At 39.7% G+C, this 272799-nt stretch overlaps 8 protein-coding genes and 1 long non-coding RNA gene across 20 annotated transcripts; 5 read left to right on the top strand and 4 right to left on the bottom strand.

Annotated features, from left to right (window-relative positions):
• Positions 1-42686: 42686 nt before the first annotated feature.
• On the top strand, positions 42687-53006 carry ANGPTL4 (angiopoietin like 4). The gene is made up of 7 exons (XM_074301423.1): positions 42687-43323; positions 43703-43813; positions 43995-44112; positions 46565-46678; positions 50265-50360; positions 50662-50937; positions 52156-53006. The coding sequence occupies exons 1-7, from the start codon at positions 42820-42822 to the stop codon at positions 52332-52334; spliced, it is 1398 nt and encodes a 465-aa protein (XP_074157524.1). The 5' UTR covers positions 42687-42819; the 3' UTR covers positions 52335-53006.
• A 1510-nt stretch (positions 53007-54516) lies between these two features.
• On the top strand, positions 54517-89755 carry RAB11B (RAB11B, member RAS oncogene family). Of its 2 annotated transcripts, XM_074301390.1 has the most exons (6): positions 54691-54953; positions 58469-58537; positions 72207-72402; positions 79473-79666; positions 84467-84547; positions 88535-89755. In XM_074301390.1, the coding sequence occupies exons 2-6, from the start codon at positions 58522-58524 to the stop codon at positions 88678-88680; spliced, it is 633 nt and encodes a 210-aa protein (XP_074157491.1). In that variant the 5' UTR covers positions 54691-54953; positions 58469-58521; the 3' UTR covers positions 88681-89755. The 2 variants fall into 2 exon arrangements, with proteins under 2 accessions (XP_074157481.1, XP_074157491.1); XM_074301380.1 differs by lacking the exons at positions 54691-54953; positions 58469-58537 and adding an exon at positions 54517-54672.
• Positions 89756-93399: 3644 nt separating this feature from the next.
• On the bottom strand, positions 93400-95818 carry LOC141561591 (uncharacterized). Its single transcript, XR_012488089.1, has 2 exons — positions 95693-95818; positions 93400-94714 (listed from the first exon to the last, which is right to left on the bottom strand). It is a non-coding gene; the product is annotated as an uncharacterized LOC141561591 (long non-coding RNA).
• On the top strand, positions 94559-119414 carry MARCHF2 (membrane associated ring-CH-type finger 2). 5 transcript variants are annotated; one of them, XM_074301336.1, is made up of 6 exons: positions 94654-94887; positions 96500-96638; positions 99224-99452; positions 107280-107475; positions 114065-114274; positions 118692-119414. In XM_074301336.1, the coding sequence occupies exons 3-6, from the start codon at positions 99277-99279 to the stop codon at positions 118848-118850; spliced, it is 741 nt and encodes a 246-aa protein (XP_074157437.1). In that variant the 5' UTR covers positions 94654-94887; positions 96500-96638; positions 99224-99276; the 3' UTR covers positions 118851-119414. The 5 variants fall into 5 exon arrangements, with proteins under 5 accessions (XP_074157469.1, XP_074157449.1, XP_074157437.1 ...); XM_074301358.1 differs by lacking the exon at positions 114065-114274 and having other exon boundaries at positions 94658-94887; XM_074301342.1 differs by lacking the exon at positions 96500-96638 and having other exon boundaries at positions 94695-94887.
• Positions 119415-122417: 3003 nt separating this feature from the next.
• Positions 122418-159037, top strand: HNRNPM (heterogeneous nuclear ribonucleoprotein M). Of its 5 annotated transcripts, XM_074301323.1 has the most exons (17): positions 122424-122637; positions 126047-126216; positions 134069-134121; positions 135051-135058; positions 135147-135240; positions 140832-140870; positions 140988-141023; positions 143547-143700; positions 145313-145362; positions 146886-146946; positions 148726-148827; positions 150485-150529; positions 150832-150912; positions 152884-152982; positions 154238-155031; positions 156569-156620; positions 158609-159037. In XM_074301323.1, exons 1-17 carry the CDS (start codon positions 122525-122527, stop codon positions 158770-158772), a joined length of 2115 nt encoding a protein of 704 aa, XP_074157424.1. In that variant the 5' UTR covers positions 122424-122524; the 3' UTR covers positions 158773-159037. The 5 variants fall into 5 exon arrangements, with proteins under 5 accessions (XP_074157407.1, XP_074157389.1, XP_074157399.1 ...); XM_074301306.1 differs by lacking the exon at positions 135051-135058 and having other exon boundaries at positions 122418-122637; positions 134069-134125; XM_074301315.1 differs by having other exon boundaries at positions 122425-122637; positions 140832-141023.
• On the bottom strand, positions 149170-169455 carry PRAM1 (PML-RARA regulated adaptor molecule 1). The gene is made up of 10 exons (XM_074301402.1): positions 169335-169455; positions 166345-166864; positions 165917-166022; positions 165760-165824; positions 161107-161167; positions 160887-160995; positions 160515-160677; positions 160400-160433; positions 160236-160270; positions 149170-149275 (listed from the first exon to the last, which is right to left on the bottom strand). Exons 1-9 carry the CDS (start codon positions 169335-169337, stop codon positions 160237-160239), a joined length of 1095 nt encoding a protein of 364 aa, XP_074157503.1. The 5' UTR covers positions 169338-169455; the 3' UTR covers positions 149170-149275; position 160236.
• An 8726-nt stretch (positions 169456-178181) lies between these two features.
• LOC141561527 (acidic leucine-rich nuclear phosphoprotein 32 family member B-like) lies at positions 178182-182483 on the top strand. Of its 3 annotated transcripts, none has more exons than XM_074301250.1 (7): positions 178182-178406; positions 179936-180085; positions 180250-180372; positions 180725-180926; positions 181108-181289; positions 181651-181705; positions 182032-182483. In XM_074301250.1, exons 1-7 carry the CDS (start codon positions 178353-178355, stop codon positions 182106-182108), a joined length of 843 nt encoding a protein of 280 aa, XP_074157351.1. In that variant the 5' UTR covers positions 178182-178352; the 3' UTR covers positions 182109-182483. The 3 variants fall into 3 exon arrangements, with proteins under 3 accessions (XP_074157351.1, XP_074157362.1, XP_074157373.1); XM_074301261.1 differs by having other exon boundaries at positions 178194-178406; positions 181114-181289; XM_074301272.1 differs by lacking the exon at positions 181108-181289 and having other exon boundaries at positions 178194-178406; positions 182032-182125.
• A 163-nt stretch (positions 182484-182646) lies between these two features.
• ZNF414 (zinc finger protein 414) lies at positions 182647-189914 on the bottom strand. The gene is made up of 8 exons (XM_074301237.1): positions 189745-189914; positions 187259-187397; positions 187013-187108; positions 184879-184986; positions 184386-184491; positions 183738-184195; positions 183529-183579; positions 182647-183244 (listed from the first exon to the last, which is right to left on the bottom strand). Exons 1-8 carry the CDS (start codon positions 189745-189747, stop codon positions 182937-182939), a joined length of 1269 nt encoding a protein of 422 aa, XP_074157338.1. The 5' UTR covers positions 189748-189914; the 3' UTR covers positions 182647-182936.
• A 34925-nt stretch (positions 189915-224839) lies between these two features.
• On the bottom strand, positions 224840-271575 carry MYO1F (myosin IF). Its single transcript, XM_074301223.1, has 28 exons — positions 271414-271575; positions 254997-255134; positions 253295-253384; positions 252672-252766; positions 252324-252411; positions 250989-251078; positions 250150-250281; positions 249383-249517; positions 248701-248833; positions 248351-248547; positions 244885-244965; positions 244568-244654; positions 243067-243153; positions 242282-242449; positions 241394-241479; positions 240924-241005; positions 239641-239747; positions 239330-239428; positions 238940-239084; positions 237855-237969; positions 237567-237736; positions 236209-236354; positions 233673-233819; positions 232692-232840; positions 232413-232490; positions 228107-228302; positions 227691-227860; positions 224840-226931 (listed from the first exon to the last, which is right to left on the bottom strand). Exons 1-28 carry the CDS (start codon positions 271414-271416, stop codon positions 226855-226857), a joined length of 3291 nt encoding a protein of 1096 aa, XP_074157324.1. The 5' UTR covers positions 271417-271575; the 3' UTR covers positions 224840-226854.
• Between the last annotated feature and the right edge of the window lie 1224 nt (positions 271576-272799).

Raw genomic sequence — 272799 nt, 5'->3', positions numbered from 1 at the left:
TCTAAATATTTCATTTATATATCACACAGATATATGTCTGTCTGAACGTATGAACGGATTGTTCCCCCTTTAACCCATTCCCAACGTGAGTAGAATTCCAAAAGTACCAGCCCTCTTCCCTCTTCCTCTGTGTCAGTTCTTGCTCTCATACCTCATTCAAATAATCTAATTATTATTTTTTACCTTTCCCTACACAATTTGGTTTTTTAGAATCATATCTTACTCAACTCTACCCCAATCATTCTTTCAGACTACCCACTTACTGATAATCTTAGACATATGATTTGCTTTTCCACATATAAAGCATAAAGAATGTGTCCTTATTGAGCCCCTAAGATTAATTTTTGATGTTTGATACTTTTATCTTACATGTTAAATTTTCTATTAAATTCAGGACTTTTTTTTTTTTTTATTATAGCTTTTTAGTTACAAGATATATGCATGGGTAATTTTATAGCACTGACAACTGCCAAACCTTTTGTTCCAATTTTTCCCCTCCTTCCCCCCCTCCCCCAGATGGCAGGTTGACCAATACATGTTACATATGTTAAAGTATAAATTAAATGCAATATATATATTCATGTCCAAACAGTTATATTGCTGTACAAAAAGAATCAGATTTTGAAATAGTGTACAATTAACCTGTGAAGGAAATAAAAAATGCAAGCAGACAAAAATAGGGGTATTGAGAAATTCAGGACTTTTTGCAACAAAATCCTGAAAGTCTGATTATTCATTGAATATCCTTTTTTTAATTTTTATTTTCATTTAGGATTATGTTTAATTTTGTTGGGTATGATATTTTTGGCCATAACCCTAGTTCTTTGATTCTTCCATATATAGTGTTCTAAGATCTGCCATTTTTAAATGTAGCCACATCACAGTTAGTTCTTGTGTGATTCCAATTGTGGCTCCAGCATATTTGAATTTTTCCCCCTTGTTGCTCATAATACTTTCCTCTTCATTGGAGGTTTCAGAATTTAGCTATAATGTTCCTGTAGAGTTTCCTTGTAGATCTCTTTCAGATAATAATCTGTGGATTTTTTCTATTTCTACTTTCCCCTCTTGTTCTAACCCTTTGGAACAATTTTCTATAATTATTTCTTATATTATTATATAATAATTATATAATAAGATACTTTGGTGGGGAGGGTCATAGCTTTCAGGTAGTCCAAGTATTATGTTTTCTGTTCTTGATCTATTTTTCCAGATCTGTTATTTTTCTTATGAGATATCTCACATTCTCTTCTATTTTTTCATTCTTTATTATTTTGTTTTATTATTTCTTGGTCTCACAACTTTGCTGATTTCCCCTTGTCCAATTTGACTCTGGATCTCTTTTTCTATTTGGCTGATTTTCTTTTTATAATCTTATTTTTCTTGGCTTATTCCTTTTTAAAAATTTTCCCCCAATTTCTTTCATTTTTAAAAATGTCTTTTTTTGAGTTCTTTTGGGGCAAGAGAGCATTTGACATTACTGTTTGAAGTAGGAGAGACTTTTTTTTTTAAATTTCAGGCTTTTACTTATTCAGTTATTTATTAAATAAATAAATTTATTACTTATTTCATCATCTTCTGAAGACAATCCCAGTTTTGCCTATTTCCATGGTAATTTTCTGTGTTTTTGTTTTGTTTGTTTGGGGGGTTTTTGTCTTTGTTTTTTTGGTTATTAAGAGTTTGTTAGTGTAATCTCTTCCAATAGTGGGGAGGGTAGAAGGGGACTGCCTGCTACCTCAGGCCTTTTTTTCAGTTCTCCTTCTGGCCTGAAACCCCCAAACCAAGAACTTCACTTTTCTTTAAGGGCCTGCAGCCAGAAGCTTTCCTGCCTTCTGCACTCACCAAGCATACACGGCTTTTTTCTTACTCAGACTGCACAGCTGAGCTTGGAGTTCTTTATCAGCAGAGGTTCCTTCAATCTTCCCTGACTTTGACATCCACCTCCCCACACTGATCTGGAGGTGAAAATTCCTGTGACTGGTGGGCCCCCAGGCTACCACCCAAGCCAGTTAGTCCCAGAACTCTGGCTTGCTAAATCAGCAACTAGCCTAGAGAAGTTAACACTTCACACAGGTCAAACTTCCATCCTGCTATCTTTCTTCTATTTTCTCTAGAGGACTATTGTTCTGCCCTACTCCTATTTGTTTTTTTAACTATTCTATGTTCTCCCTGAGACATAGTTTTGTCCTTTTTTTTTGTGGGGGAAATCTGAAGAGCTTGGAATTTTTTGACCTACTCTGCCATTTTCCCAGACTCCTCTCCCTCTCCAGTTCCCTTTCCATGTTCAATCCTTCACTCATTCTGAAGAAGCTGTACTTCATTATCACCATTTAACAAATAAAGGAACAGAAGCTGAGGGAGTTTAAATTACTTGCTCAGAATCACTTAAGCTAGTAAGTATCTCAGGTTTCCAGGTCCTGTGCCCTTATCCATTCTATGCATTCACTCTCCCAATCCTCTCCTGGCTCTCCTCTTGTCTTTCTGTACATTTTCTATCATGTTACAAAAGCTTGCTCAGCATAGAAGTATACACTTCACCTCTTTGTCCCTTTCCTCTGATTGTCTCATTCCTCCCAGAACTTTCATTTTAAAGGAAGCACACTGGTCAGACATATCTGATATTCCAGACTTTCTCTGTCATTCCCTTAATAGACACCTTCTCCCTGCTTTATAATTCCCTTTTATGTGTCCCTTTGTTTCCATCATCACCATCACCACCCTTTAGAATGTAAGCTTCTTTGCTTGTATCTGTGCTCCTAGCACTTAGCATAGTACCTGATTTTTGGTGTGTTTTTTTCTATTTTACCATATCTGCTCTATGAAAAACAGTGATCAAGCTTTGATTTTGGAAATAGAGGACCTGAAACTGACTAGATTGTATAATCCCTTTTCCTTCATTGATCTCACTTTTCTCACGTAAAATTAGAGATGTTAACTTAGACAACCACTAAAATCCTAGCTTAGAAAGTACTTGATAAGCCTTAAAAAGGATAAATGAATATATGCTATGATGATGAACTTCTGAGAAAAGAATTTATTCACTCCCACATGCAATGGAATTCAATTGCCTCAATGATGGGAATATGAGTAAGCATCAGGGGGAGATGGAGCTGAAGTAAATGAACAGCTAGGAGGGAATAAGATCAGAGTAATGCTGTAGAAACAATTGTGGATCTGGGAAGGTAAAATTGATAGAGCTGGTGTAAATGAAGTATGAAGAATAGGCTAGCCTACCCCATCCTCCCAACATGCCCTGCTTTGTCATACTTAGTAATGAGCATTCCTTGTCTGAAGTCTGTATGTGACATGAATTAAGGAACTTTTAGCATTCGTGCATTCTACTATTAAAGTTGGATTTGTATCTGAGAGATTTAAAAAGATCTTTCATTCCAGGAAAGAATTTATTAACCATTTTTGTCATAAATGACTTCTGCAGCCTGGCAAAGACTATGAATCCTTTCTCTTAATAACTTTTTTAATACATAAAATAAAATTCAAAGGATTACAAAAGAAATCAACTTTTTGAAGCGCAGTTAAAAACACACACACACACACACACACACACACACACACACACACACACACACATTTAAAACAACTTGACAAACCCCAGATTAAGAATCCCTGCCTACAGAAATTCAGGCAGAAGGACTGATAAAGATAGGCAGATATTCTTCCTCCAGACCTAGGACTATGATTTTTTGGTTGGGTTTGTGTATCAAATTTTTATCAGCCATAAAAAAATGTTTCACTACTTTTTCCCATTCTCTAAACAGATTTATCCTGTTTCTCCCTGTGCCTGTTAACAATCCAGAAATGTCAGAGGTGAAAGGTATCTTACAGTTCATGGAGTACAACCCCTTTCTTTGACAGAGAAGAGCTGAGGCCTAGAGAGTCTCAGCTGTTTTCTCTAACCTCCTCTCCTCTCTAAAATCTAGTTTCTATACAGTTGCCAAAATAATATTCTGAAAGCACAATATTTTGACCATGTCACTCCCCTGCTTCATAAATTTCAATGAAATGTGAACACAATTACAAAACATTCTTTACATAAATACAGATCTAAATAGTGGGGAAAATATTAATTGATCATTGCCAAGCCAATGTAATAAAAATTGTAATACTACCTAAATTTATTCGCTCATAAGTACCATAGCAATCGACCTACCAAAAGATTGTTGTACAGAATTACAAAAAAATTAAGAAGATTCATTTGGAAACCAACAACAACAAAAAAGGAATCACAATGGGAAAAATAAAATAAGTGGGAAGAAATGGGGCCTTGCAGTATTAGATCTCAAATTATTCTATTAAGCATTAATCATCAAAACAGTTTGATACTGGTTAAGAAATAGAGATGTTGGTTAGTAGAATGGATTAGGTATACAATATACAGAAGCAAAGGAGCACAGTAATTTGGTTTTTGATAAACTCTAAAGATCCTAGCTATTAGGGGTAAGAACTCAATGACAAAAAATGTTGGGAAAACTGGAAAGTAGTCTGGCAGAAACTAGTATAGACTGACACCTCATGTCATATATCAAGATGATTGATTTATGATTTAAACATAAATGGTGACATCTTGAGCAAATATGAGAAGCATGGAAGAAATTATCTATCAATCTATGGATAGGGGAAGAATTCACAATCAAGCAAGGGATAGAAAGGATTATATAAGGTAAAACAGACAATTTTGATTAAATGAAACTGAAATTTTTGCAAACACAACCAATGCAATTAAAATTAGAAGAAAAGGGAATAAGCATTTATATAGAACCTACTATGTACTAGGCATTATACTAAGTGTTTTTTGATAGAGATTTTTTCATTCGATTCTCACCTTGTCAAGGTGGGTACTATCCCCATTTTATAGTTGAGAAAACAGACAGACAAGAGGTTAGGAGATTCACCCAAGATCACTTAGCTAGGCATGTGTGAAGCTAGATTTGAATTCAGGTCTTCTTGAGTACAGGCCCAACACTCTTTCCACTGTGCCACCTAACTGGTAGAAGATATAGGGTAAAAAAAGTTTTTTTGCCACAAGTTTCTTTGATAAAGGTCTCATTTCTAAAATATACAAAGAATTGATTCACATTTAAAATTTTTATTAATTAGCTTTTGGCATATATTTTTATGAGATTTTGATTTTCATTTTTTCTCTCTCCCTCCCCTTACCTCTCTGCAAGAAAGCAAGCAATCTGATAGATTATACATGTACAATCATATTAAACATATTTCCACAATAGTCATGCTGAGAAAGAAGAATCAGAAGGAAAGGGAAAAATCATGAGAAAGAAAAAGCCTCAAAAAAAAAAAAAGAAAAGAAAAGAAAGAAAGAAAGTAAGAATATATTTCAATTTACATTCAGACTCTGTAGTTCTTTCTTGGATGTGGATATTATTTTCCATGAATCTTTTAGAATTGTCTTAGATCATTGTATTGCTGAGAAGTCTTTCAAAGTTGATCATCCATACAATGTTGCTATTATATTATATATTATATTATATATATAATATTATATATTATATATACAATGTTCTCCTGGTTTTGCTCAATTCACTCAGCATCAGTTCATGTAAGTCTTTCCAGGTTTTTCTGAAATTTGCTTGCTTATCATTTCTTAATGAACAATAGCATTCCATTACATTCATATACCACAATTTATTCAGCCATCCCCCAATTAAATTTCCAATTATTTTCCACCACAAACTGGCTTACATTTGTAAGAATAAGTAACATTCTCCAATTGATAAATAGTCCAAGTCGGTTTTCAGAGGAAAAAAATTTAAGTTACCAATCATCATATGGAAAAAAAAAAAAAAAAACTAAATCAGTAATAAATAGGGAAATACAAATTAAAACAGCTCTCAGGTTCTACTGAGCAAAAAGGAAATGAAAAGTGTTAGAAGGAATGTTAAAAAAATAGATATTTTTTAATATACAGTTGGTGGTATTGTGAACTGGTCTAGCTATTCTGGAAAGCAATTTAAAATTATGCCCCCATAGCTATTAAACTATGTATATGCATTGCTATAGTGATATTGCTACTAGGTCTATACTTTAAAGAAAGAGGAAAAGGATTAATGTATAAATGTTTATAGCAGTTCATTGTTTTATGGTCGCAAAAAAATTAGAAATTAAAGGGATGTTCTTCAAGTTGAGGAATCACTGAACAAATTATGATATGAATGTGATAGAATGCTATAGTAATATAAAAAAAAATAAAGGAGGTAGTTTCAGAGAAACCTGGAAATTCTTGTATGAACTGATACATAATGAAATTAGGAGAGTCAAGAGAAAAATTTAGATAATAAAAACAATGTAACTTTGAAAGATTTAAGAACTCTGATCAAAGCAACGACCAATCTCAATTCCAGAGGACTCATAATGATTTACCCAGGATTATCCAGCTACTAAGTGTCTGAGGCCAGATTTGTTTTGTTTTGGGTTTTTTTGTTTTTTTTTTTTTTTCATTTTCTCAAAGGGGGAGGAGAGGGATGGGAGGGAGAGAAGGATTTCAGTTTGTAAGTGGCTTCTTCCTATGATCCAGAATCAAATGCAAATTCTTCAATTTGGTCCTCAACATTCTTCACAACTTGACTTCAACCTACCTTTCCAAGTTTTTTATACATTAGCTATTTCTCTTCATTTACTCTGTAGTTCAACCAAACAGTCTTCTTCCTATTCCTTACATATACTATATCCCCATTTCTTTACAATCTTAATCATAGGAGGTTATTTCCCATGACTAGGAGTACATTCCTCACTACTTCCTCCTCTAAGAATCCCTAGTTTCTTTCAAAGTTCTGTTCAGATCATACACAACAATAGAAAGATTATGTGATGACCATTTGTGATGAATTTAGCTCTTTTCAGCAATTTGTTGATTCAAGATAATTCCAACAGACTTGAGATAGAAAATGCCATCCAAAGAGAGATATGGAGACTGAATATGAATTTTTCTTGCTTGTTTGATTTTTCTTTCTTATAGTTCCCCCTCCATCTGATTTTTCTTGCATAATATGACAAATACAGAAATCCATTTTAAAGGATTGTTTATATTTAACCTACATCAGATTGTCTTGACAAAGGGGATGGTAAGGAAAGAAGGGGGGGAAATTTGTAATACAAAATCTTACAAAGATGAATGCTGAAAACTATCTTTACATGTATTTAGAAAAATAAAATACTATTTTTATTATAGCTTTTTATTTACAAGATATATGCATAGGTAATTTTTCAGCATTGACAGTTGCAAAACCTTTTGTTCCAACTTTTCCCCTCCTTCTCCCCACCGCTTTCCTCATATGGCAGGTTGACCAATACATATTAAATATGTTAAAGTATAAATTAAATACAATATATGTATACATGTCCATACAGTTATTTTGCTGTACAAAAAGAATTGGACTTTGAAATAGTGTACAATTAGCCTGTGAAGGAAATCCAAAATGCAGGCGGACAAAAATAGAGGGATTCTATGTAGTGGTTCATAGTCATCTCCCATTGCTTTAAAATAAAATACTATCAAGGAAAAAAAGAAATAGATGAAAAAAAAAGCAAAGTTCTGTTCAGTTACTACCTCCTATATCAATCAACCAACAAATACTGAGTGCCTACTGTGTACCAGGTATTGTACATAAAGTTTTTATTAATCCCCAACCCCCCAGTTGCTAATATCTCTCTCTAGGGAAAAAATACCACCTATAAATCTTGCCTCTATTTATGTGAAAATATCTTGCTTCTCTTGACAGATTATTTTTAATTAATTTATTTTTAATACACATTGTTTGATGAATTATGTTGGGAGAGAAAAATCAGAGCAAAGGGGAAAGACCATGGGAGAGATTAAGAAAACAGAAAAAAAGAAGTGAACATAGCATATGCTGAATTACATTCAGTAAATGAATGTTTTTTCTTAGTTTTTTTCCTCTGGTTGCAGATGCATTTTCTGTCCAAGGTCTATTGGGATTCCTTTGGATCACTGAACTATTGAGAAAAGCCAAGTTTTTCATAGTTGACTTTTGCACATTTTTCTACAATGTCTTCCTGGTTCTTGTTATTTTTCTTAGTATCAGTTCATGCAGATTTTTCCAGACCTTTCTATAATCAGCTTGCTCATCATTTTTTTTATAGAACCATAATATTCCATTACCTTCATATAGCACAACTTGTTCAGCCATTCCTCAACTGATGGGCATTCATTCCTTTTCTAATTTTTTGCTACCACAAAAAGAGCTGGTATCTTTTTTTTGTTTTTGTTTTGTTTTTGCACATGTGGGTCCTTTTCCCTCCTTTATGATTTCCTTGGGATACAGACCCAGTCATGGCACTGCTGGGTCAAAGGGTATGCACAGTTTGATAACTCTTTGGGCATAATTCCAGATTGCTCTTCAGAATGGTTGGATCATTTCACAAGTCCACCAACAATGCATCAGTGTCCCAGTTTTCCCACATCCCCTCCAAACATTTATCATTATTCTTTCCTTCCTGACAGATTATTAAGCTTCTAGAGAGAAGGAGCTGCTTCATTTTTGTCCTTGCACCTCCACACCTAGCAACAATAGTATTATTGTTTTATTATTAATTTTTATTACTTATATAAAATTTATTATTAATAATAGTATTATTACCCAAAGTTACACACATAGTAAATGTCAGAGCTAGGACCAGAATTTATTATAATCACACCTGCTTCTTTATCACCTAACTCATTCTATAATCTCTAGGCCAGGTTGAAGGGAGATCTTAAAGGACAACAATACAGAATTTAAAAATTTAACCCTCACCTGGAGCTGGGAATTGGGAAACACACCTTCAGGTGTCAGAAGGCATCATCTACTGGTGATGCTTGAGAAGACAACCTTTCTCTCCTATTTGAGAGGTACAATTAAATTCATTCATCAAACATTGTAGAATTCTGGAATTTCAAAGCAGCTATCTAGTCTAAATTGTACCTAAGGATGCTGTATATCACATGTCCACCAAGAGGTCATCCTGTCTACTTGAAAACTTCATAGTGAAGAGCAGTCATTACCTCTCAAAGTGGCCTATTCCATCCTCATTTGGGCAGCATTGTGAGGAAATTTTGATCTCACCTACAGGCTAAGTTTGCTTTTTTGTGATACCCATTCATTGCTCCTTGTTGTGCTCTCTGAGACCAAGCAGAATGAGTCTAATCCAGTTTTCCCATATGTCAGCCTTTCAGATAATAGAAAACCACTATCAGGTTCACCCCAAGTGTTTTCTTTTCCAAAGTAAACATTAAGTTCTTCAACATATTTCCATATGACATGGATTTAAACTCCTACAGTCTCCACCCAGACATACCATGATTAAGTTTATGTAACCCCAAAAGATCAAGATAGAAGAGGATATATATTCAGTCAGACAGATGACAGGAAACAAGCTTTTATCATGCACTTACAGCATCAGGCACTATGCTAAGAACTAGAGTACAAGTGTAGTAAAAAGAATGTTTTTTTTGTTTTTTTTTTTTTTCCTACCTTCAAAGTTCTTATGTTCTAATGAAGGAAGATAACACAAAAGAAAGCTGAAGGAAGAGAGAGAGTTGATAAAGTCTAGAGAGTACAAAAGCATAACTGGGAAGGAAATCAAGTATGGTCTCCTAGTCCATGAGTCTTTCTATACCCAAATTGGAGGCCCTTGAAGAAACTGGGAGAACAGAGTTGACATGGCAAAAAATAGTTCCATGACATCAAAGTCTGAAGAGACTAGACTATTCCACTAGGAGTGGAATATTTTCTATAAGTACAAAAATATATTAGTGCTTTTTGGAGTGGCAAAGATCTGGAAACTAAAGAGTGTATATTGATTGAGGAACAGCTGGACAGATTCAGCTTCTATGCCATTCCTGGTTCCTGTTAATCATTCTTCCCTTTTCTTCCTCATTAATATGGATATAATTATCTATGGATGGCAAAGATGTTTTTACCTTTATATTTTCCTTCTTTCTTTCCTCCTCTAGTGCCTGAGAAATGCAAAGTTTTATCCTTGGTTTCAAAAATCCAACTTTACAAGGATAATAAGATAGAAGAGGTATAATTAGACTTCATTTTGACTGACAAGGATAAAGAAGTGCTCAATAAGCATCAACAATACATAAAATATAGTAGCTAAAAAAAATCAAAACAATTTTTGGCTACATTTCAAAACCTGAATGTCCATAAAGATGGAAGTAATAATCTAATTGTATTCTGCATAAAGATGGAAGTAATAATCTAATTGTATTCTGCTATGGTTATACTACAATTGAAATACTGTGTTCAGTTCGGGCCAATATGATTTAAGAAGGAGATGGATAAAATAAAAGGTAACAGCTCAGCAAAGGGCTTCAAGATCTTAATAGAAAGGACTGGAAATGTTTATTTAGCCTGAAGAAGAAAAGACAGCTGAGGTAGGTGGGCCTTGAAAGAGGTCTTCAATAATTTGAAAGGCTGTCATGTAAAAAGAGATTAGATTTGTTTTGTTTGGCCCCAGAATGCAGAACTCCAAACAAAGAACAGAAGTTTCAAAGAGTCTGGTTTTTGGCTCCACTTCATAATTAGAATTATCTAGAAGTGAAACAGAATGCCTCCAGAAGTAGGGGCTTCCCCCTCACTGGTGATAATCAAGTAAAGACTAAATAACCACTTGTTGGAGATTATAAACTCATAAAGAGCTAGAAGAGATCTCCAAGGACATCTTCTTAAAACAAAAATCTACATATTTAGTAACATGTCCCTGACCATTCAACACTAGTCTCCAAAGAATTGGTATTGAGGACAGTGAAAAATTTCAAGGTGGGACTACAATATTTTATAAACAAGGACAGAGGAGATGGGGCATAAAACACATCGGATAATCAGAGAAATGTGGATATAACTCTAGTTCCAGAACTTACTGGTTAAAGAACTTTCTCCTTATTGGTGGAGTTCAGTGTTCCACCATCTTTGAACAGCACAAGACAGAATTGGTGAGATGTGGAGAAAGCTGCCCCCTTGCTCTGTGCTTTTCTAAGATAGTATCATTTCCGGGGGGGGGGGGTGTATGTGTGTGTGTGTGTGTGTGTGTGTGTGTGTGTGTGTGTGTGTGTGTGTTTTCCCATATATTCTTTGGGACAGATTTTCAACTGATCAAGTTAGCAAAGCCTTCACTAGGACAAATGTAGGGGCTGCACCAGGGTAAATATTAGCAACTTACTGGTTAATATGCAATGACTGATTTTCTACAAATATGTATTCTAACACACATACTTTTTCATTTAATCTTCAATATTACTATTTTCTCCATCACTTTCTTAAGCTTAGCCAATCAGATAATCAACAAAAAATCAAACCCTGACTTGAAATATTTGTAATATCTGAGATGTAAATGTTCATATTGAAAATTTTAAAATTGGCTCTCACTAGTGAGACAGAGCTGATTCCAGCACATCCTTAAGCTGAACTAACAGGACTAGACCCCTAATGCAGGTCACTGTCAGTAGTCTTGGGTCTTGAGGGTCAAGTTACAGAAGATATTTGGCTAATCATACAGCAGGGTATAAGATCCTCTTACATGACTATAAGAATGAACTTCAGCGCTATTTTAGGCAGATCAGAGATCATGATGATGTTTAAGATTTCAACTGGGCAACCTACCCTTAAAAAACCTGAAAAGGTCAATGGACATGTCATCTAGCAGATCCAGGTTTTTAAATATTTAGTTGAAATCCCATATGGGGTCTTATAAATGAATGTGGGGATTATGAAATTATGGTTTATTATCAGTAAATGTTTGATTTGTATACCTATTATATATATATATACATGTATATATAAATATATACATGTATATATATATCTGGATCATGTAAAAGTTTTTCAGGCATAAAGGGTCAGAAGTAGAAAAAGTTTAAAAAGTCCTGATTTAGCTGACTAGTAGACAAATATCAAAAAAAGAAGTGATCAGGGATCAAAGAGAAGGATTAATGGAAAGATAACAGTTCCCTGAGCCCATGCTGTCCCTTTCAGGCTTAGAAGTACAGGATATGGCTTCCTGTTGGGACGTGAATAAACAAAATTGTGGTATATAAATATAATGGAATATTATTGCATTCTAAGAAATGATTAAATGAACTATTCCACAAAAATCTATATGGAACTTTAAAAATAGATTAAAAGCAAAGTAAATAGAACTAGAATAATTTATACAATGACATTATAGAGAACATTCATGATGATTAACCATGTGTCCAAAAGAATGAAGATGAAATACACTTCCTGCCTCCTGACAGAGAGGTGATGAACTTAAAATGCAAAAAAAAGTCATACATTTTTAGATATGACTAATGTGAGAATTTGTTCTGCCACACTGCAGCTATATATTTAGAGATTTGTTTTCAGATTTTTTTTTGTTTTATTTGTTAATTTGCTCAATGTGGAGATAGTAGGAGGGAGAGATTTTTTTAAATGCATATGACTTGAAGGATAAAAATAATAAACTATTCAAATGGGGAATAAAGAAGTAAGGAAATGGCATGGCAGGTACATCCAGTGTGGAATAGCAAATCATCTGTTTCTGGGAGTCTGAGGGAAAAAAAGAGATTGGGGAAATGTCCACTAGAGGTCAGACTAAGGTCTTGATTCTCTGGGGTTCTCCTGTACCTCTCCCCAACATTTCAGACAATCTCTTCATGGGAGATTTGGGCAATATCCCACCCCTAGATAAGCTTAAGGGAGAGATCTCTCTCATAATTCTGCCATAAGAAAAGAATTTCAAAATTGGAAGGAGCCTCAAAGGCCATCTGGTACAACCTGTCTGAAGCTGTTCCTTTCCTTATAAGAATCTCATATTTATATTGGCAAATGTTTTCCAAAATGGTTTTAACAGAACCAAAACCTTACTGTGGGGCATACTTCTCAGTCTACTTTGACATTTTTTCCCACAACTTTCTTAAATCTAGAAATCAACAAAACAATAAATTAAGCCTTCATTGTTTGCTCACACTGAAAATTTAACAACTAGTTCTTGCAAGCTGGCTTGAGCGGGTTCCAGGATATACCCATGCCAGGGTATTGAGGGTACAGGTAGGCAGAAGAGGCTCCAAATAGCCAGGGTGAATATGGTTATAAGAAAGCTTTTATTAACTATCTTCTTGCTCTAAGGTGAGAGAAAATATTTGAAATACTTTAGAGGGGGAGGGATGTGGAAAGAAATGCTAGTAGACAAAAGCTTTAAATGCAGGGCTTCTATTCTAGATGAAAAGACAGATAGAGATAGGAAAAATATGGTAGGGTTCAGCATAATTGAGTTTTCTGAGAGAGAAAGTAAAGAGAGGAAGCAACAGAAATAAGATTGGAAACCTTCAGACAATCTATCAAGGCCTTTTTTTGTACAGACCCACCAGTTCAGAAGAAATAGTTTCTTCCCTGGATTATGTGAAGAAACATAGCCCCTCCCCAGAGAGAAGAAAGGGAGAGGAATTACAGGATGGAGACTGTCCCAAAATCATTCTATTCTCTAATTTTCTGTCCATCTAGAATGGAATAGGTATGTTAGAGATTAATTTGTACCTGAACAAAACTGCCCTCTGCTATATGCTAGATTTTTCATGCAACTTTTCCTTGAAGATTTCATTGCTTTATACAACTTCTTTCCTTTGTTTTGTTGTTGCTATTCAGTCCTTCAGTTGTATTTTTCTTTTCTTGACCTCATGCACTATAGCATGCTAGGCTCTTTTATCCTCCACTCCCTCTGGAAGTCTATCCAAGTTTGTGTTCATGTTTCCATGATATTATCTATTGATCCCATGCTCTGTGTCCCCTTTTCCTTTTGTCTTTGATCTTGTCCAAAATCAGGATATTTTCCAGTGACTCCCATCTTCTTGATATATGGCCAAAGTAGTTAAGCTTCAACTTCAGTATCTGACCAGTCTGAATTACTTTAAGTATTGACTGATTTGACCTCTTTGTTGTCCAAGAGACACAAAATTTTTTTTTCTGGTACCATTCCAAAGCATCATTTCTGTGGTGCTCAGTTTTCTTTATAGTTTAACTCTCACAGCCATATATTGCTACTAGAAAAACCATAACTTTGACCATAAAGACCTTTGTTGACAAGGCGATGTCTCTGCTTTTTAGTATGATGTCCAGATTTGCCATGACTTTCTTTCAGAGGAGCTTCCTCTTATCCCCCACTTATTAGTATTTTATTTTTCCAATTCCATGTAAAGAGAGTTTTCAACATTCATTTTGTTCCATATTTTTCAACCTCCCTCCCTCCCTCCTTGCCACTCCCCAACACAGCAAGCAAACTGATATAGATTATACTTGTACAATCATGTTTAACATATTTCCACATTAGTCAAGTTGTGAAAGAAGAATCATAACAAATGGAAAATACCACAAGAAAAAAAATAATTAAAAAAGTGAAAATGCTTCAATATGCATTCATACTTCATAATTCCTTCTCTGGATGTGGATAGCATTTTCCAACAAAAATCTTTGAAATTGTTTTGAATCATTGTATTGCTGAGATGTGCGAAGTTTATCAGAGCTGATCATCATACATTGTTGCTCTTATTGTGTACAATGTTCTCCTGTCTGCTCACTTCAGTCAGCACTACTGTATGTAAGTACATCCAGGTTTTTCTGAAATCTGCCCACTCATTATTTCTTATAGAATAATAGTATTCCATTATATTCATATGCCACAATTTATGAGCCATTCTCCAATTGACTGACAGACCCTTGGTTTCCAATTCTTTGCTACCACAAAGAGAGCTGTTATAAACATACATGTGAGTCCTTTTCTCTTTTTTATGATCTCTTTGGGATACAGATCTAGTAGTGGTATTGCTGAATCAAAGGATATACACAATTTGGTTGCCCTTTGGGCATAGTTCCAAATTGCTTTCACCAACAGATTAGTGTTCCAGTTTTCCATATCCCCTGCAACATTTATCTTATCTTTACCTATCATCTTAGCCAATCTGATCAGTGAGAGATTGTATCTCAGAGTTGTTTTAATTCTCTAATCAACAGGATTTAGAGCATATAACTATAGATAGCTTTAATTTCTGTCTGAAAACTGCTTGATCATATTTTTTGATCATTTATCAATTGGGGAATAACTTGAATTCTTAAAAATTTGACTCAGTTCTCTAAATATTTGAGAAATGAGGTCCTAGCAGAAACTTTGGCCATAAAAATAATTTCCCAGCTTTCTGCTTTCCTTCTAATTTTGGTTGCATTGGTTTTCTTTGTATAAAAACTTTTTAAATAATGTAATCAAAATGATTCATCTTGTAGTTCATAATGATTTCTTGCTTAGTCTCTTATTTAGTCATAAATTCTTCCTTCATAGATCAGGCAGGTAAAAGATTGTTTGCTCTCCTATTTTGCTTGTGTTATCACACATTATATCTAAATAATGCACTCATTTTTATCTTACCTTGGTATAAAATATGAGGTAGTGATTTATGGATAATTTCTGCCATACTATTTTCCAGTTTTTTGTCAAAGAGTGAGTACTGATCCTAAAAGTTTCAGTTTCTCAAACAGTAGATAGTCATTTAATTCTGCTTCTTTTATATCTGACCTATTCCACTGATTCACAATTCTAATTCTTAGCCAGTACCAAATAGTTTTGGTAATTGCCATTTTATAATGTAATTTTAAATCTGGTATGTCTAGATCACCCTCCTTTGCATTTTTTTTCAGTAATTTCCTTGATATTCATGATCTTTTGTTCTTCCAGATGAAGAACATTATTATTTTTGTCTATAGTTCTATAAAATATTTCTTGAGTAGTATGATTGTTGTGACACTAAATAAGTAGATTAATTTAGGAAGAATTGTCATTTTATCATATTAGCTCAGCCTATCCATGAATAATTTATATTTTTCCCATTGTTTACCTCAGACTTTGTGTGAAAGGTGTTTTGCAATTGTATTTATATAGTTCCTGTGTTTGTCTTGTATTTGACTCATAAATATTTTATATTATCTACAATTTTTTAAATGAAAGTTTTCTATCTCTTGCTGCTGTTTTGTTTATATAGAAATGTTGAGAATGTATGTGAGTTTAATTTATGTCTCACAAGTTTGCTAAAATTGGTAATTTTTTCAAGTAATTTTGTAGTTGATTCGCTAAGTATACCATCATATCATTTACATAGAAGGATAGTTTTGTTTCTTCATTGCCCATTCTAATTCTATTTCTTTTTTTTTCCTTATTAATAAAGCTAACATTTCTATTATAATAATGAATAACATTGGTGATAATAGTCCTCTTATTTCTGATCTAATCGGGAATGCTTATAACTTATCCCCATGACATATAATGCCTGGTAGCTTTAGATAGACACTGGTTCTCAGTTTAAAGAAAACTCCATTTATTTTTATGTTCTCTAGTGTTTGTAACAGGAATGAGTGTTTTTGTCAAAAGCTTTTTCTGCATCTGTTGATACAGTTGCTCTTGGTTTTGTTATTTATATGGTCAATTATGCTGATGATTTTCCTAATATTGAACCAGCCTTGCATTCCTGGTATAAATAAATAAAATCAGATGATCATAGTGTATTATCCTTGTCATAAATTGCTATAATTTTTTTTGTTAATACTTTATTTAAAATTTTTGCATGAATATTATAGAAATTGGTCTATAATTTTCTTTCTCTGTTTTGTCTCTTCCTAGTTTAGGTATCAACACCATATTTGTATCATAAAAGAGATTTAGTCAGACTTCTTCTTTGCCTATTTTTCCAAGTAGTTTATATGATATTGGAATTCATTGTTTTTTACATTTTTGGCAGAAAAATAAATAAAAATTTAAAAAAGTTTTTTTTGGCAGAATTCACTTGTAAATTCATCTGGCCCTGGAGATTTTTTCTTAGGGAATTCATTGGTGGCTTGTTCAATTTCCTTTTCTAAAATGTTATTTAAATATTTTATTTTCTCTTCTGTTAATCTGGTAATTTATATTTTTGTAAATATTCATCCATTTAACTTAAATAATTAGATTTACTGGTATATAATTGGACAAAATAGTTCTTAATTATTGCTTTAATTCCTTGTTTATAAGTAGTGGCTTTATCCTTTTCATTTTTTGATATTATTAAATTTCTTAGCTTCATTCTTATTTATTTTGCATTCGATTTATCCAATTCTGAAAGGGGGAGATTAAGGTAGTGGGCTAAGAGAGTTTTATTATCTATTTTTTCCTGTTACTCACTTCTCTAAGAATTTAGATGCCATACCATTTGCTGCACATATGTTTAATATTGATGTTATTTCACTGTTTATGGTACCTTTTAGCAAGATGTAGTTTACTTATCTCTTAATTAGATCTATTTTTGGTTTTGCTTTATCTGAGATAAAGATTTCTACCCTTGTTCTTTATACTTCAGCATACACATAATATATTCTGCTCCAGCTTTTTACCTTTACTCTGTTTGTATTTCTGCTTCAAATGTGTTTCTTGTAAACAACATATTTTTAATCCACTCTGCTATGCACTTCCATTTTATGGGAAAGTTCATCCCATTCACATGTGCAGTTATGATTACTGTGTTTCCCTTTATCCTTTTTCCCCTCCTGTTTATATATTTTCTCTCTCCTTTCACCCTGTCCTTCTCATCAGTGTTTTGCTTCTGACCATCACCTCTCTCTATCTGAACTCCCTTCTATCAGGACCTTTTTCTTTCCTCTTTCCCTTCCTCTTTCTGCCCTTCCTTCAATTAGCTTCCCTACCCTTTTCTTTCCCCTTTCCTCTCCTACTTCCCTACAGAGTAAGATAAAGTTCTATACCCAACTGAATGTGTATGTTATTACCTCTTTCAGCCAAACCAAGTGAGGTTCAAATAATATTAACCCCCTCCCTACTTTCTCTCTACGATAATAAATCTTTCACACCTCTTCATAGGATGTAATTTACCCTCTTCTGTCTCCCTGTTTTCTCTTCTCACAATGCAGTCCTTTTTTCACTCCTTAATTTTTAAAAATATATCATCAGAGTCAACTTATACCTATACCCCCTGTCTATGTATATTCTTTTTAACTACCCTAATAAAGATACATATCTCAAAAGTTACAAATATCATCCTCCCATGTAGGAATGTAAACAGTTTAATCTTATTGAATACTGTGTGGTTTTTTGTTTGTTTTTTTTCCTGTTTACCTTTGTTATGTTCCTCTGGAGTCTTGTATTTGAAGATCAAGTGTTCTATTTAGCTCTGATGTTTTCACCAGGAAAGTTTAAAAGTCCCCTATTTCGTTGAATATCCATATTTTACCCAGAAAGATTATGCTTACCCTTTTGGTAGTGGCAAGAAACTGGAAACTGAGTCAATGCTCATCAGTTGGGGAGTGGCTGAATAAGTTATAGTATATGTATATTATGGAATATTAAGTTCTATAAGAAACAATCATCAGGATGGTTTCAGAAAAGCCTGGAGAGACTTAAGTGAACTGATGCTACGTGAAGTGAATAGAACTAAAAGAACATTGTACACAGCAACAAGAAGATTATGTGATGATCAATTGTGGCTCTTTTTAGCAATGAGGTGATTCAGGCCAATTGCAATAGATTTGTGATTGGAAAGAGTCATCTGTACCCAGAAGAGGACTATGGGGATTGAATGTGGATCACAACATAGTTTTTTCACCTCTTTTGTTGTTTGATTGCCTTCTTTTCTTTATCGTTTTTTCTTTTGATATGATTTTTCTTGGGTAGCATGATAAATGTGGAAATATATATAGAAGAATTACACATGTTTAATGTATATTGGATTACTTGCTGTTTAGGAGAAGGAGATGGAGGAAAGGGAGGGAGGAAAATTTGGAACACAAGATTTTGCAAGGTTGAATGTTGAAAACTATCTGCATATATTTTGAAAATAAAAAGCTATTATTTAAAAAGAAAGATTATGCTCAATTTTGCTGGGCAGTTGATTCTTAGCTGTAATCCAAGCTCCTTTCCCATCTGGAATATCATATTTCAAGCCCTCCAATCCTTTAATGTAGAAGATAAATATTAGGTAGTCCTGACTCTGGCTCTTTGATATTTGAATTGTTTCTTTCTGGTTGCTTTCAGCATTTACTCCTTGACCTCATAATTCTGGAATTTGGCTATAATATTCCTTGGAATTTTCACTCGGGGATCTTTCAATGACTATTTTACCCTCTGACAATTTATCCTTAGGGCAGTTTTCCTCGATAATTTGTTGAAAGATACTGTCCAGGCTCTTCTTTTCATGACCTTTATGCAGTGTAATAGTTCTTAAATCAACTCTCCCAAATCTATTTTCCTAGTCACTTGTTTTTCTTTTAATTTTTAATCTTTTTATTTTGTTTGACTGATTCTTATTCTCATAAAGTCATTAGCTTCTACTTGCCAAATTCTAATTTAAAAAAAAATATTTTCTTAGGGCAGCTAGGTGGTGCAGTGGACAGAGCACCAACCCTGAAGTCAGGAGGACCCAAGTTCAAATGTGGTCTCAGACATTTAACACTTCCTAGCTGTGTAACCCTGGGCAAGTCATTTAACCCCAATTGCCTCGAGAAAAAAAAAAGAAATCAAAATAAAATAATTTTCTTCATTTAGCCTTTTCCATTTGGTCAATTCTTCTTTTAAAGGAGTTATTTTCCTCGATCAACTTTTGTGCTTCCTCTTCCAAACTACTGACTTTTCATAATTCTCCTATACAACTCTCACACAACTCCTACACAACTTTTTCCAATTTTTCTTTTACCTCTTTTACTTGATATTTTAAAAACAATTTTGAGCTCTATCAAAGAGGACTTTGGGGGCTTGAGATCAATTCATATTCCCCTCTGAGGCTTTACATGTAGGTACTTTGATATTGTTGTCTTCTTAGTTTGTTTTGATCTTCCCTGTCACCATCCTAATTCTCTATGGTCAGGACTCTTTTTTGTTTTTTGCTTACTTTTAAAAGTTGAGTTCTGTTCCTGGGACACAGAGGGCACTGTCCCAAGCTTCTTTTACTGGGGCCTCGGGTGCTTGCCCACTTTGCTAGGATGACCTGGCCTAATCACACCTGTTATGCTGGGGTTCAGAGGTTGACAATTTGCCTTCTGTTCTAGAATAACAGTTGGCCTGCTGTGTTACTAGCTTGCTAAGCTAGGATAGAGGGGTATCAGTTACTGATCTGTGCTATGGCTAAGAGCATCTTACTCATATTATCTGCATTGGACTGCACTCCCCTTTTACTCAAGTGAGACAGAAATTTCCCAAAGTCCTTCTAAATTATCTTAAACTGGAAAATTGTTTCACTCCATCTTTTTGTAACTTGGAGTTACATTTACTCTGGAATCCATTTAGGTTTGATTTAACCTTGTTTCTGAAGGAAACTTATAAGAAGCAGCCCAGGTTTCTCCTTGCTGTTACATCTTTTAATTTCATGACTGCAGGTCACCATTGGTAGTGATTTTTGACCCCAAGAATAAAAAAATCTGGACATTGCTTCCATTTCTTTTTCTCTATTTGCCAAGGAATGATGGGACTAATCACCAAGTTCTCTCTCTCTCTCTCTCTCTCTCTCTCTCTCTCTCTCTCTCTCTCTCTCTCTCTCTCTCTCTCTCTTTTTGGCTGAGCTTCAAACCAGTTTTTATACTTTCCTCTTTTACCTTCATCAAGAGGCTTCTTATTCTTTTTCACTTTCTACCATTACAGTGGTATTGCCTGTATATGAGATTATCATTATTATTATCACAATGTTATTTCCAGAAAAACACCTATTTCTGCTTCATTGACTACATTAAAATCTTTGTATGAGTCACAAAAGTGGCAAGTCCTCAAAGAAAGAAGTGTTTCAGATGATCTTACTTGTGTCCTAAGGAATCTGTATACAGACCAAGAAGCAACAGTTAGAACCAAACATAGAACAACTGATTGATTTAAGACTGGAAAAGGAATATGACAAAATTATATGTTGTGATTTTTAAATCACCTCTTTTACTTATTTATTTTTTTATTTTATTTTTAGTTTCATATTCTGTTCCTTCTCTCTCTCACTTCCCCACCTATTGAAAAGGCAAGAAAAATAAAACACATTATAAATATATGTAGTTATATAAAACAAATTTTATATTAGCCATGTGCCAGGGAAAAAAAAGAAAGCAAAAATTAACTTTCGATTTGTATCAAGTCTCTGTCAGAAGGTTGCTAGCATGTTTTATAAGAGTCCTTTGGAATCGAGGTGGGTCACTGTGTTTTTCAGAATTACTAAGTCTTTCAAAGTTGATTATCCTTACAATAAGCTATTACTATATAATTTGTTTCCTTGATTCTACTCACTTCATTTCTGCATTATACAAATCTTCCTAGATTTTTCTGAAATCATTTCCTTCATCATTTCTTGCAGCACAATAGTACTCACATTCATATGCCATAATTTACTCAGCCATTCCCCAATTAATGGGCAGACTCTTAGCTTCCAGTTTTTTGCCACCACAAAAAGAGCTACTATATTGTTTTATAAATAGGTCCTTTTCCTCTATTTTTTATCTCTTTGAGTTATAAACCAAATCATTGTATCTCTGGGTCAAAGGGTATATAGTTTAATAGCTTTTGAGGCATAATTTCAAATTGTTTTCCTCAGTGATTAGACTGGTGTTCTTAATTTTCCATATCCCCTTCAGTATCTGTCATTTTCCTTTTTTATCATCTTAGCCAATCTGATGAACATGAAGTCATACTTTATAGTTATTTTAATTGCATTTCTCCAATTATTAGTGATTTTGAGCATTTTTTCATATGGCTATTGATAATCAACAAGGACTAGAGCACTCTACCATTCCCTTCTCCATTAAAGGGACCCTCTGCTCTAAACTCAGAAATATAGTTTGGATGGTATTTGGTCCTGGGGGAGTTCTCTAATAGAGAAAGGGCCAAATTTACTTATATCTTAGATTATACCTCATATATAGGTTTCCCAAAAGATACTAAATATATAAAACAGATTTTTTTATTTCCACAGCCAAAATGATTGCTAATCATAAAAGACTCACACTGTGCATTAACAAATGACTTAAAGTAGGATCCAACAATTTGACTATCCATTGTCACTATTATTGCAATCTGCTGAAAGGCTATGAAATTTCATTAAACATAAAGCATATTGCAGGATTGCTGATTAGATATTTTATATGAAATGTAAAACTTGGCTCTGTACTGTCTAAACATTTCTCGATATACATTGACTGGTAAAATGGCCAAATCTAGGCCATTTTCCTTATCAGTGAACATCCTCTCCCAAGTGGTAGAATAGTTTCCAGAACCTACTCCCCTGCAGTCATTCAGATCTGACTAGACAAGACTCAAGATTTCTTATACTCACAAAATCACCTCCAATCCTGGTCACATCTATTTCAGAAAAGGTACTCATTCTTCTATGATCAAAGAATAACAACAGCTAGCAGTTTTGCAAAGTACTTTACAAATATTATCTCACTTTTATCTTCACAATCCTGGGAACCAGATGTTATTATCATCCCCATTTTACACATAAGAAAACTGAGGCAGCAAGAGATTAAGTGACTTGCTCAGGATCACACAACTTGGTTGTTCAGCTGTTTTTAGTTGTGTCCAATTCCTTGTGACCCCCTTTGGGGTTTTATTGGTAAAGATTTGGAGTGGTTTGCTGTTTTCTTCTCTAGCTCATTTTACAAATGAGAAAATTGAGGCAAATGTAACTTGCCCAGAGTAAAAAAAACTAGTAAGTGTCTGAGGACAGATTTAAAATCAGGAAGTCTCATTTTCCTGATTTTAGGACTAATGTTCTATCTGTTGTGCCAACTAGCTGCCTATCATATGGCTAATAAGTATCTAAGGCTGGATTTCAACTTAGGTCTTCTTGATTCCAGGTCCAGTACTCCATTCAGTGCCACTTTTAACTGCCTAGAACAAACACAACAGCAGAAAAGGTAATCAGAGGTCTGATGCAAATGTGCCTCATGTGAATACTTCTGAACTGACTTCCACATTGGGCATAGTGACCATTATGCTCTCCTGTCCTGGAAATCTCCTAGTTACATACCACCTGGAGAGTCAAAGGAAAAGAGAACCAGCTTGAAGTTAAGCCTTCTTTTAACTATTGCCAAACCAGGCCCACCCCTATCCCCAATAGGTGAAGGAGAAGGGCTGGGAGAGGGGCATGAAGAATTTTATCACATCATCCAAAAATGCAAAATTCTTTCAATTCTTGGTCACCACATGGCTAGCAGGAAACTGCATTGCTCCCATGACTGGTACAGAGGGCACTTTGGAGCATATTCTATGGGATGGCCCTTCCAAATCAAATTGCTTTCCCAACCCCTGGGCACAAAACCTCAATCTACCTCTTTATGATTTCCCTCCTGTATTCTTGGTTCTGCACTCTGGGACCAAAACAGACAAGGCTAGCCCTTCTGCATAATCCTTCAAATCTCTGAACATTGTTATAATACTCCTTCCAAGTAAAGGTTACTATATTGCTGAGAGTAGAAAAGAGAAGTTGATCTGGGAGCTAAGACCTGGTTTTAAATCCTATTTCTGTCCAGCCTCAGCTGTAAGACCCTGTGAGATGTAAGTGGGCAAGTTACTTAACTCCTTAGTGCTCCCAGGAAACTCTCCAAGGCTCTCAGTCATAGAAAAAAGGAATATCTGCATTATTACTATTAGAGAAAGCTTTTCCATGGAAGAAAGGAAAGAAGAAGGGAGGGAGAGAGAGAGAAGGGGGGGAGGAAGGATATTGGGAGAGCTTGGAAGATAAAGATGAATATTTTGGGAATTGGCACTGAAAACTGTGAAAGGGCCTGGGAGTGTGAGCCTGAAAGCTAGGTCAGCTGCAGTGCATTTGGCATGTAGGAGGGCATCAACATCCCTGAGTGGCCATGGGGGGTAAGTCAGTAGGGACGAGTGTGACTATGGATGCTGAAAGGAGCCTTCCACTAGGAATCTCCAGGACTTACAATAGATCATGTAGGGCAGAAGGTCAGAGATCAGTGTTTCTAATTACAGCTCTGGAAAATTGCCCTGAGATTAGAGGGTACTGGGTGACATAGCAAAGAGATGAAAAAGGTCTAGGGGGTAGGGCTGAAGCTGAGGTAAAGCCAAGAAATCATGGCACCCTAGGGATCCCAGAGATCTTCTAATCCAAAATCCTTGCTTGGAAGAGGAAAAGGAATTGAGCAAGAGAATAAGTGGAAGAGCCAGGAATAAAGCCCAGGCTCCTTGACCAAATTCCAGGGCTCTTTCCACACTATACCATTTAAATCAGTCTATCAATAAACACTTATTAAGGACTTACTATATGCCAATCACTGCATTTACATATAAGTTACATATAAGAAAAAGCTCCTGCTCTCAAGGGGCTTACAATCTAATAGGGGATTTAAACTGAAAAATGGAGCAGGCTGGGAGGGAGATACTTGCATGGGGCTATAATGAAGTCCCAAGGAATAGAACTGGGTGGGAAATGAAGATATTTGCCTCTCCTGAGTACTCCTCTTTAAGTGAAGGGGTGGAGAGGAGCTCTCCATTATAGCCTCCACTGAAAAGGGTACCCTCTACTGCAGGATGATGAGGTCCCTGATGGCATGGTGGATTCCAAAGGAGTGCAGCCAAGTATACTTATACAAGTACAAACAGATAATCCCCCTGCAGAGTAGAGAGAAGGGAACATGTTAGAGTAGTGGCTTATTCTAAAGCCTCAAAAGGAATGGGAATACCAGGAATAGGAAGATTTTAACAGTGAGCAAAGTTTCTGTGTTTACAGTCCCAAGCAAAATTCTAGAATCTCAGACTTGGGCATCTAATTCAAGCTTCTTTCCAGGCTTTTTTCCCCTTTAAAGCCTCAATAACAGAAGGCCACCCAATCTCTACTTGGATGTGAAAGAGGGCTCACTATTTAACAAAGTTAAAGAGGGACCACAGAGTTATAAGCAACAGGAACTGGGAGACATGGGTGTGAGTCCTCCCTCTGCTGCTTCACCTTTAGATTAACTTTGGACCAGTTGTTTTATTTCTCTGAGTCTTAGTTTCCCCAGCTATAAAATGATGGAGTTAGAACAGATGATCTTTAAGGTCTTTCCAGCTCTAAATACTATAATCCTAAAGACAGTTGCAGGAGGTCTGAGGAAGCTCATTCTTTGGACACAATTAACTGACCCAAGAGTTGAAATCTGGGAATGGCAAAGCAGAACTCCTTCCTGGACTATGACCTTAGGAACCTGGCCTATTTTGTAGATCTGGAAGACCTGGCTTTGCTCCCAGATAGCCTTATCTTGAAAAGAGGCTCCCGAAGTGCAAGGTCTTTTTCTTCACCTGCTTACCTTTTCAACTTCAAATTGAAATTGTTTTCCTTAAAGGCAGAAGAATGCTTTCCCTGTCTATAGAAATCCCCTGAGGGCTGAGCCCCTCATTTGCATGAGCATATCCTGGATTGACTTTTCTATCTATTTCTTAACCCCCCTTTCAGAGTCCAGACTTACTCTAAAAGTTCAGTTTTTTTTACAGAACTAATGAACATGTGGCCCGGGCATAGCACTGACCCTAACCTTCCTTAGGGATTGCTCTTTTTCTCTCTGGGTTAAGCCTGGAATGCACACACCTAACCTGTACCTATTCTGTCAGGTTGGGTAATGTCCCCAACTGAGAGAGCAACTTCTCAAACTCTCAAAGTTCTAGAGGTAATCTTGGTTGGGGTGGAGAGGGGCGGGGAAGGGAAAGGATGAGAAATACACCATAATCTATGCCTTGATAGCCTTGCTTCCAATTTATATAAATCAGTCACAGTGACACTATAAACTCCAAAATATAAAACATTTACTAAAGAATAAAGCAAAAGCAAGAATAAAGATAATATTTGCTAGAATAGTAGAACAAAAAGCAATAAACAGAAATAGTCATAACATTTAGTCAATAAAATACCAGAATAGGAATAATCAAAATACAACAGTCTATAAAACAACTCTGAGGTATCACCTCACACCTCTCAGATTGTCTAAGGTGACAGGAAAAGATAATGATAAATGTTGGAGAAGATTTGGAGAAATTGGGATACGGACACATTGTTAGTGGAGTTATGAAATAATCCAACCATTCTGGAGAGCAATCTGGAACTATACCCAAAGGGCTATAAAACTGCATACCCTTTGATCCAGTAGTGCCATTACTGAGTCTGTAATCCAAAGAAATCATAAAAGAGGGGAAAGAATCAATATATGCAAAAATGTTTGCAACCACTCTTTTTGTGGTAGCAAAGAATTGAAAAATGAGTAGATGCCCATTAATTGGCACATTGTGGTATATGAAAGTAATGGAATACTTCTAGAAAAAAAATGATGAAAAAATGATTTTAGAAAGGCCTGGAAAGATTGACAAGAACTGATGCTGAGTGTAACAAGCAGAACCAAAAATACATTGTACACAATAACAGCCAGAATGTGTAATGATCAACTATGAAAGACTTGGTTCTTCTCAGTGATTTAGTAACCCAAAGCAATCCCAATAAAGTTTGGATAGAAAATGCCATCTGCATCCAATAAAAGAACTAAGGAGACTGAATGTAAATCAACATATGCTATATACATTTTTTTTCCTGGTTTTTTTTTTCCCTCTCTCCCATGGTTTTTCCTTTTGCTTTGATTTTTCTCTCCCATCATGATTCATAAAGCAACGTATGTTAGAAATAAGATACAAAATAAAATGTAACAGTCTACTCATAAACTTGGGTCCCACCATTGCATATAATGTCTATGGGAATATCTACACACTTATAGAATCCTAGAAGGGAGATACAGGAGTAGAGAAGCACATGAGTCATGGTTAACTCACAACTGTGGACCAAAGGGCTTCTTGTTTGCACTATGTATTACTGGGAAAAACCACTTCTCTGTTATCTGCTCCTTTTCTGGTTCACACAATACTACTGCTGAACAAAGCCAATTCTCTGCTACTTGGGCACTGAGAATGACAAGCTTTCTTAGTACATAGCCACATTGGCAAAGAAAATGTTAGGCTCTTTGAGTCAGAGAACTTTAGAGCTCCTAAGATCTACTTTAGAACTCTGAGGATTATTTTTTTCTCTCAAGCTATAGTTAGCAATAGTTAGCTCTTCAAATAATAATAAAGGATTTTCTTCAATCATCTTTCAGCAAAGTTACTTTTCTCAGCAAAAAGATATAAAGCCTGTCTTTCTCCCTCTGTTTCTCACTCTCAAGTCAAAAAGGGGTAAAATATAATGCAGAGAAACCCTAGAAAGGATCTCTTCTCTTAGGCTATCTCATTTTGTGAAACTAGAGAGCAAGTTTTACTTTCACCACCCAATCACCTTTCAATTTACTGCACTGTCTTCTCTAAACAGATTCTCTCATTACCTACTATGTCTTGTGTTTCCAAATATTTCTGCACTCAACTTTTCTCCTGCCTTTATTTCCATCTGTTCATCTGCTACCCCTTCTATATGTCATATTCTAATACCGGAAACAAGTGGTTCCTCATAAGAAGTGATATTTTTGTCAAGTATAACCCTAATAGTTTTTATCTAATTTCCCCATGGAAATTAGATATTTGATTTATTTGATTTATAATTTGTCAACTATATCCTTTAAAACATTGAAAACAGTCACAGGGAAATGAATTGATGGGCCATAATTCACTGTAGTAATCTAAGTTAGTCAGTGCTCCGGAGGCCTTCAAACAGGCATTTGAGAAAATGAGGATCAATTTTCCCTTCAGTTTTCAGAACAGTTTAATTCCTTCAACATTTTATCCAGGGCTGTTTCTTCTCAAGCTGATTTTATCAGTGTTGTTTACAAAAATTTTCTTTTTTCTGCCTCTTTATACAACCAAAATATCTACATACTGAAGGGGGAATCACATTACAAATGAAAAAGCACTTACTAAAAGCTAAGCACTGTGGAAAATGCTGAGAATAGAAATATTAATTAGATTATTTTCTTTCACCAAATTCATATTCTAATTGAGACAACATGTAAAGGAGGCTTTCGCTTCCCAGAAAGCTTGGTGGTCCTTTTAGACTCATTGGTAGGATAGATGACAAAGTACAATGATCCACATGCAAATAATTTAGTTTGCCTATATTGTAGATAAGATTTGAAAAAAGAAAATCTTGTTGAGCATTATTTTAATTGGTAAAATTATATTAATTTATGACATTGAGACTTTGGAGTGTGCTAAAGATTTTGATGTTGACAATTTTATTTTCTGGAATTTCAATGCTTGAAAAAGTTATTTGGTGGACTGTATCTCCATTAGATTTGCTCCCCTGGAGAGCCTAGACATACTCATTGAGCTCTTGGACAAAGGGTAAGATTTCCCTCCACTGCTTTGGAGCTCTGCTTCTGCTTCTGGATTTTTCAGTAGCCTTCTCACAGTGGAAATTACTTTTACTATCATGCTTCAGAAGCTTTCTCAGTCTGGAATATCCTTCTGCCCTTCTAGTACCTTCTTATTGGTAGCTTCTTTTCAAAACCTCCATTTTAAGAAAGAACAATCTGACTAGCCATGTAAACTCCTTTAATCTTCCCTAGGCTGTAGGAAGAGTAGAATCCTTTCTCTAAATCCTTTCTCTACCATGCCCCTACTAGGGTCTTCCCTTATTTAATTTTCTTTTTTTTAATGTATTGTCTTCCTCCATTAGAATATGACTTCTTATTCATATAAAATCACATATATTATTTGACACAATAATACCACTACCAGGTATGAATCCCAAAAGAGATTTTAAAAAAGGAAAAGGATCTATATGTACAAAAATATTTATAACAGTTCTTTTCTCAGGGCAAAGCACTAGAAATTGAGGGGATGCCCATTAATTGGGGAACAACTGAAGAAATTGTCATATGTGATTATGATAGAATACTATTGTGTTATACAAAATGATGAGCAGAATGCTTTCTGAAAAACCTGGAAAGATTTACATGAGCTGATACAAAGTGAAATGTACTGTGTACAAAATAACAGCAATATTGTGACCTGACCAGCTGTGAATGACTTGGCTATTCTCAGCAATACAATAAAATAATACAACTCTGAAGGATTTATCATGAAAAATGCTATCCATGTCCAGAGAAAGAACTGACTGAGGCTGAATACAGATTGAAGAATATCCTTTAAAAAACAAAACAAAACAAAACAACAACAACAACAACAAAAAAAAAAAACAAAACAAAAAACCCCACTATTTTTTAAAGGTTTTGTTGCAGGGAGGGAGGAGGGGAAGGAAGGCAGAGATCTAGTTTTCTTTCAAAACAAGACTTTTATGGAAATGTTTTGCATAAGTTTATATGTGCCTTCTTAATGGAGAGTAAAGGTGGGGGGAAAGGGAACAAATCTCGGAGTTTTAAATGTTAAAAAAAATTGAATTGAACTCTTTACAAATATAAAAAATTATTTTACATAAAACTGGAGAAAATAAAAATATTAAAAATTTTAAAATGAAAAAAAAAGAGTTCTTCAAGGACAAAGATTGCTTTCATTTTTTCTTCTATTTCTGTCCTTAGAATGCAGTATAATACCTGACACATAGTGTTTAATAAATGCTTATTGACTTGTTGATTTAATTTGGCTCTTAAGGAATTTGGTGATCATTCTGCCCACCTTGTTTATCTCCTTTCTCTCTCAGCAATTTTCAATGCATAGACTCCACTAAAACTAATCAGCATGGGGAGGTTGGTTTTGGCTGTGGAAATCATGGAATTGTTCCCCAGAGCAATTTTCATAATTTTAGGTCCCAATTCTTCTACATTCTTAATATGTTCCAGTCCCATTGATTTGCCCTGAACCTCATTTTGCCTGGCCATGATCCCAGTTCCCACTGTTTAGCAGTTTTAAATGCAGAGAATAGAAATGGCACATGGAAAGACAAGATAAGGAGATATATGGGAAAAGCAAATGGACACAAGTTGAAAAGAGAAAGGAAGATAGTTGAACATATGTGTATGCACTCATAAGAAATTAGAAGTGGAATTAAATGATGTTTAAAATGTAGAGATGAAGGGAGAGTCTAGAGGCCTGTGTACAATCTCCAAGGGCAAAGAAGAGGTGGTGGGAAGAGATGTTGGATTATAAATTCCTTAAACTGGTCACCAGATGTTGCCATTGGCCCAGGATATCCTGGTTGTTTTTGGAAGTTGCTGGAAAAGTAGGAGTCAAGGAAGAGAAAAAGGTAGTATGTGATGGATTGTATTTTCTAAAGCAGGTTTTTGTAAACTGGGAGTTTTTTGCATGCCGAATGACTATATTACACTCTAGGAACTTATATGCTCTTTGGGGAGGACAAAATTCACATGATGAAACACAAGTGTCAACTACAATTCAGTGCAATTTCTTTATCACCCACTCACTGCAGCCCACTCAATCCCCAAGCAAGTATTCAAGATGCCAGAAGACCATGCAAGAATCAAAAAAGAGCTGGATCACCCACATAGGCATACAGGGTTGGGCTGTACACACCTTGGCTCTTTTATAAACTTCTAGTCTGAATGATATTTGTCTCAACTCCATTTGAGGTTTTCCTTCAGATAAGATGAAATAGGGCAGGATGCCTTCATGTTGTTACAAAATGGGATGCAGCAAGAACTTGAGATCTTCCTCCTAGAAAACATGGGAGCTACAAAGAAACCTGGAAATCTGGGAATATATCTAGAGCTATATGTAAGGAGGTAAAGGTGGAGCTGGGTTCAAAACTGACCAAGGTGAAATGAGATGGAATCCTACCATGAAACAAATCATAGTGAGATTAAACAGAACCAATTCCAGTGCTTCTTCTTGCCCTGTTTCTTCAGAAAATTTGCTGAGGAAATCTCCCAGAATTACAAGAACTTGCCACATCCTTTCCTTTTCATTCTTCTCCATCCCAGCCTTTTGCCAGCTGTAAGAAGGGGTAAGAGAAAGGGGAGGTGACATATTTTATTTTTACATCATCTACATTTCCCAATGTTTCTCTCCCCCACCTCCTCCCACAGAGTCTTTTATAATGATGATTTTCTTTTTAAAAAGAAGACAAAAAGTTCTGAAAAGGGAACAACAAAAAAGTTCTGAAAACTAACCAACATATAAAAAAAGTCTAATGCTATATGCAATATTTCATTCCTATGCCCCTCACTTCTATCATTTTTTTCTTCCACTTATTTTGGAGTCAAACTGGGTCAATATAATTTCACAACATTCAGTTGTCGTAATTTTGTTATTTTTTCCATTTACATTGTTTTAGTAATTGTGTATTTTTTTTGATTATGTTTAGTTCTCTTTGCAGTCATAATGTCTTTCTATCTTGTGTATTCATTGTGTTCATTATTTCTTACATATTGGGAATATTCTATTACATTTATGCACCATAATTTATTTAGCCACTCCCTAATTTGATGGGATCTACTTTGTTTTCAATAAATATTTTGGTGCATATAGGACCTTTCTTTTTTCATTGGCTTCCTTGGATTTATATTTAGGTATATTTTAGTTACTTTCTTTACATAATTTTAAATTGCTTTCCATAATTGTTGTATCACTTCACAGCTCCATCAAAAATGTATTAATGTGCCTGTCTTTCCAATAGTAATAGTCTCATTCTTAAACATCTTTTTCTAGATTAGATGAGAAATGAAACCTCAGGATGTTTTGATTCATATTTCTGTTATTATTAGACATTTAGAGCATTCTTTCAAATGATTTTTAATAGTTTGCAATTCTTATTTTGGGAACTGTTTATTCATATCCTTTGACAATTTTTCTTTTAGAGAATTTTTTTATATTACATATTTCTATTTTATATACACATATATACTTACATATAAATTACATACAAAATCCTTATATTGTAAATATATCAATATCTTATAGTATAAATATGTCAATATATTATATTATGTTTTATTATAAGTATTAAATGATAAGATTTTTTCCCAGCCAACAATATCTTTATCATCCTAATTATTTTAGGTTTTGTTCATGCAAAAGCTTTTCAATTTCATCTAATCAAAATTGTCTATTTTGCCTTTTTGTGAATTGACTCTTTTATTTGTTATAAAGAATTCACCCCCTGGAAAGGGACCCACATGTGCAAAAATGTTTGTGACAGCAAGAAACTGGAAACTGAGTGGACCCATCTTTTGGAGAACAGCTGAATAAGTTATGGTATAGGAATGTTATGGAATATTATTGTACTATAAGAAACGATCAGCAGGATGATTTTGGAGAGGCCTGGAAAGACTTATGTGAACTGATGCTAAGTGAAATGAGCAGAATCAGGAGATTACTGTACATAGTAACAAGATTATATAATCAATTCTGATGGATGTGGGTCTTCTCAACAATGAGATGATTGAGGCCAGTTCCAATGAACTTGTGATGAAGAGAGCCATCTACACCCAGAGAGAGGGAACTGAGTGTGGATCACAACATAGTATTTTCACCTTTTTTGTTGTTTGCTTGCATTTTGTTTTCTTTCTCATTTTTTTCCTTTTTGATTTGATTTTTCTTGCGCAGCATGATAATTGTGGAAATATGTATAGAATTATATATGTTTAACATATATTGGGTTATTTGCCATCTAAGAAAGGGGATGGGAAGAAGAAGGGGAAAATTTGGAACACAAGGTTTTGCAAGGGTCAATGTTAAAAAAGTATCTATGCATATATTTTGAAAATAAAAAAACTTTAATTAAAAAAATGAATTTACCTCCTGCTCCTACTCTGAGAGTTATATGATCTGCTTCTTTTCTAATTACTTTATGGTATAATCTTTGATATTCAGATTACATTTTGAATTTATTATAAAATATTGTATAAGATGTTAATATAAACCCAACTTATGACAAACTGTTTTTCCATTAATCCCTTTAAGAAGTGATTTTCTAAATAAATTATACTTTAATTATACTTAATATTTAATATTAATTTATTAAATCCAATTATTTCTCATTCTTCCTTTTTAGCTTATTCAGTTGATATACTTTTTTTTTCTATTTTTTAAATCAATACCATATAATTTTGATGATTTGAGCTTGTTTCTTCAAAGTATTTTATAATTTATTTACATGTGAATGCTACCTGATTATTTCAATAAATCACATATTAAAATAAAATTGTTGACCTCTCTCTGCTGCTTTTCAACAAATGTGGAACACTGTATAGAGCATCCTATTTTTCTCAGTCTTGATAGACTTTGCTTAATTTTTTTTTTTTGTTCTTAATTTTTTTTAAGTGGGGAAGGAGAGAATAGCTTTCTATAAAGAGAAAAAGGCAGAGATGTAAGGAGAAATATAAGAAGTATAAAATAAAAAGGAAGTGATAAAATCAATTTTTTAAAAAACATGTGAATTATTGACTCCTATAAATAGAGGAGCTGTAATTAAGAAGAAGGAAGGGCAACCTCAGGGTGAGGGCCCAAGAGAAAAATGAAATTAGGACTGGAGAGATTTTATATTTCTGGTAATTTGAGGAAGCATGCTCAAGAATTTTTAAGCTAATTAGAGGAGCATGGAAGAAAAAAATCCTTTACTACCATGAACCAGGAATCAAAGTTCATGATTAAAGGGTAGAAAAGATCATGAAAGATGAGGAGGAGGATGAAAATGATGATAACTAACATTTACAATGAACTGTAAGGTTTCAATGTGCTTTACAAATATTGACTTATTCTATCCTCACAATCACCTTAGGAAAGATGTGTTATCATCCCTATTTAACAAAAGAAAAAGTAGAAAAAAGTTAAAATAAATTAACAAGAATCACATAGCTAGTAAGTATCAAAGCTAGGTTACATCTGAACTCAGAGCTAGTAAATATCAAAGATAGGTTAGCTTTGACTTCAAGATATATAAGGAACTGAGTCAAATATTTAAGAATTATAGCCATTTCCCAAATGGATATGAATAGTCAGTTATCAAATAAAGAAATTCAATCTGGATGGATTGGAACATTCCATATGAAAAAAATGTTCCAAATCACTACTAATTAGAAAGATGCAAGTTAAAACAACTCTGAAATTCTTTATACTTTATACTTACACCTTATATTGTTAGAACAGATTAGGGAAGACAGAGTCACTTGCAATGTTGAAGAAACTGTGAGTTAGTCTAACCATTTTTGGAAAACAATTTAGAATTTATGTCCTTATCAAGATATTAAGAGGTACACTGTTTTCCAGAGTTAAGGCCCAGCAAGCAGGCTATGTGCCCTGACTTGCCATAACAACAACAATCCTTTGTGGTCACCTTCTAGATCATCTCAGCCACAGAAAATCCCAAGATTATTTCATATCAGCATCAGGTGGTCCTGAGCTTGGACAAGAACATATTGTATTCATGTTTGGGTCAGGAAGCCCTGCCATGAATCAAGTTGTTACATTATTGCTTTGACCCCTCATTATCAGAATTATCAGCTATCTTGGATTCCTCTCGGTAGTGGTAATTCTCCATCTGGCAAACCATTTCTCTCACTTTGAAATTAAAGTTAGGTTAGAGGCTGGTTCCGTCCACTTGACACTCCAAAGTTTCTAAACTCTATGTGCCTTTTGACCCAAAACTATTAATACAGACTCTAACCCAAAGAGATTAAAGAGAGGGAAAAGATCCATATGTACAAAAATGCCGCTTGGGGGGGAGGGGTAACAAAGAAAACAAAAAAGTTGCCCATCGATTATAGTATATGCTGAGTAGAACAATGGATAGTACTGGATACAAGAGGAACACAATTAAGGATGCATGAGGAGGCATGGGCCTTGGTAAAGAGAAAGGGTAATTCTTCATCATGGGATGAATGAGGAGTTCCTGAAGCTGAGATGGATAGGAATAAAGAAATGACAGTTGAGGATGGGGACATTGGTAGCTGGAGGTTCAGAATCCCTGGAATAGGGAAAGCATAAGGATGTAGGAATATGCTATTAAGGAATTAGTCCACGCAGTATATAAGTGACTAGACAGAGATCCCTTAAGGAAAGTGAATTAATAGATTGCTCAAGGTCTCCCTCAAGTTCCAAAATGGAGGCTCCTTATTGCAAGGTCCCCTCCCTAATTCTAAATCTCATAACCATTTAATAGCATTGTTAGGGTAGGGGTGGGGGATGGAGCCAAGATAATGCAATAAAAGGCAGGCACTCTCCTAAGCTGTCCCCCCAACCATTCCAAATACCTTTAAATAATGACTCTAAATAAATCCTATAGTTTCAGAACTCACCAAAAAAAAAAAAAAAAAAAAATGGAATAAAACAAATTTCAGCCCAAAACAATTTAGAAGGTTAGGGGGAAAGGTCTGCCACAGTGGGTAAAAGTGGAGCACAGTCTAGCTCAACTCCAGCCCCTGGAAACCAGGAACAGGCTATGGGAGCCACTCAATCAGTAGTGGCAGTGGCAACTTCTGGAGCACTAACCCACAGACAATAAGGGGGTCAAAAAACTGGTCAGAAGGAGATTACAGCAATCTCTTTGCCAGAAATGAGGGGCAGAACTCTGTTGCTTGGCCCATACTCAGATTTGTGCAAAGTCCTGTGCAGCAGTCCCAAAGTGAGAAAGAGCTTGTAGCCACAGTAGAACATGGACCTTCCTCTTGATTCCAGGGCAAAAAAGTGTGCTTGTGCTCATTCACAGACCAGAACAAAAGCCAGGAAAGTAGTAAACATCTTTCCTTTAGATCATACCACCTTGGAAGAAATGAAAACTTACACATCCCTAGAAGTATCTTTGAAAACAGCTGAACAAAACCCCTAAAGCTTGGGAGTTTTGGAAGCAGAACCCTACTTTACCAAAAAAGTTAAAAGTCAAGTAATAGGCTGGGGAAAGGAGGAAACAACAGAAAAAAATTCTGACTATCGAAAGTTACTGTGGTGACAAGGAAGACCAAAACTATACTCAGAAAAACATAACATAGTCAAAGCTCCTACATGCAGAACCTCCAAAAAATATAATTGGTCACAGGCCATAGAAGAATTCAAAAAGGATTTTAAAAATCAGGTAAGAAAGGTAGAGGAAAAAAATTTAGAAGAATAATGAGAATGATGCAAGAAAATCATGGGGGGAAAGTCAAAAGCTTGGTAAAGGAAATACAAAGAATATTGAAGAAAATAGTACTTTAATAAACAGACTAGGCCAAATGGTAAAAGAGCTACAAAAAGTCAATGAATACAAGAATGCTTTAAGAAGTAGAATTGGCCAAATGGAAAGAGAGGCACAAAAATTCACTGAAGGAAAAAATCTCCTTAAAAAAGTAGAATTGTCCAAATGGAAAAGGAAGCATAAAAGCTCACTGAAGAAAATAATTTCTTTAAAAATAGAATTGAGCAAATATAAGCAAATGATTTTATGAGAAATTAGAAAACAAAACCAATAGAATGAAAAAATAGAAGGTCATGTGAAATATCTTATCGAAAAATCAACTGACCTGGAAAATAGATTCAGGAAAGTTAATTTAAAAATTATTTCACCACCTGAAAGACATGATCAAAAAAAAAAAAAAAAAAAGAGCCTAGATATTGTCTTTCAAGAAATTTTCAAGGAAAATTCCCCTGATATTCAAAAACCAGTGGGTAAAATAGAAAATGAAAGAATTCACTGACCATATTTTGAAAGAGATCCCCAAATGAAAACTCCTAGGAATATTATTGCCAAATTCCAGACTTCCTAGCTCAAGGAGAAAATATTGTAAACAGCCAGAAATAGTGAAGCTACAGTCAGAAAAACACAAGATTTTTTTTAGCTTTTTTATTTTCAAAACACATGCATAACTTTCAACATTCATCCCTGAAAAATTCCGTGTTCCAAACTTTTTCTCCCTCCCTTCCCTCACAGTAAGTAATACAACACATGTTAAACATGTGTAATACCTCCACAATTATCATGCTGCACAAGAAAAATCAGATCAAAAAGGAAAAAAAAATGAGAAAGAAAATAACAATAAAGAAGGTGAACATACTAGTTATAATTCACATTCAATCTCCACAGTCCTCTTTCTGGATGTAGATGGCTCTCTCTATCTCTCTATCACAAGTATATTGCAATTGGACTGAATCACCTCATTGGAAAATAGAAGATTTAACAGCTTCTACATTAAAGGATAAAAGAGCTTAGAATATAATATTCCAGGGAGCAATGGAGCTAGGATTACAACCAGGAATCACCTACCCACTAAAACTAAGTATAATGCTTCAAAGGGGGAAAAATGGATATTCTATGAAATAGAGAATTTTCAAGCATTCTTGATGAAAAGACCAAAACTGAATAGAAAATCTGACTTTCAAATGTAAGACTCAGTAGAAACTTAAAAAGATAAACAAGAAAAGGAAATGATAAGGGATTTAATAAGGTTAAACTGTTTTCATTCTTACACGGAAAGATGATACTTGTAATTCATAAGAACTTTCTCATTATTAAAGGTGTATTTATAGACCCAAAAACTCAGGTGTGAGTTGAATATGAAAGGATGCTACCTAAAAAAATAAAATTAAGGATGAGAGAGAAATGTACTAAGAAAAAAGGAAAGGGAGAAGTAGAATGGGATAAATTGTCTCATGTAAAAGATCAAGAAAAAGCTTTTATAATGGAGATTAGGGGGAATGAATGAACTTACTCTGATCAGAACTGGCTCAAAGAGAGAATAACATACATACTTAATTGGGAATAGAAATCTATCTTATTCTACAGGAAAGTATGAGGGTAAGGGGATAAGAGAAGAGGGGTGATGGTGATAAGGGAGGGCAGATTGGGGAAAGGAGTAATCAGAAGCAAAATTTTTTGAGGAGGGACAGAGTGAAAAGAGAATAGAATAAACAGCGGGGACAGTAAGATAGAGGATATAGGCAGCAATCGTGATCATAGAACAAAATTTGAAGTAAGTGTCTCTGATGAAGCCTTTATTTCTTAAATGTATAGAGAACTGAGTCTAATTTATAAAAATAAGAACTATTTCCCAATTGATAAATGATTAAAAGATATGAACACTATTCATATGAAGTAATCAAAGTTCTCTATAGTCATATGAAAAAATGTTCTAACTCACTAGTAATGGAGAAATGCAGGTTAAAACCATTCTGAGTACTGCCTCATTCTTATTAGATTGGCTAATAGGACAGAAAAGGGAAATGACAAATATTGGAGAGGATATGGGAAAAAATAAAACATGGATGTACTGTTTGTTGGTGGAATTGTGAACTGATCCAACCATTCTGTAGGGCAATTTGTAACTATGCCCAAAGGGCTATAAAACCATAAAGTTTGACTTAACAATACCATTACTAGATATGAATCCCAAAAGATTTTTTTAAAGGGGGGGGAAGGACTCACATTTAAAAAAATATTTATAGCAGCTCTTTTCTGATGGCAAAAAAATGGAAAGTAAGGGGATTCCTGTCAACTGGGGAAATTGAACTAATTGTCATATGAGATTATTATGGAATACTACTATACTATAAGAATTGATTAACAGGATGCTCTCTGGAAAACCTACAAATATTCACATGATACAATGTAAAATATATTATGTACAAAATAACAGCAAAATGGTAAGATGACCACCTGTGGGTGATTTGGCTACTCTTAGAAATACAATAATCCAAGATAACCATGAAGGATTTATTATGAAAAATACTATCCACACCAGAGTAAGAACTGTTGATGTCTGAATACAGATTGAAGCATATTTTTTTTACTTTATTTTTTCTCAATAGTATTTTATTTTTCCAAATACATGTAAAATAGTTTTCAACATTCATTCTTCTAAAATTTTGTATTCCAAATTTTTTTCCTTTCCTCTCCTTATTCCTCCTCCCTAAAGCAACAAACAAATGGATATAAAATAAATATATGCAATTCTTTTAAACATATTTCCATATTTCTCATGCTATGCAAGAAAAATCAGACCAAAAGAGGAAAAAAACACGAGAGGAAAGAACAAACAAAAAAGAGGTAAAAATACTATGCTTCAACCCACTTTCAGTCGCAATAGCTCTCTCTCTCTGGTTGCAGATAGCATTTTCCATCACAAGTCTATAAAATTGCTTGTATCACTTCGTTTTGAAAAAGGCCAAGTCTTTCACAGTTGATTATCACATAATTTGTACACAATATTCACTTGTTTCTGCTCATTTCACTCAGCAACAGTTCATATAAGTCTTTCCAGACTTTTCTGAAATTAGCTCACTCATCATTTTTATAGGACAATAATATGCCACTACATTTATATACCATAACTTATTCAGCCATTCCCCAATTGATGGGCATTTCTTTATTTTTTTTCTTGGGGTTTTTTGGTTGTTTTTTTTAGGGGGGTTGTTTTTTTTTTTTTTGTTTTGGTGATTGTAGTGTCTTATGTTTTTGGTTTTGATTTTTTTTTTTCACAGCATGTCCTAAAATGAAGAGGTGACCTTTCTCCTTGTCTTCTTATACCCTTGATTCTATCTGTTCCTGATTTTATTCTTCTACCCACCCCCCAAAAAAAATCTTGTATTTTTTTGAGATCTGTGATTTAATAGTATAGGAAGTTTCTAAACAGCAATTTTCCAATGCAAATTTACAAACACTTTATAACTTAGTCATAGAAAATTGCTTAAGGTAGTTTCCCAGGATTACAGAGGTAGGATATATCACAGACTTAAACCTAGGCCTTTCAGGTGATGAAAACGCCACTCATTATGATCACAATATATTTCATGTATATTTTTCATAGGTATTTATGAGTAACATTTTTTGCAAACTTTTTGAGGGCAGAGACTGATGTGTGTGTGTGTTCATGTGTGTCTGTCTTTGTATCCCCTGTGTCTCACACAATATTTTGCACACAGGGATTAATGAATGTTTGTTGGATTAATTCCTGGATCATGTAGCATTGGAGTTAGAATTTTGTTTGAATTTTATTAGTTTTTATTTGAAATTAGAAAGATAAGTAATGGTGACATTTTAGCAAATGACCACTCTTGAAATAAGACTAGAGTGACTGGAATGATCAGCCATGGTTAAGAAAAGTATAACCCAAATCTTCCATGGAGAAGAGGATGAGCAGTAGGAGAAAATTTGGCATGGTCTAGGATCAAAGTGGGAGGGGATTAAAGGGTTCCTTAAAGATGTAGGAAAGTAAGGGGTTATGGGCTGTTCTGCCTCAGAGTAGGAGCATACATTGGGGAAGCAGCAGAAGGGTAGCCAGAGGAAACCATGCAGAAAATCAAGGAAAGCCAGGACCTGGGGTGGAAGAAAAGGATGGAGAGGGATAAAGATCTTAGTATTCCTGAGTTGAATCTCATCAGATTCTATCTGTCTCCCTGTAGAAAGATTGCCTGACCCCAGATCCGGAGAAGAGGAGGCAGTGTCAGGGAGAGAATGCTTTGTTACCACACCATCATCTTTTTAAGGAAAAGAGATAAGACAGGAAGGCTCCCAGCCTTCTACTTTCTCTTTTTCTTTCAACATGTGGGAATCCACATCCTCAGTTTAGAATTTCTCCTCCCTCTGAATAAGCAGCTTCTTCTGCTCTGGTGCTCTCTATATCCTAAATCAAATTTTTCATCTGTACAAAGAATAGTTGAATGTACTCTGATCTGTGACCCTCCAATCCATCTCCCATCTTCACATTCTCCTTTCCTGGTATTATCTCCTTATCCCCTCCCCAACATCTTCCTCTCAGTTCTGTGAAGTTGCTATGAAGTTGAACTTTCACCAGCTGCTGGGAAGATGTGGGTGAGAAAGAAGACAAGGCCAAAAGCTGTGGCTGTTGGCACCCTGCCTTCTCCTCTGGCCCCAGTGCCAGGCCAGGCCAGGCCTTCCCCTTGGCCCAGACTCAGGACAAGGAGGACAACAGAATGTCATTGGAAAAACATGTGGGAGGGAATCCAATGTCCTCCCTCATCCCAAAACAAATGAGGTCATTGTGTCACAGCACTCAGGAACAGAGAAGTAGGCAAAGCCCTGGTGCCTCCTAAGGTTGGGCACAAAGTCGAGGAGGGAGCAGAATGTCAGGAGGGCACAACCCTGGGACCTCTAAGACAGGAGCCCAAAGCTGAGGGGGGGGGGCAATCAAGGTGAGTAGACACCACCTAGATTGTGGTGGACCCTAGCACCAAACCAGTGGACAGAGCAACATGTGAGTGGAGATTCTAGTTTAGATTTATGGGTGAAGCATTTACTGAGGCTGTCCCAGGAGATGGAGGCTAGCAGAGGAGAGAAAGTAACAGAACTCCACCTACCTACTCTCTTTTGAAACTTGGGCCATTTTCTGAGCCTTTCCCAGAAAGACTTGAGCATGACTTTGGGGTATTCTAGATATGCTTTATGATTTCCCCATTTCCCAGAGAATTTGGATTAGATGTGCCTTGCTTCGACCTACTCCCCTCTTACTATGGGCCACTCAGGCCCAGATACTTACTTATCCTTGATAAAGTCATTGTTTAAGCATCTCTTTTCAGTCAATCTGCCTTTTCAGATCTTTGCTGAGCTTACTGCTTTTTCTTTCTATTCTTTTCCAGGAGATTCACACTCCAAATCTTTTCATCTGTGCCCATCTATGGAGGAAGTCTTGGGTTTAGAGACCTGCCATCCAATTCCATCTCTGAATAACTCCCTTTCATTGAAGATGAAACACATCCCTTTCTCGGGACCTCAGTTTCACTCTCTGCAAAAGAGGCTCAGCCTGGTACCTATCAAGTGATTGATTGTTAATAGAGTCCAGGAGGCCCTAGCTTTGGCTCTGGCTACTGACTACCAGATACCAAGAGGGAAAGTCTGGCACCTGATTTTCTCATCTATAAAGTGAGGGTTCACAATATTGCCTCAAAGAATGATGGTTTTGTAAGCGGTAAAGAGCTGTGCCCATTTTATGTGCACAGTTTATTGTTCTTTTCTATAGTGGACTTGGGGTTAGAATACCTAGCACTGGCTCTGCCATTTACTAATTGTGTGTTCCTGAGCAAGTTATCTCCCTCTAACTTCGATTTAACTACAAAAATGGGATCAACAATACTAGTGCTGCAACATTTCAGGGCCTTCTCTAAATATTACAGAAATGAAGTTTATTATTTTTAGAGGCAGCAATATGTGCCGTTCTTTACATGTTCTGCACACAGTAGGCCTCTTTCTTAAGCTTAATCGAATTAAATCAAGCCCAAACGTTGACCTTTGGTTCTGGTACAGGGTCTGGGGCACGTAGGCTAGAGCTGAGTCAGCCCCAGCTCCAGCCCCTCTGGTCCTTCCCCCAAACTTCCCGAGTCAGCTGCTCCCAAGTTACAGCTTTGGGGATGGGGGTAGTCCCTCCCTGTGGCTGACGTAAGGCTTAGACAGCAGTGACCTTTCCCCCACTTCGCTGGGCTGCCAGGACTGCACATCTGCCTCCCAAGCTAGAAGGAAGGAGCCAGCCCAGGTGGGGGGTGGGGGGAGGGAAAAGAGCTCTGGTATTTGAGTCCCTGGGCCTGGAGGAAGAGGCCAATGCCAAGCATCTCCACCCTGGGGGAGGCACTTTTTCCGAGGGGTGGAGGAACATTAGCCTCCTGGTTCCTTCCTAGGAGGTCTGGGGTATAGCCAGGAGTCCCCGCATCTCAGCTAAGGGGAGGAGCTGCGAATCCCTCGCAATCTCCAAGAAGAGGGAGGGTATTGGGGGAGGGGAACTTCGGCCCGGTCCCTTTGAAGCTGGGAACCTGAGCCCCGCCCCGCTCCAGGACACACCCCCCATCCCCTAGGGCCGGGCTGCAGCTCATAAAAATGGGGCTCCTCCAGTGAGTGGACAGCAGCTGTACCGGACGGGACCTGGGCGCACCTGAGAGTAAAGAGAGTGGGATCCCGAGTCCTCCATCCCAGCTACATCCCAGGTCGCCTCTCGGATCCCAGCACCCGTTACTAGAAAGATGCGCTGTGCCCCAAGTACCGGAGCTGCGCTGGTGCTCTGTGCCGCCACGGCGGGGCTGCTGGGCGCAGCCGCTGCCAGCCGCAGCGAAGTCCGCCCCGGGCCCCCCGAGCTCCGAGTGCCCCCCGCCGGGCCCGAGGCCAAGTATGCCTCGTGGGACGAGGTGAACGTGATCGCTCACGGTCTCCTGCAGCTCGGACACGGGCTTCGGGAGCACGTGGAGCGGACGCAGGGCCAGGTGAACGACATCTACCGCCGGCTCCAAGCCCGGGATCCCGCCTGCGACGACCCTCTGCGCCGTGCCCGTCACAGCCCCGAGGGCAGCCAGCCGCAGAGCCCCGAAGGGAGCCGGGCGAACTCGGCCGCGGAAGGCGCAGACAGCCCCTTGGAGCCGAAAGACGCAGCCCGACCGAAGAGCGAGCTCCGGCCGCTGGAAACGAATGATGACCAGGCTGTGGAGACCGGCGCTGGGGGGGCCGCCTGGAGAGCGGTGCGCAACCTGCAGGTAAGAGCGGCTCCGTCCGCCTTCTCACCGGGCTTTCCTTCCGAGGCTGCTGGAGCTTCCTTAGACATCCCCCACGGCCCCCTCGGCGCTTTATTTTAGCCCGCTTGTGGTCTTCCCCTAGACTTTCAGGTCGAGCTCTCTACCACTTCCCCTCAGATTCCCCTCTTTTACTCCTTCCACACCTTCACCGGCTCCTCCAATCTGCTCCGGCCCTTCGCGGTCAGGTTGCTCCCCTAGAGATCCTTCCGCTCTGCCCCTTCAGTCCTCCCGGCCAGGGGTCCCGTTTGCCCTCAAGGCACAAGAGAGATTCCCTTGGTCATGATCCAAGCTCCCTTCAGCTGACCCCATGAATCTATCTCCTTTTCTTTCATGACCCCAGACCCAGCTTCGAGCTCAGAACAGCAGAATTGAGGAACTGTTTCAGAAAGTGGCCCAGCAACAGCAGCACCTGGAAAAGCAGAACCTGAAGATTCAAACGCTGCAGAGCAAGGTAGGCTCCTGAGCAGACTAGAACCCGAGGCAGGGTTCTTGGGGGTAAAGACAACCTGAAAAAGCTTTTTACTTTGAGAAGTGTGATTTCTCGCACGGGGCTCTGCGCCCACCTTCACTGGCCTTCAACCATTTCTTCTCATCCCAGACTTACTTGTTAACCTCTTTTCTTCTGTCTGCAGCTCCAGGGCCTGACTCCTTTGCAGCTGGGACAGATACCACTAAGGCCTATGGGAAAGAAGAATACCCAGAAAATGGCCCGACACATTCGTCCTGTCCCCAAAAGCAGTGACAAGCCTAGTAAGTCCCGGATCTCGTTAGACTCCCAGCTCCTCCACCTCCTCTGCCGGGCTCAGCTTTTCCCTTCACACACACATATTCCTCTCCTCCCTGAAGATGGCTTTTCAATTTGCACTGGTTAGGAAGAAATACCAGAATTTGGGCGACAAAACAGAAAGGTGATTGGCTCAGTCAATAAATAGGACGCAGCCAGGACTCTGAAATGGGTTTAGTTAGAGCTACCCCACCAAAGGTGAAAGCAGAGAGGATCGAGAGGTGTCCCTATCTTTAAGGACATTTAAGCTTCTGGACTTACCTTTAGCCAGTTCTGGAGTCCCCTTGTGGGGAAGACATCCACCTGCCCTGCTACCTAGTATCTGCAGGATATCCTCATTGAAAATAATTCTAGATACTTCTCTTGCCTAGTCCTACCCCACCTAAACAGCTGCTCCCAGTCCTTTCCTCTAATCAAGGAGAAAAACTAAGGCAGCTTTCTGTTCTGCCTTTCTTCTAATAAAGTATACTTAGTCCCAGTAGGAACTCTACATCTCTTTATTTCCATTTACCTAGTTTTTACTGAGGGTCCATTGTGTGTCCAGGGTCATGCCTTGAGAGGAAAAAAAGGCTTATTTTTCTCCCCTGAGTGTCTTTTCAAGCAGCAATGCATACAGAACAGGCAGGGAATGATTCCAACCTCATAGACTTTTGTTGAATGCAAATTGAGAAGTGATCAGTAAACTGGTTAGGGCTTTTTGGATGAGGTCTTCAAGTGATTAATGGGAAGAAATACCACAGCCCGGCTGGAGTAGAAAAGTGTTGCAGAGGGGAATATCGGGGAGAAGGTTCAGGGAGACCTGTTGAAGGTCAGGCTAAGTTCAAATTTGATCTAGAAGGCAGTGGGGTACCACTGTAGGTTTTAAGTGATATGATCACATCCTAGGAAGATTAGTCCAACATGAGCTCCTAGGATAGAGACATAAGGTAAAAGGGAGGGGGTGATAGAAACTTCCTCAGGGCCCAAAGTCTTAGAGCTATCTGTCACAAATGCCATCTTGCTCCTTTAATACAATTATCCTGTATCTCACACATATATGATATGCATGTATTTTAAAGCTGATTTCCAACTGGAAGAAAAGTTGCCTCTCTCCCTTCACTTATCCTGAAGCAATTCTTCGTGTCTTCCTACTGTTCTGGTTGTCACCTGTGGGTTTCCCCTATCCTGGTCCACCAAGGCTGCCAGTGGACCAAGGAGGCAGATAGATCTAAATCACTATTCCCAGGGTCTCAGGCTTCTCCTGCCCCAAGATTTTCCTTGGCTGGGAGAACTGAGTGGCCCCTACCTACTCTGGAGAGAGTTCCTGGGAAGAATCTATTAGTCAAAGCTAGGGATGGAGGAAGGGGTGGCTCTCTTAAGGAGAACTGAGTAGCCTGGGCTAGTTAAGCTAGGGAATAGGAGAAGGAGGAATGGGGAGGGGGGCAGGAGAGAGGGAAACTGGGAGAGCCTGGGGAGACAGGGTCCTGTTTCGACTAGAGTGGGCGCCAAGTAGGGGAAAGTTCAGAACTTGTTGGAGACAAACATTCTGGTTGTAATCAAGGCCAGATTGGGAGTTTGGCTGTGAGCCACAAGGATTGGAAGAGAGGAAAGTAGGGGAAAGGGGAACCGCCAGGAAATCCTTCTATCACTCTTTCCTAAACACTCTTCCTCCCCCTCTAGACACTGTCCTTCAATAACTTCAGTCCTTCCAGTCCCATCCCCCTCCTGACCTTTCCCCTACTCCCTGGGCCTGCCAGATTCTGTCTTCCCTTCTAAAATTCCCTAGCTACCCTTACCCTATTGGGGTCCTACTGAGATATATGGGGGAGAAAATAAGCTCCAACCCCAGAAGAGGGGTCTGGAGGGTTTCAGTAAGGTCACTTCTACCCTTAGCAAGGTAAGGGTATCCATAGGGCCCCTGGTCCAGGATAGTCCAAGAAAAATCATAAAGTTGGCCAAGTTTGTCTTTACACCCACCTGCGGACAGACATCACACACTTCAGGCCCTGGGGCCCCCATGTTCTCTCTCCCACAGTAAATCCTCCTGTCTGGAAAGTCTCTGATATGAATCACTCCTTAGTTGGGCAAATGGGCCCTAGGAAAGGAAAAAAAAATCTCTGATCCTGCCCTTCTGCACATATCCTCAGACAAAGAATATGTGTGTATTTGGCTGAAGAGGAGGGAGAGAGGAGGCAAGGCAGAGATCCATGGCTTATTGCCCTCAGCTTAGTCAAGTGGGAAGACCTAATTATAACCCAGGAAAGAAGTCATTCTTTAGAGTTTGGGAATTAACCCCTAACCTATCCCCCTTTGGTGGGGGGAGGAATATACATATATGTGTGTGTGTATAAAGTTCCTCTGCAATATGCCTGATTGCCTAGGGAGTAGATTGAGGACCACCTGCAGTCCTTTGCTCTCATGTCCATCTCTCTTTTACAGAGCTGCCCCAGGATTGCCATCAACTCTTTCTGGGTGGAGAACGCCAGAGTGGACTCTTCCAAATTCAGCCTCAAGGCTCCTTACCTTTCCTGGTGAACTGCAAGATGACTCCAGGTATGATGGTGGGTCTATTGGAGGGGGCTGGGCAGTCACTCAACAAGCATTTTAAGGGTTTTATTCTGTGCCTGGTATTGTACTTGGAGCTGAAGATACTTGGTTAGGGAAAAATGTGGTCCTAGCCCTCAAGGAGCTCACATTCTAAGGCCCCTTGGGAGAATAGATCTAACTTTCCCTCAGCCTTCTGTGTTCTCCTTGGCCAAGTAAATTCTGTTGTCCCTATGACTTCCTTTTTAAGCTCATTGAAATGTTACCATGGAAGGGAATAAAAGAGTATTATCCCCGTAGCCCGATTTAAAAGTAGTCAAGAAGATTTTAAGGTGGCAATCAGCTAGCTTGAGGGATTTCAGAAACTGACTCCTTTCCCATTGCTTAACTCTCTAAGGCATGTGTAAGAGAACCCTACGCTCCATCTGCTAAACTCCATTTCTGTGGTTTATATTGTCTAACAGAGCTAGAAAGTCTCAGCTTCCACAATAAATATACTTTAGAGGAGATGGCAAGTCTTTGAGGCTGTACATTCTTTGAATCCATTCTGCTATATCTCTCTCAGTTAATCTGTAATTTATTAAGCACCTACTACAGTACACATAGTAAGCGCCTACTATGTGTACTATACCTGTGCTAAATGCTAGGGATATAAAGCCTAAAAGGAGTTTGGATTTTAATGAGAAAGACAGTGCGCTCAAATACATACACACACACACACACACACACACACACACACACACACACACGGAGGGAGGGAGGGAGGGACAGGGAGAAAGCAGGGTCAAATATGATAACAAATATACCCAAAGTAACTACAAGGGAAAAAAACATAAAACATAAACTTCTAAAGAGGATCAGGAAAAGCCTTCAGAAGGTTTTTTGTTTGTTTGTTTTGTTTTTTCATTCTCTACTTTAAGACCAAGTAAAAGCATTTTCATATAAGAGTGTTTTACAGAGGAGGATAGAAAAGGAGTATTGGACATGGTACTGTGAATCTCCATTTTTGTACAGTTTGCTTTTAAGTATATAACAAATTCAACATATAATTTCAAAGTCCTGTTAGTCTGTGTTTCCTTCTGGCCTTTTTCTGATCATCTTTTCTTTCTTTTTTCTTTTCTTTTTTGGAGACAATTTGGGTTAAGCGACTTACCTAGCTTATACAGCTAGTCCTTGTCTGAGGTCAGATTTAACTCAGATCCTCCTAATTCCACAGTCAGTAATCTATCCACTATAACTACCACCTAGCTGCCCCTGTTCAGTTTTTAAATGTTTCAGTGACCCTTTTCTTTCTTTTGGGTATCAGCCTTAACTCACTTTTTTTTTTCTGTCTTTTTCACTCCTTTCTCTTCTCCTCTCCTTTCTTATTTCTCTCCCAAATTGGGTTGGGGGGGGGAATTATGTCCCCACCTTGTTTCATCTCTGATAGTTATAATCCTCTATCTCACCTTCTTTTTGTGCCAGACTCCCTCAAGAGGACCATCTAAAATAGGTATCTTCACTTCCTTTCCTTCCCTTAATTCTTTGTAGTCTGTCTTCTGATCATTCGCCTGAAACTACTCTCTCTAAAGTTAATAATGTTAGCTACTAATTACTAAGTCACTAACCTCTTAATTGCCAAGTCTAATATACTTTTCTCAATCTTCATCCTTCTTGACTTCTCTCCAGCTTCAACACTGTCCATCAGCCTCTTCTTGAAGATCCTCTCTCTCCAAGTTCTCATGATGCTATTCTCTTCTGATCTTACTGATTACTCCTATTTGGTCTCCTTTGTAGGATATTCATCTTAGCTACTCCCACTAATTGAAAGAGACTCTATCAAAGGCTCTATCATGAGTCCCTTTCTTTTTTTTCTCTCTATATTATTTCATTTGATGAGCTTAGCAGTTCCTATGTTACAATCATTATCTCTTTGGAGATGATTCTTAAAAATATATATTTTTCTGGTCCTAATCTCTATTAGCTATCTTGAGCTATATGCGCTATAGATTTCTTAAAACTTATTTCAAAAATTAAATTCAATTATCTTTTCTCCCAAAGCCTTCCATCTTCCAAACTTCCCTATAACTGTAGAATACCACCATCCTCCCAGTCACTCGGGTTCACTACCCTAGTATCATCCTTGACTCCTCTCTCACCTCTCATCTCCAATATGTCATCCAAATCCTTTGTTTCTACTTTGACTACACCTCTCAAATCTATCTCCCTCTCTCCTGTGATATCATTCTGGTACAGACTTTTCTCGCCTCACACCTGGTCTACAGCCTTCTGTTTGGTCTCCTTCCCACCCTCCATCTCTAGTCATCTTCCACTAAGCTATCAAATTGATTTTCCTTAAAATATGGGCTTGACTATATCACCACCCCTTCTAATCAATAAATTCAAGGTTCCCTATCACCAGGATCAAATATAAAAATCTCTGTTGGACTTGGAAAGCCCTTTATAGTGGCCCTCTCTATCTTTTCATAACTTCTTAACATTTAATCCTTTCCACTGATCTGCAATCCATGACACTGGCTTCTTTGCTATTCTTCCCACTTGCCAGTCTATTGTCTGATTTCAGATGTTTTCGTTAGCTGTCTTCCATCCTGAAACATTTTACTTGTCTTTATCTCTTTGCTTCCTGGCTTCTTTCAAGTTTTAGCTAAAATTCTTTTCTGCAAAAAGATTTTCCCTAGTCCTCTTTAATCTTAGTGCTTTCCTTTTAATACTACTCCTCCAGTTTATCCTCTATATTTGTACATAGTTACCTGCATGTGCTCTCCCTCCTTAGACTTTGAGGTCCTGGAGAGAAGGGACTGACCTTTACCTCTCTTTACGGTCTTCAGCACTTTGCACTGTGCCTAACACATGATAGGCAGTTAATAAATAGAAGTTGACTGCCTGATAGTAGCATATTTGAAGTTCATCAAAACAAATTCCCACATTGGCTATGTCCAGTTCTGCACCGTGAGTCATTCACCTATCATAAAATAGGTAGCCTGGGAAGCCAGGGATTCTAAGAGTCAGATGAGATGAGAGAGATGGAGTGCCATATGTAAGGGGCAGCAAATAGACCAGTATATGCCTTTACCATAGAGAGTGAATGAGAGAGTAATCTGTAAGAAGAATGGAAAGATAGAAGGCCAGGTCGTGATGAGTTCCTTGTGTCAGATAAAGGAGTTTTTAATTTATTTGAGGTCATAGAGAATCCCTGGAGTTAAGTATAAGAGGAATGATAGAGTGAAATTTATGGCTTGGAAAAATCTCTTTGACAGTTAAGTGTAATAAGCCTTGAAAACTATAAACTGTATAAGATTTCATGGTTGAGTAGGAAAAATCCAAGATTTTAAATTGGAAGACAGGGTTGGATCTGGCGCTGCTACTTATTCTTCAGGTGACCTTGCCAATCACTCACTATCCCTGGGCCTTACTTCTCCTCCCCGGCAGAAGGAAGAGGTTGAGCCTAATCTCTAAGGTGCTTTTTAACCCCGAATCCTATGACCTTACGGCTTCTGATGGAAGCCTTCTGGAAGTATTGGATTTCTCAGGCCATCTGTGGTGTTTGTTCTTTGCTATATAGGGGAATCCTAATAATCAGATTTTCTTTTGGCAGAGGGTGGCTGGACAGTGATTCAGAGACGCCTGAATGGCTCAGTGGACTTTAACCAGCCTTGGGAGGCCTACAAGTCAGGCTTTGGAGACCCTAATGGTAGGTATTTCCAGGGGACAGATTGATAACCAAGGGAACAAACTACCAAATTGAGGAGTGAGATAGGGAATCTATAAAACCAGAAAGGATCAGGCAAACACTCAATGATAGGCTAGACCTTTTTTGAGGGGGTTCAAGAAGCCTCTTGGCGTTTTTTTTCTTTTCCCTACACATTTCTCCACCTTCTCCTCATATATGCTGGGTCTGATAAGACTGCAGAGCCAAGGAGCTCGCTGTACCAGGGAGAATGGGCATTCTCTGGTTATTTGTCCCCATGCTGACTGGTTGTTTCTGAATTCAGGGGAATTTTGGCTGGGTCTGGAGAAGGTTCATCATATCACTGGAGACCGAGGAAGTCGTCTTGCTGTGCAGCTGTTAGACTGGGAGGGCAATGCCCAGTCTGTCCAGATCCCTTTCCACTTGGGAGGAGAGGATACAGCCTATAGCTTGAAGCTCACAGGGCCAGTTGCTGGAGAGCTGGGTCCAGCCACAGAAGATGGACTATCTTTACCCTTCTCTACTTGGGACCGTGATCATGACCTCAGGACAGACCTGAACTGTGCCAAGAACCTCTCTGGTAAGCAGAAAATCTCCAAATTAACCCTAATTTCAATCTCAATTCTCTTCCTTACTCCAAACTTATTTTCCAAACACAGCCTTAAATAACTTTTATAATAAAGCATCCCTGGCTCTCAGTTGCAAAGTTAGGTACTCAATCAATGCTTGAATTAATGATACTATTTGTTGCCCTATCTACAAGTTCCCAATTCTTATCCATGCTCAAAAAAAGCCTATATTTAAGCTTCATTTAGGGTTCATTCTAATCTTAAACAAAATTCCATATCTAGCTTTAATACTTTTTCTCCTTTCTTAAAAGCCATAAAACCATACTCAGTCCCCAACTATTAATAAATCCCTAACCCTACAGAGCTTCAAACCCATTTCTGATCTCCTATCTATAATCAAACTCCACACCAGTGTGTGTGTGTGTGAGTGTGTGTGTGTAAGAGTCTAGTGGTCACTGTGATATTGACAATGGAAAGAGCACTAGGTTTGAAGTCAGAGGACCTAAGTTCAAATCTTGCCTCTTCCCTCTTAACTTTCTATGTAACTTTGGGAAAACCACCTAATCTCTCTGGACCCCCATTTCCTCACCTGTCAAACTAGACTGGAGATGAGCCCATGGGCTGTGTAAGGCCCACAGAATCATCTGGTCTGCCCCTGCCAACGGGAGGCAGGTTTTGATGAGCTGAAAGCCAGGTGTGACCACTTCCCATTGTGGCCTGATGTTTTCAACGGATAATTTGTATGGCCCGCAACTGATGTTATAAACATCCAATGACCCTGGGTAGGAGGGCTTGAGCTAGATGCTCCCCAATTTTAGCTTTAAACCTATCATCTACTCCAACCTTCACCATTTTACTGTTGAAGAAATGGGCTTAGCTGAGGCTAAGGGACTTTGTAGGTCATGCAGATGATAAGGAGCACAGCCAGGATTTGAATGCTCTGGATCTGGCATTCTTCCTGCTAGTCCACGGCTCATTTTTTGGATGATGATATTGAGAGAGACCGTCTCATGGTCACCCAGAGAACAGGGCACAGAGCCCATGCTTGGCTCCTGACTTCCAGCCTGGTGCTTGTTGAGTCAGTCTTTTCCCCTCATTTTACCCCATGCAGCCTGTTGCCTTGAGCTTAACTCCAACCCCTCGGCCCTTCACCTAGGCCTCTACAGTAGATCTGGGCCCTTGCCCTCCCCCCACCATTCCTGACTCTGCTCTCCTGTTTTTGTTCTCAGGGGGCTGGTGGTTCAGTACTTGTGGCCACTCCAACCTCAATGGGAAGTATTTTCACTCCCTTCCCCGGCAGCGGCACCAGAGGAAGCAGGGCATCTTCTGGAAAACTTGGCGGGGACGCTACTACCCCCTGCAGGCCACCACCATGCTGATCCAGCCCACAGAGGTTGCCATGTCTTAGCCTTTTTGCAGGAGCGTTGCCGGGCTAACAGAGAAGAGCCAGAGTTCAATGGGCCAAAGACACGATATAAATGCAAAAAGAACTCTCTCCCTCCCTTTTCCCGACATCCATGATGACGATAGGACATGAGCCTGGGCCTGCTCAGGACTCTGAGAGAGGAATAAGAGAGGATGCAGGCCCAGACTTGGACTCCAGGCCTTCCCTCTTGAAGAGACTGATGAGTCCTTTCTTCCCCTTCTTTAATCTATTGCCCTCTTGTGGGTAAACCTATGGTTACCAGTGGTACTAATGAGCAGGGGCTTTCCCTCTGCTCATCCATCCTGTTACATGCACAAGGGAAAGAAGGGGCCGGGTCGTCTGACTTTGGGGCGGGGAGGGGGGGGGCGCGGGGGAAGAAGCCCAGGTTCTGGGCTTATGGCTGACCAGGAGTCTGGCTTAAATGTCTTCAGTCATATTGACTGGACCGGGATAATGGGACCAAAAGCTGGGGGATCTAGGAGAGTGACCTCAGAATGTCCCTATTTCAAAGCCCAGCCCTGGGGCCTGTCAAGGGGACAGGGTAATTTGTAAATAACGGCCTTGTAAAAAGATTTATATCTCTTGGGTTGTGGGGTCTGGCTGGGATTCAGGCCCCTTCAGATTGTTTGTAATAAAAAGAAGGAAAGAACCTCAGGATTGAGAAATCTGTCAATTCATCCCAAATAGGAATCAGTAATGCAATCAGTCTCCGGAAGTGTTCACCCAATTTAGGGAGGAAGAATTCACCATTTCATTTTAAAGGGACCTCTTTTTGCACAGTTTTCCTAGTGAGGAGGTTCTTTATATCAACTAACATAATAATATACTGATATAATATACTGAAATTTACCTAGGTTCTTTATATCAACTAACATAATAATATACTGATGTAATATAAAAAATCTAGGTAAATTTCAGTATATTAGATCAGTATATTATGTTAGTTGATATAAAAAATCTAGGTAAATTTCAGTATATCAACTAACATAATATACTGATATAATATACTGAAATTTACCTAGGTTTTTTATATCAACTAACATAAGAATATACTGAAATTTACCTCCTGTGAAAAGCCATGCAGAACAATGTTTTCCACATCGAGGTCCTTCAAGTATGTCTTTGCTTTTCATCCCACCCCTCCCACACCCAGATCTTTCCAATCAAAATGTCCCCGGTCTTTTATCCAGTCCTTACATAGCTTGACTTTTGGAATCCATTTGTCTTGTACTTTTTGGATACATTTCAGGCTTTGAGAAATCAATCAGCCAGGAGTAATAACGTGCAAGAAGCATGCTAGGTCTTATTTGCGAATACTCACTACACTATGCAGACCAACAACTGAAAGAGAAGCAGCGGAGGAGTGGGATGAGAGGTGACAGTAGGAGGGGGTGAGCAAGCAGGTATGGGATGGTCAGCTTTGTGGTGGCCGGAAGAAGTGGGGTTTCTGGGGTGACGGTCAGCCGCAGGGTGAATGGGATTCTGGAATGGTGAGGTGGGAAAAGATGAACAAAAGATCTCTGGGGTTTTGGACAAGATTATTGGCGGATTTCGGGGTGACCAATGACGTTCGGGAGCGCAGTGATCTATAAGGGTGTGTATAAATGGTCTATGAAGGGATCATCAGTATGATGGCTACTGGAGCTCTGAGGTGACAGTCTGGGTGATGGGTGGTCTCTGAGGGAATGGGCAGCATCATATGGTCACAGCGACTCAGAGGTGGGGGCGATCTGCAATAAGGGGTACTCGTTAGGTCAGTTCTTTTTGTATTCCTGAATTTGTGACGTCCGAGTATTCCGAGAGGAAGGACAAGTGCCTTGTGCGTGACGTCACAGCGACGTTAACCCTTCTCAGTTCTCAAGCCTAATAGGTCATTTCCCGTTTCCAGGTTCCATTCCCAGACTTCCCCGGTGGCCTACGCCCCTTTCCTCCAGTAAACCTTCCACTTTCCTGCTTTTCATTGGCTTAGAGAACCATCAATTTCTTTCCGTTCCTTGATTCAGCCAGCCTATCTCCTATAGGTTGACGTTGCTGTCACTTTGGGAAGTCCCTCCTCTCCCTTTCCGTTGCTTTCTGGTCCCCGGTAGGTGGAAGCAGTAGGTTGGGCCCATACTGGACGCTAATTCTGATAGGCTAACCAAGGTGTCAGTCGCGCCTTCGCCCCGCGGCCGATAGGCCGGCAGAACTGTCGTTCGGCGGCCGGCCGGGCTCCGCCCCCCAGTCGGGTGTTTGTGGTGGGGCTGCGGAGACGGGCCGGATCCCGCCGGAAGAGCCGAAACAATGGGGACCCGGGACGACGAGTACGACTACCTGTTCAAAGGTGCCCAGGGCTGAGGCGGGGAGGCATGAGTGGAAGGGCGGGCCCTTCGGGAAGAGCGGCCCCGGCGCCGCCCGGTGCCTCAGCCTCGCTGTCGCGCTGGGCCCGGCTGGAAAGAGATTTCAACGGGCCCTGGCGGGGGCGGCGGAACCTAAACTGAGGCCTGGACCGGGGCCGAGGCTGAAGCCGAAGGGGAGCTGACACGGGGTGCGGGGCCCAGCGGGGGCAGCTGCGCAGAGCCCTTGGTGTTACCGAGCCAGGGGGTGCGGGGCTCCGGCTGGAAGGTGGAGGAGGGGTTGACTGCGCTTATTGGGGAGGGGGCTGGTGCCTCCTGAAAAGGAGACGGGGGGCGGGGCGCGGCGGGTACCGGCACACGGCTAGGAACCTTAGGGAAGGTCCTGGAACCGGAGAAAGTCTGGGAAGAAAGGGGGCGGGGACTTGGGAGCAGAAAATAGTGTGGGACGGGGTCGGTGGGGCCCCGGAAAGGGGGCTCCTAGGACCCGAGAAGGCTGAACGGGGCGGGGGAAAGCTGTGTCAGACCTTCTGGAAGGCGACTCTGGGAGATGCCCCGGAGACAAGCCCGGGGCTAAGTCCGGGCGCATTTCGTTGCCTGGACTCTTAGGTCATGGCCTTTCCAGCCTGGCTTCCTGAACCAGTTAAGTCCCAGGAAACCGAGCTGAGCGCTGGTAGACGGAGGAGGAAAAACAAACGAATGAGGGGGGTCTTAGTGGGGAGTGAGCTGGGCTCATTGGGGAAGGTTCTTGAGGTCCCAAAAAGGAGAGAAGGGAAAGCGGTATTAGGGAGCAGGGCCAGAAGATAGTGACAGGAGGCAACAGAGAGGATGTCCTGGAAGGAAAATGGGGGTTCGGGAGGAAATTAGAGATTGGAGGGAGGCAGGAAGCTCCGGGGGGAGGGAAGGAGATAGGGAAAGAGTAGCAGAGGTTTGAATGGCGAGAAGAGAGAATCTGATATTGAGGCTCGAAGAGGGGGCTTAGCGATTGGGACTCGAACTAAGAGGAGCACTTGTGTTGGATTGGGGACTGAGGTTCCCAGGATGGAAAAAAGCCCCGGGGCTGAGGATGGAGGAAATGTGCGGTGATTTATGTAGAGTGCGGGCAAAGCAACCTTGGGCTGGAGAGGAAAGACAAACTTCTCAAGGGGATCGCAGTGGAGGATCCCAGGCTAATGAGGAGCCTTCCCTCGGTACATTTACTTCTCCCACTCCTTGACCTGAAGGTGCTGAGTCCGACAGATCTGAAAGGAAGGAACCCCAGTAAGCGTCCTATCTCTAAGACAAAGTTCTAATCCACAAGGTCTCCTAAAAATGAGGTTCTTACCACAGAGTAGCCAGCAAGAGGGCAAAGACTGTACTAGGTAGACATGTCAAATTTCTGCTTTTCTTTCTCTTCCTCCCTCTCTCCTTCCCTTCCTTCTTTCCTTCCTTCCTTCCTTCCTTCCCTCCCTTCCGTCCTCCCTTTCTTTTTCTTTCCCTTCTTTCCTTCCTTCCTTCCTTCCTTCTTTCCTTCCTTCCTTCCTTCCTTCCTTCCTTCCTTCCTTCCTTCCTTCCTTCCTTCCTTCCTTCCTTCCTTCCTTCCTTCCTTCCTTCCCTCCTTCCCTCCTTCCTTCCTCCTTCCCTTCCTTCCTTCCTTCCTTCCTTCCTTCCTTCCTTCCTTCCTTCCTTCCTTCCTTCCTTCCTTCCTCTCTCCCTCCCTCCCTCCCTCCCTCCCTCCCTCCACAATTGGAGCTATGTGACTTGCCCAGGGTCACACAGCTAGGAAATACTAAAGTGTCTGAGGTGAATGCGCTCTATCCCCTGTGGCATCCAGCTGCCCCAAATTTCTGCTTTTCTTACTTCTGTACAATACCTCAGACTGTTGCTTCTTCAAAATACTTGGTCCCTGATTTTTCTTATATCCGAGATTATTCAAGTTAAATTCAGGCTGTGATCAGCTTTGGTTGTGTTTAGAATTGGCTGACCAGTATATTAGTTCCAACCTTGTTACCCTGCTCAAATTAGATTACAGACTGTCCCAGCTTGTCTTCTAGTAGTAACCTTCTCTGCCCTCCACTCTATCATCACTTTACTTTCCCAGCACACTCTTATTATTTAAACTCCTACAGACCGGACCCCAAATGGAAAGGACTCATTTTTCACAGCTGATTTGAGAAGCTGACTCAGGAAAATCTTTTTTTTCCACATAATACTGAAATGTCAGTTAATTAAATATTTATTTTTTTGAAGCCATTTGTTTATAAAAAATCTTTTAAAGTAATTTGTACATGCCAGAATTAAAATATATTTTAGAAAAAGATTATTTTATTTTCTCCAGATTTTCTCAGTAACATCAGTTTAGAAATATTTTTTAAAAGAATTTGATTGCATACTTTTAGATTGCTGTACTTTAGTAACTGAAATACTTAATATATGATGTCATGCACTTAGTATACAGTATGTCCAAAAGTATTGAGTTTAATAGTTCAAACCTACCCTAAGACTTTTGATACAACCTGTATACCAGGTGCTAGAAAACAAGTTCTCTTCTGGTCAGCATTGATTTCAGGTACTGGTATTTATTTGAGCCCATTCCCAAAGATTACTCTTTCCTGATTTATAAGGTCTATACTTCCACTGTCTTCAATCTCCTTTCTGTGTGTCCCTTGACTTTCATGAATCCTAGTTATTTTAGCCTTCTGTCCTCCTAACCTCTCTATCCTCCCTCCCCTCCTCCCTCCAGGAGCATATTCATTATGTCAGAAGCAGCTGTTCAATGATGAAAGGCAATGTAGTATGTCTTTTAGTCCACAAAGCAGTATAACAAGCATTTTTAAAAGCTCTTACTTTGTTCCAGGCACTGTGCTAGGCACTAAAGGATACAAAGAAAGGCAAAAGCAGTCCCTACCCTTGAAGGGTATTTTAATGGGGGAGACAGTCTGATAGGAGAGGGGAAGACACTGACAGCTGAAGAGACCATGAAAAGGTGGCCTGAAGAAGGTGGCAAGGGTTGACCTGCATGTTAGAAGAAGCCCTCCTGAGACATGAGTGAGAAGTCAGAGTATTCTAGGTTTTCTGGTGGCCAGAGGAAGAGACAGTCATGTTTGATTCCCTAGCAATAAATAGGCTAGTGTAGCACACTTGGAGAAAAGTAAAGTATAAGACGATAGTGCATATAGTAAGGGGCCAAGTTGTGAACAGATATAAATGCCAAGCAGAAGATTTTTATAACTTAAGGAGCTGAGTGGAGGATATATTAGAGTGGGGAGGAATTTGAGGCAGAGGGAAAAGGTAGAAGGCAATTGGATTAGTCCAGGTGAGAGATGATAAAAACTTGAAATAAGATTGTGATTGTGTAAGTAAAGAAGGGAACTGATAGGGAAGACATTAAGGAGGTAATCAAGACAGTGGAGTGGATATGAGGAAGGATTCCAGGATGACCATGAGAATTAGAGCTGGGCAGTGAGAGAAGTGATGATGGAAAGTTGTGTCTAGGTTCTTCAGGGCTCTAAATTCAGAGGCAAAATGGAAATAGCTCTGAAGTTCAAATATCAGATGGGCAGTTAACATTTTGAATGTCAAGAGTGTGGTATGGAAAGAGTACTGGAATTAAAAGTTAAGTGTTCAGCTCTTGGGTATGATAGTTGTGTGACATCTGGCAAGTCACTTAACCTTTGAGCTGAAATTTCCCCAGTTGTGAAATGGGGATAATAACATTTATACTATTTTTGTTGGCTATTACCTGGATCAAAGGAGATTATAAAGCCTCTTAAGTGCTATGCAAATAAGATCTTTTTTTTTTATTAGATCAGAAAACTACAATATGGCGGAAATCACCTTGATAGCATCCCTGAAAATGAATGACTAGATTTTCAGGTGAGGGAACAGGATTACATCCTCCAAAATAAGTATGGCGGGGATGTACCAGAAATCCAGACCATCTTTCTTGCTTATCTTGTATGTGGTGTCTCCCTTTGGTCAGATGCTACTTAGTTATAGGATTTTTTTTTTTTAAATTATCAGACTTTATTTTTCTTCTGTTGTAGTCTCAATATTCTTTTAGTAACTGGATTTTAATTAAAAGACAAATCTGATTATAAGATTAAAATTGAAGAAAATTCAAATAAGTGGAAAGTCTCTGGCAATTGTTTTGCTTGACTATGCATATTTGTTACAAGGCTTTTATTTCTCTTTTTGATTGAAGGAAGTGGGAAGGAAGAGAAGGTTAGGAATAAGGTCTCTCTGCCCCTCCCTCCCCTCCAATGAGAAAAGAACAAAAGGAATCATAGGATAACTTTTTTTTTTTTGAAGCTTTTTATTTTCAAAACATTGAAGGATAATTTTTCACCATTGACCCTTGCAAAACTTTGTATTGCAATTCCCCCTTCTTTCTCCCATTCCCTCTCCTACACATTAAGTAATCCAATATATGTTAAACATGGTAAAAATATATGTAGGTCCATTGTAGGCATTATATTTATACAATTATCATGCACACACACAAAAAATCAAATCAAAAAGGAAAAAAAATGAAAAAAAAATAAAATTCAAGCAAACAACAGCAAAAAAAGTAAAAATGCTATGTTGTGATCCACACTCAGTTCTCACAGACCTCTCTCTGGGTGTAGTCACAGGATAACTTTTAAAGTTACATGAAGTTATTATGTACTTAAAAAAGAAAAGCAAGCTTAATGGAATAGTGCTTTGCAAGTCCACATACAATCCTTCCCTGCTCTACAATGGATGTGGGAAATGCTCATTTCATTTGAGGTTTATTAAATTCTGAATAAAAAAATAAAATAAATCTATGTAACTTAGGGACCTCTACTTCTTCTCCTTTAACAAGTACCCAGCTTTATATCTCCCCCTTCCCAGTAGGAACCTTCTGGGGCAGGAGAATATGAAGTTGGCAACTTTAGGGGTAAGACCATGTTCACCCTATCAAACACTGCCCCTCTTCATATGTATATCTCATACAGTTCTTTATATGTCTTGGTAGATTATTAAAAATTAATTTCTTAACTGGTTGAAGATAATCATTAGTAAATGCACATATACTGTATGAGATTGATATACAGTAGAATTTCAAGTCAGAAGCCATTTGTGAGGTGCCCATCTGTTCTAGGTACAGTTCAGGGTGCTGGAGCTATAATGACCAAAAGAAAAAAAAAGCCTTTTCTTCAAAGAACTTCCAATCTGTTAGAATGGGAAGAGGTGAGGGTGGGACAATATAGCTTAAATATAGATAAGTAAATACATCCAAACTTTTAATACAAATTTCAAAAGGGAGAGATTGTTAAGAAAAAGCATAAAAAATCTGGGAGAATGAGGAAGAGCTGTGCAGGGAGTAATAGGCACCTGAGCTATCTTGAGGGAAGGTAGGGGTTCTCAAAAGGATGGTCACTGTGGACATAGGTATTTTAGATAGATTTGGCAAGACTAGGACTGTAGAGATGAAACATTTGAATCTTTTGACAAGATTTTAAAATTATAGCTCTACCTTCTCTATTGAAAATGAAAATTTTACCTTAAAAGAGAAGCTTTCTGTAGTATTCTGCAGATTTATATTAAAGCTTTAAAATGTTAGAACTGTGAGCATCCTTAGGGGTTTTACTGGTGGGAAAACTGAAGCACACAGAGTGTCCTGATCTGTTAAAGGCTTTAGGTGAGGACTGATTTTGAGATAGCTGTTTATACAGGCTTTTGAAGTAAGGCTTGAAGATGCTAATCTTTTGCCAAAAGTATAGGTGATGAGCTAGATGCATTAGAGGTCTTAATACAAGAAGACAAATCTGACCTTCTAGGTATGACTTATTTGATGGGACAAGATATGATTAGAATATAGCTAAAAGTGTGTAGAGTAATAGGATTATGTAACATACATAGACTATTTTGACATGAGCAAATCCAGGAATCAGAGAGGGAATTTTTTGTTTTTACATTGCTTAGATTTTCCCCATGCCCCTCCCAGGGAACCATATCTTTTAACAAGGAAAAGGGGGGAAATAGCAGCAAAACCAAATTATACAGTGAAAAAAATTGGCAATACATGCATTCTTCCACTCTTATAGATGCTCTCCCTCTGCAAAGGAGTGGAGAGAGGCACCTTAAAACTTAGGTGAGCATATTTCAAAGAGTTCAGAGGAAGATAGATAAAATCCTCTGAATGAAATTCCATAAGGATTGTTATCCCAGGATTCATGAGAAGATAACAAAACACCCAAAAAGAAACCAACTCCAGTGAAGGGGCCAGGAATGGACTGAGATGGGGATATATTGTCTAAAGTGTTATGATTGAAAGTAAAACTCAGTCAACAAACATACTTGGAATTTTTTTAAAAGACAATGGAAATAAGAATAGGTAGCAACATGACAGTGTAATCCAATTAGAATATTGTCACAAACTTAAGTTACTGGGGGGAAAAAAGCTAAGGAAGACAAGATGTCCCAAAGGGGACTTTCCAGGTCGAGATTTGGGGATTATGTAGTTGGTGAAGTCCCTAGTCCCAAAATAGGGGATTGTAAGGAGTGGCTCAGAATCCTTACCTAGAGCTTGGCTGATGATAGCACTTCTTCCAGGTTCCAGGGTTTGGGGGCCAGGGAGGGTCGATACACCCAGGTTCCAGATTGCTCTTTCCACACTTTGGAAGATAGTCTTTGTGAGTAACTGTGGTGGAAAATTTTCCCCACCTGTTCACCAGTGCTCTAGTGCTGACCTTTGTGCAAGAGGTGAAAGTAATCCTCAGACAAAAGAAATCTAGTCTGCTCCTGGGCTCTTCTATTGGGAAGCCTTCTCATGTCCTGCTTTGCTGGCATAACTTTTGAGAGAACTTGTGGTCACCTTCTGAAACAGCAGAGGAGGAAAGGATTTCAGTAGAGCATATTCACAAAGCATATATATATTCTTGCCCTGGAAAATAGAATTTTCTAGTTTTAATATTAAATAAATTATTTAAAAGTCTTAGTGTCTTTTTCCCTTTCTCTCATATGTCTAGCATGTCCAAGTCAGTTTATTGATGACAATAACTAACATTTATATGTATAGACATATGTCAGACACTGGGTTCAGTGCATTATAGTTTTTGCTCATTTTGATTAATTTAACAAATGTGTGATGAGTGCCTAGTAAGTGCAAGGTTGAGGTCAAGGCAGCTGCCAGAGGTGCTACGCTCTTGGTCCCTTCTAGAGAACTTAAGTGGGTTAGGGCAGCTAGGTGGCGCAGTGGATGGAGCACCAGCCTTGAATTCAGGAGGACCGGAGTTCAAATCTGGTCTCAGACACTTAGCATTTCCTGGCTGTGTGACCCTGGGCAAGTCACTTAACTCCAGCCTGGGGGGGGGAAAACTTAAGTGGGTTGAGGTAAAAAGCTTTAAGTGTTTATCCTGTGCCTAATTTGCTAAGTATTCCTGATAGAAGGGAAAAAACCTCACTGCCCTTCCCTTCGAGGAACAAATGGGGGAGACAACATATAAATGACTACATATGTACAAAATATATATAGGATATATTAGAGATGATCATAGAAGAGAGGTAGGGAGAGGGATGGGAAAAGCTCCTTTTGAAGAAGGGAGTAGCCTTGAGCCAAGCCTTTTGAATCACTGCAGGGGAAAGAGACGGCCACTACACATTTCCAGCTTCTGGCTTCTCTGAATTTTTTTCTCCAGCAGATGGTACCTTGTTCCCTCATTACCTAAGCCCTTGAATATCTGTTCCTTCATTGCCCCTGGAACATTTGGCAACCAGGCCAGGACTGTTTCTTTTCCTTTGGACAATGTGATGTGGTCCTTAGTTAGCCAGGTTTTCTTTTGAGAAAGAAGGAAAAAACCATCCCTGGCTTCATTGCTCTTTCACCATTTTGGGGAATATTGCTTGGTCTGTGGCCCCAGATGCCAGGCAGTAGTGCTGTTAATCCCCAGTCCAAATGTAGCACACCTCGGATCAACTTAGGTAGCAATCATTTAGGATATTGGGCATTGGGGAGAGCACATTTCTTTCTGAATTACTAGGAATTATCTTCTCTGACAAGAATTGCCTATGTGACCCCAAAACATAGCAGGCATTTTTCCAGGAGAGATTGGTTTGCTGGCCAGTAGGAGCCTCGGTCATATTTGAAAAGAGGCTGTAGTACCCGTACCCAGGACCTTAATAGGGCACGTTATTTTCCCAATACAAGGGATTGTTTGTCTTACAATTGACAAATATTTATTTAGAGAAGGCTAGTCTTCAGTCTTAACATTGGATGGGGCTTGTGTACCAGGCCTTCCTTCTAGCTGTCCAGTTGCAGATTACCACTATTCTCTCAAAGCTTGGCTTTGCAGAGTGATGGGGCCCTAATGTTTCTGGGGCATTGGCAAAGTGCCAGAGTGGGGACAGAGTTGCAGGGGAAACATGCTATGGAGATGGGAGAAGTGTGTTCACAAAGCCATGAAGCACAGGCTGAAGCAGAAGGGAGAAAACAGGAAGATGGTTATCTTTAAAGGGAATAAATTTAAATATCAACAAAATATTTGGCAGTGTACATATTGGCCTTGTGGTACTAGTGAGGATCACAGATTTCTGTCCTTGTTCCTGCTTAGTTCACCATTTCTATCAGTGCTTTTAATGAAGATCCAGAAGAAGTTCTTATCACATCTGCAGCAATACAAAGCTAGAGAGGATAAGCTAAGACATTCGGGGAACCACAGGCTTTGAGTAGGAGGAAACGGAATCAATCCAGCCATTTCATTTAATAGATGGCAAGACCCAGATCATGGAAATTATTTGCCTAAGTTCACATAATAAATTAATATCATCCATTTATAATGTGAAAGCCTAGATGGAAGGTGGTGTCTTGATTCCTGGGATGTTTTTTTTTGCTTGTTTGTTTTCTTAATCCAACAGGATGGCAGAGAGCTTCAGAGAAGATCAGGTTGATCTGCCTATGGCACTACTCTTCAGTCAAAGACAAAGACATTGTTGTCAATGGTTGACAATCTACTCCACACAAGCTAGTTATCTGATTTATAATCCCTGCTGCTTTCCCTCTATGTGTGGGAATGCATTCACTAGAGTTTTTGAGCTGGAACAGCTTTCAGAAATCATCTGGCCCAATTCCTGCAGAATCTTCTCTGCACCAATCCTCATGGGTCAGGTAGTCATCAAGGCTGAGCTTGAAGACATCTCAGGAGGGAAAATACTATTCTTCAAGCCAGCTTTCTCCTACTTTGGAAAGCTCTAATTGTTTTTTAAAAAAAGAAGGAAAAGAAAAAGAAAGTTTTCCTTTTTCTTCAGCCTGAAGAAATCTGCCTATATAAATTCTAACAAATTTTCCTAGTTTTGTTCTCTAACATGTAACAGAAAAAAAATTTTTTTATATTTTAATATATATATATATATTTAAAATCACTGACTGCCAGTGATTTCCCTCCTTTGTGACAAGTGTGTGCAATCGAATCAAGCCAATCACCTCACTGCTGGGATCTGACAGAGTAAGGCTTCATTTTGTACCTCTCGTGTAGCTTAGACCTCTTAGCCCATAGACAGGAAGTAGACTTCATATTTCAAGATCAAGCAATGGTCAGAATTCTGATATCTTGTTTTATTGTCCTTTATCATGTTAATTATGTAAAGACTTTCTGCTTCATCTTTCTCTGCAATATCAGAGCAGATTGGATCATTCTAACTTTCATGATAACCCTCCATCTTCATGCTTCTTTTCTTTCTTCTTTTTTTTTTTTAATCCCCCCCACCCCCTTCACCTCATTCCTAAGTACTCAAGTACAGTATTTGGGTTTTCTGATTAGGGGAAAAGCAGATCTTGATTGACAATGAGGATCAGTCAGGAATAGGACTCTATTATGTTGCCTGGATTAAAAAGAGTGGGCAGGTAGTCTTGTCCTTATTTTGGTTTTATTGGGTATCCCAAGATATTTAGAGAATGTTGGGACTATTTAGTGGACAATGGTGTTGACTGGCTTCCTTTTTATTGCCTATGTCTGTTGGCCCTGGAGGGATGGAGAGATGGTGGGAAATGGTCTTAAGTTGTTGAGAGAAAAAACTGATTTATCTTTCAAACCATACCTTGAGTGTGGATAGTTTAATTCTCTACTGTTCTTGAAAAAGAGACCATAGATGTTTTGGTACCATATACTAGTAAACAAAGTAAGTCATTACAAATCAGTGTAAATCATGGTCTTCTAGATTCCTACTTTCCTCCTCACAACTATAGAGGGAAATTCCCTGGTGTTCATTAGCCAAGAATGTGCTGATCCTTTCCCCTATCAACAATACCAGGAAATAAGGATTACCTCATTTGGCTCTTCAAAGAGCTGGAAGAGATAGATTATTCTCTTGTTTTTCAGCAGAAGAGACCTATACTGAGGGAGTCCTAGAAACTTAATTGAAATTCACAAATCAAGGAACTGAAAGAGGATGGACTAGACTGCTTCATGTCCATCAATTTAGTAAGGGCTTGTTAGAGGGAATCATGAAAGAATGTCTATAAAAATCTTTTTAAATCACAGAGCTCCATATATAAATCACTGAGTCTTATATAACTGTTTCTGTCTTGGATGATTTGGGATGCATTGTGGTCTGCTTTTTTTAAACCAATTCTTTAATGATCAGCAACAGTGTAAATGTAGGACATCTGCTAAACTCTCCCATTTTTCTGAAATTATCTGTCTTCAGTTCTTTCATCCATGAGATGACCATATAGCACTGTCTCCCAGATCCAAATTTCAGACCCAAAATGTTGTAGCTGATTAGATGGTGATAGGCACCAAAAATTGGGGTTTAGTCATGTGAAGAATTCACAGTGGTCATTCTTTTTGGCAAAAGATAGATTTAATTTAAGGAAGAGGTTACAGACAAAATGGGAATGATAAATATGAACTAGAGTAGGAGAGCATATGGAATTAGCCAGGAGAAATGAAATAATCCATGAGGCTGGGCCATGTCCTTAGCTGGCAGGATAAATCTTGAAAGGGGCTTGGCATTCTCAGAGTTTGTTAGCATAGTTGGGAAGCAGAGTGGAATTAGGGGAGATACCACTTGGTACGGGGGAAAGGAAAGACGCCATGAGATAAAGTGTCTTTGCAAATTGACCCAAAGGAAGGCAGCAGCCATGGAATGGCCCATAAGTAGATTTTATAGGGAAAAATTTAACTTCAGGGACATGACTGGGATTTCTGATAGAATTTGGTAAAGCGAGACTGACCTCCCCCGAGGGTGGGATCGTGGAGCTGAACTGATCTCTTATCTGAGCTGTCATTCTCCCTGCCTGCCTCAGGGATTAATTTTTTATCAATTTCTATGCTAATCACACCCAACATTGAAGATCTTATCTCCCAGGATGTATCCTGAAGTTGTTTTTTTGACCAAAGTCCCCTTGGTAACTATTTTTGTGTGACTAGTTACTTTCTCCTACAAGTATGAAGTAAGATAAGAGGAAAAGATTCAGAACTCAAAGCTGTACTGAATAGCAAAGGCCTCAGAGAGAAAAATACGAAATGTAGCAACCTTCTCAGAGTATGTTAGTCAAAGCCCTCAGAAAGCACTCTGGGCAGCTGGGTGAGGAGAGCCAGGAGATTTAATCCCATTGTTGTCACTGATCTAGGGCAAATTTCTCATCTTTTGTGTATCTTGATTTCCTCACCTAGGAGATGAGGAGATTGGTCTAGGTGACAGGCAAACACCTTTCAACCTGATATGTCTTAATATCATGCATGCTCTCTGACTTTTCTCCCATCATTTCCTGTCTACCAATAAACCCTACATATTCTTTTCACAATACTGAGGCACAGATTTCCTTCTCTAATACTATAGCTGAAAGTCATTCATTTTTTCCTGTTTTGGTCCTAGTTTTTATTTTTCTAGCTTAACCCATTCTGTTCTGGGGGAAAAAAATCAGAGGGGCTACTAATTCAGCCAGATGAAAAGCTAGAGGAAATGATAGAAGAAATATAGATAAGAATTACATTTAGGAACAGAAAAAGCAAGAATAGTAAAAGTCTTCAATGTTAGGTGTGGTTAGTAGAGGAATTGATAAAAAATTAATCCCCTAGGCAGGCAGGGAGAAGGTACTAATAGAGATCAGCCCAGCCTCTGGGGAGCTGGTCCAGTCTGAAATCTAAGTTATGTCATACTCCTGAGACTCACCCCCTCTGTAGAGATCTCGAGCAGCCTCACTTTGCTGTGTCCTGTGAGATATCCCAATTGTGTCCCTGAGGTTAAATTTTCCCTCTGGGCTATCCCATGGCTGCTTTGGGTCAGTCTGCAAAGGCACTGTCTTGTGGTATCTTTCCCCCATGCCATGTGGTGTCTTCCCTAACTTCCTCTATCTATACTTCCCAATCCTACTTCTCCATACAGCTAACTCTTTTAGGGTCCTAAGTCCCTTTCAGAATTAAGCCTGCCAGCTAAGGGCATGCTCCAACCTCATGGGGTATTCCCTTTCTACTGGATAATTGTGAGTTCCACTGAGGAACTTGTCTTTCATATACTCTCCCAACTTTATTTCATATTTATAGTTTCCAGTGTCTGTGTTTTCCTTCATTTTGTCTATAACCTATTCCCCTAAATAAATCTACCGTTTGCCAAAGAAAATGACCATTGTGAATTCTTCACATTTTTGAGATGTGAGAAATGAGGGGTGAGAGATACCCTAGCAGCAATGGAGTCCCCAGGATGGTGTTGCACGTTTTTGTGAAAAAATTTGCAATCCCAATCTACAGGCGAGATTTTTGGCAAAAAATGGGTTTATTACTCTGAGAAACAACTCAGAGGGCCAAATCCTGATGGGAATTTTAGCAAAAGTTTGGGGTACATACAGCCTTTGATATTATATTAGATTTTATGGCCCAGGGCTAGATGAATTTGAGGGACTAATCAATAATGTATGGCAATTATACCACAGGCCAAGATCTCCAATTGAATTGTAAGTGGAGGTTATTATGGGAGTTTCCCCTTAAGAATAAGAGGGTGGAGCCACTCCTAAAGGTCAATAGGGGGTAGATTCAAGGCCTTTCCAACCCAGGTCCATCCTCCCCCCCAAAGATCAGGGGTGCACAGTTTACAAATCAAAATGAGTGACCCAAATCATTTTGGTCCTTGAAGCACATCATTTGGTGCTGAACCTCAAATCATAAACCACATCACTGGGGTCAGTGCAGAATGCAGCCCAGTAACCTGGAGCTTTTAGCCTGTCCAGGCCATAGAGTCTTAAGTCATCAAGACATCGAATAACAGTGGCATTTACTTAGTGGTTTACAAAATATTTTATATAGATTCATTTGACCCTCAGCAGAAGATAGGTAGGGCAAGTATTATTTTCATTTTAGAGTTGAAGAAACTAACACTCAGAAACCTGAAGTGATTTGTCTAACATCACACTACAGCGGATCCAGTACTCAAACTCCATTGTTTTTTAACTAAAAATCCCTTGGGCTTTTCCTTGATATTATAACTTCAGCTCAGTTCAGTATGTGCCCTGACTTTGTGCACAAGAAGAGAGATTCAGACAATTTAGAAAGTCTATTTTTAAAATGGTGAAATTTAAAAGGGTTTCTAGTGAACTCTCAAATAAGTATTCACTAGAAAATTCATTAAGCCCTTCCCAAGCATTTGGGCAAATTAAACCCTTTCAGGAGTAGGCAAAAACAAAAGGACTTCCAATGAGAAAAATTCCATGTGAATATGTATATCTTTTAGAAAACTATTGCAGTAGCCATCAGTGGTTCATAGACTTGAATCTCAATGCACAGTGACCAAGCTCAAAACTGTTCCAATGATTATAGAGGTACTTTTTCTAGTTTCTGTTGTTGGGTTTGGTCGAAAGGATTGATTATTATGGAGTAATGTAGGATTTGCTGAGGGCAAACTTCCAGAATGGCAAAATGAATATATTGCAGAGGAGTTCCCTTAGGCCCATCTGAGTAGCAATATGCTGCAACTTGGATTGCTCTGGGTCTGGAGTTTTCCATAGGATTTAGTTGACACTTTTGTTGGACCTTTCTTTAGGGCTTTATGAAGTTAAAGTTTAGGTATATATATCTGTTTGTTAACCTCTGTAATATCTGTATTATCATCAATTATATTGCCTAAGCATCAATCTTGATAATATAGACATTCAGTTCATTTTTCTTGCTTTAAGAGACATTTGAAAGTGATGATTACATGAAAGTACAAAGAAAGTAGAGTGAGAAATTGAGGGAGAGAGCCTGTGGAAGAGAGAACAGCTGAATCAAGCCTTGAAGGATACGCATTTCAATAGGATGTTGGCTGGTGCAGTGGAGAGGGGCCTTGGGTTTGGCTCCTCTGTGGATGGTGTGAAAGCAAATATGAGATGAAGCTGGGAATGGTGACTGGAGCCAGATTGCAGAGGTTTTTGAAGGCCAGGCAAAGAAGTTTTTAATTCAATAGGCAGTGGGGCAGTAGAGAACTGTTTTGATGAGTCCTTGTTTTAGGAAAATTACCCTGGCAGTCTGGACTGGAAGCAGAGAGACCCATGGGGTTTTATTACAATGGCCCAACAATGAAGTAATAAGGGACCAGAATAGGGTGACTGCAGTGCAATTGATAATAGTTTGGGAAGAACTATTGAAGTTAAAAATGACTGAGGAGTGTGGAGGGGGGCAGGACTCTTTTCACCCTGAAGTTCACTTCATCCTTGGGTTTCTTTCACAGGACATATCGTCTTCCCCAGAGTGACTGGCTCCTCTCAGAGCCTCCATTTGAAGGAGGGTAACACAGGCTAGCCAGGTCACCGCTCCTCTCCCAGCTGAATCTGACTTGGTGAACTTTTTCTGCCATGCTCATCATCTCTTCGTCCTCTTCCTCTCTTCACTTTTTTTTTTAAGCTTTTTATCTGTTGCTTTCTCACTCTGAGCTCTTTGAGGGCAAGATCTTTCTTTTTACTTGTATTTTTATTCTCAGCACTTGGTACACTGCTTTGTTTATCATAAGCACTTAATGCTTTCTTGACCTTTTGTGGGACTAGTGCTAAGCCCCCTTTCCCAAATTAACTAATCAGTGACATCTTCAGGTACAAAAAGAAAGCATTTATTTAGTCCCTACAGGGAGAAGCCCAGACACACACCTGGGAGCCATGGCTTGTCTAGGATTTAAAAAGATCAGGCCTTCTCATTGGATAGACTAAAAGAACATAACCATCCTTAACCAACGTTGTCTGCTTTCTCTGGGTCATGTCACTTCTTGAGAATCTGACCTTTAGAGACCATGAGACTCCCTGCAACCCTAGGTCCAAGACTTTATTTTCTGGGAATAGAGATCATATGACTTAGTCTCAGACTGAGAAAACTTCATCCAATCAGTCCCATTTAACCTGAAATACTATTAGGAAGGGTATTTTGATGAGGTGGATAGAGCACTGGTTCTGGAGTCAAGAGAAGTTGGATTCAAACATGGACTCAATTAGACTTCCTGATTATGTGACCCTGGGCAATTCACTCCAATTGCCTCACACAAAAAAAAATTAATTACAATTATAAAAAAGAAATACTATTAGGGGTCACTAAGCCTCTCAATACCTTCAGGAAACTCCTTACAACTTTAGATATTTAGAGAGGAGTTCCCTCTGCATTATGCAATAGCTTTCTTCCTACAGAGACAAGCCACTTGTTGACCTGAATTCAGAAAGGCCTGACTTTAAATTTAGCCTCAATCACATCCTAGCTGTTTGATCCTGAACAAGGTATTTAACCTCTCTTTGCCTTAATCATATCTTCTTCCTGAGCAGTAGTGAAGGTGAAATGATCTATTTGTCAAGTGCTTTGGGATAGTGCCTGACACATAGTAGGTAACTAACAAATGCTTGTTTTCTTTCTAAGGGTTCTCCCCTTCTTAATCCCATCTCTACGAAGCTGCCAAATTGAAATGCTTTGTAACTATAGATCTAATCATTCCATGGCAACAAGAGCTGAGTCAGGATTGGGAAGAATTACGGTTTCTTTATAAAGTAAAAAAAATTTCATTGCTGTGTCTTCACATTTAATTTACTGGAAAAGGTGGTGGTGCTTGTCTCAAGTTAGATTCTCTGAGGCTGGATGGAACCTGTGCTGCTCTTCAGATAGAGTAGAGATAATACCAGTATCTCTGAGGAGCCACTCAGGAAGAAACTGAACTCAGCTTGGGTCTGGATGTATAAAAGCTGGTTGTTGAAGGCTCCCAGGAAGGAGAGTTTGATAAGGAGTGGTTGGCTTAGATCTCTCCCTCACCATTCCCTGGGGCTTTCGGGCTAGTTACTTGTAGAAAGTATGGCATTTCACTTGAGAGGGAGAATTTTATAATTCCCAGAATTGTGCTAGATGTACTATTTTTAAAAAACTGATTAAAAATCAGTTCATTTCCCCTCCATCTCACAAGTTGATTTAGTACGACCTTGGGCCTTAAAAACCAGTTTGTTGCTAGGGGTTCACTTCATTGCATGAGGGCTCTGGATTAGTGCACCAATCTGACTGCTCTATTGACTTATTTTGTGGCTATGGATAAGTTCTTTTGGGGGCCTCAGTTGCCTCATTTTGTAATCAGGAGATGCAATATATATTTCTGCCAATTCATTTCAGCTCTAAAATTCTCTGATTCTAGATCAGTTTTTCTTTTTCACTATCTGTTTCTGCCATAGGGCAATTTCATTCTCTAAAAGTGGCTAGGTGAAATCTAACCTTCCCAGAAGACCTGGAGTAAATTTCATTCACTTGCTTTCCCTCAGAAACACTCCTGATATTGCCTGTTGTAGAGATTCACTCAAGAAATTGCTTGAAATGATTTTTCTTCTTAAATAAATCAATCTATTTTCTTTTGTGTTTGTTAAAAGTAGGAGTGGCTGGAAGGGAAGGGATGCCTAAGAATGAGGTAGTGGAAGATCCAAGGATGGGAATCCTTATAAGCCCAGGAGGAACTAGCATCTGGAAAGTCTTGTGCTCAAAAATCTCAAGTGTAGTGGTAGTGTAGACTCATAGCTTTTCATGCCTTACCTATGGAGCTGGAAGGGATCAGAAAACTTCAGAAAGCAATATCATGTCTGATATTTACCTAAAGCTTTAAGGCTTCCAAGTCATTATCTCGACCACACCCTTAGAATAGAGAATGTCCTAGCTAGAGAACATCTCTGTAGTCTTATTACCTCATATTTACAGTCTAGGAAACAGACCTGGGAAAGGAAAGAATCTTGCCTAGAATTGGTCACACAGTAAATTAGCAAATCCAGAAGTAAAATTCAGCTCTTGTTCAGGAGAATTTTCTATTTCATCATATTACCATCTTCTCCCATCTATTAACTGCTTTAATTCTCACAAAAATATCCCTGAACTATCTTGGGCTGGTGGTATTTACCTAGGAAGTCTATGCTCAGAGGAGGAAAAGAGTTTTGCTTTTGTGGTTCCTAGTAGAGATGGTCCTAGATGACAGTTGGAATGTGGCTAGTTAATTCCTTGGTTACATTTTTCAAATAGAATCTACAAGTTTTGGTGGAAAGAATCCTCTTAGAGGCAGGGATTTAGGCCCAAAAATGATTCTAAGTTTACAGAATATTCTATTCCTTTTTCAGTTGTGCTGATTGGTGACTCTGGGGTAGGGAAGAGCAACCTCCTTTCACGATTCACTCGAAACGAATTCAATTTGGAGAGTAAGAGTACCATCGGTGTGGAATTTGCTACCAGGAGCATCCAGGTGGATGGGAAGACTATAAAAGCCCAGATCTGGGACACAGCTGGTCAGGAGCGGTACCGGGCAATCACATCAGCGTAAGTTCAGCTTGCTCAGACACAAAGCACCATCTACCTTGAGCTACATTTCATTCTTTAGCTTATTTGTGTCTAAACAGTTTCTGCAAAAGTGTTTCTTTCTCAGGGGAAGCAAAATTTGGGTATAACAAGGAAGATGCCAGAATTTATGTGAATTTCTTCAGGCTCTTTGTCCAAGGGCTCCTTTCAGCCAACAGGCTAACATTCCATAGAAACCTTTTGAAGAGCTTTTTAGTTCTTCTTGTTGACATAAGGAAGAAACTGGTAGGGAAGAATTGCTGTTGGCATATTTCAAATCCAGTGGTACTCTGGAGATGCTACTAAATGGATTTCATGCAATCATTTATAATTAGTTCATTCTGTATTTTTTGTCAGTGTTTGTTTATACAAAGTGATTTTATAGGAACACAGACACTGTAGATTGCTTCATGTTGATGTTTATCTTTAAGTAGCTCAAACATACATGCTGTTTACATAATTAAACAGACATCACCAAGGATGTACATCACTGGAAAAGGAGATGGGCTGAAAATATAAAGAGACTGAGCATTAGCAGATCACAGGACAGGCATTCCATTGTCATCTCTGAAATCAGTACATAGGGTATATCCCCTGTGGAGGACTTGGGCAAGAACTGTGGAGACTGGGAAAGCAGGAAGGGCTACAGGCTATACAAATAAAGGGGGAGTACCCCTCACCCCCCATAGCCCAGAGATCATAGAGCTAATGAAAAATGGAAAAATGTAATCTATTTATGGAAGCAAAATTTAGCTAGTATCCTAGAAGGTTCAAGATCCAAAATTCCCAAAAAGGAATTTTTCCATCTAGGGAAAAATGTAAATCTAAAAAAAAGGATTTTTCCATCTAGGGAAAAATGTAAATCTATTAGCTATCTCTGATGATGTTAGTAGTTGCATTCAAGGTGAAGTAAAAGAAAGCCATAGTTGGTGAGGATTATTGCGTCTCAATGGAATCAGCAAAAGAGTACCTTCCAAAGAGGAAAAAGTATAGACCCTCCTAGCTCCTAGATTGCTTTCATCTTTTTCTAGCAAAGAGGTTTCAGGATCTGATAGTCAGCACCCCTCAAAAAATCCTTGTGGCTAAAGGGAAAAATACAAGGTGACTTTAGAACTGATTGGATTGACATCAGCTTAGAGAGAGGTCTCTGTTGGCTGCTTTCACATGGGAGCCTGATGATGGACACTGCTTTTTGTAATACCTTTTTGTAGAGGCAGGAGGGATTGTGAATTTCCAGTGTCACTCACTTAGTAACTGTCAAGTGTCTGAGGTCATATTTGAATTCATGTCCTCCAGACTCTAGTGCTTTATCTGATTTGACATCTAGCTGCCCCTTTTGTAATACTTTTTATCAGTTATTTGGATGAAGACACAGATGGCAAAGTTAAGTAACCAAATTTGCAACTGGAAGTCATAACCAATAAGAGAGATAACAAAATGAGGATCTTTTATACAAATACTTTTTTTTTTTTTAAGAAAATTCACATTTTATTCACAATGAAATAAACTATACAAAAATATTTTTCTCACCAAAAATAATTAATATTATTCTCATTATGCTTAGTTAAACTAAAATTTTAATTTGTAAATTCTCCAGGTTAAAAAATATACTTTTGTAGACTGGCACTAAAAGAATGAAATTATTGAGAGATAAAGAGAATGGCCTGAGGTTCATAGATCCTCACAGGCACTTTGCTAATAATCTTATACCCTTTTCCATTTTCTGCTTTGGAATATATGTATTCTCATTTCTCCTCTTTTCCCTTCCACTCCACTTAGTATGTGTTTGTTTAATTGATTTTGGTGAGGCTGCTTCTTCGATAGTGGACACAAAGATCAAAACTGAAGTTTTTCCCAGTTTGGTTGAACTTGCCAAAGCTTGCTTTTCACACATATCACCTGAGCATGATACATTGACATCAAGGGACTACAGTGACATCTTCATGGTTGTGAAAGGTTAGAGGAGGTGCAGTGTACATGGAAGGTGGCCTTCAGCACCAAGACATTTTTACTATAATATCTAGAAAGGGAGATAAGGTCTATACTAAGTAACCTTGTAAGGCAGAATGTGATCCAAGGACCATAAGAATGATACAGACTGTTAGAAGAGTTCCTAGAGGAAAAAGAGATAAAAGGTTTTCAGAAATGGTCTCCTGCCTCCCACAGGATGAGGATTGCCTCCTCGGCATCCAGAGGAGATAAGCTTCAGATGTGTTTCTGCCTGCCTATTTTCTGATTCATGATCGGAAGAAATTGGGTCATACTTTTACCGATTTTCTGAGTGCTACTAGATTCCTTTACTTTTTTATATTTATACTTGGCTTACTTTTGGTGAGAAATGAGAAGAATGGATTCTCTTACTTTTGTTGCCATTGCACAAAACAGGACTTTGTCAAAGGTCAGAAGCCCCAGATTATACCTAATCCACCCACCCAATGTAGGAATTCCCTATGCAGTACTCCAGTAGTACTCCTGACAGGTCCAGCTCCTGCTGGAATACCTCTAGTTGGGCCTTACAATGCATCTGTTCTGTTAGGGACTAGTTTTCCTTGTTAGAAGGCTTTTCTTCATATTAAGCTGAAGTTTATTTCCTCATATTTCCTCTGCTTTATTCTCACCAGTGGTCCTAGTTGTGTCTTCTTTGCCCATGATATTCTATCAGATAATTGAAGATCAGGATTGTGTCGTTGCCTTCTTTAATCTTCCTGTAGCAGTGTCCTTTCCTTAGCCTTATTGTCCTTTTCTATTTAATTCTGTTATATGTCCTATCTTGAGATGGATATTTATGTAGTATAGTAGAACTGTGATCTTTGATTTGAACATTGTAGATCTTCTAATTCAGCCTAAGATCACTTCTGTTTTGGTAGACAATGTTAAATAGCACTTTGGGCTCAAATTGAATTTATAATCCAGTAAAACTGCCCTTTCTTTATTGTTTGGCTATACTGTTCCATCATGCATTTTTTTGCAGCTCAATTTTTTTAAACCTAATTTCACATTCGTTACCATTATAATTCATTATCTAGATTCTGTCTATTCCAAAATGTAAAAATCTTTTCTCGTACTTGTTTATCTTCTCTTCTATTGTAGATAAAGAATCCCTTGCTAGTGTTCCTGAGTGAAGATAAAGACCTGGACTAGGGACCTTATGACACATTTCTAGAAAGAGGATACTTGGAAAGCTCTGTCTACCGAGGACTATAATGTTTCTCATTGTGTCTTATATTTCAAATTTTCTATTGAATTCAATTTTTTTTGCAACAAAATTCTGAAAATATGGCAATTCATTGAATGTCTTTTTTTTTTTTTCCAGAATTATAGCTAATTTTATTGGAGATGGTATTTTCAGATGCAACCCAGTTCATATTTGAATTTTGTTGTTGTTGCTTCTCATAAAATTTTTTCTTTAATCTGTGGGTTTCGATATAATACAGCAATGTACCTGTAGGTTTTCCTTATAATCTCTTTTGGGTAATAATTGGTGGGTGTTTTCCATTTCTATTTTTCCTTCTTGTTCTAACACTGCAGAAGTTTCTTTTTCTGTTTTTTTTGTTTTTGTTTTTTTTTTTTGTTTGTTTGTTTTTTTTTTTTGATCATAGACCAATTCTCGTGTTTTTCTCTTGGTCTGTTTCCTAGTTCTTTTATTTTTTTTTTTTTTTATGAGACGTCTCACATTCTCTTCAATTTTTTCATTCTTTATATTTTATTTTATACAACTTTACTGGTTTCCCCTTGTCTATTTCTAATTTTCAGAGTCATTTTCTTCTATAAAACTCTGGATCTCCTTTTTTAGTTGATTTACCTTCTTTTCATAGTTTTATTTTTTTTTAAGGTTTTTTTTTTTTTTTTTTTTTTAAGAATAGTTTTTATTTACAAGATATATGCATGGGTAATTTTACAACATTGACAATTGCCGAACTTTTTGTTCTAATCCCCCCCCTCCCCCGCCAATGGCAGGTTGACCAATACATGTTAAATATGTTAAAGTATAAATTAAATACAATATATGGATACATGTCCAAACAGTTGCCTTGCTGAACAAAAAGAATCGGACTTTGAAATAGTGTACAATTAGCCTGTGAAGGAAATCAGAAATGCAGGCAGACAAAAATAGAGGGATTGGGAATTCTATGTAGTGGTTCATAGTCATCTCCCAGAGTTCTTTTGCTGGGTGTAGCTGGTTCAGTTCATTACTGCTCTATTGGAACTGATTTGGTTCATCTCATTGTTGAAGAGGGCCACGTCCATCAGAATTGATCATCATATAGTATTGTTGTTGAAGTATATAATGATCTCTTGGTCCTGCTCATTTCACTCAGCATCAGTTCCTGTAAGTCTCTCCAGGCCTTTCTGAAATCATCCTGTTGGTCATTTCTTACAGAACAATAATATTCTATAATCTTCATATATCACAATTTATTCAGCCATTCTCCAATTGATGGGCATCCATTAAGTTTTTCCTTAATCTCTCATTCACTTACATGTATGATATGTGAATGAACACTTTACCTGTGCCAAACCTCCATCTTAGAAGCTTTCTTCAGATCTCGGATTATCCCAAGAAGACCATAATTTTGCCTGGACTCCTATTTGTTTTTAGCAGCTCTTTTGTTTGCCCTGAGTTTCAATTTTGTGTCAGTTGTAGAAGAACTCTGGAGAGCTTGGAATTTTCTGACCTACTGTGTCATCTTCCCAGAATTCTCCTGAAGCAAAACATTGCATCAAAATTTTGAGAGAATCACTGCTAGAGTAAGAGACTAATGATTTGTATCATTATGACAAGTATTGTCCTCAGAGATGTGGATAAATTTAAGTGCATTCAGTCCTAAATCAGCCTATAGTCTACTGCAAGAATTTGGAAGGACTAACAAGTCCTAGAATTCTCTCTGGCACTCAGAATATATTGTTACTGTATGATATAATCTGTAAACTATAATTTGTAAAGGTGCATAACATGTTGGCTTACTTATTCATTGAAGTTTTTCTGATAACAAAGCTACCCCTATTTTCCTTCTCGATATCTTCAAGCCTTTCCAAACCACATAGACATAGTTGGTCTTTGTTTCTTTCCTTTAACCTGTAAATAAACCTAGCAAATATCTTTATCAGTGACTACTTATTAGATAAACTTTGGTAAAAGGGAACACTCTAAATGAAAGTCTAGACCCTATCTTTTAAGATCCCTGTCCTATAAGAGGACCCTATCCTTAATACCTCTGTCTTCTACAAGAGTGAAAGACTGACCTGATATTGTTGAAATTCTTGCCTTTTCAGAATGCAGCTGTTAGGCAAGGAAGTGTCATTTAATCTCATTGCCATCATTATTGTTATTGTTGTACATCTGAATAGTTCCTTAAGAGTTACAAAATGTTTTTTTGTTGTTTTTTTTTTTTAATCCTAATGGCTTTTATAACATAGACATAGTGGATCATGTTTTCTCTATTTTTTAGATGTAGACACTTGAAGCTTAGAAAAGAAGGTAAGTGACTCATAAAATGTGGATGAAACTGGGACTTTTGGAAGCAGGCTTTGAGACCCCTGCACACACTGCAATGCTATGTTGGTGTTGAAGATAACAGATCTACACTGTGACTTGAGCTTCAATGATTTCATATGTAAATGCCAGTTCCCCAGATTGGGAGGGATCCATTCCTTTACCCAGCTATAAATGGGTCAGTGAGTCAGGAGACTTGGAGGACTATTAGGTGAACTGAGGGGACATGGAGTAAGTCCCGCATTAGCCACGAGACCTGTGATTCCCTGTAAACTGAGCATATGGCTAATCATTTTTGAAATGGGATGGAAGGGAATAAGGGCATTCCAAATATATGCAAAGTAAATATAATTTCCATGGATAAAGAAGACCAAACTAAGTTTAGAATTTAGAAAAGACTTCACATTCACACTCAGCACCTGAATTGTGCTTTGAAAGAAGTTATAGGGGGCAGTTAGGTGGTACAATGGATACAGCACCAGCCCTGAAGTCAGGAGGATCTGAGTTCAAATTTGGCTTCAGACACTTAACACTTCCTAGCTGTGTGACCCTGGGCAAGTCACTTAACCCCAATTGCCTTGCAAAGAAAAAAAAAGGAATAGTAATGTGAAATCAGTCCAGAATATTAGGTTAGAACAAGATTGGGAAGGTCTTCAGCAGCCCCAAAAAAGGGGGATTCCAAGGAGAATGGGGAATATTTAACTTTCTTGAGCAAATCTATTCTGTGTTTTAGGAATACCAATTTGATAATTTGTGGGAAGGAAGGATTGGAAAAGAGAAAGACTAGAGGCAGGGAGCAGTTGTAAAGCAATTGCTATAGACCATGACCATATGAGGGTTGTGTGAGTGAAGAAGAGTGACAGATATGAGAAATGACTGGATTTGGTAAAGGATTAAATATGAAGGGAAGGAAGAATCCCAAGTGACAGAAAGAGTAGTAGTACCCTCCACGGAAGTAGGGATCACTGGAGAGGGTTAGGAGTGCATTCTCCTTCAGTAAATAACCTTTAGGTAGAGGCTGAGTGAGCAGAAATTGAAGCCAACAGAGGGAGGACAGGACAGATAGTAAGGCAGGGGTTAAAGCTAGGATAGAACTTGGTGTTCCCAACTCTCAGATTAAGGCTGCAGTTGAGATTTCTTTTCAGGTCTGTATTGGGCTAGACCAACTGATAACCTCTGAAGTCATATTCAACTCGGATTCTGTGATTCTGTACATGGCTTATTGAGTTCATTTCCATGTGGGAGAAAATAACATTAGGGTATGGTATATTTATCAAAAGGAGTAGTCTAGGGTGGGTGAAGATTCTAGGGACCTTGGTAGAATGGTACCAGGAAACATGAAAAATGCCTTACTCTTATGAGTCATATCTGGAGCTCTGTGATCATTGACTTCAGATAACCCTTGATAAGGTAGTCCTGGCCCCATTTCTGGGTTTATTTTAATCTCTGTTTTGTAAAGAACACATGGTACTAGAATTTAGCTTGAAGCAAAGTCAGACTGGGATAGGCGGTGGTGTGATTACATGGTCAAATTAAGGTCCTATTAATCTTTTCTCAGGTACTACCGAGGGGCTGTAGGAGCCCTGTTGGTCTATGACATTGCCAAGCACCTGACATATGAGAATGTGGAACGCTGGCTGAAAGAACTCCGTGACCATGCTGACAACAACATTGTCATCATGCTGGTGGGGAACAAGAGTGACCTACGCCATCTCCGTGCTGTGCCCACTGATGAGGCCCGGGCATTCGCAGGTAGGCAACTTTGATCTGGGGGTACTCCACAAGGTGGATGGGGAACTTGAATCTGGGAGTTTTCTGTGCCCAGGCCTGGGATTGAGTTCAGTGCCTAAGATTCATTTCCACAAATAATTCCTTTATCTCTAGCTGGTATGCGAGACCTTATACTAGGTATTTGAATGGAAAGATTAAATGTAACTCAGTTCCTGCCATCATGGAATTTATTATACCCTGATTCTTTGGTCTAGAATGTTTGAAGTAAAGCACTTTCCTCACAATAATCCTATGAGGGTAGGTAACACAATTATAATTATTCTTATTTTATGTATAAGAAAACCAGTGTTTATAGAGTTGTGACTTATCTGAAATCCCAGAGCTGGTAGAAGTGGGCTGAAATCAAATCCAGACCCTTCCATCTCTGGTACAGTCCTCTTTCTACTATATCTTGTTGTGTTTTGGAATCTTCCTTTTCTATTTTTCTATGATATGAAAGGTGGTAAAACTGGTCTATTTATGAGATGCTTCATTAAAAGAAAAAGTTTTCCCTTTACCTAGAAGAATTCTATCTGCTAGGGATAGTAAAGGCAAAACCAGAAGCTTTTTCAATAGACTTTTCAGTGGAAAAACCCAATTAAGTATGTGCATGTGGAGTCATATGAGCTCTGCGTTAAATTTTGATGTAAAGGTATCAGCCTCTACATGTTGACAAGTCCGACCTTCGTTTTACTTTTTCATTCTTCAGTCTTGTAAATCTGTGCCTTTCTTGACACAGTTTTAAATAATTCTTTATAAACTAAATCCTGTTTTCACATCCATTTTGTTTTCTGTTGATTGGCTAGTAGTGTTTTTATTAGTGAATTTGGTAGAATTGCATTCAGCTTCCAGAGCAGGAACCTCATTACCCATTTTCCCTAAGTTCTGAGTTTGTACATATCTTATGAATTTTGGCCCCATGTTCAGATTTCCTTATATGTGTGGACTTGGACAAAACTCCTATCAACTAAAGAGCTGTAATTGTTTTTTTTTTTGTCAAGCAAAGATTTCCATATTGAGGACTACTTGGCTTATGTATTCATCTTACAGATTCCTATTTCCCACATAATTTTATTATATAGTGGAGCTCTCTGTATAATATTTATAAATTGTACATTGATGAGCCTCATTTTACAACATAGATACATACATATTTACTTATGCTTACTTCGGTGTTGCATATTGATGCAAGTCAAAACCTCTTCAGGACTTAGTGTTACAAAATTGATATGATTGAAAATTTCATCACTCTGTGGTCAAGTTGGTATTTAATCCTTCTATACCTCTGGTCCTCACCCCACAGCCCTGTGCAGTCCTTGGGGCCTAGCATGGGAGCTTCTTCACTTTGGTTGAGAGCTGCCAGACCTTCTCATTCACTGACAGAACTTTGGGATCTCAGGATATAAGAAGTCATTCAATCTAGGAGGACTTGGAAAGGATGGCTGTTCCTTGAAAACTATAATCACATATATAATAATAATAAAATTAACCGGGCCTAAGATTTCATTGGTATGAGGAACTCCTTCCACTAATGCAGATCAGTCATGTTCTGTAACTTGTAATATTAAAGATTTGTCTAGGGCACAGAAATTAAGGGACATAGCTTGGGTGATGCATCTAATACATGTGTACAATAGGACTTGAATTTAGGTTTTCCAAATTCTGAGACTGTTCACTGTGCCAGATTGCCTTTCCAAATACATTTATGTATTGCCATAAATGCATGTGTATATTGACACATATAAATTCACATACATTGGAAGCTCCTATATTCACAGAGGAAGAGAGAGCCCTATAGATTTTGGGGATTCTAAAAGTAAACACAGAACCAGCTACACGCAGGGAAAGAACTCTGGGAGATGACTGAACCATTACATAGAATTCCCAATCTCTCTATTTTTTGTCTGCCTGCATTTTTGATTTCCTTCACAGGCTAATTGAACACTATTTCAAAGTCCAATTCTTTTTTTTTTTTGTGTGTGTGTGTGTGTGTGTGTAGAAGGGGTGAGGGGAAGGAGGGGAAAAGTTGGAACAAAAGATTTTGCAATTGTTAATGTCAAAAAATTACCTATGCATATATCTTGTAAATAAAAAGCTATAATAAAAAAAAATAAAAGTAAACACAGTATACAGGGATTTCAGGGTCAATTAGTAAGTCAGCCAACAAACATTTACAATCTGACCCAGAAGTAAGTAGAGGAAGAGAGAGGTATGCATTAAAAAAGGCTTCAAGACAAGAAGGACAACCTGACTAGAAGTAGAGGAAAAACTGAGGTAATGAAAAGGAGGAAGCTCCAAACTTAAGTCATCCAAAGCCAGGGAGGAAAAGAAGGAAGTTTGGCTGTTTTGGAGTGGGCTCGCTGAAGAAAGGAAAATATGTTATAAAAGGGCAAGATTACAAAAGAGTAAAGGTCCTGGGAATGAGTGCTAAGATTGCAAAAAGAGAGAAAATGAGGGAAAAAAGGAAGAATCTAGATCTAAGCTTTTCACTTTCCGCACTTAACCTCAGGATCATTGGTCAGTGTAGAAACTGAAAAACTGACAAAATTCTGGGGAAAGTTTTGAGCCATATATAAATATGACATTCATGGAACACATGGGCCTTTGGCAGAAGAAACTGTAACCATTCTATCTGGAGATGTACTGGCAGAAGAAACTGTAACCATTCTATCTGGAGATGTACTTATGACAATGACTGGTGGTGACAATAAGGAAAAAATGCCAAGTTCAGCAAGAAGACAAGGATTTTATGGGATATGTACAGATGAAGCTAAGCAGAATTGGGTAGAGTTGTCCAAAGTTTTCAGGAAATATTTGGGGGAACATGGTAGTAAAAATGAGTCTTTAGTTAAATTGCAATCCCTGAAATGTGAATAGAGAAGGATTTGCACCCTTGTATTGCATTCAAACGCATGTGTAAGCTTTATACTTGGAAGTGATGGAGTTTATTTAGGGGGAAAAAATCCAACTTGGAGAGATTTGATAATCTTTTTGGGGACATTTTTCTTGGCAGAATAGACTTAGAGTCAAGTCCTACCTTGGAGACTTACCACTTGGATACCTTAGACAAAGTCAGTTAAACCTATATTTTTTCCTTTTCTTTTTTAATAAAGCTTTTTTGTCTTCAAAACACAGGAATAGATAGTTTTCTACATTCACCCTTGCAAAACCTTGTGCTCCAAATTTTTTCTTCTCCTTTCCTTACCCTCATTGTCTTCCCTAGATGGCAAGTAACCAATACATGTTAAACCTGAAACATTTTTTTAACTATAAATTGGGAATAATATCTAGTACTCACCTCCCAGGTGTCTCCCGAGATAATGTAATGAGATGAGTGTAAGATGCTTTTATCTACATGTAAACCTGTACTGGAGTAAGGACTTTGTGAATGAAGTTGTGTATATATTTTTTTTAATGTTGTAAAGATAGAAATAAGACAACAAATTGGATGAGAAGTGAGTTGAGGATGGAATGACACTGAGATTGGAAGCCTGGTTCACTTATAGTAGTTTCTTACAAAGTAAGAGGAAAGCTAGGAGAAGGGAGGAAGATTTGGGAGAAAGATAATGAGTTTTTCAAGATGTTCAGTTTGAAATGTTCAAAAGAGAGTTGTGATAACAGAGAACCAAGTTTAGAAGTCATTTGAACCCATAGAAGCTTTATAAAATCACCAAGCAAGAAAATAAAGAGGGAGAATAGAAGAAAGTTAGGACAGACCCTTTGGAGACACCTGTGGTTAGTGGGAATGTCCTGGAGAAGGAAGTTGCAGTAAGGAAGATGAAAAGAAACTATTAGATGGTGGGAGACCTAGGAAAGAGCAGTACACTGAAAATCTGGATGGGAAAGAGAGGGTGATCAGCAGTGCATTACTGCTGTGGCTAAGTAAAGGAAGTTTTCAGATTGAGAAAAGGTGATTAGAAGAAGTTTTGGCAATTAAATGATCATTGGTAACTTTGGAGAGAGCAATTTCAATTGAATGATAAGATGGAAAGCCAGATTGCAAAATTTTTTAAAAGTAAATGAGTAGAAGCAACTAGTATAGACAGCTTTCTCAAGAAATTTATTGGAGAAGATGAAGAGAATTATAGGACAGTAGCTCTCATAGCATCAAGTGAGAGGTTTTTAAGGATGGGAAGACATATGCATGTTTGCAGGCAGCAGGGCAAGAGCCAGTAGATGGAGATTGAATATTGTAGAGAAAGTGGAGATGATAGAGTGAATAATCTACTGGAGAAAATAGGAGGTGATGAAGTCAAGGGCGCATGTAAAAGGGGATTGCTTTAGCAAGGAGAAAGTCCACTTCCTGGTGTGAGACACAGATAATGGAAAGCAAAGGAGATATCTAAATGATGTGAAATAAAGAGGAAGGGGAAAAAGGGATTTCTTAACAAACGGCCTTAATTTTTTCAGGAAAAATATACTTTCAGGAAAGTATGAGTCAAGGTCCTCAGATGAGAGGATGGGGCAAAAGTAGTGCTCTGGAAGGATAGTGTTTGGAATAGCCATGATTGTGAGTGGGATAACAAATTGTTTGGTAAGATAGAAATGCATTGCCTTGTAATAATGAGGACTTGGGTGAGATTATATAACATTAATTTGTAGTGGGCCCAGTTTGTGATTTCTGACCATCATGTTGTGAACATGCCAAGATTGGGGTGGGAGGGCAGGATTGATAGGAAGGGAGAGTGTAAAACTCAACTGTAATTCACTAAGGAGTTATGGTAAAGAAGGGAGGATATTAGGGTCCACACACTAATTAGAATTACCTTCTCTTTGTTTCAGAGAAAAACAATTTGTCTTTTATTGAAACGTCAGCCTTGGATTCAACCAATGTGGAAGAAGCCTTTAAGAACATTCTCACAGGTGAGCGGTGTCTTGACCTGGGGTGGGTATGGCATGGGCATGACAGGGCTGATTAAACTTTGGCCTGAAGCAGGAGTCCAAGAAGCAGTTTAGTGATTTTAGTAGCAGAAATTTTGAGTGGCTCATATATTCTCGATAGCCCCTTCTGCTTATCCAGTATTTTTTATTCAGTAACTCATTTACTCAGCAATGTACATAAGACTCAAGAACATTAGGCCTTTTCCTTTTTATTTATTTAATTTACTCTTTTTTTTTTTCCAATTATATGTTGGGATAGTTTTCATTATTCACTTATAAGATTTTGAATGCCCCTCCCCAAAACAGCAGCAATCTAATATAGATTATACATGTTCAATTATATTAAACATTTCCACATTATCATGTTGTAAAAGAAAAATCAGAATAAAAGCGAAAAATTACAAGGAAGAAAAAACAAAAAAAGTGAAAAAGTATGCTTTGTTCTACATTCAGATTATAGTTCTTTGGTAACATTTTCTCTCATGAGTCTTTTGGAATTATCTTAGATCATAGTATTGCTGGAAAGAGCTAAATCTATCAAAGTTGGTTATCATACAGAGTCACTGTTACTGTGTACAATGTTCCTCTGGTTCTGCTCATTTCAGTCAGTATCAGTTCATTTAAGTCTTCACAGGTTTTACTGAAATCTTCTTGATCATTTCTTATATAACAATAGTATTCCATTACATTCATACACTACTAAGTTGTTCAGCTATTCCCCAATTAATGGATGTCCACTCAGTTTTTAATTCTTTGTCATCACAAAAATTGCTATAAACATTTTTGCATATATGGGTACTTTTTCCTTTTTTTATGATGTCCTTGGGATATAGACCTAGAAGAGACACTATTAGATCAAAGGGTATCCATAGTTTTATAGTTCCAAATTTTTCTCCAGAATTGGATCATTTCACACCTCCACCAACAATGCATCAAGAACATAAAATTTTAGTTACTAACAGCTTTGCAAGTTTGGAAGAGCTATGCGTGGAGAGTCAGGAGACCTGATTTCTAGTCCTAGATATGCCCCAGGCCTTCAAGTGACCTAAGGGAAATTTCTTTTCTTTGGTTTCTTTTTATATAAAGTATGGGTTTGAAGTAGGTGGGGGGGTTTTTTTGTTTTTGTTATGTTTTGTTTTTTAATTAATTTATTTTTAAAATAGTTTTTATTTACCAGTTATATGCATGGGTAATTTCACAACATTGACAATTGCCAAACCTTTTGTTCTAATTTTTCCCCTCCTCCCCATGGGAGGTTGACCAATACATGTTCAATATGTTAAAGTATAAATTAAATACAATATATGTATACATGTGAAGTAGGTGGTTTTTAAAGCTTTCCTCCAGCTCTGATTTTCTTGGAATTTCTGTAATAGGAAATATCCTATTACTGCATTACGGTCAGTGTGGAGAGAGAGAATGGAAGAGAGAAAAGACTGGAAGGAAAATGAAAAGAAAGAAAAAAATGCTGGGATAATGTGGTAATTTTAGAAAAAAACATCTTCCTGGAGAAATCTGGGAGGTGAGGTGGCACAGTGAATAAAGAGTTGCTAGATTTAGAGTCAGGAAAACCTGAGTTCAGATTGGCCTGAGCAAGTCACTTCACCCTGTTTGCCTCAATTTCCTCATCTGTAAAATGAGTTGCAGAAGGAAATGACAAACCACTCCAGGATCTTTGCCAAGAAAACCCCAAATGGGGCCAGAAGAAGTCAGATACCAAACAACAATTTGGGGTAATAGCTTGTCTACTCCTATTTCCAGGCTTAAAAGCTTATTTCAAAAATAAAGCTCCAATGTTTATATTTGATGAAAGTTTATTTATTTATTTATTTGTCCATTCATTCATTCGTTCATTTATTTATTTATTTATTTATTTATTTCATTTCCTGAGGCTGGGGTTAAGTGGCTTGCCCAGGGTCACACAGCTAGGAAGTGTTAAGTGTCTGAGACCAGATTTGAATTCAGGTCCTCCTGACTTCAGGGCTGGTGTTCTATCCACTGCACCACTTAGCTGCCCCGATGAAAGTTTATTTTAGATTTTAAATGATTTAAAGTTTTAGGATTTTAAGCTATAAAAATCCTTTTGACAAGGAAAAAAGTTCAAATTGCTGGATTATCCAGAGATATTACTGCTTTTTTAAAAATGTCTCATTATTATATGTAGAAATAGCACTTGTTTAATTGTTTGGAATTTCCCCATCTTTTCTCTACTCCTCTTTACCCCACTTTCTCATCCTTATTGAGTATTTGGATTTGAGAGAACTAGCAACAAATTGGTTGGAAGAAGACTCCCTTTAGAGGTTTTACGTCTTTGTTCACAATTCTCCAGCTGCTTAAATCAGATCCCTAGAAATGCTTCTCTGACTGGGACAGTCATAGTAACTTTTTATGTGGGGACTCACTACAAAGCAATAAAATACAGCCAGGGATAGTGTTTTCTCATAAATTTTTAGTTAAATTAAACCAGTATACAGACTTTAGTAAGACCATTGGCCATCCCTGATTTGGATGTCATGAACACATTTAGGTCCAGGAAGTTGAGATTGGGAATGCTTATGATAAATTAGGTTTGGGAAGTGAGGAAAGGAGGGAGATGCTCATAGTAAGCATGATGTTCTGCAAAAGCAGTAGACGCACTATGTCACTCGTTGAGATCCAGGTGATTCTCCTGTTTATATTTGACAGTTGAAGCCTAAGTGACTCCAGCTGATAGAATGTGCTCTCCTTGGGAGAGTGGCAAGAGGAGAAATAGGATATACTCTATTAGAACAGAAGTATGCCTGAGTATGATATCTATTAGTTTTTTAATGCATTTAAATATTTTTGCAGATAAGTGATTACCCACGGCAAAAACTCAGGCAAAAACTAAAAAAATAAAATAAAAGCTAAGGTTTGGTGGGAGTCTTGAGAGCAGCTGGAAGTTGGATTTGCTGAGGATTCAGTGAATGGAGGCTGTGGTCTTCCCAGCAATTTGTACCTTATCTCACATATAGCAAAAATCATTTCAACTATACTATTAACTGCCTGAAACTCACTGCTCTTCTGGGATGCCAGAATTCGTTATGCAGCTTAGCATTTTTTAATTGCCAAGGAAGGTCATATTACATATTACAGGTCATATCTGTAGAATTCTGTAATCAGGGCCTGTTGCCATTAGAGTTGTGCTATCTTCCCCCAGAGATAGGAAGGACAGATGTGATCAAAGTGGACAGAGCTGGTCCTTGGGAGAGGAGTGAGACTGGTTCAGAGTTACCTTTGGGTCCCAAGTTTAGCCCCATCCCCATCCTTACCCTCTCTCCAGGAAGCCCCTAGTGTGAAGGATCACAGAGAAAGGAATTGTTGTTTTTAGTAAACATTTAATAGCTTTGTGGTTCAGCCATCTCAAAAAAATAAACAAAACAAAATTTTTAAAACGTCCTGCCAAATAGCTGGTGTTGTTATCCCCATTTCATAGTTGAGGTAACCAAGGCAAACAGTGTGTTAAGTGACTGGATTCCTTTCATATATGTCCTTTTATTCCCTCTCCCTCCCTCCCCAGGGCTAAATTAGCATGATATATCTGAAGCATGTATGAGAAGCATCTGACCTGTTAATGCATGAATACCTTATGTCCCCTAGAAAACAGAAACAAGAAGCCCATATCACAGATGGAAAATTGAGGCACAAATGAAGGAAGACTGAAAGTTTTGTGTGTTGGAACTGGGTGTGAATCCCATCTTTACTGAAAATTGGTGTTAAGGTTGGGAGTAATGGCCCCTAATGACTCTGTGCTAGGGACTGCTTGATTTTATGTAGATGGAAGGAGAGAGCTGCAGGATCACCTCTCTGTGTGGTCCTGGGCTCTTTTCTTGGTGTGTTTCTTCTAGTCAAAAGGTACAGCATGGGATATAGCTTTGACCTATGCATCTTTCTGCTGATCTTGGCAGGTTCCTTTTCTGCTTTGCTAACCCAAAATCTGTTTGCCCACAGAGATTTACCGCATCGTATCCCAGAAGCAGATTGCTGACCGCTCTGCACATGATGAATCTCCTGGCAACAATGTGGTAGACATCAGCGTTCCCCCCACCACCGATGGACAGAAATCCAACAAACTCCAGTGCTGCCAGAATCTGTGACCACCCATGCCCAGAGGCGCCTTCCCTGCCTGCCCTTACCTCGCTGTGCTTCAGTTAGAAACGTGTGTGCACGTCTTTGCAGTTACTCCTGTGATTCAGTGACTCTTTGTCATCCTTGTTTCTTCCCCCCTTCCCACCGTCCATTTTTTGAGCATTAACTGTAGGCATCACCCCCCTTTCAGGCTCCCAGGGGAGTGGGCTGACTTCGAGCCTTGTCGTGCAGGCTCCCAGAGGGTGAGCCTTGGCTGCTCCCCTGGGCAGTGCCATTTGGTTGTCTAGTAATTGTTGGGAGGAGAAGGAGGAACCAAGACCTCATGTATCACGGCTAAAGACATACCTACGCTGATTTGCTTTTGCATTTAGCCCAACTTTTTCATAAATCCTTAGATCTCTGGGGAACATGGGGAGCAGGGAAGGGAGGAAGGAGGTGTGCTGAAATTAAAGAGGGAAAAAATCTTTTCCTCAGATGTCCTGTTGTGTCCAATTGGGATCCTGTGATGAGCATTGGGGTTCTCATTTGGTGGCTGAAGACCCATGGTGAGGTGGCCGTTGACATGCTTCCCAGAGTTTCCACCTCACTTAGGGTTAGCCTTTGGGTCTGGTCCTAGGGAGAGTGATTGTTGGGAACCTCTTGGCTCAAGGAGGAGATCCAGGAGCCCAAGGGCAGGCTGAAATGATGGAATGGTTTGTCAGCTACAAGAAAGAATCCTCTTCTTCAACCTGAGCATCTAGCAAGTGCTGGCCCTTCCTTTGTGGCCTGTCCCTCCTGTCCCAGAATCCTGACCAGCTTCAGCCTGTGCAGACCCTTGTTAATCTTTTTGCCCACAGCTCCCTCTCCAACTTGCCATCTTGCCTGAAACCCATTTGCAAGGGAAGCAATATTCTCATGTTTTGTATATAACTGCACTTAGAATTTTTGGGTTTTGTTATTGTAGAAAAACATAGATTCTTTATACATTTTGTAAGATTTATGCCAAATCATAGCATCTCAACCCTTTTCCTTACCCTTTTATTCTTTGACAATTGGCTCTCGGGCTATAATTTTTCTTGACCTTTACTAAAATGTATAATTCTATTTCCTGTATGCAACTGTGTTCCTTCGCCCCTTGTCTCATTTCCTCAGTGCCAGGATGCTATTTGCAACAGTTAAACTTTTCCTGATGCCCACTAGCCTCAGCAAGCAATCTTGACCACTACTCATTCCTAATAACAACAAAAGAAACTTGATTACACTCCCACTTTCTAGCAGGTCAGATCAGTTAGTGATGGTGCAGCCAGGCTGTGAGCTTGCTCCAGCTGTCAACGGCTGAGGAAGGACTGCTTAGCTGTGCCTCTGAGCACATTGGCTGTGGGGTTCTTCCTGGGGTGTGGCGCCCTATCCAAGCCCCTTTGCTAGTTAGGATCTTAGTTGGCTTGTGCTTAGTGGTGCAACTTAAACCTCCTGAATGGGTGACCAGGGATAAATAGAGCTAACATTTCAGGTGTTGTTTGAAAGCTAGCTTTTGTAATAAGTTGGAGGGTTTTTTTCCTCCGATTGTGCATGTAAAAGACATCTTCCCAAGGTTGGTTGGTAACCTGTTGGAGTTGTCCTAGGATCCTTGCCAAGTGAGAACTAGCTGTTCTGGAATATTTAGCTTTCAAGGAGTGTGTCCTATGGACTCCGGAAGGTATCCAGGGCTCTGACCTTGTTCCTCTCCTTCGGGGAAGAATTTCGTTGATGAATCTCCTAGGCTTGAATTTCAGCCAGTTGCCAGCTTTGGAGCACCAGTTGCTCCATGACTGGAGAGAAGTCGTCTCTTCCTCTCATGAAGTGCAGGGTATCAGAGGTCACTAGTGTTGCTACTCTTTTGAAGTGGCTGGAATAGATGAGAGTCCATTGGGTTTGGGAATCTGTCCTACAGTGAATCTACTTTCATTGGCCTTAATGGTGAGACAGAGCCTTAGTATCTGTCCCGCTGGCTAAGTTGTATTGGCTTAAAAGTAGGCACTACATTTGCTCCTTAATGTAGTTTCTTTTCCTTGTCATCCCTGGGCTACTTTTAATGTGCTAGTCTTGTAAATTTACAAGAGAGTTTGTTCTTCATGGAGGAAAGCAAATGATCTCTGATCAAGGGAGATGAGGGAAAGAGCTGCCCAAGAATCGTTCATGTTGTTGGAGTCACAAACTGCCCCTCCTTTGAGAAAGGAGTCAGGCTCTGAGATGCTGTTTCTTTTCTTTGAAGTACCCTGCTCCAGGCCTGCTTAAAAGTTCAAGTCAGGGCAGTATATTCCATATCCCTCATTCAAAGTCACTTGACTGCTTCTCAGCTTTATAGCAGGCAATTATTCCAGCTCTCAACAATTTTTGTCTGGCCCAAAGCTTGATCTGAGACTGGAGCTTGTTAGTATGGATTGGTAGAAATTTTAACTTGGTGACATTCCAGGGCCCCCCAAGGCTCTAGGAATCAATTTCTGCTGGCCCTGGGTAGGAGCAACTTTTGAAACTAGGGCTTAGTTTCAACCTGTCTTTCTGTATGTACTTTCTAAGAAGATGATAGAGATGGGCTTGTGGCTATGGCAAGGGTAGTGTTTCTGGGAGGAACACAGGCAAATAAGTTATTCAGGATTCAGGCCTCTCAAGACACTATCAGGTTCCTGACAGGTTATCTCTTTCAAACCAGGGCCAGAGTCACTGAAAGGGAAGACTGTCTCTGGAAAACCTTCTTAGTTATGACTTCTTTGACTAAATTACTCAAGTTTCACCAGCTTAGAGGCCTTCATACTAAAGCCACTTTCCAGGGCAGTGTGAATTGACTTAGCTACCCTCTCTTGGGTAGCTGTCTTTCAGGGCCCTGCTGTTGCTATCTGGTTTCTTGTCTAGGGATGAAGATTAAGGCCTTTTATTTTTTTGGCCTCTTCTTTCATTATCTCTTTGGATGATCCAGGTTAGGAGTAGGGTCTCTGTTAGCCTTGGCCATAAGACAAGCAGGCCTAGGTCCACCTGGTGCCTTTTGCTTAAGGGTTGGGGTTGGCCTTTCCCCACCTCTTCCTTGGCATTATTGATCCCCAATTCCACTTTGGTAGCATACTTCAGTCTGCTACCTGCTGACTTTCTTTGGCAGCTAACTTGCAAGTAGGTGTTGGGAAAGTTATTGCCTGGGAGAAGAGATTTCTGACACGTGTGGCATAAGGCAGAAAATGTGAGTCATGTGGCTTGCGAAATATCCCTGAGTTATGAGGGATTTAGTATCCTAGCTCATGGACTGTCCTGGAAGATGCTTTTCTTTGAAGTGACAATGTGGCAAGCCATCAGAGGCCCTGAGCCAGTTAACAGCAGCTAAGAGGAAGTATATGTGGTGGAGGGGGGGGGAGACTGACCAGAACCCCTCACTCCTTCCCCCCAAGACCCATCCTCTAGAAGTACAGGTAGGGGTCTAAGCTAGCTAGAGGGAGTTTTCCTGATACAGGCCGAATTTCTGGATGTAGTTAGGTTGGTCAATAGTGGACATTGCTGAGTAATTGCTCTGCCACAAATGGGCTGAGTCTGCATGGGAAAGCCAGAGCTAGTGCAGACCTTTCTGTTCATTCATATATGTTTTTTCTGCTCCAAGGCACTTGTGTTCAGTTCAGTGCAAAGTTCTTTGTAAATAGAGCCCTGCATCCCTGGATTTGTGCATGGTTATTCTGTGTTGTGGATATAAAGATTGCCATACCAAAGTGTCTGTCTCTGCCCAGTCCTTCTCTCCCATAGAGAGGGGGTTGGTGGGGAGGGGGGAAGATAATGCTGATGGAGAAGGGGATTAGGCATAAAGGATAGTTAAGCTTTTCCTGGTAGTAGAAACAGGACTTGGTTGAGTTGCTCACTCTTAAGGTGATACTTGGGATGGACAATGTAAATCTGATCTTTCCCTTTTCAGGAAGCCTTTCCAGATTCGTCAAGATGCTCCCAACACTCCTATAAGGCTTTTTTCTTTCTTTCTTTCTTTTTTTTCCCTGAAAATCTGGCAGTGGTGGAAGACTTCCTGAGTTCTGTAGGATGACATTGCTCTTACATGAATTAACTTCCCTTATACAGAAAATGTCATTTGAACTCGGCTGCCTGATTTGTATGTTCAATAGCTGACTGGCCTGGAAACAACTCAGACCAATTCTAGTCCCATCTGAAGGAAAGAGGTGTCTCTATCAGCTTCTGAAAGGGAATAGTTTGGGAAACTGAGGTCAGGTCAGATCACAAGAATTAGAAACTGCCCTCAAAAGAGCCCCATTTCCCCAAGAAAACTCCCTTTACCCCTGAGATTGTTTTTTGTTTGTTTTGTTTTGTTTTTGCTGTAATACCTTGAAGAAAGCAAATTGCCTGGAGTTAGAGGCTGACAGCCACCAGGAGCATCTCCCCATCCTGCAAAGTTGGGGCATACAGGTAAGATTGGGCTTTCATCCAGAAGAAGTTTCCATAAAGTCCAGGATTCCCAAATTGTCTTTTTGTAGACCAATGAAATTGATTTCACCTCCCTGTCAGCTGATTCATCCCTTACCTAAACCAGCCAGTCATTTCTCAAATAGGTGTCATGGTGTTCAGGGCCTCACGCAAGAGTATTGGCCTATTACTTGTCCTGAGAACACTTTCAGAGTAGAAGACCTTCCATCCAGAAGCAATCTTTGTATTAAAAAGGTGATGTATTTCCATAGTGCTTTTATGAGAGCATAAGCAACTAGTGAGGTATTTTAAGAATTTTAGGACAATTTTTGTTTTTTTAATTTTATAATTATAATTTTTTTGACAGTACATATGTATGGGTAATTTTTTTACAACATTATCCCTTGTATTCACTTTTCTGAATTTTTCCCTCCCTCCCTCTACCCTAGATAACAGGCAATCCCATACATGTAAAACAAAAATTCTTAACCTGCAGGGATTTGTAAACAATAATCATCAATGTAATTAGCTTTCTTTGTTTTAAAACTATTTCATGCAAGTAAAAACCTTATTCTGAAGAGGGAACCATAAACCACCACACTGCTAAGGAGTCCCCAGTTAAACCAAAAAATGGCTGAGAAGCCCTGCTTTAGGATTTAGGAATAGTGCTTTCAGATGTGCAAAGCATTGCTCATATGTTGCTGCTTTTGGCAATGTGAAATCGGAAGCAACCATTCCTCCTATTTTGCAGATGAAACAAGCTCAGAGGTTGTGACTGCTAGAATCCTCCAGTAAGAATCTGAGGTGGTATTTGAGGTTGGGTCGATCAGACTTTGTCTAGGACTTTCCTTTATCCACTACAGGAACACCCTGGTTTTACAGATGAGGCAAGAGCCGGGAGAGGTGGTGACTTGTCCAGGATTATAGGAGTAATAAAGAATACTACTTTGCAAAATTAGAAACTGCCCCCAAAGAACCCTCATCATTATCTCTGCCTGCCATGTTATTGGGCCTAAGATTTATGTCACTAAGAGGAGAAGCAGGGGAACTGATGATGTGGGAGTGAGTGGGGGGGGGTGACTAATGCTATGGAGGCAAACCTGTTTGAAAAAAGAATCGCTTCCCTTTGGCCCATAATCTAAAACCACTGGTCAAACCAGCCCATAAAACTATTACAGGAAGATCACCCTTAAGATGTCAAGTACTTTGTAAACCCTTTAAAGCGCTATGGAAGAGCGAGCTGCAAACAGGAGGTTTAGGACAGCAGGGAAAAATTGGTCAGTAGACATGCTTAGGAGGTCCCGAGAAAGTAACTTGAACGAGCTTATACGTCCCAAGTAGCGGACAATCTCGGACAGATCTCTTCAGGCAGGCTTCGAGGACTGCTCCAGCTCCTACTCCAGGCCTTTGGGGGCCAGCGCGTGCAGTCTGACCCTAGCTGCAGTTGCTTCAAGATGTCCCGGACCTGGGGGTGGAGTCTCGTGCATGGGGCGGGGCCAGCATCGGCCGGCTCGAGCTTTCGGAGTAGATGCAGTCCGTGACGCCAGTCTAGGCTCCGCCTCCTGGACATTTTTTTTTCCTAAGCATCGATTGGCCCGCGTCGCGCTAGTGACCTGTCTCCATTGGTCGCGGGAGCTGTCACTGGGGGCAGAGGAAAGAACAGGGCCTGGACGCCGGACCGTGGTTTTACGGGGCTGGCCCCGGAGCCGCGACCACACTGGAGCTGACGGGACGGGACGGGCCGGGGCCGCCGCCGCCGTGCTAAGTGGAGTCCTGGGCGGTACGGCTTGTCCCGGCCCGGCCCGCGGGACCAGGTAGGGCCGGAGTCATCAAACTCGGGGGACTAGAGCCCTGCTGTTGCGCGGCAGCGAGGCCTGACAGCAGCCGGGGCGGTCTCTGACAGGAGCGGGGCCAGGCCTGACCAAAGCCGGGGTGGTGGCTGACCGGCGCCGGGGACCAGGGTGGGACCCGGCCCAACCAGAGCCAGGGCAGTGGCTGACGAGGAGCGGGTAGGGTTGGGGCGGTGACTGACCGGAACCTGCTTCGGGCGGAGCTGAGACCTCCTGACTTTGAGCTCCGAGTCCGGCCGGGGCGGTGTCCGACGTGGTGCCTCCGCCCCTTGCCAAGCAGTCTCCCGCCCTCAGCACGGTGACAGAGGTCCTTCCTCCCAAACCTCACTGAGGAAGTGACCCCTTGACCTCCTCCCTTTTGCGACGGTGTCCTGTATAATAGGATTCCCCCTCCTCGTGGCGATTCCAAGACTTGTGGTATCCGCTCTTTACCCATGCCCTGCCCACGTTATGTGTGCTACCTCTCCTTTCTGTCACTGCCACCAATGGTGTGGCCGACCCGTCTGTCCACCCCCACTCCACTTTGCTGTTCTGCCCTGCCCAGGGCCGCCCCCCAACCCCAAGGCCACGACCTGTGGTCCTCCCTCGACCCCTAGGCCTTGATGTAACGAGTGCCCCCGTCCAGCACACACCCGCCTTGCCGCGATCTAAAGCACGATGAACTGCAGTTCCACCTCCTGCCTCACAGTGCCAGCGTTGCAAATAGTTTCTAGTCGTTTCTAGTCCATAGTAGGTGCTTCGTGCCCAAGTTCGTTGTCAACACCCTTACCTGACCGAGGTCATCATTCCCCCTCACAAACAAGGCTGTGACCCGAGTGGCCGCTGTGCAGCCTGACCGAGCAGTGAGTTCTGTAAACGGGCAGTTCCCACTGTGCCTCCACCACCGTCACCGCCCCTCTCCCCGCCCCCATCCTCCAGGCTGAAGGAAGGGACCTGGAGACTTAAAGCTAAAAGATTTAATTTGGAAAGAGATTGACATTGGCAGCTACAGAACCCACGCGAACATTTTTATTAATGACTCAATTTAAGGCACAAATTGCATGGCTTTTATCAAATTTAGAGGTGACACAGAGTTGGAAGAGATAGCTATGAATTGGATGAGACTTGAAATCTAACGCTCAATTGCCTGCAGTTTAACAAAATGAAGTTAGCTTGAGCTAACATAGCCTTTAGGGTTTTTTAAAAATCAGTTTTATAAGTGTATAATACAGAGATACAGTTCAAATGAAAAAGGATGGAGGACTCCCAGCTCAACATGAGACATGGGTGTTTTGGCAACCAAAAAAGGCCTAATTTGATTAATGAAAGTAATCAATTTCCTAATCATTGGAAATTCATCTATTAAATGTCCTGGCATATTGTGCTCTAGGTGCCACATTTTAATTTTTTTTAATGTATTGATGCATTTTGTTTACAAAACAAGTACTTAATACAGAAACCCTCTTGCAAAAAAAAATCATTTAGGGTTATCACTCCTCAATAAACTGGCATTTAGCTAGCACTTTAAAATTTGCAAAGATACTTTATATATATAATCAAAGTAGGAAATACATATGATATTATTTTTGTTTTACAGATGAAGAAACTTAAACTCAGTGATTAAATGACTTGCCCGTGGCCAGACAGCTTGTGTCAGAAGTGGGATATGAATCCAAGTCTTTGTGATTTGAAGTCTAGCACTTTATCCATATGGCTTCAATGAACAAAAAGAAGGGGTGCGTTCTTTAATTCTGGCAAGATGGTACTAACAATTGTTGCATTTAAACAGTGTTGTTGCCTCTCCACATTAGCTTTATTTACATTGTTGCAGTCACTTTGTATGTTCTTTTGACAATCTTCAGTCAGTTATTTTGTCATAAGTTTATCCCTGTTTCTTTGACTTCTTCGTATTAATAATTCCTTATACCACAGTAATATATTGCATTCATGTGCCATTATTTGTTCAGCTCCTTCCCAATTGTTGATGGATAATACATTTTTAAAAGGATTGCATCCAGAGGAAGGAAACCAGGTTTTCAAAGGATCTAGAAGGCATGTACCCATTAATGCGTGCATTTAACAAACATTTATTGATTCCCTGGTAGGTGCAAAATGTACAGAGCAAGGATAACCTCAGAAACCATAGAAGCCTCATCTTATTAATGGAAATAGATCAAAAGCACAGCTCTCTTTGAGAAGCCATACAGCAAGCTGGTTTGTGTGTGTGTGTGTGTGTGTGTGTGTGTGTGTGGTTTTTTTTTTTTTGTATAATCTCAATTTTTCTGTCTTCTCTCTTACTCCTTCCATTCATTTTTTTCTTTTTCTACAGTTTTTCTTTCTTCATCTTATTTGCCTGCTCCTTTCTCCTTTGAAGCATGCCTTCTAACACCTTGTTCCATATAAGGTCATGAAGAATATACACAAGAAGCTAAACAAAACCTATTAATACAAATGCAGTTTTTCCAGCCTGGTAGGGGTTTTAGAGATTACCCATCCCAACTTTTTCCTCCTCCTTCATTCTCTCTTCCTCCCTTCCTTCCCTCCTTCCTTCCTTGCTCCCTCCCTCTCTCCCTTCCTGTCTCCCTCCCTTCATTTCTTCTCCTCCTCCTTCTGTTATAGTTTATAGATGACAAAATTTGAATGTCAAGAGAGATTAACTTGTTTGAGGTCACATGGTTAAATGTCAAGCTTCCACCAGAATCCATATCTGGATTTCAATTTAGTAAACATTGAGGGACTCAACTATGTATTCTGAGGATTAGGTTAGGATTGACAAAGGGATATATCACACTATCCTTGCCCTGATTTTGGATAATCTGTTTAGAGCTATACTGGGGAAACAATTACATATTAACACTTTTGACAAGTTAAATGTAATCTAATGACAGAGTAAACAATCCACTTATTTACTTTTTGCTGTGGTAATTGGAGTTAAGTGACTTACCCAGGATCACACTGCTAGGAAGTGTTTAGTGTCTGAGGTTAGATTTGAACTCATATCCTCCTGACTTCATGGCAAATACTCTATCCACTTCAGCCACCTAGCTGTCCCTAACCCATTTATTTAAATATTTTCACAAACATCCACAGAAAGATCACTATTTCATCTGACAGTAGGCCAGACCTGGTACACACCCAGAGTACCCAGGAATTCTGGAAGACTTCTATTCTGTAGGTATCTACTCTGGCCATATACCAAACAGATTTAAGAATAGAGAGAACTATGATAGAATTGGTTGTTTACTTGGTAGATTTCGTGTTTATTTAAATCACCTGAGTGTTTTACCCTTTGCTTTGTCTTTGTTCCTAAGCTTTTCCTAGGCTCTCAGATAATGTTGTGATCTGCTTACCCTGAAGCCTAGATTAACCTGTTTTGTGGGCTGATGAGTGTTCTTAGTTACACTCAAAGCACTGACAGCCTCTGGGGAAGAACACATAAAGTACCGAGTAATTGTTGTTGAGGGTATCTCTGGATTAAGGTATATGTTGTCTAGACTTGCATGGTTTGATCTAGGTCCTGTTTGGTGAAATAGGGGAATTGCAGCTCTTTTCCCCCCCCTAATCTGTAGAAGTCTTTGCTGATGCTAGAAACAGGATTGTACATTTGATTCTTTATTTCTAAGAATTAGTCAGATCAAAACACCAAAGTGTGTGATGGAAACCAATTTTTTTTTTTTTGAAAAGTCAGTGCTTCTTGAAGGTATAGGGCCCCCCCGCAAAAGGTTAAAGGGGACACAGTTTACCTCTGTATCATCTTATGCCAGTTGGAGTGCGGGAATTGAAATGAGAAGATTTGTTTACTTGTCCTGGCTTTAATGCTTGCTAGTGGTATGATATTAGGCAATTCACTTGACTTCCTTGAGCCTCAGTTCATTTGTGTTAAGAGGGATAATGATACTCTTACTGCCTATCTCATGAGCTTTGAGGACAGTGTTTTGTAAATCACAAAGACATATAAATGTGAATAGTTATGAATATTATTGGTGTTGGTGTATAATCTGACTAAATTGTAGAAAATTTCCTGGTAGTTATGTACTATATATTAATAGTGTTAGGTACTACTAATTTCCTATGCAACCTTGGAGCATATAAATATAAGGGTATGGAACTAGATATCTAAGTTCCTTTCTAACTGAACCTGGGACCTATATTTTGAAAGAAAGGAAAAATTTGGAAAACTTTTTGAAATAAATCTCCAGATTATAGCTGTTTGGTTTGGGGTGATGGTGGTGATTGAAGGCCCAGAAGAATTCATAGAGCAATAAACTACAGAGAAGCTAGCTCCTTTGTAGGACTTCAGCTCCAGCTGATTTCTTTGCAGGCTCTTGTGATCATGGAACCCCAATTGTGAAGGCCTATGCGTCCCTTGTTGCCATGACGACAGGCGACTGCTGTCATCTCCCTGGTTCACTGTGTGACTGTACTGGAAATACGGCCTTCTCTAAGATCGTGGCTGACCCGGACCTTGGGCATCCGCAATATGTGACCCAGGTAACAGCCAAGGATGGCCGGCTCCTCTCAACTGTCATCAAAGCCTTAGGCACCCAAAGGTAAAACTCCCCCTCCCCTCCAGTTATGTCTGGAAGCAGGTGATCCAGCCTTTTGAGTCTGCAGAAGTATCTTGGGAGTTTATCCAAAAGTATTTTTTCCTTATGACTCAGAAGAGGATGCAGACCCATCATTATCATCTTCATCCAATAGGAGGATAAGGCAGTAATTGTCAATTCTGACTTGCAACCTCCAAGGTCCTTTTAAAAATTATTTTGGTGGTATTATAAAAAATCAAGGATTGTAACTCAGTTTATCTGAGAGTACTTTAACCAAAAAAACCCACCCTTTTTTCCAGGCAATAAGGAACTTTTGAAAAGGAGTAGGAAATTGGCATGTTGTAAAAATAAATACAAAAATTCCTTAGGAAATTTCAGTTCATTTTCTTTCTCTAGCTTATCATACTAAAAGAGTCAGTGAGTGAATTAATTGGATGATGAATATAATGGATGTTTATGTTCTTTTTTAATTTGCATCTTGTATTTCTCTGTTTCTTGGGTCTGATCTTCATAAATACCTTCTCATCTATCTCAAAAAAATAAAATCTCTCTAAGTTCTAGAAATGATAGACCACACTGATATTCAATAAAGTATTCTGAAGTATAAAATTAATCAGATACCTGGGTATTAGCACATAAGTCTAATAAGGTTTTCTCCTATTCTACTGGGAAATTGATGAGCCTATTTGCAATAGGTGAAGCCCTTTTAATAGGTTATGATCTGGCTGTCTTAATTACTAGAGCTGGAAGAGACCGAACCTTGCTTTTACTTTTTTTTTTTTCCCCCCAATGGACAAAAATTCATGTTTTTTTCCTTCTGCCTCCCCTCACTAAAAAAGAAAGAAAATACACATGGTCAAGATGTGGTCAAGTAAAACAAGTTCCAAAGAAAGTTCGTGTCTTTAAAAAAATGCCTCCAGTAATCCTGAGACCATTAGGTCACTGCCACTGTTAAGCATGCAGACATCATATTTCTTCATTGCTCTGTTGGGATCATGGTTGGTCATTCTGTTGATCAGTTTTTAAATCTTTAATAGTTAATTTTTAGTATTATTTTATTTGTGAGTTGGGATTGTGATTAGACTTTGCTTTTGAATAAGGCTATATCCAAACCATCCCAGGGAGAAGTATTACATAGAAGTATAATGTGCAGAGTTAGTGGAAACCATAATCTCACTGCCCTTCTGACCTGGTTATGTGACACATGAAACGTTGTATTTATGTTCTAGATACCATATTTTAGTAGGGCCATTAACAAGTTGGAAAACAACTAGAGAAAGGTGACCAGGATAGAAAAAAAAAAAAATCTCATATGAGGATCAGTTAAAATAACTAGGAATGTTTAACTCTGAGAAAGTAAAGCCTAGGTGTGGATGATGCAGGATGATCATTATCTTCAAATTTCTGAAGGGTTTTAATCTGGAAAAGAAGCAAATTTGTTAAGTACTCTCCAAGACAGCAGAATTAAAAACCAATGGGAGTAAATTACAGGGAATCAGATTTCAGTTCAATATTAGGAAAAACTTCTTAACAACCAGAGCTGTTTTTTGGGGGTTTTCTTTGGGGGGGAGGGCGGGAAAAGAAGAAAAGAAAGGAATTACAGCATTGTGAGTGTGCAATTTCTCTTATATTAAAAATATTCAAGTAAAGGCTGGATAAATATCCTATCATGGATGATGTAGAGAATTTATATATTGTGTAGCGTCTTGAACTTAAATCACCTTTATGCCATTTCTAATGCTAAGATTCTGTCATTCAGAAGAGAATCTTAATCATGTTTTGAAAATTTCAGAAGAAATACTATAAGCTCCCCTGAATATTATAATATTTTGACAGTGCTCATTGGCTTGGAAAATTTTCCTTTATTTCCAACCTATGTCTTTCTTGATGGCAGTATAAAACCTGTTTCCTCTTATTCTATATTTAGGGTTTTTGGTAGAGAGGGGAGAAGGGACTCTGGGAAACATGGTAAACAAGTCTCTGACATCCAAAAAAATAGTCCCTGAGCAGAAAGTAACAATTAAGGCAGCTGATGAGATGAATTCCTTTTTTGTTTCTTTCTTTGTTAGGGTTTTTTTTTTTTTAATGTTATTATTATTTTTTAATGGCTTTTTATTTACCAGATATATACATGGATAATTTTACAGCATTAACAATTGCCAAACCTTTTGTTCCAATTTTTCCTTCCCCCCACCCCCTCCCTCAGATGACAGATTGACCAATACATGTTAAATATGTTAAAGTATAAATTAAATACAATATATGTATACATGTCCAAACAGTTATCTTCTGTACAAAAAGAATCAGACTTTGAAATAGTGTACAATTAGCCTGTGAAGGAAATGCAAAATGCAGGCAGACAAAAATAGAGGGATTGGGAATTCTATGTAGTGGTTCATAGTCGTCTCCCACAGTTGTTTCGATGGGTGTAGCTGGTTCAATTCATTACTGCTCTATTGGAACTGATTTGGTTCATCTCATTTTTGAAGATGTCCATGAACATCAGAATTGATCCTCATATAGTACTGTTCTTGAAGTATATAACGATCTCTTGGTCCTGCTCATTTCACTCAGCATCAGTTCATGTAAGTCTCTCCAGGCCTTTCTGAAATCATCCTGTTGGTCGTTTCTTACAAAACAACAATATTCCATAATATTCATATACCATAATTTATTCAGCCATTATCCAATTGATGGGCATCCACTCAGTTGATGAGATGAATTCTTAAAGATCCCAACTGACTTGTGATTGGCATGTTTGCCAGCAAGAAGTAAAGGAATATTTCAAGTAGTTGATGATGTCTATTGTAAAAATTATTTCATAAGTTTAGACTTATTAGAGAATTGAATTGGAGTTGCATACTCAAACCAAACAAATTCGGACATTGTTCATATCTTTAACATGCCTATCTCATTCTGCATCTTGAATCTCTTTGTTGGTTGCAGCATACTTTATTATTGGTTCTTTGGAAGCATGGGTTGGTTCTTATAGTGATCAGAGTGTTCTTATAACATTTTTATATTATCCTGCCACATGGTGTTTCAACCTATGAATGAGGCTCTTAACTCAGAATATGAAATGTTACAATCCATTTATAAATATTTACTAAGCACATGCTAGTTGCTCAGCCCAGTGCAAGATACTGGACAGGTTGAGAAGGTTGCATGTTTGCATAAAATATATGTGCTATTAGAAAAGGAAATGTACATGAATAAGTATAAGACAGCATATGATAAGGGCCCAACCGGAACTACAATAAAAATACTATAGGAGCTCAGAGAAGGAACAGATCTCTTCCAAATGAGATAAGTGACATCATTGTGGGATAAACATCAGACACTTAGAGCTATGTGACCCTGGGCAAGTCACTTAATACTATTTACTTCAATTTCCTTATCTGTAAAATGAGCTAAAGAAGGAAATGACAAACTACTCCAGTATCTTTGCCAAGAAAACATCAAGTGGGGTCACAAAGATTTGGACATGCTTGAATAACAGGATGCTTTTTGTCTGGGCTTAAATTAAAGATTCACTTAAAATAGTTATTTGTTTTTGTTTTGTTTTGTTTTGTTTTTTTTTGTACCAACTTCTTATCATTGTGCCAATTAATTCCAAACCATTAGTTATTTTATTCTTTCAAGTCAAAAGAAAGCAGACAAAGTAAAGTAGAATTTTGGTAATTTTGCCTTGTTTCTATTATCTATTAACATTTAGCTCTTTCCTTTTAGGATTAGCTCAACCTGGGCTTTAGGTTTTTTAAGTTAATGCTTTTATAGTATCACAATTTTTTTTTTTTTTTTTAGTATTCCTTGATTAAATGCCACTGTTAAATTAAAATTAAATGCCTCTTTTGTGTCTGAGCTCACTGAATAAATCTGTGCAGTCATATAGGTCTGTTTAGAAGTGTTTTCTTTTCTTCCTCAGGAAGATTTGCAATTGTCATTAGAATTTTGTACTTCAGAGTCTCTTGCTCCTCTTTAAGCATTTTTTCTTCTAGAATCCTTGGCCAAGGGATCATCCTTATCTTTATTGTGAGCTCTTTTTTTTTTTTTAAATTTATATATATATATATATATCAGGCTCTGCAAGGTGCTTATCATGAACCTTTATTCCAAGGTTATCATCACATATTTCATCAATCAGTTCTTTATCATTATGAATTAATTTCAAAGTAGCAGTTTCCCTCCCAAGTAGTCATTTGTAGAATTCTATTAGGGATATGGATAAAAGTAGGAAACTGAAAATAAAGGTATAGTACTATGAAGATCCTGAAGAAAACATTGGTTGGTTAGAAACTCAGTATAAGGCGGTCTAATCTTCAGTTTGATTTTTAAAACAATTAGGCCAGATCCGTATTGAATTCTAATTCAGTAACCTATTATTGAATATATATGTAATATACTGTGCTGGGTGCTATGGGGATTACAAAAATGAGAAGAATACAATCCAGGGCTGCAAATAATTTATTGTAGTCTGTCTTGTACGAGAGACTAGTTCACAAGTGATTTTAATGCATTTTAAATTATCTACATAGGATGGAGTGCTATGAGGATTCAGAATAGAGAGAACATTTAGTAAGTTGTGGGCTGAGGGAAGGTACCACAGACAAGGTAACATTTGAGGTTGACTTTGAAGAATGGGAAGCATTTTGATAGGAATTAACATTTGAGATTTTCTCTTAGTTGTCTTCATTTTAGATTTATTTTTCAATTAACAAACATTTGTTTTCTCTCCCTTTTCCACCCTTTAATGGTTTGAACAACAACAAAATTGTAACAAACATGCATATTCAAACCAAACAAATTCAGACATTGTTCATATCTTTAACATGCCTATCTCATTCTGCATCTTGAATCTCTTTGTTGGTTGCAGCATACTTTATTAATTGGTTCTTTGGAAGTATGGGTTGGTTCTTATAGTGATCAGAGTGTTCTTATCTTTCAGAGTTGTCTTCACAGTCTTGTTATTGTATAAAGTTTTGTCTTAGTTATATTCATGTCATTCTGCATCAGTTCATACACATCTTAGGTTTCTCTGCAAACATTCTTTTCATAATTTCTAATGACACAATAGTATCCTATTTTATTAATAAACCATAATTTGTTCAGTTATTCTTTGGTTGATGAACCCTTCCTTAATTTCTAGGTCTTTGCTATTCCCCCTAAAAAATACCTAACACTGCTTTAAATATTTTTCTCCATATGGTTCTTTTTTCCTTTTTCTTTGATCTCTTTGAGTTACAAACCTAAAATTGGCATCCCTGGGTCAAAGGATATATCAATATCCTTTTAATGATATATTGGGCATAACTCTAAATTGCTTTCTAGAATGGATGAACCAAATCACAACTCTAACAAGTACATTAATGTATATGTTTTCTAGTAGCCCCTTTAACATTTGTCATTTTCTTTTTTAAATTGTCTTTGCTAATCTGATGATACTGAGGTGAAACCTCAGAGTTGCTTTGATTTTTATTTCTATTAGTGATTCTGAACATTTTCCATATACATAGCAGTTGATACTTTAGAAGTCTAAGGAACTCTAATCAACAGAATAACTAACCATGATTCCACAGTCCTCATGATATGATAAAATATGCTACCTCTCTCCTGACAAATAGATCATGGAGAATAGAAACATGTTTCTTTCAATATGGTCGATGAGAAAATGTCTTTTTCTTGATTAAATGTTTGCTTTTCTTAATAGGCAGAAGGATGGAAATTCAGGAGAGAAAGATTTTCATTAGTGGGGGAGGCCCTAATTTTATAAAGCACATGGATGCTGGTAGCTTTGATTTCTTCCTTTGAGAACTGATTGCTTTTTGTCCTTCATTGTTGTAGACCAAAATGACATCACTATGTTAAAATCCAATTAAGTTAGTGTGTCTAATTGTGGCTGCTCAGACCAATTTAAACTTGGAATGCTCTGCCATAGGTCAGACAAAAATAGCCTCTATAATCATTTGGAGTGGATTGTTTTATAATGTCCAGACTAGCTTTCTGAAGGTCCTCCAGAAGGGCCATGGTCTCAGCAAGATAGGTATCATGAAAATGGACACGAATAGAATCCAAAATCTTTATTGTCTCTTACACAGTCTGTGTGTGCCGTAGTCTGACCCAATCTCATCCAGCAGTCTGACAGTCTTGTTTCAAGTTTATAAATTAATTGTTTATAAATTAATTAATTAAACTATTTTATAGTTTGTCCCCTGTTATGGGCCAGAACTTGAAACAAGGTGATAAGTCACTAGAATTGATAGAGACAATACTTATGTACTTAGTTCACACCTTTAGAGTTCACACCTTTAGAGAGCATATGTAAGGTAGGAGCCTCAACTAGGCTTGACTTCCAGAGATTCACAAGTCAGAAGCCCACAAGCCCACTCTCGGGAGGCAGAGTTAGATTCATTCCATCTTCCACCTTTGTGGCGGCTGGAGGTTTTGGATTCAGAAGGACAAGAGGCTGAAGCTGGCAGAGACAAAGGACTAGTGGCAAGAGCTCTCAGAACCAAGAAGAGAGATAGGCCTCTAAGAAAGCTAATCAGGCCCAGGAAAAGAGACAAGACTTTGAAGGAAAAAATAAGGGATTTGGACTTTAACTCCTGCATATGAGGTGATTAATGAAACTGAACTGAAACTAAGGCTGCCTGGATCCAGAAGCCCTCCAAGAAACCTGCTCCCAGAGAACATTACAATTTAGAGAAGAACATTACAGTCCCCTATACAGAATACAAAACAAACAAAAAATTTTTAATTTAAAAATTCTTTTAAAATTTTTCTCCTTATCAGGGTAATGTGCTATAGTGGAAAGAATGCAAGATTTAAAGTCAGTAGAAAAGAGTTCAAATCTCTAGCTCTATGATTTACTACCTGTGTTTCCCTGTGCAAGTCACCTCTCTTGGCCTTGGTTTCTCACTATAAAATGGTGGTACTGGCCTTCAGAAGTCTTTCACTTTTTTGTGCTATGAATCCCTTTGGTGATCTGGTGAAATCTGTAGACCTCTTCAAGAAATAATGTTTTTAAATTAATAAAATAAAATATATAGGATTACAAAGAAAACCAACAATACTGAAAAACTATTATAAAAAAAAATTAAACCCAAATACACAGATTACAGATTAAGAAACTCAGCTCTAAATTTATGATTCTAAGAGGTGGGAGGATGAGACTAAAGGGATTCTCAGTGACTTTTTTCTTCAAGTTATATTCCAGCTACTTTTTTCTATTGTCAAATAAACAGACACAAAAAATATCTGATTATGGATCATTTTCTGGAGTGAAGGAAGCAGCAAAAGGTACTCTTGCTGTAGGAGTCAAACCTGAGTTCTAGTCTTGGTCTACCACTAATTTTCTTTGTGATCTTGGGCAAGATACTTACTTTCATTGGACTTTAGCTTCCCTGTCATTACTTCTAGCTACTGATAGATATAATTTTGAGGATTTGTAATTGCTTGTTCTCCTGACACTGTGTTCTAGTCTAGCTACGTGTCACCATCCACTCAGTGTTTTGTTTTGTTTTTGTTTTTTTTGGTTTTTTTGGTTGTTTTTTTGTTGTTGTTGGTTTGTTTTGTTTTTGTTTTTTTTTTTTTTTTGCTCATAGGAATCCATATCAAAGGCAGGAAGCCACAGATCAAGCCTGTCTAGAGTCCTGATTAATCTATTCTGTAAAGATAATGTCATACTTTTAAGATGGTAGTAGTGATGGTGACTAACATTTCTACAGAACTTTACAGTTTACAAAGCACATTCCTCACAAGAACCCCACAATTGGGAGGAAAGTGCACTCAGTTCTAAGTTTTTGTGATGATGTGTTTTATTTTTGTCTTTAGTGATGGACCCATCTGCCGAATCTGCCATGAAGGATCCAGTGGGGAGGTACTGTTGTCACCTTGTGATTGCACAGGCACACTGGGCACCGTGCACAAGAGCTGCCTGGAGAAATGGCTTTCTTCTTCCAACACTAGCTACTGTGAGCTGTGCCACACAGAATTTGTGGTAGAGAGGCGTCCCCGGCCCTTCACAGAGGTACTGTCCTGGACCAGCAGGGATTGTTTTTTCTTTTTACTGTCTGAGACAAGACAGATAATGAAAAAAAAAGAGATCCCTTGACAGCTTTTTCTTCTTGGAAAAAAGAAAATCTAAGGGCTCAGTCTAGTTACTTTGGTGAACACTGAGGTCAGTGACCCATTACTAAACATTCTTAACACTGGAGATTCTGAACTGTTTCAGTATCTGTCCCCACTCTTGGAGATTTTCTAGGGAAAAATTTATCATTCAGCATTCAGTAGACAGGCATTGATTGTCTGATAGATGTCACATACAAGAATAAATAAGACAGAATCTTTCTTCTCAAGAAATTCACATCTATTTATTTACTTATTTTTGACTCACATTGCAACAACCCAGAAAAAAGAAGTGAACATATTATGTGTTGATTTACATTCAGTCTTCTTAGTTCTTTTTCTGGATGCGGATAGCATTTTCTATCCAAAGTGTATTGGGATTATATTGGATCACTGAACCAATGAGAAAAACCAAATCTTTCATAATTGATCATCACACATTCAAAAAATTCACAATTAAGAAATGATTATAGTATCAGAGTTAAAGGAAAATAGGAAACTATGACTCAGAAAAATGGAGTTGCTCCAAGTAGCACAGGTAGTAAGTGGTAGAACAAAGACTGGAATATAAATTTCTTGACTCTAGTTCCAGTGCCTCTTCTATACCAGACTTCTTTCCACAAGGAAATAAAATATAAATTAAATATACTATAGAAGCATAAAGTATTTTGAGTTAAGAGGAAGGAAACAGCATTTCCAACTGATAAATTCAGACAAAAGGCATTTATTTATTATCTGCTAGGCACAGTGTTAAGTGCTAAAGATACAATGAAAGGCAAAAAATAGCCTTGACCTCAAGGAACATATAATCTAACAGACAAATATGTATAAACGACTATATACCCAAATAATAGGACATAATTAATAAAAGATAATTAACTGGAATAAAAGAGGTTAGGGAAAACTTTTTGGAGAAGGTAGGACTTAAATTTTAAGGAAGCCAGGGAGGTTAGTAATCAGAGGAGAGGAAAGAGAGCATTCCAGCACAAGAGACAGCTAGAGAAAATGGTTGGAACTCAGAAATGGAATATATTTGTTCATGGAACTGGCAGGAGGCTAGTGTCACTGGATTGAAGGGTATGTGGGGATGAGGCAGTATGGGATGTAAGAAGATAGTAAAGAGGAAGAGGAAGCAGGTTGTAAAGTGCTTTAAATGCCAAACAAGAAATATAGTCCTGGAGAATAAAAGGAACCTCTAGAGTTTATTGAATTGGGGGGTGGAGGGGAATAGGGAGTGTATGTGACATGGTTAGACCTATGTGTGAGGAAAAATTACTTTGGTAGCTGAGTAAAGGATACATTAGAGTAGGGAGAGACTTGGAGCAAGCATATCTACAAGCAGGTTATATGACAGTAGTCCAAGTGTGTGGTGATTAAGTCCAGGGTGCTGGCAGTATCAGAGGTATAATGGGAATATTAAGAGATGTTGTAAAGGTGAAATCAATAGATTTTGGCACCATATTGGATATGAGAGGTAACAGTGGAGAGTCAAAAATGACACACAGTTTGTTAGTTTGGAGGATTGGTAGAAGAGGGGTTCCCTTGATACTAGTTAAGTATCTTTCTATATCTATCTATATAGGAAGAAAGAAAACTTTCTGGACATAGTTTCAGATGTCTACTTGACATCCAGTTTGAGATGTCTAAAAGATAGAGATACAAGACTGGTGGTCAACAGAAAGGCTGAGACTGAACAGATAGATTTGAAAATCACCAGAAAAAATCAAAGAGATCATTAAAAACATAGAAGTGATTTGATCACCATGTGAAGTAGCATAGAAGGAGAAGAGGATTTTGCCAGAGCCCTAGAGGGTGTCTACAATTAATAGGAGTAATATGGAATCTGACATGGAGTGATCAGATAGGTAGGAGGAGAACCTGGAAAAGAGGGGTGGACAGTGTCAGACGTCAAGAAAAATGATAACTGAGAAAAGGCTATTGGGTTTGGCAACTAAGAGATCATGAAGTAACTTTGGGGGGGGGGTTGAGGGTGATGAGATCAGATGCTGGATTGTAAAGAGTTAAGAGAGTGAGAGAAGAGAAAGTGGAAGCCCCTATTGTAGGTGGCCTTCTCAAGAAAGTTAGCCATAAATAGCAAAGACATAGAGGACATAGTAGGAAAAGAAGGATCAAGTGAGCTGTATTTTGAGGATAGAGGAGACAAGGGCATGTCTGTCGGCATTAGGGAAGAAGCCTGTAGCCATAGATGGAAGATAAGTGGGAAAATAAGGATGACAGAAGGGCTATCTCTACTGGAGAAGATGGGATGGAATGGCATCATTGATGCAGGTAGAGGCATTTACCACTATGTATACAAGACTTGTGGAAGACTTCATAAAAGTAGTAGTATTTGAGTACTTCAAAGATGGCAAGATGTCAACAGGCTGAATGTTCCAGACATAAGGGACAGTGTGAACAAAAGGCATGGGAGTGAAAAAAACAGGTTGTATTCAGAGAACAGTGATTTTGAAGATAGTGGATTGTGTCTCATTAGAAGTCTAGAAGCCAAACTTAGTTGTCCACTTGTTAGATATATTAATTTAGATTAGATATCTTTTAGAATGGTTTTCTAAATCTGACCTTCTCTGATCTTGTGATTAGAGTATTTTGGCTGGAGCATAAAGTAAAATGAAGGGGATTATTCTTAAGAAAAGAGTGGAGGAAATTAGGGTAACACCACTTTTTGAAGTGACAAGTTGTAGAAATGTATAAGATCTTTGGGTTCCAAATCAAATTTCAGGGTTTTCAATCCTGGATACTTCCCAAGGGAAAGTGTTTATCTGAGAAAATAAAACCAATCTTTTAAAAAAATAAAAAATAGTAGGGGAAGCCAGATGGTACAGTGTATATAACACCAGCCCTGAAATCAGGAGGATTTGAATTCAAATGTGCCCTCAGACACTTAATACTTCTTGCCTTGTGATCCTGGGCAAGTCACTTATCCCTAATTGCCTCAGCAGAAAAAAAAAAAAAAAAAATTAGTATTTTATTTTTCCAAATACATGCAGAAAGTTTTCAACATTCACCTTTGCAAAATTTTTCTCCCTCTCTTCTCCTACTCCCCCCCCAAGACAGCAAGCAATTCAATAGAGATTAAACATATGCAATTCTGCCAAACCTATTTCCATATTTAATATGTTATGCAAGAAAAATAAGATCAAAAGGGGGGAGAAACATGAAAAATAATAAAACAAGCAAAACAAAAAAAAGTAAAACTACTATGTTTTGACCACTTCAGTATCCATAGTTCTTTCTTTAGATGCAGATAGCTCTCTCCATCACAAGTCTATTGGAATTGCCTTAAGTCACCTCATTGTTGAAAAAAGCCAAGTCTTCATAGTTGAACATTACATAATCTTGTTACCATATACAACGTTCTCTTGATTCTGTTTACTTCACTTAGCATCAGTTCTTGTCTTTCCAGCAAAGCTAGTCTCTAGAGATGACTGCCACTATTTGGTACTGATAGATTGAATCCGAGGGAAGATTCTATAGCCTTGGCTATATGTTATAAAATCATGGGCTCTGAGTAAGTTAACTTACATGCCAGAGCTCCCAGAAAATCTGGTTATTAACTTGGGCAAACTGTGTCAAGTCCTTAGCTGACTGTGAAGTCAATTATTTCTATCAACTGATAGACACAAGTGCCAGGAGTTCAATTGCCCATGAAGTATTAAAAAAATTTTTGATAGGCACTGAGAAAGGACAAAAGGATCTAATGTTCTAGGTGTTTGTTCACCAAAATCACTGCCCTTTTATTTGGGTTAAAAATTAGCACAGCTACCCCCAAGAAATAAACTGTTAGGACTGATCGGACATAGGATATAACCAGACATGTTGAACTTATGGTACAGGCAGCAGATATCTAAACTATCCCAAAGGCTAGGTAGGAAGAGAGGAAGGATGAATTGCATTTCTTACAAGTTTTGTCTGGGACTGGTGATGGGTCGTCTAACTGCAACCTCAGATGCTATAATTCTGCCTACCCTTACTATCCCTCCTGCCTGTCTTATACTGTTTGTACATGTATTTTCACTCAGCTTTACTATTTCTTTTTTCAACTTCCCTTGCCCTCTGTAGAAGAGAAAAAAATCACTAACTAAATATAAATATTAGGTATCATCCATCTTTATCATTTGACCAAACTACTCCTTAAATGCATCTTTGTTTCTGTTTGGTGCCTTTGGAGACATGAATCCATAGATCTATGGTGTGCTCGCCTTAGAATAGAAGCTGCAAGAAGATGAGTCTCTCATTTGATGATAACCGTTAATATAGAGATTTAGTTCCATACCTTCTCAATACATTATCTTATTTTATCCCTACAAGTTTCCTGTGAGGCAGGTAATACGATTATTACTCTATTTTATAATAGGAATCCAAGGGTCCATTCAAGTGACTTGTCCATGGTCATATAATTAGCAAGTAGAATTAAACTGAGGTTTCTGTCCTGTGATCTTTCCTCTATGTTAGTATCCAGATGTCTGTTTTGTCCCTTATTCTTCTTTCTATTTTTTTCCCCTGAGGCTGGGGTTAAGTGACTTGCCCAGGGTCACACAGCTAGGAAGTATTAAGTGTCTGAGACTAAATTTGAACTAGAGTCCTCCTGAATTCAAGGCTGGTGCTCTATCCACTGCGCCACCTACCTACCCCTATTATTCTTTCTTTCATTCCCCACTTCTGATAAAGTGTTCTTTTAGGTAGAGTAATATGGCAACATTTGAATAGCTTCTTGAATTTTTCTAACGAGTTAATTTCGGGTCAAAGGATATGGACAGACAATTTTCAGATGAAGAAATTCAAGCCATTTCTAGTCATATGAAAAAATGCTGTCAATCACTATTGTTTAGAGAAATACAATTTAAGATAACTTGGAGGTATCACTACACACCTCTAAGATTGGCTGAAAGGACAGGAAAAGATAATGATAAATGCTGAAGAGGATGTGGAAAAACTGGGACAAAGATACATTGTTGATGGATTTGTGAACAGATCCAACCATTGTGGAGAGCAATTTGGAACTATGCCCAAAAGGCTATAATACTGTGCATACCCTTTGATTCAGCAGTGTTTCTACTGGGTTTATATCCCAAAGAGATCAGAAAGGAGGGAAAGGGACCCACATGTGCAAAAATGTTTGTAGCAGCCTCTTTTTGTAGTGGCAAGGAACCGGCAACTGAATATGGAGTTGGAAAATGACTGAATAAGTTATGGTATATGGATATTATGGAATATTATTGTTCTATAAGAAACAATCAGCAGGATGATTTCAGAAAGCCCTGGAGAAACATGATCTGATGCTAAGTGAAATGAGCAGAATCAAGAGAACATCATACACAGTAACAAGAAGATTATGTGATGATCAATTCTGATGGATGAAGCTCTTTTCAACAATGAGGTGATTCAGGCCAATTCCAATAGATTTATGATGAAGAGAGCCATCTACACCTAGAAAGAGGACTGTGGGAACTGAGTGTGGACCACAACATAGTATTTTCACCTTTTTTTATTGTTGTTTACTTGGGGTTTTTTCTTTCTCATTTTTTCCCCTTTTTGATCTGATTTTTCTTGTGCAGCATGATAACTGTGGGAATATATATAGAAGAATTGCACATGTTTTGGATAATCCAGCATATATTGGATTACTTGCTATCTAGGAGAAGGGGGTGAAGGAAGAAAAATTTGGAATACAAGATTTTGCAAGGGTCAATGTTGAAAATTATCTTTGCATGTATTTTGAAAATAAAAAAGGCTTTAAAAAAAAGCTCATTTCTAATTTCTTTCAATCAAAAGTTCTTAAAATCTGATCTAAAAATCCTGAGGGATCCCTGAGATTCTTTCAGAAGGTCATAATAATACTAAGATATCATTTGCCTCTTAAAACACTTCCATTTTAGACTGTAGATGTACATACCTTTGTGAGCCACTATTTTCTTCTTATATTTCAACCAAAACTACATATTACAACAGATGGCATATAGAAGTAGATATGACAATCCAGCTATCCTCTTGAGCCAGATATTAGAGATATGCAAAAAATATGGAAAACAATGCCACTCTTGTAATTTTGTTTTTGGTTTCAAAATATTTTTTCATAAAAATGTCATTTACATTAAATATGTAATGGGTTTGTTATTACATTTATATAACTTAAAAAATTATTTTTGTCAGTTTTAATTTTTTAATATGAGAACTATGAATAGATAAAACCCACATTAAAATTCTTTAGAATCCTCTATTTTTAAGAGTATAAAAGGAACCTGAGATCAAAAAAATTTAAGAATTGCTACTCTAATCTTTCAACCTTTAAAAGGGTTATGTAGGGCCTACCTCCCTAGGTACTTTAAATTACTAACGAGATTTTAGAATAGATTTATGCCAGATAAATATTAGATTTTATTATTTGGGGTGGGGGAGGGGAAGGGAGGGGACACAAGGGGAAGAGAGATGTTTCTTTTCTTAGAAGTTTATAACTTTTCATTTATTGTTAGTGGCTGAAGGACCCTGGGCCCAGGAATGAGAAGAGGACCCTTTTCTGTGACATGGTGTGTTTCCTGTTCATCACACCCCTCGCAGCTATCTCAGGCTGGCTTTGCCTTCGAGGGGCCCAGGATCACCTACAGTTTAACAGCAGGCTGGAAGCGGTGGGACTTATTGCTCTCACGTTAGCACTTTTTACTATCTACATCCTTTGGACATTGGTGAGTCAGCAGAGCCAGCTGCCCCTCAACAGTCTCCAAAAGGACACCTTCTTTAGGCTGGCCAATAAAACTAGGAATCCATTCTTGAATACCAAGTTTCCTTTCCTCTATTTTGCATAGTGAGTATATGGGCATTCCCCACAAACAGAAATTTATCTAGTTTCTGACCCAAACTTTGTTATTGGCAAAAATGTGATTATACCACGTCCTTTCTTTGAGGTTGTAATGACTGAAACAAACCTTGGGTACCCTAATGGTTCAGAAATTTACTAATGGTTCAGAGTTCCCTAAATGGTCTGTAGGTTGGTCCTAAAAGTAAATAAAATTAATATGCAGTAAAAATTATATTTGAAATTTTCTAGCATTTTAACATTTTGAATAATTTAACCACAGACATTTAAGCATAGTACAGTGGAAGGAGGATTAAATTTGAAGCCAAAAGACTGTTAAAATCCACTTCTACTTACTTGTGTGAATTTCTGAGTCTTAAGTCTCCTCTTTTGTACAATGAAAGCTTGGATTGAATAGCCTCTAAGGCCTTTCAGCCTTAAATCTGTGATCTATGATAATCTCAGGTTTTTCCAGGTCAGATTTTTATATAGTGATAACAACTGGTCTTCTATAGAAAGTATTTTAGTTGTTTATCTCACTTGAGCATCTGAACACCTTAGAAATGGAAGATCATAAATAAGGTCTTCTCATCTCTATTTGAAAGATGAGACTGAAGCTCATGAAAGCTAAATAATTTGCCCAGGGTCACACAAATGGAGGGGCCACCCACCTTCTGGGCCTTGTATGAGCAGCTTTTTCCATGTTCTGCTGCAGCTGCCTGAGGGAATGTGGGGAAGGCAGATTCACTCTAATCAGTCACTGGATGTTGGCGCTAGAGGGATTTTTGATTGTCTAGTCTAATTCTGCAATATACAGCTGAGAACCCTTGAAGTTCAGAATATTGAGTGATCTGCCTAGTCTTACCTTCTTAAAGAACACCAGTTCTAGGAGGGGAGCCTCAATCTTCTGGTGTTTACTTTAGTGGCTGTTCCACTTTTCAGAATAAGTGGGACATTTGACTTGTTCATTTTCCTGATAAAGTATGAATGTCTCTAATCACATACCTAGCCAGTAGCAGAAATAAAGCTCACATTTGGGTCTCAAATATTGTAGAGAAATGCTTTTTTCCATTACATTATCTCACTGCTTCTAGGGCCTGTTTCCTATAAATAATATTACAAGACACAAGAGAAACCTTATGACAATCAAAGGTTCATCCAACATAACTACTTCAAATGGCTTAGTAGGAGGAAGGTACATTTGGGATTCAGATAACAGAGCCTGTCTACCTATTCTCAGAAGCTGGAATGTTCCAGGCTTGGTGAAACTACCATACTTTAATGTAAGAGTCAAATACTCTGAATTCTGCTAGGGAAATAGATCAGGAACATGAATTTCCTATAAATTCCTGGATGGGTTGATGTTGGATCATGGATTAGAGGGATGGAAACAAAGGATATAAGATTTGTGAAACACTTTTCAATTTAGTTTCGGTGACTACGTTGGCTTACAAGAGAAAGAATTTTTTTCCACATGGGACAAAAACTCTTCTAGATTACAGGATGTTCTTGGTATGTAGAGCACTGTGATAAGAAATCATGAAAGCTCTTTATGTATCATCTTATTTTAATAGAAGTCAGACCATCCTAATCCTTGAATGGGCTTTGGAGCTCTTAGCATCTAAAGAAAACTAAAAGGTGTTATTGTTTATTACAGCTTTATAACCATATCGCAAAATTGGCCAGACTGCAATGTTTATGGGCATACTTTGTCTATGTAAAGGCACCATAAACATCAGCTGAGCTGGATGTGTGTATTCTTGAACTCTGGTTTCATGTAACTTAAACCTGTTGCTGGTCATGTACTGGGCTGGGATATAATTTGCCTTTACCTCTATCCTTATCTGCCACCTTCATGGATCAGAAGCAGTGAAACTCTTATGGTAGATTGTAGTTGTGCTTTCCAGGAGTGACATAGAATGATGAAATCAGCTGTCTTTAAAAAAAAAATATTCCCAGGCTATAAATTGATATTTATCTTGAGAAAAGTCTGCTTAAAAGTATGGAATCTGTCCAGCATAGATAATACTTTTCTGTTTATATTTAGGCGTTTTGGACTCAAAATATTGTGATTTTTATCAGCATAAGGAATTCCTTTTATGGAAACTCTCCATTGATAAAAGTCAGGAGCTCATATTACTTGGGGATGTTGGAAGCTTATATGCCTTATCCATGGCCACAGAGCTAGAATGTATCAAAGATAAGAATTAACCAAAATTTGCCGACTGCAAGCCTGGTTACATATTCATTTGCTGCACTATCTCTTTGAGAAATTCACAGAAGTCTAGAATGTGAGAACTGGCAAGAATTTTTCTAATTCAATTCCCCCGTTTTCAAGTGAGTTGTTTAATAGTGTTTATGAGAAGAACTGCACATCTACCACCTCTCTCTTCTCTCTCCCCCCATCTCCCTGGAAATAATTCCATTAGATTGGTTAAATCAATTCAGTTAATTAAGCTTTTATTAAATACCCGCTATGTATAAGGCAAAATAAAATGACAGTGTTCCTTAGCAGTTCATACTATTAGTAAATTCAAGATAATTAGAGGAGGTATTGAAGGGGCAGGTTATTTACACTATCAGCTAGGATGGTCAGTCAAGTAATTTGTCTTTCAACTTCAAGACAAGATTCTTTGTATAAGCATGCAAAGAGCTTTCTGTATGGGCTTGGACTTGAAACCTTTGTCTTTCCTAGGACACACTAAGTTAGCACTTATCTTTTAGGAATACTTTTATTACCCTATTATTTACAAGGCCCTTGTATTCTAGCCCTATAGTATTCATGCTGCTATTAGCATATCAGAATTTTCCCCCAAAAAATGTTCTCTCTCCTTATATGGAGAAAGCTTATTGAACTCTATGCCTAGCTTTATGGTTACTTTGGAAATATTAAGAGGTGGATGGGGACCCTATATCTTGGCTACCTATTCTTACCAACCTACTATTTGATATTGCTACTTATAGTGTTCCAGTTTGTTTTTTGGAGGTCTCTAGACCAGCCTTCCTTTCAGCCTGGTAATCACCCCAAGAATAGCCAGGTGTTAAAGTCGCTTAGTCTCAGTGGAGGAAATGCAAGGGGATGGCCAGTCACTACTGTGGTGTGAGATGGATGAGTTTGTCCCAGATTATATGCTCTATCATAATAACATTATCATAGGTGTGAATCTTGGAGAATAGGTGTCAATCTTGTAGAACTATATTAAGTACTAAGTACATGTACTGAGCTAGAGAACTATTAATTACCATCCCAAACTAGATTACCATTATCAGTTCCACTGACTTAACACCTTGTAAGAACCCTTGTTTCAAGTATAGAGTTCTGGCCCATAACAGCTACTCTGGCTAAAACTATACTGGTTTAATATCTATTTAATGTAACATTTTCTCTTTCTTTCTTTTTGCTTAATGAAAAACCTTCACTTGGTTTCAAAACAATTACTGTGCAAGTGCAGGATGAGAAGGAACAGGTATCTAGACAAGTTTCTTGAAAAAGAATTGAGAGTTTTGATGGACTATCAGTCAATACTTTGACATGGTAGACAAGATTATTTTTCCTATGCTTAAGAGAAGGATGACATCAAGAAATAAGATGACAATTTTGCTGTATTTTGCCTTGGTCACCCCAGTTTTATTTATTTAGCAGGAACAGATCAAAAGGAAGAAACCAGGATAATTAATTAGAGATCATGCCATACAAGGATCAATTGGAGGAACTCTAAAAATTTTTAGCATGGAAGAGAAAAGCATCATAGATATAAACAGCTAGCTGCCTTCAAGATTATCATGTGGAAGAATTGGGTACCAGTAAATACCCTGGTACTAGAAGTAACAGATACAAGTTGCAAAGGGGCAGATTTAGGCTCAATGAAAGAAAAAAATTCATAATTAATGCAGTTAAAAAGTAAAACACACCTTTTAAGAGATACTCAGTTCCCTGAGTATCTTGAGGTCTTTGAGCAAGATTGTATGTCGGCTTCTTTGGGCAGTTACAGAGGGATTCCTGTTCGGGTACAGGTTGGAATAGTTGGCCACTATAAATTTCCTTTCCACAATTTTTTTTTTCTTTTTTTGAGGCTGGGGTTAAATGACTTGCCCAGCGTCACAAAGCTAGGAAGTGTTAAATGTCTGAGATCAGATTTGAACTCGGGTCCTCCTGAATTCAAGGCTGGTGCTCTATCCACTGCGCCACCTAGTTGCTCCCTCCTTTCCACTATTGAGATGCTGTGTGATTCATTATCAGGATTCCCTCTTTGGGTCTGAGAAGGAAAGACCCCTGAACTGCATGACCTCTCTTTCTTGTTCCCTAGGTTTCATTCCGCTACCACTGCCAGCTGTATTCAGAGTGGAGAAGAACTAATCAAAAAGTCCGCTTAATGATTCTGGACTCTGAAAGCTGCAAGATGGCCCAGCATTCATTGCTATCAGCCATGCTCCTCAAGAAAACAGCAGAAGAAACTACTGTGTGAGTGCCCTGGACCTGGTAGCCCTTGGGAGAAGAGGGTCAATCCTGACTCACCATAATACAGAGAGGAGTTCAGCCCTAAAGGAATCAACTGGCATATTAGAACTCCAGAGGAAGAAGGAAAGCCTGAACACACTGTCAGGCGGCCCAGGATCTCGAGGATATGGTTTGGAAGGCTTAGCTCTTTGAGGAAGTACACAACTGGCTCCTTCACCCAAATGTGGGATGACTTTGTTACAATATACACTAAGTGGAGTATGTTCTATATATGTACATATTTTTCAATTTCCTTGCATAAATAAAATTTCTGTATATTATGTTGACAGACTTGGTTTTAAGCTTCAGTACTGAAGCAGACAGCTTGATCTCATCTGAGGTTAATTACATGCCTTGTTCTGGAGTCAGTCAAAGACAGTTCATTATTTCACAATGCCTTTGTCCTAGGAGTTTGCTAAGATCTTGGGAGGCTATCTTCGTATTTGCACTTTTCTTTTATGGTGTCATACTTTATAAAAGTTTCTGTGTTTTACAAATCACCCCTGAAGGAATAAAATGAGCTCTTAATGAACATAATGGATTTAGCAATGATTTGTTTCTGAAGGTGCCTTAATCCCAAGTGCTTAATCCAAGATTTTTCTATTGAGGATAACTAATCCTGTATTTCAAGAGAGAAGTTTGGGAATTGAGGACTAAATAAAGTATATAAAATTTAAATTCATTACATTGCAAGTACTTTAAGAGAACAGAGATAGCAATTACAATGGGCTACATCATTCTATCAAAAGCCCTTCATAAAGATTAAGCTCATACCCCTTGTTTTTTATAGTATTACTATTTTCATATATTAAAATTTTATATTTAGCGAAGTGTTTGATGGTCTCTTGGATTCCAAAATATTAACTTCAAAAGCTAGACAGTATTTTTTTGGGGGGGGTAATCAAGAGGCTTGGGGAGGGGGATATGGCAGCCAAAAAAAAAAATAATGAAAGTAATCTCAGGTTTCATGGAGAAGCCCCAGTGTCTAGAGGTACTATTCTCTCACATATGTTTAGGCAGACAGCCTCCATAGTATAGTTTGTTGGACACCATATCTTGGTAGAGACATTTGCAAGCTGGAGATTATCCAGAGGAAAGCAAACAAAATGCTAACAGGCCTCAATCCCATTTGCATAAAGATGAAAAGCAATAGTGATAATATTAAATGCTTGCTGCTGTTCTTCATGTCCTACTTTTCGTGAGGTTTTCTTGGCTAAGACACGGAATGGTTTGCCATTTCCTTTTCTGGTGGATTAATTAGTTTATTTTATTTAAAAAGTGGATTCTCCAGTGGATTGAAACAGCCCAGGGTCACTGAGTTAGTGAGTAAATCAAAACCACTTTCTCATTGAATGGCTACCAGTAGGTCCCAGAGCAAGCTCCACTTGCTCATATTTGAGTCCAGATTGACTTAGATTGAATCTAAGTAAATAGCAATCATTTCTGCTTTGGCAGATCCTTTGGGATCTTCCCCTCCTGGATTTATTTATTTAGATTTTTTTTTTTTAAGCTAAGTGAATGAAAGATTCTTTGCCTCAAATGCTACTTAACCCTAATCACAGTCAAACTGAGATTTGTTAAAGAGCTTAGTTTAAGAAGGCTGAGGTCTCCCTACATTCAAGGCCATCTCCTGCTGTCCTACTCTATATCTGGCACCTAGACCCAGATATCATTGGAGGAAAAAGTCAGGCAGGAGACTTTGCCCAGCCCTCACGCACTTCAATCTAATTCATTGCCTGTCATGGCTTCCCCTCCCTAAGGGCATGGTGCTCTGAGAATGTCTGAGGCAGGATTTGAACTGAGATCTTCCTGACTCCAGGTCCAGCTAGCTGTCCCTAGTGGGTCATATTGAGTCTAGAGAAGACTTGGGGGGGACAAACTTAGGTTTGTTATAAAGAGAAATCTAAAAATTAGACCTATCCAAAAGTGAAGTTGGTTACCTCAGGTTGGGGATTCCCTTTTACCTGACATTCAAGCCAAGGTGTGGTAAGTTTAGGTTGGGCATATTAGAAGAAATTTCCCCTCCTGCCATAAGAGATGGCTTATGAGGTTCCTTCAGATCACATGAAAAATGAAGACATTCTGAGATTGTCTTCTAAGGAATACTTCAGGGTAGTTAACTAATGTGTCCCAAGCATGGCTGGCCCAAGAAAGCAGTAGGGAAAGCTCTAACCCAGGTGTCAAGAAACCTAGGGGGGTCTGGCCTGTCTCCCTTCTCCTGAAACAATAACTATGGGAGACCACTATTTTGCCAACATCGAGTTAACTTCTATGTGATCTGTGTCCAAGCCCTCTCTGCTCTCTGGGACTTTTCCCTCCTCTGTAACTGGCGATCTTTAAGGTGTATTCCAGCCCCCCACATTGTCAATTACAAATCCAGCTGTTCACTCCTACCCCTGGTGCCCCACTAATTTGCTTTTAGACCTTCACATCCCCACCATAACTTAAAGTAATTATAATTGATTTCTTCTGTAAAGGGGAATTGACTCTGAAATCAAGGATCTGAGCATTTTCTGGTCCAACAGAAGCCCATTTGGAGCTCCAGGCTCCACTTCGGAGAAGGGCCGTTCACTGACTAATATCCTACATTTCTTCCTCCTTTCATGGTTAACGCCATCTGCAATCAATTCCTCCATCTCCTCTCGCTTTTCTGTAAACTTTCTTCACTCTGCTTTCTATCTGCACCCAATGTTACCGGCAGTCTCGGCCGCCCAATTTAATGGTCTCTTCTCAAGCCCATCCTCCTGGCACTTTCATTTCTGACTGTCCACAATCTTCAGCACATTCTAGGGTGTGTAATCCTCTCCTGGTCCCACTAGAATATTCCAATTTCCCTTGCTCATTTTCCAAGTCGTTCCTGTCACCCCCCCCCCCCCAAGGCCTTGTCCTTTACTCTTCTCCTTTTATGGCACCTCATTTGTGAGCTCATCAGTTCCCAAGTGTTCAATTATCTCCATGCAGATGATTCCCAGGTGCATCCATCCTGTGTTCCACATCAAACAACTATCTCTGACATCTCAGACGAGAGACCCCGCAAGCAACTTAAATTCAAAACCACGGATAGTCCTCGTTTCCAATCCTCTATTACCGTGGGTCCTAGCGCCCCCAGATCCCGTGTGGCCTCTCTAGCCTCTCCTCCTCCCCTCCAAGGGCACCGCCGTGTCGATGGGGCCCGTTACCGTCTCCTCAGTTCTTTCCCCTCCATCTAACTGCCCCCCCCCCCGGATTGTCCCCAAGCACAGAAACCTTAAATCCGTCAGGAATTCGAGGGGGATTTGAGAATTAAGGTTGGGTTCAAATCCTTTGCTCCCTGGGTGACTAAAGGCAAGTTATTTCAACTCTCCGAGCCATAGAATCCTCCTCTATAAAGTGAGAGTTTTGGAACAGATGACCTTTAAGGTCACTTCTGACTTTAAATCCATGATCCTATGAAAAGAACTGAAAACGGGAAAACCAGAACAGACGCCTCTTCACTCGGCTCTACGCCTGCGCAGAAGTGGGGCGGGGCAAAACGAGGTTTATAAGTAAGGGTAGAAGGTGGGGCCTCGCTCAAGCGTTATTGGACCTCTTCGTCGTCACGTGAGTGCGCAGGCGCAGTACCTTCCTGCCCGCTCTCTCACACAAAGCCCAGAAGCGGAGAAAATGGCGGCAGGGGTAGAAGCGGCTGTGGAGGTGGCGGCGACTGAATCCAAAATGGAGGAAGAGAGCGGTGCGCCTGGCATAGTAAGCGGGAACGGGACCCCGACCCCCAAAAGGTGAGACTTCTTCGTCCTTCTCGGGCTTGGGGCTCCTTGGGGAGGTGTCCGGCATCAACGGGGCCTGTGCCGCCTGGCGTTCTCCGCGGCCCCGGCTCCGTTAGCTGGGCTCTCTCCCTTCCACGAGAGGCCTAGGATGCTGATCCCGCCCCACCCTCCATCAATCCCGCGAGACCCCAGCCCCCGTCCTGCGCCCCCTTGCGCAGCTTCCCCTTGCTCACGGGGCCCCGGCACCCCTCCGTCCGCGCGGCCTTGTACTCCCTTGTACACCCCCCCATAGCGTCGATTTGAATTCCTTTTTCTTTCTCACCCCCCCCCCACGAGCGGCCTCATTCCCCCTCCAAGGCAACCCACGCGGCCCCATTCTTCCTCCCACGGTCCCCGATGCTTTCTCCCCTCCCCCCATGTGCGGTGTGGATCCCTGTGGAGCCTCATCTTCCCTTTCCCCCCTCCCCCCCGCGAGTCCCCGACCTTCCTCCCCACGAGGCCTCATCCTACTTTCTCCACGCGCGGCCTCGTCCTCTGCACGAAGCCCCAGCCACCTTTGGCGCGTGTTCAATGCGCTTCCCCTTCTCCCCGCGCGCCTCCGATCCACGTCCCCGTGAGAGCCCCCCCTCCCCCCCCCCTACGGTCCCGCTCTCCCCCGCGCCCTTTTCCTCTCCCAGGCTCCTCCCTTCCCCTCTGCTACACCCCACCAGCCCTTTCCGAATCTCCTCCCCTCGGCTTCCCCGCGTGGAGTCGGGCCCGGCTCTTTTTTCCCCACTTGCAAATGAGCAAACGAAATGAGTGGCCTTTGTGCTCCGAGTCTGACGCCGGGCCGCCCCGGGGAAGTTGGGACGCCCGGAAGAGACGGCCCTGGGCACACCCCACTCTTCCCGTTTGGGATCCTCACCCTCTCGCTCGGCCGCTGCACCCTCCGAACCGCAGGGTTTAGGCTAAAGATTTGGATTCACGTGCTGCCCCACTAGTGTTACTTGTGTGACTGAAGCTAGTTTTCTCTTTGGGCCCTAGTTTCTTAGGGAGTTGAACGAGACAATGTCCAAAGTCGTTTCGGTCTAACTTTGCTCTCAACTCTGGCCTCGTCCTTGTTTCAAGCCTTTTCTCCTTTTAATCTCTTCTTGGCGCTCCCTTTGCCTGTTGTTGGGACAGAGGGGCGGGGAGGGGGAGGGTAGGGTGCTGTTTACCTTGGATCTTCAAAAGGCCTTTGTCCAATTAGATGACTTACTAGCTGTTTATTTTCTCCGAGTGGCTAAACTTCGATTTAAATCCTGATCGAAAGAATATCCGTGGATTTCTAGCTGCAGTTGCATTTCTCTAATGGAAAGATAATTTGATGGTAACTTCAAAGTTTGAAGTCTGGCCTCCTATTTCGCCTGGGAGTTTTAAAAGTTCTTTATCATAAAAGGAATTTATTTTAATTAAGTTTTAAAGTAACGGCACTCAAACTGTTAAAACTGCAATCATCCAGTACAACCCTTAGTCAGGCTCTTCCTTACCCCCAACCTTTGGGGAACGCCATAAAGGCCTTGGAAGCAGATTAACAGAAGCACTTGAAGAACTAGAACATTGATCACTGCCACGACCTGTTGGACAAGGGTTGGTAGTATGGTGTAGTGGAAAGAGCACTTGGATTTGAATTCTGGCTTTGATACTCTATCCCTAATCTTGCCTTTCATCTAAACTTAAAGATCAACATTTCTGTATTTAAAGAGCAAAAAATCAATCATGTGAAACCATAAATCTATGTGCATCTTGTGGTATTTAGTTATAATTAAATTTAACGTGGTTGGACCCACTTGTCTCTCTCCTAAATTGCTGCTCTCTTCTGTGCCACTTTTGAGAGTAATTTTTTCTGAAATTAGAAATTTTTCAGTTAGAAAATAGAGGTCACACTAAATTATTAGAAATTCATTGTATTTTTAATAGGATGACAGATAAATTAGTTTTTATTTTGCTTAAGCAGGCAGCATATGATTATATTTTAAAGGAGTTATAAAAGACTGTGATAACTTGGTAACATGAATTATGTTCATAACAATTAACTAAATATGATCTTGTTTTTTAAAAACTCAAGATTTTCAAATGTTATTTATAGTGCGGAAAGCTATAGTCCCGACTAATTTAAATTTAATATAAAATTATTTTGTAACAAGCATTTTAAGAAAATGTCATATCTAATAGATTTTTACCCACATGGCAATTGCAATTATTTTTTTTAAGATTCTAAAATGCATTTTATATTGTGGCATTTTTTATTGTGTTTTGGAATTATAGAGGTTTGAATTTGTGTTTACAATGCTAGATTTTTAGAAATAGAATCTGGTTTTTGAGAATTTGTTATAGAGAGAAACTTAAGGCCCCAAATGTAAAATGGTGGCTTTGATTACATAAGCAAATTGCTTTTCCCATCACTTATTGGTCATTAATGATGTTGCTGTATCTATAGAAATTATATACCATGAGTTTATTCCTGAAAGATTTTAGGCATCTCCAAACCCGAAAATCAGCAGTTATAAGTGACTAGCCTGTCTATATTAACAGGCCCTCTTACATTGCTTCTGAATGAATGGGGAATGCGATGAGGCAAGCTTCCTCTGTTTTAACACTGTAGCTAATTTCTTTTCTGTACTGATAGTAATCATTTTTAGTTTATACCTTTACCAAGGAAAAAAGTCCTTGTGCTATAATGGAATGAATGGTAAAAGTACATTAAATAAGTTCAAGCTATTTATCTTGACCATAAGCTTCTTATCCTAAGCTACCTGTTTCCTAAAAGCATGCCATTGGTTACAGAGAGATTTGTGCAAAACCATGACTGATGCACGTTGTGACCTGCATATAGGCAAGGTGGCATCAGCATCTTTGGAATCTAAGGAACAATGTTCATGTAATATGATTTTGTATGTGACAAAAATGTTTAGATATTATTTCTAAAGAGTATATTAAGAAATTTGTTTTTCTTGTTTAAATATTGGTTCTTTCTTAGAAATTGTTGCGTATATGAGATTTAGATTTCTCCAACAGTGAAAAGAATACATGATAAAAAAAATAAGTAAACAAATAGTTTGAGAAGAAAGTTATGTACTATATTAAAGGTACATTGTAAAGCACCTTCCTCTCTTTACCCATGAGGTTGTTTCTGTACAGTCCTTTCCAATGGGGTTCAATTACTTGGTTTCCCCAGCTGAAAAGTAGATGGAAGGAAAGGGAAGGAAGGATGCTGTTTTAGTTTCTTAAGTCAGAATTAGGTAGGTTTCAGGTGTAGGGGGAGATGGGGGGGGTGTTGATTCTACTGGATCAAAAATGAAAATGAGTGTAGTCTTTTAATAGTATAACTACTTTAAGGACAAATATAAAGATGATCATTTATGCTATACACTTACAAGTATGTTTTTTCTTTATAATATAGTGAAGGTGAACGATCAAGTCAAAATGAGAAGAGGAAGGAGAAAAATGTGAAAAGAGGCGGGAATCGATTTGAACCCTATGCCAACCCTACTAAAAGATACAGAGCCTTCATTACAAATATACCATTTGATGTGAAGTGGCAGTCCCTTAAAGACCTGGTCAAAGAAAAAGGTAATGGTATTGGTGTTGAGTAGGGTAAAAGGTTGGTCTGTCATCTTTCCTTATGGCTATTTTCTTGGATATAATTTAATCTTTTTGTCAGTTGAGGCTGTTTGGGGGTAGATAATGTGGTGTGATTTTTTTTGTTTTTGTCTAGGCTTTAGAGTAAAGCCCTTTTTTGGTTTTTCGTGGTCATGAAACTGCGTGTCAAAGAGGATAGTTTGTGTGGTCACTTGCCCTACAAATAATACTATTGGCTAAATATGGATTGTAGGGCTTCGATTACCTTTGAAAGGAGCCTTTTTGTCTTAGGGAACTTTTTTTTTTTTTTTTTTTTTTTTTTTTTTTTTTTTTTAAAATATATAAATTATCTACATTAGTGAGGATTTCTGAAGCCTTTAATGCAGTTGGGCAAGGTAGTTTGCTGATCCTGGTACAAGTGGATGTCTGTCCTAGAATCAAAATTCAGTAGATTGATTTGTTTTTGGTCTAAATTGAAAAACATTTCATAGCCATTTTTATGTAAAATGCATAGTAGAATGGAGACTTGATGGCTTAAAATAGGTATCTGTATGAAAGTTAGTGCCTCCAGATGATCAGTAGTTTTGGCCCTGGTTAACAACTCTTAAATTTAAGTTTCATCTCTGGAACAGGAGCTAAGCAGCCTAAAGAACACTGTTGCCATGCAGCATGGAATGGTGTTTGATTTCCCCCCCCCCCCCCCCACTATTCTCTTCCCCACCCCATCCCCCTACTTTCTTCCTTCCCACCCTAGGTTCTCATTTTCCCCTCAATTTCCTCTTCTTTTTTCTTACTATTAATAGAAATGGTTTAATTTTACTTATGGCATGCAGATAAGAGGTTGCTTGGGCCCTGTTCTAGAATAAAGTGTTGCTAGAAGGTAGGAAAAACAAAATTTGTATATATTACTTTGAACTTTCCCTTCCTAGAGGCAAATTAGTCAAGTTACAGGTAATGGGTTTTCTTGAAGATTTGTAGGGTATTGGGTTGGGGGTGGGTTGGGGTGGGGACATTCATAATGAAAACAAACGTGAGCTTGATTTTCAAACTTACATGAATTGATGTTGCTTTGGCTGGCCATTTTGGTATGGTTAGGGTTCATCACAGAGAGTACTGCACTATAACTGAATTCCCACCATGATATGCAAGAAATATTATTAGGCAATATGAATATCTTTATATAGTTTTTTTTCTTAAGTACTATAAATGCCGTTCCAAGTATACTGTGGTTTTCTCCAGATAACATGGATGGAAAAATGTTGGATGTGAGATTTGTTTTCCTGCCTTGATCAGCCAAATCATTCCTGCCATGCTCCTAGGGCAACAGTGAAATTTATTCATTTTGTCTGAAGGACTTGTCATGTTACATCCCAGATGCATTGTTCTTGGTTTTTGGGACTGCTGCTTCAACACTGTTTAGAATTGCTGTACAGTACAGTTGGGTCTTATTCTAACTAGTCTTTGGAATCACTCCCAAAATTGTGCTCTTGTGATTTGTTTGAACCATGAATTGATATTTCTTTTGATACATAAGGTATAGTAGTTCCAAGAACCAGGAATGTAGCTTTGAAAATGTAATTGTTAGAACTCTGTAAGAGACTACAGGCCCAATTTTTCATTTTTTAGGAGTGTGTGAACCAGTTTTGGGACATAATGGAGAAAGTAGGTGACATTTTGACTGCTTTACCATTCAGCAATTAAGTTTGGAAGATCTAAAGCTAGTAGAAACAGTGAAGTGTCTGGATGTAGAAGCAGTTCACCTCAATTTGCCATTTTGCACTGGATATATCAAGTATGGAGACGGCATGGTGGTTTACTCAGATTTCTCCAAACTGGTTCTCATAGTCCCCTGGTGCATTGCTTTGAATGCCCGGTTCAGTCATTTTGTGTATTTTTTTGGTGGTGAAATTTAGAATTACAGGTGTGCAGTAAATCAACATTTTTAATGAACTGTAAGATGTTCTTGTTTAGAGCTCCCCTGTATTGATGTTAATGAATTTGCTGTTGAACTAAATAATTGTCAGCAGTATTGGACTTTTGGTAAAGGGGTTTATAAGAAAGAGAATGAAGGTTTTGGGTTTTTTTTTTTGTTTGTTTGTTTTTTAATTGTATACCTAGTTTCAGTGTGTGAAGTCTAAAAGTTTGGTTATAAAAATAACCATGTTTACCTACCAAATGATTCTTAAAAAGACAAACTCCTATTGAAATGTCTAGGAACCTTTTTTCTCTCCAATGTTAGCATCCCAAAAGTTTTTTTTTCAGTGATTGCAATTAATCTTTTTCACAGAAATGTTTTACACTTGTTGCAATGTTTTATGAAAATTGGCTGTTACTCTGCATAGAAATACAGAAAATACATTTCGAAAGCATTAGGAAAGATTTTGCACATGATAGTTGTATATATTAACAAATACCAGACTAACCACAAATCAGTAATAAGTACTTATGAGTATTGGTGTGGTAAGGGTCAACTACTCCTTTTAATCACACATTTGTTGGAATGAAAACCAGAATTATTGGCATTCTTGACTTTAAAATATCTTTAATGTCTTACCAAACAATAAATCATGTTAACATTGTATGTTATTGTTACAAAGCACTTTTTTGGATACATATTACCACTTGATTACCCCACACAGACAATAGAGTAGAAACCCATTTTGTAGGTGAGGAAACTGAGGCACAGAAGTAGAAACCTAAACTGAAGTCTTTGGGCCAATGTACCATACTACCTAATGCTGAATAGGGATGGGTTCTTTTTTTCAAGAGTGACCTCATATTATGGCTATTATATTGCTTTAACATTTCTGTGTATGTATGTGTGCTCGTTTTCCACCTATTTAAACTTTTTTCCCATAGGCCTACTACTTAATTATTATATTAAACCAATTTATAAGGCAAATTAGCATTTTGTCATAGGCATGTCCTATGAGTTTGTAAATCATGTTACAGAAAATAGGCCATTGTTCTTTGTAGTTTTAGCTGATTAGTGAAGATTGTGTTAATTTAGCCTTGTGGACTTAAAAAAAAAAACCTTTAAATAAAAAGGCTGACTCTCAGTCCAAATAAACTTAGCATTAATGCTATGGGTCAATTTCCATTTTTTACTTAAATTTCTTGCTCATACTACTTTTTGTGTGGTTCTGATCTTATACTGGTTTTTTAGTTCTTTGGATCCTTAAATAGTCAAAATCTTTTACTCCCATTTTATTTTCCAAATGTTAGGCCATTTATTTAATTCTGTTAAAGATTCTAGATTATTAATAATATAATAAATTGTGAGATGTCCTTGAAAATTAGTCTTTTGGAGAGTTGGGACTTTATATGACTTAGAAACTTTCTCCATTAAAGAAAAAATTTCAGCAGACTAGAAATTACAGCTACCAGTATTGTTTAAAAAGGAGTTTCATAGAACAGTGTTCCTTTCCTGGCAGACAGCTGGGAATTTCAAGAGGGTTGATAGCCCTTTGGAAGGATTAGAAACATTTTCCACTTTCCTTTACCAGTTCCTTTCTCTTTCCTGAGATTCAAGGTCTAGAATCTAATGAGAGAAAGGTTTAACTACCCAAAATCCTTATTTTGATTACCTACTTGATCCCTTACATTTTCCTAGATGCCATTCCCATTCTTTATTGTCTACCTTGCTGATTTTTGCTGGATGGAGAAATGAGCAGGACAGAGCAATATTAACAGCAAAAGATACTGGATAGAAAAGTGGTTTTGTTTTTGTTTGTTTTGTTTTGTTTTGTTTGTTTTTTGTTTTTCTTTTTAAAGAAAAGAAAAAATCAACATGCCAAACCAATTTTCAAATTTGCTTAAAATATCAAGAATGGACCTCATTTGCAGTACTTTTTTTCTTGAAATGTGATATATCTTCTGAAATGTTTTGAATATTAGACCTGAGTAAAAAGGGTATTAGATTATTTGAGCTAAAGGTCTAGGAAACTTTTAAATTTAATAGTGAGCAGTTATAGAATGTTTTAAGGTTTGTATAAGAATGAGATTGTGAAATCTCTATCCCTGGATGAAGAAACCCCCATCTCTCAGCAGCTAGCTCACTTGGACTATCTGGGGAATGGGGCAGATGGAGCAGAGGCAGGACTGTGGACCACCAGTAAGTTCTTCGTGGATCACAGTCTGAGGAAGAAAAGAAGGCAGGTCAGTAGTATTTATTCTCAATAACACATTTAGCAGTGGCCAGTTTATCTCGGTAAGCAAAGATTTATTTATTAAAGTGCTTAATCCTCCCTTGATAAAGTTTGTGCAGTGTTCTAAATAAATTTAAAGTTGTTACTAGCTGAAAACATACAAGACACACTCCCATGCCCCCAGAATAGGGTTAGATTAGCAAACTTTTGATTTAATAATTTAATTTATAATTGTATACATATAATTATGATAATAAAATTTAATAAAAATTGAGAGATTATGGGGCAAATCTTTAACTTTAATTCCTCTTTTTCCTTAATAAGAGGCTTGCTGCCCAATTCAGTTGAGTCCTGCAATTTGGGTCCACTACTTGTAAAGCTCAGTTAAAACACACGCACACATCTATCTGTGAAGTTGATCCATCTGAAGCCAATGAGCCTGTCATTACATTGCTGACCTTTTGGATCATTCTGAAAGATGAAACTGAGCCCACTTAGATTTTGGAAAGGAAGCGTCTAGTATAGCTTTCTGCATCTTAACAAACTCATGGGTAAATTTACATTATTTTTGTTGCACATATTATGAGTCCCCAGAAAAGACATTCGAAAGCCTATTTTAAACCATTGTTTCTTAATATTCTGTGTGGATAATTGACTTTTGAGGTGACGGATATATTTGGGGGGGTTTTGTTTGTTTAGGTTTTTGTTTTGTTTTGTTTTTGTTTTTTTGTTTTGGTTTATACTTTGGTTTTTTGTTTTTTTAATGCTTCAGTATATCCCCTGTTCGTAAAATCTCTGGATTTTTATTAAACATTATTATTAAACATCCTATAAGACTCCAGAACACTGTTCTCTACGTCAAATCCCTTCTTTTATCTCATTCCAGACAAAGGGAGAAAGGGAAACATCCCTTTTTGATCAGTTTTAGGAGACACTAATAGCTTTGTACATTTTAAGGTTGATATAAATTATAAATCTAAGGGACTGTCTCAGTTCTTTGATTTGGATTAAATATTGATTCTCACAGTGATAAACTGGTTTTAATTATTTGTTTTAAGTTGTTTTAAAAAATGTTATAAAAGAGGCCATCTTTAGGGTTTTCAGAATCTTGTATTCAGGTTCTTTTTATTGTAAGCTTCAGGTGTAGTAGAATTGGCTGTTACATAATACTTCAAGCTGAATACAACCTTAAATATTGGCACCAGTACTTAAGTAGCTTAGCTACAGTCTGTATAGAAAGGGGGAAAAGAAAAAAGCAAGCATGTATTCTTATGCTTATTAGGTGCTTATTATTTGTCTGAAACTGCTCTAGGGAGAGGAGCACATAAGTGATTTTTTTTTTAATCTGGGGTTGTAATTAAGGTCAGTTGCTGTGGCATAATCTTTGGTATTAGTGCTGCTACCTTCCTTCCACCTAAAAACAGTTGTTAAAATTTTTGTGAATTCTTTAGCAAATTTTAATAAAATTCATCTAGGTAGTTTTAACTACTATGCTAAAGTATTCTTAAAACAAAACAAAGGCTAATAATTTATTAAAGTATGATAACCCTCAAAAAACTCTCACAGCAAAATCATTATCCCTTTTCAGGATAAAGTGAACCCTAAAGTTCTGCCAAGACCTCATTGTTTTGTAGATGTAGAGTGAAAACATAGTTCAGTCTTTTCCTGATTAAATCTTGAAATAATTAGAAACCAAGGATAGAATTTTGTTGAAATAAAAACTACATGAAACCTACTTTCCATTTGTAATCAAAAGAAAAAAGTGTTACCAAATGTTTATATGATGATGGAAGGATGATTTTTTTTTTTTTTTTTTTTTTTTTTTTTTTTTTTTTTTTTTTTTTTGATAGATTGGTCTTGGCTTTTAGGTAGCAGTCACATCTGTTCTATAAAATGTTTATGGTGAACATGGAACACAGACTTTAACATAAAACAATATTTGAAATCTGTCAGTAAGTGACAGGTGACTTGAGTTGAACCTTGTGGTTAATTTTTCCTTTTTTTTTTTTTTTCCTTTTTTAATAAGGTTGCTGGTAAATAGATCACGTTTTTATAGTTAATAAACATGGGTTCAGAGTTTGACACAATACCTCAATAAAATAGAGACAAGGATTGTTGCTCTTCTAATGGCTGCTGCTGTTGAAATGAATGGCAATTTGAAGGGGGAAATTGGCTTCAAGGAAATTTTATTTTTGATAGGAGTCATCTAAAGTTAATAAAGTATACTTAGGTTTTGGATAGATTTGTTTTTATATTTGGATGTTTTTCAGTTTATCCGATACATCAACTAGTGTTGATTTCTTAAAATTCTTTTTTCTGGGGCAACTAAATAATGGATAGAACACTGGCCTTGGAGTTGGGAGAACCTGAATTCAAAAGGGACCTCAAACACTTAAAACATCCTAGCTATGTGACTCTAGGCAAATCACTTAACCCAATTGCCTCCCAAGGGGGGGGATATTATAGAAAATAATTTTCCCCCCTCTAGTTATCTTTTGTTCTCCTTTGGCATTACTGTCATTTTAGCTGTTTGGAAGCACTTTGGTAGGATAAAATATTCCAGATTTTAAACTTGGACTCATTTGCTTGTCTTGACCATAAACATTTTACAACAGTTAGGACTTGATTTTATTGACTATAAGTTGAAAAGCAAAATGTTCTTTCTAAGAAGTTTTTTCCTTGACTTTGAAAATAATTTTTGAAAAAATTCAAGATCTGCATCTTTACTATCTTGTGAAGGAAGATATGAGACCTGAATAACTTTATCTGGCCCTTCCTAAACTTGTCCTTTTGTAGATATGTTGAAAATGAAACAAGGATAAACTTGGTCTTTGGCACTATTCGACTAATATCCTTTAAACTTTATGGGATATTTTTTTGTTTTGTTTTTGTTTTTGGCCAGATTTAAAATAGTAGCTTCAATAAGCCATCTTCAAACTCTCAGCAGCCATTTTGGTAGTTGTATTCTTGGTAGTAAACAATCTGGTTATGGTGGTCATGAATTGGCAATCCAAACCTCCAGGAAAACCTGCAGAATTAGCTTTTTGAAATGCTCTTTGGTTTTGGCCTTTGTGAAGATAAAAACTGCATAAGGCTGTTTGCTATAAATGTAAGTGAGCCTTAAATTTTGGTTTCTTTTGTCACCTGAAGAGAAATGTTGAAAGCAGCAGGAGTAAATAATTGCTTACCATAATTTCGTTGAAAAGAATCTAGATGCTGCTCTGGCTTTGTGGTTTTGTAGCAAACCAGTTGATCCATTCCAGGTTAAGTGCTGAGCCAAGATCTATATGCTTATTTGGATCTTTTATTTTGTGGCATTCTTTCACCTGCCATGAAAATGTGTTTTCCTCCCCTTCCTAAAAAGTTAATGTGCAGAAATGCTTCCTATAGATTTGGATTGCCTGTAGTCATGAATGAGTATTCCAGACAGGAAATTGATATCATGGAAAGGAAGTCTGTGGAAATTGCTTGTTTGTGGTGGGAGGAAAATCAAGGACATATTGTTAAACTAGTCTTATCTACCTTTACTGCACACCTGTAATGCCTAGCTTGGTGGTTTAGAGAATATGGAGTGTTTCTGGGCTTTCTTATAAGGCAGAGGCTCCATACAAGGTTGCTGATGATTGTTCTAAATTCCCATTGTTTTCTTGGCTTTTCTCCCTTGGTATATGTGTCGTCTGGAATCTGATTTGTAGTTGGTGAGGTAACATACGTGGAGCTCTTAATGGACGCTGAAGGAAAGTCAAGGGTAAGTGTTTGAGAGAATTTCTTCTGTGGATTTACTACATGACAAATGTAACTGTATGGTGGCGTGGAGTGGAATGAATTCAGGAAGGTAGTGAGTGCTATGTTACCAATAGGTAATATTCGACATTGCCATACTTTTGAAAGGGGGTGGGGAGGGTTTGCAAATGGGGGTCCCACTGCTCCAAATGGTTGTCCAAAGAGCTTTTTGGCATTCTGTTTGGATGTTTAATTTGGGTAACTTGGGGACCAATAGTAGCATCGTCTCTTTGTTAATAGAGGAGTTGGCTGTGTGTGAATTATGCATGGAACTCTGGCGGTGGCATATTAATGTAAAACGTGTGTTCTTGTTCTAGAAAATGTTATTTTTGGTTGTTTGCTGAATTTGTAAGTTGTGTGAAAAAACGTTTCTGAAAAGTTGCCCTTGTGCCAGTAAAGCATAAATCATATACTTAAAACTTGAAAGTTTAAAATTGGCAAATAGATTTTAAACTATTTTCTGTTGAGTGTAATAGGATGGCTTAGAACAATCAATAGGATAAGCTTATTTAATGTATTGAAGGGATGGATTTAGGATGAGTAGGACAAGGAATTGATTGACTACCGAGGGGAGCAGATCTAAAGTTTGTGGAGTGTTCTTGGAGAACCTGAATTTAGGTCTGCTTATTACAACTTCAGAAACTACAAGGCAACCCTGGTAATGTGTAGAAGCTAGGATATCATGGAGTCCAGCTTTTAGTAAGGAAGGATAGGTAAGATACTTCTTCTGTCACCTTCCCCTTAAAAGGGCTAATTTTTAAACTAATTTTATATAAACTTTATTTTTTAGTTTGTTTTTTTTTTTAATTGTTTTCTTTGCACTTACTTTTTTTTTTTTTTTTTTCCTTTTTTCTCTTTCCTTGTCCTTCTGGTTGTCTCTGGCTGCTTCTAAAGGGATGCGCGTAAGTATTCTTTAATTATTTATTGGTGATTGGTTTTTCAAAGCCAAAAGACATTCCATTCATTGCCTTTTTGATATTCTTTATATAGTGTTGTTGAATTCAAGATGGAAGAAAGCATGAAAAAAGCTGCTGAAGTTTTGAACAAGCATAGCCTGAGTGGAAGACCTCTGAAAGTCAAAGAAGTAAGATTTTCAGTACCTCTGAGATTAAGGTGTAGAACCTAAGAATAACTTTATGTAGCACTTCACATCCACCGAGGTTGTGACCAATTGGAAATATTCCTGATCTCATTTTCTTCAGAGGAAGTGTTAATGGGTCATTCAGCTAACTTGTGTTAGAGGCAGGACCTGAACCCAAGTCTTTTAACTTAAGTCCATTACCCTTCCTACTATGTTGCCTTTAAATGAACTTAGATTGCAAATTCATAAAAACTTCAGTTCCTGGCATATTTTCAGCAAATTTTGTGATTAGTCCTACAAATCCTGATACAATCTTGATATAGTAGCATCGATGCTCACTTAAGGAACTAAAAAGCAAACCAAAATTGACTACTGTCCACATTCTAATAGGATTTTGTTTGTCTCTGAGCAGGGAACAAGATTTATTAATTACCAAATTTACAAGTATTAGTTCTTTGTTCTTTAATTTAATAAAACCCTGGGAACCTATTAAAGTCTACATTTTACAAATGAGGAAACTGGGGCAAGCAGAGGTTCCATGATTGGCCCAACCAGGAAGTATCTGGGATTGAAATTGAACCTTTCCTAGTTGTGGACCTAGTGCTCTATTCACTGCACCACTGGCCCTTCTAGTGCAGAGTGGAGAGCACTAATTGTGGGTATTGTCAGGAGAATTTTACAAGATGGCCCCCAAAGGCTTTCCAGTTCTAGTTTTGATATCATTTGTGGATAATATAGAAAAGTGGAGGCAAGACTCACAAGATCATTGATGTAGAGCTGAATGGAACCTCACAGTCCATCTAGTCCAATCCCCCCTTATTGTGCATAAGTAGTAACTAGGGCTCCAGGTACTAGCCATGACCTTAGAAGTAAGTATTCAGTGAAATGCCTGCCCTAGGATCTATATTTGCACCTCTGGTATTTAAGATTTTTATTACTGTCTTGGAGAATCAATCAGTAGTTGTTTATTAAACATCTATTGTGTGCCAGGCATAATGCTAGGAACTTGGGATACAAAGAATGAAATAATCCCTACTCCTAACCAGGTCTTAGAAGGAACAATGCATGTAATGTATATACCCAGTAACCATAAAGAAAGTTATATTAGTGAGGAAGGGGGATCAGATGGAGAGTTTTCATGTAGATGGGTTTTTTTTAGGTTTAACTTGAATGAAGAGAGAGAGATTCTATAGGTAAAAATTAAGAAAGAGATTTTGTTACAGGCATAGAAATATAGTTTTGTGTATGAGGGATAGAGAGAAGGCCAGTTTGGATGGGTGGCAGAACATAAGGTGAAAATAAATGCAATAGGGCTGGAAAGGTAGGCGGGGGTCAGATACAGCAGATAGGTTATAGGGCCTAGAGTGACAAGATCAGACCTCACTTTGACAACTGTAGAGGATAAATTGGGGGAAGGGGAAAAGTTTGGAAGCAGAGAGATCAGGAGGCTCTTGGAATTATTCAAGTGGGAAGCAAGGAAAACCTGAACTATGCAAATAGAGGAAAAAATAGTAATGATAACTAGTATTCATAAGCATTCTTCTATTGTGCACTATGCTAAGCACCTCATTCATCTCCTTATAACCCTGAGAAGCTGTTATTGTCATTTTATAAATGAGGAAACAGATATGAGGTTAAATGACTTGTCCAAGGTGTTTGGGGCAAGATTTGAACTCTACACCTAGAGTATCCACTACTGTTGCAGAGATTTGGCACCTGGTTGGCCATGTGAAGTGGGTGAAAAGTTGAAGGCATTGCTAAAGTTGTGTTCCTGAGATCGGAAGGAGAGTGAAAATTAAGTTCTGTTAGACAAACTGAATTTTAAGGTCTCTCTGGTATGTCCAGTGTGAAATGTTTAATTGAGGTTTTTGAATGTGGACTATAAACTCCAGGGATTAACTGGGGTTTGTTACATAGATCTCTAAGTCACATACAAGAAATGGATAATTAAACCCAAAGGAACTGATGAAGTCATTGGGGGAGGGGAATGTGAAGTGCAACATAGCAAAAACGGAGCCTTGGGGATATCTAGGTACTCCCCAGATAGAGGACAAGTAAGAATGATAAAGCAGCAAAGGAAATTAAGGAGCAATCACAGGTTATAGAACCAAGGGAGCAGTATCACAAAAAGATTATGACCTGGAGATCAGTGTCATATTACAGAGAGCTCAGGAAGGGTGAGTCCTAAGAGAAGACAATTGTCTTATGAAGACAGCAATTCTGATTCTGTGATTAAAAAAAAATTGTATTTTATTATTTCAAAGTGGTGAGGATAGGAAAGATTGGGCTACTTATGTTCTGGGGATCTTCTGTCCCTGACCTCTCAGAAAGAATGCAGGTAGAATTCTAGAAATTGCTTTTATTATCCAGCCTTCATAAATCTGTCAGTTGAATACATTTTGCTCCAAGCAGTTGTGCACAGAGTAGGGACTTAGGAACTTACTGAGTTACTGAATTGTGAAGAAGGAAAAAGGAGGACTTTTTGATTGCTACAGAGACTCACAATAGAGACCTTATAGACCATGTATTATAATCATAACATCTGCGGGCCACCATTTATGTATGAAACAAGTAATGTCAGTGAATAAAAGTGCATTCAGTCATCCCCCCAAAGAATTCAGTGATCATTTCCTATGTGTCAGACCCTATTAGTATTCCTTATTTTCAGTATTAACTTTTGTGATTCAGCTCTTTATCCCTTTACTTAAACTTTTGATTGCTGCAGCGGCAACCTGATATGACTTGCCTAACTGTCTATCTTACTCTCTCTGATCAGAAGGGAAGATTTAATTTTTTCTCACCTGTAGTCTGGTGTTCTGAAATGAGGTTTTTGAGTTACCCTATCTTGATTTTTAAGAGGCATGATGGCATCCAATGAGTAGGATATTGGACTTACAATCAGGAATACTGAGAATCAAATTCTGTCTCAAATACTTAACATTTTTCTGGGAAAATCAATCTAGACTGCCTCAATTTACTCATTTCTAAAATGGTATTGGTAGAGTAGGTAGAAGAAAGATCCTACCTCAAGACACTCACGTGTGATCCTGGGTGTCACTTCACTCTGTGCCTCAGCTTCCTCATTTGTAAAATGAGCTGGAGAAGGAAGTGGCAAGTCACTACACTATCTCTGCCAAGAAAGTCCCAAATGAGTTCACAAAGAGTTGGATATAACTGAAAACTGAACAAAATAAAACAAAAAGGGGGTTAATATTTGTGTTGCCTATTTCATGAGATTGTTAATAAAGAAAATTATGAGACAATATGATTGAATTAGCCTTCATGAGTCGGTTTGGAATCACTTTCCAAGCTTTGTACTATAAACATGATAGGTGTAAGAGTCTTATATAACATTAATTATTGGAAAACTAGTATTTTGAAACTAAAAGGACTCTTAATCCATCTGATCCAACCCCTTCATTTTATAAAGAGGAAGTTTAGGACTAGAGGTTAGGTTAATTAGTAGTCAAAGCATAATGAGAAGCCAAGTCATTCTCATGATCTCTTGCTTGGTCAGATTTCCTTTTTCATCATTTCCCAAGGGGATGATATAGACTTAGTGTATGTTGGTTTCAGTAATGCATTTGGCTATCATTTTCCTTGTGAGCTTATATAATACGTAGTTAGAGCAACTTAAAGTTTGTGAATGACCAAACAATAGCAATTAATGCCTAGTGCCCCTATAGGAAACTTATTAGTATTATTCCATCACATTCTGAAGACAAGACAAAACCAAATGTTAATACAAAATCAAAAGTCATTATGTTCTTTGTATTTTTAAATTCTGATTTCAGAAACTTTTATCCATTTTTCAAAAATTAGTTTTGACCCTACTTCAGATCCCTTTTCTTTCCCCTAAAAAGTAGGTTTTATTTGTGATTTTTTTTATTTCTTAAATGATTATGGGTATTTACTTCTCATGCCTGCATTTTATTCCTCATTTTGATTGAAGTGCTTTTCTCTTAAAGAGATCTTCCATCCATATCATGCCAACACCTACTTGAGTGATGACGCTAAAGAAAAAACACTCGGGTTGGGTCATTAAGCTTAGTGTTAGGGCAATGTAATATCTGTCTTTTGAAAGTACTTCAAGGATGTGGGCTCTCCTTTAAGTCCTGAGTGCAGCTTTGTGTCCTCCTGTTAGAAGCCTAAATACTGGCAGATGCTAAAGAGCCAAAAACCATTTCTTCTCCATCTCTGAGTTCTATTCTTCTAAGCCATTTCCTAGTGTCTTTGATACCAGGAACTTCCTACTTAGTTCCCTATATTCCATGAAGTTCAGTTTAAATTACTTGGGGTCAGGAGATAGTCAACACAGTTGTAATGGGTTAGAATCAAAATGGAAATTTGAGTGATAGAATCTACTTCCCAGAGTGGTTGCAAAGATAATATTTGTGTATTACTTCACAAACCTTCAAGATACTTCATAAAAAGCAGTTTTTATTATGGGGTGGTGTATTTACTTAATACCTTTGCCTTGAATAACATGTATGAATTCCTAGATTGTGCATGGAAAAGGATCAAGCTACCTAGTATCAGGGAAATTTGATTTATATATTCTGGAAAAATAACAAGAAACTTTTAAAAATGGAATTAGTTGTAAGGATACACATGTCAATCTTTTGATTTCTTTAATTGCCAATTTATAATCTATAGCACCAGGTTTTTAGATTATAGGAGAATAGATAGCAAAATTATGATTCCATTGGTCTGTGAAATTTCCTCTTTAGGAAACTTATTAACTCAGTGCAAATCAGCATCTTTTCTACATATTAGAGAATTGTAGGGAATAAGAAATTATTTTCCCAGCTTCACATTGCTGCTATGTGTCAGAAGTAGGGCCTGAAGCTGAGAAGACTAGGATTTAAAGCCAGCTTTCCAACTGCTACTAAACTATGCTGTCTGTCTCAGAAGAACTTGTACATTTTATATGACTTCTCACGTACTCAGCTTTCTGTTCACTTTTGAAAAGAGGGACAAGAGTGAAGAATTCTGATGATCACTTAAGCAGGGAAATCAAAGAATTTTCTTTTAAGTGTGTATGTGTGCAGCAGTCTCTGACATAACCCCGAATTCCATCTCCAAGAAGAACTCAGGCAGCAGTGAAATGACTCCCGGCAAATTTTTATTCCATTTCTTCTAGTGGCCAGAATCGGCTTCTGTGAGTTCAAAGGAAGCATGGTGCCCATATGAACATTACATTCAGATTTTACTTGAAAAATTAAGCTCTTCCCTTATTTGTATTTCACACTTCTGTTGGTGGATGAATTCTAAGTCTATGAGCTCTTGGCTGCTTGATTTTCTAAGTTAAACTGGATGTAGATTATAGTTGTCTCATTCTAAGGCTCCCCTTCAAGAATTTGTTGGGAACCACTGAGTACATATACTCTGTCAATTTCATAGTTTAGCTCTCTAAAATATGTACTCTTTCTGGTAGAAAGTTGTGGCTAAGTGTACTTCTTTAATTTCTTACAATTCTTAATTATTTGTCTATAATGTCCGAAATATTAGGAAATATAAAACATTGTAATACAGCCCCTTAATGTTTGTTATTATTGAATCATATGTACCAAATATAATTTTGCTTGTTTTAGGATCCTGATGGCGAACATGCCAGGAGAGCAATGCAAAAGGTGATGGCTACAACTGGTGGGATGGGTATGGGACCAGGTGGCCCAGGAATGATTAATATCCCACCCAGTATCCTAAATAATCCTAACATCCCAAATGAGATTATCCATGCATTACAGGCCGGAAGACTTGGAAGCACAGTATTTGTAGCAAATGTAAGTAAAACAATACTATTTTAAAATGCAAAGTTTGGATGTTATGAATTTTTAACATGTCACAGTTCATAGAAAAAAGGTGATCATTTAAGGACTAAAGACCTGGGGAAATACTCAGGATTGAGAAAGATCATCCACTTACATGTTTGGTCGTTGTTGCTAGTGTTGCTTATAATATCAATTCTGTACAGGACAGACAGAAGTGTTATAGATTAACAGAATACAGAAAGAGGATATTGTGACTTTGGGGGTTTAATTTTTACACGCACACAATTTCTGTTGGGATTAGGGAAGTTTATTTATAAAGAATAGTACTGTTTCTCAGAATATTTGAGAATACAAGAAAATGGGTGCCTTGCATTTCATTCTCTTTCCATCTCCCAATGCCAAAAGGGAAGAAGGCATGAGAATAGGCAGGGGACACAAATCTGTGTCCTTTATGCTCTTGGCTGGGTCCAGGTCACCTCTGCTTTGTCAATAGAGTCCTGTTGTAAATAACTCCAACTCTGGGGTAAATGCCAGTAGGGCCATTAGGCTTTCTTCCCTCATCATCTTTTTCTACCCACTCCTAGCTTTCTTGGGAAATCCAGTTGTTCATTGGATTGAAAAGATTTCAGAACATTCTCTCAAATCAATAATTGGAGATAATTAAGGTCTTTTAGTGTAAGAACTTATCCATATAAAGGTAATTGAAATTCTGTGATTAGATGGGAGACTTGGAAAGGAAAAGCCAGTAATGGGTAGGTGGGGTTGTGAATGGAAAAATACAGAGAGGACCAGCAAAGAAGGATGTGATCTTTGGACATTGTGGTACACTAAAAAGAATGCTGAACTTGGAGTCTTTGGGTCTGAGCATAGATGTTAACTTTGCCAGCATTCCCTCTGTTTTCTTGGACAAGTCACTCATCTGCAAAATGAGGGGATTGGATTGAATGATCTCTTTAGAGGCTACTCAGATATGGGTGTTTATTATCTTTATATAAGAGCTGCTAATGGCAATGCTAAATTTTCTCCATGCCTACTTACCCTTGAGCTACTTAGCTGACAAATTCCTAACACCTCACCCTGCTTTTGATCTTTATGTAGTAGAAATAGAATTTAGACTCTTTGATCTTAGGGGAGAAGGTAAACCCTATGTCTAATCTTTTGCCAACTCAATACATCCTGATATTTTGCCTCTTTCCTACCAGGACAACTGAACCTGAGATGTAAAGTCTGTAGGCAATTTTTGTCTTTATCTGAAAGGTCAAAGGGGAAAGAGAATATTCAAGAGTGGGACTACAGATGGTTTATTTTTTTTTCCTCTGTTAGAAGCATTTTTTTTTTTTTTAATTAAAAATAATAATAAGGGTTGTTTACCAGTCTTCCACTGTAAGAGAAGCAACTGGTTATGAAAATAAACTCAATTTTCCACTCAGTATAAAATATATTCTTCCCCCATCCCCAAGTACTTTTTCCTATTTCTTCCTTTCTCCTTTCGATCTCTACCTCCCCATATCCAGCTTCTTACCTCAACCAAAAAAATAATTAAGGGAAAGGAGGGACTCTTTTAGGACTTGTTCTTGGACTCTACCCATAGATCTTTAACTCAAGGTTTATGCCACTGGTGCTAAATTGGAACTCAGAATATGCTTCTAAAAAGTTGTTGCATGTATTTCATTCTCTTTTGAGCAAAATATTCCAAATGAACCTTCCTAAGGTACTAGTTTCTGTATGAAAAAAAACATTTCAAGTTCCAAACAGATTGAGAAATTGAAAATGGAAGTTTTCAGCAAAAATAGATCCCTTTATTTTTAAGGATAGCACCTTAACCTGTTCTTTTTAGTACATTAGTGCTACCTTTTAGGATAATATTCTTGGTTATCTTTTTTGCTTGGGTCTTAGATAAGGACCTGTGTGTGACTTAAGAGCAATTTTTTAAAAGCAGGAGATATCTATAGCTTTAAAACCAACTGTTTTTAAAGAATTGAATAATTGGGAATTATTTAACAAATTAAATAAAACGGGAGGTGCAGAAATTCTGTATTCGGGCACTTAGTTCATTTTAAGGATGTAATTTTCTATAATTTAGATGCAAGGCAAACATAAGTAAATGTGCCTTTATTGGAAACTTAAATCTATGAATGACTATAAAGAAAAGCAGGTGAGGCTCATGTTTAACTTCTAAGCATTGTATCTGGGGAGCAATTACATGGCACAGTAGATAGAGCATTGACTCTAGAGTCAAGAGGACTTGAATTCAAATCTAGCCTCAGACACTTGATACTGTGTGATCCTGGACAAATTACATAATCCTATTTGCTTCATCAAGACAAAAATATTGTGTCTGGAATTCAAAAAGTTCATTTTATAGATAGAATTGATTGAAGTGAATACAATGAGACATCTCCACCTTTCAAAAATTACATTACAGTTGATTTAGTCTTTTCCAAATACATGTTCCCCCAAAAAATGTATCTTATTTATACACTAAAAACTCCTTGTGTAAATGTTCCATGATGTTCAGAGTTCTTTCCTTTTCAGCTGGATTATAAAGTTGGCTGGAAGAAACTGAAGGAAGTGTTCTGTATGGCTGGCGTAGTGGTTAGAGCAGACATTCTTGAAGATAAAGATGGAAAAAGTCGTGGAATTGGCACTGTTACTTTTGAACAGTCAATTGAAGCAGTTCAGGCTATATGTATCCTTTTGAATATGTCAAGTACCATCCTAATGATTAGAGCAGTTTTGATGGGGAAGGGGAGGGAGAGATACTATATCATGTTTTACTTCAGATATGAGAGAGAGTTCTTTGGGAAAAAAAAAAAAAACAATGTCTCACTGTGGAATTTGAAAAGTATTTTGGTATAAAATAGGCTAAGGAGTGTTGATACGTAATGAGCATGACTTTTGCTGGGGGTTTTTTATCTCTCAATGTTTTCTTTATATTTTTCAACTTTAACCTGTAGTCTTTTTTTAAATTTCATTGTTTGCATTAAGGTATTGCACCTTTTCCCAGGGAATGATGCCTATGTATCTAACTAAGTCTGGGGTTATGTATTTAGTATTCATTTATGCTTTCTCTCACTTTTATGGAAAAGTAGAATAAAAAAGACGCCTAAATATTCTCCAGTATTGTTGTCAGTATAGTTGCCTGGAATGTTTGGTGAATTTGCAGAAAAATCCATCCTTCATTTTATATAGGTAGTCCATCTTCTATGTCCATTGCACCTGAAAATTCTAGCAGGATTCTCTACCTAGCACTTCAATCCTATCTTTTGAATGATCTATCCATCACTCAGTGATTGCTGATCCTGAAATAGCAAATTTTGCTATTAGCAAAAATGTGGCAAAAGTTAAAAAGAGATTTAAGGTTTGAAACCTGTCAATGGCACTTTTTTACCCCTTACATGATCTGAAACTGGGCTGGTCTCCTAACTTCTTCAGCCTTCTTTCCCTACTTATAAAGTAGAAACTTGAACCTCCCAGATTTATTTGTTGCTATAAGGCTAAAATGAAACTTGAAATCACTATACAAATATTAATTATGATCATCATTATTGCTGCACATAATAGGACCCATTGTGGAATAAACAGACTTTATTCCTTAAAATTTTATTATGCTTAATAGGCTTTTTTATATATATAAATATCAACACTAAACTTGTTAATTAGTAACTGATTAGTGAATTTCAATACTTTTTAAAAGTATCAATCCTTTTGCCTGTCATGGGGGGAGGAGGGAGTGGAGGGAGGGGGGGACAATTTGGAAAAATGAATACAAGGGATAATACTATTTTTTTAAAAATTACTCATGCATATATACTGTGGAAAAAAATTCTAAATAAAAAAATAAAATAAAAGTATCAATCCTTTAATAAATAAATGTGGCCAAGATTTATTGTTCTTATTCACTTTTCCTATGATAATATAACATATATTCCCTAGTTTTATTTATTTATTTTTTCATTTTGCATTGTTTGTTACAATGATTTACATTAGTGTATCACAGTATAATCACTGAACTGAATATCTTTCCAAAACTGAGATTTTATTCTTTTAGGTAGACCTACTATAATATAGTATTCACATTGAAGACAGATGACCTTTGTAGCCTCTGTACCATGGTTAGAGAAAAAGTTTATTTGATGAAGGAGACTGAAAGGAAAATAAGTGGTATATATGAAACAGTGTGATGGTGATGTTCACAATTAGCTTGAACATAATTTGAAAATCAATTACATAGGTTACTTTATTAATTTGAGGGATCTGATTTGAAAATAACAAGTAAATGGCCTTAACTAATATATTAGCAATGTTCAATGGCCAGCTGCTATTCGACAGACCAATGCATGTGAAGATGGTAAGTTTGACACAAGGCTTTCTCCATTATGCGTACTTAAGAATTACATAATCATGAAATTTGAGGGTTAAAAGGGACCACAGCAGCCATGTAGTCTCATACATACATTAAAAATAGTTATTTCATTTTAACAGACCTCCAAAGAGAAGAAACGTAGCACCTCTCAGCAGCCTGTTTCATTTTTGTGCAGCTCTTAATAGGAAACTTTTTTGATAGCAAGCCTAAACATTGTCTCAAGAATACTTCCTTAGTGCTCCTAGTTTTGTCGTTTGAAGCCAAATTTTTCTTCTACATGAGAGATCTTTACTTACTTAAAGGTAGTTATCATGGTTTTTTTCCTAAGTTTTTCCTTCTCTAAGCTATTATGCCTTTTTCCTTTATTCTCTTATGACAAACTCAAGGCTCTTCACTATTATAGTGTGTATAATTAAATATACTACTCCATATAAAGCCTTAACAATGGCAAAGTACAATGGAACTCCTCTCTTCCTAAAAGCTTAAGTCTTAGCTTAGTTTAGCTTAGCTTTCAAGTCCATTAAAAACTCCTAAATCCTTTTGAGAATAACTATCCTTTCCCATCTTATATTTGTGGAGTGGTGCTCCACTCCACTTGTACACAAGTGCCAAACTTTTACATGTGTTCTTTTGTAATAAAGATTTTAATGCATGCTAAGAACTTTTTGAGCTTGTTATAGTGATGTTTTGTTTTTAAACCTACTGTTTCTGATTTTCATAAATAATCATTTTTGTTTGTTAGAAGTGCCAGACAATTTAGATGAATAGGAGACAAGATATAGTGAGCCATTTGTTATGGTTAATCTCTTAAAATAAACCACTGGTAATTGTTACATTAGAGAACATATATTCAGGAGTGAAAAAGAAACAGTAGGTCATTAGTTCAAAAGATAAAAAACTGAGTCTTACTGAAACAGCTCCTCTTAGTCCCCTCTAATAATATGTAATGATTGTTTGTGTTATGGATGTAAAATAGTTGAAGAGTTTAAGATTGCTCATTTCTTCTGGAAAAGGTTTAGAGAACTTTGATATAAGCTAACATATTGACTATTGCCTTTTGAGAAGCAAATGAAGGGCTGAACTAAGTTCTGGATGTTTCAGTCAAATTTTGTTTTATTACTACAAATGATTTACTTGTCAGTTAAGCATGACATTTTCTTTGACCCTTGGGAAGAGTGGCTTTGGAAGGTATCCATTAAGAAAATTAACAAGACTTTATCAAGAAAAATTTCAGTTTGCTTAACAGAAAATTGATGTATTTATATGGAAACCTAAAAGGCTTCTGAAATTCTGACTTTTAAAGGTTTGTATAAAGGTTGTATTGGAGAAAATCAATGCAAGACAATTCTTAATTAGTGGTTGGCTTCCTATTCTGTTGAAATTCCATACAACTTTGTTTCAAAGTAGAATTGTATTCATGATAGTTGTATTCAGTAAAATAATTTTGATCAAGTTGGTGTTCTTTTCTGTCTATGAGGAGAGTGAACTATTGTTCTTTTCCCATTCAGGATGAGAGGGCCTTGCCAAAGGGTGACTTTTTCCCTCCAGAGCGCCCCCAGCAACTCCCTCGTAAGTATCATTTAGTTCCAATGTCTCTTACTTATTTTTAATTTTTGCAAATAGATTTTTTTTTTTTTTTAAATCCATCTGTGACAATTTTGTGTGGGCACATACTTAGCCAACACTTTATCTCACTGATTTTGGGGATATAAAATAAGTAATGAGTATAAATTCAGCAATGAATAACAACTTCCATTTCTATTAAAATGCTTAAAGAATTTGCCAAGTGCAGTAATCAGGTGTGTATTTGTGGTATTCCCTACTTTACAAATAAGGAAACTAAAACTTGGAGATTCTACTTGAACTTACATGACTCACTTAGCTTTGAATATCCATAAATAAATATTCTCTTTTGTCTTGCCACTAATGTCAATTAGTGAATAGAGCTTTGGGCTTTGACTCACAAAAATTTGAGTTGAAATCTTGCTTCAAACACTTAATGGTATAGAAAAGAAATGAGCAGAGTATGGATTAGATGAATTATTGTTAGGAATGCTAGGGTTGAAAGTTAATAGTAAAGGACCAGTCACTTATCCTATTAGAACCTTAATTGCCTCATCTGCCTAATGAAGATTTGATATTTCAGCTACTTGCCTCATGGATTTATGTTTTTAAAAATATATGTTTTATTCTTTCCCTAATGAAATGCTTAACTTGAGTTCCAAAGTTAGAGAAAATAAATATAAACTTTCTTTGGAAACCATTTGTAAATATAGAAGCTGACTCACTTTCAACCTCAGCTGTAGAATGTGATGTTTAACTTAATAATGGGATTTTGGTCCCAGGGAGCTCATTAATTTTGTGTTCTCCTGTTTCATAGGCTGCTTATTTGCTTCCCCAAGTCCATTTCCAGGTGTTGACTTGAGTCTAGAGTCCTATGTGATTTGGGACCAAGAAACCATAGAGATCAACTCTTTGTGCAACTTGATTAAAAATAATAGAAGCAGCTAGTAACCAGATTGGCTCCCACAATGGAGCTTTCCATGAATGTTCCTTCTAATTTTCCCTTATTCTTAGCCTTGATTTCAATGCTAAGATACTGTGCAAAAAATATAGCACAACATTGGACAGCCCTACAGCTCAATGGTGTGTACTGATAGGCATCTAAAGCCTGCTTAGCTATAACTATAATGTATATTCATTTTACTTGGTAACAACTCTTTCTAATTAACTGTTTTTGGGAAAAGAATAGCATTGGCCATTCCTTTGTATTACCCTTCACATCAGGTAGTTGGTGTAACCACTGACTGTCAGTATTGTTAGTTGGCCAGTGTAAATAGTGCATTCATTGTTTATTTGGGTAGCCTTTCCATAGAATCTTAAGATAACTATGTTCTGTTAGAACACCATACACTTCTATGAGCTAACCTAGAGGCATATATTTATTTCCAGTCTAGGTACTTTATCCCTAAGTTTGAGTTGGAAGAGAATGGTCTAGGTAGAGACTCCTGGAACACTAGTAATTGGCTTTACATATTCTTGATATGTAATTATAAATTGTTTACTCTCTACTTCTGAATTGGAGTACAAAGCTATGTTATGGACAAATAATAGATTATATACACTTGGATACTTGATAATAAATTCATTATTCTGAACAGGGAACAGAAAAGGAGATTTTGAACAATTTTCCCCAAAGTATACCTATAAATATGTTTTGAAGATTCCTATACTTAGCAGTTTGAGATAAGAACTGTAACTGGTATTATTAGGTAATAAACTGGATTTGTTCCTGGAGCCTTATTACATATGACAATTCATGCTTGTGGTGTATCTTTCTTTTTCCAGATGGACTTGGTGGTATTGGCATGGGACTAGGACCAGGAGGACAGCCCATTGATGCTAATCATCTAAACAAAGGCATAGGAATGGGCAACATAGGACCTGCAGGTAAGAGCAGTTCACCTTATTACCTTCTCCTGCCTGTATTGAAAAGAAGCAATATTTTCTCTAGAGGATAGTGAAAGTAAATATGTTGAACAGTGTGTGTCTCACATTTTTACAGAAAATGGCTTTTTAAAAATGATTACATATTTTCGTTTTATTTTTAAAACCTAAAGTAGGCAAGTTTATTCAACATATTTATTAAAAGCTTCTAGTACATTTGATTGATTCTAATGCCTGCCAAATAAAAATGTAAACAATAAAATGGACCTTTTCCTTGTAGAGTTGGTCATTTAGTTATTTCTTACATTTGATAGAAGAAGAAGCTGAGAAAATACATTGTGTTGTGTAGGTCATATGTTGATAGTCAGGCCTGAATTCCATGACTTGACTCCTGTATAGTTGCCTGAATTTCCATGTTAGCAGAGAGAGGTTCATTGGTAAGGAAATCCTCCTAAAACAAACAAAGCTATAAGAAACACTAGTTTTTTTGTTTTTGTTTTTGTTTTTTAATTCAAATAATTTAGCTGATGTATATATATGAACCATTTGGTTGATTTTGATTTCATCTTAAACCCTTCTCTTAAAAGGTAGGCACACAGCTTATAAAAAGAAATTATTGGCCACTGAGGTAAAAATAAAAATAATAAAAAGTCAAAACCTGAGAGTGTGCCCTTAGTGTTAAAACATACCCTATGAATACCAGTAATTTTTGAGCCGTGGTGGTCATGACTATTTTATCAAAGAAATATTTAGTATATTCTGTTTTTAAGTAGAAAAGTATGTGATACATTGTTGAAAGAAATTCAATGGATTGCAAAAGGGCTAAGCTTTAATTATCTGGAAAACTAATGTGTGAAATGATTTCATTGGGTTCTGTAATCCTAGTCCCTCATGATGTCTCATAATCGAGATGTTAACAATATTAACAATGGTTTGGTTTTAAAACTTTTTTGGTCTCCATTTTCTTATTTCCTTAGCCTCTCATTCAGTTTTATAAGCACTTTAAAAGTTGTGTTTTATAAATGGACTTAAAATAGAACAAATATACCATTTGCATATATTGGAGTAGTATTACTCTTAGCATTGGCTGTATAATTTCGCCTGTGGTCTTAATATTATCAGTCTAGGACATCAAATTTGAAAATTCTCACACCTTTTCATCTTCTCAGTTGTTTTAACACCATGGTACAGTAGATAAAGGAGCTCCTCCCTATTTTTGTAGTCTTGGCAGTGCTTTGAGTGAAGACACAAAAGCAATATATCAAATGCGTGAATGATATGGAATTTAGGAATAGACAATGTGTTGGATGACAAAATTGGGATCTGCAAAAATTGGATGGGCTAAATAATATTTTCTTTATTATCCATTTGATGGGAGCCAGTTATTTGGAATGTGTTGTAGAAAGTTATAGTCTTGGGGTCAGAAAAGACTTCTAGATCCTGTTAATTTTAGTCACTTATTCTCCTTGCTTATAAAATGTGACTAATAAATGGGTTGTGGAAGATTGAATGTGAAAGTACTTTGTAACAAAAGACACTATATAATATGAGATGGTATTGAGAATGGCATTTTCCTTTTTGTTACACTGTTACTGTTCAACTAAGATGCATCATTTACTATTTTGATATAGTTTGTTTGCATTGAATTTTTCTTTTTAAGGAATGGGAATGGAAGGCATGGGATTTGGAATAAACAAAATGGGAGGTAAGAAATTCTTAATATAACCAGTATTTGTGTGATCTTTTATCTTCCCTCCCTAGCTCAATCTTAGCACCCTCTGTGAACTTTTGAGTCTAAGAACTACCTTTTCCCCCTGACATTAGTTCAGCAGGCCCCCTTATACCTTGTGGTATGAGAAACCCGTACGGTAGGTAATATACTTGTTTCCAAAGGCGCAAACACCGTGCTGGTCAATTCCCAGCTGGAAGCATATGAAAGTGTCGTTTTCCCCAATTAGTGTCAATGGCTCCCTAGCAGTGAGATTAAAGGTTTCATTTTAATTTCAGGCATGGAGGGCCCCTTTGGTGGTGGCGGCATGGAAAACATGGGTCGGTTTGGATCTGGCATGAACATGGGCCGAATGAGTGGTGAGGATCTGGTTGCTATAGTATTTAGACTCCAGTCTTCTGTCTTGAGATGGAAGACCCAGTTTGGTGCAAAGCAATATTTTCCCCCAAAACCACTTTCCACTTCCATTCTGCCGCTAAACCAACAAAGGCTTTGTAAACATAGATATGTACTAGATTTTTCTAAATAAATCAGGAAGTGCAATATACGTTTAATTTAGGTGCTGTCTTTGGTTTTCCAGGCTTAACAGAAATTCCCCAACCAATTATAAAGCTTTCAGATGATTGTTTTAAACAGAAAAAAAATGCCTTGTGGTTAAATTTCAGCCAGTAATTTTAAGTTTTTTTAAAAGCTGTATGTAAAGTCTAACTACAATGTGAAAAAAAATTTCAAAACTCCATTTTCATTCAGATGATAAATTCATATATAAAGTTATCTTCCCTAGAACATAATTATTCCATGGTTAACTATTTACTTAAGGGCTTCAAAATGTAGATCTGAGAATAAGTAGATCTATTTTTCTCAGGCCAATGTAAAAAAATTCCCACCAGTGAAGTTCTTGTTTTCTGGAATGTGGAAGTAGCAGAGTATGTGACTTTAAAAATTCCTTTCAATCCGACTTTTAGAGCTGATAGAGATTTTATAACTCAGGTAGACTGTCAAGGTGCTTGGGTTTAGAGTGGGTCATAAGACCTTATCTAAATTAATGCTTCTCGGTTGTGTTACCCGGCAGAATTTCTTGACTTCACTGAGCTTCAATTTATCAATCTCTAAAATTTGTATTTTCTAGTTCTTAGGATTAATAAGATAGTGTCTGTAAAGTGCTCTTTAAAGGTTAGCTGACACCATTTTTAAAAAAAATTTTTTTTTAAGCACACGAAAGACAGTATGGTTTTTATTTAAGAGTTTTGAAAGACAAAGCCATTGAAAATAACACAAAAGGTTCTACACAGGAAAAAAGATTGAGATGAAAGTGGTGTGGGGTGTTTGTTTTTTTATTTTAATGTCTTTATTAACCATTAAAGGTTTAGAGAGTTAAAGTGGGAATGTGTATGTCTGCAAAGCAAATACAGCAGAATAAATGCCAAGTTTTGAAACATGAAATATCTCTCAGTATACATAATTTCTATTTTAACATAGCTGTGATTGATGTGTAATTCCTCTTCTTTAGTCAGTGACTTTAGAATTCACCTATAAATTTAGGTAATTAGGCTAACCAAAAATTTTAAGCTAAATGGAAGATGAAATGGTTTAGAAGTTTTTAATTCCCTCTAACATGATTAGGCTGAGTGGCTGAGTTAATAGTAAAATATAATACTACTCTGTGCTAAGAGAATGGCCAGCTGATTAAAGTCAACCTGATTATAAATAAGAACACAATCGTATGTCAAGTCTTGTTGTAACAGGTACTCTAATGCCAGCTTAGCCGAAAAGTTTCCAAATCTCAGATGGGGAAAAAAGGTAGACTCATTTAGAATTGTGTTAATTCATCAATGGCTTGCTGCTTTGGAGAGGGAATAATCTAAAATTGCAGCTCTCAGTAAAAGCTAGTGATTGTGTCAGGTCAGGGAGTATTTTATGTCCATTATTCCATTGGTCCTTCATTGAAACATCTCTCTAAAGGAAGCACAATAATGCATTATTAACCTCATTTTATAAATGATGAAGGTTGAAGTCCCAGGTCCTTTCCTCTCTGCCATGTCTACCCTCTTAGTGGGTGAGCATCAGACATTTATTCAGAAGATTGGTATTGGGTTGCTGACTAAATGTCAATAAAACAAATTTGCCTTCTCTGCCTTTGGAATATTTCTTAAGTGGATAAGAATTCATGTGCTTTGGAAAGATATTCATGAAATATTGTGAGCCTCTCTGGAGAAACTATTCAAGAAATAAGGATGAGAAAGAGAATTGCTTATGGAGGAAATAATCTTTGGGGTGTGCCCCAAACTTAGGCTAGGAACTTTCTAACTCCTAAGGTGATTTTTCCACAGAAATGGATCGAGGAATGGGTGGAGGATTTGAGAGAGACTTTGCACGGAATGAGATGGGAATGGCTCGGAGTTTTGGAGAACCTCTTGGCAGGGGAATGGGTAAGAACCATTTGAATCTTATTAGTTAAAACAAGCTTTTAGAATAGGTTTGGAAAGCAGTCTGTTAGCATAATAATTTAAGACTTCTAATTGTGCCCCCTTAGTTTTAAGTATTCTAGAATTATTAAGGTACCACAAGGTGTTTTGGTTTTTTCCCTAACATATTATAAAAAACATATAGCTCTTTTTAACCTTTTAATTATTATTATTATTTTTAATACTAATCACTATTGTGTGTCTGTAATAGAGGAGTCCTATTTAATTTCCATTTAATTTTAGTGTACTCTTACAATTTTAAGATCTTAGGGGAAAAGTTTTTTAGCTGTCCTTTTTTTTTTTTTTTTTTTTTTTTTTCTTTAATGTCCTAAACAAGACTGCATTCTCAATTCCCATATTTCTAATTGATTTAGAAAGCCATTGGTGGTAAACCTTTTAAATTTAATTCTCAAATTGGTTGAATAACATGTTTTTGAAAATATGAACTCTTAGCACAGAAGCAATAAATGATTTATTTTTAAACCAGATTCCTGTCTTTTGGACTCCCTGCCAACATCTGATCATTTAATTATGGTAAGGGAATCAGCCAGGGGTGTAGGAGATGAGGAAGGGTTGTTCCAAAGTGTAGGTTTGAAGTTAGTAAATAAAGGTAGTTTATCTACATTATTGCACAGTGAGGTGGTATAGTACTAGACAGGTCTGGGATAAGGAAGATTCATCTTCCTGGTTTCAAACCTAACCTCAGACACTGGCTGTATGACCCTAAGCAAGTCACTTAATCTTGTTGCCTTAGTTTCTTCATCTATAAAATGAACTGGAAAAAGAAATGACAAACCACTGTATTATCTTTGCCAAGAAAACCCCAAATTAGTTTATGAAGAGTTAAGACACAACTAAAAAGCAACTGAACAACAGATTTACTTTATTTATCAATATTGGATACTTTAGTCTTAAAATTCTTTCCAACTTGTCAAAAAGTATATTTAGCACTAGCAGAGTAACAAATTGGATGTTTTAAATCAAGAGATATGAAAAGAGGAATTTTATTTGATAAATTGAAAGTTGGTTAGTTTGCCTTTGTTGTGGAGAGATTTGGAATCATTAAACATCTCTCCTCTCTGCTTCTGTTCCCTAAGTGTTTTTTCCAAGGAAGCCACAATTTTATCACTTTCCTTTTAAAAACCAGGTAGATAGAGTATTCCTTCATTAGTCACTCCAAACCCCCCTAATACTTAGCCCTGTTTTTTTCTTGTTTTAGGTGGTGGTGGTGGCAGTGTACCAGGAATCGAGAGGATGGGCCCTGGGATTGATCGCATAGGTGGTGCTGGGATGGAAAGAATGGGTTCTGGCCTAGGCCATGGGATGGATAGAGTAGGGTCTGAGATGGAGAGAATGGGCCTTGTCATGGATCGGATGGGGTCAACTGTAGAGAGAATGGGGTCAGGAATAGAACGAATGGGTCCCCTTGGCATAGACCACATGACTACAAGCATTGAAAGGATGGGCCAAACCATGGATAGGATAGGTTCAGGTGTAGAAAGAATGGGGGCTGGCATGGGTTTTGGTATTGAGAGAATGGCTGCTCCTATAGACCGTGTTGGCTCGACTATAGAGAGGATGGGATCAGGTGTGGATCGCATGGGCACCACCATGGATCGCATGGGTCTAAGTATGGATCGTATGGTGCCTGCTGGCATGGGAACTGGCATAGATCGCATGGGCCCAGTTATGGATCGAATGTCTACTGGTTTGGACCGTATGGGTGCCAATAACATGGAGCGTATGGGATTGGACCGTATGGGTGCCAATAACATAGAGCGCATGGGATTGGACCGTATGGGTGCCAATAACATAGAGAGAATGGGTCCCACTATGGGACCAGCCCTAGGTTCAGGAATGGAGCGCATGGGACTTGCCATGGGAGGTAGCTTTGACCGAGCCATGGAAATGGATAGGGGAAATTTTGGAGGCAGTTTTGCAGGGTCTTTTGGAGGTGCTGGTGGCCACGTGCCTGGGGTTGCTCGAAAAGCCTGCCAGATATTTGTGAGAAACGTAAGTACCTTTTTTTCTCCCCACTCTTGCCTTATATTTCTTGGGTCAAATATGCAGGAAACCCTCTGTAATCTCCACTATCATGCAATCAAGAGACCTAAGTGATTTTTAGAAAGCAAGTCAAGTTTACAAATTCCTGTCTTTTCTAACATCCTAGAATACATCATCAAACTTGCACAATGAATTAAATTAAGTAGTTTTACAAACAATAAAGTATTTTCTCTGGTAGGCATTGTATCAGGGATAGATAAAGGTTGTGCTAATTTGAAAAGCAATTTGATATTCTTTACAAAACCCTGTAATTTCATTGGGAAAAATGATTTTTAAAAAAATCCTATAGATAATTTTTGAATTAGTGAGGTTTTGTGTGGCTTCCATCCTTGCAAAGAAGAAAGGGAGATGTGATTCATCTTCTTACCTTATCATTTTAATTTTGATTTCTTGACTTATAGTTTTGATTTGCTTTTTCCATTTACATTGTATATGTTTTTCTGGTTTTTTGTTTTTTGTTTTTGTTTTTTTTTTTTTTTTTTTTTTTTTTTTTTTTTTTTTTCAGTTAATTTTATATCAGCAAATTTCATGTTAATTTTCCCTTCTGTGAGTGGGACATTTCTTATAATACAGTAATGGTGATGTTAGATACAGCCATCCCTATAGCAGAAATTTCCAGTGTCATTTGCTTATACGGTTTGTGTAGTGATTCCTCAATTGGTAGGAAGTCTGCCTTTTAAAAAAAAAAAAAAATCTGCTATAAATATTTTCATCTACTTTTAAGACTTTCATTTTCAACGATATTAAAATTGTCCTAATTAACCTTCACAAGAATCAGATAAGTGCTCTTTTTGTGCTTTGTTTCCTGCCTACTCCCTAAGGAAATAGGAATCTAGTTTTTTCTCATCAGCCCTTGACCCTCTTGATCAGATTCATGGGCACACTGTTCCATAGGGGGATTAGCAGCATAGCAGTGGTAGATGTTCTCTATTCAATCTTCCCATATACTCTACAGCCAAGCTTGTAACTGATTTGTGAAGGTAGCTGATTTCTTTCTTTTTTTTTTTTTTTCCTTCAATAATAAACTCTCAGACTAAATGGCAGGGTGTTTTGCTTTTCCTTCTTAGTCTCACAAGGAAAAAAAGATGTTTACTGTTCCCCTCACTTCAACGATACTTCTGACACAAGAATCAGCAAGGGAATTTTTGTAATTCTAGTATTGAAAGACAATTCATTGACCAAATAATATAACTCATGCCTGATAAGAGATCATGCATTCTCTGCTTAAAGATTGCCAATAAAAAGGAAACTACTCCTTCCTTTTGCATAAGTGTTAGTAAAGGGATATTAACTAAAGTAGCTTACTGGACTGTTCCATGTTTAATCAAAAGTCTTTTAATCTTAAAATCAGTGCCATATTGGCTTCTCTGTAATAAGCAATATTTTTAATGTTGGAAATTATTTTATTGAAACATATTAAGATTTTTTGTAGTCTACATAACTGTAGTCTCTTAATTGACAGTGTGTTTTTTTTTCCCCCCTTCAGCTCCCTTTTGACTTTACATGGAAAATGCTAAAAGACAAATTCAATGAATGTGGTAAGTGTTGTAAGATTTTGATAAGCATGTTTCCAGGTTATGTAAAACCTTAGGATTTAGGAATGAAAATAATTATTTTGGCGGGAAATCAATGGTATCTATTAAGATCCCCATCTGTTGCAAGATGGTTTGTGGTGGTTGGAATTTTCCTTCTTTAGTAAAAAATTCATAGAATTTGTATAAAATACTTCATAAACACTAGAAACCTCACCACTTGGCTCTGAGCCAGCTTTTTACTCTTATCTAGTAAGCATTCCCTAGTAATACCTCCATGAGTCTCTCAAGAATCCTGGTGGTACTGAGAGCCCAGCTAGTTTGATGCATGCTTTCTACCTTTCTCCTGTCACTCTAGCTTCTCGACATTCAAAATCTTCCTTTCCATAACAGAATTAGCAGCATGAAGCACATTTTTGTGGCCATCAGACTTGCTGGCCCTGTGTGAAAGTTGCCAGTGATTGATTCACTGGATTAACACTTTGAGGCAAAGGTTTTGAACCTTGGCAGATGTGGTGCTATCCAAGTAATCTAAGAGAAGTTTTTGTGCCTTCCCAGGCATCTGGTTAGAAGGTGTCTACTATCCTTTTCTTCTTTGGCACTCTACTAGATAAAGTCTTTCACAGTAGCTTTATCTTTCTCCTCTAGTTGTGTTGAGCCTGAAGACTTCCAGTTCTTACTTTTCTTTATCCCCAGCAGTTATTAGTAAATATTTGTTGATTGACTGACTTCTGGTGACTCTCATCCATATTCTATCCTTATTCTACATATACATAGTAGCTTTTATCACTAAACTTTTGCACTAGCCTCTCCTGAGTAAACTTTTAGAATGCTCTCCTTGTCTTAATCTTTCCCCATGATATTTTCTACCCACTTGAACCATTTAACACTTCCCTTGTTCTTTGTCTCAGATGCATATTGTTAATTTACTGTTTTATTTATGCCATCTTCAAATTTACTCAGTGCTGTTAACCTTTGTATCCATCTGCAGTCAACAATTTTGCAGTTGTCTGTGTTAAAGTACTTGATAAAATTTTATCCAGAGACTGGTTCTGTCAGCTGACATTCATCTTCCTGAATATCCTCTCCCATGAAACTCATTCTTTGGTTTTTCAGGTCTCCCTTTCTTACAGTCTTGTGGACTTAAAGATTCTTCTCCCTTCCACCCCCCAGTTTTTAGCGCTCGGCATGGATGAGCAGATCTGGACAAGATTCTGTTAATCATGCCTAGATGGTTGTAAATAATTAGCATGCCACAGCTTTATTTAACAGGGCTAATCATTTTAAATTGACTTTGTCTTTTGTAGATTGTGGGTATTTGCATGACAGAAACTTTAGCAAAGAGGATTTTTAAAATTTTTTAGATCTAGTAAATTTGCTTTGCTCAGTCATTTAAGAATACTGATACTAAAGGTGACAAAAAACAGTAGATGAGTTTTTGTTTTTTCTTAAATCTCAACTAAATGATTGTGGCCAATTGGATTCTAGTTTATGCATCGTAGATATATTTGATAACTAGACAGATCAACTTTTACATTGATTTGATAGAGCTTTGTGATAATTGACCTATCATTAAAGTTCCTTTAGCAGTTCAGTAAATAACATGTTAAAAAAAACATGTATAAAATGCCAATTAAAGGAAAAACCATCTAAAGGCTTTGAGATGAACTCTGATTGGGAATTGTTGAGTGTTATGCAACATTTCCTAAAACCTAAAGAGAAGAATATAGCTGGTAGCCAGCTTTTTGACGGATTTACAAATATTGTAGACATGTTAGAAGAGGAACAGCAGGTCAGCTACTTAACATTTTAAAAGAATTCATGTTCTATTGTCAGTGTGGCAGAATTTGAAAGGAATTATTTCTGTGAATTTATTCCTCATAATCCAGCAAGTGTTCTGGACTTAGTGGACCCCCAGAAAGCTGGGGACATGGGACTTTGTCATGGGTCTGGTGGTCTGATCCATTTTTGCTCTTTTCTCTTCCTCTGTTCAGGTCATGTGTTGTATGCAGACATCAAGATGGAGAATGGCAAATCCAAGGGTTGTGGCGTGGTTAAGTTTGAGTCCCCAGAGGTGGCAGAGAGAGCCTGCCGGATGATGAATGGGATAAAACTCAGTGGCAGAGAGATTGATGTACGAATTGATAGAAATGCCTAAGCAGTTGCCTTTTTTTTTTTTTTTTAACATCAATACCAGACTTCCAAATTTGTATTTTGTTTTCCTTGTTAACCATTTTAATTTGTTGGCTGGATGTATAAAGATGTTAAAATTCAGTTGCTTTCTGGGGTGATTTTAATTACTTTTTTAATGACTGGGATTCCATTTGACTGTTTGCATTGAGATTGCAATGTACGCAATTTTTTTTGTAGTTGTGGCATCTTGTTGACATTACGACTTTGATAATAAATACCAGTTACTGAAAGCCTCTTAACCTTGTTGTGAAGTCTGTTGGAAGTGTTCTTTATATTCTGAATCTCTGTCTTTGATATTGAATGATTTGTAATTCATAGCGTACTTGGAGCTGTCTGGGATTGTTAGATCATTAAAGAGGTAAATAGAGGTTCTGATTATTATCGTTGCCATCAACTTTTTGAAGGTTTCCTAGTAGGACTCCCATCTTTCATCTCTCCCCCTTGTGGTGACTAGTTTCACTACTTTTCACTCTCAGTATCTAGAATTTGAGCATTGAATTTTTAGACACGCCTCTTGCCTTACACACTTAACACCCATTCTTCAGAGCAACAGTGACTGTAAGAGGCAAAAAGTTGAACTAAGAGCCTTATTGGTCGGTCAGATGACAATATAAGTATATAGATAGCTATAACTAACTTCCTCCAATAGGGAATACCTCTCTCCTACTCTACATAGCCAATTTATCTTATAAAATTAGTTCCCTTGAGCAGATTCTTCAAGAAATCAGCTTCTCCCTCTTTTCTGTCTTGGCTTAAACTTTCTTTCAATAGATAAAACTATTTTTGCTTGTCAACATTCCTTAGAATTGATTGAATGTCCCATCCAGAGCTCTGTTTCTACAAATTCCTGTTTAAACCAAGTTAGATGTATTTACTTACTGATTCCTTCTATGCTACAGGAAAGTACGAGTGAGATAACCCCCTGAAGTGTAAGTGTAAACTATTCATTCTCCTTTGCTTTTTCCCCTTTCTTCTGACCCAAATCTCTCCTTCCATATCTCCCTGACGGGAGAGGTCTAGGAGATGGGAACACAGAAGAAAGGAGAGAGCTACTTGAAGAGGTAATTTAATGCAGTCAGTGTTCATGCATGAGACCAGTATAAGCTGATGGGTTAAAAGCACATGAAGGAGAAACTTGTAGTTTTCTCTACCTACCACGTAAGAGACTGCCTAATCCAAGTATTCTCTGCAAAGGAAGATGGGGCTCTATAGCCCTTCAGGTAGGTCAGTAGCTCCAATTGCTTTTTATCCTAAATTTCCCTTGGGAAATTAGGGCTGGATCAGAATCTCCTCACCAATCCCCTTTGCTGCCCCAAGAGAACAAAGCTGGGCTCATGAGACACTGGCCCAGCCCAAGCCTTCATACTGTCTTCCCCCCACAGATTTGGAACTGATATCAGAAGCAAATCCTGATGGTCATGTACCTACCTTAGAAACAAACATCGTCATATACTTCTGTCTCCCTGTCAACGAGAGAATGGACCATAAGTAGTTGGCAAATGCCAGCCCATCTCTAAATAGGTTTGAGGATAGAAGACAGTCCTCCCACCACCCACACTTTTTGCCCACATATCCTCAGCATGATCACTTACAGGGGGAGCAGAGCTCTTCTGGGGATAAAGCCATCTGCAAAAAGGGAATGATGGGCTTAATGGGATTACAAGGACAAATGGCTCACCCATTCCCAGTGCATACTAACCAACTCACATTTTCCACTGACATCTCTGCATAGAATTTGTTCTTTGCTGGTAAATTGGATTACATCCATGATCTCCCCACGTCTGATAGCCAAGTTTCTACCACCTCCACGACGGGTTTTGGCGTTAGGGTCAATCATCATCCTTGTCAAGGTCACAATGTCGCCTTCAAACTAAGAGCACATAATGGTAGGCTAGCTTCAGTCACTTTCTTTTACCCCCAGTTATTCACTCTGAAAGTCTAATGTAAAAAACCATTTACTGCAATTACAGCTACTCTGATAAATCATCTCCAGACCCAAAAACCTCATCAGATCCTGTTGATACTTGGGCTAGATTAGACTGAAAAGAGGATAATGGTGCAGAAATGTTCGCTCCTGACCTTAAATTTCTTCCTGAATTCCCTTTCTGCTTTTTCTTCTTTCTTGTGCTGCTTCAAGGGGTTAGAGATTTCCTCTGTGTTAGCCTTTTCTGCAGGTTTCCAACTGTTCCTGAAGATGGATAGTTACATTCATAGTTGTAACAGGCTACAGCTGCCTTGTCCCCCAGACTCCCCATTCAGTTTTCAGACCCCATCCCTGCACCCTGAACCCTTAAGTTACCACAATTGCCGGCCAGGTCGTTGAAAATCTTTTAGAGTTCTCTCTGCAGCCAGTAGATCATCTGAGAAAGCCAAACAGCCAGGCTGACAAAGGGGACCAAGGTACTGGGCTCTTATTCCTCCCCTCAACTCTGGGTTTTCTACAAGCTTCCTCCTTGTCCCCAATATTAGAACTTGAATATATTCTCTACAAATTATAACAGCAGAGTATTTATGGACGTAAACTAGGGAGGTTCTGTCTTTCACAGGAACAGCAAATTGATTCTGGTATTTACAGTAATAATGTCTGAGTGAAGTGTCTGGAGGGAGCAAATTAAAAGTGAGACTGGCTTGCCAAAGGTCTGTAACAATATGGAGGATGATCTCCACAGACTTCAAGAGAGATTCTCTGTAAGGTGAGGATCCTTTAAAACAAATCTTTGTGAATGACACTACCGACTCCCTTATGAGGGAGAGGTGCAGTGAATCAGAAGAGAATGCAGAGAAAACGATAGAATGAAGAACCCCTAGAAACCAAGTGATGATTTGAAAGCAGATTAGCAAACCCCAAGATTAATCTGTCAATACATTTACCTTAGAGACAGATACTGGTAATGGATAGTGATCCAGACTCAGAAATTTTTAAACAGATTGCATTTGGATAGTCCTCCCAGGCTGCCTTTGAGAGGATCACATATGGAAAAACTGAACTGGAGAGGAAGCAGAAGGAGCAGTCTGGGCCCTGCCATCTGAGAACCAGGTAACAGAAAATTAAGCAGGGACCTGACACCTGTGCAGGAGTGTCATGGTAGAAGAAGGGCTAGATTACAGAAATCCTTGGCATCAGAAGATGGAACAAGGCAACAGCAGGTGGGAGCTGCAAAAGCAAGAGTAGACCCAAAATAGAATGAACTGCCATAGGAGGTAGCAGGTTGCACATAGGTGGTTGGCAAGCTGCCTTTAATGACCACTTGTTGGGGATATGGTCGATGGAATTCTTATTTGGGTGCAGGATTTTCTCCTCAGATTCGGAAGATATTTTTCCTGGAGAGTTATGTAGAGGTGAACTGAGGGAAGCGGATTGAGGACACCCAAGGTCAGAAATAGTTTGGGCTCTTGAGACCCAAGACCTAAGGAAATGGATTCTGAAGCTGTACTCTCTGTCCTTCACAAAACCGTGTTCAAATAAGTTTGTACTGCTACTCTTAACCACCTGCAGTAAAATTACTTTTGCTATTCCAGACAACTAGATTGTGGTCTGGTATGCATTAAGAAGTGGAGTGTGTATGTGTGTAAATAGCAGCAAAGCATAATGAAGCACAGGAATAATTCATTTTTATATATAATGTCTGGAAGCTTACAACACACTCACAACCAGAAAACAGGAGAGGGAAGTTGTGTATGTAGCAATATCCCCATATTGTAGATAAGGAAAGAGGAGGCACTTAGAGGTCAACTAACACAGCATTAGAGCTGATAATAGGGGTGATTTCAGGTCTAGTTCTTTGCACCACAGCATATCAATCCCCTGGAAGGTGGCACCTGGCAGGGAGCCAGTAGTGACATGGACAGTGTAGTAAGCCGCCTTGCACCCTGCAAGCCAACTAGGACTAATCCCTCTGGACTAAGACAAGATTCCTCTTCTCCTCCTCACCACCCCAAATTTGGAATTTAATTGAGTCCATATCAATCTGATTGAAACAGAGAAAATTAAAATTAACGCAAAATTAAGAATTAAAAACATAATAATAAAAACATAAAGAAAACTGAACAACTATCAGGTGCAATGCAAAGAGCACGAGGTCTAATCAATATTAGAGTTCTAGTCATAATTACTACTTTAAGTAAATCATTAACCTTCCTGGCTTCAGCTATTTTCTTTATAAATGACTCAGACCATTTCTACTGTTGGGATTCCTAACAGACCGGACATTTAGGCAGAAACCAGGAGCCAAAGACCATTTTCCACTTTGGAAACTGAATTTGGAAAAGTTGAGTGGGGGGTGAGGAGCAAGCTGCTCTCTAAAAGAAAGAAAGGAGATTAAGGGTCTCAAATTTTTTCCTAATGAACAGTTATAGGAGTTGCTCCAGTGTCACTGAATTGATATTGAGGAGTGATTCAGGGTTAGCCCAAAGTTCTGAGGGAGCTTTTACTAAGGATTTCAAAGCATCCAATTCCTAATAAGGTAACCCTAGGGAAGCCAGAGGAGATTGATGGGTCAATGAATGAGATTCCTGGCACTGACTTTGAAATCAAATGATGGGGAAGCCTATGATTGAGAGAACCCTTCCTAGATCACTGCCATGGCAGAGGAACTCACATAGTTCATTGAAACTATGAACTGTCCCATGAGGGTCACTCAGGATGGAAAGATCATAGTGGAGAGTTCTGCTAAAAGGTGATCCACTGGAAAAGGAAGTGGCAAACTACTCCAATATTTTTGCCAAGAAAGTTCCATGAATAATATTAAGATGCTAAAAAGTGAAATCAAAAAGGGACAGGTAGATGGTACAGTGGATAGAACACTGGCCCTGGAGTCAGGAGAACCTGGGTTCAAATCCGACCCCAGACAACACTTCCTTGCTGTGTGACCCTGGACAAGTCATTTTACCCCAATTGCCTTGCCCTATCCCACCCCCCAAAATAATGACATCAGAAGATGTCATTCAGGTTGAGAGTTCAATGTGCCATAGTCCTTAGGGTCATAAAGAGTCACAAACAAATGGAAAAAAACAGAGCTTCCTTTCATCCTCTAAGGCTAAATCCATTTCATGTTACCACTAGGCAAGTGTAGCTGTGAGGTTTGTCTAGGACAGAAAGTAGCTGACTCTCAAGATTTCAGCTCTTTTGGGGAGGGGTCCCACAGATAGTCCCTTAAATTCTGCAACCTTTGCCGGAAACCCAAGAGAGGCAGTGGTAGGAAGCCAAAACTTTCTGTGGTCAATTGTGTGTTAATGAGGAGATGTTGCAAGCTTCACTGGGGACCTCAGGAAAAGGCCATGAAAGACCCCAAAAAAAACAAACAAACAAAAAAAAAAGCACAAGCAGCCCTATTTGGGGTTGCTTAAGCATCTCAGACTTGGAAAAGAGATCCAAATTTGTCTCATCTAATCTCCCAGCAGGTGCTAGACTTTTCTGGGTCCTCTTTGGAAGGTAGTTCATTCAACTTCTATATTGACCCTCCCAGTGATTGAATACTCAACTACGGTGGAAGGCTGACTTGCACTCAGAGTTGAGGTGGTTTTCTGAAGGAGCAGTTGAAGACTGTTGGAGGAGTCGCTTGTAAGTGGGGGAAGGGTAGAGCTATCTGTATCACAAGTGAAATGAGGAAACCCAGGGACAGGCCACAGGGTCAAGTGAGGAAGAAAATGGAAATAAGAGATCACAGGGCAATATTAGAACTTCCAAATAAGTCCCCACAGGCTTATTGAAGGATTAGGATCAATTAAGGACTTTTTTTTTTTTTTTTTTTTTTAAATAATGGCCCTTGATCTCTGCAAGAGGCAATACTGCATAGATGAAAGATGCTGATTTTGGAATCAGAGGACCTACATTTGAATTCTAGCTTTGAACCCATTTTACAGGAAGGGAAATAGGATGCAGCTTAGGGTCACAAAGTGGTAAATGGAAACTCAAACTCCAGCAATAAGTAAGGGAGTCCCTAAAATCCTGAGGAAAAAAAAGGAATAGAAATGCAGGAAGAATGAGTGGGGGTTCTTTGCTGGAAAGTCCATGAGGTCAAAACTATTTTCATAATTCTAAGGCCATTATTTGCCTCCTAAAATATTCCTTTTCCAATGACATAATTGTTTAAAGCTAGATTTTCTTAATTTTGCTCAAAATAACATGGCAGCTGAGTGCACGAAGAAACAGAGGAAAATCTTTTCTTAAACCAGACATTAAAGAAATTTGCAAAAAATATATAAAGCAATACTGTTCCCTTAATTTCCCTCCCAAAATGGCTATTTTCATTAAAAATGGTATTTATGTTCATGTATAAAATGGACTTATTGTTATTGAAAAATGAATTCAAGGGGGCAGCTAGGTGGCGCAGTGGATAGAGCACCAGCCCTGAATTCAGGAGGACCTAAGTTTAAATCTGGTCTCAGACACTTAACACTTCTTAGCGCTGTGACCCTGGGCAAGTCATTTAACCCCAGCCTCAGGAAAAAAAAAAAAAAGAAAAGAAAAATTAATTCAAATATTCTCAAATTTTAGCAGTTTTAATCTCTAACACAGTGTCAATAGATTAAGATCACATAAACAAAAGCTTTTTAGGAGGAATCCTCAATAGTTTGAAGAGTGTGAAGGGCCCCTGAGTCCAAAAAATTTGAGAACCACCAAACTAGGTTTTTGTCCCCAAGACCACAGGCTCAGATCCCATCAATTACTCTAGCTAGGTTAAAAGGGACCTGGCCCTGGGCATGATCAAAGGAGTTAGCCACCTAAAGCTCCCCTCTCTAAAACTTACCTCATCTCCAGACCCTGATCTAGTGATTTTCCAGTATGAGTCATCGGTTTCCTTGCTTTTAAAATAGAGGCTGTAACCACTCATTGAAAGGGAAGTGCTTCAGAAGTGAGCTAGTATCCTAGAAAGGATTGTAGACTGGAAAATCCACACCACCTCTCCTAAAATTTACAGCCTCATGGTCCACTTTGCTTGTGGATACACACCTCTCCTCTTGGGGCCTGGTGGGCAGGGGTTGGGCTCCACATCATCATAGATCTCATCTGGATCCCTGAGGGGAAAGTGGGATTAGAGAAGGCCATAGGACCTTCCCACAGCCTCTCCAAAGTGCCCCCTCCACCCTTCTCAAGTCCCTAGACTTACTGTGAAATGGGAGGGGCTAGGGGGCCTAGCCGGCCACCACTGGAAAAGGATCCTGGCTTCTGAAGCGCTGTCACTTGGTTCTTCTTACTCAAGATGGTTTTCTCGCCTGGATATAGTTATACCAGGACAATTGAAGGCTTTCAGGAGAATCTGACCCCACAGTCACCCACTGGAGCCATGCAAATTATATAATGATGACTTATTTATGAAAATTTGAAATGTTTTTTCCTCCCTATAGGAAAGACTGGATTTGAATATCATCCCCAACATTAGCTAAATAACCCCTTAAGTCATTTTCTCAATCAGGGAGTGGAACAACTGAATCCTGGTCATATTTGATCTCTAAGCCCCAATCCTCACCCTCCCCAGGCCACCATAATCCAGGGACTGCATCCTTCTCTAATTTTTGACATGATCCAAAAACTCACCTGTAGGTCTTTTGTGTATGATTGCTTTCCTCCTGAATTGTTCTAAGTTCAGGATACCTGGTGGGAGGGGGGGCTTGGGAGGCTGGGGACCAAGAGTCTTCAGAGGGGGCAGAGGTTTCCTGCGGGGGACACTTGGGGCTGGCTCCTTCCTAGGAGTCCTTGAAGAACTCAGAGGGATGGGGCTTGAAGGTGAGGATGCCTTCTCTCCAACGTTTCCTGCAATTTTCCATGGTGGCTGTTGGTCTCTGGGAGCCTCCCTGGTCCTGGGACTGGCTTGAGAGCCTCTTCCTAAATTAGGGAGCCACGGACTAGGTGAGGCCCCTTGTCCTTGCCATGGAGGGCCTTTGTGGTTAGTTGCAGAAGCCCCAGAAGGAGACGAACTCTCAGAAACAGGATGCACACGAGCCAGGCCTGGCACTTGAGAGCCTTTGGGTAATGGTGGCTTTTTGGGTAGCTCACTAAACCCGGTCTGCAGGCCCTGGAACTTAGCTTTAAGATTCTGAAAGTCCTGGTGACTCTCCTGTGAGACACAAAGCATCATAGAATCTCAGAATTCAAAGATGGGTTAGACTTTACAAGATATCCAATCCCACCTGTGTGTGAACAAGAATCCGTTCTAATTCCTGATCGCTGCTTAGCCAGCTTCTCAAAAGCCCCTAAAGGATAGTGGAACCAGTACTTTATAGCACCCTATGGACTGTTTTACTTTGGGACAATTTTGATTGTTAGAAAAAAAAAATTTTTTTTTTTTTTTTTACATCAAACCAAAGTCTGGTTATCTACAAGCACACAGACAAACCAAGATGGTCAGAGATTATGAACATGAAGATAAACATGTACAGAGCAATAAACACCACACACACACACATTCATAAAATGTCAATTAAAAGTTTTGAATAGTGTCCAGATTCACACTCTTGTTGAATGATATCTTAGAAAGTGAGCCTCTGGGCTGATCCAGAAATCCCACTGATGCAGAAGCTCCATGAACGTGAAAATATTTATAGCAGTACTTTTTGTGGTACCATAAACGTGGAAAGAACTTTGATATGTCTATTGCAAGATAGCTAGATAAACTGTAGTATGTGAATAGAAGAATACGACTTGTAAGAAGCAAGATGGAGAAATAAAAATCTATAAGCTGATGATGCTCACTGACGGACCCATAGACAGTGGGTCATAAACAGCATAGACAGTGTTTGTAGCAATGTAAACAGAAGAACAGACTTCATAAAGCAATCAGATATGAATGTTGTGAAATCTTGAACAAACTTGGCCCCAAAGAAGAGATGAGAAAGTATTTGTATCCTGCCTCCTTTACGGGGTCAGAGATTCCACAGATGTGAAACATATATATCTTCAGATTTTTTTTTTAATATATTGATCTGTTTTGCTCATTTTTTTCCTCTTCCTCTTTAAAAATTTTTTTATAAGAGATAAGAGATAAGAATGAAATATGGAGGAAATCTGGGGCAAAGTAAAATAATATACAAATAAAATTCTAATTTGAAAAAGGTTTTTTAAAGGGAGGCACTTTTCAGTGTTAACATTTATACTTCAAAAATCAACAAATGCTAACAAATGAGGGTTTTATTCTGTTGTCTAAATTTAAGGAAGGGTTGTAGAAAATGTTAATGCAGACTAAATCTTTAAGAATCATGGATATATTCTCCCTTCCCTTTCTTTTCCTCTCCATCACCCAAAACAGATAAACATTTACTTGCACACTCCTGCCTCTGGAGAAACTGAACTTAGGAGATGGGTTGAAGACCCAAACATCTTCAGTGCTGTCACAAATGTTGCCCTACCCTGTCTCAGCCCCTTATATAAGTAGGGACAAGTCCTTCTGACCTACTTTGCTTGAACAGTCTGTTCAACAGTCTGTTGAACAGGAAGCCCCCACCTCCTTGGAACTCAATTTTCAGGTCATCAGCCAGGCTCTCCTACCCCCTCCCCCATTTTAACTTATTATCCCCCTTCTTACACTCCCTCCCCTCAACCATGGCCCCATATTTCCTTCCCCCCTCCAGATACTGCCTGTTTCTCCCCTCTCCACCCAGGTAGCTATAGCATGTTACTAATATAACCCATAGCCCTAGTTCAATATTCTCTTGAACTAGGGTTGCCCTATGGCATTAAAGAAAAATGAGGGCACCAATGTGCCCTAATTGGGGGTGGAGTTTGAATAAACAAGAGCAAGGAGAGATGGAGGGATGGGTGAGAAGCGAGCAAAGTCTTCTATGAAAGCAAGCTGACTCTACCACTCAATCCTGGGATTATCCTGGGAAAACTCAATAGAAGGAACCTGCCATCTAACATGGGAGCCAAGAAATGGTACTGGACTAGGGGAAGAGATTGGTATAATGGACTGGACAACCAGCCTCTGTCATTGTCTCTGGCAGAAGAGGTACCAGGTAAGTCTGGACCCCTAGTGAATAATGACAACAGGTTATCCATTAAGGTCCATTAAGTTTCTTTACCTTGCCTTATTTGATCCCCACAACAACCACTTCACCCCCATTTTACAGATGAGAAAACTGAGGCTGAGAGAAGTTAAATATCTCATTCAAAAGTACAAAGTTAGGAACTGGAAGCAGGTTTTCCTGACTTTTCTACTGTAGCATGAGACTTTACCCCACAGTGGCTCTCATTACTTGGAAAAAAAACCCCAAACTCCTTTGCCTAATTTTTAAGAACACACTTTCTCTCCCTTGGTTTACTTCTCAAGTTTCATCTCATTTCCCAATATATCTTGTGATCTCTGCTTTGAGGGAGTCCTTCCTCCCTTCCCTCTACTATAATGCATCGTTTGCCTCCTGCTGCTGTTCCTGACTACCCTCCCTAGACACCCACATGGGGCCAAGAACCTCTCAGGTTCTCCTGAGCCAAAAGAAATAGTAGGGCTTGAATTTTTATTTCTTCTTTCTTCAAACATTCCTGTGAGTAAAAGTAGGGATGGCAGGGAGGGAGGAACAAAGAAAGTCACTTACCATGGTTTTGAGCTCCTTTGGTCCAGTAGTCTGTAGACTGAAGTGCTCTTCTGTTTTCTGGGACCTACCAAACTCGGGGATTGCAGAAATATCTGGGGCTACTTCCAGGAAGTCAACTCTGACTCTGACAACCAGATCATAATATGTGTTGGAGCAGCAGGGGAGGGAGGAGGAAGGAAAGGAGAAAGATCATGAGGTGGGAGGGGGTGGGGACAACCTTGATTTCTACAGGTGCCTTCTCAGCTTCAAGGCCCAGCTCCAATCCCGTTTTTTCCAGGTTCAAGGTGATCTCTCTTGGTTCTACATAACTTCTTTCCTGAACCAGATCTGATTACAATCTATATGTGAGGGGATGTGTATTTTTTTCTTTTTTTTTTTTCTGGGTTGTTCTAACAAGGAGACCTAGAGTAAAAGCTGAGCCCGAGTCTGAGTGCCTCAACTCTTAAATGATAGCTGAAGTCCTGGAGGCCACACTAAACAGGGCCTCCTGTTGAATCTTGGGTCTCACTTTCAGATCCATCTACCAAGGGTCCACTGACCCAATAGCCATCATGAAAGGACTTACTGATCTTCAATTTAATTTATCAAGTATCTCTTACAGTTATCCTTTCCACATTGATGAGACTGGGGTATGGTTACCTGTGATCTGAAAAATCAAGTATTTTTGACCCTCCCTTCATAATAGAGAAGTCTGGTTTTTTTTTTTCTTTTTCTTTTATGAAGTTGTTAAAATACCTTGTAAAATTTGGGTTGATAGTATACAATAGTACACATCTGTTTTATGCATTTCTGAGTTTCTAAACTCTGTTATCTGATAGCCAGGTCCAACAGCACCTGGAATTTGAGAGAAAATGAGGCTAAGCGTGTAGCAGTGACCTAATTAATTAATCAGGGACCTATCTTCCTGAGAACCTTTCTACCCAGTGATCAACTAGCCTAAGGAACCCTTGACCCATAGACCCTAGAACTTACTAATCTTCAGACCCTGACCTACTTACCCTCTGACTCACTGAGAGAAGGATCTTTGAGACTCAAACTTCATATTCACCCAAGAATTCTGCAAACACTCTGATCCATAAATATAAGATTCAGTAGCTTGAGATAATCAAACCAATTTAAAGTGCAGGAAAGTTCAAGCTAGACCCCACAAAATAGTATCCCAAGGCCATAAGAGGTTTCTTTTTTTTTAAAGGGGGAGGGGGCTTTTTTTATGGGATATATTTAAGGACAGGATTGTGTAAAGGTTGGAGGAGGTTTGAGAAAATAAAGCCCCTCTAGATATTCTCCCATGTGCTTATTGATTCCTACCATCCATCATCTCTTTCATTAAACCACATAACATCTAATTTCATTTTTTGCTCTTTCTATCTTAACTTGTGATAGTCATATGTATATAGCTTTCCTGGTTCTGCTAACTTTATTTTTTATCAGTTCACATAAGTCTTCCCATGTTTCTCTGAATTCATCATATTCATCATTTTGCATGGCATAGCTGCTTATTTGTGCTCTACTTAGTCATTCCTCAAGTTATATTTTATTTAAATCACTATTGATCAGAGAAATGCAAATTAAGACAACTCTGAGGTATCATTACACACCTGTCAGATTGGCTAAGATGACAGGAACAAATAACGATGAATGTTGGAGGAGCTGTGGGAAAACTGGGACACTGATGCATTGTTGGGGGAGTTGTGAAAGAATCCAACCATTCTGGAGAGCAATCTGGAATTATGCCCAAAAAGTTATCAAAATGTGCATACCCTTTGACCCAGCCATACTACTACTGGGCTTAAACCCCAAGGAACTACTAAAGAAGGGAAAGGGACCTGTATGTGCCAAAATGTTTGTGGCAGCCCTTTTCATAGTGGCTAGAAGCTGGAAGATGAATGGATGTCCATCAATTGGAGAATGGTTGGGTAAACTATGGTATATGAATGTTATGGAATATTATTGTTCTATAAGAAATGACTAACAGGAGAAATACAGAGAGGCTTGGAGAGACTTACATCAACTGATGCTGAGTGAAACGAGCAGAACCAGAAGATCATTATACACTTCAACAATGATACTGTACGAGGATGTATGCTGATGGAAGTGGATTTCTTCAACATAGAGAAGAGCTAATCCAATTCCAATTGATTAATGATGGACAGAACCAGCTACATCCAGAAAAGGAACACTGGAAAATGAGTGTAAACTGTTATTTTTACGTTCTGAATCCAATTCTTCCTGTGCAACAAAAAATTCGGTTCTACACACATATATTGTATCTAGAATATACTGTAATATATTTAACATATATAAGACTGCTTGCCATCTGGGGGAGGGGGTTGGGGGAGGAAGGGAAAAAATCTGAATAGAAGTAAGTGCAAGGGATAATGTTGTAAAAAATTACCCATGCATATGTACTGTCAAAAAATGTTATAATTATAAAATAAAATTAAAATTAAAAAAAAGAAAAAAGAAAAAGTGGACTTTCAAAGTCCAGAGTGAGGAATTACTTCCAAGTAGAATAAATGGTTTGAAGAAAGTTGTAATGGCAAAAAAAAAAAAAAAAAAAAAAAAAAAAAGTTATATTTTATTTCCAGGTCTTTGCTACCACAAAAAGAGCTGTTAGTAAAAATTTTATGTATATAGATCTTTTCCAAAAATTTTATATTTTGCAAATTAAGAGAATTTTGAGATACCACGTCACACCTCTCAGGTTAACTAAGATCACGAGAAAAGAGAATGATAAATGTTGGAGTGGATGTGGGAGAACTGGGATTCTAATGCATTGTTGATAGAGTTGTAAAATGATCCAAACATTCTGGAAAGCAATTTGGAACTATGGCCAAAGGGTTATAAAACTTTTAACATTCTTTGATCTAGCAGTGTCACTACTGGGTCTGGTTCCCAAAGAAATCATAAAAGAGGGAAATAGACTCACATGTGCAAAAATGTTTGTAGCAGCTCATTTTGTAGCGGTAAGGAATTGGAAATTGAATGGATGTCCATCAGTTGGGGAATGGCTAAATAAATTGGGGTAAATAAATAATGGAATATTATTGTTCTATAAGAAATGATGTGCAGGCTGATTTCAGAAAAGCCTGGAGAGACTTATATGACCTGATGCTGAGTGAAGTAAGTAGAGCCAAGAGAACATTGGACATAAAAACAAGATTATATAATGATCAACTGTGATGGATTTGGTTCTTCTAAATAATATGGTGATTCATGGCAATGAATGTGGATTAAAGCATACTATTTTTATTTTTTTGTTTGCTTGTTTGTTTCTCGTGTTTCCCCCCCTTTTGGTCTAATTTTTCTTGTGTACAACATGATAAATATGAAAATATGTTTAGAAGAATTGCATATGTTTAATCAATATCTGATTACTTGCTATCTTAAGGAGGAGGAGGAGGAAAGGGATGAAGGGAGAAAAAATGGAACTTAAAGCCTTAGAAAAATTAATATTGAAAACTATATATATATATATTGGGAAAAATAAAATTCTATTGAGAAAAAATATTTTATCACCTCCATTTATAAATATTAACTGTACTCCATTGTCAACAAATGAGCCACCTACATGTCATAATTTTGAAAAAGCAAAAAACAAAAGTAATTCACTAATATCAACCAACACATTTGTAGCGAGCTGTCGTCTCCAGAAGCTGCTGGATCGCTCTCTGGGAAGAGATCTGCTGTGTCTTCTACTCAAATCTCTCCGACAGATTCTTCTTCCTGTAACGAACCATTGTCTCCAGGCAGTTGCTGTTAACTCTTGTGCAGAGAAGTGACTTCCCTTCCTGCAGAGAGCCCCGTCAAGCCTGATGCAATGCAGAGTCTTCTTCTATCTCCCAGAGAATGGGCGTGGGATAATGCAAGGGCTTCTAGGAAGAACCACTTCAGCCAATGAGCTTGCTCCTTCTATCAAGTCAACCTGAGTTCTCACCTTGTAATTGTCCAAACTGAATTCTCACCTTGTCACTATCCAGACAACCTGAGTTCTCACCTAGTAATCCTAACACACATTAATCAAAACTGACAATGTATGCAGTTTTCTTTACCCATATTCCTCTACTTCTGCAAAAATAGGAGTGAGATATACTTTCTCATCTATTCATCTGACATACCTTTGTCCTTATAATTCATTTTTGTCATTGTTGATATTTTCATTTACATTGTTGCAATTATTGTGTATAGTTGTCTTGTTTCTCCTTCATTTTGCAACAGAGAACTTCCTAAGAGTTTTCCCATACTGCACTGACTTCATCATTTCTTAGAATGCATTAATATTTTATCATGGTTAGTCTATCCATTCTCCAGTCACTAGATCTTTTGTTTCTATTTCATTGATACTATGTGGATGTGCTGTATTACCATGTTAATGCTTTTGGGAGTTAAATTCTTTCTATCTTTGACTTTTTTATGGTATATCTCTCCCAAGAAGTGGAAGCTGAAGTTCAAAGGTCATGAACAGATTAGTGACTTTTTTTTTAAAGCATAATTCAAATTGCTTTTTGCTAATAGTTTGACCAATTCATTGCTCCACCAACAGGGTATAAGTGTATTTGTCTTTCCAAAACCCTTCTAACATTGATCATTCTCTTCTTGTGATCTTGCCAACTTGCAGGGTATGAGGTAAAATTTCAATTATTTTGATTTGCATTTTTTATCACAAATGACTTGGAACATCTTTCATTTGACTTACAATTTGCAATTCTTTTGAGAATTATTTGCTCACATTTTTTGATTATAGAATGTCACTGGAGAATAAATCAGTTTGTTATATATTTCATATATTTGTTTGTTACATATATGGATATGTACATATCCATATATGTTATATATGTTACGTATTTTATGAATCAGTTTTATATATTTGTTAGTTCCCTAAATAATTTTGATCTGCTCTTTCAGTGTTATGACTTTAATTAATTAATTCAATTCATTCTACAAGCTTTCATTAAACATTGATTTGTGTGCTTGGTATAGGAAATACAATTAAGATAATAGTGCCTGTCCTAGGGTTCTGGAATTAGCAGATAAGTATGCACATTCTGCTACAATTTGGGGGTAGGTTTTTTTTTTTTTTAATGAGTGAGGATGTATGTGTATAGATTTTATTTTGTGTGTATACAGTGCCTAAGATCTGTGACTCTTGAGCAATTTGCCTTCCTAGGATATTGCCTAGGGCTAAATAATTTACCCAACATACATCATAGGGAGCATATACAAAATAAGTATGCTATAACAATTGGAGGGACTTAGAAGTTTTATGTAGGAAGTAGGGCTTTGTTGACACTGTTGTGACCACTACGTAGTTCTCTGCAGTGGAGGGATAACTATTTATATAGTATCAACTTCGTGCCAAACATTTTATAAACATCATCTCATTTGATCTTGGAGGCAGGGACTGTTATTATCCCCATTTTACTGATGAAGAAACTAAGGGAAAGAGAAGTGAAGTTACTTGCTCAGGGTCACACCACTATTTTTTTTTTTTTTTTCCTGAGGCAATTGGGGTTAAGTGACTGGCCCAGGGTCACACAGCAAGGAAATGTTAAGTGTCTGAGGTCAAATTTGAACTCAGGTTCTGCTGACTTCAGGGCTGGTTCTCTATCCATTGCCCATGTAGCTGCCCCCTGAGGATAGGATTTGAATGAGGATCTTCCTAATTCCAGGTTGAGTGCTCCACCCACTGTGGTATCTTGGAGCAGAAGCAGATGTATAGAACAGTGCTAGAAGTGTAATGCTGAGCGCCTGAGAAGGGGGGCCTAAGTCTCTAGCTGAGGGTATCTTGAATCTTTTTGTCTCTGGGACAGCAGGAAATGGATCTTCCAATCACTAGAGAAGATATTGATTCACTGAGAATCCAGTCCTAGAAGAGCTGGTCAAATCACCTACAGAAAGCTCCCTTTTGTGCTTGATTTTGGATCTGCCATATCATGGATCACTGCCCAGTCCCCATGGTCTAGTGGAGCTTCCTTAATTGAGATCATCCTCATTATTCAAAAAGCTACCTAAGCTCCTGGGAATGGGATTGCAAAACTGTAAAATGTCAGACCTGAGAGAGCTCTGTGTTCTGTGTTCCCATTACAAAGTTTGAGTAGATGCCTTTCCCTTTGTATACCCCTTTCCCTGTGTGACAGGGCAGAAGTAGAATTAAGTTTCCTAATTCCTAACCCTATGCCTTGGTGATTATACAGAGGTTGCCCAAGGAAATTGTCAGGGTCCAGAGCAGGGGTTTTTAGGGAAATTCAAGGATCTTTGCTTACCAACATCTCAGTAATCAGCTTGAAACTCAGTCTTTTGTTGTTATTTTTACAAAGCTCTTTACAAATATGACCTTATTTGACCTTCACAACCCTTCCTACAAGGTGGGCGCTGTGAAAACTTTTTTCTACAGCTGAGGTAACTGAGGCACAGTATGATATATGAAAAATCCAAGAGACATAATTTCTGGATAATTAATAATCAATTTGTTAATTATACCTAGCAAACAATCAATAAAATGAGGTCTATGCTCCTCTTGGAAGCTAGAGGAATGTTGTGGGTTGCTGGACTTTTAAATACCCTTGGAAGAAGGGGTGATCCTAATAAGCAGAAATAAACTCTGATTGATTAATAATTAATGAGAAACTTTTTTTCCCTTTTTGATCTAATTTTTCTTGTGCAGCATGATAAATGTGGAAATATGTATAGAAGAATTGCACATCTAACTTATATTGGATTACTTGCCGTCTAGGGGGAAAGTATAGAGTGGAAAGGAAGGAGAAAAATCTGGAACACAAGGTTTGCAAGAGTGAATGTTGAAAACTATGTTGGCATGTATTTTGAAAATAAAAAGCTATTATTAAAAAAAATTAATGAGAAAATGAAGTGGGCTTATTCTAATGATTGATTTTGTTATTCTTGGACAGAGGCCCCACTCAGATCATACCCACGTCCGGCAATCTAGACAAAGGGATGCACCTGAATCACGCCACTTATGTAGCTAAACCATCCAATGAGCTCCAGGAATTCAAAGTTTTTTCAATTGGATGAAATCCCACATAAGACTGAGGGGAATGTTAATCTAATCTCATCAGCTCTGTCCTTCAGAGGTTGCCTAAATAACCTACAAACTGATTTGCCCAGATCACAAAGCTAATAAATATCTGAGATTAGATTTGAACTCAAGTTTCCTGACTGCAGCCCCAGAGCTTCACCTACCAACCTTTCTTTGAGTTTTACTCAGAACTTTAATAGCTCAGAATTCGAGTTCAAGTGATCCACTAATCTTAGTTTTTCCTAATAATTTTTTATTTGATTGGTTAATTTTGATTGATTACAAGTGTGTATCACCATACCAATAAAACACAGGCCCAACCAAGTCACTGCCCTGCTCCAGGGAGTCCCCATAACCTCTCAGATCAAATGCAGGCTCCTGCTTGGCATTTAAAGTTCTTTACAACCAGACTTCAACCTGTCAGCCTCGGGAAGTAATTCTATCAGTACTGCAGACTCTCTCGGCCAACCTCCAGTACTATCCCATGACCTCATCACTTGTGCGTTGCCTCCTTGGAAAGAATGTAACTTTTGTGATTTCCATAGAACTCACCCAGCCCAAGGCTTTGCACATAGTAAGTGTATGTATGCATATATAGCTCGGTAAATACTATTTGATTTGCTGTTATCTCCAGTTTATGGATAGAAAAACATATTAAATGATTTACCCAGGATTATTTAGATAAAAACTGTGTGTTCAGGGAATTCAGATCTTCCGGATTTCGGGTCTAGCATTCTATCTCCAGGCCACCTAGCTGATAAAGCGCAGCTCATAATGGCAGGTATAGGTAGATCAATGGATAAAGCATTTATTAAGTACTTACTGTGTGCTAGGCACTCAGCCAAATGCCAGGGACACAAATACGAGAAACCAAGATGGCTCACGGGGCCTGTTACATTGTCCCGGGGAAACAAAGGGAGCTAGCCAGGGGTACTGAGGGAGGGGGCTAGACTGCCTGTGAACACGTGGAGATGGCTGGGTCCATGGGCTCCACACCAAGCCGCTAGTCAGGCCGCGTTTGCGAAGGAGGCGCCCACTTGGAATTTCCTCCCCCGGGGGCTCCCCGTGCCGATCTCTGAGCCCGTCCGGTTCTGAGCCCAGAAACGCAAGTTCTCCGGCAGCCTCGGGGCTGGTGAGCACCTGCCGTCCCGGGGAGCCCGGGTGATTTCGGACTCGAGTGCAGGGATGAGCCCCAGACTGTCCTCCTGCCCCAGAGTCGGGGCCCCTCCTCCATGAGGAGACCGTGAGCGGGCCGGGGCCGCACGAAGCTCCGCGGGATGGGAGCGTGAGGCGGCACGCCCGGCCGGCAGGGGGAGATCTGGGGACCAGCCTGGGGCACGAGAGACCACCCGCAAGGGACTCTGGGGCCAGCTCCCTACCCCGGGAGAAGAGGGACAGTTACTCGCAGGTGAAAGCGCGAGAACGCTCCGCGGCCGGCAGGAGGCTCCGCCCGGAGAAGGTGCGCTAGGAGTGTCCGGGCACTGAGCGGGGAGGGGCGAGGCCTAGCGCCGGGAAGTGGGGTGCGGAGGCTCCCCTGCAACCGGGCATCCTGGGGGCGGGACCGTGCGCCGGCCGAGGCGGGGCTGCCTCGTAGAGGAAGGTTGGTTATGTGCGACCGGCAGCGGGCGCTGTAGGGTCTTACTCCGGCGTGCCCGACCCGCGCTACGAAAGGCGGGGCCCACAGTGGTGTGTTAGGATGCGAGTGGTGCTTCGGGAGTCTACAGGGGGCGCTGCGGGGCGGGATCGCGCGCTGCGAGAGGCGGGGCCGTGAGTGGGGCGGGAGTTGGCGCTCTGGGACCAGCAGAGGGCGCGCTGGGGCAGGTCTGGGCCGTCCGGGAGCGCGCTCCGGGGCCCTCGGGGGCGCGATCTCCTCCCCCCGCCCCTTTGTGTGCCTTTGGCGCCTTCCTGGCGGTCTCCCCGGCGGCGGCGGCTCTCGGGGCTCTCGGGGCTCCCTGGCTGGGCTGGGCTCGGGCTGCGCAGCCATGGACATCAAGAGGCGGGTTTCGCTGGAGCTGCGGAACAGGAAGCCCGGGGAGGTGAGGCCCGCGCGAGCCGGAGCACGTGGGCCCCGGCCCGGGGCTGGGGGCTCCGCACGTGGGCAGCCGCGCGGGGGTCGGGGCCGGGGAAAACAAACGGGCTCGGGGCCCGAGTCCGCGCCGGGGGCGCCGAGATCCGGAGTTTGGCGCCCCAGGCCTCGCACGGGAGCCAGCGGCGCGGACGCCGAGATCCGGGGCGCCCAAGGCCCGGGAGGGAGCCGGGGAGTGCGGGCGCCAAGACCCGAAGACGTGGCCTTCAAGGCCCGGCACATGGGCCGCGGGAGGCCGGGGACGTGGGCTGCGGGGCCTGGGAGGGCAGCCGGCCGGACGTGCGCTTTAAAGGCCCAGGGGCCCGGGGTCGGGCTGTAGACTTGCGCTAGGAGACGGGAGCTTTGGGGCTTGAGGATCCGGGGTCCGGGCGTACGCGGGGAGGTCCTCGGGGTCTGGAGTCCGGGCGTGCGCGAGGAGACCCGGGACTTTGGGGCTTAGTTTAAAGCTACGGGGTCTGGAGCGCGGGCGTGCGCGGGGAGGCCCCGGACTTTGGGGTTCAAGCCCGCCGTCCGGTTGTGCGCGGGGAGACCCCGGCTCTTCGTGGAAGTCTCGGGATGCGCTGGTGCATCCCGCTTTGGGTCCTTAGGACCGCGCTGGGAAGTCGGGAACCAGGTCAGGGTTTTAGGAAGCCCAGCATTAAGGGGGCTCTAACTTGGTGGCCGAATTCGGGGACACAGTCTTTACAGCCTGGTCTGCGGGGCCCTGGGTGTTTCAAGAGGTCCGGGCCGCTGTAGTGCGGAGCAGGCGGCAGGACCCCGGCCAGGGCTTCCCGCAGGCACTTAAGCGGAAGAGGGCTGCACGTGGGCCCTGGCCGGGCGGCTGGGGAGGTGGAGGGTCCTCCTGGTCGCGGGGGCCACGCCGTAGTAACTCTTCCCTCCTGCTCCGATCTTTCAGCTTTGTAATTCGGAGCCTTGGTCTTGGGGACAAGTGGTCTCATGTTCAGGGTCCCAAGTTTGAAGACATGAGGGATTCCTCCGAGCTGCCCAGGCAGGGCTTGGCATTCATTAGAAAGGAGAAATCGGGCTTTTGGGGCATCTATCCTTATGAAGACCCAGTCTGGTCCCTGGGCCTGGTCTCTTTGGAATCCCAGGGACTGAGCCGAGCCAGGATGTGTGGACAGGAGCCCAGAATGACCTAAGTGAAGGATGGTTCTAGCCAGGGCCTGCAGTGACTGAGCCATTCTTGGCTGTGCTGGGCAGGCTGGAGGAGTTTGAAGGGCTTTGATGGAGTGCTGAGCCATTTAAACTTGCACTTTAGCGTTGGGACTGGCTATGAGCTCCAGCTGGAGCCAGGATATTCCAGTTCGGGAGCAGAAATGGGATTGAGAGCTTGATTTTGGTCTAGGTTTTGGGGGAGCACTGGAGGCTGGGTTTGGGTGGTCTCATGGCCAGACTGTCTTGGGTGGGGGGAGAGATCTGGATTGGGAGGGAGACTGGCTGGAAATTGTGGCAGTGACTGACCTTGTTCCTCACCCACAGGTGAAGGATCTAGTCTTGGATAACTGCTTCTCAGATGATGGGAAGATTGGAGGCCTGTCTTCAGAATTTGAAAACCTTGAGTTTCTCAGCATGGTCGACATCAGCCTCGTGTCTTTGGCCAACCTACCCAAGCTTCCCCGACTGCGAAAGGTGGCGTAGGGAGAGATTAGGGGGGTGGAGATGCCAGAGATTGGAAGCCCTAAGGGTGGGGTAGGGGTGAAAGGCAGGTGGCCCCCTGGGAGGGAAGATGGAATCTCTGGGCATGAGGTCTGGGCCCCTGATTGTCCCCACCTTGTTCTGTCTGGACTCTACAGTTGGAGCTCAGTGATAACCACATCTCTGGAGGTCTGGAGGTCCTGGCAGAACGAACACCCAGCCTGGTCCAGTTAAACCTCAGCGGGAACAAAATCAAGGACATCAACACACTGGAGCCCCTGGTGAGGCTGCCTAGACTTGGAAACACCCCCTCCCACCCCCCATTCCTTTAGACTGTGTTCACTGAGTGCTATGATTTGGGCCTTGACCAAATTCTTTATTTCCCAAGGGTTAACTTAGAATTGGCTTTTGCACCTTGTAGTGCTAAGTTTGCCTTTGACCTTATGGCCTGGAGCCTGAGGAGATCTCCCCTGCCCCAGGTCATTTCCTATTTTCTCCAAATCTCAGAACCTCTTTGCTTGCCTTTCAGAGCAGAGTTTTTTTTCCAACTCCTGGGGTACCTTTGGGCAGGGCTTGGAATCAATGGAATGGAGGCCTGAAGTTCCATATATATATTCTTTTTGCTCCTTGTAGAAGAAGCTGCCTAATCTTAAAAGCCTGGACCTTTTCAAATGTGATGTGACCATGCTGATGAGCTACCGGGAGAGTGTGTTTGCCCTCTTGCCCCAGCTCACCTACCTCGATGGCTACGATGCAGATGACAAGGAAGCTCCAGACTCTGAACCAGAGGCCGATAGGGAGGGCCTGGACGGTGTTTGCGGGGAAAATGGAGAAGGTGAGCATGGATCTGACCAGAGAAGGCCTTCTTCCGGCCTTCGAGTTCTCTTCCCCAATCATTTCTTGGGTCTTTGCTCTCAAGTGAGTGAAGATGGGGAAATCCAGGCCCAGTATTTGGCCAAGTTCCCCTTGGCGGTCATGGAGCCCAGGTTATTTGGTCATGAGCTCTCTATTGTCAGTAATAGGTGAAGAAGAAGAGGAGGAGGAAGAGGAAGAGGAGGAGGAGGAGGAGGAAGAGGAGCTTGATGAGGATGTAATTGATGATGAGGCGGATGAGGATGATGAAGATGTTGATGGAGAAGAAGATGAGGAGGAGGAAGAGGAAGAGGAGGATGAGGAAGAAGATGGGGTAGAGGATGAGGTGAGGATCATGTAGGCTTCCATCATCTTTCTTCCTTGGGAGAGAGCTCTGAGCAGAGGCTGGGGGTGCCTCCCTCCTCTGGAAATGTCATCACAAACAGGACCCAGTTGGTTTTTTAGGTCAAATATTGCAATTTAGACCTCATTCCACTAGATTCACTAAAGTCAGGATTCCTCGAGGTGGGGGCCTGGAGCCTTGGATTTAAATTCTGTCTCTGCTTCTTCTGTGACCATGGGCACTGGCCTTTTACCCCTCATTCATATTTGGGGAGAGGGGGGAGGTGTCATACTAGCATCTGCCCCCCTCAAACTCTGACATTCTGGAATTCACTCTTCTGTGTGTTCTTCCCCAACCCCTTCAGGAGGATGAGGAGGATGAAGATGATGATGGAGAGGAGGATGAAGAGGAAGAGGGAGGTGAGTCCTGACTGCAATGGGATTCTAAATTCCATCCTAGAAGTACCCCCTTGTGGGGGATGGGTTAAGGAACCTGGGAGTAGGAGTGTTGCCAGGCCCCTTTCAAGGTGCCCAGGGCTTGATTTCCCAGAAGGAACTGGGAATTCCATCTGGCCTGGGTGTGGCCAATGGCCATTCAGCACCACCCCCTGACCCAGTCCAGGCCCTTTCTGCTGCTTCTCCACCCCCAGCCTTAGGAAGGGGAAAGGCGGGGAGGGGTTCTCTTCTCTGCTCCCCTGGGCTCTCTTCCTTCTTCCTCCGACACTGGCTTACCTCCATGCCTTTAGAGCCCCAACATGGAGAGAAAAGGAAACGAGCTGCCGATGATGAGGGAGAAGACAGCGAGGAAGACGAGGAGGACTGAGCCTGCTGCCCTGCCCTGCCGTCAGTGAGCAAGCAGCAGCTTACAGACAGACTCTGCCAGCTTGCCCTTGCCCTTTGATCCCCCAGCCCTGGGCACTACTGGCTCTGGGGTCTGTTTTTTTCCAGAAGGGGCTCCACAGGCACTGCTTGGCCAGGGGATTTGGTGACCAAAGGTTCTCTCCGTTTTCAGGGGTGTGTTTTGTGCAACAATTTGTTGGAATTCTTTCTAAATCTTTGTTTCCAAGAAAAATGTGTCCCATGCCCTGCCTGGGCCCCGAAGGGGCAGGGGCTCCGGCACTTTCTCAGGATAAACCTTGCAGCCCCCTCCCTCTTCCCTCTTATTGGTCTTTTTAAATAAATAAAAACTGGAATTTTTTATCTTTGTCTAGAATAAATAGTAAATGGGGATGGGGGGAAAGGGGCAGGAAATGTTCCTGAATTCAGTCTGTAGAAGAATCCCTCATGGCCCCCCAAAATTCTGCAGTCAACTGCCCAGCCTACCCAATGATTCCTGAAGCTCCAAGTCTATAACAGGCAGCTTCTATACAACTGCTTTATTATCCACATGCCCAGCTGATCCTGGGCCAAGCCAGGACAGCTAGACCCAATGACCCACAGAGTTCCAAAGCAATATTAAGTTAATTATAAAAATAATCTTCTACCTTCCCACCCCCTGCAGTCACCAGGGCCAGAGTGGAGAATAGAGGGAGTGATCCATCTCTGTAGCTATCCTGGAAGGGGAATGAGTCAGGCCACCGGCAGAGTCTGCCTGGGTATCACAGGGTAGCCTTGTGCTACTTGGGGAGGCAGAAGAGTTGTTTTTCCAGCCTTAGAAATCCCAGTCCTCTCCTGAGGCTGGGGGGCCCTGACGCCTGGGTGACTGAGTGGTGAGTGAAGGAGGACCACTGGATGACCCAGCAGTGGGCTCCAGTGACCAAACTGTGCCCCCCTGGGCCTCGAGTCTAGGGGGACTTGAAGGGGATGGTGGCTGTGGGGGTGGGGCTGGAGGTGGAGTCTTTCGATGGTCCTCCAGATGAAGGGTCATGGCTGGTCTGGAGGCTGTGGAGAAGGGGCACTGCATACAGGTGTAGCGGCCTCTGGTGTGTTCCCACACGATGCGACTGGTAGAAGAATGACCTGGCATAGGAAGGAGAAAAGCCTCGAGCTGGTGTTCCTGAGGACTTCCTAACAGGAGAGAGCTTACACAATCTTAGGCTGCTTCTGGGTAAGTTTTAAGTAACTTGGGTCACTTTCTTCCTGAAGAAAGTTGAGCAATTTGGATTCTTTCCCCCACCCCCAAGTCTGAAGCGTCAACCAGTACAGTAAAGACTAGACCAGTGATTTCTGGCGCCTTCCCATTTTAAAGGGTCCGGTTCTATGGTTCCTCCCCAGCCTGCTGCTTCACGGGGGTTGCCACTGACCTGTAGGTCCCTCAGAGCTTCCAGGGGTCCTCCGTGGACTATTGCTGGAACCTGCCAGAAGAGGAAAGAAAGTTCAGGGGAGGTAATCCTGCACTCTAACCTGCTACCAACTTCTCCCTCTGCTGGTTCCTCCTTGGGGAGAAGACAAGCTAGTGACAATAGAGTGCCTGCTTAGACATAAGGGCTGGACCCAGGCTATATCTGCTCACCCTGGTTTTTTTTCCAGACAGCTGCATTACTGGTGGAGCTGGAGCCAGGGCCAGAACTGGGGAGAGCCTGAGTAGGCAGGAAGGGACGGAGGCGCTGGGGACCAGAGCCAGGGGCCAGCCCATAGGAGGAGGGACCAAGGTAGGGGAGGAAGGGTGCAGATACAGGGCCTGAGGCCTGGCTGGAGTATGAGGACAAAACAGCAGAGCTGTAGAGTGAGGCCTCCAGGAGCGGGAATGGAGCCCTGGGACGAGGATCCGGGGCCAGGTTCAGCGGTGTGAGCAGTGGGGCCTTGTCAGGGCCGGGGCCAGCTGGTCTCTGAGCGTCGGGCAGCTCCTTCTCCAGGGCTGGGGGCAGGGGAGCTGGGGCTGGGGCCGGGCTGTGGGACTGGTCGGAGCAGACGTGTAGGTGCTTGAAGAGGGAGCGGTGAGTCCGGAAGCGGAGAAGGCAATTTTCACACCTGGGATGGGGGAGACAGAGGTTGGACTGAGGGTGAAGCAGGGCAAATGAGCTAATGGTGTACAGAGTGGCAAAGGAGGGCTAGGAGTGAGCAATGAGCTGGATGAGAAGGGGTCAGGTCAATATGGAGAACCCAAGAGAAAACCAACAGGTGGAAGAGGGGAGAAGGACAAGCAGGGGAAAGACCTCACTTGAAGTATCTGTTGGGCTTGTAGTGCAGTTTGGTGTGAGTCATCAGCTCCTGCATGCTGGGGAAGGTTTCTGAACAGCTTGAGGTTGAGCAGTGAAATCGTTTTCCTGTAGAGGAATAGGACCAGAGGAAATGGCATTCCAGGAATCAACATATACTGTCCCAAACTCCGAACTGTAGAATAGGGCAGGGCCTTGGAAAGTCATGCCTTTAAATAGATGAGGAGCCTGAGTTCTGAAATGTCTCTTGCCCAAGTTCACAGAGGTGGTCCCTGGAGCCAGGATTTGAATCCACATCCTCTTGACTCCAAATCCCTCATTCTCACTTATTACTCTTAACTCCAGGTAGGTAGGCTTCTGAACCATTCCCACTGGAAGCCAAGACCAGGACTGACGGTGGAGAGGACTCCCGGGTCAGGATAAAAGTGTGGTTCTCCAGCAGAGGTGTCTAGGAAGGAAGTCCTGCCCCATTCTCCCCCCTATCCCCAGACTTACCTTCCATGGACTGTGTAGGTTGCAAGTGACTGTGCAGGTGCTGCGCAAGTTCCCGGGGGTTGGGGAAAGCCAGGCGGCAACCATAGCTGGAGCAAGGGAACTGTCTCCCTAGGACACATAAAATATCCCATGGCCTGGTCACATTTCTCTTCAGCCACATCTCAACCCGAATTCCGCCAACCCACCACTACTCCATTCATCCAAGGACCGAGCACCTACTATGTGCCAAGTTCTAGGCTAGAGGGCTGGGCCAGGAATATTAAATACACATATGTCAAGCTTGCAGGTTTCCAAAAGATGCTGCATCCGTGAAGATCTGAGAGCAGCCCTCAAGGAGCTGAGAGTCTAATAATCATAAAGGGAGGGCTCCTGTCTACAGTGTGTAGCCTCAACAACCACTGAGACAGTGTTTTCCTTTTCTACAAGAGGAAACGTGGAAAAGGTGGAATGGCTCATACAAGGTCATGATAAACAGCAGAAGTGTGATTTGAACCCAGGACCTTTGTTGCCAACTGTTATCTCTTCATTTGCCAGGGCGGGGAGGAGAGCCCTTTCAGGAACTATTTATAACAGCAGCCTCTGACAGGCACAATTACTAAAGGCTACACAGAAGCAAAAGCAAGGGTCTGAATGTGCACAGGAGAAGGGAGAACATTTTCTGGATGAGCTGTCTTGAAGGATGAATGGGAGTCAGACAGATGGGAGGGTGTGAGGGGTATTCCAGGCTAAAAGGAGGTTGTGAGCAGAGATGCAAAAGAAAGGATTTGATGTTTATCATTTGCCTATTTTGGCCAAGAGAAGGATGTTGATCCAGATGTTTAGATTTTACTAAAGGGTTTTGGGTGATGATGGGACAGGAGAGTAGGTGGAACAGAGAAAAGGCTTCAAATTATGTCAGGAAGATTAGTTGAAAAAAAATTGAGGGTGTTTAACCTGGAAAAGAGAAGATTTCAGCAGGAAATGATTGCCTTTAAACTATCTGAAAGGCAAGAGGCTTATTCTTTGCCTCAGAAAGAAGGTCTAGGCCCACTAGGGGTTTGTTTAAGAGGGCAGATTTGATGGCTTTAGCCAACAATTGGAGATGCCTTGACAGGAAATGCTTTTCCACTGAAAACAGAATTTTCTACAATATCACAACCAGAAATGACCTTAGAGATAAATCAGTTTCACTACTGTCCCTCCCTCTAACTCATTTTTCTCCAGGCTCAGAGAGTGAAGTCACTTGTCCAAGGTATTCTTGGCAGGTCTGCAATTAGAACCCAAACTTCCAGGCTACCACCCAAGCTAGGACTCTGGCCCAGCTGCACTTAGACTTGTCAAAAGTGCTGATGATAAGACTCCTTGGTCTGGCTTTGGGAACCAGATCAAAGGCCCTCTAGGACCAAAGTTGGTCTTTAGAAAGATTATTGTGTCCCTTCTTCCAGACAGATCTATCATATGACTGAAAGCAAAAAGGCGAGTTAGGACACTCCAGCAAAGAGATAACAAGGGCTTTTTCTTAGGGAGAAAGCAGTATGAATGGAAAGGAAGGGCCATTTGCAAGAAGAAAGAAGGGGCCTGCAAAAGAGGGAGGACAGAAGGAGCCAGGGATTATCAGGTCTCAAGCCAGGAAGGATGGGAATTCTGCTGAGAGATATTAGAATGATGACCAGCTCTGAGGGGAAATGACCAAAGGTCCAATCTTGAAAGTAGTCTGAGAAGCCAGAGGAAGGAACATCCAAAGGAATTCTGAGATTTGGAGTTAAAAAGGAGCTGAAAAGGCCATCTAGTCCAGACTAAAAGCCCAGAGCCTCAGACCTCAAATGCAGAGCTCTCAGTACAGTTCTTACTCTGGACTCTGATAATTCTCTATGCCAGGTATCTGGATGTCTCCAAGGCTTGAGAAAAGGACAATGAAACTGGTGATGACGAACAAAATTAGGAGAATAGAGAATAAATTAAAAAAAAAAAATAGAGAATGGCAAGGGCAGATGCTCAAGTAGATGAATTATCTCACCAAGTGATGGAATGTATCCTCCCTCTGCTCTTTCTCCCCTCCCCCCAATCTGCTTTTAGGCCTCCCCACCAGACCTCCCTGTATGTGCTATTGGCCCTCTCACTTGGTCCCTATTCCTCACAGGTTGTACTTTCTCACCAGAAGAGGGGGGCCTGCGTTTCGGAAGGCGTGGCTCCTCACTGGGGCTGCTGTTGACGCTTCCTCCGGAGTTGGTTCTGCTGGAGTGTTTGCAGTCTGCAGAGTGAAAACAGGTTACTGTGGGCTGTCAATATTTCTCACCCACTGCTTGCCCCACTGAACCACAGGTCCTCTTCAGGAAGGCCCTGAGCCCGAGGATTAAGAAAACCCCTTTCCTAACTACCAATCTGTGATCTTTCTACTCACCCTCTGCTGAGAAGGCCGGAGACAGCTGCTCTTTTTCTGGTTTGGCTGCTGGGCTCTGACTGGGGCTGCCATAGATGTCTGAGTAGGGCAACGGTGCAGGACATGCCTGGACCCCAGGTCCTATCCCAGAACTCTCCTCCTGATGACAATGAACCAAATAGGGAGGGGGTCAGTCCTTGGCCTTTCACCCTTGAACTTCCATCCTCTCACTTAACTTGTCCCTCATCCCAAGTTTTTGCTTCCCTCAGGCCCCTCCACAAGTCTTTTGTCCTTGGGCCAGCCCAGTGGAGAAGGAATGCTAAGAAGGAGATTTTAGTTCAGAAATCCCATAGTGTTCTCCTATTCCCTTCACTTGCCTCAGGCTCCTTTCTTGTTCTCCAGTCCTATGCCTGGGCTAGAGCTCCCCACAGAATATCAGCAAGGGAACAGATGGTTAAGAGTCAGAACTTAGCACAGATGAGAAACTTAGGGACCATCAACTTCAACACCCTCACTTGACAGGAGGGGAACCTGGTAAGAATGTCCCAACAAGTCAGGCTGGAAGTAGGGCTTGACTTTGAATCTACCTGCCCTTGGTGGGTACCTGATAGGAAAGTTTGGCTATCACCGGGTCAAAGTGGACCCTGATCTTCTTCCAGTATCGGACTGAAGGCAAAAAGCACAAGTGCCCCAGTGCCAGGCAGGAGGATTAAGATGGGAAGCTAATGGCAGAAAAGAATGGGAAGAGGGAGGGAGATTTAGGGGGAACAATAGTGTGACCTGATCATACTCCAAGGCTCCCAGGAATGGAGTTTGGAGGTAGTGCTGGACTACCAGGAGCCAAGAAACTTCAGGGGGGGGTGGGGGTGGGAAGGTAAGGCTGAAGTAAGGTAAGAAAAGTTAGTCCACTCCTGGGCTTGCTGTAAAGACCGAGTTCCACCTGATTTTGTCACTTACTACCTGTGTGACCTTCTCTGGGTCACTTCCCATCTCTGGCCATCGTTTCACCCTCTCTATAAATAGCAGGAGGGGTTGGATCAGACTAGATCAGATTTAAATATGAAAATGATCTCAAGTGGTCATAAAGTCCAACACCATCATTTTTCAGATGAGAAAACAAGAGGCAGAGAGGCTAATCAATCCAGTCCCATAACTAGGTGGTGGCTGAGTTGTGTCAAACCTGGGTTCCCTGATATAAACGTAACACTGTTTCCAAACTCTAAAGTAGCGGGAACTCTGGAATGTGAACAGGATTACAATGTAACTGGGAAATAGTTCACAAAATAAAAATACAACATAATGTTGATTTGTGGTTTTCTAAAGTCAATATACTATTTGATTTTGAAACTACTGCCTTAGATCATATGAGATAATAGTAAGCTAGTATCTGGCACACAAGACTCAGTAAATGCTTATTCCTTTTCTTTCCCTTCCAGCTCTAGAAACAGGATTGGAGGTAAGGACCAGGCCTAGACTGGGGCCCATTACCAATTACGGAAAAGGTGGGGCAGATGCATGGGGAAATCCTGAACCTCTACATTCTAGAAGAATATGGGTCAGAAGGAGGGGAAGCTGCCTGGGGAAAGAGTTCAGATGATGGAAAAAGACTGGGACAAGGCACAGCTTACAATGGGCAGCGGGAAATTTTGAAGCCCAGGAACACAAAAGATGTAGTACTGGGAGAGCCCTCAATAGGGGACCCATGAGATTAAGTCCACGTGACCTGCCTGAGGTCATAGCAGTTTGTGAAAGGCAGGCTGGGACCACTGAGTTCTGACTCTAGAACCCTAGAACTCTGCCTCTGTTCTGGAATGGGCTAGGTCATCTAAGGGCTAGATTGATCAGAGTGGGGTGGAGCCTTGTAGGAAAGGGGCCAAGAAAAGAACCGAAATGTTTCTAGGGCTGAAATCTGGAAAGAACTGGTAGTTTCCACAATGTATAGAACAAAAGTAGAATCTGCATGGGCTGGGAACCTAAAACAAGCAGGCTTCGGAACGAGGAAAGGCCTAGAACAGAAGTAGAATTTGGAACACTGAGGGGGTGGGGCCATGAAATTGACAAAACACATTGGAGGCAAGACCCAAGATGTAGACGGAGCAGGGGCGGAGCCAAGGTATTTGACTAAGGCCCGGGGGCGGGGCCCAGGATATTGACAAGAGTTCCTGGGAGGCGGGACCCCCAGGTTTTGGCCTAAAATTTGCAAGGGTGAGGCCCAGAACGGAGGCGGAGTTTGGACCCCTGGAGGCGGGACTAAGCTCGGGCGGCACGACTCTACAGGGGCGGGACATAGAGCAAAAGCGGGATTTGGAACGTGATAGGGCAGGGCTTGGAACAGGGGAGGAGCTAAGAACGCAGGCAGAGGCGTGTCCCTGTCCCTGTTTCCTCAGCTGTCAGTCAGTCTGTCAGTCCCGCGCCCCGCCCTCTTCCCCCCTTCCCTCCGCGACGGTTCTTCTCCATCCCCTCCTCTTTTAGCCCCAGCCCCGGCCGCGGACCCAGCGCGCGCTCACCATCCCTCCCCGAGTCCGCGCGCTGCCTTTGTTCTGCGGCTCCCGCTGCAGCTCCCCCCGCTGCGGGGACACGCTCACGTCGCCGCCATCTTGTGCCAAGGCTCGGCTCTCGCGAGAGCAGGCGCGGCCGCGCGGGGCCTGGAATGGGGGAGGGGGCTGGGCCGCCGAGCCCAGCGGAGTGGGAGGGGCGGGGCTTATGTGGGTTAGACTAGAGACTCCGAGGGGGGTAGTGTGAGGCCATCTTGCGACGCATGCGCCCTATGACCAGGAAGCACTTCCCCGGTTCTCCGGCGCACGCACGGTCTGGCGTGGCGTGGGGACGGGCTTGCCACTCTGTCCTAGTTTCCGGGGGATCACTAGGGGAGCTCCGCCCCCGTCTAGGCCACGCCCTAGAGCTGCAGGAGATGCTAAACGGACCATCTATCCCCCACCCCCTCTGAAAATGGGAAAATCGAAATCTGAGCTAATAAAACCCAAAACACGTGGGGGAAAAACAAACATGGAAGCGTGATTTACGGCTGCCGCCAGTTCCCTCGGTGTCCTCTCTGATCGCTGCATCCCCTTCCCTCTTCCTTCTCTCTGCCTGTGTCCTCGTTTATAAAATGGTGGCAGTGGATACAGCACCGGGCCTGGAGGCAAGAAAGCCGCGGACCCGCTGCCTGACTCAGTTTCCCCAACTGTAAAATGGGGACAATAGTTGTTGTAGGCGCAAATGAGATAACATTATAGGGCGCTTCGCAAATTTTGAAGCAATACGTAAGTTGCTTTAATTTTTAAAAATTTCATTAAAAAATAGGTTTAATTTTTTTTAAAAATCACTATTATTACTCCAACCATTGGCTCTGAAAACTGGAATCAAGCAACAATCTCACGGAATCTTTTAATTGCACTCGACTTCTGTCGAGTCATTTTAGTTGCGGGCCCATCTGGGGTTTTCTTGGCAGATATACTGGGATGGTTTGCTATTTTCTCTCGGGCTCCTCTTACAGAGAGGGAAACTGAGGCAACAGGATGAAGTGGGCAAATCACGTCACCCTTTTGGCCTCAGTTTCCCTATCTGTAAAATAGGTCTAGTACCTACTAAGTGCCTAGAGCTGGCTTTGCCTCTAGGCTCAGCACGCTTCGGAGTCTCCGGTTTTAAAATGTAGATCCGAGGTCAGCCCTCTTAAATACTTTTCCGGGGTTTTCTCAGGCTGTGAGGTTGACACAGTGCTTGAAATGGAATAAGCTGTTCATATTCATTAACTTCTCCATTCATACATTTTGCATTCTAAAGTCTTCTGCGGAGTCATTTGGGGCCACCACAGTAGCTCACGCGCTTCCCTTACGCTCCAAAACTCTCCCGTGGGTTTCAACAACCGCACTAGGTTCTACTAGACCCCCGAGCATCTTCCAAACCGGAATCAAATCGTTGTGGATTCTCCAGGGAACCTACGCCACTGAGGGACGCAACTTTGATAAAGGGATGCAAATCTGGTGAATAAATACAAAGTAATTTAAGCAGGAGAAAGTACTGGACTGAAGGAGAGTAGGAAACTGTGGCAGGGATAAGACTGGAGGGGGATTGCATTTTAAGCCTAGGGGGAGAAGGCAGTGTGCTCCAGGTAGGGGGGACTGTTGGTTCCAAGTCTTCTCCTGGGAAGAACAATGGGATATCTGGTGGTGACTTCCATGCAGATCCAATATAAGCAGGATTTGCTCACTGATTGCCTCAGTTTCCTCACCTGTAAATTGGGGGCAATAATATTACCTTCCTCCCAGGAGTGTTGTGAGGATGCACTGAGGTATCTGTAAAGTGCTTTGCAAACCTACAGCTATAATAAGTATTATCTGTTTGTTGGCTAGATTGTAGAGCTTGTAAAGGAGAGTAATGTAAAAAAGAATACACAAAGAGGATTCTATGATTTTGTCAATTTATCAATTTGATTTTTGTCAAGTGACATCCCTTTTTCCATTCACATTGTCTCCCTTCATAAATCCCAAGAAAGACTTGATGAAGTGTTTGTCTTTGGTCTAAACGAGAAGGCCAAATGACCATACTTTTATACAAACTGTTGGCCTAGTTCATAAAATGTTTAGTCTCCCTCAGGCCCTGAGAAAATACAGCATTGAGCTAGTTCCAAATGTGGAATTCCTTAAATGCCAAACTGAGTTTTTATTTTCATCAGCGATAGAGAGTGACAATTTTTTAAAAAAGACTGAACCCTGGTTTATTTTGTCCTTGTGTTAAAGGACTGCTTGGGGTGAAGGGGACAGAAGATTAGCAGCTTATAGGAACCCGATGAAGTAGGCCTGACAAGAAGTGATAATGAAAGGGACAGCAGCAGGGTGGTGGCTGTTAGAATGGGGGGAGGGGACCATATGGGACTGATGTGTTGTGGAAGCAGACTGTTAGTCTGGATAAGTGATAAGAGATGGGGGGAGGGAGAATCGAGGAGGACGCTGAGTTGGCCAGTTTGGCTGATTCTCATTGTCCTGCCTCTTGTGGGTCTGCTATGTGGCTTTTGGTTTGTGATCATCTCCTGCCCTCTAATCTAGGGTACCCCCCGTAAGGCTTGCTTGTATCTTAGCTCTTCCCAGTCTCAGCAGCCTCTCCCTTGGTTATCTCATTGGTTTTCAGCTTCAATTATCTCCTCTCAGGAGACGACTCCCAAAGCACAAGTCTGATCTTGTCACCTCCTGCTCAGGAAGTAGCTCCTCATGGCCTCTAGGATCAAATACAAAACTCCTCTGATAGTTAAAGCTTTTCACAATCTGGCTACAATCTAGCCTTCCAGACCAGTTTCATGTTACTCCTCCTCACTGTGCATTCCAGCCAAACTGGTTTCTCCTCTATGTGACATAACATTCCATATCTGGCCTCTGTGTTTTTTACTCAGGCTGCTCCATCATTCTCCCCCATTCCCCCATCATCCATGCCTGGAATGCTCTCCTCTCCCAAGCCCTGCCTCTTGGAATCCCTAGCTCCCTTTGACTGAGCTCAAGTGCAGCCCTCCTACAGGAGATTCTTGCTGATTCCAGAAATTGTGAATATTCCCCCTTAGACTTACTATATATTTACTTTGTGTATATTTTCTATTTATGTATGTGCCTATTGTTAACTCCTCAACCGAATGTAACAGGGGTGAGCCTGTGCTGAAAATCATTCATTATTCTATGGGATGCCCCCCAACACACACACACACACACACACACACACACACACACACACACACACACACACGCTTTCCCTCCCAATCAAGCTTGAAAGAGGAAACAACATGTGATTTTATGCTTGATCTCTCTCCTCTCACTCATTATTTAGGGCTCAGCCAACTCTTTTGTACTTTCAGTGAACAGGGCAGAGGATGGTCTCCCTCCAACTCCAACCTGATCTCATTCCAGCAGCAGTCACAAAAGCTACACACATTTCATTCTATACATTTGTTTGCCTAGATAAGTCTGAGACAAAGTCTGAGACTGAATCCCAAGCCCTTGGTTTCTTCTGCTATTTTTCTCTCTTAGTATAAGTGATTAAACTGAGATCCTGGCACATAATAAGCACTTAATAATTGCTTGAGTAGGCAGCTATAATAAATACAATACAATAAATAGAGCAGAGTCAGGAAGATCTGAGTTCAAATGTGATTTCAGACACTTAGTGGTTATGTGTTCTTAAGAGCTGTCAGCTGCAAAAGGGGCTTTAAATAGTATATTTCACAGGTTATTGTGAGGATCAAATAACAATATTCATAGAGTGCCTGGCCCATAGCAAGGACTATATAAATGCTGGCCCTTAGAATTAGTTTGTTTTTGCCTCCCTAAGGAGCTTGACAGGTTCAGAGTTATTGAGAGATCTGCATGCTAGTTGTATAGAAATGGATGCTTCCCTACACCTTCTTAGAGAAGATGACTGCAGTCAGGAAGATGAACCACGCCTAACTGAGCACCCTGGAGACTCGGATCTGAGTTGGGTGAAGCAGCTAGGTATCAGAAATGAATAGAGCTCTGGGCTTGTATAGTCAGTTCACATGTACCCTCAGATAGTTATTAGCTTCATGACCCCGGGCAAGCCACAACTGTTTGCCTCAATTTTTCTATCTGTAGCAATGGTGATAGTAACAGCAGCTATTTTTCAGGGTTGTTTTGAGGATCAAATGAGAAAACAATTGTAATACTGTAATATATGCTTGGCACATAGTAGGTGCTATCTAAATGCTTATTTCCCTTCCTCCACTTTCATGGTTAGGCTGTGTGAAAGAGGTGAAAGGGGAATCTCTTAAGCAGTGCTACAACCTTATAAGAGTTTTTATTGACTGGAATAATATAATAGTTAATAGTGATGGGCTTCTTGCAAATCCCTCCAATGATTTGTGTTTTCTGTGTCTCCTGTTTTGTTATAAGTTACTATTACATGTTTTAAGCATTTTAATTATTGAATTATTTATTTATATAATTCAATTAATAAATTAATAAAATAATTAAATCAAAATTTAAATATTTAAGTATTATGGGCTTTGGAGGGATTAGTATTTTTTTTTTTTTTTGGTGGTAGAAGAAATAAATATTTTATACCAGATATCTATTACTTTGGACATTCATGTAACTTTTCCAGAAGGGATAGTCCATCAGCCCCACTCTCCAGCGGTCTGTTGGAGAGATTAAGTTGTTTTTTTGAAATACCAGGTGGGCCTTGATAAATGCATCCAAGAATACAAGAAAAGCCTGATCCTCTCTCTTTGGGGTTGGGCTCATCTGTATGAATCTACCTTCTTGTACTCAGAACCAGAGCACTTTAGTGTGAAAGAGGTAATGGCTTTGGCCATACATAAGTAATACCTCTTACCTCCTTAAGGACAAGGGATATTTATTTATTTTTGTCTTTGTATTTCTAGTATGATCCTTAGCACAGTTCCTAGTATATAGCAACTGCTTAAACAAATATTTACTGAATTAAATCTATTTATCATCAGATGAGAACTTTTTCTGGCTCGGTTTTATTGCCATGATTTGCTTGAGATATCAAGATACATCACTGACTAGAACCTGTAGAATTTAGATGAGATATCAGGCTTTAGCTCAGGTGATTATTTTGTTGGTGATAAGAGAATTTCTGGCTCAGCTTTATTACCTCTATCTATTTAAGAGGAACACATACAAAACAGAACTCATAATTGTTTCCCTTAATTCTCTCCCGCTCCTATCTGAGTGCATCATTCTCCTATCTCCTCAGATTGCAATGTAGGATTTCTTCTGGACTCCTCACCATTTAACCTCCCTCAACTCCCCATTCAACCTGTTGTCAAGGCTGACCAATTGCACAGATGTAAAATTTCATGAATATTCCCTCTTCTCTCTTCTGTATCAGAAGATTCAGTCTCTCCTTACCTCACACCTGAATTATTGCTGTAGCCTGCTGGTAGGTCTGCAGACTTCAAGTCTCCATTCCAATCCATCCTCCACAGAGTCACTAATGTGATTTTCCTGAAGGGCAGGTCAATCTCACTTCACCACTTAATAAACTTCTGTGGCTCCCTATTGCCTTCAGGATAAAACACAACAACATTCGTTTTTGTGAGATTTTGAGTTCCAAATGTTTTTTCTTTTCCTTCCCAACCCAAGACAGCAAGCAATCTGATGTAGTTTAGACATGTACAATCACTTTTTCTCTCAGTAATATATCTGGGGAGTTGTGAAGTGAGGATTTAAATTCAGATTATCCTGTTGTTTCAGTCTTCTTTGATAATTCTCATCATGTGGGTGTTCCCAAGGCTCCATCTTGGGCTATCTTCTCTTCTTTTTCTATAGAAGAATAGAATGTATAATATCATACTTGGTGATCTCATCAACTTGTATGGGTTCAATTTTCATCTCTAGGTAGAAGATACTCAGATCTATTCAGTCCTAACTTTTTTTCTGAGCTATGGTTCTATATTATTGTTCAGTTGTTCAGTCATGTGCTATTATTCTTCATGGGCTTGTGGACTATATTGTCCATAGAGTTTTCTTAGCAGACGTTAGAATAGATTGCCATTTCCTTCTCCAATGATTTAAGGCAAATGAAGATTAAGTTACTTGCCCAGGATCACATAGCTAGGGATTCTCTATGAGCCTATTTGAACTCAGATCTTTCTTATTTCAGGTCCAGTGCTCTAACCACTAAGCAATCTATTTATCTTGATCGGGATCTCCAAAACAGAACTTATTATCCTCCTTAAAAACCTTTTCCAAATTTCTGTTCCTGGGTTCTACATCTTCCCAATCAGCCTTACTTGAGTGTCATGTTCAATTCCTCCCTACCCTACATAATCAAGAAGCTGCCAAATCTTGTCATGTCTACCTTCCCCAAATCATCCCCTTCTCTTTTCTGTTACCACCATCATCCTGATGCAGAGCTTCATTATCTTACATTTAGACCAATGCCATAGCTGTTTAATTGATCTTTCCATGTCAATTCTCTTCTTTCCCCCTCATTTAATCCTCCACCCAAATGCCAAAGTAATCTTCCTAAAAAACAGACCTGACCATGTTTACAACATGCTTAGCAGACTTCACTGGTGAGGTCTCTTTCCTCTCCTTGGCCTTGTCTTTTTTGAACAGGTGTAAGGCAGGGTAGACTAGCATGTGCTTTGGGTGGGCTAGTTGAAAGTCAGAACTGGACAAAAAGCTTAGAATTCTCATTTGCCTCCAGAATCAAATATAAAGTCTTTTCTTTGGCATTTAGAGCCCTTTAGAATATGTTCCCTATCTTTCCAGGCTTTGTGCACATGATACTCCTCTTTCTATTCTATAATTCAGCCACCCCAATTCATTAACTGTCTTTTGGGAAATTGCTGAATAAATTATGGTATATGCATGTAATGAAATATTATTGTTCTGTAAGAAATGATCAACAGACTAGTTTCAGAAAATCCTGGAAAGACTTGCATGAATTGATGCTGAGTGAAGTAAGCAGAACCAAGAGAACATTGTGCACAGTAACAGCAAGATCATCTGATGATCAACTATGACTAGTTCTTTTTTTTCCTCATTTAATAGTATTTTATTTTTTCCAATAATATTCACTTTTGTCAGATTTTGAGTTCCAAATTTTTTTTTCTCCCTCTTTTCCTTCCCTTCTTCCTCCCTAAGACAGTAAGCAATCTGATATAGGTTATACATGTACAATCATTTTAAACATATTTGCACATTAGTCATGCTGGAAAGATAAATCAGAACAAAAGGGAAAACCCATGAGAAAAAAAACAACAACAACAAAAAGTGAAAAAAGCATGTTTTGACATATTCAGTCAGTCTGCATAGTTCTTTCTGTGGCTACAGATGGCATTTTCCATTCCAAGTCTATTGGAATTGTCTTGAATCACTGTATTGCTGAGAAGAACTACTATGTAGATGATCTTGCTGTCACTGCTATCAACGTTCTGCTCACTTCACTCAGTAGCAGTTCGTGCAAGTCTTTCCAGTTTTTTCTTAAACTAGCCTATTGGTCATTTCTTAAAGAACAATAATATTTCATTACATTCATATACCATGATTTATTTAGCTATTCCCCAACAGTTGGGCATCCATTAAATTTCCAGTTCCTTGCCACCAGAAAAAAGAGCTGTTATTTTTTTTTGCATATGTGGGTCCTTTCTTTTTTATGATCTGTTTGGGATACTAATGGAGTAGTTGCACTATTGGATCAAAGGGTATGCACAGCTTCATAGTCCTTTGGACATAGTTCCAAATTGTTTTCCAGTTGACTGGATCAATTCAAAACTCTACCACAACGCATTAGTGTCCCAGTTTTTCCACATTCCCTACCACATTTATCATTATCTTTTTGGTCATCATAGCCAATCTGATAACTTTGAGGTGGTACCTCAGAGTTATTTTAATTTGTAATTCTCTAATCAATACTGAGCATTTAGAGCATTTTCATATAACTATAAATGCCTTTAATTTCTTCATCTGAAAATTATCTGTTCATATCCTTTGACTATCAATTGGGGAATGACTTATATTCTTAAAAAATTGACTTATTCTCTAAAAATTTTTAAAATGAAGCCATTATTACAAACACTGGCTGTAAAATTTATTTTGCAGCTTTCTGCTTCCATTCTAATCTTGGTTGCATTTGGTTTTATTTATGCAAAAACTTTATTTTAATAAAATCAGAATTTTCCATTTTGAATTTCATAATGTTTTTATTTTTTGTTTGGTCATAAGTTTTTCCCTTCTTCAAAGACTAACTGGTGAAGTTTCCCTCGCTCTCCTAAACTGTTTATAATATCACTCTTTATGCCTAAATCATAAACCCATTTCAAATTTATCTTGGCATAGGGTGTGAAATGTTGGTTTATGCCTAGGTTCTGCCATACTCTTTTCCAGTTTTCTCAGAAAATTTTGTCAAATAGTGAGTTGTTGGAGTCTTTGGATTTATCAAACAGTAGATTATTATAGTCATTGACTGTTGTATCTTGTGTACCTAACCTATTCCATTGATCCACTACTCTATTTCTTTTCCAGTACCAAATAGTTTTGATGACTGTCTCTTTATAATATAGTTTTTGGTTTGGTATGGCTAGGTTACCTTCCTTTGCAATTTTTTTCATTAATTCCCTTCTTATTTTTGACCTTTTGTTCTTCCAAATGATTTTTGTTATTTTTTTCCCCTAGATTTATAAAACAACTTTTTGGCAGTTTAATTGGTATAGCACTGAACAAGTAGATTAATTTAGATAGAATTGCTCTACCCATAAGCAATTGATATTTTTCCAGTTGTTTATATCTGACTTTATTTGTGTTAAAGTTTTTTGTAATTGAGTTTGTATAGTTCTTGGCAGGTAGACTCCCAAATATTTTATATTGTTTAGTTATTTTAGAAGGGATTTCTCTTCCTATCTCTTGCAACTGGAAACATAAAGAAATGCCAATGGTTTATGTGGGTTTATTTTATATCCTGCAACTTTGCTAAAGTTAATTGTTTCAAATAGTTTTTTAGTTGATTCTCTAGGATTTTCTAAGTGTACCTCATATCATCTGCAAGGAGTGATAATTATGTTTCCTCATTGCCTGCTCTAATTCCTTCAATTTCTTTTCTTCTCTTTTTGCTAAAACTAACATTTCTAGTACAACAGTGAATAATAGTAGTGATCATGGGCATCTGGTTTCACCCTAGTCTTATTGGAAAAGCTTCTAGCTTAACCCCATTATATATAATGCTTGCTGATGGTTTTAAATAGACTCATCTTATCATTTTAAAGAAAACTCCATTTATTGTTGAGTGTTTTTAATAGGAATGGATCCTATACTTTGTCAAAAACTTTTTCTGCACCTATTGAGCTAACCATATGATTTGTTTCTTTTGTTATTGATGTGTTTAATTGTGCCAATAGTTTTCCTTATATTGAACAAGCTCTGCATTTCTGGTACAAATCCCATATGGTCATAGTCCATTATTCTAGTGATATATTGCTGTAATCTCTTTGCTAATATTTTATTTAAAAATTTTGCATCAATATTCATGAGGGAGATTGGTCTATAATTTTCTTTCTCTGTTTTGCTTCTTCCTGGTTTAGACTTCTTTGCCTATTTTTCCAAATCATTTATGTAGTTTTTTTGTTTGTTTTTCTTTTATCTTGCTATAAAAGTTGCTGATGCAGTTGAGGTTAATTGACTTGCCCAGGGTCACACAACTGGAAGTGTTAAGTATCTGAGACTGCATTTGAACTTGGTTCTTACTGATTTCAGGATCAGTGCTCTATCCTCTGTACCATCTATCTGTCCCTAGTTTATATAGTATTGGAATTAATTGTTCTTTAAATATTTAATAGGATTCACTTGTAAATTCATCTGAACCTGGAGATTTTTTCTTAGAAGTTCATTAATGGCTTGCTGAATTTTTTTTTCTAAAATGGGGATAAGCATTTTTTCCCCCTCTTTTGTTAATCTGGACAATTTATATTTTTGTAAATATTAATCCATTTCAATTAGATTGTCAGTATTATTGAGTAAAATACCTTCTAATTATTGCTTTAATTTCTTCTTTATTAGTGGTAAATTGACCTTTTTCATTTTTGATATCAGTAATTTGGTTTTCTTCTTTTCTAATTCTAATTTTTCTAAATTCTAAATCAAAGGTTTATCTATTTTGTTTTTTTTTTCTTATAAAACTGTCTTAATTTTATTTATTGTTCAATGGTTTTATATCCATTTTATTAATTTTTTCTTTGATTTTCATAATTTTGAATTTAGTATTTAATAGGGGGGTTAATTTGTTCTTTTTTTCTAGCTTTTAAAGATGCATGCCAACTTCAATGATCTCTTTCTATATTTTATTCATGTAAGCATTTAGAGATTAAAAAAAAATTCCCCTAAAAACTGCTTTAGTTGCATCCCATAATTTTTGATATGTTGTCTCATTGTAATTCTTTTTCATGAAATTATTGTTTCTATGATTTGTTGTCTTTAGCATTACATTGTTTAATTTCCAATTAGTTTTTAGTCTATCTTTCCATGGCTCTTTATTGCATATAATTTTTATTGCATCATGATCTGAAAATAATTCATTTAATATTTCTGCCTTTCTACACCTGATTGTGAGGTTTTTATGCCATAATACATGGTCAATTTTTGTGTAGATTCCATGTACACTGAGGAAAAGGCTTATTCCTTTCTATTCCCATTCAATTTTCTCCAAAGGTCTATCATATCTTTTCTAAAATTCTATTCAGTTCCTTAACTTCTTTATTTTTTGGCTAGCTTTATCTAATTCTGAGAGGAAGTTGAGATCCCCCCACTAGCATATTTTGCTATCTACTTCTTCCTGTAACTGACAACTTCTCTTTTAAGGATTTGTATTCCATACTACTTGGTGCATATATGTTTAGTATTGCTATTACTTCATTTTTATGGTACCTTTTAGCAAGATGTAATTCCCTTCCTTATTTCTTTTAATTAGATCTATTTTTGCTTTTGCCATGTCTGAGATCAGGATTACTACCTCTACTTTTACTTCAGCTGAAGCATAATATATTCTGCTCCAGCTTTTAACCTTTATTCTATGTGTATCTCTCAGCTTCAAATGTATTTCTTGTAAACAACATATTATAAGATTCTGTTTTTTAATTCACTCTGCTATCTGTTTCTGTTTTATGGGAAAGTTCATCCTATTCACATTCACAGTTGTTTGTCATATTTTCCATCCTATTTTCTCCCCTAATTATACTTTTTTTCTCTTTTCACTTTGTTTTGTTTCTGATATCCCCTCCCTCAATCTTCCCTCCCTTCTATCACCCTTAGTCCTTTCTTCTACTGCCTCTGATCTTCCTTCTACCCAGCCTCTCCCTTTTCTTTCTCCTCCTACTTTCCAATATATCCAACTGAGTGTATATGTTATTCCATCTTTAAGCCAAATTTGGTCATATTAAGCTTCAGACAATACACATCCTTTCCCTTCTTTTCCTCTACTGTAATAGATCTTTTGTGCCTCTTCATGTGATCTAATTTACCCCATTTTACTTCCACTTTTCTCTTCTCCCAATATAATCCTTTCCCCACCCCAATATCTTTTTTTTTATACAATCACATCAAAATCAACTTAAATCCAGTCTCTGTCTCTATATACCCCTTCTAACTAGCCTAAAAGACATAGTCCTCAAAAGTTACAAGTATTAGCTTTATATGTAGGGATATAAACAGTTTAATCTTAAAAAACATGATTTCCCCCTGCCCCCATTTCCCTTTATGTTTCTTTTGAATCTTGTATTTGAAAATCAAATTTTCTGTTTAGTTCTGGTCTTTTTAGCAGAAATTATTGAAAGTTCCTCATTTCATTGAAGGTCCATCTCTTCCTCTGAAAGATTATAGGCAATTTTGCTGAGTAGTTGATTGTTGATTATAATTGTAAAGAGGGATTGTAATCCCTCTGGAATATCATATTCTAAAACCTTTGATCCTTCAATGTTGCTAAATCCTAGATAATCCTGACTGATATTTGATACTTGAATTGTTTCTTTCTGGAAACTAGCAGTATTTTCTCCTTGACCTTATAATTCTGGAATTTAGCCACATTATTTCTTGGAGTTTTCCTTGGGGATTTCTTTCAGGAGGGGATTGATGGATTCTTTGAGTGACAATTTTGTTCTCTGGTTCTAGGATATCAGGACAGTATTCTTTCATGATTTCTTGAAAAATGCTTCCCAGGCTCTTTTTTTTGATTATGGCTCGCAGATAATTCAATAATTCTTAAATTCTCTCTCCTGGATCTATTTTCTAAGTTCTTTTTCTAATAATGCATTTTACATTTTCTTTTATTTTTTTCATTCTTTTTTTAGTTTGATTCTTGGTATTTCATAAAATCATAAGCTTCCATTTGCCCAATTCTAGTTTTAACACATGATTTTCTTCAGTTAGCTTTTATAATTCCTTTTTCATTTGGTGGTTTTTGTTTTTGTTTTTTACATTTAGCTAATTATATATTTGTTTTGCTGAGGCAGTTGGGATTAAGTGATTTGCCCAGGGTCACACAGCTAAGAAGTATTAAGTACCTGAGGCCAAATTTCAACTCAGTTCTCTGACTTCAGGGCTAGAGCTTTATCCACTGCACCACCTAGCTACCCCCCAATTATATTTTTTAAATAATTATTTTCTTTAGCTAGTTTTTGTTCTTTCTTTTCCAAGCTGTTGAATCTCTCCTGCATATCTCTCTTTTCTTTTTCCAACTTTTCTACCTCTCTTATTTTACTTTTAAAATCCTTTTTGAGCTTTTCCAAGCAGTCTCTTTTGGGCTTGAGACCAATTCATATCCCATTTTGAGGTTTTGAATGTAAGAATTTTGAACTCTTCTGAGTTGATATTTTGATCTTCCCTGGCACAGTAGCTTCCTATGGTAGAATAGCACAGTGGCTGGAGCCCTGAATCTGAGTAAGAAGGATGTGGATTGAATATGACCTAAAATATTAATAGTGACTCTGAGAAGTCATTTTGATGGGGGGAACCTGCCCAGCCTCACACCTCATCAATTTAACCTCTATCTGTCTGTTTTCTCATCTGTAAAATGGGGATAATAATAGTACCTAACTCCCAGGATTCTTGTACGAATCAAATAAGGTAACATTTGTAAATTACTTTATGTCAGCTTTTAATAAAATAACTCTATCCAAAGCATCCTCCACATATCTATCAAAAAGATCACATAGCACAGGTAGGACTACATCAAGACTCTTCATTAGTTCCCTATTGTTATTGAGATAATATATATAAGCTCCCCAATTTAGTACTTATAGTACTACAGAATTTGGCTTAAGCCTATATTTCCAATCTGCTACAACACATTACTATTCCTTCTTATTCCCCTTGTGTGGAGTAAGATATAGTGAAAAACTTACAGATTAAGCACATATTGATCAGAGACTGCCAGATAATGTAAATCAAACCTATAGGCCCCAGTCATGTGAAGGCCTAGGCTGCATTCCATTGTCCAAATATGGCATGAAGTGACCAAAGGCTATAAATTACCTTGTCGGCTGCCTTCCACTGACCAAAAAGGGAGGGTGCAGACTCGTATGACCAATTACAACCTATGGAGGGTGGAATTTTGGAAGTTCTTTGTCTGAAATGTATAAAAGTTGTGAACATTTTCAAGGAGTGGCTCTCTCCTCCTGTGAATTTGGCTCACAGATCAGGATGGGGTCCACTTCTCAAGATTCTAATAAATAATTCTGCTTTTCTATGAGTGATCTCTGAGTAGTCATTTTTGGATAGGATTTTCTATCTCTCACACCCTCTAGTCATTTCACTTCCCACTGTCTTGGCTTTTTTTTGGCCATCTCCAAGTCTGAGATTTACCCCTTCTCACTTTCTCCTTAACTTCTCCAGCTTTCTTTCAACCTCGAAGAAGCACCAAATGTCAAAGCCTTTCTTGATCTAGTTGCTCACACTGCTCTTCCCCATAATATCTTGTAATAGATCTGCTTTCTAGATATTTTGTATATATTCCTAAGTGTGTACATTAGGTCCCCTCAGTCCAATGTAAGCTCCTTAAGGATAAAGATAGTATGGTTTTTCTGGCTTATTCTCCTGTGCTACTCCCCTACCCCATGCCACTTCCCCAGTACAAAGTTTACTGCATTTTAATTGCAGATCATTGAGGACTGGAATTATTTGTCTGTGTTTGCTAGTCTCTGTATAATTATTTCAGTGGTTTGTACATGACAGGTTCTTTAAAAAAAAAATGTTCAATTGAATTGAATTGGACTAAATTGGAGAACCTTGTAAAAGCTAGCAAAAATTAGAACTTTATTTGGAGTACAAAAAATGAAGTAATCCTCTAATAACAGACTCTTTGATCTGACGTTCTTACCTCCAGGCTCTCCTCAGGGACATTGTCAAAAAAGGACCTATGCTTCTGAGATCTGAGCCAGTGATTAGATAGAGGGATGATTCTTTTTGTCTAGCAACAGTTTATCTAAAAATTCTGAGGGGTAGAGGGAGGAACTTTAGTTTACTCCTCATAGGATCAAAGTAGTAAATTTCCCAAAAAAAGATATCAGCCCCCAAGATGTGCTTTCATTAATATTATTTTGGTTCATGAGCAAAAGAAAAACTCTTTACATTTCAACTAGGATTTTAAGTGTTTTTTTTTCTTTTAGTTTTTCTAGCACATTAAAATATAAATTGGAAGTTGCCCAGAAATTTCCCTAAGCAAAGCAACAGCAAGTATTTATTAAGCACCTACTGTGTACCAAACAAATGTAGGAACTGGCCATGACAGAAAGGCCCAAGATCCTTGTCCCCTGGGACAGGCTCACAGTTTAATGGGAAAGACTACAGGCAAACAACTAAATGCCAACAATATATAACGCTTGTTTACTGTGGTAGTTTAGCTAAAAAAATGAGAGTACTTACTCTTTCTGACACATACACACTTGTTCATGGAGAGGAAGGAAGGTACCTTTGTCTTCTTTAAGAGAAGTCCCAGGTAGGTCATACTTCTGATGTAGAAAATCTGACTAGAAGTGCTGCCACAGAAGTCTCAGAGAGGAATCGATTAATTCATTCTTACAAATATTACTGTGGGGCTCTTTTAGAATTTAGTTCTAATGAATTTCAATAGAGAAACCTATAGTTATTTCCCCCTTCTTAAACCTGAAAAAGTTCTATATTTTTTGTTTCCTTCATCCCTGTCACCCAGATCCTGCCTGGAAGTTCTTTGTCTATTATCTCTTTTCTAATCATCGAAACCCAACTCGGGTCTGTTTAGCTAACAGCCAGAATCTCTATTCTCTACCTTTCTCTTCCACTAGTGCCCCTTTAATTACCTACCCATCATGACCAAACTCTCTTTCATCCTCTGTATTTTTCACTTGTGTTCGATTTTATGGAAAAGTAGATCTCTCCAAATGATGCCTCATCCCTAATCCTTTCAACTAGAGAATTCCTATCTTGAGGTCCTGATCATGAGAACCTACCAAGTTATAGCCACAGTATTGGGCCTTCAGATTTAGCAAAGTTTCACTTAAAAGCCCAGAAGAAGCACTGGCCCTGCTGCCACTATGATTAAGCAACCTTTCTTCCTTTGAAATTCACTCAAATATATTTTTTGAGGAAGATAATCCCATGGTCAAGATTCTTGTTGCCACTAGCTAAAATGAGGAGGATGCTATGGTGGGCTAACCCTAAAAGGGATTTAGCAAAGATTAATACCATAGGCAGATCTTTTGTAGGGGAAATATAATCATCAGGGATTTGACTTCATAACTTGATTTTCTGATTGGTTAAGGAAAGTTAGGATTTTTACAGAGCCCCCTACCTGGGATGGGATTGCAATCAAAAGTCTACTTGAACAAAAGGTCTACTTAAGAACCAAAGACTCATTTAGGCTGAGATGATTCCATCAGTACCCTTTTTTGCCTCCACTAGGAAGTATTAATTATATCAATGAGTGCTTCAGGCTTTCTCTGCTAACACCTCCCTAGCTACACAGAACCTCATCAGTAATAGTACCTATTTTATTGTGAGGATTAAATGAGATATTTGTAAAGCAATCAGCACAGTGCTTGGCGCACAATAGAAGCTTAATAAATGCTTGTTCCCTTTCCTAAGTCTCACTATACTCCTAAGTTTGAGTATCAATTAATAAGCATTAAGTATTGACTCTGTGGCAGACTCTGCACTAAGTTTTGGGAATATAAAAAGAAGTAAGAGAATATTCCTGTCCTCAAACAGATTAGAGTCTGAGAGGGGAAACAAATAAACAAATATAGATAAAACATGTTATATGCAAGCCAAATAGAAAATAAATAACAGAGGTAAGGTATGGGAATTAAGAGGAGTTGGGGGGAGGTTTCCAGCAAAAGATGGGACTTTACTTGGACTTAAAAGACTCTTCTACATCATGGGGGTGAGGAATATCCCTTTCCCATTCTGGAAAAATTAATCTAAAATCTTTTGGCCCTCTCTGTTCCAGAGAAGTCTGAATTTTTCTTTTTCTTTTATGGGGCATTTATAGAACCTTTTTGTAAATTTTGGGTTGATATTATATATATGATGCATATCTGAGTTTCTAAACTTTTTCTGTGTGATCTACTGGCCTTTGCATGTCATCTGTGGCTTCCACAAAACTCTCCAAAAATTCCAAATTCCCATTTAATTTTTTATACCAAACTAGAATATACTGAAATTATGAAGGGGAAAGTTGAGATGTGGAACTGTGTGGGATAGTAGCCACCACAAAAACAGAGAAAAAGCAAAAAGGGATTTATTACAATCTGGCAAGAAAGAACAACTCCTGACAGACAAGGTGTTGTCAATAAAGGAGTGCAAAGCACAAATTGCAAAACACAAGATTTATAGATCAGAAACTCCCCAACCCCCCTGGTCTTCTCTCTCATTGTCAAAAAGAGTCCAGGCTTATTCTAGAAACAAAATAATATTAGTAAATAACAAATTCTTAATTCAAATTTTCCTAGAGAACTGCTATACCATCAGATGACAGAATTCTGTTACCTGAATTCCTATAACCGTCACTGCCTTTAAAAGAAGTACTTAAATGCTATAAGTCAACTTGTTAATATAAAATCTCAAGTCACATTTAGGGCATAGGTCAAAGCCACATCCTTAAGAGAGGTCTTCACTTAGTTTATCCCATATAGAAGAATAAGTGTAATCAGAGCAAGAAGTGGGAAGATCTTCTTGGAGTGAAAGCTATCAGAAAAAAAATGTCAAGAGCTGAGAGTGCCTTGTTTGTAGAACAGGGAAAAGGACAATATTGGGAAGTAAGGTATAAAAAGACCGGCTAGGTCATAAAGGACTTTAGATGCCCCAAAACCCAAACAAACAAAAAGACATTTTGCATTTGATCTTGGAGGCAATTGGAAGGATGACTTAACTGAACCTGAGCTTTAAGAAAATTACTCCAGTGGCTCAATGGAGAATGGATTGGAACAGGGAGAGACTTGATCCAGAAAATCTACCAGCAGCTAGTGTAGTAATCCAGGCATAAGTGAGGAGGGCCTGAACCAGATCAATTGGAAGTGATGTCAGAAAAGAGAAAGGGGGCATATCTGGGAGATATTACACAGGTAAAATTGACATATCTTGATAACAAATTGGATATAAGGAAATAAAAAATAGTGAGGGGTATAGGATGACTCCTACCTGAGAGACTCAGAGGATAGCGTTGCTTTCTACAATAATAGGGAATATGGGAGTGGGAGAAGGTTTAGCAGGAAAGATAATGATTTCTGTTTTGGAGTTGAAGATGTGAGAATGGGGCTCAGCAGAGGTTGGGACAAGATGGGTAGATTTGAGGATTATCAGTAGAAAGATGATAATTAAATCCATGGGAGTTAATGAGATCACAAAATGAAGTAGTATAAAGGGAGAAGATAAGAGGTCTCAGGATAGATCCCTCTGAGGGTGTAATCTGGAATGGGATCTAGCAAAAGAGAAAGTGGTGTTCCAAAAACCTAGAGAGAAGAGAGTGTCAAAGAAGGGAAAGTGATTACCAGTGTCAAATGCTACAGAGAAATCAAGGAGAATGAGGACTGAGAAAAGTCATTGAATTTGGCTACTAGGAGATCATTAGTAACTTTTTATTTTAAAATTTATTTTATTTGAAAAAACAGAGTAAGAAAAACAGAAAAGGAATATAAAACAAAATAGAACATTGTCATGTGCTCAACAGAACATCAGGGAGGATTCAAAATATATAACAACAAATTACCAGATCAAGAAAGAGTATATATTAGTAGAAAAAATTATATTCATGAATGTCCATTTTTTCTGTATTGCCTTGTAAATTGTTCTTTGATTTTGTGCTGCTGACCTTATTTACTTTATTTTCCCCCCTTTTTCATTCCCCTTCCCCAGCAAGCTACAATTAAGAAAAGATATATTTATATATGCATACATATACACACTCACCCCCCCACACACACACATATCCACACAGGTCTTTCCTATCCCTGCTGCCTCTTTAATTAAATTCTGCTCCATAACTTGCCTTGCTATTACTTAACTTCCTCTCACCCAAGGATCCCTCCTCTTTTTTCCCTCACCCTTTGCTTCCCTACCCACCATCCTTCCCCCCTTATTTCTTTATAGATTTTGGAGGGTGCTACGCCCTTTATGGGATATATATATATATAGTGTTGCCTATTGAACCCATTCCCCATATGAATAGGTTTTCAGAACTATAAGCCCTTCTCTTCCCTCTGATGCCTCTGTATATATTTTTCTTCTGAACTTCATTTGTATAACATAATTAGTATTTGTATCTTAACTCTGCCAATCTTTCTTGTGAGCTACCCTATTGTTGATATTAATCTTAAACATATATTTCCCACGTAAAAAACAAAACAAAACATTTTTTCTATATTTAAACAGTTTGTCCATGTTGAGTTCCTTAAAATTGATCTTTAATATTGGCTTTTATATGTTAAATTTTCTGTTAAGTTTGGGTTTGGTTGATAGAAAGTCCTGAAAATCTACAAGTACATTGAAGATGCAGATCACTAGTAATTTTGAAGAGAGTAGTTGGAGGAGAAAAAGAGGAGACATCTTACAAGGAGTTTAGCTATAAATAGAGGTTGTCTGTTTTTTTTCTGATGGCTAACAGGTGAAATAATCAAGTGAGAGTTTTTTGAGGATGGGGGTGACATAGGCATATTACTGTAGGCATTAGGGTATTAGCCAGTAGGCAGATTGAGGATGAAAATAAGTGAAAGAGTGGGGATGAGAGAGGAGCATAATCTACTGGAAGAGATAATAAGGAAAGAGATCTCTTGAACAACTGGAAGAGTTGGCCTTGATAAGGAGTAGGGCCACTTCATCAGAAGAGGGACAGAGCCAATTGACATAAGATGAATAAGAGGGTGGAAGAGAGAACTTATGGCTAATGGCCTCCATTTTTTTTTTTTTTGGTAAAATCTGAGGCAAGGATCTCAGTTGAGAGAGTGGAGGAAGGTGGAGCCATGGCAGGTTTGAGGAGGGATGAAAAGATTTGAAAAAACCACTGTGGAAAGTGAGAGAGTGAATTTGTAAGGGAGGTATATAGAGTAGGATTGCTAAGCAGCAGTGAGAGTCAAGATATAATGCACTTAATTTAAATTTGTAGTGGATCTAGCCAGAATGGCAGCATTCTCTACCCTTCTTCAGCAAGATGTGTATAGAAGAGAGAAGGCAACAAATGGTTGGAGAGAGTGATATGATAAGGGTGCTAGCAATTCAAGAAGGGGAGAACAGTGGAGACTGAATTGGTTCACCAAAGGTCTAGAGGGTCTGCAAATGTCTGCAGGGGAGAAGTCTGATTGCAAATGAAGTGTATAGGGTTTTTTTTTTGTTTGTTTTTTGCTGAGACAATTGAGGTTAAGTGACTTAAATCCTGGGATCATTCAGCCAGGAAGTGTTGTGTGTCTGAGGGCAGATTTGAACTCAGGTCCTGCTAACTTCAGGGCTGGTCCTCTATCAATTACAACAACTAACTGCCCCTGAAGTGTATAGTTTTATAAAGGAAGGCAGAAGGAGAGGTGAAAAGGCACTAGATGGTGGGAGAAAGGGATTATAGGATTTGGGAATTCTTAAACATAGAAGTGGTATTTTTTTTTTTTTTTGGAGGGGGGTAAAATCCAAGGTATGATCTCCTTTGGGTATAGCTGAGGTAGAGTGGGGGAACAGTCCTTGAGAAAAGAGGAGGATGCTGAACTGCTTGGTCAGGATATTTGAGGGAGAGAATACTGAAGTCTGCTGGTATGAAACCAGATGTTGGAGAAGGGAGAAAATTTGTGAGGCAGGCACCAACTCATTAAGGAAGGAAGTGGCGTGACTGGTGGTCTGTAGACAACATCTACCAGGATAGCTCAACTGTAAAATGGAGTTAATAATAACACCTGTCTTGTTGGGAGGATCAAATGAGATAATACTTGTGAAGAGCATGGAAATTAGTAAGTGCTTAATAAATGTTTGGTCTTTTCCCTTAGCATCTATTAACTATTGGTTCATTGAGTTTGCAGTCCACTAAAACCCGTGGATTTTTTTTTTTCCAGAACAACTAATATCTAGCCATATCTCCTATATATTTTTTTTCCTTGTGAAGATGATTTTTTAAAACTCAAATGTAAGATTTTATATTTATCACTATCAATTTCCATCCAATTATCTAGTCTGTGGGTTAACAGTCTAGTAATCTATCAAATTCAAATAGAAGCAGGAGACCATTAAGCCATAATGATTGCAGTGGGTGCATATTAACTAGAAAAACACCCATTAACACTATCTATGTGATGAGGACCTGAATGATGGTGTTGGACAGAGAGAAACTAAAGAACTGATCCCTGAGACAAGCAAAGAGAAGGCACTGATATAGTTCAGTTTAGCTCTGTGGTTCCACCCTCTGGGGAGGTCATCAAGTCAGAAATCCAAGTTATGTCAAGCCCCTGAGACTCATCCTCTATAGGGGCCTCACTTTGCCATTCTTGTTAAAAATCCCAGTCAGAACCCTGGTATTAGATTTTCCCTATAAAATCTACTTTTGGATCATGGTATTTCCTCTAACTCCACTAGTTTCTCAATCCTACTTCTCCTCCTTACAATCTCTTTCAGGATTTAGCTTGCCTGCTAAGGGCATGCCCTAACCTCATGGGGTGCTTCCTTTCCACTGTAATTCTGAGTTCCACTGAGGAATTCCCACCATTCCTGGTATCTATTGTATCCCTTCATTTTGTCTGTACCCTCTTCCCTAAATAAATCTACCTTTTGCCAAAGAGAATGATCATTGTGAAGTTTTTACATGATCAAACCCCAATTTTTGGTGTCTGATGTCTACATCAGATCTACATCATATGTTTTGTTGCATTTTCTTAAATATTTCCCATTACATTTTAGTCTAGGTTAGCCACACTTGGAAATGGGATGTGTGTGTGTGTGTGTGTGTGTGTGTGTGTGTGTGTGTGTGTGTATTATGCACCTTCCACTGCCCTGTGTGTTTGATAACTCTACTTCTATCCAAGTTGACTTGATTTTACTCAAATGAAGGGGTGATTTTTTTCCTTCAACAATTCAGATGATAGCACATTATTACTGCTTATCTTGTGTAATTGTTGCTCACATCCTCCCATAGTTTCACTAGAAAGAGGTCCCTCTCCACACCTCCATCCCCTCCTCTCCCCACATGCTGAAGTCATTTCCCACTTCTTCAGGCTGTCAAGTGATCATTTCTTATTCTTGCCATGGGTCATCTTTACCTTGATCTCATTATTTATTTTCCCCTTCTTCTTACTTCCCTATTTGTCATAATCTACAGTCTGCTTGCAGCCATCACACAGCTTCCTCTGGTCTTTAGGGTGATGTTCATTCATGGTGTTCTGCTGCGTCTACAGACATGACACTGGAAAAATGTGAGAATTTTTAAAAATGGACTTAAGTTTCAGGAAGAATTTGGGAGTCATTAAAAGAATTTTGCCCTATTCTGAAGTTAACCCAGCCCATTGTCCTCCTTTCTGTCTAGTTCTGGCTTCAAATCACTGCCCATTTTTAGTTTCTAGATAGATGTGTTCTGTAGGTTGTCTGTCCAACATCACAACACATTCTGAAAACTGATTGTCATTATCAGAAAGACCTCTGTTTGAATCCTGCCTCTGACATTACTTTGTCATGTAACCATCAGTATGGGATTTCCCAGTTCCCTCTTTTTTTTTTTTTTTTTTTAGATTACAGTTAAGTGACTTGGCCAGAATCACACAGCTAGAGGCAGAATTTCAACATGTCTTCCTGAAGCTAGAGCTATCTAGCTGCTCCTCCCAATCCTTCTAAATTCTAATAACATCCTCTATTATTTCTAATTTCTCCTGTGTCTATATTGTTTATACACAGTTTTTTTTTCTGCATGTAGTCTCCTCCCATTAGATTCTGAACTCTCTGAGAGCAGAAACTTTGACTTTCCTTTTTATCTCCAGCTCTTAGCATAGTGCCTGTACATAGTATATGTTTAATAAACATTTATTGGCTGACTTAGCCAGATATAGTGCTGGCCTTGGAGCCTCAAATACTTGCTATCTATGTGCACAAATCATATATATATATATATATATATATATATATATATATATATATATAGTCTTTTGACTGACTCCATTTTTTTCGACTATAAAAAATAATAATAGTAACTACTTTCTTGTGGGTTCTTGTGAAGATCAAATAAGATAATATTTATAAAGCACTTAGCATAGTACTTGGCATGTAGTAGGTGCTTGATAAACACTTTCTTCCTTAGTTATAAAATAGAGGTAATTCTTATAGTGCCTACATGGGACTGTTGTGAGGCTCAAATGGGAGTGAACATGCAAAGCATTATATAAATATCTGCTCTTATTATTAAAATGAAGTAATCACTTCCCCTCAAGATTTCTATTTCAGCTTGAGCAACCGTTTTTTTCCCTCTTTCTATGAGAATCAAGTCTAGAATCACCTCTTTGCATTTTCCATCCTTTGAGGTGTTAAATTATCATCTTTGCTTTTGGCAGAGAGGGAGTTCCAGCAGGTGCTAGATCATTGATGATCTCCTTTATTGTCGTCATGCCTTCATGTCAACCTTGTGATCTTTTCTAAAACTCATTTATTTCCTTTCATGTCCAGGGAGTTTGTAATATAATTCTCTGACAATTCTGTTTCTCTCTCCACATAACTTTAGTGAAACATTTCTCACCATGTTGATTGGTTTCTTGATCATCTCAGAGAAATATATCTTCTTAAACTACAGTGTTGTTTTCCCCTTTCTCCTTTCTCCACTTGACCACCCCCTCCCTTTTAACCAAACCTGTTCCCGTAAAACAAGATTATCCTTCCACAGGTATATTTCAGACACATAACCTATCCTGGCAAATAGTGAAACTGGGAGGTTCCAATTCACTTCCTTACATGGAGATCTCTAGTTCACTTTGCTAGTTACCAATTCTTTATGCATTTACTTATAAATATACCTTGCAGACTATAGCTTTTGCTGCTGATTTCTTTCTTGAATTAGTGGGCTATAATATGCCTACTCTCTGTGGTTTTTAAAAGAGGTCCAAGAGTTTTAAAATTTAAAAAAAATATTGTTTTTCTGTTTGGACATGTAAACATATATTGTATTTAATTTATACTTTAACATATTTAACATGTATTGATCAATCTGCCATCTGGGGGAGGGGAAGAAGGGGAAAAATTAGAACAAAAGGTTTGGCAATTGTCAATGTTGTAAAATTACCCATGCATATGTCTGATAAATAAAAACTATTAATACAAATATTGTTTTTCCAATATGCATAAAAATAATTTTAATATTCAATTTTCCCATAATTTTGAGATCCAAATTCATGTTCACCATCCTTCCCTTTCCCCTCACTGAGAAGGCAAACAATTCAATAAAGGTTATACATGTGCAGTCATATAAAACACATTTCCATATTAGTCATGTTGTGAAAGAAAACCCAGACCAACCCTGCCCCAAAGAAAAATAAAGTAAAAAAACCCCCAAACTCCAGTATGTTTTGATATGTATTTAAATTCCATTAGCTCTTTTTCTAGAAGTAGATAGCATTTTAAATCATAAGTCCTTCAGAACTGTCTTGAATCATTGCATTGCTGAGAAAAGCTACATAGTTCCAATTGATTATTATAGAATATTGCTATTATTGTGTACAATGTTTTCCTGGTTCTACCTACCACATTTGGCATCAGTTCATGAAGTCTTTCCAGGTTTTTCATTATTTTTTATAGCACAATAGTATTCCATCACAATCATATATCATAATTTGTTCAGTCATTCTCCAATTGATCAATATCCCCTCAATTTACAAATCTTTGCCACCACAAAAAAGAGCTGCTATATTTTTGAACAAATGGGTCCTTTTCCTTCTCCCACCCTTTTTTTTTTAATCTCTGGGATATGAAACTACTAGTAATATTGCTTCATCAAAGGGTATGCAAACTTTTATACCCTTTTGGCCATAATTCCAAATTGCTCTCCAGAATGGTTGGATCAGTTCACAACTCTACCAATAGTGCATTGATATTCTAATTTTCCCACATCCTCTCCAACATGTGTCACTTTCCTTTTTAGTCATATAAGTTGGTCTGATAAGTGTGAGGTCTTTTATTTTGCATTTCTCTGATCAATAATGATTTAGACAATTTTTATAATTTTAATTTCATATGAGTTAAATTTTTATTCCATATTAAAATTCTTCATATATTTAAAAAATACCTCATTTTTCCCAATTGCATGTTAAAAACAATTTTTAACATTCATTAATTTTTTTAATTACAAATTCTCTTCCTCTCTTCCTTTACTCCCTCCTCCCTAACAATGCAAATACTTTTATATTTGTTATATATGTGTAATCATGCAAAACAAATTTCCATATTAGTCATGTTGTGAAAGAAAATACAGACCAGAAACCCCCCAAATTATCACAAAAATTAAAGAAATTGAAAAATTGTATGCTTTGATCTGCAATAAGACTCCATAAGTTCTTTATCTGGAGGTAGATAGTAATGTTCATTATGAGTCTTTTGGAATTTTCTTGGATCACTGCATTGATGAAGATAGCTGTAATTCAGTTGATTGTGTTGCAACATTGCTGTTGCTGTGTACAAGATTCTCCTGGTTCTGCTCACTTCACTTTGCATAAGTTCATAAAAGTCTTTCCAAGTTTTTCTTGAATTATCCTGCTTATCATTTCTTATAGAATAATAATATTCCATTATAACCAGATGCCACAAATTCTGCAGCCATTTCTCATTTGATGAGTACTCCCTTAATTTCCAAATTCTTTGCCACCACAGAGGTACTATAAATATTTTTGTATAAATAGGTCCCTCGATTTCTTCTTCCCTCCCCCCTCACATACACACACACACCACACACACACACACACATACACACACACTTTCTCTTTCTCTAACATAGAACTAGTAGGGATATTCCTATGCATGATTTTATGTCCCTTTAATTTGGATTTTTCTTTTTCTTTTTAATTTTTAAATTAAATTTATAATTATAATATTTTTTGACAGTACATATGCATAGGCAATGTTTTACAACATTATCCCTTGTACTCCCCTTTGTTCCGAATCCTCCCCTCCTTCCCTCCACCCCCTCCCCTAGATGGCAGGCATTCCCATACATATTAAATATGTCACAGCACATCCCAGGTACAACATATATGTGCAGAACCGAATTTTGTTGTTGTTGTTGTTGTTGTTGTTGCAAAGGAAGAATTGGATATTGAAGGCAAAAACAACTTGGGGAGAAAAACAAAAAATGCTAACAGTTTACACTCATCTCCCAGCGCTTCTTCTCTGAGTGTCGCTGATTCTGTCCATCACTGATCAATTGGAAATGGATTAGCTCTTCTCTATGTTGAAGATATCCACCTTCATTAGAATACATCCCCATACAGCATTGTTGTTGAAGTATATAATGATCTCTTAGTTCTGCTCATTTCACTCAACATCAGTTCATGTAAGTCTCTTCAAGCCTCTCTGTATTCCTCCTGTTGGTCATTTCTTACAGAACAATAATATTCCATAACATTCATATAGCATAATTTACCCAACCATTCTCCAATTGATGGACATCCATTCATTTTCCAGTTTCTAGCCATTACAAAAAGGGCTGCTACAAACATTTTGGCACATACAGGTCCCTTTCCCTTCTTTAGTATTTCCTTAGGATATAACCCCAGTAGTAGCACTGCTGGATCAAAGGGTATGCACAGTTTGATAACTTTTTGGGCATAATTCCAGATTGCTCTCTAGAATGGTTGGATTCTTTCACAACTTCACCAACAATGCATCAGTGTCCCAGTTTTCCCATAATCCCTTCAATATTCATCATTATTTGTTCCTATCATCTTAGCCAATCTGACAGAGTTGTCTTAATTTGCATTTCTCTGATCAATAGTGATTTGGAGCACTCTTTCATATCAGTGGAAATAGTTTCAATTTCATCATCTGAAAATTGTCTGTTCATATCCTTTGACCATTTATCAATTGGAGAATGGCTTGATTTTTTATAAATTAGAGTCAATTCTCTGTATATTTTGGAGATGAGGCCTTTATCAGAACCTTTAACTGTAAAAATGTTTTCCCAATTTATTACTTCTCTTCTAATCTCGTTTGCATTAGTTTTGTTTGTACAAAAGCTTTTTAATTTGATGTAATCAAAATTTTCTATTTTGTGATCAATAATGATCTCTAGGTCTCCTTTGGTCACAAATTCCTTCCTCCTCCACAAGTCGGAGAAGTAAACTATCCTATGTTCCTCTAATTTATTTATGATCTCGTTCTTTATGCCTAAATCATGGACCCATTTTGATCTTATCTTAGTATGTGGTGTTAGGTGTGGGTCCATGCCTAGGATTTTTCTAATCTATTGTGATTTAGAGCATTTTCCAAAAATCTTAATTTATTTGTTCTTTGAGAGGTAATAGGAGTTAAATGACTTATCCAGGGCCAACACAGCTACTAAGTGTTAAGTGTCTGAAGCCAGATTTGAATTTAGGCACTCTTGACTTCAGGTCCTCCTGTTCTATCCACTGTATCTAGAAGCCCAAAGCATTTTTTTTTTTTATATGACTAAAAATACTTTTCATTTTTTCATCTGAAACCTGCCTGTTAATATCTTTTGACCATTTATTAATTGGGGAATGATTCATCTTTTTCTAAATTTGACTCATTTTTCTATATATTTGAGAGCTGAGACTTTTATCAGAAATATTTCCTATAAAATTTTCCTCCACCTTTCTGCTTTTCTTCTAATCTCAGCTGCATTGTGTATGTGTGTGTATGTGTGTATAAAACCTTTTTAATGGAATATAATCACAATTATTCTTTTTATATCATGTAATGGCCTTTATTTTGTCAAAACTTCTTCCCTTATCCATAGGTCTGACAGGTAAACTAGTCCATGCTCCCTCAATTTGCCTCTAGCATCATCTTTGATGTCTAAAACATATGCCCATTTTGTCAAGAATTTATTTTCTTTCTTTTTTTTTTATTAAAGCTTTTTATTTTTCAAAACATATTCATGGACGGTTCTTCAACATGAGCCCTAGCAAAACCTTGTGTTCCAATTTTCCCCCCTCTTCCCCCATGCCCTCTCCTAGATGGCAAATAGTCCAATATATATAAAAAACGGTACAAATATATGTTAAATCCAACATATGCATATATATTATTCAATTATCAAAGAACTTATTTTCAAAAATATTTTGATGATTAAATTTCAATAAAATAATAATTAGCATTTACAATACATTAAGGTTTGAAAAATATATATGTTACCTCATTTAAACATTACAACAATCCTATAAAGTAGGAACTCTCTGATTTACAAATGAGAAAACTCTGAGAAAGGTTAGTCCAGTACTCATGCAGGATCTCACAGTAGGATCTGAAGTAGGATTTGAACTCAGGTATTTCTTTAAGTCCAAACAGTCTTGAACTTGTCTCAAGTCCTGCAATCTAAATGCCCTATACCATCTAAATGTCTCTAATATATTTGGTTTCTTTTGTAATCACGTGTGTTTTATTTTTTACATTAAAATGTTATTCTGAGGAGTGGCCTATAGATTTCATCACAATGCTCAAAGAATCTAGGACAGAAAAAAAAAAAAAAACTTTCTGTTTGATATCCGGCTTGGCAGATATTTCAGATACTTAGTTTTCTCACTATCTTCCTACACTTCCCCTTTCCCTTCAAGTCTCCTTCAGTTAGCTACATTAGACAGCTGCTTCTAGTTTCCAAGCCTTTGCAATTTGACTCCTGACACCACCACTTTACTGAAACTACTTTATCCAAGGTTAGTCAATCATCTTTTAACTAATAAATCTTTTCTTAGTTCTCTTCCTCTTGAATCCTCCATGGCTTTTGCCAATGTCAGTCACCATCTCTTTCTGGACTTTCCCTTTTTTCTTGGCTACTATGAAACTACTCTTTTCTTGTTCTCTAAAGGGAAACCTAATTTAACTAGATCAGGAAAAATTCTGAGAATTTTTCAGAAAAGAACAAATTAGCTACTACTAATATCCTATAATCAAATGAGTTAATAGTCTCTTTCTTGCTGGATTTTTCTTTCTTATCCCAGAAATACATTCCCTTTCATTAAGTTCCAATGGGGTATTGTGCTTTGGATTGTTCCTCATTAGTTTTACCTTGTTTCTCACCCATAAACTGCATCCTTTGTCTTCTGACCCTTTATGGAAAATAGGTCCAATTCAATACAGCTCAGTTGATCACATAGTTATCAAATAGCTACTCTAGAGAAGACAGTGTGCCAGGAGCCAGAGATACAAAGAGAGAAAACAAACAGTCCTAAACTCCAAGAAGATTATATTCTACTAAGAGATGTAATATGTAAACAACTAAATAAATACAAAATAACAAGGTGGAAGATAGCATTAGCAACAAGGAATTAGGATCAATTTACAGTGGAGTTGAAAGAAAGATGATAATTCTGAAAGGGGGTAGGACTTTATTCCAGACTTGGTAGAAAGCCCTGAGATGGAAGATGGGATGTTGATTTTAGAAACACTTGGTAATCAAGTTTGACTGAAAATTTGAGTAAAACAGGGGAAATGTGAAATAAGAATAGAAAGGTACTATGAGATAGCTAGAAAGGCTTTCAATGTCATGTTGAGGAGTCTGAATTTTGGTGGTTGTCTTTAGTACTTCAGTAAAAATAGATGGTGATCTCTGGCTCTTTCCCTGCTTTGTGAAACCTAGTTCTTTAATAAATGAATTAATCATTTGGGCAGTGTAGACTATAGCAAACTACTACAGAAATGGTGTTCTGCAGACAACCTGGAGTTTGCTGGTATTGGATCCCACCACTACAATGGTGTCTGTAGCTCCAAGATTCAATATAGATCTAGAAGAACGATAGAGAATATGTCCTAAAATTACTAAAATGGGAAAACCTCTCATCTCTGTTTTGGAACTCTATTTTTCATGGTAAGATCCCGCCTTTCTCAGTGACCAAAGTTATCATTAACTGTCTGAGTATTCCCAAGTCTCAGAAATCTCTTTGATCTTGGTCTTATGAAAGAAATGAAAAGGAATGATGAACTCCAAGTCTTTTTAAAACAAAGAGAAACTCACCCATCAGATGGCCAGGTTGACCACAAAAGAAAGTGACCAGAGTTGGAGGAGCTGTGGGAAAACATACATTAATGCACTGTTGGTGGATCTTTTGAAATTACACCCTCAAAGGTTAATAAACTGGACGTACCTTTTGATTCAGCTTACGGCTACTAGTTGTTGTTCAGTCCTGTCTGACTATTTGTGAACCCATTTGGAGTTTTCTTGGCAAAAATATTGGAGTGTTTTGTCATTTCCTTCTTTACAGATGAAGAAATTAAGACAAACAAGATCAAGTGACTTGCCCAGACTCATACAGCTGGTAAAAGTGTCTGAATCTGGATTTGAACTCAAGAAGATGAGTCTTCCTGACTCCAGGCCCAGTTCTAGATCCACTAAGGCATTGCCTGACACTATTTAAGGAATCAGTGAAGGAGAAAGAAGACCTACATATACAAAAATATTCATAGCAGTCCTTTTTATGATAACAAAGAACTGAAAACTCAGGTCTCTATGCCAGAACACACTAATAATATATTTATCATCTATTATTTTTATTATGGTCATACAAAATTTCAGAATTGTGAGGGAACTTCACAACCACCTGTAATCAGTTAAAAAATATAAAATAATTTGAGGTGGGAGAGAGCAACTATAACCCAGACTATAATACTTGCTATAATATGCCTGTCAAATGGTCATCTAACTTTTTGCTTGAAAATCTCTCATAATAAGAAAACTCACTGTTTCCTGAGGTAACCTATTCCATTTTTGGACAGTTCTAATCATTAGGAAATTTTTTTTATAACAATCCTAAATTCACCTCTTTCATCTACTTTCACCCACTGCTCCTGGTTTTGCCTTCTACCTCCCCCCCTCCAAATTTAAAGCTTCTTCCATATGGCAGCTCTTCAAGAATTTAAGACAGTTATCATACCACCCTATCCCCCATCTTCTCAGGCTAAATATCCCCAACTCCTTAACTAATCTTCTTAGAATTGAAATGAAAATTTGTTCTGATCCTGATTACCCAAAATGAACTCCCTCCAGCTTGTCAATGAAATAAACTTAAACATCTACTTCAGCTATTGTCTGACCAGGACTATCATCTTCTGGTATAACTCATTATAATCTACAATGATATTAATTATCAGTCCTGTGTGCCCCCTTGTCTGGAAGGCAGGGCCTGAGCTTTAGGGCCTCTGCTTAAAAATAAGACTAAGCACAGTCTTCTCCCTTTTTCCTACCAGTTACACTGCTTTTGGACTTCTTTGAAACTCTCCATCTTGCCTTCTGCTCCCACCCCTTTTCAGCTTCCTTTTGCAAGTTGTCTTCCCCCATTAGATTGTAAATTCCTTGAGGGAAGGACTGTCTTTATATTTATTTGTAACCCAGAATTTACCACAGTGTACTCAGTGTTTCCACAGAATTATGAAATTTAAATTAGAGAAATGCAAAGAAATGAAATTAAGAAATGCACTAAAGTTTAGGCTGATGTGGAACAAAGGAAACAGAATATATAAAGGGAAGCCATAAATTAGAATAAGAAACATGACGATAATTGTAGAAGGGGTGTACACACACCCAAATGAGAAAATAAGGGCCATGGTTGCAGAAATATGGAAATGGGGAATAGGAGATATAATCAGGAATGAGGACTCACATTCAAATGGAGGAATTAGGTGCTCATGATAGGCTGTAACCTCTGTAGTACCCATTCAATGGGGAATCAGGAGAGGGACTGAACTATAAATAAAGGCAAATGGGAGATGTAATCAGGGGTGGGAACTCACCCTCAAGTTGGGGAATTAGGCACTATCTTATCCAGATAGGCTATAATCAGTCAATGAGGAATCAGAGGAGGATCTTACATTTTGGAGACAGGCTATTAAAAGGTGTGTTGATTTTACATATTCTTTTAGACAGCTGCTCTTGCAAGATCATTAATAAGAATCTTTTCCTAGCTTCATCAGTGAGTCTGCAGAGTTCTTGGCGAGATGCTTGTCTCTTACACTTAATAGGTATTTAATAAATGTTAATTGACAAGTTATATGCCTAGGTCTCTCAATTGACCTTGAGTATGGTCTCATCCCTACTAATCAGAGTTCCTAGAACTTCTTTATCCTTCCATTTCCCCTAACTAGGACTAAAAACTACCTTGCCTTCAGTTTGATTCAGCAGACTCAGCTCCACACTATTTTTATTAGACTGAAACATGCTTTTGGGCCCAAAAAGCATGTTTTTAATGATCTTCTTGGGATATTGACTCCTGGATCAAAGGGTATTCACAATTTGTTAGTCTTTTGGATATAGCTCCAAATTGCACTCTAGAATGGTTGGATCAGTTTCACCAACAATTATCTTTTCCTGTCATTTTAGCCAATCTGAGAGATGTGTAGCGGGATCTCGGAATTGTCTTAATTTGTATTTCTCTGATCAAAAGTGATTTAGAATGTTTTTTTAATGACTAGAAATGGTTTTAATTTCTTCATCTGAAAATTATCTGTTCATACTTTTGACTACAAAATTAGATTCTTTAAAACATTTTGTACTCCTTGAGCTCTCTTCTACAGATTTTTAGTGTATAAGATCCTACCTATCCTTTTTTTGAACCTTTTTGAAATATGACCTCTCCAAACTCAGGGTACCTTTCAGACTATTCCTAGCTTTTCTCTCTTCTTTTTGGGTGTTTGTGGTATTTTTTCCCCTTTGATCTTTGTGTTGGAGTTTAGCTATGATATTCCTGGGAGATTTCATTTAAAGTTTCTTTCAGGAGGTGACCAGCAGATTCTTCCTCTTTTCATTTTGCCTTCTTGTTCTAAGAGAGATCTAAACAGTTTTCATTTATGATTTCCTGAAAAATATCCAAGGTTTGTTTTGCTTATAATTTTAAGATTTATCCTAATTTCTTATTTTTTCTGCTTGACTTCTTTTTCAGTAGCTAGTTTGGGTTTTCTTAATGACTATATACCTCACATTTTCTTTAACTTTTTCAACTTTTTGGAGTCACTTTAATATTTCTTTATTGTCTCATGGACTTTTTTATTTTTTTTCCTTCTGATTTTCAGGGAATTCAATTCTTGGGCTAGGTTTACCACTTCTCTTTTAAAATATATTTTCACCTTGCTGTTATTTCCTTCCTAGCTCTTCCACTTTACAGCTCATTTCACTTCTTCTCAAATGCTCTTCTAGTCTAGATTTTTTTTTTTCTCTGAACTAATACACTGACTTAGAACTTTATCAGTTTACCTGTGGTCTTTTCTTAGTTCATTTCTTCATCACATTTGATGTTTTCTTTTTACTCATATCTCTAGGAGTTTATGTTTGGTTCAAACTCTACTCCACATATACTTGGATGGTGTGAGCAGACACTGCAAGTGATCCTGAGTATAGTGACTAAAAGTATTCTCGGTCTTCTATAGGAACTATCTAATCTGGGGCTGTGGTTCAGACCCAAGCTGCTGTATTTCCTGCTGTAACTGGGACTCTGGGTTTATCCTATGGTGGGTATAGTTCTGGTCCTGTCTCCTATTGCAGGACCAAGTTACTTTACTTTTCATCTTCCATATCCGGTGGCTTTTCTTCCCTCAGAGTTTCTATAGAATTATGGCAGTGTTTTTGTAAAGGGCTGGATGAAGGAGTTTATAGCTGAATCCATTTTGCTTGACTTATCATTGTTCCTCCTGGCCTTTTTTTTTTTTTTTTTTTTTTTTGCAGTGAAATCTGGACTCCTGTAAGTCCTAATGTGCCCTCTTCCCATAACCTCCCCTCTTTCTCTTTATTACAAATTCTAAGGTTTATTCTCACAGTTCCCATCATTTCCACCAAAACTTCTATTTTGAAACTTTATATAACATGCTATTTGTGCCTGTCCAACAAATTTAGAATGTAACACTGTACATTAGTTACCTATATTTTCTTCTTCTAGTAGGACAAAATTTATGAGGACAAGAATTGTATCTTATCTATATTTCTGTTATCTTCAACATCCAGCACATTTGTCTGCACATGTACATAATTAATGAGTATGATGAATCAATAAATAAACCACTATATCCATTTCTTCCTCTCTCTCCTCATGGTTCCCACCCAGTCTAGACCTTCTTCCTTTTCTTCTACTAGCTTCCTCATTGGCCTTCCTGCCTTTATTCTCTCCCCTTTACAAAGTCAGATTTGTTGTTCAGTTGTTCACATATCTCTGACTCTTGTTGATCTCACGGACCAAGATGGGACCAGCACACCAACGCTCTCCATGGGGTTTTCTAGGCAAAGATACTTGAGCAGTTTGCCATTTCCTTCTTTAAAAAGCCAGATTAAACTTTTGAAAATGAGCAGTTTCTTAATAAATAAGGTCATTTCCCCTCTCAAGAACTTTTAATAATTTTCTTTTCTAACAGTATAAAATCTAAACTTTCATCTGGGGAGGGTGAAAATAACATAATGTATTCAGATCTAACTTTGGGCAACTCATATTTCCCTTGGCCTCAGCTATAAAATGAGGGGAATAATTGTAGAGAGACTGAAGGGAGAGAACAGGCTGTATTGTTGATGGACAAAATAGGATAAAAGGTTATAGTGCTTTAGAATTCTCTGGCCACACAAATTGCTGTTTTGCATAAAACAGAAAGGTTTCTGGAGTGAGGGTAAAAGCTTCCTTAGTAGAAGTGACAAGAAATGATAAAGGAGGATTTCAGAAAAACCTGGAAAGACTTATGTGAACTGATGATACAAAGTGAAGGGAGCAGAATCAGGATAACAATATTGTACTGTGAAGAACTGTGATCCAAGACAATCCCAAAGAACTCATGATGAAAAATGGTATGTACTTCCATAGAACTTTTGTTTTCTGAATATTGACTGAAGCTTAATTTTTCTTTCTTCCTTCCTCCCTTCTTCCCTTCTTTCTTCCTCCCTTCTTTCCTTCCTCCCTCCCTCCCTCCTTTCCTTCCTTCCTTCCTTTTTTAATCTTCTTACACAAAATGATGAATATGGAACTGTTTTAGATGAGTGCACATATGTAGTCTAACATCAGGTTCCTTTCTATCTCAGTGGGGAGAATGGAGGGAGGTATAGAATTTGAACTTTTTTTTAAATGTTAAAAATCATTGTACGTATAGTTGGGGGAAGGACAAAATATATAGTTGGGGGAAGGACAAAATATGATTTTTAAAAAGATAATAGAAGTGGGGCAGCTAGGTGGCGCAGTGAATAGAGCACCAGCCCTGAAATCAGGAGTACCTGAGTTCAAATTTGACCTCAGATACTTAGATGTCCTAGCTGTGAGACTCTAGGCAAGTCACTTAACCCCAATTGCCTCAGCAAAAAAAAAAAAAAAAAAAAAAGTTAATAGAATCGAGGGGAATTTTAGAAGAAAAGTGGTTAACAGAGGCATTCATGGCATTCAGCTGATGGGATCCTAGGCCTCCATAATAACAACAATTTTATCACCATTGCATGAGATGCCAGATGATAGTTTCATAGCAATTAATACTCAAAGAAAGCTGTGTCTTCTCTGTTTAAGAAAACTTTATTAATCACAGGGAGAACCAAGAACTAGGGTGACTGAAAATAGTCAGCAGGGACAACTAGAGTAGAGATTAGCACCTGACAAAGAACAGCTTAGAGCAGACTAGAAGGGTACAGATTTACCAGGAAGCAGTATGATCACACCAGGGGGAGATGATGGTGGCTTTGGAGTGTCAAGAGCATGAATTTCCCTTCCCAGAATATGTTCCTTGCTCCCATATTCCCCTTTTGCGGAGATGCAGCCTGATAAATGCTCCCATAAGGGCGTAGTCACAGCCACTGAAGACTTAGAAAAGAAAGTTCTTGCCACCCAAATCCTTGACCCTGCCAGATGGTTCATTGTCAAGAACTGATGACGTTTTTTTTTTTTTTTGTTTTTTTTTTAAATAAGTGAAAATTACATTAAAGAAGCTGATGCAGTCTAAGGACCATGGGATTTTTCCATCATAGCTAAAACCTTCCACATGTATTGTTTCCACCATTAAAATGGGAGTGTAACATTGGGAAATATCTTATTTTTCTATTTGTATCCCAAATATTTAGCTCAGTGCTTTGCACATAGTCAAGCACATAATAAATTCTTTATTCCTTCCTTTATTTAGGTGCCCTTTGCTCCCCAAAGTGATTACGTATTCCCCCTGTGTGAAAACTCCACATGTAATTCTTGTGAAAGCCCCACTCTTTTTGCTGAGTCATATGTATTTGTGGGAAAGGGATCTCATGGTGGAAGGGAACAATGTTTTATCACCTTATTTACTGTTTAATGCTTTGTTATTGGGTCATTTGGCTTGCTGGAAAAAGTAAAATATGCTGGTGGGGGCTTTAGCAAAAGTTTAGCAAAGATCCTTGCTTTTAAAATAAAATAGAACTTGGTGTAGCTAAGTGAGATTCTATGGTGAAGGGGCCCCCATGGGCTACTATTTTTATGCTACAAATTTTTGAAAATACTTTGTAAATCTGAATAGTCTATAGAATTCTGGGTCTGTAGACACTCACAGGTTCATAGGATTTAAAATTGGAAGGGATCTTACAGGTCGTTGAGTCCAATGTCCTTCAGATAGGGTAAAAGCCCCCCAAATCAGAAGGGTTTTACCCGAAGGAGATAAAAGCAATATTTTCCTGAGTGGTAGAATGGGAAGAACACTGGAATTATAGTAAGAGAACCAAGTTCAGATCCCAGCTCTGCCACTGATGTGCTAGATGATCTTGGGTCTCTTCCACTTTGGGTCTCAATTTCTCCATCTGCAGCAGGAGAATTTGAGCTTGATGATCTCTCAGGCCCCTGCTGTGGTCTTGAGCCTGGGCACTCAGGGATTTGGAATCACATTTGCTATCAGGATAATTAGCATTCAGTGATTTAAGGCTTGCAAAGTATTAGTTAGATTTTCTTCAGATCCTCACAACCAATCTGAGAGGTAGGTAGTCTTAATATCCCCATTTTACAGTTGAGGAAACTGAGGCAAACAGATTAAAAGGCTTGTCCAGGGTCACACAGCTAGTCTCTGAGGCAGGCTTGAGTTCAGGCTACCTGCTGTATGGCTTATGAAGGAAGACACTACGCCATGTCCTGTCTGTTAGTAGACACACTGTTTGAGTTCTTCCTTTAATGGCTCTCCAATCCCTCGTCCTTGTTCTTTCTGTTCTCACCCCCAAACTCCAGGTTTTATCCTGGAAGAGTCTGGTCAGCAAGAGATCTATCCTGCCTGCCCTGCTCCTCCTCCCTGAGGAAGGACAGGTATTTGGCTTCTCTTGGCAAGACCCTGGGAAAGAGGGCAGGAGTCAGTAAGGGAAAGAGAAATTTCTTGGGGGACTCAGTTCTTCATGGAAAAAAACAGAGGCCTCAAGGGACCCTCATAGCTGCCAGGTTTCTGAGACTTTCGTGGCATGGAAGAAGACAAGATGGGGGTCCCAGCTCCCCCCAGAAGAGGTTTGGAGCAGAGATGGGGCAGGTATTAAGGGCTGGAAAAAATTCCATTTGGAGTCGCAGATTTCCTGGGGTCTTAGATCTTTTCCACGTAGTTTCCAGGGAAAAGGCCCTCTTGGCCATGCAAGCGGCCTTTCCACCAACCTGATGGATCTGCAAAGAAGAAACAAAGGCCTGAGTGAGCCCCTAGCCTGGTCTTTAGTCCAATCCTTTGAGCACAGGCCATGTGGCGGCTTGTGTGCAGGTTTTTTTTCTGACTCATTCTCTGATGAACTGTGGAGTTCAATTCTTTCTCTCTCTGTGCCTCAGTTTCCTTCTCTGTAAAATGAGGGGGCTGAAGGACGTAGGAAGGAAGGGAACATTTTATTAAGCACTTATCATGTGCCAGATACAGGGATAAGTGCTCAAGTAATCGCCACAACAATGCTGGGAGGTGGGTGCAGGATCTGAGACAGAGAAAGGTTAAATGACTTAGGACCCCAGCTCATATGTATCTGAGGCTGGAACCGAACACAGACCTAGGCCTCTGCCCACTGGATCACCCAGCAGAAGTAGAAGATTTTTTTTTTCCCACTGAGGTAATTGGAGTTAAGTGACTTGCCCAGGGTCACATAGCTAGAAAATATTAAGTGTCTGAGATCATATTTGAACTCAGGTCCTCCTGACTGCAGGGCTGGTGCTCTATCCACTGCACCACCCAGCTGCCCCCCCCCCCCAAGTAGATGATTTCTAAGGCTTCTCCCAGCAATAAAATCCCCTAAGGATATCCTTAGCCCTTGGGGTGAGTCTGCCTCTTGAGAAACAGTAGAGTGAGAAAACAAGAGCAATATTCAAGTTCCCATGGAATGGGGGCCAATTGGTGGAGGGATGCCCACCCGGCAATCCCACCAATTCCCACCAGCACCTACATACCCTCCAGTAGGATGTCGATGACCTCGTTGACATTGAAGCTCAACTCATCCACATCTTGGCCCACGTACTGATAAAGGGCACGACACCGGGGACCGGGCATTCGGGGCTGAGGCTTGGGCCTTCCCACCCCTGGCACAGGCCTCTGCCCAATGCTTCGCTTTCTCTGCATCCTGTAATGAGCACAGATGCCGGGCTGCTTGTGGGAAGCAGCAAGACAGGGAAGGGCCCTCATCCCACCAAGAAGACAGGGTAGCCATGAGAGGCACAGCAAGGGGATGTTTCTGTAGGGACTTGCTAGGGGTCACCCTGTCCCTCTGATTCCTTCCTGTTCCTATTCCTAGAGTCCCTAGGTATAGAATAGGGGTATACTTAGATGTTTATAAATGTCATCTTTTGGGAATGATGCTGGAACCTACCCAGCCATCCCCTGATCAGGCACATTGAGGAATTCCATGTTGTGTTCAGAGGGAGGTCGTTTGTGGGGCCGTCGGCTCCCCCCCAGAGCTGTGGCAGGAGGGCCCCGATGCACCCGTGGGCTATTCCCCATTGACATCTGTTCCAAGGGTGAGGGACCTCTGTGGGCCAGGTGGGGAGCCCTATTCTGAGTTGTCCCTGCAAAAAAAGAGAGAAGGTGTTAGGGGCAGGGAACAGCAATGAGAATGTGGGAAACTCTGGGGACGTTGGCTAAGATAAACTAGCCACAAAACACAAATTTTAGGGACATTCAAAACCATGGGATAGCTGTTGAGAACTTGGTTAAGAGGACAGAAACTTCACAGACATAGAGTTAGAAAAAGATATGAATCATACTATTGTTCATCCTCCATTCTTAAAGAGGACCAGTGACATCATGGAGCTACTGTCATGATTTCTGAGTGAATTGGATTTAATTTCTTTCTCCAGTCATTGAAGCCCAGTGTCAAGGCAAAAGTCAAGATGACTGGTGATAGCCCAGGATGCAGTGGGTGACCTTGGAGGGTTTTTTGGGGGGTGGGGTAGGTGAGGCAGTTGGGATTAAGTGACTTGTCCAGAGCATTTCCACTTTATTATTTGCTTGCATTTTTGTTTTCCTTCCCAGGTTATTTTACCTTCTTTCTAAATCCGATTTCTCTTGTGAAGCAAGATAACTATATAAATATGTATACATATATTGGATTTAACATATATTTTAACATATTTAACATGTATGGGACTACCTGCCATTTAGGGGAGAGGATGGGAGGAAGCAGGGGAAAAGTGGGAACAGAAGGTTTTGCAAGGGTCAGTGTTGAAAAATTACCCATAAATATGTTCTGTCAATAAAAAGCCTATAATAATAATAATAAAAGTAACTTGTCCAGGGCCACACAGCTAGTAAGTGTTAAGTGTCTGAGGCCGAATTTGAATTCAGGTCCTCTGGATTTCAAGCCTGGTTCTTTATTCATTGCACCTCCAGCTGCCCTGACTGACCTTCCCAAATTAAGGTCTTTCCCATCTTTAAGGTAGTCTGAGGCAATGCCCATTCAATGATTAAGGGTAGTTTAAAACTGAGATAAAAGATTGCCAATTTGCTTCACACAAGAATCAGCCTCCCAGTTTCTTGCCAGAATAGGAAATCTTTACTTACTGTGAGTCATCAAAACCCAAACAGTCAAGAGAGGCTTAGGTGAGGACCTCTTATTGGCCATTTAATGAAAGTCAGATGATTTGGGCAAGGGCTTAGTCCCATGGAGCCATTAGAATCACAATGGATTTTTAAAAGTCTGTTTTTTCAGAGCTATATTTCAAGAGATCATAAATGGAAATTGTATGGGACAAAAAGCAAATTGTCCCAGCTTTTTGAAAGTAACTAAATAAATAAAAAAAAAAATTATACAGATTAGAAGGTAGAAAACATGGACTTTGAAGATAGGAATTGTGGGAAAAGAATGAAACATCACTAATATTTGGCTCTTCCATTCCACTCACATAAACACTACTCCTAGTTCAAGTTTTCATTCATTCCCTCATATCTGGGTTATTGCAAGAATCTCCTAACTTCCAGCTTCTTCATACTTCAATCCATTTTTCACCCAGCAGCCAATTTACTTCACTGTATATGGCACATTAGCCAAACCATGAAGTTGATTGTTCTCCATTTTCATCCCGACTTCCCAAAATCCACCTCCCATCCCTGGAATTCACTGAGACTTCTAGCTACAAGCATATTTTCTCTTCATTAATGTTCTTTTGTGGATTCATGATTAAAAATGCTATTCACATCCAGAGGGGGAAAAAATATACTGTTTTTCACTTTTAGATTTTTTTTCATGTTTTTTTTCTGTTTCTTCTTTTATAATATAACAAAATATAGAAATGTTTTACATGATTACACATTTATAATTTAAATTCTATTGCTAATCATCTCAGGGAGGATGGAAATAGAGGGAAGAAAAAAAATTGGCATTCAAAATTGAAACAAAAAAGGAGGGGGACAGCTCAATGGAACAGTTCATAAAGCACAAGCCCTGGAATCAGGAGGACTTGAGTTCACTTAACATTTAATAGCTGTGTGACCCTGGGCTGTTCGGGTGCCATATGTTGTGGTGCGAGAGCCACCTGCCAGTGGCTGCTGGAGGTCTAACTCAGACCTGTAGGATGCTGTATCACAACATTGGGCAATTCACTTAAGCTCAATTGACTTGCCAAAAAATAAAAAGAGAAGGTTCAAAATTGTCTTTATATATAATTTAAAATATATATTATTTGAAAAAATTGTACAAAAATTTAAAATATTATTTAAAAAACCCTAAATGTTCCTTTGTTATGAAAGTGAAGCGGGTTGTGGTTCCTTTAAGAAACCATATTTCCTATTGATCTGTGATCCCTAGTAAAGTCTCAGCCCCTCCTGGGGAAGGCATATCCTCCCCAGATAAGTTATCTTTCCAGTTATCTATTTTTCACAGAAAAGGCTGGGGCCTTTGATTTAATTACAAATCCTGGTCAAAAGCACCCCTTTGAAGTGTTGTTAATTCCAATAGGAGATGCAGGCTGTCCCCAGCCCCCACTGGGTCTGACCTGCTTGGGCTGTCCCAGCCCCCACCAAGACAACCAATGTAATAGCTTCCATCAACTAAAGTCTTAGCAGATGGAGCTTGGCAGCTCCCTTTGCCACCAGGATCTTCTGTCCACTGAGAACTGCATTCTCAGTGCAAAATTCCATTTTCCATAGATCTGCTACTATAAAAGTCAGTCTCTTGGTAAACTGATTTCTAGCTAACAATAGACTTTCATTTTGCAACTAATAATTCGGGAATGAGTGAATTCTTTCACTTCTAAAACCTGCGGCTGATTTAAAGGGGATTCTTAACAAATTTTTTTTTTTATAGCCACTAATCTAGACCACTCAAACAGCATCAAAAGATGCTTAATAAAAGCTTGGTGACTTAATGTCCGACTCTCAGGACCTCCCCTTCGCCTCTTCATTGTCTCTCTTTAAACATTTTAATTTTTTTTCAATAACAAAAATTTATCTTCTCTCTTACTTCCTTCCATCTTGAAAAAGGAAGAAAAATAAAGCTTTTATAATAAATATGTATGATCAGGAACAACAAATTCTTGCTTTAGGCATTAGTTGCAGCACGTCACCTGACCTCTCTAAGCCTGAATTCTGTCAACAATAAAGTAAGGATCTTAAAAAAACATTTACATTTTGAAAATAAAAAGCTTCAATTAAAAAAAAAAATTCACACTGCCTAGCTGAAAGAAGAAAAAGTGGTGAAGTTTTCCTTTGTAAATCTTCAGCTGCTCCAGAAATAGGAGATTTGTTTTGTTCTTCAGTCCAGATTGATTTCATTGGTATAAGAAACTCAGGCTTATTGTTTGTACTTTGTGGTCTTAGAAAGTTGCCTAATTCACAGGATTATGATACTGCTTGCTCAGGGGTTTTACAGATAGTATGTGGTGGAAGTCTCAGGTCTTTCTGATTCTGATTCTGATTCTGTCTACCAGGTCATGCTGAACAGTTATTATTATTGGTGTAGTAACAAAAGAGGGCCTTTATCCACATTCCATCTAACACTATCTGAACGACTTTTACTTGTAATCCTCAGTTTCTTCATCTAGAAAATAGGGGTCATATGTTCATACTACGTAGCTCACAAAGTTGTCATGAGGGAAGCACTGTGGAAGCATTTGAGTGCATAGAAATGGGAACTGTTATTATTATAATTATTATCTCTAATGGGCCTGGTCATTAAATTACCCAAATAATTATTTGGGTAAGAGAAGGCCGCCCAATGGCTTTGGCATCTGGGGAACCAGGTACAAGTTTCAGCTCTGCCATTTACTAGGTGACCCTACATAAGGATCACTAGGGTTAGGAAGCCATCCTCTTTTGGGTCTCTGCTTTCTCACTTATAGAGTGAGGGGGCTGAATTTATAGTACATTGGCCAGACCATGGGATTTGGGGTCAAATTTCAGCTCTGCAACCAACTCTCTAAATGACCGTGGACAAATTATTTTTGAACTTTCATTTGTAACATCATAGAGTTGGATTCAGTTAACTCTAAAATTCAGTCTCATTTTGTTTCTATTTGACTCTGAGGACAGAGTGGGGACAGAGTTAGATTAGTTGGGGCCATGACAGCAGGACAGATCCTGGAGGGAAGCTAGGGTTAAGAGAGAGAGAGCAGGGAGGAAGCTGAGGCAGATGGAGTTTGGATGATGTCCTGCCAAGGATGGAGAAGTCACAGGGTCCTCACCTCTAGAGGGAGCTGGGGTTGATCGGACTGGTGCTGGTCTCCTCCTCTGGCCTTGTGGAGGGCCTTTCTTTGTTGGCTCTGCAAGGGAAAGGGCTAGAGTTCAAAGCTCCATCCCCTAACTGATTTCCTTGTGAGAAGGCAGCCGCGGAGGCCCTAAGGACACTTATCTTTGCTGGGAGGTCTTCGCTTGGTTTTCTCTCTCTCCTCCAGGGCCCTCCACATCCCCTGCCTCTTTACTTTGTTTAGCCCAGCCTAGCCTGGCTTCCCCCAGATACTCACTGGAGTTTTTAGGAAGTCCGTCACTGATGCTGATCATCAGGTTCTTGCCACTTGCTTTGAGGGTAGCCACTTCTCCTGGACCTCGGGAGAAAGTGATGGTCCGGGTTCCTCCTCCACCCCAGCCTTCCTTCTTCACCCGGAACTGTAGTCTAATAGAAGGAGATGAGAAAGTCGGGGAGAGACACCCAGGCAACTTCTGCCCTTATTTGTTTTACCTCCCCCATCCTCCTCCACTCTTCCCATCCCCTCTGCTGTGTTCCTCGACACCTTCAGAGACCCAATAAGTGAAGAAGAGAACGGAGGAAGAGAATAAATATTTGTTAAGCACCTACTATGTGCCCTGGACTGTGCTTACACTTTACAGGTATTTTCTCATCTGATCCTCACAACAATCTTGAGAAATAGTTTCTACTATTATCACCATTTTACAGTTGAAGAAACTGAGACCAACAGAAGCTAAGTGGCTTGCCCAGGACCCCACAGGTATGTAGCAAATGTCTGAATCTACATCTGAGGTCTTCTTCCTGATTCCAGGCCTGGGACTTTACCATTGCACCATCTAGCTGCGTTGGAATGATCTTGTAAAGGTCATTTTTTTTTCTTAGAAATTACTGTCCTCACTGATAATTCAGGGATGGGTAAAGATGGCTTTTAAAATAGAGTAGGGCTCAGAAAAAGTAATGAAGGGGAAAGGAAGAAAGATTAATGTTATCATTGCCAAGATCATAGATCTAGTGCAGGGAGAAGGGACAGTAGAAGCCATCAAACTCCACTCCCATTTTGTAGATGAGGAACTGAGGTGCAGTTTAAGTGATTTGCCTAAGGTAGGATATATGAAGTAGGATTTGAACCTGGACTCCCCCAATTCCCAGTCTGCTGCCCTGTCCATTACACCACACCCCAACAGGAGATTGGACAGTTATTGTTAGTGATCCAACATGGGTCCCAGAGCCAGCCCCAACCGGCCCTCACCCCACCTACGTGTCATCGAAGGTCAGGGTCAGGGTGTTGTGAGTGATTTCTTGGAAACGCTTGCACAGGAGGCTGATGAGTTCTGTTTTGAAAATACTTTCCAGGAAGCTGTCTGCCCCGGTTTCATGGAGGACAAAGAAGTCATCCTGTCTGGTGCTAGAAGGAGACAAAGACAAAGGAGTGAAGGGTTTTGAAGGTCACAGGGGGGGAAGAAAGGAAGGAGAGGAAGCTTTAAGCATCGAGGCGTGCAGTGGTTGGAACTACAAATTTGCTTCAGCATAGTGTGGTCCAAACAGTGCTAGACTGATTCAGGACACCAGATTTGAATCCCATCCCAAAGAGAAGGGTCACCTTCTCAGAGCCTCCTTTCTGTATAGCTTCTAGCTCCCTAGCTGAGGTCTCTGTAATCCCTCCATCTAGTAAAGCTTTATTATTGTTCCCAGAAACTAGAAGCTGGAAGGGACTGGAGAAGTCATTCTAGTGACCCAAACTTGACCAAAAGTCCTCTCTGCAACAGGCCTAACAAATGGTGTATCCCAAGCCAGGGAATCAATCAACACTTATTATTGAAAAGTCAAACAAGTCCTAGCCTCAAAGAGCTCACATTGTATCAGGAGAGGCAACATGTATATAGATAGGTCAATACAAAATAGATAGGAACCAATGGGTGGGGCTTGGATTAATCTTAGATTAATTTTAGTCTTGGCTTTGGTCTGCTGCTAGCTAGAACCGTGAACTTGAACGGGTTCTCCCTATCTCTGTTTCCCTGTTCTATGCATTCTGATGTTGTCCTTCAGGAACAAAATGACATCACTTTGTTCGAGTTGAGTTACAGTGTGTCTGGCTGGTAGATCAGACCAATACAAGCTCGGAATGCTCTGCCACAGGTCAGACACAAATAGACTCTATCAACACTTGAGGGGCTTCTCTAACTTTGTACATCTTGCCTTTCTTCTGAGCTAATTCAATTCTGCTTTGCTCACAGAGCACGGCATCTTTTCTGAGGAGGGCAGTCCTGTGCCAGGTCCTCCCACGTCCTATGATCGATTCTAAAGTTAACAATATTTTATTTTTCCAAATACATGCAGAGATAGTCTTCAACATTCACTTTTGCAAAACTTTATGTTCCAAATTTTCTCCCCTTCTCCCTCTCTTCCCCCTCTCCAAGACAAGCCATCTGATATAGGTTATACATGTGCAATTCTTTGAAATCTCAATTCTTAAGGGAGACATTGAGAGTTCCTTGTATTGTTTTTTTCCATTCTGTCCAAGAGTCTCTTCTCTGGTTCTTTCCAGCTTTAATATTCTTACATGCTAAGATTCCTGACATATTCTCAAGGCTAAAGTCCCTTCCAAATCTGAGTCTCGGCTTTGTTCCTAATCCAAATGGCATGTCTGAATTCTGTTTTAAGTTTTTACATCCCTTTCAGCCCTGAAATTTTACGACCTAAAGTCCTCTCCAGCCCTACTGTTTTCTGAAGTACTGTCCAGTTATGACATTCTGTGTTTTCCATTGTAAGGTCTATTCCAGCTCTTGTATTCAATAATTGTAAATGGGAGTGAGGAGAGACTGGAAAGGGGCAGCCTACATGGCAGAGAAAGGAAGCTTTTTGAGGGCAGGGAGTGTTTCATCTTTATATTTGTCTTCTCCGCCCGCCTGCTCTTCAGCACACTGCCTGCTTCTAGAAGGTTCTTAATTAGTGTTTGTGGATTGATGGATTCTGGGGATAGAACAGGAGAAGGTGGGAATCATAGAATGGTTTGGAATTGGAGGGGATTTGAGAAGGATCGTTGAGCTCTAGCTCCTCTTTTTACAGATGAGAAAACATAAATGGCAAATATCTGAGACAGAATCGGAACTCAGATCTTCCTGGCCCAAGTCTGGGGCTCTATTCATGCTACCAAACTGGAGAGAGACGTGACATAGTGAAAAAGAACCTGGCATTTAGTGCCCAGAGACCTGGTTCAAGTCTCAATTATGCTCTTGATTTGCAGTGAGAACCTGGCTAAGTTCCTTTCTCCATGGGGCCCTCAGTTTCCCCACCTGTAAAGCAAAGGAGACCAAATGAATGCTCTCCAAAGTCCCAGCTCTCAATTTATATTCCTGTAATCTAAGGTGTGACTGATAGGGATGAGGATGGGATGGGAGGAAATAAACATTTATATAGCATATACTATATGCATAAGCATTATATAGCATCTACCACATGTGTAAGCATTTATATAATACCTACTACATGCATAAGCATTTATATAGCACTTACTACATACAAAATACTCTACAAATATTATCTCATCTGATATTCATAACTATCATGTGAAGTATCTCCTTTTTATAGTTAGAGAAACTGAAGTAGACATGGTTAAGTGATTTGCACAACCAGGTGCAAACTCAGGTTTTCTTAATACCAGATCCCGTGCTCTATCACATCATGGGCTGCCACTAGAACCTTACCTCAAGTCCTGATCCCTGGGCTACAGAAAGGCCCCAAGCAGTAGAAAAAGGGTGGGGAAGAGATGTAGGCAAATGGACAGCTGAGCTCACCTGAGTGAGACCCCCCGGAGGGCCTGGATTTCTATTTTCTTCTTCAGAACCTCTTGAATCTGTCCCTTCTCTGGACCCTTCTTTACTTTCTCCCGCCCGATCACATACACATACTTAGGGGTCAGAATCAGGTCCCGCTTGATGGGCTGTGGGGAAAAACAGGTACTCCATGGGTGTGGGGATGGGGAATGGGCAGGCATAGGGAGGTGAGAAGGGCTATCTGATGACCATGTGGAGGCAATTCAGTAGAAAGAGGCCTAAGAAGACTTGAGTTCAAATTCTATGACCATGGACAAGTTAGTTAACCTCCCTCAATCTCAGTAATCTCATCTGTAAAATAAGATATTAATCTGTAAAGTCTCTACCTCTTGGGGTTGTTGTGGAGTAACGGTGCCTTGTAATTCTTTTTAAAAGTTCTGCAAAAATATGAGTTACCATCATCATCATCATCATCATGGGGGCTTCTGGGTGAAGGAGGGTGCAGGAGTTAGAAGCTCCTATGCTCTTGAGCTTTAAGAAGCTTTAGAAGTCATTGAGGCACATATCGTCATCTTACAGATAAGGAAACTGAGTCACATAGAGATCAAGTGACTCCCTCAGAATCACAGAGACTATAAATGGTCTGGGACTCAGGCTCAGGTCTTCTGTATTGGGAAAACTGAACAGGGAAACTAGAAGGAACTGGGGAGGCTGTAAGTGTGATACTTGAGTCTAGAGGGATTATGTATTGGGGAATCTCATTAGGGGAACTAGAAGGAATGGGAAAGGGGGGTGAGTGGAATACCTGAGTCTATGAAGATTTTATATTGGGGGCAGCTAGGTGCGTAGTAGATAGAGCACCAGTCCTGAAGTCAGGAGGACCTGAGTTCAAATTTGACTTCAGCCACTTAACATTTCCTAGCTGAGTGACCCTGGGCAATTAACCCAAATTGCTTCAGCACGAAAAAAAATGTCTATATTGGGAAATCTGAGTAAGGAAACAAGAAAGAATTGGGGGGTATGAGTGGAACACCTGAATCTACAGAGATTCTGTAGTGGGGGATTTAGTAGGAACTAAAGAAAGTGGAAGGTATAAGTGAGATATCTGAGTCTACAGGGATTCTCTATTGGGAAATCCGAACTAAAAAGAATGGGAAGGCACAAGTAGAATACCTGAGTCTATAGGGAAGTTGGGGGCTGAGTTGCCTGTAGCTGGCCCTGGGGTGGGTGGGGTTTTTGAGGACCCCCTGAGGGGCTCTGGGTCTGGGGGGATTCCAGGAGTCAGGATATGATGAATCTACCTGGCTTTGGTGGTGAGCACTTGTGTTTTGGGAATGAGAGGTCTGGATTGGTCCAGGGCATGAGCAGGGCTGTCTCACCTTGAAGCGTCTGTCATACTTGGTGATGGAGTCTGCAAAATCTACCCGTTCACGCTTGGTCAGAAACTGGCGAAGCTCCGGCCTGGACTCCAGCCCCAGGTAGTCGCCCACAAAGTTTCTGTTGATGCTGTTCCTTCTCCTTTCCTTCTTGTTTAACAGGATATTGGAGGCTGTGGGGGCCCAGGATGCAGGATCTCAAGGCTTGGGCCCACAGAGCTCAGAGCCTTCAATCCCCCCTCATCCGGTGAGTGCTGAGCATGTCTGTCCCACACTTCTCCCGTGTCTTACCTTCCTCCCTCATTTGCTCATATCTTCTCACGGCTACATGGCGTCTCCAGGCTTTCTGAATGGTGCGGGCAAAGCCATCAAACTTACGTTCTCGCATTTCTTCCAGCAGAAAGAGCTTGGGGGAGAGAGAGGAAAAGGGTCTGAGGGAGACGGGCAGAAGCTACCCCAAGCCGGACATCCTCACCCTATCTGGAAGGGCCCAAGGCTGCTTCTCCCCAGGAGGAAAGGGATCCAAACTGGGATTTCCCTCTTTCCGCTTTGAACCGTCCCATTCCTCCATCTCTGAAGCCCAGCCATCCTTCCTTTTCTTCCCTTTTCAAGCCTGCTGCACCCTTTACTTCATTCCCCCTGTGAGATAACATATAAAAGCCCTTTGCCACTCTTAAAGGTGGCTTTGTGGCTTGGTTAAAGTGCCGGTCTAGTAAACAGGAGATCCTGGGTTCAAATCCCAATGAGGCCTTCTTTGCCTTTGAATAGCTAAGTGGTGCAATGGAGAGAGTACTGGTCCTGCAGTCAGGAAGACACATATGAGCTGTGTGACTTTGGACAAATCAATTAATCTGTTGCCTCATCTATAAAATGAATTAAAGAAGGAAATGGCAAACCATTCCAGTATCTTTGTTAAGAAAATCCCACATGGGTTCACGAAGAGTCGGGTACGGCTGATATGGTTGAACCACAGCAAAATGTCTATTATTACTTTCACATTTAAGCCACAATCATGGGTTATACATAGATTACAAAGATTCCCCAAGCTCTGTGTATGTGCATGGAGACAGTCACATAAAATGACAAATAAGAACTATGTGGCTTGCTCACGTATATGACCGCACATGGACATTCACAAATCCATTGGAGTGTGAGCTCCTGGAAGGCAGGGACTACTTTTTGCCTCTTTGCATCCCTGATCATACCAGGCCTTTTATAAATGTTGACTGATTGATTAACTGACAAGGATCACCCGTGTCACCCAGTTCACATCACACAACCATCATTTATACGATTCAACAAGCACTCAGGAGGCACCCCTTGTAGTCCGAGTACGGGGCTAAGCTCAGGCACACTTACTGTAAACATACACTTACCGACTCTGGGTTCTTGATGAAGACCTTGGAGCGCCCCATTTGGTACTGATCGGGGTCCATGTTGACAGATCGGAGCAGGTGCTGCACCCCCTGACGTTCATCACCGTACCATCGTGGCCACGTCTCCGGAGTCAGGATGGCGTATCTGGTAGTGTGGGCGTGTGGGCATTGGTCTGAGAGGTAGCTTCTTTCTTAACCTGGTGAGCCTCAGCCTTACCTTATTCCCCACCCCCATTCTAACTGAGGCAGGAGAAAGCAGACCATGGGCTACAGGTTTGGGGACATTTACAGCAGTGTATCATAAGGAATGAATGAAAAAAAACATTTGTGAAGAGCTCATTATGGCCTAAATACTGGGAAGGGGGTTAGGGATTAGGGACAGCCTCTCACCTCTGCAGGAACTTTGAGAAAACTCGGCGGTACGCAAAGCCGGCACGACGGACACGGATATTTTCTTTCAGACCCAGATATTCCACCTGATGCTTCACCCTGGTGTCCGTAAAGGGTCAGGGGAAGTCAATATATAAGAGTGGCTCAACAGGGAACAGAGCCAGAGGAAATGGTCAGGGGGTCAGTGAGGGATAGGAGAATGAGGCAGAAAGTTAAGGGGGTGAGGAAGTGTCCCATAGAGTTATTGTGGACCAGGAGGTCAGGGAAGATGATAATTCTGGCATGGGCAGGTGGCGTGGTGGTCTACTCACCTGCTTTCTTCCCAGTCATGGGGCCTCTTGGTCTCATTGGGCTTAATGCATCGGATATAGTGGGGTGTACACTTCTTCAAAGTGTCCACCAGGTCATTAGCTTGTCTCTGAGAGGACAGAGATGGACATGATTGGATCTAGAGCTTATTTCAATACCTTTCTCCAAGAGCCCCCATATCACATGTTGATATAGCCCCACAAGATAGAGAAGGAAAGAAATAGAGACAGAGACAGAGACAGAAAGAGACACACACATACACTGAGAGACACAGAGAGAGAGAGAGAGAGAGAGAGAGAGAGAGAGAGAGAGAGAGACAGAGAGAGACACACACATATACAGAGAGACACAGAGAGAGACAGAGATAGAGACAGAGAGAGACACACACATATACAGAGAGACACAGAGAGAGAGAGAGACAGAGAGAGACAGAGAGAGAGACAGAGAGAGACACACACACACACAGACACACAGAGAGAGACAGAGATAGAGACAGAGAGAGACACACACACACAGACACATAGAGAGAGACAGAGACAAGAGAGAGAGAAATGACTGGAGACTGCTTGACATTCTGATGCCCTCCTTTTGATACTTTTCACTTTATCAATGACCTTCCTTGAAGAAGTTATGATTTTAATTCTAGTAATTATATTTGCAGGCAAATGACAAATGACACTAGATTGAGGACAGTCTGTAATCTCTCAATGTCTCTGGCCCTCAGGGGATATTAAAAAAAATACCTATAATACTTATCATTTGGGACTGGTATGAAGTTAGAAGGAGATAATATTTGTAATGAGTTTGAGCTTTGTTGAAATGTACTTTCTACAAAGAAGTAGCAATGTTGTGGGATGATCATCTGTGAATGACTTTGCAATTCTCAGCAATTCATATGTGTCTTCTCAATGCAGGGAGGGTTGGGGAGGGAGGAAAGGAGACAATTTGAAACTCAAAGTTTTAAAAACAAATATTAACTAAAGCAAACATTGCTTCACAAGTAACTGGGGAAAATAAAATATTAAATACAATTTTTTAAAAACTTGAGCTTTGCAAACATTAAAAGACTTTATGAATGTTACTATTACTATTATCATTATTACTGAATGGGAATGATGGCTGTTATCATTATCCGGCCTGCTTTGGTCAGGATGAGTAGCATCAGCCATGGCTGGGGGCCTGACTGGTAGGAAATCATGGCCAACATGAGGAGAGAACGTTGGATTTGTGGAAAGGAAGAGAGAGATATTGGGTCCGGAATCTGGATGAGAGAGTTGCTTCTTACCTTGATCTTGGAGCCGGCAGTGCTCGGCCGGCCCTTCTTCTCTGAGTCCAATCTCTCGGGGAAGAGCATTTGAATGAAGGCACTGTGGGATAACACAGGGATTTGGGGCAGTGCCCCTGGCCCTCCTTGCTGCAGAGAGCTCCCCCTCCATCCCTAACTCGTTTGTAGACTCCTGAGTAAATCCTTTACCAGCTCCGGGCCTAAGTTTTCTAGGCCCTATTTGAATTTTGAGTCTCCTTGAATATAGGAGAGGGCCAAGCAGCCTTTCCCTAGCTCTGTTCCCCTCCTGACTTCCCCCACCCCACCATCTTTCAGTCTGTTTTGACTTTGTGTCCTATTCCCTTCCTCTCTCTTCCCAAGACCTCAGCCCTTCCTTGCCCTTGCCTGCCACCCCGCACCGACATCATTGTCCCGGCTCCCGCCTGCCCCCTCCTTCCTCACGCCATCTGGTGCCCACGGCTCCCACTCACTGTTCGCTGCTCTGCATAAGCTCGATGAGGTCTGAGAAGAGAACATCTCGGTTTCGCTCACAGAAACCACTGACATCATAGGAGACCTGAGCACAGATGAGGCAGGAGAAGGCCCTGAGCAACTGGGGGAGCCCAGGGGAAGGTGGGGACTGGAGATGCTGGAATCCTAGGGAAGGGGGAGGCTCTGAGGCCGCTGGCTTCCCAGGACAAGAGGAGTTTCCAGTGGAAAGGAGAAAAGTTTAGGGAGGCCTTGTTTGCCTCAGGGCTGAGCCAGGCCCTCAGCAGTTTTCAAAGCACTTCTCCCACAGCCCAGACAGAAGTTATAGGACAAGTCCTGTTCCTCCTATTTTATAGAAGAGGAAGTTGAGACCTAGACCAGATAGAGGAAGTCCTTAGAATGGGGTTATGATAGCTGTAAGGGTCGGCCTGGCCTTCTGACTGAGCCTGAGCAGCCTGCCTCCCTCCAAATCATAGCACGCACTTGAAAACTCCTTCACAATGACCCTTGGAGGACCCTGCCGGTCTTGCAGTTATGCCCATTTTACAGCTGAGCAAACTGAGGTCCAGAGAGTAGAACTGACGCCCCATATCACTCAGGTGTAAGTAACTAGCTGGGCTTAAATTAGGGTCCTCTCTGAGACCAAATTCAAGTGTTCTTCCCACTATACACTGCTGGGATAGTAAATCTGGGGGTATAGGTGGTGGCTGGGCAAGGGCAGTGGGATGAAGGGCAAAATTCAAACTGAATGAATTTAATTTAGCAAATATTAGGTGTTTACTTAGAAGGAGGAGGCAGTGTCAGGGTACTGCTCGGCTACCTGATAGAGGCTGGGAGAGTCCCGGGAAGAATGAGGAGGGGGGGGTCAGTGTACTGCAGGTAGACTCTACCTTGCCTGCATAGTGGTGGATGATGAAGCCCGAATTCCAGCTGTTGAAGTGCTCGTGGCAGCCCACGGCCCCCTGTAGCTTCTGCAGCAGGGTCTGGTCAGCCCCATCACCCGTGGCGTGCATTGTGGCACACACATCATCCAGTACACTCATGATGCCCGGAGGATTCTGGGACCAGAGAAAAGGCTCAGCCCTCAGGCACATAGCCCTCCCCATCCCCTGGGCAGCCCTTGGCATGGGCAGCCCAAGGACCAAGGCCTGATGAGTTATTTAGAACTGGAAGGGACCCTAGAGGCCATATAGTCCAAAGCCCCCATTCTTGAGGAAGGAAACAGGTCAAAAAAGAGTAAGTTGCCCTAGAATTGGAATTTGAACCCTGGTTCTAGTCCAGATCCAGCATATTCCCCACCATACCACAGGTACGGTGTCCTAATTCCTGCCCAAATCCTGGGAGCTAAACCAGGGATCTTTAGATCTTTATTGAATTAGGTTGTAATACATCTTTTTCTATTCCAACACTGACCTCTTGTGACCTGACCACTGCTTCCTTTGTGATCACTGGCAGCTCTTGTGATCACAGGCTTTGACCCCTGGTGACTTTGTCCTTGACCTAGACTGCTGGGCTGGCAGTCACATTGGAGACAGGAATAATCAATACCCTAAGCTCCCCCTTATCCATGGGACTGTCTGGGAAGAAATAGCCGTCTCCAACAGAGTCCTTTCTCACCAACCCTTTGCCCAACTTGCCCTGCTCTTCATGTGCATAACCCAGGTCCTGGGCTTACCAGTTTGTTCTCAATGAGGTCACACACAACCTTGTTGTTGAAGTATTGGATGGGGCTCCATTTGATGCCTTCCTGAACATATTCCTCCTGGGGAGGGATGGGAGGAAAACAACAATGAATAGGGAACGTATTTTGTCCAGGGAAAGCCAAAGCTGAACGGGGGACCCTGCATGTCTGTGCCCATAGTCAGGAGTGGAGGCCCAAGTCAAGCCTGAAAGGACTTTGAAATACCCTTGGAGGGTATATTGAGCAGAAACCATGTCCCCAGTAGTACTCTCCCATAGGAGCACAATGTTCCATTCAAACCTGGCTGCTTCCTGTAGCCCCTATGTAATACTGTGTCCCCAGACTCAGTGCCTGCCCTTCACACAGGTTGTCTGTCTGAAACGCACCCTTCTCACCTTTGCTTCTAGGGAATCCTGGCTCCTTTCAGGCCCCAATCAAGAGCCATTTACTCCCCAAGGCCTTTCCAGATTCTCCTAACTGTGAGTGCTCCCAAGCAATTTTGAATTTACTTATTTGGGTTGGGATCTTTCTAAGGTATGCTTCTGATCACTCTATTTCCTCCTCTTAATCCTAGGGGCTTCCCATTACCTCCAGAATCAACTCTATAATCCTCTATTTGACTTTTAAAACTTTTCATAACCTGCCCCTTTCCCATACTTTTCTAATCTTTTTAGACTTTACCACCATCCCCCCATCCTTTGTTGTTGTCCTTCGGTCTCTTCCTGACCCCTTTTGGGGTTTTCTTGGCAGAGACACTGGAGTGATGCGCCATTTCCTTCTCCAGCTCATTTTACAAAAGAGGAAACTGAGATAAACAGGGTTAAGTGATTGCTCAGAGGCACACAGCTAGGAAGTGTCTGAGATGGGATAAACTTAGGAAGAGTTCACTTAGCTGCTACTGGTTGTCCCCATCCTGTACTCTGTGATTAGTGACACTGCCTCCTAGCTGTTGGTAATTTGTATAACAAGACTAATTGGTCTCTGGGAATTTTCACTGGACGGTCTCCATGTCTTCTATTCTCTCCTTTTTCACTTCTCCCTCCTGGTTTCTTTCTCCTTCTACAGGAAGCATTTCCCAACCTCCCCCCCTTAATTCCAATGTATTCATTCGACTGATTATCCCAGATTTATCATGTCTCTATCTTGGTCATAAAAGTTTTTTGCATATTGTCTTCCATACTAGACAGTGAGTTCCTTGAGAGTAGGGACTTCTGCCTTTCTTAATATCCCCAGGGCATAAAACAGCACCTGGTACATATAGGTGCTTAAAAAAAAATTGTTAACTCTGCCTGATGCCAGAGTCCCTCTAAGGTACCATTGCTGCCTTTGAAACAAAGTTTAAGGGTATTACTTTTAGGGCAGCTAAATGGCACAGTGGATAGAGTGCCAGCCTTGAAGTCTGGAGGACCTGAGTTCAAATTTGATCTCAGACACTTAACACTTCCTAGCTGTGGGACCTCTGTCTCTTCCTCTCTCCTGGGTACTGGACACTTACCTGTTCGGCCTTCAGTGTCAGCTCAATGAAAATCTGCTGTAGCTTCTCATTCACAAAGTTGATGCAGAACTGCTCAAAGCCATTTCTCTGGGGGCAGGAAGAAGGTCCTGAAGCCATCATCATTCCCTGCTTTCAGCCCACCTTTCCCTCTCCTCCCCTCCCACCCTAATAGGGTGGCATTGAGGACAGTGGGTGAACCTCTGGCTTCTGGGGGATGGGAAGCAAGGGGAACTACAAAGCAGGATGAGAGTAGAGTGGGGGAAAGGGGGCTCTGAGGCCCAAGTTTGGCTCTATCTGTCTACCATGTTGTCTATTACCTGGAATATTTCAAAACCATAGATATCCAGCACTCCAATGCTATATTCTTCTTGTGGCTTCTGCATGGCTCGGTTTATGGCCTATGGAGGGAAGGAACATGGCCCAGGCTGTTAGAGAGGAGGAAATGGGGCTGCCTAGTACTCACAGCCGCTCATCAAAGGGAAGCAATGATGGCCAAGATGATGCACCAAGGTTTTAGTTCCCTTGTCTCTCTCTCTCTCCCTCCCTCCTCTTTACCCCCCCCTCTCTCCTTTCTTCTCCTTCCCCCCATCTCTTCCTCCCCCCCCTTTCCTCATCTCTCTCTCTGTCTTTCCATTTCTCTGTCTCTGTCTCTTTCACTCTCTCTGTCTCTCTGTCTGTCTGTCTCTCCTTCCCCCCATCTCCTCCTTCCCTCCTCTCTTTCCTCATCTCTCTCTGTCTCTATCTTTCCATTTCTCTGTCTCTGTCTCTCTGTGTCTCTCTCTCTCAATAAATTTTTTATTTGTTTAAAACTTAAATATAAAACAAGAAAAGCAAAAGGAACATTTCCATGTATGTAGGAGAAAAAAGGAGAGGATTGAATATAAAGCAATAAATTTCCATTTCAAGAAAACCTGTATAACAAATACTACATGTTGTGTTCAGAGCTGTCTTTTGCTTCCTTCTAGGTTTCTTTTATGTTTTGTGGTGGGTAGAAAATCAGATTTAGAGTCAGAAAAATGTGATTATTGGAGCTCTCAGATACTTTTCAGTTGCTGAACCTCAGTTTCCTCATGTGTAAAGTGGGAATAATAACAGCACCAACATTCATTCAGATGAATGATGAGAGGATCAAATGAAATGATGTAAGTACTGTGTTTTTCAAATTTTAAAGTGCTATATAAATATATATTTTTATTTTTTATTATAGCTTTTTATTTACAAACATTAATGCTATATAAATATTAATTACTATTGACAATAATAATCATAGTAATGGCTTGGAGAGAGGTTTGGGATTTCAGAATTAAGATGATAGTTTAGAGAGGAATGAGAGGGGTCAGCAGAAGATAAGTTTTAGGAGAGAAGGAATGAGATAAGAGAGATCATTGACTCATAGAAAGGATGTCAAAGCTCAGAAACAAGCTAAGGATCATCTGGTAATTTTTTTTTTAATACCGTTTTATTTTCCCCCATTTACATGTATAGATGCTTTTTAACATTCATCTTTTAAAAACTTTGCATTCCAAAATTTCTTTCTTTCCCTTCCCTTCCCCTTCCTTGAGATGGTAACCAATTTGATATAGTTTATACAACCATCCACTAATTTTGCAGATGAGGAAATTGAGGCCCAGGAGGAGTAGCTTGGCTTGTATGTGGATTTCTATGTTTTTCCTACCATTCTTTCTTCCTCCTTTAACATCCACTCTCTTTGTCTAGAGACCATGGGCAAAAGTACTCAAAGGGTATGTATAAGTAGGATGAAAATAATTGTTAACTATTAATAATCATATGAAAAGGGGGCAGCTAGGTGGCGCAGTGGATAGAATACCAGCCCTGAATTCAGGAGGACCCAAGTTCAAATGTGATCTCAGACACTTAACACTTCCTAGCTGTGTGACCCTGGGCAAGTCACTTAACCCCAGCCTCAAGGGGAAAAAAATAATCATATGAAAAATGCTCCAAGTCAATAATAATAAAAGAAATGCAACAAAAACAATAAAAACTTGTACTTATAAAACCCTTTGCAAAGTTTGCAAATCTTTACAGTATCTCATTGCATCCTCACTACAGCTCCATAAAATAAGTGCTATTGGTGGGAACTCAAGCCAGCATGCTCTATACCTAATACCAAAATTCCTTAATCCATTCGGAACCTGTCTCCCCAAATCTTTCCTGACTTTGTTTTTCCAAATTTCCCCCGACTTTGTTTTCCCAAACTTTGTTTTGTCCTTCAGATATCCATGATCTTTCCCTACTCCTTCTTGATCTTATCCTTCAAGAGAAACATCCCAACCATTTGTCAAAACAATTCTCCTGGTTTCTCCTCCCTCCTTCTGTTTATAAAAGTTGCCCCTTCCCAAAATATGGCACAAAATCATAATTCGATTATGTGAGATCTTTACTCATTAATAAAGGTATCTTTTGGCAGGGAGACCACCTTTTTGTGATTCTTCACAATCTTTGCTCTTCTGACCTCATCACGTGCTATATAATTTGGTGCCAAACCCCACACTATAGATCATATCACTAATACCCTCCCTGATTTACAGACCAGGAAATTGGAGTTTAAGTGAATTGCCCTCTTACAGCTAGTAAGTACCTGAGGTAGGATTTGAATTTAGGTCTTTCCACTCCAACTCTAGAATTCTTATCTACTCTAATCACCCAACCCTGTTTCTTTATACACATGACAACAAGAGGGAATATGGGAGGTGTTGTGGAAATATAGACATCCTGGTGCATTGTTGGTGAAACTGTGAATTGGTGCAACCATTTTGGAAAGCAGTTTGGAATTATGCAAAGACAATAACTCAAATGTCCGTATCCTTCTGATTCAGGAATTCTGCTACTAGAATTAAAGAGCCCTTTGATAGAAGCAACTCCCAAAATATCTACAGTAGCACTTTGGATTGAAACAAATAGATGCCCATGGATGGGGGAATGCCTAAATGAGTTGAGATCCATGAATGTAAATGAAATATTACTGAGCTGTGAGAAATGATGTATGTAACGATTACTGAGGAAACTTGGAAAGATTTATATGCAATCAGGCAGAGTGAACAAAGCAGAGCCAAGAAAGCTATCCATATGGTAACTACAATCATATTGATGGAAAGAACTAAAAAAAAAAAAAAAAAAAATGAAAATCACAAATTATAAAAAACAAGCATGACTCAAAAGAAGAGATGAGAGAAGACATCTCACTACCACCACATTGCAGAAATGAGAGGTCCACGAATGTAGGACTTTTAAAATGTATTGATTATTACTATCCTTATTTCTTCCTTCTTTTTCTTCTGTCTTAATTTTTTTTTCTTTCTTTTTTTTTTTAATATTGGGTAGCTCTCTGGAGAGGGGAAAGGGAAGGATACTATGGGAAATTATGGAGATTTTTTTTAAAAAAAAGACATCAATAAAAGCTTTAAAAAAAAAAAAAGTATAAAGACTGTAAAAGTCTCTTATATGCAAGATTCCTTCAGTTCTCATTATCTTGCCTGTTAAGTTTGAAGAGCATCAGCCTACCCCAAACACTGCCTTCAGAAACTAGTGGCCTAGGACTTTCCCTTCTTATACCCCTCATTTAGAATCCTATAGTTCTTTAAGGTTGCAAAGCCTTTTTTTTGCCCATGACCTCATTTGATCCTCCCAAGAGCAGAAACTATTATTGCTGTTTTATGAGTTTCAGTGACTTGCCCACGGTCACCCAGCTTATAGATGGCTCAGTCAACCCCTCCCATGCTCGGTTCCCACAGCCTGACCCCTCTGCTCACCATCGGGACTTACCTCCACCAGGAAATCAAAAAGCCTGGAATAGAGCCCCTTAGCGAGGGCATCTCGAGTGTAGGCGGCCTGCTCCACGCCCAGGGTTACATTAATGGACTCCGTCCGGCCACCCCATCGGCTGTCCATCTTACGGCTAGTTAGTTTGTCTCGGAGACGTCCGCTGTCGATGCCCAGCAAGTAGGCAGGGAAGGCCAGCACTGGGGAAAGGAGGAGGTCCGAGGTCAAGACCACAGCTCCCTGCTCTCCACAGCCTCTTCTCTCTAGAGGTCTTTGCTCTCCTCACCTCTCTGTTGCCCCTTCCCCCATTAGAAACCCTTGCCTTGGGTTCCCCTGCACTCCCGAGCACTCACAGTCTGTACTCTCCACTCTGGCATAGTTCCCCTCTTCGCAGAAGCTAATGTTGCCCAGATGTAGGATTCCAGCCACGATCTGTAGGACCAGCTGCTGGACATTGGGTGGGATTCCGATGACCTGCATGGCATCCTGTGAGCGTGTCCCAAGATGGTCAGTGCCTTTGTTGGGAGCCCCTGATCATGTCCTACTTCCCGTCCCTGCCCATATTCCAACTTTTCCCTTGCCCCCTCCCCTCTGTCTCTGCTCCTGTCTGGACCCAGAGGCCCCTGCCTCTACCCATGTCTGTGTCATTATCTCTGCTTAGCCCCTACCCTCTGACTGACCAGTGTCTGCCATTATATTGCCCCTATTGCTGCCCTCGCCCCAGCCCTTGGCTAGCCTCTGAGGGTATAAGCCAATGCTACTTCCCTTAGCTGACTGAAGAGTAAGGGGTGAATATCAAGGATGCAGAGGTGGAAGATATAGGGGTATAGCTCAAAGATATAGGAGACCTGGCCCAGGAATGGACAGCCCCTTTGGCGTGAGGACATAGCTCCCAGGACAGAACTTCCCCTAGTTTTATATTCTGATATGAATAGAGAAGATGGCTCTGTCCCAGACTGCCACATCTCCCTGTGGGCTCAGCCTAGATGCCAGGGGGAAGAGGGTTAGTGGGAATAAGGGTCACTGGGCCTTTACCAGAGTCTCGTGAAAATCATTGAGGTCGTTGGTTCCATCCACCTTATAGGTGTCAGATTGGTTGAGGTAATAATAGTAGTCAGGGGTCATGATGCCCAGGTTTTGCCGCTGCTCCTGGGAAGCACCTTCTAGCAGCTGATGGAGAGAGGAAAAAATTGGCAGAAAGAATAGAGAGATGGGGGAAGGGAGAAATGGAGGCAAGGCCCTCTATCTGCCGAAACCAGCCCTCTATGTGCCCAGAGTCCTGCATCGGTCAATTCTTAGAACAATCAGTGAAGATGATGGGAGTCTCTCAAGCTAGACACTTAAATCACCCACCAACCTCTCCCCCCTTAGAGTCCTCTACCTCCAGGGGATGTGAATGCATCCTCCAATCTCTTGCTTCCCCAATTCTGGGTCCCAGGATCCTCCCCCACTTCTTTCTTGGCTCTCTGGTTTTCTGCATTACTAACTTTCCCCCCATTGCCTCTACCCACTGGGTCTTGCTTCCCCAGCTGTCAGCATCCAAACCCTTCCCCTGATTTCCTTCACTGCTCACTTCTCCTACTCACCTTCCCTAAATCAGCTTGGACATTTTGCATCCATTTAGTATATATTTATAGATGTACTTGTCTTTCGAGAGCTGGCTTTATTTCACTTATATTTGTACACAAGAACTATTTAACAAATGCTTATCAATCCTTTAACTGATTGGTCCCTGTGGTGTTTTCCAAATCTTTCTCTGTTCCCAGGACCCCACCTTAAGTCCTCTCCCTGTGTCCCCTCACCTGGTAATAGATATGGAAGTTCCTCTCACTCTCGTTCTGTGAGACCACTCTAGATTTCTCCAGGAGGAAGTTGGAGATCTTCCCACCATCTGGCTCCCCTCCTCGACTGAACTGGATCTCAAAGTACTTGCCCTGAGCCCAGAGAGCCAGTCAGTTGCTTGTAGGCCAGTGCGGCTACACATATGTGCATGCGGGAAGGGATCTCTAGAAATAGGACTTTACTGGGGTATCAGGACTAGTGTTGCTGCACATATGTGTATGTGGGAAAGGTTCTCTGGGCTCGGACTTTGGAGCTCATATTTGCTGGGTGTAGGGCTAGAGCTTGTGCAATGCTGTTAGTAATAGGAGTCAGCTAAGCCGGAGCTCCAGATATCCGGGACTTCACTGTCCCTCAAGAGACAGACATGAGATCATAGACTTCCAGCTGAAAGGACCCCATCTCATTTTACAGAGAAAGAGACACACTCAGAGAGGGGAAACATTTGCTCACAGAGCAGAGCTGGGATTAAAACCCAAGTTCTTTGGCTCCAAGATCAAGTGCCTTTCTGCTTTCCTCAAGGAGGAAATAGTTCCTAGGCCCACGCTCAGTACCCTTCTGTTGAGGGACAGGACAGAGGCTTATGACCGGGCTTGGGCAGGGCAGGCTTCAGGGAGGAGGCTGGACCTGAGAGGCTGGATGGGCACTGAAAGGGGCCGCACCACTGATGAAGAGCTCTGTGATGCTACTATTGGGCTCATGGACCAAGGCCCTGTGAAAGCCTGGCGAGGGTTCTAGGTGGCTGGGCAATGGGTACGGATTGGGTGCTGGGTGCTCCAGGACCCTTACTGGGTAGACTCACAAAACGGCTGGAGTTGTTGTTGCGAACGGTTTTGGCATTACCAAAGGCTTCGAGCAATGGGTTGGACTGCAGGATGATGTCCTTTACATGCTGCAGGAAGGGGAGATGGGAATGGTCAGGGTGGGTATCAGAGCCAGACACTGGCTGACCAAAGGTAGGAAACAGTACCCCAGAATTCTAGAGCTGGAAGGGACATGGAAGCCAGATAGGAAGTTCTATTTTTCTGAGAAGTGCCACATGATGGATAGAGAGCTAGGGACCTCCAAGAAGAAGGAGGACCCCGAGTGTGCTGGGTTCTGTGTTCCTCAAACTCAGAGAACAGGGAAGAAGTAAAAATCGGGGAAGGATGGGAATAGAGATGTTCAGGTCTGGGCTCCCAGCTCCTGGGTAGGTTAACCAGGGCTCAGCAGTATAGAATTATGGCTAGCCTTGGACTCAGGAAAAGAAGTTCAAATCCTACCCCTGGCACATCCTGGCTGTGCGATATGAAGCAAATCACTTAACCTCCCAGGATGCCAGGTGGCCCTCTGGCTTGCAAAGAAGGTGCCAACTACCTGCATTGGCAGTGGGAGTTTCCTCAGTCAGGAATTCCTAATTCTAATGAAGTCATGAGTCCAGTCCCTAGCTGGACACATTCCTGTGAAGAAGGCAGCTCATATATCTTTATCCCCATTGTACATAAGAGAAAATAGGCTGAGAGAGGGAAAATGACTTATCTGCAGCCTCACATTTATTGTAGCCAGGACTCAAATCTAGTTCTCCTGACTCCCTTTCAAGATTCTCCTCGGACCCTCAATGGAAAGCTGAAAGGAATCTCCAGGGTCACCTTGATGTCCAATGACTTATTTTTTTCAGATAAGGAAATTGAGGCCCAGAAATTAAATGACTTACCCAGAGTCACACAAGTAAAAATAAAGCAGAACTAGGATTTGAAACCAGGTCCTCTGGCTTCAAATCTAGCTTTGTTAAATGGTCAACCATCTGTTTTTTGGATTTTTTTTTTTTTTTTTTTAATAATAGGAGCTAATTCCATCCTGACTGCTCTCCTGACTGAGTCTTCCACATCAAGCTTAAGTTATCATCAGCAATGTTCCTAGTTCTCCCTTTGGAACCAAGTAGATCAAGTCTAATCCCTTTTAAATACATTTCATGTAACTGAGGTACCTATTGGAGGGCCCCTGGACCGTTTCCTCTCAACTCCCAAACCCATCTGCTCTTCAAGCTAAACATCTCCATTCACATGATCTTCATGATTTCCAGTCCCCTCTCTACTTGGATCCATTAGGTAAGTATAGGGACCATGAAGGTGGCTATTTTCCCCTCCCTCCTACTCACCTGGACTTTCTCTCCCCCTCCAGAAACTTTGGATATGTAGCCCATGATGTATTTGGCAGCTACCGTCTTCCCTGCCCCACTTTCTCCACTGTGGGGGAAAGAGGAGAGAGATGGGACTCAGACCTCCAGGAAGAAGGAGGACCCAGAGTGTGCTGGGTTCTTTGTCCCTCAACTCAGGGAACAGGGAAGAAGTAGAAATCGGGGAAGGGTGGGATGGAGATGTTCAGGTCTCGGCTCCCAGCTTCTGGGGAGTTTAATGAGGACTCAGTGGGATAGGATGAAGGCAGACTCAAAAAGGGTAGGAGATCTGGGGTGAATGGGGATTCAGGGTGTGAGGTTTAATGGTACCTGATAATGACACACTGGTTTTCACTGTCAATGAGCATGTTTCGATACATATTGTCCGTGAGGGCATAGATGTGTGGTGGGTTCTCATACTGTGCCTGGGGTCAGAGTGGATGAAGAAGACAGTCAGTTCCCCTATAATCCATGCTCCTCTCGTCTGTTCAGAGGGGTATCAGGTGGGCAGGGCCCTGAGGACCCCCTCCCTGTGTTAGACATCATGACATTTCTGGGGTAGGATGGCTATAGAGCCAGGAAGGGGGCAAGTCATATCTAGAATTGAAAGGCCACTTGGATGTCATATAATCCAATCCCCTCCTTTTTTTTAATAGATGAGAAAACTGAGGCCCAAAGGGAGAGTTGGAATTCTTAGGAAGATCAAAGAGAATCTCAGAAATCCTTTGAACATCCAAGAGACTTCAGAGATTCTTGAGGAGTGGAGACATTGCAAAAACTCTGGTTCACCCAGAGAATCAGATATGATAGGGAGTGGATGGGCACCGGGTGGAGGATGACTGAAAAGGTGAAGAGTAATTTAGTCCGATTGTGTCATGAATTGGGATGGAGGGAGGTACCAATTTCTCCTTACCAACATCATCCCCCAACCACTCCCAGGGTACAGGTCTCACCGCTCCTTGGTACAGCTCAATCTCTCGGTCAGTGAAATATGGCATCTGCTTGAACGGGTTGACAGAGATGAGAACTGAGCCAATGTAGGTCTGAGCTGCTGGGTTAAGGACCAGACATAGTTCCTGGAATAATCTCTTCCTCCCCCTTTCCTGCTACCTGCTTTCAATGGAAGAGAGTTCAGAAGGCCTCTAGTTTAGCTTGCCTCTAAATAGGAACTCTTCTTTAAAATATAGATTTGTCTAGAATTCCAGATTAGAGCTGGAAGGGAGCCTTAGAACCATAGAATTAGAGCTGAAAGGGCCTCTTAGGAAATAAAGTTAGAGCTGGAAGGGGGCCTTAGGATCATACATTTAGAGCTGAAAGGATATCTAGGGAAATAGAGTTAGAGCTGGAAGGGGGTCTTAGAACCATAGAGTTAGAGCTGGAAGGGGATCTTAGAACCATAGAGCTGGAAGGGGGGCTTAGAACAATAGAGTTAGAGATGGAAGGGGGTCTTAGAACCATAGAGTTAGAGCTGGAAGGGGGTCTTAGAACCATAGAGTTAGAGCTGGAAGGGGATCTTAGAACCATAGAGCTGGAAGGGGGGCTTAGAACAATAGAGTTAGAGATGGAAGGGGGTCTTAGAACCATAGAGTTAGAGCTGGAAGGGGATCTTAGGACATAGAGCTGGAAGGGGGGCTTAGAACAATAGAGTTAGAGATGGAAGGGGGCCTTAGAATCATAGAGTTAGAGGGGAAGCAGGTTTTAATCGAGCCTTCAAAGTCACCCATCTCAAGTTGTAGAGGGAACAGGAATTTTAATGTAGATCACCCAGTTCCAGAACCAGGGCTCTTTCCACTGCCTATCCCCAACAAATGACTAACCAAACTCTCCTTAAAAACCTTTTAGGGAAGAGGAATGAGCTGTTACCTGAAGCAGCTCCTTCCTCTTTTATACAGCTCTCATGGTTAGTTAAGATTTCTCTCCTTGAAACTAAAGGCCATTTCCTGGATTCAATTCTTTCATTTGTAAAATGAGGGGTTTGGATTATTTGACCTGGGAGATTTCTTTCAGCTTTAGCTCCCTGGTCGCTGGATTTGCCTATTGTTCTTAATTCTACCCTCTGAGACCAAACAGATTAAAGCTAATCCCTCCTCTTAAAGACAGCCCATCTGTCTTCTTTTCTTCAAATACTTGAATATATAATATCCTTCTTTCTTCCCAGTCTTTTCTTTTCCTAGGTAAAACCCCTAGTTTTTTCAGCTGATAAAAGCTAATATTTACATAGCACTTATTATGTACAGAGCACTGTGCCAAGCACTTTTCAGTTATCTCATTTGATCTTTACAATAGCTCTGGGAAATAGGTGCTATTATTAGCTCCATTTTATCTGAAGAAATTGAGAGTGACTTGCCCAAAGCCAGTTGTGTCTGAGGCTAGATCTGCAACCAAGTCTTCCTGACTCCAGGCCCAGCATTCTTATCTATCCACTGCACTATCTCCCTGCTTACAGTGTCTTCTAGGGCTACTTTATGGCCAGAACCTGATATCCCATGCTCCGTGCCTTATGGTAGGACAGAGCCAGGATTAATTGTTTCATTTTGCTTCCTCTTCCTCAAGGGTGGGAAAGAGATATGGAGGAGAGAGAGCAGGGGAAGAGAGGGAAAGAGAACTCTTCTGGTTCTGCCTAGTACTTGTCCCCTGCCTGACTTGGGTGGATACAAAGATGTAGTCGTCCAAGAAACGTTTCTTGAGGTTGCTCACAATGGCATCCTCGTTGATCTGGGGGAGCAGCACCATGTCGTCCACACCACTCTGTTTCACATTGTGACTTTGCCAGTGAAACCGTTCCTTGCTACCCTGGAGGGGAAGTGAGGAACACAAGGGTTTTCTCAATGCCTCAGTGGTCATTGCTTCCCTCTTTCCCTCCCCCCAATTCAGTCCCACAATAGACTTTTGGGTACAATCCTCTCATTTTTATAAATGAGAAAACTGAGACCCAGGAAATGAAGAGACTTGCCCAGATCACACAATCACAGAGCCATGAACAATTCCAACCAAGATCTCTTTTGATTTGAGAGTCAGAACTCTTTCCATTGCTGAAAATTGTATTTCCTTATGTGTGTGTCTGTTGCTCCAAATGTGGTCTGATCAAGACAGAGGACAATAAGACAATTATCTCCCTCATTTTAGGCTCTATGTCTTCCTTCCTTCCTTCCTTCCTTCCTTCCTTCCTTCCTTCCTTCCTTCCTTCCTTCCTTCCTTCCTTCCTTCCTTCCTTCCTTCCTTCCTTCCTTCCTTCCTTCCTCCCTCCCTCCCTCCCTCTCTTTATTTCTTTCTCTTTTTTCTTTCTTTCTTTTCTCCTTTTTCTCTCTCTCTTTCTTCCTCTCTCTCTCTTTCTTCCTCTCTCTGCCTTTTTTCCTCTCTCCCTCTCTTTCTTTCTTTCTTTCTTTCTTTCTTTCTTTCTTTCTTTCTTTCTTTCTTTCTTTTTCTTTCTCTCTCTTTATTTCTTTCTCTTTTTTCTTTCTTTCTTTTCTCCTTTTTCTCTCTCTCTTTCTTCCTCTCTCTGCCTTTTTTTCCTCTCTCCCCCTCTTTCTCTCTCTCTCTCTCTCTCTCTCTCTCTCTCTCTCTCTCTCTCTCTCTCTCTCTCTCTCTCTCGACTCCAATTTGTGTAATTCAATTGAGCAATTCTACCTTTTCCATCATGGTCTGGTATTCATCCCTGAATCATAGAATTTAAGAAGGAATTTCAGTGAGCCTGATTTAAACTATATTGTTGAAGGTAATGGAGGTTACTACCTATTTTTTTGGAAAGAGGTTATCCTATCTCTGGCAGTTTATCTATTAACCTTTCCCTGATCCCCCCCAAAATTAAAAATGGGGGAGAGTAATTAATAAAAAATAACTTGGCCAAGGTCACAAAGTTAGTGAGTGTCCCAAATTGGATTTGAACTCAGGATCTCTTCACTCCAGAGCCAGTGCACCACCCACTTTACCATCCAGATGTTCCTTCTCCAATTTTCTAACAGCACACACACACAAAATCAAAACAACCAGTCAATCAAAACTAGATGACTTTGGGTAAGTCAAGAGGCTTTGAGCCTCAGTTTTCTTTTCTGTAGAATGGGGGTGGGAGGGGGAAAGGGAGGTGGTGTCCAGCTAGATCACTTTTTGAGATTTCTTCTAGCTTTAAATCCATGGTCCTATAGATACCCAAACAAGGCAAAATGCAACAAAACAAAGGAGAAAGCAACTTGAAGAGTTCTAAAATAAGAGTGAAGATCAGGGGACTATCATGTCCTCTTCAAGAATGAAGAACAAACAAGTTCTGAGTAGAATTAAGAGCTACCCCACTGGGGACATAATTGGAAATGACTAATGGGCAAAACAGCTCTTTTTTCTTTTCTTTTTTCTTCTTTCCCTTCTCTTCCCTCTGTTCATATATACTCACATCTTTTCTTCACATATAGTGTCATATCATTATCTGCAGATGCTCAGCCCAGAGGAATGTAAATTTTGATTACTGAATTCTCCCAAGATATCTTAGGGTTTGACAGCTAGGACAATATTTTTCTTTTATGTAAAAAAAAATTAATCTTTTAATTTTCAAAACATGTGCATAGTTTTCAGCATTTACCCTTGCAAAACCTTGGCTTCCAAATTTTATTTCTCCCTTCCTTTCCTTCACTCCCTCCCCTAGACTGCAAGTAATCCAATGTATGTTAAACATGTGCAATTCTTCTATACGTATTTCCATTATCATGCTGCACAAGAAAAATCAAATCAAAAAGGAAAAAATGAGAAAGAAAACAAAATGCAAGCATACAACAAGAACAAAAAGTGAAAATGCTATAACCACACTCAGTCCCCACAGTCCTCTCTCTGGGTGCAGATGGCTTTCTCCATCGCAAGACCAATAGAATTGGTTTGAATCACCTCAATGTTGAAAAGAACCACATAGGACAATGTTTTTAACATTTTAACATTTAACAGGCTCTATTAACTGACCAACAATATATTCCAGGCTAAGCCCCATTTGGCCAGTTTTAGGCCCTGATTGGCTCAGGGTGAATATAAATGGTAAATGTTTCTGTTTTGATCAGAAACCTTGAGGATCTTTCCTTTCCAGATTGATAATTTTTCTTTCTTTTTGACTGGCAAAAAAAAAAAAAAAACCAAAACCAAAACACTCTGTCTCATTTTTTACCTACTCTTAATCACTGATAACTCAGTCAAACTGAAACCTGTAAAAGACCTTAGCTTAATAAGGCCAAGGTCTCCCACTGCATCCAGGACCACCTCCAGTCAAATCTTGCCACTGGACCCAGGTGGTTCTGGAGGAGAAAGTGAGGCTGGTGACTTTGCATAGCTCTCCCTCACTTAAATCCAAATCAATTGAAAATCATGATATCACCTCCCTGATGTCATGATCCCCTTTGAGGATAAAGGACAAACAACTAGAGCACAGAGCAGGTGACATCTGAGTCATTCTCCTTTCTCCTCTCTACTTCCTTCCTTGACTGCCTTGACAGTCTGACTCAGCTTAAATCTCCGCTGTCTCCTCTATCCTCTCCCCTCCCCAAGTGCCTTCCTTCTGAAATTGCCTTCTATTTTCACTGTATGTATGTATATACAAATAGATGGATCTGTATACACAGAGTGAAAAGGGAAAGTAATTATGCATTTACTATATACCAGGTATCTTGTTATGTGTAAACTATTATATGTATACACATACACACACATCATACATACATGCACAGTGCCTGGTAGATTGTGAGTGCTTAATTAATGCATGTTGATTGATTGATTGAAGGAATAGAAAGATGTTAGAAGGAGGAAAGGAAAGAGCTTGTTCTGTAACCAAGAGTGAATAATTGCCTTCACAAATCCATAGATGTGAAAAGAGGTCAAGGAGAAGAGAGGATTCTGGAATCACGAGGAAGGAATCATAATTATGAGCCTCAAGATACTATAAACAAACACATGGATCCTCTTTTTTTCCCTCCTCCTTCTTTTCATCATTATATTGGTTTCCCCTATCTTGCCAAAGTTGGAAGGGCAGAGGCTACTATTTATGGGTCAATAGGCAGAGCCCTCTGTGGTACAGAACTCCCCAAGCTCAAGGAATCAATCTCAGTCTCCTAGGAATTGCTCTTATAGGCATGTATCATCCATCTAAAAGTTATTATTATTTCCATTTTTTAAAAGTAGATTTTTTTTTTCTGAGGCAATTGGGGATAAATGACTTACCCTGGGTCACACAGCCAAGAAGTGTTAAGTGTCTGAGGTCACATTTGAATTCAGGTCGTCCTGACTTCAGGGCTGGTGCTCTATCCACTATACCAACTAACTGTCCCTAAAAATGGATTTTTGGGAAGACTCCCATATATGACTGTGAATGGAAACCCTTCTTTGCCTTCTCATCCTCCATGAGTCTAGTTTGTACCTTCATGTTAATCTTTTACAAGCAGTCAACCGAATATTCTGGGTGCTGTTTTCTAATTCCCTTGACATCATGAATCAATCAAAGGAACACAAGGGCTATTCATTTCTTATTCTTTACCCTTGCCATATGACCGGTCTATTTCTTTTGCTGGTTATTCATCTTTCTGTTGCTATCCCTTCCTTGCTTGGTTCTCAGTTGTTAAGATGGCATCCATGATTCACACCCCAAAATGGTCCTCTTTGTTGCCCTTTATGTGACCTGCAATTTTAGGTTTTCAGAGACTAATAATGAGTTATGACTCATAACTATATAGCGTCATGGGAAGGATATTGGCATTTTTTTTTTAAATGGGACCTTGTTTTAGGGACAAGCTTAGGGTGGGAGTTAACTAAAGGCACTGAGCAATTTCTCAAAGGCAGCCCAGTTTGGTCTCCTCCTCTTCTCCAATTCTAGGCCCGTCTTGTTTTCTAGACATAGTGTCTATCCAAGATATATGTTCTGAGGGACCAGTTTTATTTTGTTCATTTTCAGTTGTATCTGATCTTTTAGGACCCCATTTGGGCTTTTCTTGGCAAAAATACTGAAATGGTTTTCCATTTTTTTTTTTTTTCCAGCTCAATTTACAGATGAAGAAACTGAAACCAACAGAGTTAAGTGACTTTCCCAGGGTCACCCAGCTAGTAATTGTCAGAAGCCAGATTTGAATCTTCCTGACTCCAAACCCAGAACTCTGCTACCTAAATTCCCAGTTTTATAGCTGTCTCATAGTCTGGTTAAAAGATATTCTTCAGAATTGCACATGCTTAACCTATATCAGATTGCTTGCTGTCTTGGGGCTGGAGAGAACAGAGGGAGACAAATTTGGAACACAAGGTTATACAAAGGTGAACATTGAAAGCTATCTTTGCATGTATTTGGAAAAATAAAATACTGTTCAAAAAAAGACATTCTTCATCTACTTAGTTTTTTCTATGTGGATAGTTAGGCTGAACTACTTTGAGTTTCAGGAAGGTGAGTAATGAATAGACATACTGGTGAGTTATAGAGGATAAGAGGAAGCAGAGATGACTGATGGTGAATGATTGAATGAAAAAATGATTTATTAAATTTGCTATAGGTTAGATATTGTGCTTAGTACTGATGACAAAAATATAAACAAATAAGATAGCCTATTCTCTCGAAGAGCTTACATTTTAGGACCCAGACTTCTTTTTTTTTTTTTCCCCCTGAGGTAACTGGGGTTAATTGACTTGCCCAGGGTCCCACAGCTAGGAAGTGTTAAGTGTCTAAGGTCGAATTTGAACTCAGGTCCTCCTGACTTCAGGACTGGGACTCTATCCACAACGCCATCCAGCTGCCCCAGAGGTTACATTTTAACGGAGAAGATGGCCCATATTGAATGAATAAGCATTTTTTAAGGTGTGGAAGTGGCAGCTAGAGAAGGGTGTTCTGGACAAAGAAATCAGAGGGAATAGTGAATAGAATCATAGAGTATTATTAATTAATCAATGTAGAAGTTCTCTTTCTAGGAATGTTTTGGGTCTTTCTGACTACCAATCTCAGTGCTAGAGTTGGAAAGGAGGTTTGATACAGTAGCTCAGAGGAAAAAGAGATGGTGTAGCTGAGCAGAGGTGATTGGGGTAAAGTAGAATGTAACCACACTGAAGGCATGGGCTGTATCACTTTTGGTTTTTGCAAGCCCAGTTGTTAGCTCAGTGGAGGTCACATTGTAGGCATTTAGTAAATACTTGCTGATTAATTGATGATGAGTAGAGACAGAAGGGGATTTAGTGAACTGAGTTACTTGGTAACAAAGAACACTCTTAGCAGGTCAGAATAACCTGAGCAGTGATTATTGTAACAAAAAGAACCATTCCAAAATTCTACTAGTCTAAGGTAAAGTGTCCAGGTCACTCTTGACAGTAGCTGCTCTCCCTACTCTGTCTTCCCCACCCTAGACTTATCTCATGTTCTCAGGGCTTCCCATCCTGTTTTGGGATTCTCCCAGTTTTAGGCTTCTCCCAGTTTTAGGCTCCTTGTTTGCTCATAAATATGACGTTGTGTAAATAGCCCGGGGCTCGGGTCAGCCAAGTCCTGGGTTCAGACTCTGAGTTTTCCATTTTCGTTCTTGGTGAACATGAGCAAGTAATTTTCCTTCTCTAAGCTTCATTGTTCCCATCTTAAATGGAGACGAGAAGATGAGGAAACAGTTTTGTAAAACTTAAGGATCTGGAGAAGACATAAAAAAAGAGGTGGGGAACTAGGGCTATGGAATACTATTAATAATGATATGTTGTTTGGTTTTCCTGAACTTTCTCTCTCTCTTCTCCCTCTCTCTGTCTCTCTGTCTCCCCCCCCCCCCAGTCCCTCTGTCTCTGTCTCTGTCTGTCTCTGTCACACACACATTCTCTCTCTTTCTCTCTCTCTTCTCTTTCTCTCTCCATGGCTCTCTAGGAGATGGGGAAAATAGGGAAATGTAGGTGACATAAAGCAAAAGAAAGCAAAAAGATTTTTTTTTAACCACTCCTCCTTAGAGCTATATTTTCCATGATTATTCTCAATGGACGAATTTCAGGCACTAAGAGCAACACTCTTGGGTCAAATCTGCCTATCCCTGACTCCTCCGGTGGACTCCATTATAGAATAGCACCTGAATCTGGCTGATGTTGCCTCAATACCCTCACTGATAGATCTCTGCCTTTATCTTCCAGAGGGCTTTTGGCAAGACAATTCATAGCAATTTATTTCACTCCAACTCCAAACTCTGTGTGTAGAAAGGTCTTGATGTAGCTTGGAAGAATCAAAGGCAACAGTCTCAGTTATTATAGTATATCCTGGTGGTTATTTATTTGGCTTTCATCTTTGCTCTATCATCTTCTGCCTGGTTTCATACTTATTAGTGTAATGGGTGTTTGGCAAATGTCCAGATCTCCTAAGATGGAGTTATCCAGATGGGAGGTGCTGGTTGGCTCCCTCATAGGTGATCTGGGCATGTGCTAAACTTTCACAATATTTGTTTACAGGTTACATCTTGCCTATGAGAACAAGCATGGCTAAGACTGAGCCAAATGATCTTTTTTTTGTTGTAGGAAAAACTGGGGGAGGGATTTTCAGAGCTCAATCTTCAGTCAGGAGGGAATGGAAGGAAAGGAGGGGAAAAGGAGGGAGGTGGTTCTTTTATAAGGGTTCCTGCCAATCCTAACTCTAATAAGTCTTTGAGTGTCATTGATCATAGAATCGTGGATTTAAAGTAAGAAGGGATTGATTTAAGGCCTTCTAAGCAAATCTCTTGCAAAAAGTTGGACTTACACTGGGTGAAGTGACTGCCCAGGATCATTCAGGTAGTAAGTGGCAGATAAAATGAGATCATATTTCTAAAGTACTTTGCAAACTTTTCATCCTCCAGAATTCACCAGTGCCCTAAAGGAACTTTCACCCACTTGCTCTTCAACCCTTTCCCATAACCATTAATTAACCAACAATTCATTTGTTTTCCACAAATATATTTGATTATCTGCAGTTAAGTCTGTGAATGTCTTGTTTCTACAAGATTGTTTGCAAGTTGACTCCCTCATTTGACTATAAGTTCCTTAGAGTCTGTCTTTTTCTTTCCTTTGTAATCCCAGTACTTGACACAGAGACTGGTGTTTAATAAATGTTTATTGACTTATGGATCTGACTCTGTAAACATTTTTTGAACACTAAATATGTACAAAGCATTGGAGTTGACGAAATCTCCACCCTCCAGACGGTTTCCATTCCACTGGGAGGATGCACAGCATGCCCAAGCAAATTAGAAAAAAGGTAGAAGAGTGCCCTCTAGTGTTAGATCACTAATACCATGAAAGGAATAGGGGAGTTTGGGGTGAAGTGGGGAGGGAAGGCAGGCTGAGACAGCTTAAGGAAAGGAAGACTTTAACAATAAGAGTTGGTCATGAGGACTGAAGGGACTGAGGATGGTTAGCTGCAGACAGGAAGACTGGGATGACCATAGGGGAAGGATTAGTTTTATTTGGCTTGGTCCTGAGGGCAAAACTCAGAGAGTTGGATGGAAACTAAAGCCCTTTCGCTAAAGAGACTGGTGACCCCTTTGGGGATTACTAAATGCACCTGAAGAAGGGACCCTTGAAGGAGTTTTCAGAGAGTTTCAGGGTCCCTTCTTTACTCTTACTGTCCTAAGTGATATGTTCTATAATATGGGGTCTGTCACCAAATGATGGCAGGCGCCCAAAGTTGGGGTTCTGTCATGTAAAGAATTCACAATGGCCATTCTCTTGGACAAAAGGTAGATTTATTTAGGGAACAGGTTACAGACAAAAATGAAGGATACAACAGACCCTGGGGGCAGTAAATAGGGAAGAGTTGGGAGAGCAGTGGAACTCAGGATTACCTAATAGAAAGGGAGCACCCCTTGAGATTGGGGCATGGCAGGCTAAATCCTGAAAGGAAAAGTAGTGCCCTAAAAGAGTTAGCTAAGGAGGAGAAGTGGGGTTGAGAAGCACAGTGAAGTTAGGGGAGATACTGAAGAGGGGACCCCAAAACTCTAAAAATCCTTGAAGGAGAAAATCTCCTTCAATACCACACAGCATGGAGAGCAGAGACAGAGGGCCATGGGCGAGTGACCCACAGGAGGGCAGCAGAAAAGCCTAAGTTGTTTTATAGGGAAAATTTAGCCTGTGGTCTCCTTAACTTGGATCTCTAACTGGATTACCTTTAGAGGGTGGGACCATGGAACTAGACTGCCCTCCATTATCTGAGCCTTCTTTTGTCTAAGGAATTAATTTTTGTCAATTCCTCTGCTAATCATCCCTAACACTGAAGACCTTATCACTAAGTACAGCACTGGGAATTTCTGTACAGACATGGGCTGGGCTGCATGGTCAGGTTCTGGGGGTCATTAATGTATCCTCCACTCATCCAATAGGCTTTGAGGGAGCCAAGATGGGATAAGACTCAATACATGGTTACCATGAGCCTACAGGCTTATGCAGGGGTGCAGATGTTTCTCTGGGTGGAAAGATCATTCAGTTAGTTATTAAATATTTACTAATAGCCTACTATGGGCCAGGCATGGTGCTAAATCCAGAGTGGGGTGGGGGTGGGGAGAAGAGGAAAAAATAGTACCAGCCTTTGAGGACCTCACAATTGAATGAGGGAGATAACAAATAAGTAAATATGTACAAACTATATGCAGGGAAAATAGGAACTGAGAGAGAGGATTCCATAATTAAAAGAGGTTGGGAAAGCCTCCAGTAGAAGGTACAATTTTAGGTCTTGAAAGAAGCTGGGGAAGCTGGGAGGCTACAATGAAGAGGAAGAGGATTCCAGGCAATGGGGATAAAGAAAATGCCCAGAGCCCAAGATGGGAAGAGCCAGAGGGCTAATATCACTAGACTGAAACACACACACACACACACACACACACACACGTATTTACACATACATTATACTTTTAAATTTAATCTGAATTTTTAATATTTTCATCACTTAAGTCTCAACACTCAACAAACAATAAACCAAACCCTTTGCCTTACACAGAAACTTTTAAATGGGGAGCTGGTAAGAACTGGTTCCAACACACCCTTAGCAGTCTTTGAGAGGAGATAGGAAGTGTGGAACAGAAGCTGGCTAGGGGATATGTATTTGGAATATTGGGTAGAATGTAAAAATTATTCAGACACAAGAAAGATTCGTATATAGAGTTAGTAGTCTGTTGGATTCAGAACAAGGAAAGAGACATTAGAACAGAGATTCTCCATCTGTTTTGTGGGTTCTGAACCTTTAGGCAGTTAGGATAGAATAATGTTTGTAAAATAACATTTCAAAGGAAACCAATTAAATTGAAAAATAGTTATCAAAAAGGATTTGTTAGGTTTTTTGAAAGGCCTTAGAGGTCACATAGTTCACCGTCCCCTTTTTACAGAGGAGAAAATTGAGGCTCAAGCTAACGATCAACTTCCTCTCCCCTTTCTTTGAGCTACTCCTCCCCCCCACACAAAGGATACCTCTTAGTTTTGGCTGCCTCTTTTATTCTCCAGTTTGCTGCCAAACTTCCTGATTTCTGTTTTCTCTCCCAGGCAAATACCCTGGCCTGCTTTGGTCTATGTTGGGGTTTGGAGAAACTGGTTCTTGTATGAGTTATCCACAGGGGCCTCTTCCTTCCTGAAAAAGATCAGGGCCCTCACAGTTGGGCCAGAGGAGGCCCTTTCTGGCCCTAAATCCTATGATCCCGTGAACTTGCTGGATGGACGCAGCCACTTAACACAGCTCAGGAGGCACTGGGCCAGTCATGGTGAACAGAACCACTGTTCAGGAGAACCCGGATCAACATTCTTGCTCTAGCATGCCTACATCTGAGATTGAATTTGTCTTGGTCTATTCTCTAACAAGTGGGGACTCCTACATTTATAGGTAAGTTAGAAGAGAGTTTCAGGGTCCCTTCTTTACTCTTACTGTCCTAAGTGATATGTTCTATGATATGGGGTCTGTCACCAAATGATGGCAGGCGTCCAAAGTTGGGGTTCTGTCATGTAAAGAATTCACAATGGCCATTCTCTTGGACAAAAGGTAGATTTATTTAGGGAACAGGTTACAGACCAGCCTTCCTATTTTACAGATGAAGAAATGAAGGCCTTATGATGGCAAAGGGCTAGCAGAAATAATAATAGCATAATTTTTATATCACCTTAAAACTTACACAGCATTTTGTATGATGCATCTCATCTGATCCTTACAACTATCCAGTGAGCTATTATTATCCCCATTTTATAGATGTAGAAATTGAGTCTCCTAGAGTTTAAGTGACTTGCTCCAAATGATATATAGTAAATGGCTCAGGCAGGATTAGATGATAGGCCTTTCTGGCTCCAAGACCCATTTTCTATCCTCTCTACCTTCTTGCTAGCTTGTGGCCAAATCCCAGAAGCTGAGCCCAGATTAGCTTTGGGAGATACTTTCAGCTTCCCAGGACACTTCAGTGGGCTTACTTGGGAGACATACACTCCAGCTGATGTTTGGTGAGTTGTTGAAATCTCTTTCTGATAGAGGCTAAGGCTGGGTAGAATGGGGGAGAAAAAGAAGGAAGGTCTGGAAAAAGAGGTTGTGGTCACAGTTGACTACAAGTTAGATGAGTCAACCAAACTGAGGGTGTTGTGAAAGGAGGACAGCCCACAGTGAGAAATTTTAGCAGCAGCAGATGGATGATAGGACAGGAAGCCTGTAACTCCCCCACCTCTTTGCCCCAGTTTCCTTGACTCTGGAGCCCCTGGGCAACCTGAGTCATAGTACCCCCCAGACTGAATAGGTGAAGAAGCACAAAAATATTATGAGCTTCATAAGGATCCAGGGGCCCCCTATGTTTAAATTAACTCCTTTGATCTCTACTTGTTGGATTTTCTGCTTTCCTTTAAGGCCGAGCTTAGGTGCAGCCCCTTACTGAAGCGTCCTCTCCTCCTTCCTTCTTCTTTTCCCAAAAGTGATCCTTCTCTCCTCTCATTTCTCAGAATATATGATCTTGCTCTCCATCATCTCAGAGAAATCAGTGTATTTCTCCTTCTTACCAGTTGAATGTAAACTCCATGAGGGCAGGCTGCCTAAAGTGAAACTCCTTACTTCTTTGCCAGCCCCAGGCAAGTACCCCCAGAATCTTGTTGATGTCAAACTTCTCTCTCTGGCCTCATTCTCCCATCATCCCTACCTTTATTCTCCTTGTTGCCCCCTTTCCACTGCCATGAAAGTGAGGGCCAACTCTCTGAGGGACAGATCACTCCTTTCCTGGTGCAACTATAGCCAGCTGGGGCAGATTGTTCATTGGGTCCCACCCTCTTCCCAGGCCTTCATCCCTATCCCAAAGGATTCTGGGCATTGGTCCCAGAAGCAAGAATTCTGAACAACAGCTCCACGTTCAGCTGTAGTTGAACAGATATGAAACCAAGGCCTAGAGTAGTTAAGAGCTTTTTGCTCCAGGTAGGTTATACCCAGTATAATAAGCAGTTTGTTGACTAGCACTGAACGGTAGATGGGAGGAGCCAGAAGCCAGGCCAGGTTCTATGGAGCCTCTCTAGGATCTGGGGTGATTGCATCTTTTAGGGGAGGCTCAGGATTGGCCTTCCTTCCCCTCCCCCTCAGCTCTTAGGACTACTGGGGATGATGAGCAAAGAGTAAGAAAGAGCCACTTCCTTCCTTCCCCACTGCCCGCAGCCCAGGCCAAGCTAAGGGGAGGGGGGGGAAGTCTTGCAACAAGTGTCCCCTGTTTTGGGGAGATGCTGTTGCTGCTGCTGCTACTACAGCATCTATTTTGGTACCTCTTGAGTTCCAGGGCAGCCCCACCCTACTTCTTGCCTCTGAAGGAGAGACTAGACTCCAACAGCCTGTGCAGAGAGAGATCCTCATGGGTATAGATCCACCTTTAATTAGCAGACATCCCCACATGTCTGGTTCCTAATTAATCCCCAATCCTACTCTTCCTGATACCCCCTCTCAGCGTTAGGGGTAAGAAAGAAGATAGGCCTAGTATCAAAACCAAAAACTACTATGTGCCTGATGCTTTATAAATCCCTTATTTGATATTTAAAACAACCTTGGAAATTAGGTGCTATTATTAGCTTCATTTCACAGATGGAGAAACTGAGGTAAACAGTGATCACATTGATTTGCTATTTAGTTTCCCAAAGGCTGGTTTAAATTCAGGTCTTCTTGACTCTGGGCACAATGTTTTAACCACTGCACCAACTAGCCACTTGAGTGGAATGAAAAGAATATTGGGTTTGGAGTCCTATTGGTTAGTGTGTGTAGCTCTGGGGTTCAATGACTGACTTAGCTAGGGTTATCAGCTATCTGACCTCGAGCAGAACCATTCATCTTAACTGTAAGATAGTGATAAGGAGTTTGGGGGAACCTATCTCAATAGGTTATTGGGAGGAGCTAGGGACTTTGCACACTTCAAAATGCCCCATGTCGCCATCAGCTCCTTTACAGACATTCCCTAAGTCAATGGACATTTTCAGGCATGGAAAATCTGACCTAAAGGGCTGTTAATATATTCAACAAGCATTTTTTTAATACTCAGTGAATGTCAATATGTCACAATACGTCGGTATGTCTATAGCTAGGAGCTCAAATGGGCCTGCTCTGGAGTCAGAAGTTTGTTGTTATTCATTTGAGTCATATTTGATTTTTCCTGATCTTGGCAGAGATACTGAAGTGGCTTGCTATTTCCTTCTCCAGCTCATTTTACAGATGAAGAAACAGAGGCCACCAGGGTTAAGTGATTTGACCAAAGCCACACAGCTAGTAAATAAACATCTAAGGCTACATCTAGCTGTTGCTGGCAAGTCACTTAACCTTGATCAACCTAGGTTTCCTCAATAGCAAAATGGAGCTAATAGTTAACCAATATCTTTGCCCCAGAAGCAGTGAGAAAACACATTTATAGTGCTATGCAAATATTAAGGTGATATGTACGTGGCAATTATTATTATTGAATATAAAAGTTTTAGAACAAAAAATAGCACAGATGAGAAGATCATGGGATGTAGGACTGGAGGAGACTTTTAAGACCAATTCCCTAATTTTAGAGAAGAGGAAACAGACATGATATGATTTATCTAAAGACACACAGATAATAGGCACCAGAACCAAGGATCGGGCCCTGCTTCTCTTACTCTAATACTCAGTCCTTTTTGTCATGTAGACTTCAGGCAGTTGGGAAATTAGTCTATTTGAGTTCTGAGTTAGAGGGTAGCATGTAAGAGCTCAAAAGGAACTCAAAACATAGACTATGAGAACTGGGTCAACGGGTTTCCAATTCAAATAGAAACAGGGTCCACCATACATGGAAAGGACCCTGAGGGCTGCATATTGACTTAAAAATTAATATTATATATGTTTTGTTATATTTTTAATTTGCCATTTGTGCCTTAGAACACAGAATGTGCCAGAAGTGGAAGATCTTTAGAGAGAACATGGAGGGCCTTCAAGATCACCTAATGCAACTCTCTTATGTTTCAGATGGAGAAACTGAGTCTCAGAGAACAGGAGGGGGCTTGCCAAAGATCATATCTTGACTGCTCTCCAAGGACTCCTTTCATTTTCTCTCTTCCCCTCATTACCATTAGTTATAAATATGTTGACCCTGGTCACGAACATAATATCTGAATTTAAATAGTCTGTCCCAATCAATGATCCTGCTCACGTCCATTGTTCCATCACTCTTTGTTTTGCTGAAATCTATCACCAGAAGTCATGATCTCATGACTGTGACTGTCACTGTTCCAAACCAATCCAATCCAAAAAACTTTAAAAGCACTGCAAAAAGGAGACAAAAATAAAGAGAAACAGCTCTTGTCTACATCTATTATCTATGTCTATGATAATGAGAGCTCACATTTATATAGCTCTTTAAAGTTTGCAAAGCACTTTATGTTATTTGGTTCCTATAACAACCTTGTGAGGTAGGTACTATTCTTGATCCCCTTTTATAGATGAAGAAATTGAGGTACAGAGGTTAAGTGACTTGCTTAGTCACACAACTAGTAAATGTCTAAGGCAGGATTTGAACACAGAAACTAAGTTCTTCCTGACTCCAAGTCCCATGTCTACCCACTGTGTCCCCAGCTGCCTCATTATCACGAGATATCACATGGCATTCCATCATAGACAAAAACTACCCATGGGGCTGACTATAGGCTCATGTTCCCAATACAGTCTGTCTTCTCTTCTCTCCTAGCATCCTCTGCAATTGCACTCTATGTTTCTCATTTCCTAGCATTATTGTCAACCCAGCTGCTTAGGTCTAAGTTACCAAAACTGACACCAATTGGGTTGTCACCTTCACCGCTGAGACCATAAACACTACCTTTAGGGTATCTTTACTTTTGGTGGAGGTGAGCACAGATGTCACAGAAGCAGAGAAAAACAGAAATGGAAGCAATCAGCATCCTCATTTCTCAACTGGGTTCCCTCAGACCCAGTGGTCTGACTTCCAGTCATTGTGTTTTTGGAGATTCAATCATTTGGCACTTAATTTCCTCTCCCCTTGGACTGTGGTAGTCAGGCCTCCAGAACTTTATGAACTAAGCCTACTTCCAGTAGTTTCCAATGTCCCTTTCTCCCCTTGAATATGGATCCCAAATAGTCCCAAGTTTCTTCTCTTCCCAGAAACTCAGTATGTTGGTATCTAACCCTATCTTCCTTCAGGGACCCAGATATCCATTTTCTCAGTTCTTATTTCCTCAGGGACCAATCATCCTCCTACCCTTATCCCTAGTTCTTCACAGCATCTCCCGCCTTTAACAGAGAAAAGGTACCTTGGAACAAGACAAGCCCTACTTCGAGGCTTCTTAAATTTCTTCCATTTGCAATCCCCTTTCCTCCAAGAAATTTTTATGTGACCTCAGGTATATATGTATACAAATCCAAGATTCACTGATAAGTCACAATTTTGTGACCCCACATTCAGTTATAAGACCCCATATGGGGTCCCAAATCACAGTTTAAGAAGCTGGAGGCTAGAAGAAGAGACAAGTAGAGTTAAGGTGAAGGTTCCTGGTTTCCACCACTACAGCCCAGAGACCCCCAAAAAGTCGCTGGTGTCATAAACCAGAGAACTCAAGCAACTGGTCTGGTAACATAGAGCAAGTTCCATATTGAGCTCAGCTCTTGGCAGCCCTGCTGATGCTCTCCGAGAACATCAAAGCTGAGAGGGAATTTAAAACAATTTAAAACCAGGGGAGCCGGCTTAAAAGTAAGGATATCAGGGCTGGGAAAGGTCTTAGGACACAGAATTAGAGATCATTTGATCCAACTTTCTCACTTGACCCATGAAGAAACCAAGGTCTTTGCCAAGATTGTAAAAAGCCAGCACCAGATACAGGACCAGATTTTAGGTAGCCTAGCTCCCAGTCCCATCGGGGTTCTGCACCCATCGCAAGGCCTACGAAGGTCAGCATTAGGACTTTCCATGCTCTGTACCACAACACCAACAGTACAGAGAGAGCCAATTCAGTGTAGTTTTACTCTAGTGATCATTATTAATGGGATCCCGTCCCTGCTGAATCCTGGTCCCAATCACAGACGCTGATGCTAAGCTGGGTCCCCAAGCAGAGCCTGTCACTGGGGCCGGCAGGGAGGAGCCCTCCAGGGGAGTCTCCTGGATTGTTGCCCAGAGCAGCTTCCTGAGCAAACAAGCGTGGCAGAATGAGCTTTGGTACCCCTCTCTCCTCACTGGGCAGCTTCAGCTGCCTTTGTGCCGGTCCTCTGACTGAGCTCCCCAGGAAAGGGTGGATCTGAACTCCGGGCTCATAAAATCCTTTCAGATAATTAAATCTAACTTCCTTATTCAACAGATAGGAAAACTGAAGTACAAGGCAGGTAAGGGATTCACTAATGATATGGGAGGATCAGGGGTAGATCTGGGACTGGAACCTGGATCTTTGATGCTTAGTCAGGTGTCCCATGGGTTTCTCTTGGGGAAGGAGGCAGGCCCAGGAGAAGTGTGTCTTACCTGGCCTGAAGAAGTTTTGAGTCTAGGCCTAAGAAATGACACACCCAGTGGTCTGCCTGAAGCAGACAGAAACCCTAGGGCAGCTCAAGTCAGGGTTGTTCCTCAGACACCCAGATAAGCTAGGGTGGGGCAGGGAGCCACCCAAGCTGAGGGACGCTGCTCTGAGCTGCCCGGGGGCAGCTACTCACCATTGTGGCTGCAGTTCTTGGTCCCCGTGGCTCTGGGTTGGGTCCTCAGGCAGAGCCAGGTTCAGGGGGCTCCTAGTGGGGGGCCACACATGGCCTGCTGCTGGCTCTCTGGCTAGCAATTCTGGGAGCATCAGTTCCTCTTACAAAGGCCTCTGCTCCCCCACACCCACTTCCTATGACTGGGAGGGGCAGGGCAGGGGGGGAAGGAGCTCTCACCACAGAGGGAGCAGAAACCTCCTCTTGAGGAGGGGGCTGAGGGCACCATGAGTCCAGCCTCTGGGCACTGACAGGAATCTGGGAGGCATCTTTGGTTCTATTCATTTATCCTTTGATCCATACACTAAGCACATGTTGTTAAGTCATGTTTGTCTGTCTCTTCTTGAGATTTTCTTGGCAGAGATACTGAAGTGGTTGGCGATTTCCTTCTCCAGGATGAGGGAACTAAGGCAACAGAGTTAAGTGACTTGCCCAGGGTCACACAATTAGTTTTTTAAAAAAAAAGTCTAGAGACTGAAAGTAAATCAACACATGCTATATTCACTTTCCCCTCTTTTCTTCTGGTTTCTTCCCACCACCCCTTTTTGTGGTTTTCCCTTTTGTTCTGATTTTTTATCCTTTGATCCATACACTTAAGGGCAGGGAACTGGATTCATCTTTATCTTTTTATCCTATCCACACATATTATGTGTCCTGTCTGACTCTTTTTGGGATTTTCTTGGCAGAGATAACTGGAATGGTTGGCTATTTCCTTTTCCAGTTCATTTTGCAGATGAGGGAACTGAGGCAACAGGGTTAAGTGACTTGCCCAGGGTCACCCAATTTTTTTTAAAAGTCTAGAGACTAAAAGTAAATCAACACACTCATCCCCCTTTTCTTTTTTTCCCCTTTTTTATGGCTTTCCCTTTTGTTCTGATTTTTTTATCCTTTGATCCATACATGGATTCATCTTTGTCTTTGTATCTTAAGCACATGTGTTATGTGTCTTATCTGACTCTTCTTGGGATTTTCTTGGCAAAGAAACTGGAATGGTTGGCCATTTTCTTCTCCAGTTCATTTTACAGGGAGCTGGAGCAAACAGGGTTAAATGACTTATGTAGAGTCACACAATTAGTTAAAAAAAAAGTGGAGACTGGATGTCAATGCTATATTTACTTCCTCCCCCCCCCCTTTTTCTTCTGTTTTTTTTCCCCCCTTCTCATGTTTTTTCCCTTTTGTTCTGATTTTTCTCTCCCAACATGATTCATAAATGTGTATTAAAATTAATATACATATATAACCAGAAAAAAAGAAAGCAATATAAATTTTTTTTTAAAGAAATCTGAGGACAGATTTGAACTCATGAATAAGATGATGCACTCTATGTATTGTAGTGCCACCTAGCCACCA

The sequence above is a fragment of the Sminthopsis crassicaudata genome, chromosome 1 (genome assembly GCF_048593235.1).
Source record: "Sminthopsis crassicaudata isolate SCR6 chromosome 1, ASM4859323v1, whole genome shotgun sequence".
Classification (NCBI taxonomy): domain Eukaryota; kingdom Metazoa; phylum Chordata; class Mammalia; order Dasyuromorphia; family Dasyuridae; genus Sminthopsis; species Sminthopsis crassicaudata.
Note: the sequence above shows the minus strand (reverse complement) of the source record. Positions and strands in the feature narration are given on the sequence as shown.

Coding starts and splice junctions, on each gene's coding strand:
- HNRNPM (XM_074301315.1), top strand. CDS start 122,525: ATGGCGGCAGGGGTAGAAGCGGCTGTGGAGGTGGCGGCGACTGAATCC. Junction 122,638..126,046: donor GGGACCCCGACCCCCAAAAG/GTGAGACTTCTT, acceptor TTTATAATATAG/TGAAGGTGAACGATCAAGTC. Junction 150,913..152,883: donor GAACATGGGCCGAATGAGTG/GTGAGGATCTGG, acceptor ATTTTTCCACAG/AAATGGATCGAGGAATGGGT.
- PRAM1 (XM_074301402.1), bottom strand. Junction 161,168..165,759: donor ACCAGGCCCCAAGAGGAGAG/GTGTGTATCCAC, acceptor TGGCTTTCTCAG/ATGATCTACTGGCTGCAGAG. Junction 160,271..160,399: donor AGAAGAGCTCTGCTCCCCCT/GTAAGTGATCAT, acceptor TCTCGTTGACAG/GGAGACAGAAGTATATGACG.
- MARCHF2 (XM_074301368.1), top strand. CDS start 94,559: ATGGGGCGGGGCCAGCATCGGCCGGCTCGAGCTTTCGGAGTAGATGCA. Junction 107,476..114,064: donor GTCCCCGGCCCTTCACAGAG/GTACTGTCCTGG, acceptor ATTTATTGTTAG/TGGCTGAAGGACCCTGGGCC. Junction 114,275..118,691: donor TCTACATCCTTTGGACATTG/GTGAGTCAGCAG, acceptor CTTGTTCCCTAG/GTTTCATTCCGCTACCACTG.
- MYO1F (XM_074301223.1), bottom strand. Junction 253,385..254,996: donor TCTTGGACGACTACATCTTT/GTATCCACCCAA, acceptor CCAGCAGCTCAG/ACCTACATTGGCTCAGTTCT. Junction 236,355..237,566: donor AGTATGACAGACGCTTCAAG/GTGAGACAGCCC, acceptor TTTTCCCCACAG/CCCATCAAGCGGGACCTGAT.
- ANGPTL4 (XM_074301423.1), top strand. CDS start 42,820: ATGCGCTGTGCCCCAAGTACCGGAGCTGCGCTGGTGCTCTGTGCCGCC. Junction 43,324..43,702: donor GAGCGGTGCGCAACCTGCAG/GTAAGAGCGGCT, acceptor TCATGACCCCAG/ACCCAGCTTCGAGCTCAGAA. Junction 50,361..50,661: donor AGGCTTTGGAGACCCTAATG/GTAGGTATTTCC, acceptor TTCTGAATTCAG/GGGAATTTTGGCTGGGTCTG.
- ZNF414 (XM_074301237.1), bottom strand. Junction 187,109..187,258: donor TCCGGCCTTCTCAGCAGAGG/GTGAGTAGAAAG, acceptor TTCACTCTGCAG/ACTGCAAACACTCCAGCAGA. Junction 184,492..184,878: donor ACCTACACAGTCCATGGAAG/GTAAGTCTGGGG, acceptor ATTCCTCTACAG/GAAAACGATTTCACTGCTCA.
- LOC141561527 (XM_074301250.1), top strand. CDS start 178,353: ATGGACATCAAGAGGCGGGTTTCGCTGGAGCTGCGGAACAGGAAGCCC. Junction 180,927..181,107: donor TTGCGGGGAAAATGGAGAAG/GTGAGCATGGAT, acceptor CTCTATTGTCAG/TAATAGGTGAAGAAGAAGAG. Junction 181,706..182,031: donor GGATGAAGAGGAAGAGGGAG/GTGAGTCCTGAC, acceptor CCATGCCTTTAG/AGCCCCAACATGGAGAGAAA.
- RAB11B (XM_074301380.1), top strand. CDS start 54,633: ATGGGGACCCGGGACGACGAGTACGACTACCTGTTCAAAG. Junction 79,667..84,466: donor TGAGGCCCGGGCATTCGCAG/GTAGGCAACTTT, acceptor TCTTTGTTTCAG/AGAAAAACAATTTGTCTTTT. Junction 84,548..88,534: donor CTTTAAGAACATTCTCACAG/GTGAGCGGTGTC, acceptor GTTTGCCCACAG/AGATTTACCGCATCGTATCC.